The 288,358-nt window shown below is 46.5% G+C and overlaps 1 protein-coding gene and 1 long non-coding RNA gene across 2 annotated transcripts; one reads left to right on the forward strand and one right to left on the reverse strand.

Moving 5' to 3' along the window:
• Positions 1–15,488: 15,488 nt before the first annotated feature.
• LOC119167827 (uncharacterized) lies at positions 15,489–121,860 on the forward strand. The gene is made up of 3 exons (XR_005109312.2): positions 15,489–15,621; positions 114,429–114,693; positions 121,634–121,860. It is a non-coding gene; the product is annotated as an uncharacterized LOC119167827 (long non-coding RNA).
• A 41,819-nt stretch (positions 121,861–163,679) lies between these two features.
• On the reverse strand, positions 163,680–164,879 carry LOC142784997 (uncharacterized). The gene is made up of 2 exons (XM_075883418.1): positions 164,372–164,879; positions 163,680–163,738 (listed from the first exon to the last, which is right to left on the reverse strand). The coding sequence occupies exons 1-2, from the start codon at positions 164,877–164,879 to the stop codon at positions 163,680–163,682; spliced, it is 567 nt and encodes a 188-aa protein (XP_075739533.1).
• Between the last annotated feature and the right edge of the window lie 123,479 nt (positions 164,880–288,358).

Below are 288,358 nucleotides of genomic sequence, written 5' to 3' on the forward strand. Positions count from 1 at the left end.
TTGGTATTGCAGCTTCACCTCTATAAGCTGCAATATCTAGTTTTCCAGCTGCGATCGTCCAGAAAAGCTCGGCGAGGAACAGCGCCGAGGCGGCGGAGAGCGGGATTGGTGATGTAGCGGCGACGGTGAGCAGGAGCTGCGGCGACCGCACGAAGGGGCGCCAATGTAGCGGCGACTGGCAGTGGAAGGCTCGTAAGATGACCACGAATAGAAATTGAAGGGTGCAGCGACCCAACGTCAAGGGGTCGTCGGGTGCATGTGCGCAGAGGTAGAGAAGGTCTGACGTGGTTGGTTTGACCAACAGCGGTGGCAATGGCGAGAAACGTGCCCTGGCTGGTGGCAGAAAAAAAATTCCGCCATATCCACGAAGTGAATGATGATGAGTGGGCGAAGCTCCGGAGGTAAACCTGGTAAACCATGAATCCCCTGTACATTTTGCCCACTGGATTTTATTACATCGCTCCCCCTAGCGTACGTCGCCGCACTAAATCGAACGATTGCCTGCAACCAATGACACGCGCCATATGTGACATCATTCCTATTTTATAAGATCTCGCGTCTTTCATCAACTACAAGTACCGCTTTCTAGTTTATAACATCTTGCATCTTTTCATCATCAGCTACAAGTACTACCATCTAGTAAACACTACAAGAACTAAACGAGAGGTGGCTACATGGATGGATGCTATGAGCGTCCCCTTTATAACGGGGTGGTGACAAGTATGCCACCAGGCTCGACAAAAAAAAAAAAAACCTTTTTTCTTTTTTTTTTTATGTTGGCCTAATGCCTCTACTTCGATAAATTCTATCTTAATGGAAAAAAGGTAAATTTTCAGCTTAAGTTCTCTGCCATTTACGGCACACTGTCCATATTTTATTTTTCCAATATTTATTTTTGTCCTTTCTCTCTAATTTTCTGCCACCAATACTCTAACCGTCTCTTACTTATTTCAATCGCGGGTGTGTTCAGCTTTCCATTGTTGTCCCTAAAACCCAAGGCTTCCTGTAGGCTCGTGCCCAAACGTACACCTGGGTGGATATCTCCACATTCAATCAGAACATGCTCCGCCGTTTCCTTATCTTTCCCGCAGCATGTGCATTGTTCTTCTTCTTTACTGAATCTTGCTTTATAACTACGCGTTCTAAGGCAACCCGATCTCGCTTCAAACAGTAAAGCGCTTCCCCTTGAATTATCGTAAAATGCCTCCCTCCTTATTTCATTTTTGCCCTTTCGGTAGTTACTCAAAGCCGGTTTTTTCTCCATAGCTGCCATCCAGTAAATCCTCTCCGCCTCCCTGACTTTTCCCTTAACGCTCTTTGTTGACATATGGCTCACAATACCAGCCGTATATTTACTAGTGAGTCTTCTAGTTCTTTTTCTCCACTGTGTGTCCACGCTCTTCCTATACAAATAACGGAACACCTTCTCTGCCCATCTACTCTCCTTCATATTTCTTAGCCTTTCTTCGAACCTTATTTTGCTCTGCGCTTCCCTCGCCTCAAAACCTGCCCACCCCATATCGCCCTTTACAGCCTCGTTTGTCGTCTTCCCGTGAGCACCCAACGCGAGGCGTCCCACAGTCCTTTGATTTACATCCATTCCCGATTGCACCTCTGCCCTCATGCACACCACTGAGTTCCCAAAAGTAAGCCCTGGAACCATTACACCCTTCCACAGACCTCGAAGCACCTCATACCTATTGTATCCCCACAACGCTCTGTGCTTCATTATTGCCGCATTCCTCTTTCCTTTTGCTGCCGAGGCTTTTTCCTGTACCTCCATGTATCTATCACTCTCATTTACCCATACTCCAAGGTACTTGTATTCACTTACCCTCGGTATTTCTTGGCCTTGTATGGACACCGTCTGATCACAGGGATCATTGAATACCATCAAACCACACTTCGTTACACTGAATCCTAGTCCAAGAGCTTCACCTTCCCTTCCGCATATATTCGCCAGCTGCTGTATATCATCTCGAATGTCCGCAAATAAGACGATATCGTCCGCATAAAATAAACCTGGAAGCTTCTGCTCAATCATCATGCCGCCCTGTTTGTGTGACAGATTAAAACCAATGTTGCTACCTTCTAGCGCTTTTTCCATACTCACCATGTACAGCATGAATAACAGTGGGGACAAAGGACATCCCTGTCTCAGACCCCTGCTAACCTCAACGTTCTCTTTGCTACGCATTCCTTCCCACTCTATGCAAACTGTATTTTCTCGGTATATCTCCCTCAAAAGCTGTATACAGTCGTCGCCCATGCCCATTCCTTTCAATATATCCCACAAAATTTCCTGATTAACGTTGTCGTATGCCCCAGTGATGTCTAGAAAAGCCACGTACAAGGGCCTATTCTCTATTTTAGATATTTCTATACACTGAGTGAGAACAAACAGGTTATCGTCTAACCGCCTGTCGACTCGAAATCCGTTCTGAAGTTCTCCCAAAATATCGTTATGTTCGGCCCATGTTTCTATTTTCATTTTTACTGCTTGCATCGCCAACCTGTATAGTACCGATGTAATGGTTAGTGGTCTATACGAGCGAATCTTGTCCTTTTCTCCCTTGCCTTTATAGATTAAGTTCATTCTACTTTGTCGCCAACTGTCCGGTATTTGTCCGTCCTTTAAGCTTTTTTCTACTGCTTTTAACAATGCTTCTTTAGTGTTATGTCCTAGTTCGTTAATGAGGCTAACGGGAATCCCATCTAAACCCGCGGCAGTGCGCTTTGGAATTTTTCCTTCGGCCTTTTTCCAGTTGAAATTATCTAGTACTAGCTCTTCCTCTGTTGCTTTTTCCGCCACACTTTTACTCACCGGGGAGATCCCCTGGACGCTCTTTTGAAACGAATCGGCTGTTACCTTTTGGATGTAACCTAGCGCTTCGTACCCTTCCAATTGATTTCCTCCTTCATCTAGAATATGTTGTTGCGTTGTGACAGACATCCTACCTAGCGCCTTTATGTGGCTCCAAAAAATCCTAGGCGCGGCCTCCTTTTTTTCGTGTATCTCTGTCATCCAGCGTTCACTTTCACCTTTAATTTTTGCCTCTACCAATTTCTGTACAAGGAATTTTTTCTCCAAATATATTTCCCATATTTTTTTGACTTCGTCCTGCGGCCGCTTCTCCTTTTTTGCCTTTCTATGCTCCCGTGATGCTTCGCGTCGCTTCTCGATCGCCTCCCGGATTTCCTTGTTCCACCAACCTTTTGGCTTCCTTTTTCCTTTCCAGCAAACGGTTTTCCTCTCTTTCCCTATCTCCTTCGTCATTAGATGTAACAGCTCCCTATACTCCCAGTCCTTGCCTGGTATTTCGCCTACTTCTTCCTCGACTCTTGCGGCTATATTTATTATTTGTTTGTCATTTAAATACGAGCTGCCAGACTTTGATTCCATGCTCATATTTTTAGTTTCGTATCCCATTTGTAATGTTATTCGTTTATGATCACTACCCAAGCTGTTAATGCCTTCCTCGTCTATCCTCATTTCTGTCAGTTTGTGGTAAATTCCTTCAGTCATGAGACAATAATCAATACTTGATTGCTTGTTTCCGACTTCCCATGTGATCTGGCCGTCACATTTAGGCCCCGTGTTAACTATCTCCAGACTATGTTGCTCGCAAAGATCTAGTAATAACTTCCCATTGGTGTCTGAATATCCGTCAAGGTCATGTATGTGGGCATTCATGTCCCCTAGAAGGATGATTTCGGCCCCATTACCAAATTCCTTAATATCCGCACTCATGCAATCCACTATCTCCTGATTCTTTTCTCTGCAGTTATTCCCCGTCCACAAGTAGGCTACCCCTAGCCACGTTTCCTTTCCACCTACTGTGCCCAGAACCCAGATGTGCTCTGAACACGTCTGTTTCACTCTAACCCATTTGGCTCCGCGGTGAATTAGCATTCCTACACCCCCACCTTTCCTTTCCGATATGGTCCTGTTACACCCTTCCCAAACATAATTTTTAATATGTGGTGGCTCTTCCAAGTCTCTAAGGTGTGTTTCTGTAACCGCATACACGCCTATCTGTTCTTTGTTTAACTGCTCCTCAATCTCTAACCATTTTGCCTTCTTTCTGCCACCCTGCATGTTTATGTAACTAATTGCAACACGCGCCTTTTTCCTTTTTCTTTTACCTTTTTTCTGGTTTTTCGCAGTTCTACCTGTCAAAGCGTCCTCCTGGTTGTTTTCCCTGTTACGAGCTACCCCGGACTCCGAAGGGCCCGTGAGCCCCCCAAAAAAGCTACTGCGCGTCCTGCCAGTCGCCAGCCCACCTCGTGTCCAAGCCTCTTATCGAAATGAATCTTGTCTCTTTGGAATCCACCCCACCTGTGCACTTCCCTGTTTAAATCCACTACCTCGAAACCCTTCTCTCGACTAATTCGCCATATCTCTTTGTTTGCGTCGACTACCGCTCTTTGCAGGTTGACGTTGCGTACTGGTACTTCCGGTACTGTGCATACTACAATTTGCACCTGGGGGGACACGGTGCGCATGTCATCCACCCCTTTCGCCAAGGTCGTCGCTAGTCCTGACGATTCTTTTTTCAGGACGTCATTTAACCCTCCCGCAATTACAACGAGGTTACGTTTGTTAGCTTTAGCTGCGAGTTGTTCACCCGCTTGACTCATTACTGTCCCCAGCGTTTGTCCTGGGAACGTCCCTATCGCAACTCTCTTGTCGCCTTTCACCCTTTCTTTGATTGCCGCTGCGCATCGGACTAAATTTGAGTCACCGGCGATGATGACCTGTTCAGACATTCTTTCTGAAACCTGCACCTGGCTGCCGACTAGGTGACTAGCGTGAGTCACGGCTGCTGGTTTGCTCCCTCCCTCCCTCAAAACTACTTCCCGGTAGCTGGGCCCTGTGGCCAATGTATCTGCCTTTGTCATGCCTGTTTCCCTCATCTCTCCCGCACGGGGGGTCGTCGCCATAATGCTTCCGCCGTCACCTGCGTCTTCGTTCCCCTTCACGACCTTCGATAGGCCTTTCTCGGCTGCCCGGAGCCTTTCCTCCATGGCTGACGTTTTCTCTCGCTCCTTCGCCAATGCATTCTCCAGCTCTGCGATTTTCTCCATGAGCCCACTCTGGACCGCCATCATATTTTTCATTTTCTCCTCGAACTCGCACTGTCTACACTTGGCGTCATCTTCTGCTTTCTCTTCCGCACTAATTTCCACCTTCCTCCCTATCCCGCACTCTGAACACTTTACGGTCTTTTTGACCATGGCTAGCTCAGTTTACCGATGCCCACGTGTTAGAAAACTGTACTAAAATACACTGGTCTAAGCCAAAAAGAACCACAATAATAAATATATACGCTACACTTCACAGCACCTGCGCATGCACGTGGTCGGTCTACGCGCAGGCCTCAGCCACGTGGTGGCTGGAGAAAAAAAAGACACAGTACAGAATACTAAAAAAAAAACGTACACCGTACTCGACCTAATCAAGCTTTATGCTAGCGCCTTACGTTCTCATAACGCTACATACAGAGGCAAGCTGGAAACATGCAAAAACACTTATCTGTAGCTGTCATTCCGGAGCTCTCCAAAAACACCATGTACATACAGGAGACGGTACCGCCACCTAGTGAACACTGCAAGAACTAAACTAGAGGTGGCTAGATACAGGGGATGGTACCGCCATCTAGTGAACACTGCAAGAACTAAACTAGAGGTGGCTACATACAGGCTACAGGGGACGCACAGCCCACGCCCTAAAGAGCTTCGCCCCTAAAAACAAATAGGCCGGTCATCGGGTGTTCACCATTCCGAAGGGATACGGAATGGCATTCTCGAAGGTAAACGGCGAGCTTGTCCTGGGGAGTAAGACGGTACTTCAGGGCGAGTCAAGAGACATGCTGATGGAAAGCCGAGGCTCGTAAACTCCTGCCTAACCACAGCTTGTATTAACGCCACTGACGGCTGTCGTTGGTCAGAGGAGAGTGTTGCGAAAACGGGTGGCTGAAGAGAAGCCGGACAGGCGGTTTCGATTTTCCGACGAACTATGCACGTGACGTTGTCATACGTGGGTGACTGTCGGGCGGCTTCACATGATGAGGTTGCGGCCGTGTTGGGCAGCAGGGTGAATCGCTGAGTAATACGGCGGCTCTTGGCTTCTTCAAACCGCCGGCACTCTTTGATAATGGCGTCGACAGTGACAAAGTTGTTATATAGTAGAAGATTAAAGGCGTCGTCTCCTATGCCTTTCAGCACATGAGCCACTTTCTGAGACTCACTCATGTGCTCGTCAATCTGGCTGCATAGGGCAATGACGTCGGGAATGTACGCGACGTATGACTTCGTCAACGTCTGCGCATGAGCCGCCAGTTGATTCCGCGCTGCGATCTGTCACCCAACGGTGTCGCCAAAAAGGTCGCGGATCTTCTCTTTAAAGGAGTCCCAGCTCGTAATCTCCACTTCGTGCGTCTCGAACCACAGCCGCGGTGGGCCATCGAGGTAAAAAAGCACATTGGCAAGCATAAGAGTCGGGTCCCACCTATAGCTTGCGCTGACCCGTTCGTACCGGTTGACCCATTTGTCGACGTCAACGCCATCCTGACCGGAAAATACACCGGGATCACGAGCAGGAGGTAGAACGACGTACGTAGAAGTCGCGGAAGGGGCAGGTGGTGAAGACGATGGATGTTCAACCTGTGACATGGTTGGACCTATGATGATGCGGCCGTTGCGGAGCTTCGTGAGGAAGACAGGGAAGTACCCAGCACTTCCATCACAAAGATGTTACGTAAAAATGACACGAGGTGTGTCTATCTAAAATCTATATTGAAACTGATGCATATAGCGTCAACTAAGATGGAGGACAGCGTGCACAACCGACCGACCACTTCCTTGTTGTCGTCTTCTGACCGCTGATATGTCAGCTACGTAGCAACCTTATAGGTTCATTATCACTGATGTCAGAAGGCGGAAACAGGTATGTACTCACAATGGTGGACATGACAACGCGTGGTGGACCGGCATCCGCGCGGCGCGAAAGTCACGCGTACAGACGGTAAGAGCAGGAGCAAGAAAGAAAGAAAAGAAAAAAAGGGGGAGAGCCGCCGTCTCCGTCGCGCCAGCCTGGCGTCAGGAGCCGGCATCAACTTACGCAGAACCGTTCAGCCACAAGCGTGAGCGCGAAAAAAAAAAAAGCGAAAGAAACGCCCCCCCCCCCCCCTTCACGCCAGCTGGGCGCCCGGCGCAGGTGTTGTGAGGTCCATCGTCGCCTGCCTGCCGTGGTATTTGTGCGTCGCCGTTTCGTCCCGCTGTCTTGTGATGGCCGTTTTTCTGAAAGATGGTCTGAGACGGAAACATTTTCCAGTGCTACTTGGCACACTTTATTCAAGATATCATACATCTCTCTGCATTTGGGCATACACTGGGATGTGCAGTGCCATTGTTACTTTTTTGACTTCAATAAAAGATTACAAACAACTTTTCGTTCATCAGTTGTCGAGGTATGACACTGTGTCATGCACTAAATAAAAGAGTACTATAGCGCATGCGTGACAGCTTTCTGAAACACTAGCCAGTGTATGTTCATGCTCATGTTCAACCAAAGAAGTTAAACTGATGAATTTAGGAAAGCATGGCAAAAAAGAAACAAACTAAATGCCGAGAGACAGAAAAAGATCAAAATTGAAAATCTATTGGTCGATCTTCGATTAGTGGTTGCGTAATTTGATGATGAACATCAAGTACAGAAGTCAGAAGTCAGGTGCAGAAGTCAGCAGGAGAGCTCCGCTGCGGTGGTCTAGTGGCTAAGGTACTCGGCTGCTGACTCGGTCACGGGTTCGAATACCGGCTGCGGCGGCTGCATTTCCGATGAAGGCTAATGTTGTAGCCCCGTGTGCTGCTCAGATTTGGGTGCACGTTAAGGAACACCAGGTCGTCGAAATTTCCGGAGCCCTCTACTACGGCATCTCTAATATTCATATGGTGGTTTTTGGACGTTAAACCCCACATATCAATCAATCAATCAAAGTCAGCAGGAGATCGTATGCCACCGACAATTGCTCACTCTTTTGAGTATTAAGTACAGCTCTTCTATTCCAGCATGAATTTGTAATAGTAAACCATGACCAAGACAACCAGTGTACTGCTGTGGAGATAAAGTACCAGCTATAAAAATCCCCATTTTCTAAAGAGCGACTGCTATCAGTAAGAATAAATATTTTGAGGTTCGTTCTGCACCATTTCTTGACGCCAACTGAAATGCCGACGTTCGCAAAAGAGATGTACAGAGGCATTATTTATTCGGAGGGAGACTGACCTGTCCGTCGCTAATTTGTGTACGTGACACTTGACCTTGGTGCGCGTTTCGGCATTCACTTGAACAACGATGTGATGCTGATTAAAGGTAAGAGTACCCGCTCCCCATAAATAGGATCACTTAAAGACTGAACATAAGTAAGAAGCACTCTATATAGCGAAATAACGCGCATAAATTCTAATTGCAGAAATAAGTAATCGTTGGAATGCTAAAAAAGTGCTGCTGCCCCAGCGTGCAGGTCGCGGCAGTTCGCGCGTACGAAATGCAAATGTTAGAGTAGGCACGCTAAAATACCCATGCAACGTTTACGTGCAAAAGCGAATTGTCTTCAAACAGCTGAGAATAGGCTGCTGTCACTGACACTCGTGTACCTCCCGACACAATTCAGCCAAATTTCTCACAGCACACGCACGTGCGACAAACATACGCAGGTTTCGACAGCCAAACACAGCCTCGTCCGCGAATTTCGGTGAGCGTAACACCCGCAGTTCACGGGGAAGCACTAAAACGACGCACAAACACACGTTAATCTTTCTTGCGGAATGGCGCACCATAAACCGAAGTCGGAGCCGAAAGCGCTCACCGTGCACGGTTGTCTCGAATTTATGAAGCCCTACAAACTATTCGCTGATCAAATGCATGCACATGGCACAAAAACAGTTCAAGGTTCCGAAGACGGTTAGCAAAAACCCGCTTGGTAGATATATACCCGCAAAAAGGCTCACCGCCATGTGGTGGCGTTGTGGTGCAATGAGTAAGTGGTGCAATGTGGTGCTTCACGTGCATGTGGTCCTGAGTTCGATTCCAGAACTGTGCTTTGCATGTTGATCTCGCATAAACAGGTAAAGGTGATACTAATGACTTTCTAATTACCTGTAGGCATAATATCTGCCGCATTCTCGGCGAAAAACCGCTCTGAAAAGCGTAAAATAGTACTTTCTTTCCGCCATCGCAGCAGGGCCGGGCCGCCTACGGAAAGTCGCGCCTAACCGAAGGCCGTATCTTGCCAGAAAAAATTTGACCAAAAATCCAGGCTAATCTTTGTCCCGTCTATTCTGAAGGCCACTTCAAATCAGGCCGGTTTCTCTGCAACACGGCTATGGGGCCGCCTAGAAGCGGCGATAATTTGACTCAATTTCCTGCCTGCAGGCGTGTAGTCTAGCCAGGACTTGATTCAGAGTGTAGCGAGCTCAATTCCCGTCTAACAGTGTTTTATTTTTTTCATTTTTATTTTTATTGTGAATGCGCGTCATTTTATTTATATATTTATTTATTTATGGCGAATAGGCACCCCTGTTTTATCCCTGGGAAGCCATTTTGTGCAGAGTACTGGGACGCTGCCGCTCCAGCGTCCCAGTACCTGCGCTGGGAGGCGCTGGTATCAGCGCCATAATGGGCCCATAATCAGGCATGGCACTGGACGCTGGTATCCAGTGGCGCTGGTTTTTGCAATAGGGCTTGAAGAGAGGTTCAGTGGTGGCAGACTGAAACAGATGATAAGAAGAATGTGTCTGCAGAGTCCGAAGAAATGGGACCAGTACCTGGCGCCCTTACTCTGCACATATCGCGAAGTTCCCCAGTCAAGCTTAGTCTTGTCCCCGTTCGCATTGCTGTATGGCCGTTACGTTAGAGGTCCCGTGGCGATATTGAAAAAAATATGGGCCACTGATCATCTTATGATGATGTCGAAACATCCTACGGGTCGTCTCGAACTGCGGCGTCGTCTTGAAGACACCTGCCATTTAGCCAAAGAGGAGCTTCAGAAAGCGAAGATAATACAGAAAAGCAATATGACCAAAAGGCCACGCCACGTCAATTATGCCCTGAAGAGAAGCTTTTGCTCTTTTGCTACTTCGAATAATGCGTTCGACGCTCTACCACTGAGCTTCCACGGCGTGTAAGGTTCTGCTACCACTCCCATCAAGTACCAACAAATTGGTTCTGACGTTGACAGGGCCTTTTAATGTCCTTGCGAGGAGAAATGATGTAAATTATGTACTTGACCTCGGTACCAGAAGCTCGTTATTTCATATAAACTTAATGAAAAAAAAATTGGCAGATCCCACGCAGAGTGGAAATCGATGCTATGCGAAGCACGAATGAAAAAGGCTGATATGTCACTTTAAAATCATCACAACGTTACGAGGTGGAAGCAAATGATGCCCTACACAGCTTCCGTGTCATGATTACCATGTTTGAATGTGTCGATGACCTTCATCATCCGTTCACTTCACGTGACAGCAAATTTAGTATATGTGAAGCAAGCGAAACGGCCGCGAGAATGCTATAAGCGTGGTATGTTATATTCTTACATGACATGTATGTGAGGATTACCATGTTTGCACCAGCCATATAATTTCATCTATTGACCTCATGTAACACTAAATTTGGCATGTGTGGCGCTAGCAAAACAGCCGTGAGCACATCACGAAGGGCCCGATATACTCCAATGTAGCGTTGACGTGCGTGCACGCTGGGCACAGCGACGCTACGTTAGCAAAACGTGAGCACTCTACAGTTTGACGCCAGGCGTGACCAGCGCGACCAACGTCCGTTGGCGCGGCTCGACAGCAACCAGCGCGAAATGCGGCATGCTGCATTTCCCGCCGATGCGTTGCCCAGAAAACACTGCGTCCACCTCATTTTGTTATGGAGGGACGCCGGACGCACTGAAACGCGCATGCGTTAAAGCAACGCAGCGTGACGTGCGCCTGCAAGTATATGGTAGGACCAGCGCCTGGCGTGGCAAGCCAGCGTGACGCGATGAAATGAACGCCGGCGAACACACACACCATGTCGCGTCGAAATGTGTTGGCGCCTCGACTGTGACATGTAGTCATCTTCTCACATGAAATGCATCTCATGATTATCATGTTTGCACCAATCACATACCTTCGTCTTCTATTGACGTCACGTAATACCAAATATGGCATGTTTGAAGTTAGTGAAACGACCGCAAGTGCATCATGAGTGTGGCATGTAGTCATATTGTTACATGACGCGCATGTCGTGCTTATCACGTTTGGATGTGTCATTTAACAATGTCATCGGTTCGCGTCACGTAATACCGAATTAGGTACAAGTGAAGCTAGCGAAACGGCCGCAAGTGCATCATGAGCGTGGCATGTAGTCATGTTGTTACATGACACGCATGTCATGACTTTCATGTTAGAGTCGGTTGCTCGTTTTTCTATGCAAACATGTCATATGATACAAGTTTTTCAACATGCCATGTGAACGAAACCACCGTAAGAGCGGCAGGACCGTGAAATATAAATCTTGACATTCATGAGAAACATGTGATTTTTATGTTATCACTTGTTTAAAATGTTCTTCATAGAGTGATGTTGTGCCATAGCAAGTTTGGTATTGATACGATTATCGAAACGGCAAGGAGAGCTACAAGTCGTAGGTGGTTAGATAGATAGATAGATAGATAGATAGATAGATAGATAGATAGATAGATAGATAGACAGATAGATAGATAGATAGATAGATAGACAGATAGATTGATAGATATATAGATAGATAGATAGATAGATAGCTAGATTTATTTATTTATTTATTTATTTATTTATTTATACTGTCAACCCTCACTTGAGGGTCATTACAGGGAGGGAAGCATAGGATATGGAAAGTAAATACAGACATTTATATTTTCAGCACTTTGAACAATAACACAATAGCATATTCATTGCTCGGCAAAGTAAACATCAAGAGCACATTTAAATTTTTTAACGTCAGAATTTTCAACAATATGTCGCGGCAATTTATTCCACGCTTCTATAACATCAGGGAAAAAAAAGATTTGCGAAAGACGTCCGTGCGAGCACCGAAGGGGCGAACTGCCGCGTCATGATTGATCCGGCTGCTGAGCTTATGCGGGGGGGGGGGTGTACGTAAATTGTTCTATCTATTTTTATTTGACCATGCAATATCTGAAAAAAAATACTTTTAGGCACTGCTTTTGTCGTCTAATTTCTAGAGATTCCAAACCACTTAGTTTTAGCATCTCGGTAACCGAATCAGTCCTTTTATACTTCGAACATATAAATCGCGCGGAAAGTGTCTGAATTCGTTCCAGTTTATCTATTAAATCCTTTTGGTGGGGGCTCCAGGCAGCACAAGCATATTCTAAAACAGGACGCACAAATGTTTTATATGCAAGCAGCTTGACGTCTTTCGTAGCATTCGGTAATTTAGCACGCAAGAAACGCAGTTTTCTGTAAGAGGCACAGCATACATTCTCGACATGTGCACGCCATTTCAAATCATTCGTAATATGCACTCCCAAATATTTAAATGCACACACCTGCGGTAAATAATTAGGTCCAATGCTGTACGTAAATGGTAAAACGTGTTTCTTGGTATATATATGCGTATATGTTGTCTTAGAATAATTTATTTTCATCTCCCATTTATCGCACCATGTTTGAAAATCATCAAGACAATCATTAATTACAATTTGGTCATTCGCACACGTCACTGGGGCATAAATTAAACAATCATCAGCAAACAATTTAATTTTTACAGGAGGGTTAACAATATCAACAACATCATTTATATACACCAAGAACAGCAATGGGCCCAACACGGAGCCTTGGGGCACACCGGAATAAACATCAAGTGATTCAGACTCAAACCCATCAATTCGTACCAACTGCTTGCGGTTCGTTAAGTATGCTTCAATCCACTTCAGGATATTTTCATTTACGCCTGTTCGTTTGAGCTTGAAGAGCAATTTATGGTGGGAGACCTTATCGAAGGCTTTTGCAAAGTCTATGCATATCACGTCGACTTGTTCTCTGTTATCTACGGCAGCGGCAAAATCGTGGAGAGTTTCAATCAGTTGGGATAACGTAGAAAGCCCTTGCCTAAACCCGTGCTGTTGCCTACATATCAGCCCATTTGTCTCCAAGAAAATAGGCATCTGTTTGGCAATGACGTGTTCAAAAACCTTACAGCAAACACACGTCAGAGACACTGGCCTGCAGTTGGTAAAAAGCAGTAAAAGCAATAGGCATGACGCACTACCCCGCACATCGCTGATTGGCGCTTTGCTTGGGCGACAGCAGCAGAAATAGTCCAAGGAGCGATTGGGTCGGCGGCGGAAATTCCTCGACGCTCGGCGAGAGAAAGAGAGAAAAGCGGCGTCTCGCGAGCGGCGCGCGGCGCCGCGAGTGTGTTCCTACCTTAACACTGGCGCGATCGTGCTCCTCACCCACGGAGGAAGGAACCGTGTCCTCGCCCATCCGGGACAGCACAACGGCGGCCGTCCAGCGCCAAATTGCCGAGGACTCCACAGCAGGAGAGGAGCATGGCGGTGGTTTTGACCGACGGCGGCGTGGTGGTTGTTCCGAGTCTGCGCTCGGCACTTTGCATCGGTGGCGCCGGCAGCGTGGAAACTGAATTTCAAGTTCGACACGTTATTACATGCGGAGCATGTTATTCACCTTTACATAAACGCCTCCCTGGGCGCCGCCATAGCCCTTATTGGGCTGTGCAAATTGGCGAGTCCCCTCAAAAATGCACTGGAAACGCTGCGCCCATAGCATTTGTACACTCGCGCACAGCCCATCATGGCGGTTTTTTTTCGTCCTGCGAAAATGTGTATACTAGGAGCTAGTTATGCGCCGTCACCGTCCACAGCCTCCCCTTCTCCTTCGCCAGCCATTTGTGCATCCCTTCCTCCTCTCAACACAGCCCGCGCTGCGCTCGCTTCTCCCCCTCCGTGCGCCGCGCAACCTTGCGCTTCATCGATTTCCCAAGTCCCGGATAACTCACGGACGGCCCGCGGACTCCTCGGCTTACAGGTGGTGACGTCACATGCACGTGATCTAAAAGTCCCGAGCCAGCCCGAGCGGCCTCGGGCAAACCTCCTCTAGGAATATGCCTGCAGCATGAGAAAAAATACAGCTGCCACACCCTTTCCCTTCTTCAATTTAGAACGGATGGATGGATATGGCTGAACCCTTTAGATCGGGCGGTGGCTAGCGCCACCAAGACGTAATACTTAATGAACCAAAAGCTAGATTTATTTTTTTTTCTTTAAAAAGTGAGTTTGAGGATTTGTACTTTGCAGTGAAAAGTTTAATTTTCACTCGTGCCTTGACTTTAGCCACCAATCAGATAACCTCCCTCTAGTTAAGTCTACCCACTTAAAATCTATTTTGCCCTCCCGGTCCCTAAACCCCAGTGCTTTGAAAAACTGTGCGCCATCATCCTGAACAATAGGGTGAAGCCCTTTACAGAACATTATCAAGTGTTCGGCAGTTTCTTCTTCCTCTCCACACGCACTGCATACTGGGTGGTGGTGGTGGTGGTGGCACCGCGCTGTCATCTGCCAGCGGCCCGAAAGAAATTGTTCGGGTGGTCCCGGACCGCCCGCAAGCCGCCAGGCATGCGAAAAACGAACATGCGTCCGAGCGATCCCGGACCAGTGGGCGGAGCTTCCAGTTGGTCCCCGAGAAGTACAGCCTGGCATTCGATTGTACCGTTTTCCCGGCCAGGCTTGGGAGAAAGAACGACGGAGAAAATGGATTGTTGCCGTTCGGCGGGTGAAGTAAGTACCCGTAGCATGTACATCTGTGTAATTAGTACCAAATTATGTTTCGGTTACATCTGCTGCCGTTTGTTAGTATGCACGAGCAGTATGCACGAGGTGCGTGGGACCTCATACTGCACGGTCGTAGAATCTGCAACAATTTCCTGTTGTGCGCCTTGCAGGCAATTCACGAGGGAATCAAACCTCGTTTTGCAGGTCATGTAAAATGCCCCATTCTTTTAGGAAGACTTGCGTGACTTCGTGCGCGCACGGACTATCGAACATAATGGTATTTCTTTTCGCCTTGTCCGGAGTTGATCTCTGGAACACGGCGAGTTTACCGGTTCTTCGAATTTAAAGGGTGCGGGCTGGCGCGAAGGCGTTGCGCTAGCTCGCACAAGTTTCTTCATTCTTAAGTTCTTTTTCTTCTATTTCTGGTCGGTTTCGTTATCTCTAATTTGAATTTCTATGACCCTTCATTACACTCTTTTGTCTTCAGATAATCATCACTTATACTATTTCATGAGCTTTCCTCATTTCTCTTTATTGTTATCTTATGCTAATCTAATCAGCTTTCTGTGCTTTTATGCATGTCTCTTTCCTGTTTTGTTTCAATGTTCCACATTCCGCTCTTGGGAGGTCGCTGCGGTCGCCGAGGTCAATGAACGTTCTTCACGTCGGCTACATTCTCATAGAATGATTTCGCAGTGAATACAGCCAGGCACCGCTCGGATTTTTATAACATCTGATTCTTCTCGTCACTGGGAATCCGAAGAGACCATATTCTAAGGTGGGGAATCATTTTTCGAGATTTTACGACCGAAAACCAGCCCCCACCAAGAACTTAAGTGTCTACTATTCCTACGACCGGCGCTCCGCGTCGACTGGGGTGGCCTCACGATAGCCAGGCATCGGCGTTCGCGCCATACAGGCCGTAATCATGAATAATGGAGGTATCGCAGCAGAATGAAGACGCCACTTAACGGGAAGATGACACGGGCAACAGATGGACAAAAGTTTCAAACAGAAAACATGCTAAGAAAGGTAGCCAGCAACGCCGTGGTAGCCCTAGCTCTACCCGAACGCCTAGAACGCGCGGTGCAAATCTGATATCCCGGATAACGGCGTGTAATAAACCCGAAGAACTACCCTGACATAACACTTGTTATTGAGCACGGCAATATGGTTCACCACTGCGAGTGTGCGGATCTATTAAATAACGCATTTTAATCCGTATTTACACATGAAGACACCACATCATCACCCTCCCTTGTCAATCTCATCAACGTATCTATGCCTGAAGTAATCATTAATTAGGCAGGAATTTCTTGTTTACTAAATAAACTTAAAACTTCTTCGGCATCTGATCACAATGACATTAATAACAAAATGTTAAAGATAAGTTTGTCGCCTAGCTTATCACCTATACTGTGTGCACTCTTCTCGCAGTCTCTATCTACTAACACTATTCCGAGTGACTGGAAAGTAGCGAAATTCATACCCATATTCAAGTCCGGGGACCGCACTCACCCATTGAACTACCGCCCCATTTCTCTAACAAGTACTATTTGCAAATTACTTGAACATTTATTACACTGACATCATTAACTACTTAGAAGACCACAACATTATTTTTGAATACCAACATGGCTTTCGTCGGGGTTATTCATGCGAAACGAAGTTAGCCGGCTTTTTACATCACATTCATTCATATCTAGACCTAGGATTTCAAGTTGATGCCATCTTCCTCGATTTCTCGAAAGCTTTCGATCGTGTTCTTGGCCATAGACTAATAGTAAAACTAATGAACGTAGATATACACCCAACTGTGATTGGATGGATTAAAAATTTCCTCTCATCTGGATCACAATACACATCTGTTAACAACAGCACCTCCTCATCCACCAACGTAACCTCCGGTGTCCCGCAGGGCAGCGTTTTTGGCCCTTTGCTTTTCCTAATCTATATTAATGACTTACCTAACTGCGTGCCCTCTCACATAAGACTTTTCGCGGATGACTGTGTAATTTATCGAATAATTTCATGTGACAATGACAAAGATATTCTTCAAGCTGATCTTAACACAATTACTAGATGGTGTTCAACATGGTTGATGACTCCTAATACAGCTAAAACACACTTATTATCATTTGCAAGACGTATGCACTGCATTCCGACATCCTATGTAATCAACAATAACAATTTAACTGACAACTTCGTATAAGTACCTAGGTGTTCACTTACAGTCTGACCTTACGTGGCATCATCACATCCGCCTGACGTTGGCATCAGCTAACCACTCATTAGGTCTACTCTAACGCAACCTCAAGCATGCTCCAGATAATCTCCGTAGACTAGCATGCATCCCATTAATTCGTCCTAAAATCGAATACGCATCAGCTATCTGGATCCCTCACAAATCCATATAACCCAAGAAATAAACTCTTTACAAAACCGTGCAGCCCGTTTCATCTTTTCCTATTATTCACCCTATACTAGCATTTCAGCCCTAAAAACTCGCGCTCAGCTTGACGACTTATCTCATCGCCGCAGAACTGCCCGCCTTTCGCTTCTCCACCAACTCTATCACCACCCATACCTTCACCGCATCTTCGAAGCACCAACAGTCATCTTTCCACGCACAGACCATATCTTCAAGATAAAACGTATAACTTGTCGCTCAGCTCATTTCGCTAATTTCTTCATTCCCCGAACAATAATTGCATTGAATAACTTGCCATCCCACATTGCCACTCAAGCAGATTTCACAACATTTCACGAACTTTTGCTTAACATTTCCGACTCGATATCCACCACGCGTACTCTCATTAATTAGCTTCTTCATATATGTACATCAGTGTTTAGTTTTCTTGTTATCATCTGTTAATGTTTTTCACGACCATTGTACACGCTTGCTTTGTATTCATCATCATCATCATCAGCCTGACTACGTCCCCTGCAGGACAAAGGCCTCTCCCATGTTCCGCAAGTTGAACTGGTCCCGGTGATTTGTATTATTTATGTATTAATTGCAAACTTTTGTATATTAAGATCATGCCTTCATTTTAGCTTTTTCCTTGCATACTGTATTTGCTAGTGCCCTTAATTTATGTTTACAGTGTTCAATATTCTATCTCTACTCATTTTTCTTTTTTTCCAAAGTATCTGGTTTTTGTTGATGTTCTTTGCATTGATCTCGCTTTCATTATTTTAGTATAATCTTGTTTTTACATTGTATAAGCGTACAGAGATTTGTTTCATGTGTCCGTTCCCCTATGTAATACCCCTTCGGGGGCCTTTAGGGGTATTGTGAAATAAATAAATAAACCAGAGCCAGCAAAATGCCAAGACTGCCGACAAGCGACTACAATATAGTTAAAAGGCCAAGAGGAGGACTGCAGCTATGCAAGCTCAGCTTAACGGAGCTAGACAAAGCTGTGTATTAAGCAGCCTAGATCCCTTATGAAGAAAGAAAGACAGACACGATTTGTCCGAATAATTTCCAGAACATCTTGGTTGTCAGTACTTCAAACCAAGACCATGCAGACAAATACAAAGGTGTCAAGCACATCAAAGCCAACGACAAGTTGTATGAGGTGGGAGCATACGAGACGGCCCCGGAACTCACTGCCAAAGGTGTACTCAAAGGAGTTCTCTTGATTTAAACCCCACGGGACATCACCTCAGCAATTATTACTGCCCGAAATCCTTCGGTGATCGCAGCCAAACGTCTTGGCAACACTACGACAGTGATAGTCTTTTTTGACGGCAGCAGAGTCCCGACGCACGTCATGTACAGAGGAGTGCTCACACGCTGTTCACTATACAGAAAACAATTTGACAGTTGCAAACAGTGCAACAGACTTGGGCACAGGAGCGACGCGTGTTGGAGGCCAAACGACAAGCTATGTGCGGGTTGTGGAACGCCTGATACGAGCGAGGACCACCAGTGTCAGCCACGATGTCAGCCGTGTGGCAAGGATCATCCCACGGCCGACAAACTCTGGAAGGTCAAGTTCAAGACACCCTACATCGTAAAACAATGCCAGTGGTTCCGACAACTTCAAGAGACGCACGAGGAGAGCTGCCCGCCTACCACCAAGCCAACCGAACGCGGGAGGCCCAAATTCCGAACGAGGGCAACGCCTGGTTCCAGATCAAGATCTTGGTCCTGCGCAATGCCACGCGGCCACACCTCCCAGTCTTCGGGACCGAGAAGGTGCACTCTGCCCCGTTCCAGATCCCGGTCTAAGCCAAGGGGTGGCAATGGCCATCAAGGGAACCCGGCTTTCACGGTGAGCTGGTCAGACGGGGCTAAAAGGACGCGCCCTGATCCTTCGCTGGAGACTGCGCCTAATGCGGTTATATCAGCATTAGGCGCAGACTGCGCCTGAGCGGTTATATCAACTAATTTTATGAGGCCTGCCTCCTATCACCCTCCTCCCTCTTCGATAGCCAACTCAAAATAGGAAAGCTTAGAAAAAGAGAATTATTTAGCTGTGGAATCGCAGGAGCTATGAGGGGAAGAGAGCAGTCCTGCAACGACACCTTAGGGACAGAACCAAACTGGATGTTCTAATTTTGCAGGAAACCCATGGTTTAGCTAAGCTACCGGGGTATCAGGCAATCGGTCCCGCAACAGTGAATATTAGAACACTAATCACTCTTGTAAGGAAGGGACTCGTAGCAATCTGCCACGACACCGGCATCACAGAAATTGAGCATATACTCGTACAGCTTGCCCCTACAAGAAAAAAATCTCCAACCATATTTATTCTGAAATTGTACAGCAGTCCCGCACACATACGACAACGCTTCCTTCTCTTTAAGAAGGCCGCAGAAATAGCGGGACCCAATCCGCTCATCATAGGTGGAGACTTTAACGCTCCACACAGTGCTTGGGGATACGAATACACAAAAGCCAAAGAAAAAAAACGTTATGGCAGGATATTCAAGAAACAGGCTTCACTCTCATCAAGGACCCCGACTCCCCTACGCGTATGGGAACTGGGCTTGCGAAAGACACCACTACAGGCTTAACGTTAGTTCGTAACGCAGGAACCGCTAAAGGGAAAAACACATTCGATGATCTGGGGAGTGATAATCGAATATTATAAATAAGGATAGAAACCGTAGCTGCCGCAGAAATTCAGAGACATATTAGATGAACCGAGTGGGAATAGTTTCGGAAAGTCAGAAATGCGAAAAAACAAGACCCTATTAGCAATATTGAAGATTGGATCAAAGATGTCAATAATGAAATAAGCGAGGCAATGCGTACTATCACTTCAAGTCCACCCATAGAGTAGATTGATAGCCGTCTCGCACACATGTGGGAGGCCAAACAATCACTGCAGAATAGATGGCGGGGACATAGACACAACAGACTTTTGCGCAAGCGCATAGCCAAGCTGCACAAACAGGTCGAAGAACATCGTAAGCAGCTAAGCAAACAGCAATGGGACCTAATTTGTAATAGTCTCAACGGCCAAATGAATGCTGGCCAGACATGGCGTATGCTCAAACACCCGCTAGACCCAGATAACACCAAATCAGCACACAAGCAAACCTTGCGTAAACTGGCGCACCGGTATAACGGCAGTGAGGAGGACTTTATCGCTGAGGCTAGCAACACGTACATTCCCGCCATGCCCGTCATAGAGCACGGACCATATACCAGAGGCGCGAACGAGCTCTTAGATAAGGAGTTTACCGAGGCCGAAATCAGGGCGGCGCTACAGAAGCTAAACACCAAATCTGCACCGGGACAATACGGGATCACCAACAGAACACTACGGAACCTTGACAACCAAGCCATAGAGAACATCACGCAATATATTAACAAGTGCTGGTCCGACGGCACTATTTTCAAACAGTGGAAAAAAGGCTAAAGTAATCCACATCCCCAAGCCCGGGAAACCTCCCGATCTATCGAATTTATGCCTCATATCACTAACGTCCTGTGCTGGGAAGCTGATATGCTTTTCTGGACAGAGTCAACACCTATCTTGAGGAAAACGAAATCTACCCAGATTCCATGTTGGGGTTCCACACACGGCTCTCCACGCAAGACGCCATGCTGCAAATTAAGCAGCACATTCTAGACAACAAAACAAGAGCTACCCGAGCGATCTTAGAAGTAGACCTTTTAAAAGCCTTCGACAAAGCATCGCATACGGCAATATTACAACAGGTCGGTCAATTAAGCTTAGGATCGAGAGCGTGTAACTATGTCAAAGACTTCCTAACAGACAGAACGGCATCCATCGTAATGGGAGAACTGAGATCGGAGGAAAGGCTTATGGGTAGTGCTGGTACCCCGCAAAGTTCGGTCATATCGCCAATGTTGTTTAATCTCATATTGATAGGACTTCCGGCGCGGCTTAACTCAATATACAGAATACAAAATTCAATATATGCATATGATATCACCATCTGGGCGTGTGAAGGTAGTGACGGAGAGATAGAACAGAGGCTACAGCAGGTCGTCACCACTATTGAGAAGTATCTTGAAGGTACTGGCCTCGAGTGCTCGCCAAATAAATCCGAACTCCTCCTCTATCGCCCCACGCTTAAAGCAGACCACCCAAGGAATACAACCGGGACCGTGCTTACGAAGAGATCCAAATTCACACAAACAACGGCAGGACAATTCCTATAGTGCAACAAATCAGGGTCCTTGGACTCATCATCGAGTCTAAGGGTACAAACGGTGAAACCGTGAAGAGGTTAGTAAGCAAAGTCACCAACGCAATATGGCTAATCAAGAGAGTCATGAACAAACACCAGGACATGAAAAAGGCTAACGTCATCAGGCTTATTTATTCATTCGCCATAAGTCATATTATATACGTAGCGGCATATCTAAACTGGTATACAGCCGAAAAACTCAAGATGAACACACTCATACGAAAGGCGTACAAACAAGCTTCAGGCCTTCCAGGTAGCACCAGCACCGAAAAACTGTTTCAACTGGGCTTACATAATACTTTAGAGGAGCTGATAGAAGTGCGACAGATTGCCCAGTTGGAGAGACTAGCCAGCACGCGCACACGACAGAGTATCCTTGACAAGTTGGCGATAAATTGCCATAGCCAACAAGGAAGAAAAGTGTCGGTTCCAAAGGTGATCACAGAAAAGATGCAGGTCCCCAATCTGCCCAAAACCATGCACCCCGAACTTAATCAGGGCAGAAGGGAAAGCCGCGCTAGAACTCTATAGACTTAAGGCCTACGGCAGAGACAAGGAGGCGTTGTTCGCAGACGCAGCGGAGTACCCTAGTCACAAATCCTACGTTGCGGCATTAATAAACACCGACCACAAATGCGTAAGCGCGTGCTTCATACGCTCTGATAATTCAGAAATCGCGGAAGAGGTGGCTATAGCACAAGCCATAATTTCCCCAAAGTGTAAGTTTGTCATCAGCGACTCGCAGTCGGCAATCCGTAACTATGCACGAGGAAGAATATCTCCCGAGGCAACTAACATTCTCCTCCGCAAGGCAAATCTCACATCATCCGAGGAGTTCCAAGAAATGTATATTACATGGTTCCCAGGAATGGGGACGCACACCCCGTTTGCGTCCCCCATTCCAAACCTCAACGAGGAAGCTCACCGCGTAGCGCGTGATCTCACTTACCACACTCGCGATCGAGCTTCACATGAGGTACCGGGAGGAGAGGAGTGGTGGGAGAGGGACAGAATATTTAGGTTCTGCGACAGTATGCAATTATACCAAAAGTCGAGGCGCAGATTTCCACCACCTAGCTCTCAGGAGGTTAGATCTCAGAAGGTTGACTGGAGGCGACTTCAAACTAGAACATTTCCCAACCCGAAGCACCTAAATCGCATCTACCCCGAACTATACCCAGATGACTCGTGTAAGCTATGCGGCATGAGACACGCCACCCTAGAGCATATTTTATGGGAATGCACCCAGATACAGGACGCCAATGCAGTCTCCCCATACCAGCTTGGGGCGCGGTGGAGAGCCGCGCTGATCAGCTCAGATCGGGCAGATCAAATATGGGCCACCCAGCGAGCATGGGAGGCGGCTGAGAGACAGGGTCTCTCCACCGCCCCTGGCGCGGCTTATGGCCCACGCCTCAATCCGCTTGGTAAATAAAGCTTGCTCACTCACTCCGCTCTTCCAAATTTGGTTATGGTGACACGTACACTTAATTATTCGCGATGCAAACAATGCGCCACCTGGACAAGATCACTAAAAGCGTTTGCATCAAAGTTACTCTTTTGTTAGGCAGATGACGCCGACTTACACCTCTTGCATCACAGTGAGTTTTTTCCTCGTATTTCCACTATTGACTCATACCAGTGAGTTTTCATGGTACCCCGGTACATACCCGATTTGGCCTTAACAATACCTCCTCATAGCATCCCCGTTAATCTTAAATTTACAGGGGCGGTGGAGAGGCCCTGTTTCCTAATGACTGCACAGTTTCTTCCCTCAGCTGTATTAAATACCTTGGCGTTAACATTTCACAGAATCTAAATTGGTCTTCTCATGTAAATAAAATAGCTAACAGTGCTAACAAAACTGTTGGTTACTTTCATCATAACATACATCTTGCCCCTCCTTCAGTAGAATTACTAGCCTACAAAACTCTATTTCGCCCTAAACTAGAATACGCATCCGCTAATTGGGACCCACCACAAAGTAACCTAAGTAAATCCATTGAACTAATTCAAAACCGTGCAGCCAGATTCATCTATTCTGACTACTCATACTTCACCTGTGTTACTACCCTTAAAAGTAAAGCGGCATTACCTAACCTTGACCTACGTCGTAAGATTTCCAGACTCTCATTGTACCACAAAATGTATCATGCGTTCCATTATGACTCCCCTATTCAGCCAGCCCATCGGACTTCAGCCCGCACCAGTCACCACAAGGCCGTGTGGTGGTGGTAGTGGTTACAATGAAGAGGAAAAAGGCACCTAATTTCTGTCTGCCTTCAGGCGACACGGCGCAGTGCCTTATAGAGATGGGGGGGAAGGAGGGATAAAAAGAATAGAAGGAAAATAGAAGGAGAAGAAGACAGCCAACGAGAGAAAAAAGAAGGAGATAGGAAAGTGGGGATCCGGTCGAAGCAGTCCAAGGGCGGGGTGCCACAATGCGAGAGCTGCACGGCTTCAGGAGACCGCGGAGGGCGAACCAGTCGGCGGGAGCTACGCTGAAGTCGGAGATCGCGAGGGCACAACCGTCCAGCTTTAAATCCTGCGAGCGAATCCGCCGTGTACCCCCCTCCTGCTTGCACTACAGCCCACCTTCATTCCTTCTTCCCTCAGGCAGTCAGGGACTGGAACGATCTTCCCTCAAGTGTCGTCGACCATTCCAATACAGATAAATTTAGGAATGCCATAGAATTGTTCTTTTACTAAATCTTTACCGTTCGCCCACTCTCTCATGTAGAGCCCTCTCTTGGGGGCTTTTGAGGTATATTAAATAAATAAATAAATAAACTCTGACGATTTGGAATATGCAACACAGGGATTAGTTTATCTAATGGCAAAATTTCCATTGACGTCACCATCGCTTCCGACCCACACATTAGACGCAAACAAATACCCGAAATTCCAACGAGAAATTTTAAATTTGCAGCATCAGAAGAACCGAAAATTGTCATTTTCGGAACACCTCGCGAATACGACTGGTTCCCAATTCGGATACATACTCACGCAATTGCAGTTATGGTCCCGTCGCCTTTTGTTTGACTTCTTACTGGTTGGTGCATACTGTTCACCACACAATGATATAATTACATATTCAGACATTGTCTGAAACATATTTGAGACATATTTAGCGGAACACATCATTCTAGCCGGTGATTTCAACGCCAAAAGCGCTTTGTGGGGTCGTCTCCCTTCGGATATGCGAGGCAATGCCGTGGTGCCGGTGCTCGCACAGCATTCCTAGCATGTCCTCAACGACTCCAATTCATGATCGACCTTTGAAACAGAATATTCATGAAGCTGGATAGATGTAGTTCCTGCCAGTAATTCCCTCGTTCCAACGGGATATGACTGAAATATTATAGATGGATATATGTTTAGTGATCACAGGTTCATTCTCTTTTCTTTCTCCAATGAGACCATCCCATTTATAAAGAAATTAGCATTTCGAGGCAAGACTACGGATCTCCACTTATTAAAAATGATAATTAATTTTCCTAATAATTGGTGCCAATTTCAAATCAGGAAATGCCTTAAACCTGGTATTGCAAAATTCTAGGACAAGTACAATTCACTTGTGAATGCAAATTTAAGAAACGTCCGTAACGGTCCCCACAGGGCTGATGCCTGGTGGAATCAAAATCTCGACGTCGAACGGGCAAAAGTAAGGCGTTCACGCAAGGCGTTCCAGCGGGCGCGGGATCCGGATATGAGAGAAGAACTTTGTTCCTCATATTCGGTGGCACGCACACTGTATAGAAATAACATCAGAAGAGCACAGGAAGCCTCAATAAAGCGTTTTTGTACAGAATGCTCCGAACTGTCCACGTTTAGAACACAGTATCAAGTTGCTTTCAACAAACTTAGATCACCGGTCCAATTACCCCCATTAAGGAGGCCCGACGGTACGCTGACTGTTAGTGTAATAGAATCGCTATCCCTTTTACCACAAACGCAGGTGCTCAAAGACGCCAACGAAACACACGAAGATATCCATCGAGACATCAGAAGAATAGTGTCCACTAACGCGATTTTCAAGGAGGACGATCGTTAATTTACACATTTGGAAATAAAAGCCGCGATAACAATGTGCAAAACTATTCCGGCACCCGGCCTAGATGGTCTCACTCTTACCACTATTATGATCTTTTCGAAAACCGTCCAATTTTTTTCATTTATTTTCAATTCGGAATTACATTTAGGTCATTTTACGACTATTTGGGAATCTGAAAAAAAAATTCATTCTGAAACTCGGTCGAAATTAGGAAGACACATATTGTTATCACCCAATTCTTATGAATTCATTAGTTGGCAAAATTTTAGAACGTCTTCTAGATTCCCATCTTTATTATTTCTTACATTCCAATAGCTTAATTCGAAATCATCAATTCGGCTTCACAAGTGGTAGAAGTGCGATCATGGCCTTTCACGCCTTGAAAGAAAGGCTACAACAAAACAAACAACTAAAGACACCGGTAAGGCTAATATCTTTAGATTTTAAAGGGGCATTTGATTCGGTGTGGCACCTGCTGGTGCTAGTATTTTTCCAACGTCACGGATGTGTAAGAAATGTGTATTATCTGTTGACATAATTCCTCACCAATAGAAAAATTGTTTATGAAACCAAAGTTTCCGACTTATACGAGACACCAACTTTAGGAAGCCCTATAAGTCCGCTATTGTGGAATGTTGTCATCAGTGGACTATTAGAAATAGCACTGCCGCCAAACGTCAACATCCAGGTGAATGCAGATGACACAATACTTACGGTCGTAAGTCGTCCAGTGGGGTCCTTTAGAGAAGAAAGCCAACACAGCGCGTGATGATCTGTGATGACACGGAAATGGCGGATACAGTAAAGACGGAGTTTCGAAACCGCCCAGACAAGGGTGACACATTCTTGTTCTGTTATAGACTAATTGCGTTCAGACTTTGAAGCAGACGGCTTGCATACGCGATTACACGGTAGTAGCCCCGCTGAATTTTTACCAAAAACCGCACCAATTCCATGATCACTCGCATCTGTTCACCCTTTTGTAGGAGCATCGGCGTCTAAATGTGCAAAAATAGGAAGTGTCGTTAGAGCAGTGATTAGCTGAGAGAAGGCGTCTGCTCGAAGAGGGCCCCAACAAAATAGGACGTCTTGTTTGAGAAGGTCGGTGAGTGGCCGTGCGTGTGCCGCAAAGTTTTTCACGAACCGGCGAAAGTAGGAGCAGATGCCCACGAAACTGCGAACATCATGGACAGAGCATGGGACTGGGAAGTTTGTTACAGCGCATACTTTCACCGGGTCTGGTCGTACGCCGGCAGCGTCGACTAGGTGACCAACACGGTAATCTGAAGAAGACCGAAGTGGCACTTGGAGGAATTGAGCTGTAGGCCGGCCCGTCGAAATATGGATAGAATAGTCGAAAAGCGTTCAAGGCTTGCGAAGGTAGGTGAGAAAATGATCACGTCGTCCAGGTAACACAAACATGTCGACCATTTAAATCCTTGTAGGAGCGTGTCCATCATTCACTCGAAGGTCGCTGAAGAGTTGCAGAGACTGGAGGTCGTAACCTTGAATTGGTAAAGACCGTAAGGGGTAACAAAGGCGGTCTTTTTTCGGTCCATATCATCTACAGGAATTTCCCAGTAGCCACATCGGAGGTCGAGTGATGAAAAGAACGTGGCGCCATGGAGGCAATCGAGGGCATCGGAAATGCGTTGTAGAGGGTACACATCTTTTAGGAGCGAAGCTTCTTAAAGCGGCACCCGTTCGTCCCTCGTGGTAGTCGTAGTCGTAGTGTGTAACCAGTCTTACGCTTTGACCTGCAAGGTGGTGCCGGTGAGAGATTTCTCCTAGGCGTTGTTGAACAATGAAAAATTCGCAGCCTGCGCGTTAACTTAAAGCCGAATTCTCCTGTCTCTCATTTTCTAATATCAGCCATTGACATGTACATTGAGCACTATCTGACACGGAAGGCTTGCTACGTTGTACTCGCTGGGCGTAACCTCCTTGGTTTTAAAAAGGTTTAGTGAGCGTTGAGCCGCAGTGCCATGTATACAGTGAACTAGTATATACCATGAACTCGAGGTGGTTAAAGGTGAGAAGTAGACACGAAGCGCAAGCCGTAAGAAAGTGTGCGTGTGCCACCTCTTGTTTAGTCTTTTGAATGTCCGCTGAATGGCGGTGCTTCTATATGAGGAATATATGACGAAAAAATGGGAGATGGCGGTACTTGGAGTGTTGAATAGATGGACGAATGGGCACACAGACAGATGCATGGACGCACGCACGGATGGCTGCACGGACCGATAGACGAATGGATGGACGTAGGGGGGGGGGATGCATGCATGAATGCAGGGACCGACGCACAGATGGACGTGCGGACTCACGAGCAGACGCACGGACGGGCGGTTGGACGCACGGACAGGCACACAGACGGACGCATGGACGGACGGAAGCAAGAACTAATGGACGGACGGATGCTTCGCCCCACTTTTCAGCATTCACTACGTGGATATGCTGCCATTTTTCGGTAATTTTCTTCAGGTAGCGATAATCAACGCAGAAACGCCATGAGCCGTCTTTCTTCTTTACTAATACAACGGGAGATGCCCGAGGGCTCGATGATGGTTCGATTACGTTTTTCGTAAGCATTTTGGTTACTTCTTTTTGAATCACTTCTCGCTCGGACGCTGACACGCGGTACGGCCGACGGTGAACGGCCGCAGACTCACCAGCGTTGATTTGGCGAGTAAAAATTTTAGTCTGACCCAAGGGACGATCTGTGGTGTCGAAAATGTCACTGAGGTCAAAGCTTGGCAGAGAACCGAGGCGAAAGCTCCCATCCAATCACGTTTCCAGCAATAGCATCATCTGAGTTGGGTGACCGCGAGAGTGCGCTTCGATCAGGAGCAGACACAGCGACAACACAGACATCGTCCTCTGTTATAGCAGTTAGCTGGGCTAGAAACATTTGGCAGGGCAACACTTGAGGGGTGAAACCGAAGTTAAGGAGCGGAAGGAACACACAGTTATCCGCTATGGTCGCGATGGTACGGGGCACAGTAACACTGTGCGTCAGCCGAGCGTCGGTAAACGGCGTAACGATATTAATCACCGTTAGGAACGGGAGGGGCCGATGATAAAGACACGTACGTGACGGCTCGAGGGGGCAGTCGAACGAAAGTGGTTGGGCTCAAGCATCTGGTGGGCTTTGCAGAGTAGTCGGCAAAGATTGGAAGATCGAGGCTGAAGGTACCAGACCAACAGTCAATTAAAGTCGAGTGTGCCCAAGGGAAATCAAGGCCATACGTACAGTGAGGTCATGAGGGCAACAGGCTAGCATGGCAAAAAGGACCACGGCTTGACGACCGGCAATGATGACACGAGCAGTGCACATTCCGATTACTGGTACAGTACCGCCATCCGCAACACGTATTACCTGCGTCGCAGACGACGTCATTGTCTTTTGCAAGCGGCGGCGTAAAGAAGCGCTCATAATAGACAGGTGCGCACCTTAGTCAATGAGGGTGGTCACATGAACATGGTCAACTTGTACTTCAAGCAGGCTGTGGTAGGTTGGAAGCGTCAGTAGAGAATTTTAGGCCGTCATTGGTATTGCAGCTTCACCTCTATAAGCTGCAATATCTAGTTTTCCAGCTGCGATCGTCCAGAAAAGCTCGGCGAGGAACAGCGCCGAGGCGGCGGAGAGCGGGATTGGTGATGTAGCGGCGACGGTGAGCAGGAGCTGCGGCGACCGCACGAAGGGGCGCCAATGTAGCGGCGACTGGCAGTGGAAGGCTCGTAAGATGACCACGAATAGAAATTGAAGGGTGCAGCGACCCAACGTCAAGGGGTCGTCGGGTGCATGTGCGCAGAGGTAGAGAAGGTCTGACGTGGTTGGTTTGACCAACAGCGGTGGCAATGGCGAGAAACGTGCCCTGGCTGGTGGCAGAAAAAAAATTCCGCCATATCCACGAAGTGAATGATGATGAGTGGGCGAAGCTCCGGAGGTAAACCTGGTAAACCATGAATCCCCTGTACATTTTGCCCACTGGATTTTATTACATCGCTCCCCCTAGCGTACGTCGCCGCACTAAATCGAACGATTGCCTGCAACCAATGACACGCGCCATATGTGACATCATTCCTATTTTATAAGATCTCGCGTCTTTCATCAACTACAAGTACCGCTTTCTAGTTTATAACATCTTGCATCTTTTCATCATCAGCTACAAGTACTACCATCTAGTAAACACTACAAGAACTAAACGAGAGGTGGCTACATGGATGGATGCTATGAGCGTCCCCTTTATAACGGGGTGGTGACAAGTATGCCACCAGGCTCGACAAAAAAAAAAAAACCTTTTTTCTTTTTTTTTTATGTTGGCCTAATGCCTCTACTTCGATAAATTCTATCTTAATGGAAAAAAGGTAAATTTTCAGCTTAAGTTCTCTGCCATTTACGGCACACTGTCCATATTTTATTTTTCCAATATTTATTTTTGTCCTTTCTCTCTAATTTTCTGCCACCAATACTCTAACCGTCTCTTACTTATTTCAATCGCGGGTGTGTTCAGCTTTCCATTGTTGTCCCTAAAACCCAAGGCTTCCTGTAGGCTCGTGCCCAAACGTACACCTGGGTGGATATCTCCACATTCAATCAGAACATGCTCCGCCGTTTCCTTATCTTTCCCGCAGCATGTGCATTGTTCTTCTTCTTTACTGAATCTTGCTTTATAACTACGCGTTCTAAGGCAACCCGATCTCGCTTCAAACAGTAAAGCGCTTCCCCTTGAATTATCGTAAAATGCCTCCCTCCTTATTTCATTTTTGCCCTTTCGGTAGTTACTCAAAGCCGGTTTTTTCTCCATAGCTGCCATCCAGTAAATCCTCTCCGCCTCCCTGACTTTTCCCTTAACGCTCTTTGTTGACATATGGCTCACAATACCAGCCGTATATTTACTAGTGAGTCTTCTAGTTCTTTTTCTCCACTGTGTGTCCACGCTCTTCCTATACAAATAACGGAACACCTTCTCTGCCCATCTACTCTCCTTCATATTTCTTAGCCTTTCTTCGAACCTTATTTTGCTCTGCGCTTCCCTCGCCTCAAAACCTGCCCACCCCATATCGCCCTTTACAGCCTCGTTTGTCGTCTTCCCGTGAGCACCCAACGCGAGGCGTCCCACAGTCCTTTGATTTACATCCATTCCCGATTGCACCTCTGCCCTCATGCACACCACTGAGTTCCCAAAAGTAAGCCCTGGAACCATTACACCCTTCCACAGACCTCGAAGCACCTCATACCTATTGTATCCCCACAACGCTCTGTGCTTCATTATTGCCGCATTCCTCTTTCCTTTTGCTGCCGAGGCTTTTTCCTGTACCTCCATGTATCTATCACTCTCATTTACCCATACTCCAAGGTACTTGTATTCACTTACCCTCGGTATTTCTTGGCCTTGTATGGACACCGTCTGATCACAGGGATCATTGAATACCATCAAACCACACTTCGTTACACTGAATCCTAGTCCAAGAGCTTCACCTTCCCTTCCGCATATATTCGCCAGCTGCTGTATATCATCTCGAATGTCCGCAAATAAGACGATATCGTCCGCATAAAATAAACCTGGAAGCTTCTGCTCAATCATCATGCCGCCCTGTTTGTGTGACAGATTAAAACCAATGTTGCTACCTTCTAGCGCTTTTTCCATACTCACCATGTACAGCATGAATAACAGTGGGGACAAAGGACATCCCTGTCTCAGACCCCTGCTAACCTCAACGTTCTCTTTGCTACGCATTCCTTCCCACACTATGCAAACTGTATTTTCTCGGTATATCTCCCTCAAAAGCTGTATACAGTCGTCGCCCATGCCCATTCCTTTCAATATATCCCACAAAATTTCCTGATTAACGTTGTCGTATGCCCCAGTGATGTCTAGAAAAGCCACGTACAAGGGCCTATTCTCTATTTTAGATATTTCTATACACTGAGTGAGAACAAACAGGTTATCGTCTAACCGCCTGTCGACTCGAAATCCGTTCTGAAGTTCTCCCAAAATATCGTTATGTTCGGCCCATGTTTCTATTTTCATTTTTACTGCTTGCATCGCCAACCTGTATAGTACCGATGTAATGGTTAGTGGTCTATACGAGCGAATCTTGTCCTTTTCTCCCTTGCCTTTATAGATTAAGTTCATTCTACTTTGTCGCCAACTGTCCGGTATTTGTCCGTCCTTTAAGCTTTTTTCTACTGCTTTTAACAATGCTTCTTTAGTGTTATGTCCTAGTTCGTTAATGAGGCTAACGGGAATCCCATCTAAACCCGCGGCAGTGCGCTTTGGAATTTTTCCTTCGGCCTTTTTCCAGTTGAAATTATCTAGTACTAGCTCTTCCTCTGTTGCTTTTTCCGCCACACTTTTACTCACCGGGGAGATCCCCTGGACGCTCTTTTGAAACGAATCGGCTGTTACCTTTTGGATGTAACCTAGCGCTTCGTACCCTTCCAATTGATTTCCTCCTTCATCTAGAATATGTTGTTGCGTTGTGACAGACATCCTACCTAGCGCCTTTATGTGGCTCCAAAAAATCCTAGGCGCGGCCTCCTTTTTTTCGTGTATCTCTGTCATCCAGCGTTCACTTTCACCTTTAATTTTTGCCTCTACCAATTTCTGTACAAGGAATTTTTTCTCCAAATATATTTCCCATATTTTTTTGACTTCGTCCTGCGGCCGCTTCTCCTTTTTTGCCTTTCTATGCTCCCGTGATGCTTCGCGTCGCTTCTCGATCGCCTCCCGGATTTCCTTGTTCCACCAACCTTTTGGCTTCCTTTTTCCTTTCCAGCAAACGGTTTTCCTCTCTTTCCCTATCTCCTTCGTCATTAGATGTAACAGCTCCCTATACTCCCAGTCCTTGCCTGGTATTTCGCCTACTTCTTCCTCGACTCTTGCGGCTATATTTATTATTTGTTTGTCATTTAAATACGAGCTGCCAGACTTTGATTCCATGCTCATATTTTTAGTTTCGTATCCCATTTGTAATGTTATTCGTTTATGATCACTACCCAAGCTGTTAATGCCTTCCTCGTCTATCCTCATTTCTGTCAGTTTGTGGTAAATTCCTTCAGTCATGAGACAATAATCAATACTTGATTGCTTGTTTCCGACTTCCCATGTGATCTGGCCGTCACATTTAGGCCCCGTGTTAACTATCTCCAGACTATGTTGCTCGCAAAGATCTAGTAATAACTTCCCATTGGTGTCTGAATATCCGTCAAGGTCATGTATGTGGGCATTCATGTCCCCTAGAAGGATGATTTCGGCCCCATTACCAAATTCCTTAATATCCGCACTCATGCAATCCACTATCTCCTGATTCTTTTCTCTGCAGTTATTCCCCGTCCACAAGTAGGCTACCCCTAGCCACGTTTCCTTTCCACCTACTGTGCCCAGAACCCAGATGTGCTCTGAACACGTCTGTTTCACTCTAACCCATTTGGCTCCGCGGTGAATTAGCATTCCTACACCCCCACCTTTCCTTTCCGATATGGTCCTGTTACACCCTTCCCAAACATAATTTTTAATATGTGGTGGCTCTTCCAAGTCTCTAAGGTGTGTTTCTGTAACCGCATACACGCCTATCTGTTCTTTGTTTAACTGCTCCTCAATCTCTAACCATTTTGCCTTCTTTCTGCCACCCTGCATGTTTATGTAACTAATTGCAACACGCGCCTTTTTCCTTTTTCTTTTACCTTTTTTCTGGTTTTTCGCAGTTCTACCTGTCAAAGCGTCCTCCTGGTTGTTTTCCCTGTTACGAGCTACCCCGGACTCCGAAGGGCCCGTGAGCCCCCCAAAAAAGCTACTGCGCGTCCTGCCAGTCGCCAGCCCACCTCGTGTCCAAGCCTCTTATCGAAATGAATCTTGTCTCTTTGGAATCCACCCCACCTGTGCACTTCCCTGTTTAAATCCACTACCTCGAAACCCTTCTCTCGACTAATTCGCCATATCTCTTTGTTTGCGTCGACTACCGCTCTTTGCAGGTTGACGTTGCGTACTGGTACTTCCGGTACTGTGCATACTACAATTTGCACCTGGGGGGACACGGTGCGCATGTCATCCACCCCTTTCGCCAAGGTCGTCGCTAGTCCTGACGATTCTTTTTTCAGGACGTCATTTAACCCTCCCGCAATTACAACGAGGTTACGTTTGTTAGCTTTAGCTGCGAGTTGTTCACCCGCTTGACTCATTACTGTCCCCAGCGTTTGTCCTGGGAACGTCCCTATCGCAACTCTCTTGTCGCCTTTCACCCTTTCTTTGATTGCCGCTGCGCATCGGACTAAATTTGAGTCACCGGCGATGATGACCTGTTCAGACATTCTTTCTGAAACCTGCACCTGGCTGCCGACTAGGTGACTAGCGTGAGTCACGGCTGCTGGTTTGCTCCCTCCCTCCCTCAAAACTACTTCCCGGTAGCTGGGCCCTGTGGCCAATGTATCTGCCTTTGTCATGCCTGTTTCCCTCATCTCTCCCGCACGGGGGGTCGTCGCCATAATGCTTCCGCCGTCACCTGCGTCTTCGTTCCCCTTCACGACCTTCGATAGGCCTTTCTCGGCTGCCCGGAGCCTTTCCTCCATGGCTGACGTTTTCTCTCGCTCCTTCGCCAATGCATTCTCCAGCTCTGCGATTTTCTCCATGAGCCCACTCTGGACCGCCATCATATTTTTCATTTTCTCCTCGAACTCGCACTGTCTACACTTGGCGTCATCTTCTGCTTTCTCTTCCGCACTAATTTCCACCTTCCTCCCTATCCCGCACTCTGAACACTTTACGGTCTTTTTGACCATGGCTAGCTCAGTTTACCGATGCCCACGTGTTAGAAAACTGTACTAAAATACACTGGTCTAAGCCAAAAAGAACCACAATAATAAATATATACGCTACACTTCACAGCACCTGCGCATGCACGTGGTCGGTCTACGCGCAGGCCTCAGCCACGTGGTGGCTGGAGAAAAAAAAGACACAGTACAGAATACTAAAAAAAAACGTACACCGTACTCGACCTAATCAAGCTTTATGCTAGCGCCTTACGTTCTCATAACGCTACATACAGAGGCAAGCTGGAAACATGCAAAAACACTTATCTGTAGCTGTCATTCCGGAGCTCTCCAAAAACACCATGTACATACAGGAGACGGTACCGCCACCTAGTGAACACTGCAAGAACTAAACTAGAGGTGGCTAGATACAGGGGATGGTACCGCCATCTAGTGAACACTGCAAGAACTAAACTAGAGGTGGCTACATACAGGCTACAGGGGACGCACAGCCCACGCCCTAAAGAGCTTCGCCCCTAAAAACAAATAGGCCGGTCATCGGGTGTTCACCATTCCGAAGGGATACGGAATGGCATTCTCGAAGGTAAACGGCGAGCTTGTCCTGGGGAGTAAGACGGTACTTCAGGGCGAGTCAAGAGACATGCTGATGGAAAGCCGAGGCTCGTAAACTCCTGCCTAACCACAGCTTGTATTAACGCCACTGACGGCTGTCGTTGGTCAGAGGAGAGTGTTGCGAAAACGGGTGGCTGAAGAGAAGCCGGACAGGCGGTTTCGATTTTCCGACGAACTATGCACGTGACGTTGTCATACGTGGGTGACTGTCGGGCGGCTTCACATGATGAGGTTGCGGCCGTGTTGGGCAGCAGGGTGAATCGCTGAGTAATACGGCGGCTCTTGGCTTCTTCAAACCGCCGGCACTCTTTGATAATGGCGTCGACAGTGACAAAGTTGTTATATAGTAGAAGATTAAAGGCGTCGTCTCCTATGCCTTTCAGCACATGAGCCACTTTCTGAGACTCACTCATGTGCTCGTCAATCTGGCTGCATAGGGCAATGACGTCGGGAATGTACGCGACGTATGACTTCGTCAACGTCTGCGCATGAGCCGCCAGTTGATTCCGCGCTGCGATCTGTCACCCAACGGTGTCGCCAAAAAGGTCGCGGATCTTCTCTTTAAAGGAGTCCCAGCTCGTAATCTCCACTTCGTGCGTCTCGAACCACAGCCGCGGTGGGCCATCGAGGTAAAAAAGCACATTGGCAAGCATAAGAGTCGGGTCCCACCTATAGCTTGCGCTGACCCGTTCGTACCGGTTGACCCATTTGTCGACGTCAACGCCATCCTGACCGGAAAATACACCGGGATCACGAGCAGGAGGTAGAACGACGTACGTAGAAGTCGCGGAAGGGGCAGGTGGTGAAGACGATGGATGTTCAACCTGTGACATGGTTGGACCTATGATGATGCGGCCGTTGCGGAGCTTCGTGAGGAAGACAGGGAAGTACCCAGCACTTCCATCACAAAGATGTTACGTAAAAATGACACGAGGTGTGTCTATCTAAAATCTATATTGAAACTGATGCATATAGCGTCAACTAAGATGGAGGACAGCGTGCACAACCGACCGACCACTTCCTTGTTGTCGTCTTCTGACCGCTGATATGTCAGCTACGTAGCAACCTTATAGGTTCATTATCACTGATGTCAGAAGGCGGAAACAGGTATGTACTCACAATGGTGGACATGACAACGCGTGGTGGACCGGCATCCGCGCGGCGCGAAAGTCACGCGTACAGACGGTAAGAGCAGGAGCAAGAAAGAAAGAAAAGAAAAAAAGGGGGAGAGCCGCCGTCTCCGTCGCGCCAGCCTGGCGTCAGGAGCCGGCATCAACTTACGCAGAACCGTTCAGCCACAAGCGTGAGCGCGAAAAAAAAAAAAAGCGAAAGAAACGCCCCCCCCCCCCCCCCCTTCACGCCAGCTGGGCGCCCGGCGCAGGTGTTGTGAGGTCCATCGTCGCCTGCCTGCCGTGGTATTTGTGCGTCGCCGTTTCGTCCCGCTGTCTTGTGATGGCCGTTTTTCTGAAAGATGGTCTGAGACGGAAACATTTTCCAGTGCTACTTGGCACACTTTATTCAAGATATCATACATCTCTCTGCATTTGGGCATACACTGGGATGTGCAGTGCCATTGTTACTTTTTTGACTTCAATAAAAGATTACAAACAACTTTTCGTTCATCAGTTGTCGAGGTATGACACTGTGTCATGCACTAAATAAAAGAGTACTATAGCGCATGCGTGACAGCTTTCTGAAACACTAGCCAGTGTATGTTCATGCTCATGTTCAACCAAAGAAGTTAAACTGATGAATTTAGGAAAGCATGGCAAAAAAGAAACAAACTAAATGCCGAGAGACAGAAAAAGATCAAAATTGAAAATCTATTGGTCGATCTTCGATTAGTGGTTGCGTAATTTGATGATGAACATCAAGTACAGAAGTCAGAAGTCAGGTGCAGAAGTCAGCAGGAGAGCTCCGCTGCGGTGGTCTAGTGGCTAAGGTACTCGGCTGCTGACTCGGTCACGGGTTCGAATACCGGCTGCGGCGGCTGCATTTCCGATGAAGGCTAATGTTGTAGCCCCGTGTGCTGCTCAGATTTGGGTGCACGTTAAGGAACACCAGGTCGTCGAAATTTCCGGAGCCCTCTACTACGGCATCTCTAATATTCATATGGTGGTTTTTGGACGTTAAACCCCACATATCAATCAATCAATCAAAGTCAGCAGGAGATCGTATGCCACCGACAATTGCTCACTCTTTTGAGTATTAAGTACAGCTCTTCTATTCCAGCATGAATTTGTAATAGTAAACCATGACCAAGACAACCAGTGTACTGCTGTGGAGATAAAGTACCAGCTATAAAAATCCCCATTTTCTAAAGAGCGACTGCTATCAGTAAGAATAAATATTTTGAGGTTCGTTCTGCACCATTTCTTGACGCCAACTGAAATGCCGACGTTCGCAAAAGAGATGTACAGAGGCATTATTTATTCGGAGGGAGACTGACCTGTCCGTCGCTAATTTGTGTACGTGACACTTGACCTTGGTGCGCGTTTCGGCATTCACTTGAACAACGATGTGATGCTGATTAAAGGTAAGAGTACCCGCTCCCCATAAATAGGATCACTTAAAGACTGAACATAAGTAAGAAGCACTCTATATAGCGAAATAACGCGCATAAATTCTAATTGCAGAAATAAGTAATCGTTGGAATGCTAAAAAAGTGCTGCTGCCCCAGCGTGCAGGTCGCGGCAGTTCGCGCGTACGAAATGCAAATGTTAGAGTAGGCACGCTAAAATACCCATGCAACGTTTACGTGCAAAAGCGAATTGTCTTCAAACAGCTGAGAATAGGCTGCTGTCACTGACACTCGTGTACCTCCCGACACAATTCAGCCAAATTTCTCACAGCACACGCACGTGCGACAAACATACGCAGGTTTCGACAGCCAAACACAGCCTCGTCCGCGAATTTCGGTGAGCGTAACACCCGCAGTTCACGGGGAAGCACTAAAACGACGCACAAACACACGTTAATCTTTCTTGCGGAATGGCGCACCATAAACCGAAGTCGGAGCCGAAAGCGCTCACCGTGCACGGTTGTCTCGAATTTATGAAGCCCTACAAACTATTCGCTGATCAAATGCATGCACATGGCACAAAAACAGTTCAAGGTTCCGAAGACGGTTAGCAAAAACCCGCTTGGTAGATATATACCCGCAAAAAGGCTCACCGCCATGTGGTGGCGTTGTGGTGCAATGAGTAAGTGGTGCAATGTGGTGCTTCACGTGCATGTGGTCCTGAGTTCGATTCCAGAACTGTGCTTTGCATGTTGATCTCGCATAAACAGGTAAAGGTGATACTAATGACTTTCTAATTACCTGTAGGCATAATATCTGCCGCATTCTCGGCGAAAAACCGCTCTGAAAAGCGTAAAATAGTACTTTCTTTCCGCCATCGCAGCAGGGCCGGGCCGCCTACGGAAAGTCGCGCCTAACCGAAGGCCGTATCTTGCCAGAAAAAATTTGACCAAAAATCCAGGCTAATCTTTGTCCCGTCTATTCTGAAGGCCACTTCAAATCAGGCCGGTTTCTCTGCAACACGGCTATGGGGCCGCCTAGAAGCGGCGATAATTTGACTCAATTTCCTGCCTGCAGGCGTGTAGTCTAGCCAGGACTTGATTCAGAGTGTAGCGAGCTCAATTCCCGTCTAACAGTGTTTTATTTTTTTCATTTTTATTTTTATTGTGAATGCGCGTCATTTTATTTATATATTTATTTATTTATGGCGAATAGGCACCCCTGTTTTATCCCTGGGAAGCCATTTTGTGCAGAGTACTGGGACGCTGCCGCTCCAGCGTCCCAGTACCTGCGCTGGGAGGCGCTGGTATCAGCGCCATAATGGGCCCATAATCAGGCATGGCACTGGACGCTGGTATCCAGTGGCGCTGGTTTTTGCAATAGGGCTTGAAGAGAGGTTCAGTGGTGGCAGACTGAAACAGATGATAAGAAGAATGTGTCTGCAGAGTCCGAAGAAATGGGACCAGTACCTGGCGCCCTTACTCTGCACATATCGCGAAGTTCCCCAGTCAAGCTTAGTCTTGTCCCCGTTCGCATTGCTGTATGGCCGTTACGTTAGAGGTCCCGTGGCGATATTGAAAAAAATATGGGCCACTGATCATCTTATGATGATGTCGAAACATCCTACGGGTCGTCTCGAACTGCGGCGTCGTCTTGAAGACACCTGCCATTTAGCCAAAGAGGAGCTTCAGAAAGCGAAGATAATACAGAAAAGCAATATGACCAAAAGGCCACGCCACGTCAATTATGCCCTGAAGAGAAGCTTTTGCTCTTTTGCTACTTCGAATAATGCGTTCGACGCTCTACCACTGAGCTTCCACGGCGTGTAAGGTTCTGCTACCACTCCCATCAAGTACCAACAAATTGGTTCTGACGTTGACAGGGCCTTTTAATGTCCTTGCGAGGAGAAATGATGTAAATTATGTACTTGACCTCGGTACCAGAAGCTCGTTATTTCATATAAACTTAATGAAAAAAAAATTGGCAGATCCCACGCAGAGTGGAAATCGATGCTATGCGAAGCACGAATGAAAAAGGCTGATATGTCACTTTAAAATCATCACAACGTTACGAGGTGGAAGCAAATGATGCCCTACACAGCTTCCGTGTCATGATTACCATGTTTGAATGTGTCGATGACCTTCATCATCCGTTCACTTCACGTGACAGCAAATTTAGTATATGTGAAGCAAGCGAAACGGCCGCGAGAATGCTATAAGCGTGGTATGTTATATTCTTACATGACATGTATGTGAGGATTACCATGTTTGCACCAGCCATATAATTTCATCTATTGACCTCATGTAACACTAAATTTGGCATGTGTGGCGCTAGCAAAACAGCCGTGAGCACATCACGAAGGGCCCGATATACTCCAATGTAGCGTTGACGTGCGTGCACGCTGGGCACAGCGACGCTACGTTAGCAAAACGTGAGCACTCTACAGTTTGACGCCAGGCGTGACCAGCGCGACCAACGTCCGTTGGCGCGGCTCGACAGCAACCAGCGCGAAATGCGGCATGCTGCATTTCCCGCCGATGCGTTGCCCAGAAAACACTGCGTCCACCTCATTTTGTTATGGAGGGACGCCGGACGCACTGAAACGCGCATGCGTTAAAGCAACGCAGCGTGACGTGCGCCTGCAAGTATATGGTAGGACCAGCGCCTGGCGTGGCAAGCCAGCGTGACGCGATGAAATGAACGCCGGCGAACACACACACCATGTCGCGTCGAAATGTGTTGGCGCCTCGACTGTGACATGTAGTCATCTTCTCACATGAAATGCATCTCATGATTATCATGTTTGCACCAATCACATACCTTCGTCTTCTATTGACGTCACGTAATACCAAATATGGCATGTTTGAAGTTAGTGAAACGACCGCAAGTGCATCATGAGTGTGGCATGTAGTCATATTGTTACATGACGCGCATGTCGTGCTTATCACGTTTGGATGTGTCATTTAACAATGTCATCGGTTCGCGTCACGTAATACCGAATTAGGTACAAGTGAAGCTAGCGAAACGGCCGCAAGTGCATCATGAGCGTGGCATGTAGTCATGTTGTTACATGACACGCATGTCATGACTTTCATGTTAGAGTCGGTTGCTCGTTTTTCTATGCAAACATGTCATATGATACAAGTTTTTCAACATGCCATGTGAACGAAACCACCGTAAGAGCGGCAGGACCGTGAAATATAAATCTTGACATTCATGAGAAACATGTGATTTTTATGTTATCACTTGTTTAAAATGTTCTTCATAGAGTGATGTTGTGCCATAGCAAGTTTGGTATTGATACGATTATCGAAACGGCAAGGAGAGCTACAAGTCGTAGGTGGTTAGATAGATAGATAGATAGATAGATAGATAGATAGATAGATAGATAGATAGATAGATAGACAGATAGATAGATAGATAGATAGATAGACAGATAGATTGATAGATATATAGATAGATAGATAGATAGATAGATAGATTTATTTATTTATTTATTTATTTATTTATACTGTCAACCCTCACTTGAGGGTCATTACAGGGAGGGAAGCATAGGATATGGAAAGTAAATACAGACATTTATATTTTCAGCACTTTGAACAATAACACAATAGCATATTCATTGCTCGGCAAAGTAAACATCAAGAGCACATTTAAATTTTTTAACGTCAGAATTTTCAACAATATGTCGCGGCAATTTATTCCACGCTTCTATAACATCAGGGAAAAAAAAGATTTGCGAAAGACGTCCGTGCGAGCACCGAAGGGGCGAACTGCCGCGTCATGATTGATCCGGCTGCTGAGCTTATGCGGGGGGGGGGGGGTGTACGTAAATTGTTCTATCTATTTTTATTTGACCATGCAATATCTGAAAAAAAAATACTTTTAGGCACTGCTTTTGTCGTCTAATTTCTAGAGATTCCAAACCACTTAGTTTTAGCATCTCGGTAACCGAATCAGTCCTTTTATACTTCGAACATATAAATCGCGCGGAAAGTGTCTGAATTCGTTCCAGTTTATCTATTAAATCCTTTTGGTGGGGGCTCCAGGCAGCACAAGCATATTCTAAAACAGGACGCACAAATGTTTTATATGCAAGCAGCTTGACGTCTTTCGTAGCATTCGGTAATTTAGCACGCAAGAAACGCAGTTTTCTGTAAGAGGCACAGCATACATTCTCGACATGTGCACGCCATTTCAAATCATTCGTAATATGCACTCCCAAATATTTAAATGCACACACCTGCGGTAAATAATTAGGTCCAATGCTGTACGTAAATGGTAAAACGTGTTTCTTGGTATATATATGCGTATATGTTGTCTTAGAATAATTTATTTTCATCTCCCATTTATCGCACCATGTTTGAAAATCATCAAGACAATCATTAATTACAATTTGGTCATTCGCACACGTCACTGGGGCATAAATTAAACAATCATCAGCAAACAATTTAATTTTTACAGGAGGGTTAACAATATCAACAACATCATTTATATACACCAAGAACAGCAATGGGCCCAACACGGAGCCTTGGGGCACACCGGAATAAACATCAAGTGATTCAGACTCAAACCCATCAATTCGTACCAACTGCTTGCGGTTCGTTAAGTATGCTTCAATCCACTTCAGGATATTTTCATTTACGCCTGTTCGTTTGAGCTTGAAGAGCAATTTATGGTGGGAGACCTTATCGAAGGCTTTTGCAAAGTCTATGCATATCACGTCGACTTGTTCTCTGTTATCTACGGCAGCGGCAAAATCGTGGAGAGTTTCAATCAGTTGGGATAACGTAGAAAGCCCTTGCCTAAACCCGTGCTGTTGCCTACATATCAGCCCATTTGTCTCCAAGAAAATAGGCATCTGTTTGGCAATGACGTGTTCAAAAACCTTACAGCAAACACACGTCAGAGACACTGGCCTGTAGTTGGTAAAAAGCATCCTGTCGCCACTTTTAAATACTGGTTTCACAATGGCGCTCAGCCAGTCTTTTGGAAGCGAATGTGTCAAGAGTGATTTTTCGAAGATAATGACTAAGTAAAACGACATCCACTCCGCATACCGCCTCAAAAACACAGTTGGTATTCCATCCGGTCCATTAGCCTTCTTTTCGTTCAAATTAAGTAGCTGCTGAAACACGCCCGCTTGATCAAATGAAACTGGATCCATGGCGCATGTGCAAGTATCGGCCATTTCCTTATCTTCATCCGTGAATGCCATCTTTGTAAATACAGATTGGAAAAAGCGATTGAAACCATTAGCTATATCTTGTTTCTGGGTTACAACATCAGAGCCAACCGCGATATGTTCAATCGCTTCTTTCCTATCGCTCAAGTATAGCCAAAATTTTTTAGGCGAAGTGCGCAAGAACCCAGAAAGCGTTTCATTGAAGAACTTTTTTTTTTTTGGACTTGGAGATTTGGATTTTCAACGCTGCTCGTAGTTGGGAAATCTGCTCAGAGTGGCCTTGTCTTTTGCGTAATCTCTTTATTTTGCGTTTATTGTGGATAACATCTCTAGTTATCCAGGGGTTAGTCTTCCTTGTTTTTTTCAATCGAATGGGAACAAACCTTTCTATAAAGCTGTTAATTATTGATTTCAATTTCTGCCACAAACAATCAACTGGCTCGCTATCAGAGGCTTGCTTGAAATCATCAAAAGCAGTTTCCAAAAAGTCTAATATTGACGTGTCATCCGCCCGGCCGTAGTCACTAACAGGTACCCGAACGAAGGGTCGTTTTCCAGGTTTTGTACCACATAGAATCTCAACCGAAATCAGTTTGTGGTCAGATATGCCGTCTTCGACCATAACACTGAAGTCCTCCATAGTGCCCGAAAGGAATACCAGGTCTAGCAGTGACTGAGAACCCGATGTTACTCTAGTGGCCTGTTGAACAATTTGGGTAAGGTTATGGCTGATCATTATTTCAAATAACTTTTCGCTGCTAGTAGCATCCTTATTACCGGCCGATAAAGAAATCCAGTCTATATTTGGTAGGTTAAAGTCTCCGGCCAGGACTAATTTTGTTGTCTTGTTTACATTTGAGTTCAAAAACGTCTGAAGGTCTTCCAGGAACTCGGGCGAAGTGGCAGTTGGTCTGTATACGGCTCTGATAAGGTAATTGGTGTTCGCGTACGTAAATTTACACCATACAGATTCCGATAAATAGATAGATAGATAGATAGATAGATAGATAGATAGACAGATAGATAGATAGATAGATAGATAGATATATAGATAGATAGATAGATAGATAGATAGATAGATAGATAGATAGATACGCTAAATGTCAACGAAGTTTGCTAAGAAATGCTTCGCGTTTAAAATTATGAGAAACGGCTGCCTGCACCACCGCATGAAAATCAGCTTCTTGTCAGGTGGATGACACCGAAAGCGACTAGCCACTATGCGTACCATTCCAACGAAAAGAATACTGCACCCAGTGTCATACGCAAGCCTTAGACTGCAACCACGTGAAGCTGCTTGCTCAACAGTGTAGCGAGAGGACCTGGCTTTTACGTGGACGGTCCAAAAAATATTATCTACTTATTCGGATAGAAATAATTCCACAGAGTGACCACAAACCGCTTGTGTGCATCAAGTGGGCCAAGCATGTGAACAACCGCGTGTTACGGTGGAGCCTCAATCTTATGAAATACGACTTTTTGGTCGATTATATAAAAGGCAGTCACAATGTAGGTGCAGATAACATGAGCTAGTTGCCAACTACAAGAGCAACGTCTGCATAAAGACAAGATGTCCAGTGGTTGTGCGATGACAACCTTACAGCGCGTTACGATACAAGTATCATGACGCTTTAGTTCTGCGACTTGTTTTTATAATTTTTTTCTTTTTCTGGTGTCTACTTCTGTGAACAAATCTGCCGACTGTGCGGGGCTCGGCAAATATAGTGTGCAGTGGTGCTTACGTGTTTGTTTCCGTCTGCGTACTAACGTGTCCCCAGTGCCCTCAAGACCTTCTACAGGAAGAAATTTCTTAAGTGGGGGGTGTGGGGTGTGGTGTAGTAGCTTGGAATATGCGAGCATAGCAGATGACAGCGCCCCATCACCTAGAAGATGACAAAAATGAAGGGACATTGAAGAGCACTCATTGAAGAAAAAAGAGAAAGCGCTCGCGCACAACCAAGCTGTTCGGACGCCGACAAGACGACGCAAGCGAGCCTACGGCGAACTCGCAACTGCGCGCAAGGTTCGAAAGGCCGGGTTCCTGTCCTCGAGCTGTTAACGTCCTCGGGGCGCGGCGTCGGCGTGGCCAGGCACGAGTTCTGGCTGTGTGGCCCTGCGGACATCTCCGGTACAATGAGCGTCCTCGGGACACGGCAGCTACCGAACACGTCCAGCGAGCCGTCGTCGCTCACAGTGTGCGGCTATGCCTATAGCCTGGCGATGCCTTCTGCAGCAGGACGCTGATCCGTGCACCAAAGCAACGACTGCATCTGAGCACGCAACGGGTCCCACTTCAGGGCACTGGGCTATTGCATAGACTGTGAGACTGTTTAATCTTTTGTATGTTTGTTGACCACGTGCGCGTACGGCGACTGTATTTTTCGCAATGGTTTTTTTCTTGTCCAATTTAACTTCATTTCGTTTTCGGCACTCTCTCCATTTTCCTCGCGCCTCACGCCTTGCTAGGTGGTAAACCTAACCACCACATACCGAAGTAAAGTAGCCGGCTTGGGCTGGAGAGAAGTTCTTTTTTACGAGGATGTCATTCATCAAGAAAAATTATGCCACTCCTCGCCTAAAAACTTTTGGGACAACACTTGTCCGTCCCTCGACGTATTGCACTAGCCCTCGCACTTCGAGGTCGGCTTGCTGTCGCTCGACGAAGTCGTCGGCACTTATGGTTCTCAACAAGTACTCATCATTCTGGCCATCCCTCCGTGGTAGATCGGCGGGGGCGCGAGACAGACAGTTGGCGTCGGAGTGTTTATATTATGACGGTAAGGTCGAATTTTTGAAGTCTCAGGCTCCATCACGTGAGGCAACTTGAAAAGTCTTTCAAGTTGGCTAGCCAACACAGGCCGTGGTGCTCGCTCACTACTTCGAAAGTCTTGCAGTGGAGGTAAGGACTGAATTTTGATGCCGCCCGGATTATGGCAAAGCGCTCCTTTGCTGTAGTTGAATAGTTGGCCTCGGGCTTAGATATTGAAGAACTAGCATTACAGATTATACTTTCAAGGTCGTTAGTCTTTTCCACAAGGACAGCACCGTGTCGCACCCTGCTTGCATCAGTGTGCACTTTATTTTCGGCGTATTTGTCAAAATGCGCATGCAACGGCGGTGTATGCAGGCGTCGTTTAAGTTTGTGAAATGCTTTACTTTGCGCCGTTTCCAACTTGAAATCCACGTCGGTCTTCGTGAGCAGCGTTAGTGGCTCAGCGATCTGTGAAAAGTCCTTGATGAAACTTCTGTAATGCGTGCCCAATACGAGAAATCGACGAGTGGTCTTCTTGTCGGTGGGTGGCGGGAAGGCGGTGGTGGCAGCTGTTCTGATGGTCTGTGCGCTCTCCAGTCTTGCTGATTACGTGACCCAAAAATAGGAGCTCCTTGTATGCGAAGCAGATTTCCTGGCTTTAGGGTGAGTCCAGAGCTCCTTATTGGTTGAAGCATGGATTCGAGGAGCTGGATGTGTTCATCGAAGCTCAAGAAAGCACAATGACGTTAACTAAACGAAACAAGTCTGCCAGACCAAGGCAGCCAGGACTGTATCCTTGACTCGTTGGAAAGTCGAAGATGCCGAGCAATACCAAAGGGCATGACTTGAACTCAAACATGCCGTCCGGTGTTATGAAGGCAGTCTTTTTTCGGTCTTTCTCGTCGACTTCGATTTGCCAATAGCTCGTCTAGAGGTACATCGAAGAAAAGTGCTTCGCATTGTGAAGTTGATCTAAGGCGTCGTCTATCTATGGGAGCAGGTACACGTTCATCAACGTGATTTTGTTCAGGCGATGGTAGTGAACGCAGAAGCGTAGAGTTTCGTCGTTCTTTTTCGCTAACACTACCGGTGATGCCCATAGACACTTTCAAGGCTGATTGATGTCATCGCGTAGCATTTCGTCGACTTGTTTCTTTATGGTGTCGCGCTCTCGCGTCGACACTCTGTAAGGGGTCTGACGGAAATAGCGTGGGACTTTCTTCTGTTACGATTCAGAGTTTCGCGACGGGGGTCTGTAGAATTCTCGATGCTGAAGAGAAAGAGTTCTCGTAACGCCGGAGCAGGTTTCTGAGCTGTTCTTGATCATGAGTTGAAAGGCTCCGATTATCTTCGAAAGCTGGTTAAAGTGCTTGAGTCGTCGAAGTGCATCGGCAAAATCTATGATAGCGATAGCATTGCTGGCTTCCAGTGTTTCTTCTATGTAAGCAACTGTCGTGCCTTTGATCACGTGCTTGTACTCGTTGCTGGAGTTCGTGAGCATCGCTCTTGCGTTAACTCCCTACAGCTCGGCTATTGCTATGTTGACGCAAAGTTCAGTTGATCAACAGGTGCTGGTCGTCTTCAACGACGCTCTGCATGTATGTTGATTCTTGAGTGCTGACGGAAATGCTGACGCTTGATCGAAGATAAACAGTCATTTGGTCTTCCAGCAAATTCAGGGCGTGCCTTTCTGATGACGTGCGGGGAGGCAGTGCATTTCCTGTGGATAGGGTTATTGCCTCAGACTTTCCCAATCACAAGTATCAAATCTCTGAAGCAGTGCTGTAGAATTGGAACGCCGGTAGTATAAGTCCGGTTATTGATGGTGACTGCTGCACTAAAAACACCAGTCGTTGTTAGTAAATGACCCCAAATAGTTCGAATTTCAGGGCTTTTCCAAGCAGTCCTCGCTTCAACTTTGTCGAGCAAGGCCCACTGATGACGGAAGAACGACCTCAGCGTCGACGAGAGCGGTGATGCTGCGGCCGTTGAATAATACGTCGAGGTTGCTAGTTTGTCAGTTTGCGTGGCGGTTCGGTTATGGCGTTGGGTCATGGATAATTCGGTTTGCTCAACCACTTCTACGCAGCGTCGTCAGGTCTCCTTCTGGCCGGAGAGTGCTCTGTCCGGCTTGCGGCGTGTTAAGGGCTCGTTGCGTCATGGTCGGCGGCGTAGGGTTCGGTGGTTCGTGGTTCAGCGGCTGCTCCTACATCAATTGCTGCCCTTAGTTTTCCGAATATGGGCTCAGAACGGCCCGTGTTGGGGCTGCTGTACTTCTGTGATCAGTGAGGGTACCTGTATGGTCCAGGTGATGGCAAACGAAAAGAATGTCGAGGTGCCCGTTCTGTGGTAGTCAAATAGTGATGTCGCGTGGTAGCTCACCGTGCTGTGGGGGTGTTGCGTTGATGGCGAAGCTGCATAGGCCCATTTGGTGGTACTAGGAGCACCGGTATGTGTGGCCAGCTTCTTCGCAGTGGTAGCAGAGTGGGCGGTAGTCAGGAGCACGCCGAAAGTCGGTTTTCCTCGGTACGTAACGCTAGGACGCAGGTGGGTGGTATGTCGTCGGTGGTGGTGGCGGCGGTGTCTGGCGACGAAAATGCGACAGCGTGTCTTCTACACGTGGACGTAGGGGTGTACCATAGCATAAGCCAGCAGCAGCGTAGCTCGTGGCTTTGGGTTGCGGCTGCGCTATCTCAGGGATGCTCAGCGATTGCTGAATTTTTTTCTATTGCGTTGTCTGCGGTTGAAGAAACTTGAGACTGGCATGACAGAACATTCGGTGAAGTTCTTCACACAATATGGCTCTTATGGTCTCACGCAGATCGTCGAAACAGTGTGGCTGGATCTCTGAACAACCTGACGCCGAGCAGCGGATGAATTATTAAGTGATCATTTCAATGGTCTTTTTGATAGTCATCACTTATGAGGCATATTATTGGACGCTGTTCGGAAAGTTCCACGTGAGTCCCGTAAAAAAGCTCCTGCTTAACTCCTCGCATCGGGAGGCGCACTTTCTTGCCTCAGGCATTTAGGGGCCGGTATGACGGAAGAGTTTGGTCATCTCTTCTGTGATGAGTGTCTCGTTTTCGTTTAGCAACCGCATGCGAGTTTCTGGGAGGGCTTTGGTCTTCCTTTGGCGGATGGAACTTGCAAAAGTGGCGAAAAACTTCGCCGTAAAAACGTCCCTTGTTGTGAGGTTTCGCTCTCCATTCTCGAACCAGGTTAAACCGTAGGCTTCTAAAAAGAAATACTATCCGAAGCTTGTCGTCATCGATCTAGTCGTTAAGGACGCCGACTCGGTCAAACTTTTTAGGGTGGGCTTGAGGATATTCTAGTGATGAACTGCAGAAAGTTGGCAGCTGCTTGGACTGCCAGAGCAGGAGCGGTGCAGGTGGCACAGCAGTTTTTCTTGTCGCCGTGGTCGTCGTGAACGACTTGATCTTCGCAGTTTTGTCAAGTAGAAATCCGTACTTAAGTGGCAGGCTTTGTTGCCACGCAGCTCGTGGCTAGCGTTGCAGTCTTCTCCGAAACGTGGGCTGGGTCAACGGCTTGATGGAGGCATCAAGAATGAGCACCTCGATCAGGTGACGCGGGGTCGTGGCGTTGACGAAGGGAGCAAATCGAAGGTTAAGCTGCTTATTTGGGTTGACGTTGTGGTCAACAAACTCAAATTAGGATTACAGCAATACAGAGCGGCGCGGTATGCGGTGAACTGAGCATCGTCCATCGATAAACTGAGAAGCGATGAAGCACGCCGGAATTTAACACATGCCATCGAATATTCTAGTGTTATTGCTAGCGGCCACGTAGGTTGCAGAATAATCTGTAATGTTCACGGGTAGTGGGCTTAATCTTAACGAAATGATCAACTACAGTCCTAAAACTTCTCGAACACTGCAAGTGCGGTTTGTGATTAGAATTGCGTATACTGTAACAAGAGAAGACGACAAAAATACTTGAGGAAAGGAACGTACCAATATATGTTTGGTATATATTGGTAACATATTTGGAACCTAGCAATATATGTTTGGAAACATATTTGGGGGCGGGGGGGGGGGTCCGATTTCCGTTTTCACCACGAAACTCCGAAGCGGACGCTCGCTCGCGGCTTTCGACATGACCACTTCAGACTCGCCTAGATACTCTCCGGTCGCCCGGCCTCCTGTCCAGTCTACCAACCCAGCGCCCGCAACTTTTTTCGTGACGCTTCCCGCCCTCAAAGACTCTAGCTTGTTCTCGGGCCGCGAGAACACGATATCCATGAACATAACATTACCAGCTGGGAGAGCTTCAAAGAATATATCCCTGAGCTTTTTGGAAATCCGTTTCATCGTCCGCAAGCCACGAATAATGAGTTATCAAGTCGCGCACAAACTTCCACCGAGCTCTACATAAGCTATATTCAAGATGTTCTCACCCTATGCCTAACGGCCGACGATAACATGTCCTAGCCTGACAAAGTTGCACACATACTCAAACGTATCGCAAACAATGCGTTCAACTTGTTGGTATTCAACAATGTGTCATCTTTTGATGCCGTTATTAAAAATGATGCCGCTTCCAACAAGATAAAAGCAGGTGCATCTCCCATCAGTTCCAGCGAATTCCGAATACCGCCATGACGTCCTCGTGTCTCGACACATATCTCCCTGTGACAATTTCACGTGACTCGTCGGGCGAGAACTTGAAGTAGCTGCTCCAGCTAAGGTGGGACCAACGTCCCCTGGCGCCTCTCCTTCAATTACGTTGTCCCGCAATCAAGGAGTCATCTGGCAGGAAATTGCCAGCTTTGGCATTCGCTTTACTTATCCACCTCATCGCACCGACTTCAAGCCCCAATACACGCCTGCACGTCCCTCCCCGACCAGCTCTCCCTGAGCGTTCCGTAATCCGTCCGCATGGCAAACACACAATGACAAGGTGATCTGCTTCTCGCGTTCCCAAATTGGGCAGATTTATCGTCATTGCAGAAGTCACTGGGTCCTGCACAAGCTTCCCCTCGTACCTTCCATGCACGTCCCGCCTATTGCTCTGAGACCAGCCATGACCATTCTACCCAAGAACCCACTACTGAACACCGCTACTCCCGCTCTCTATGTCCCCAACGTCGCCAGTTTCGTTCTCCACTGACCCGCCGACCATCTCCCCCCTTTCCACGAGGTTTACCGACTAAAAACCAAGTGTTGCAGCCCTCAGAGGTGGCGCTGCATCGCTCGGACTGACAGAAAATCCTCTTTTGACGATACAGACGAAACAGAACCTTATAGATGTTCAAGCAGACGGCGTGAATGTAACTGCTCTTGTCGACACTGGTGCTCACCTTTCCGTGATGATGATTAATTTTCGCCGCAAGCTCAATAAGGTTCTCACACCTGTGATCCCTCAGTTTATCCGTGTTGCGGATGGCAGAATATCAACTATCATTGGAATGTGCTCCGATTTTCTAAGCATCGCGAATCGACACACAGTTTTTCCTATCACAGACCTTGATAACTGCTCCCCAGGACGTAATTGTAGGCCTCGACTTCCTGTCCGCGCATTCACCCCTCATAGACTGTTCAACCAGCATGCTCTGTCTACACTTGCCCGCAACAGAACCTCTTGCAGAATAGCCGAGTCTTCTCTGCACAACAGGACATGCGTCCCTCCCTCCACAGACACTCACCTACGTAGAGATCAACTCAGTACCCTCAGTTCCCGACGGTGACTATGTTCTGACGCCTATCACCGATGTCCTCATCAACTGCGGCCTTGCATTGCCGCACACTATTCTGTTCATCGCAGGGAATTCAACGTGCCTCCTAGTTGCCAACTTTATCTTGACACCTCATATGCTGCCAAAAGGGATCTTTTCGGCATTACTCTGGACCTTAGAAGACAACGCAGTAGACGTTTTCACGATGGCCGCTTTTACTGACCCCCCACGCTCAACATCACTCTGGCCCCACCGCGGTGTTCTAGTGGCTAAGGTACTCGGCTGCTGACCCGCAGGTCGCGGGTTCAAATCCCGGCTGCGGCGGCTGCATTTCCGATGAAGGCGGAAATGGTGTAGGCCCGTGTGCTCAGATTTGGGTGCACGCAAAAGAACCCCAGGTGGTCGAAATTTTCGGAGACCTCCACTACGGTGTCTCTCATAATCATATAGTGGTTTTGGGACGTTAACCCCCCATATCAATCAATCAATCAACATCAATCTGACACTTGCTCCGACTGCGCTATTAGGTCGATGATCGCTTCCAGCTTAATGCCGCAGCAGACTGACGAGCTCCATCAGGTTCTGCTGTCCTACATCGACGTTTTTGACCTCGGCAGTGGTTCATTGGGGAAAGCTACTTGTATGACCCACCACATAAACACTGGTAATGAGCATTTTATTCATAGGCACTCATATTGGGTGTCGGCAGCCGAGCGTCACATTATTCAAAGTGGGGTCGACAAAATGCTCGCCAAGAGTACCATTGAGCCATCCTACAATGCTTGGGCTTCTCCTGTCGTACTAGTCTGCAAGAAAGACGGCGCATGGCATTCCTGTGTCGATATCGACACCTAAACGACATTACCAAAAAAAAAAACGTCTACCCTCTGCCGCGAATAGATTATGCCCTTGATTGCCTCTGTGGGTTCCCCTAATTTCCCTCCATAGACTTGGGTTCCGGCTACTGGCAGATTGAGGTCGATAAAATGGACCGTGAAAAAACGGTGTTCATCACCCCCGATGGCCTATATCAGTTCAAGGTCAAGCGCTTTGGCGTTTGTAACGCTCGAGCCACTTTCGAACGAGTGATGTACACCCTGCTTAGAGGATTCAAATGGTTCATCTCTGTGCTACTTGGACGACGTCGTGGTTGTCCCACCAACATTCGAAACTCATATAGAGCGCCACTCAGTTATCTTAGTCATTTCACGTCGCGCTGGACGGCAGCTCAACTCATCCAAATGTCAATTTGGACGCCACAAAAACAGACTACTTCGCCAGTTAGTAGTCGCCAACGTTATATAACCAGACCCTGAAAAAATCAGCACCTTAAAAAAACTTTCCTGTACCTCGATCAGCGAATTATCTACTCAGCTTTATTAAACTATGTTCAAAGTGTCTACCGATTCGCATTTTCAAAATTTTCTGACTTGTTCGTGTTTTCATGGCGATTGAAAGCAAATTCTGTGACCGTGTCAACTGCTTTGTGTGCGGCAAACAGGCCCCCGAGTGGTGCAAAAAATGAGGTGCTCCTATAACTGAGCAACAAAAATGTACAACAAGTGCTCGGAATGTTCTGAGCACGTGTGGTAAATGTGAGAATATGTATATCAAACCAAAATGAAACCTCCGAGCTACAGTGTGAGGAAGTTTGTTGTTTAATGTTTGGAAGAAGCAGAGAGCAAATACACGAGTTAAAATGAAGCGCAGCTAAATGTTTGAATAAGATTACGACAGTCCTACAATGCAGCCAAAGCAGCTAGAAAACAGAAGTTGAACCATATCGTGGCATCTGTCTAAAAAGAGGACCCCAGAGCCTGGCTGGTTCTGTCATTGGAATATGTTCTAGTTTCCTATAACGGTTACAGCCCGCCTGCTTATGATGTGGATTTTATTGAATTAACCTGTACTTACTGATTTTACTATTTAGGACGTAGAGTGCATTGAATCTGATGCAACGTGGATTGTTGTATTTACTACTGATTTGCATCCGTACCAAAATTGCATATCTCCAGTATATAATTATCATCATCATCATCAACCTGACTATGTCCACTGCACGACAAAGGCCTCTCCTATGTTCCGCCAGTCAACTCAGTCCTTTGCTTGCTGCTGCCACTTTATACCCGCAAACTTAATCTCATCTCCCACCTAACTTTCTGTCTCCCCCTAACCCACTTGCCTTCTCTAAGAATTCGATCTGTTACCCTTAATGACCAGTTTACCCTGCCTATGCGCTACATGCCCGGCTTATGTCCATTTCCTATTCCTTGATTTCAACTAAGATAAGCTTAACCCCGGTTTGTTCCCTGATCCACCCTGCTCTCTTCTTGTCTCTTAAGGTTACGCATATGATTTTCATTTCCATCACTCACTGCGTCGTTCTCCGTTTAATCTGTATTCTCTCTGTAAGTCTCCAACATTCTGTTCCGTAGGTAACTACCGGCAAGATGCAGCTGATATATACTTTCTTCTTGAGGGATAGTGGCAAACTACAAGTCATGATATGAGAGGGCTTGCCAAATGTGCTCCACCTTATTCTTATTCTTCTAGTTACTTCATTCTCGTGGTTCGGCTCCCCAGTTATTGGTTTTCCTAAGTAGACGTAGTCTTTTACAAATTCAAGTGCACTATTACCTATCTGGAAATGCTGTACTCTTCCAAGGTTGTTGCACGATACTTTCATTTTTCTCAGATTAATTTTAGGATCTACCTTTCTGCTCTCCTTGTCCAACTCTATAATCATGAGTTGAAATTCTTCGCTTGCGTTACTCAGCAATGCAATGTCATCAGATTACTAAGGTTCCCTCTATGAACTCTTATACCTATCTCTTCCCATTCTAGGCCTCTGAAAACTTCCTGTAAGCACGCAATAAATAGCATTGAGAAAATTTTATCGTTCGGCCTTACACCCTTCTTGATTGGTATTTTGTCGCTTTTTTTTATGGAGCACTACGGTAGCTGTTGATCCTCTGTAAATTTCTTTCAGGTTGTTTATATATGCATCTTAGATGCCCCGATTTCGCATTGTCGGCATGGCTGCTAATATTTGTACTGAATCAAATGCCTTCTCGTAATCATTGAAGGCTATTTATAGTGGTAGCTTGTATTCTGAGCATTTATCTATTACCTGATTGATGGTATGAACTTGGACGATTGTTGTGTAGCCTGTTCGAAATCCTGCTTGTTCTTTCGGTTGATTCAATTCTAATGTGTTCCTAATTCTGTTAGCAATTACCTTTGTAAATAGCTTGCACACGATGGAAAGCAAGCTGATCAGCCTGCAATTTTTGAAGTCCTTGTGATCTCCTTTCTTGTGTATTAAGATGATGAACATTTTCCCCAGAATTTCGTACTCTTCCCTTCAGGAGACACCTTGTAAACAGGGTGGCTAGTTTTTCTATCACAATCTATCCTTCGCATTTAAGCAAGTCTGAAGTTATTTGATCCTCACCATCAGCTCTATCTCTTTGTATTCTGTCCAAGGCTTTTCCGACTTCTATCAATACTGTTGAATTGCCATCTGGGTTACTGCTAGTTCCTATCTGAAGGTCGAGGTTGTAAATATTTTTAAAACTCCTCTGTTAGTTTAACTATCCTATCCTATTGGTAGTTAGTTTGTCTTCCTTGTCTCTTAGTGCTTACATCTGGTTTTCGCCTTTCTCAAGTTTTCCCTTTACCGCTTTGACGCTTTTTAAAGCATGTTCAGTTCTCTCCATGTTATACCTTATTACATCGGATACCTTAAGCTCGTTATTCAACTTCGAAAGCTTCGCCAATTCTATTTTGTCTGTTGTATGTGAGGCTTTCATGCTTTGACGCTTCTTATTGAGGTTCTTCGTCTTCTGGAACAGCTTGTCAGTGTCCTGTCTAACTACCATACCTCCAACTTCTACTGCGCACTCGGTAATGATACTCGTCAGATTATCATTTAATGCGTTAACGCTAATGCTGTTTTCCTTGATAAGAGCCCAATACCTGTTTTGAAGTGAGACTCTGAATTTCTGTACTTTCCCTCTCAGTGGTAGTTCATTGATCGACTTCTTGCCTATCAGTTTCTGCTGCTCCTTTTTCAAGTCTAGGTGAATTCGAGACCGTACCAATCTATAGATACTGCATCGTACTTTGCCAAGCCCCTCCAAATCCTGCTGGATGCCTAGGTGTGCATTTAGTATAAATTATTCTTCGTTGTTACTTTCACCATAAGGGCTCTTTCACGCTATAGGCTGCCATGATTGTGACAACCAGTTAATCGGTGAAGCCAGATGTTTCAATGAAAAAGTTAAAGAGAACGAATATGACGTCAGGAAACTACATGGACCTAATATGCCCCCGCTAAGCATGTGGAATATACAGGTGACCAAACTAACTGGTCAAGAGTTCTTGTTTTGGCCTAAATAAAGCTTGCATCATGCCTGCACCGGGAATAACAGCAAACGCACATATGCTGAACAGGAGTGGTGGGAAGCTTGCAACAATGTACTTCCGGTGCTTACGTCACGTACTTATCATACTCGAACACGCTGTGCCTTTACTGTGGCTAGTATTGTGAACAAGGCTCCCGTAGGGGGTGCCGTAATCTTGGTAAACTTGGCATTTTTTTGGTAGGTGTATCTTTTCGTATTTACACTAAGCAGAAACTGTTTCGTACTGCCCTTTTTTACACGTATTTTAGCTGTCCACTGTAGTTGCAGCCGAAGGAGTAGATTTTTAAGCTCAGTGGTAATGCTTATTTTTGTGACGGTCGCACAGACTGTTGTCAGTTTTCATGACCACGGTAGATTTTTCTGAAATTCCATGAGTTTTCCCTGACTCTCGAGAAGGCTCCGAATTCCCTGGACTTTCCCGGGTTTGCAGGTTTTCTCGGATTGTAGAGACCCTGTATGTTCCTTCTTTCGACACTTGGTGAAACATTTTGCGCACATAGCGAGCGCCGCTTACACAGCTCCTCAAGAAAGACGTCCTGTTTTAACGTGGCTCTGAAGAGGCTTCTGCGTTTTCGACTCTAATCGCTCTTCTCACGACTCCTTTCACTCTGGCACACTTCAACCCTGCTGTCCATACGGAAAATTGTACAGATGCAAGTGGACATGACATTGGTGCAGTGCTGGCTCAGAAACAACGTGGTCGTGATTGGGTAATTGCATACGCCAGCTGCCACCTATCCGCCCACGAACGTGATTATTTCATCACAGAGCGTCAGTGCTGGGCTTTCGCATGCGTGGTGGTGAAATTTCGGCCTCTTTTATACGGACGCCCATTTTCTATAGCTACCGACCACCACGTGCTCTGCTGATTGAACTCTGAAAGATCCACCAAGCCACCTTCGTCACTGGGCTTTGCGCCTGCAAGTGTTTTCCTATTCCGTGGCCTACTAATTTGGTCGCTTACACCATGATGCTGATTTTCTATCCCAGTATCCTGTTGACGATCGTGAGGACACTGACGCGCCCATAGAGCACTTTATCTTGAAAGTGTCTGACTTCCTTATCATTGGGGAAAAACAGAAACGCGATCCAGTGCTGCTTGACATCCTGACACGTACGGAATCCTTCCCCAATGACGATTACGTCCACTACTTTGTGCTTCAAAAGGCTGTGCTATAAAACCCCGATTTCTGATCTGACGAGCCTGACGTTCTCAATGTTTTGCCTAAGCATTTGCGGCGCGATGTTCTCACTACACTTCACCACGCTCCCACGGCTGGACGCCTCGGCGTATCTCGAACGTACGAGTGCGCATGGCGCCGTTTCTTCTGGCCAGGCCTTGCTCGCTCGGTACACCGATACATTGCCACGTGTGAGTTATGCCAACGTCATAAAACACCGTCGCTGCTACCCGCTGGTCATCTTCAATCGACGTACACGCGGAACCATTTTACCGTGCTGGGTTGAACCTGCTTGGTCCTTTTCCGACGTCAACATTGGCGAACAAGTGAATGGCCGTGAATAAACAGTATGATGCATGCTACGCTATTGCGCGAGCGCTGCCGACAAGCTGTCCAAGCGGATTCGTTGCCTTCTTTTTACGCGACGTGATATTGGTTCATGGCGCTCCGAGACAACTCCTCACAGACCGTTGTGGTACATTTCTATCTTAAGTCATCGTAGACATTCAGCGTTCTTTTTCCACACAACGCACACTGACCACCGCTTACCACCCTCAAACAAACGGTCTCACGAAACGATTTAACCGTACTCTCACAAATATGCTCGCTATGTACGTGTCGTCCGACCACCGAGACTGGACCTTGCTTTGTCCTACGCAACTTTCGCATCTAATTCTTCTCGTTAAGACCCAGCGAGCTTTTCGCCGTTCTACTTATTGCACGGAAGAGAGCCCACTTTACAACTGGACACAGTCATCTGAGCTCATACCTCGCCCACCACTGAGTATGCCCGCGATGCGACTGCGCGAGCCGATCATGCACGCCAACTCGCCTGCGCTGGGCTGATAGCGTCGTAGACCAGCAAATGCCGTTGGTACGATGCGGAACATAGAGACGTACATTTCGCTCCCGGTTCCCTCGTTTTACTCCAGTCCCGTCATCGTCGGCTGGGCCTATCAGAAAATTTGTCTCATTACACGATACCCTACCGTATATTGCGTGAAGTAACACCTGTCACCTACGAGATAAGCCCCATATATCCACCATCATCTGCTATGCGGTTCAGTGATATTGTACACGTCTCGCGGATCAAGCCCTACAAGAATGCATCAGATAACGACCTTCAAAGCACCGGGACGGTGCCGCCGCCGCCGGGGGTCATGCTACGTGCCAGTGCATGGAGTGTAAGATGACGAAGCAGATAGACTGGCGCGAGCTAATATATGTGGCTGGCGCTGCTCGCTTAACTTGCTGTAAGTACATCGTTGACTACCCCTATGAGTCGGTCTCTTTCTCGTAACAATATATAGCAAGAATAAATGAATCTTGGTACTTGTCTTGTGCCTTTTGGATCTATATTTAAAACTTGCCGTAAAGAGCACGCTCGAGACATCGAGACGTACATTTTGGTCTTGTTACCCTCGTTTTACTCTGGTCCCCTCATTGTCGGCTCGGTCTATCGGAAAAGATCACAGCATGTCCATGGAGTGAATGATGATGAGTGAAACAAAGCGCTGTAGGCGTATGTATACAAATACTGTATATAATAATACATGAAATTCTACAATTTGTAAGTGGTAGCTATACGTCGCTTCCGTTCCCCCTTGATTATAACGGCCTTATGATCGGTCAAGTGGTGGATCGGTGATGGGGCATAGTGGGATGTTTGCAAAGACGAAGTAGTGGGCAGTTTGCAAAAATGGAACTATAGGTGGTCACATACAAACAAGGAATGGACACAGTGAGACAATCTATGGTTCTTTACTGCACACCTGGGTGCACGATCATATTGCATTTCATACTGGGTACTTCTTAACAGTATTTGCTTCATGGTCGGTGAAGTGGTGGATCGGTGATGGGGCGTAGTGGGATGTTTGCAAGGACGAAGTAGCGGGCAGTTGGCAAAGGTGGAACAATGAGCGGTCACACACACACACACACACACACACACACACACACACACACACACACACACACACACACACACACACACACACACACACACACACACACACACACACACACACACACACACACACACACACACACACACACACACACACACACACACACACACACACACACACACACACACACACACACACACACACACACACACACACACACACACACACACACACACACACACACACACACACACACACACACACACACACACACACACACACACACACACACACACACACACACACACACACACACACACACACACACACACACACACACACACACACACACACACACACACACACACACACACACACACACACACACACACACACACACACACACACACACACACACACACACACACACACACACACACACACACACACACACACACACACACACACACACACACACACACACACACACACACACACACACACACACACACACACACACACACACACACACACACACACACACACACACACACACACACACACACACACATACACATACACACACACACACACACACACACACACACACACACACATACATACATACATACATACATACATACATACATACAAGAATGGACAGGCCCACGCCTTGAGGAGCTTCGCCCCTACAACTTTTGTCTCATTACTGGAGACCTTACCATGTAATGCAAGTAACACTCGTCACCTATGAGATCAGCCCCACCTATCTACCATCATCTGCTGTGGTGGCTAGTGATATTGTGCGCGCCTCGCGGATAAAGCCCTACAACAGTGCGTCAGGTAAAGAGCTTTAAAGCGCCGGGACGGTGCCTCCGCTGCTTGGGGTTATGCTACGTGCCAGTGCATGGAGAGGAAGAGGACAAAGCAGATAGACTGGCGTGAGCTAATCTTTGTGACTGGCGCTGCTCGGGGCTGAAACCATATCTTTGTCTACTATTCTGAGTCGGCCTCCTTTTCGTAACATATTATATATGGGTGTGGGTAACATTCGAAGAAACACCTTTGGGTGTACCATGGGTGGTTTATTGAATCGACTTTATTTCTTCTGTTTATAAGAGAAAGAATGCAGAAGCTAAAGGCCATGTGGCCTGACAAAGGCTTCTGCTCCTACGACAGTTCACACATAGGTCATACATAGCGCAAGTCAATACAAAGTATACTGTACAGACACATTGAACTGTATAGTCATGATTTTAAAAGAACATGTGTACAAAAAAGTAGAAAAGCGAGAACAAACACGTTATGTCTGCAACGAAACAACAACACAAAATGTTATGTAATACACTGATTGGTCATTTTGCCTAACTCAACAACTAAAATTTGCAATTCGGACACGAAAATTAAAAATACACACATCAGCTTTGTCAAACAAACTCAATATTTTGTGAAATGAGCAATGTTTTTAATGATTCACTTGACGCTTTCATAACTTCGTCGTGAAATTCATGTATTCTATTGAGTAGTGAAGGTACCCTCACTACTCAATAGAATACATGAATTTCCAATTTACAATTTCTAGAATACATGAAGTTACCAAGCACGTGCTTGGTAACTTTGTAACTGTTTGCCATAATTTGTTATTATTTTTGGTGTTTTCAGACAGTGTTGCCTAATACTGTAACGCGGGTTGGTGGGTACATCCTTGAGACAGTGTGTCCTGTTTTGTTTGATATGTTGCATTAACTTGTAATAGTACACCTGATTTGTCTTTAACATAGAGTGCTTGATATGAACAAGCTGGGTTTTAAAATTCTGTAAAGGTCCACGATAACCCTCGAATGCCCGTAGGACACTTTTTGCAGCAAAATCAGCCTATTGTAATTTTTTGTGTGGTCGTGCCCCAAATAAATATGCAGTAAGTTAGTCGGGAGTAAAATAGTCCGTTATACAACAAAATTTTCAGCCAAGGAACCAGAGTATTCTATCTGTATAAGCAGCCAACAGTTTTACTTAATTCTGTTACAATTTTGTCTACATGCGTGTTCTAAGCCATATCTTCCTGAAACCACATTCCTAGAAATTTTGGACATCTGACCCTCTCGATTATTCTGTCATCAAAAACAATAGTCGTGTTGCAGTTTCGTGGTTCATTAGTCAAGGCAAATATAATATATTTTGATTTTGAAGTGTTCATTTGTGATTTGTTCTGTCGTAACCATGAAGAGAGTTTTTAAAATAGTAGTTCACCTTTGACTCAACATCTGGTATAGTGGCTGCTTTAAAGAAAATGTTAGTAGCGTCTGCGTACATACATAACAAATTGTGGCGACGCGGTGATATCACACAAGTCATTGATATACATGATGAACATCAGAGGTCCAAGTATTGAACCTTTTGGGACACCCTTAGTGATTTCCGCGTAAGACGAAATATCATTGTTTATGCTGACGTAATGATATCGGTTTGTTAGGTAAATACGTAATAATTTGTGTGCGTTACCCCGTCTACCATACTTTTCAAGTTTATCAATTATTAGGTTGTGGCAAACCGAGTCAAATGCTTTTCTGAGATCAACAAATAGACCTATGTATACATTTGATTTTCAATATTTGATATAATTTCATGTTTAATAATAAGAAGAGCTCCTTCACAAGATTTCTTTTTCTGAGAACCGTACTGCATGTCACTGATTACATTGTATTTACAAAAAAAATTCTGTAGTCTAATGCTCATGGCACTCTCAAAGACTTTTGATAAGACAGGTAAAACAGAAATGGGCAGGTAATTTGTCAATAGATGTTTATCCCCTCTTTTGTAGAGTGGGCACATTCATGTTATTTTCAGTAGATCGGGAAATATACCACTTTCGAACATCCTGTTTATGACATGAACTAAACTAGGTGCAATATTAGCCGCAATAGATTTAATTGGGGCTGGTTTAACGTCATAATGACTAGCAGATATATTATTTTTCACTTTAAGGAGTAGTTGAGTAACTTCAGCAGCTGTAACAGGCGTCAGAATAATTGAGTTAGAGAGAAGGGTACTGTTCCCGATAGGTGTGGTCTTATGTTCTTCCTTGTTAGGATACTGCGCACTAGAAACATAATATTCATATAAAGCAGCTGCTGCGCCTCTGTACCTGTCAACACTCCAGTGGGTGTTGTTATGTTGGGTCAGTGCTTTTTGTCTTCATAGCATTGAGCTGACTTCATTCCAAACTTTTCTAAGACCATTCTTTATCTCATCAAGTAATTGTGTGTAATACCTAATTTTTGCCTGCTTCAGTTCAGCCTTCATCTTATTTCTAAATTTAATAAAGTCACCAAACAGATCATCACTTCTACATTTTACAAACCTTTGATACAATTTGTTGTTTGTCGTTATTTTTTTAAGAAGTGGGTATTTATCCAAGGTTTGCGTGTCTTCTTGTTCTTTCGGTCGCTTGGTTTTAGAGGAAATACTTGGTCATAACAGTCGATCCTTTTTTTTTTCAAAAACAACTCGTACGCAGCATTTAGGTCTTGATTTTCAAACACACATGACCAATCTGTTGACAGCATCAAAAAAAACGAAAAATTTCTAATGCTGTGGTATAAAAATACGTAACAGTATTTCCTTTCTCCCTTCCCCTCGTTTACGAACATAAGGAATGAAGCAGAATATGCGCAGATGATCGCTTATCTTAGCAGATAGCAATCCCGCAACACAGTCGCTTGGGTGAATACTAGTTATACATATATCAAGCAGGGTTCACGTTTGCACAGTGAGCCTGGTAGGTTCAGTAGTTACATTTGCGCACATGGACAAATTAATTAAACCAGAAAGCTGTTTAAATGATATGTCAACAGCCAACACATTTATGTTTACGTCACCCATTAAGACAAAGAGGCACGACAAATGGCTGAAAAAATTCAAAAGTTGTTCTAAGAAATTCAAAAACCTGAGTGTCTTTCCTAATGGAGCCCGATATATCAGCACAAATTCGGCATGTTCTAAGCACTTCATTATGCTCTTTACTTTGCTCGTTACAAAAGAAAATTCTTGAACTAGCTCATGAGCAAGGCATTGCTTAACGTATACTATTACTCCCCCACCTCTGATGTTTGTCCTTACTGGACTGTGGTATTCATAAGTTTCACAATATAGTATTCCTGTTTGTCCTCGCTGGACCGTGGTATTCATAAGTTTCACAATAGCAAGATGCACCCTTAAATGTGTGATATGGCTTGCAGTGTAGGGCCATTCTACTTAGATGTACGAATAAGAAATACATAAATATACACACTAACTTGCGAGTTATAGGGCAAAGGTACATGACAGTGACTGCTGAGATGAGAATTTTTTTCAGGTGCCAGCACATCCAACGAAGAATCCCAATTGAATTTACCAACTAACAGCAGGTACTAAAATCTGAAGCGGGCAATTCTTCCCCTGACAATGAGTGTTTGTTCTCCTGCTCTTGTTAATAGCGTTGTTACTGTTTGCTTTTGTCGATAAGACAAGAAAATGAATATAAGAGAATGAATATTTCTTCCAATTTTGGAACGTGTTCCACCTCATTGATTAGGTATCGTTGGTGAGGGTACCCAATTGTAGAAACGTAATGCAAAGCTGAGCACGTGATCGTCTTGTACGCTAAAAGTTTCACGCTGGGGCTAGCAGCCGACAGTTTTTTTTTCGAAACCTAAGTTTATGTTGGGCTGTTCAACGATCCCATCGACGCGTTCCTTCCAATGGAGATTTTCTGTGGTTGCCACGCCAAGGTATGTAAATTTTAGTGTGTATTTAGTTTTTTTGCCAGTGACACTATAAACCATGAGATTTCTTATTTCAAAGTATTATACTACGGTAAATGTCATAATTTATTTTCATATCCCACCTAGTGCACCAATAAAATAAATATTCTCAAGTATTTGTAAAGGAGAATTTCATCACTAACATTTTTGTCACGATATAACTGCAGAACGGCATTGGCATTTTGTGTCATTTCAACACTACAATAGGCATGACGTAGAATATCATTCACATACAGTAAAAAGTCACAGCATATCCACCGACTGAATGATGATGAGTGGGGCGAAACGTCTACTAGTCCGTCCACGCTTCCGTCCGTCTGTTCGTTCTTGCTTCCATTCGTCTGCACGTACGTTCGTTCGTCCGTGCGACCGTCTGTGTGTCCATTAGTGTGTCCGTGCGTGCGTCTGCCCCTGCGTCTGCCCCTTCGTTCGTCCGTGCATCCATCCATTCGTCCGTGCATTCATCCGTCCTTCCATGTATCACTCTGTCTAGTTGTCTGTCCATATGCTTATAAGTCTGTGTGTCCATTTGTCCGTCCATATACTGAACACTTAAAGTACCGCCATCTTGCAACTTTTCATCATATATTCATCATAAAGAAGCACCGACATCCAGCGGACATTCAAACTACTAAACGAGAGGTGACTACTACGGCTACTACTACTTCTTACATCCCGGACGCATGACCCACGACACAAGGAGCTTTGCCCCTAAATAAGAAACTGCCGCCTAGCCTAAGTATACTTTTTGCCCTGTTCATCATAAAACTACACTGAAGCCAACCGTTTTATGACACCTCCATTGGTTTTATCTACCAACAGCTATCACCTAACGGCAAAACCTGGACAAAAGTGGCCACGTAATACATATATCGGGGACGACCGACCCACGCCTCAAAGATCTCCGCCCCTTAAACAAAATGGGTTCCAATACCGCTCCTTAAGAAATCTCTGATGTCACGTGCTATGTAGACAAACGTGCACTGGCTTTTACAACAAATTGTTTTGTGTTACTGAGGTACGTTTCAACGCATTTAATAATACATACATTGATTTCAGACCTCTGAAGCCTTTCAATGGGTTTTTCGTGCAGGACTCTATCAAATGCTTTTGATAGATCCAAGGACATCATGTGATTTTGTTCTTTGGTGGTAATGGGTGCAATGGAGGGTGCTATTTAAAAATGAAGGAGTGACGGTTGATGAATCCTGACGGAAACAATGTTGTTTCGCAAGCAAAAGATTCTTCCGGACCCGGACAAGCACTTATCCTTTACTCAATACGGAAATAAGAGCGGCCTGATCAGAGTTATTTATGGGGTCCAACAAACCACAGTACTGACCACACACCGCCTGAAAATGATTTTGACTAGAATAAGTGCGAACCTACGACACTGAAATATTAGTATAGTTTGCAAGTCCCGCTTATCCCCATAGAGGATATGGACCTCTTTTTTTTTCAATAAAGGACTCTCTATTCATCCCTCTATGTGCTCTACTATAGTTGCTTAGATATCAAGTCGTGTACGAGGATTTTACTTAGAGCGCACATAATATGCCGGTAATCTTTAACAATGAACTTAATTCCAAGTTTATATATAGGTACAACTCTAATAGGCAATGAATCAGAGGGACGACTAGCATACTGTAACGAAGCAATGAATAACTTTTCGGAAAAGCCTGACACCCATTCGCCAAATTGTTCTACGAATTCATTTGGACACCGCAAAATAAAATAAGTTGGCAATATTTTCTTTTAACACTAGCTATTCTGAGGTAGTTTTTATTAGAAAAGAAACAAACCAGAAATTATATCATTCACAAAAAAGAAACAAAAAGTGGGACAGGGTATGTCTCACAGACCACAACCAGCAGATTCACAAAGTGGGACAGGGTGTGTCCCACCATCTACCTCAGGTAAGTCATGGCCGGCAGTGAGACGGGCCAAAACATGCTACACAAAGGGGCACATTGAACATTATGGAGATGTATCTGCTGCGAATTTTTTTCCCCTGAGTGGAGCACCATGGGCACCTCAGACGTTTACCGGTGAACTTGAGATGGTGGCCATTTCCGGCGAACCAGAGCTCGTCGGGCACTCCGCTCATGGCACGTCCGTTCTTTTATATTTTTTGTTGTGGTAAGCTTTCATTGTAATGCTCCATCTCCTAAAGCTGTTTTGTGCAACCAGTTGGCGACCAAGTATCAAGCGGAACTGCAGATATACAAGAGGCTTTATAAAACTCATTTGAATCAAAGCATTCACTACAGCTGCATCCAACATAAAGTGAAATCTGCGGCTCCACCAGCACTTTGATCGGCGGTAGCGGGGTAGGCGTTTCCCTTCTGGACCAACTTATTGACACATTCTATCAACGTGTTGTAGTCTTTCACAACATAGGGGAACTCAACAGCCATTTTCTTGCCATTTTGGAGTGTTCATTGCATCAGCGCAGGTTTTTCTGGATCATGGTAGTTCCACATAAAGTGTACATTTTTTAGTCTCTCCATTGATAAGCGACCACCTCTGCCTTTCTCCTCCAAATGTATGACCCTCTCTCGAGCTTGTTGTTTTCATTGACTGCTCGAAGTAGATCGTTCCTGTTGACGCGAAATGCACCATGAACAAGCATGTGTTTTTCCCGAAGCACTTCAAGTAATTTTAATACAAAAGAACTCCTGTGAGCCAGCAGGCACGGCGCCATCTGTCAGGGTCAGAACAACGTGTTCTCCGAAGGTTATGTCATCTGGCTTGAGCGCGCTCTTTCCTTCGTAGAGCTGGAACTTCATGAGATAGGCAGTCGAGTCTGCGAGAGACCAAACTTTGTAGACCTTCTTGATTTTAGGTTTCATGGGAGTGTACTCTTCATGCTCGAACGCCCTTTCAACAGTATCATACTCTCGTCGACGGCAAGACGGCTCAATGGCATGTAGTTAACCAGATATTGTATGTCTGGTTAACTACAAATGCAGACATTGTATGTAAGGATGGCAGTAAGGAAAGAGTGATAGTTTGAACTTTGGAAGAATAAATAATGGCAGTGGGCCAACTCTACACCAAACAACCCAGCCATTTTGCCAACAATGCTAAAGTATTTGAAAAAAAATTACTGTGCTCATTTACTGTATATAAAACAGTGAATCGCTAAAACATATCAGACAGAACAACATTTTTGGTCGCCTGGGTGCCTTCTGAACTTCACAAGATGTCGTTTGGGTGTTGTTTATAAAAAGTATTTTTGAATTACCACCTCTTAATTCTTCATTTGCCAAATTTGGTCTAGATAATAAGTAAAGGTGATTGTGTATAGTGCTTGAAGCTCAGTATTATTAGCGCAATTTTTTTGCCAGTGCGAAAGCAAAAAAACTGGTCTCTTCATAGGACAAGTCATGTCATTACAGGTTTCGTCTTAAGAAAGAAAATAATTTTTGAAATTGAAAATTGATGGCTGTTTTCCCATTTAGTGTATGACGACTGGTGTCCAAAAGTTACCCATGGCCGTCAATGGGAAATTTAAAAAATGATTCACTTATTTGAAACCAAAACTGTAATGATAGATCTTGCCATATAACAAGAAATGTTTATTTGCTTTTGACTTACGTATAAAAGTAAGTTTTATTGGCCCACCACATGGTGCGAATTGCATCTCAGTGCGGACCAAATTGTCAATATAGTGAAATTCGTGATTTTTGTCTGGTAAACTTTACCTACATGAGGACCCAAGAATATTTTTTTTCGCAAAATATACCTTCTGTGGAGTAAGTTTTCATTGCTCAGATATTCATACAAACTGCAGTCTTGCCTTAGAAAAGAAAAAAATGCAAACGTCAAATATTTTGGCTCAATTCTTGGAAGCCTATGTGGCAGAAAAATTGCACTTATATTACTCGGCTTGAAATACATTACACAAGCAGCATTAATAGTAAACCAAACTTGACATGGCAAAAAAGCGATACTTTTATATTTTCTCACAAACAACACTTAGACAACATTCTCTGCAGCTCAGAAGGCACCCTTGTGACCAAAAATTTTTTTCTCTGAAATATTACAGCAATTCACTGTTTTCAATAGAGTAAATTCACACTATTTTTAACAAAAATAGTTGTGATGGTCGCCAGCCAATTATGTTTCGATGTTTAATCTTGATTGGCCCAGTGGGAAAAACGACAAATGCCTGAACGCACTTTAATTTTTGGGCGATTTTGACAGCATTTAATTGTTAGCAGCGATCAAACGAAACCCTTGTCTTTAAGCTTAGGCATAGAAACAAACCAGAAGCAACCAGTGCAGTCTTGAAATTCGTTCAGTTTCGCTGTTTCAAGGCTTGTGCAGCCTAGTTTAGTGTGAGCTTCACCAGTTCTTCAATTAAGATTTGACCAACAGGCTTTGGCGCGCCACGGCGAATTTTCAGTTATATTACTCCTGGTACCTCGATAAAAGGCGACAAGTGGAGGCACTAATACCATTACAAATGCATTGCAGATAATAACACAGCGCTGAATCTTTTTTTCGTTTAATTTTTGTGGTGCTTTGCTTGAATGCGGTGCTTTTTGTGGTACAGTTCATTAGTCCAGTGAACATAGAAGAAGAACTAACACGTCTGAGGAACTAACACTAGCCTTGTTGAGGCTGATTGGTTATAATCACGGTAGCCTTTGTAAAAATTGTGACTTCAAACTTTATTGTTCTCTTGAAGATTTTTTCCTGAATTCCTGACTCTTATTCAATTTTGCTATAAAAAAAGGTGATGTCATATTTGTCACTTTTTATAGAGTAATTGAGTTTTACTGCATCTTTTACATTATTATTAGAGTAGTTACTATAAATATCGGTATTTGAAATGTTATGAGCACGCTGTATTTACTAAGGTGTAAGCAGTTACAGATAGCACGTACACTTGACTCTTCTGTTGGCGGTTTCTTTCTGTTACTCTTGCTCCCCTATTTCTTTGTGGTAGTCTAAAGTAGTCTGGCTTGCACAGATTTATAATGGCAGCTGCAACGTCCTGCTTGCTTTCATGGTGATTTTTCGCCTTGATGAATTGCAGAGTTTCACGTCACAACATGGTTTAAGGTGGCAATTTTGCACACAAACTATAAAGTTAGGCAACAAATATACGTGTACGCACTATTTATTGCGCAGTGTAAATTGTATAAGAGGGAATACGCGAATTCATGGCCCGTTCAGCGTTTCTGGTGAACTAAGGTGCTTGCATGTGTCTCTGACAATATTTGTGCCAATCATTTACATTTTCATGTGCCACTTAAGGACACATGAAGGTGCATGGCAGTGACCTGCTGTATCCACAGTGGTGCCAGAGCCTCAAGCAGCATTTGGCCAATCTCCACAAGGCGTTCAAGAGATAAACGCAACACCACACTTTCACAATGCTATGATTATTGTTTTAGTATAATGTATCCGTTGTAAAATTGCTGTTGTTGCATTGTGTTTTGTGTCCCCAATCTGGGGTTGAGGTAAACTCGTGAAATTTCAGTGAAGCGTCACCTCATTTGCATATCATCTACACTGAGATGTGGCTATTCACAGTTGTGTATATAGTAGTAAAAATTTACAATAATAAAACTTACAATATTGCATAAAACACTGCATTATTCGGTTACAACGTAACCACAACTTATGTTGCCAAGCATGTCAATTGAGTAGCTCGTTAACATAGTTTCTCTAAAAGCTTATTTTGTTCACGCATCCCGACTTTTGGAAAGATAATATATTTGATTCTCTCATCATGCATTTTTAAGAGACATTGGGACGACTTGTACACAGCATTGCATGTACACTAGATGTGGACGTCTATTCAATCTACACATATTATTGCTTTCCACGAGATTCGGACATCAATTTCATTTCCGCATAATTAATACGGCTTTCTTTATGTGCGGATCTTTCCGTACCATACGCCTTTCGTTATATGCGGACCTTTCCGTTTCATTCGGCTTTCCTTATATGCGGAGTGCCGCATAATCTTTCCGCATATGCGGCTTCCGTATTCCAACAATTCCGTATGTAGGGCATCCGTACATACGGAACTTTTCGGTAGGACACTGTGTGCACTGTTAGCCCAACCGGTGTTAACGTGATAAATACTCCCCGTTACAATATTGTAAATACACTTCTTTGTTTCTTTTCAGTTTGCTGATTTTTGTGAAAGTATTAGAAAAACGTGTGGCACCGAGGCTTCTGTGAAACCTGAGAAACTGTTGCACTAGTGATTTCCTGTTCATATAGTTACCACTGCTTCTTTTACCAAAGCGTCATTGCTTGATGTATGCATTCATGGTTTCTCCAGAACAAATAGAATTTTCAGTTGTGCGACAAATGCTTCCTTTTGCTGCACTTCATTTACATTCATCATGCTGTTTACCCCATAAGATGCAGTCTTGTAGCGATGCAGAGGTGGTGGGTCAGAAGGAGGGGAATGCACTCGCTCGACAAGGCGTTGGCGCACTGTCTCGCACCCACCGATGTGGAAGTCAGCCCTATGTTCTCGAAGCATTTGAATGTGTTCGAGTTAGGTAATGTAATTACTTGAGTATTTCCAATAATTATATAGTTTTAACCTGGGAGTTTTGTTATGGCCTGTAGTGAGCACCTAACTGTTTGCATGATCACGCCACATGAGATGTATGGATAGATGATAAGGCGAGCACTTGAAGTCACCTAAAATATTGCTCATAAGGGGAAGATTTAATTAGGAGGTTCTCACACCTGTGGTAGAACCCTTATATACTTTTCAGTCTTTCATTCATGAGACATTTAGAACTGGGTGGGTTCGCTGCACAGAAATGTTGTAGCTTAGGCAAATATGTAGTTGAATTCAGTGACTGCCGTTTGAGATCTGACAACCTGCTGTAAGATACATTTATTATATTATCAGGTTATCAAATTGAAAGCGACGATTTTTTTTGCGCCTGGTCCATGCCTCTACTACACAGCGACTGTTCCATCGCCTGAAAAGGGAACAAAAAGAGGGCGTTGACACTGCGGTTGTGACCTCAGATCGGCAACAAAAAGTTTGTCGTTATCCCATACCTGCATGCCATGTCACACCACTTGAAGAAGGTGGTCAGTTATTATAACAAGCGTTGTCTTTCATGCTGGTAAGAGGATAAGAAGTGTGTGCGTGAGAGTTGAAGAAAAACTGCGGAAGTGGCAGGCCACTGTTAATATTAAAGGTAGCTCTATTAAGCACTTTAAGCATTTCACTGTCTGCGCGAGCACAGTGGTGTACTCCACCCATATGCAGGTGCATGTACATTGGGCTGACGGGAAGTTTCATCGATGTTCGTCCAAAGGAGCATGCTAGCCCTCTGAAAGGTGCACCTTTTAGGCATCTTGCCATTCGTTGCCGGCAGTGCAGCTGTGCGGCTGATTTCAGCAAAACAACTGTGTTGATGAGGCATAGAGGCCAGCGCATGCCTGAAATTGCTGAAGCGTCTGAAATCATAAAAGCAGGAGGCAGGTGCGTGAGCCAACCTTTAATCGCTCTCATAGATGCTGAGATTGCGTATCTAAATCATACTTGATCACGTGCTTGGTGGGGGGCGTCAAGGTATTTTCATGCCTTCATGTTTGGATATACATGGCACGTTTCTTTAATTAAACTTTGGTTTATTAAACAGCATAATTCTGTCGTGCTTTTTTGTGTTTTTGTCCTTTTTCTGCACTGATCGTGATGACTATGTTCTAACTACGCCAATTTACTACTTAATGTTTGGCATGTTTTACACTGGCAGGAAGGCTTTACCTAGCTCGGAAACTTGTTTTCATGTGCTATGAAAACAAGTTTCGCTGGCCCGATAATTTTGGACCTTTGCACCTTTACATTTTGTCCAGACATTCAAATGGGGTAGCAGACCTTGTGCCCGAGAATACACTTGAAACACTTTCAGCATTGCAGTCAGTGATTAATTTCTTATATCGTTTCTCTGTGTGGCAGAGGCAGCTCAGCCCTTGGGAATGTGTCTTCAGGCACTAACTCCGTGCGTCCGATACTGACTTAATAATACTGTTCCGTATTGCTGAAGTTTGCCTTCATTTAGAGAAAGCCTTTTACCTGAATGCTTGCATGGTTGCCACTAGGTGTTTACACACTTTCCTTGCTGATGAAGCAGTACACCTACCTTCCATGCAATGTATTGGTCGTGGTGCACAATGGCAGAAGTCTTGTCAGGGTATATGTGCAAATGATGATAACCCTTGCTTAATGTCCTCAAAAGGTCTAATTTTCACAATGTCGCTTGGTCGTAGGAAAAGCTGTCAATGCCCATGCTATGTACTGGTCGTGGTGCACAATGACAAAAGAGTCTTGTCAGGGTATACGTGAAATCGATGATACCCCTTGCTAAATGTTTTCAAAAGGTCTAATGTTTACAATGTCGCTTTGTCGTAGGAAAGGCTATCATCCACTTGTACATACAGATGATCAAGTCTGTATCGCATTGAATAAATTTCGGTTGAGCACACAATTTTTCACTTTCCTAACTGCTCCTACTGCGACGTTCATAGCTGCACAAAGTGTGTTACAACAAGGACCTTTGACCTTCTGAGCATATTGAGCCTGTCACGTGCCTATGTATACATGAACTCTTAACTGTGAACTTTTCGTGTGCAGTGTATCAAACAGCTAGCCTAACAGGTTTGAACTGCTTAGCTTTGAAATGTGTATAAACTATGAAACCCCTAGTCATATATGCTTCATGCTGTGAAGATTTATTTCAAACACCCCACCCACCATTTTTGTAGATATTGAATTGTGTAGGACGAGATCAATCACACTGCAGATATTCAAAAATAATCAGCATTCGTTGCTGTTTCAACGAAACCATTCGTTTACTGTGTATTGATTTTTATACCTCAAAATATTTGTAATTGCAGGGATGCCTTCATTTTGTGTTGCTCGTGGTATTGGTTGTGCTTTAGCTGCTGTGCATTATCTTTGATATTTATTACCTTTGATATGAGCTCAATCATAGTCCGAGTCAGACAACTCGTGAGTGAGGGCGACAATCTAGGATCTCACTCAACTCAACATTCTGTCAATGCATTAAAAACCTATTAGCCCACATGTAAGCTTGGCATACAGACTAGAGGAACACCCGAATTTTGATCGCATTCTAGACCACAGGCTCCTGATTATATTGCCCTAGTAAATAAAGTGAGCTCACTTTAGCAGTGATACTAACAAAATCAATTTAACGAAAACTATCGGTTATAACGAAGTTATTGAAGAAGTCTTGTGAGTGCTAAGTATCTAGCTTTATATAATGAGTTTTTGGATATAACGAGCTTATATTCAACTAACAAGCAACCAGTATAACCAGACCTGAGTGAATATGTGCTTCACATATATTTACTATACATTACCTGATTATATTATTGATCTATTTTGCATAATCACAGGCACACTTCTAGACTCCAAAATCATTAACATGTGCCATGAATAAGCATATGCGCATACTTCAGATCTTCTGGAGCGAGTGAAGGTTCGTAACACCATATATATCAATGTATAGGGCTGACCATTCTCTAAGCCCGCTTTCCTCTTCATGTCAATGTGTGAGGCTGTTTTTGCACCCTCCCCATTTCTATGGGGGGGGGGGCAGGCACCTGGCCTAACACCGTAAGCATACATAAGGGGGGGCAGCCCCCCGTGCGCATGTTTTTTGTGGGTGCACTACAATCAGCTGTTCCACCAATACATTTCCGTTCTGTCCGTACAGTCCTTAAGCCTTCCGTACGATATAAGGATTCCGTATACAGAAGGATTGCCCGTATATCCTTAAGTGTTCTATATAGTCCATACGATCTTTCGTATATTCCTTATAGCTGTGTGAGTCTTTCCGTATAACAAATAAGGACTCTGTTCGTTCCGTATAACACGACCCGTAATACCGTGAGGAATTCCTTACGCACCGAGTCCTACCATCCGTATTTTCCTTACAATTTCCGTGAACTTCAGTAAGCTTCCGTATGAAATCCATTTATTCCGTTTGGCAATTATACCGAATACGTATGCTTTCCGTAAGACCACATATAGAAACTTTCAATAAAGTAGCGCTACGTTTAAACATAACCATAGCCACTGCTTGCGTTGCGTCAATGGTGACGTTTGCATCTGCTAGAGTTTCATGAAAGTTCACCTGATTACAAAGAAATGCTTTTTTGTGGTCGCTACAACAAGAAGGGAATACTTGATTGTTTCAGTCGCGCAGCACCATTTACATAAAACCTAAACACGCACAGATACAACAAAAACCACCGCGCACAGCGAGAAATATTAGTCACCCAGGGCCAGTACCCCTTTGATTGTAAGACTGCACTTCCTACTCGCGTAATAGGAACGCAAGACCGGCTTCGTAGGTTAATGCCAATTAATGCGGTACTGGCCTTCGATGACAGTAGCGTTTCCTACTGTGCGTGATAACTTTTGTTGTACCTGTGCGCGTTTAAGTTGTATGTAAGTGGTGTTGCGCGACTGAAGCAATCAAGTATCCACTTTTTGTTGTAGCGGCAACAAAAAAGAAGAAAAAAAGCATTTCTCTGTAATTAGTTGAAGTTCCATGAAACTATGCCCCTCGGCTTTTCAGTTTGCATGAATGAGCCACTGAAGGGCGTGACAGAAGCCTTTGTGTGTGTGTGTGTGTGTGTGTGTGTGCGCGCGTGCGTGCGTGTGTGTGTGTGTGTGTGTGTGTGTGTGTGTGTGTGTGTGTGTGTGTGTAAGCGCGCGCGCGCTCACTAACCGGCCTTAACAGGCGCTAGTTCAAGCTTGGCATCACAAGGATTGCAAAATTGCGAACACTTCACGAGATGGCTTCTAACGAATAGATGGATAAGCCCACAGAACACCTACATACTACCATTTGATAAGGCTGTACCCGTTACATCAGGCAGCAGCTTACGCTACTTAGCCGGAACGCATTAGGTACCAGTACTAGCACTGTGCAGTAAAGGATTAAATTTCACTCATGCCTTCATTGTAGCCACCAATCAATTAACCTCGTCTTGGTTATTTCTACCTTTATAAAGTATATTTCGACTACACTGCCCTAAGCCCTGAAGTGCTTTAAAAATTATCAACAATTATCTAGCACTACAGGTGAATCCCTTTACAGAACCGTATCATGTCCTTCAGCATCAGCTGTTTTCTCCTCCTCGTCTCCACATATGCACAACATAACGTACTTAGCCCTTCGTATTTAGCTTGGTAAATCTTAGTCCGCAATACTCCCACCTTGGCTTAATGCAGCGGAGAACCACCACAAGAATTATCGTTAATCTTGCTTGAACCTCTGATTACATGCAGAAGACCACATAGCCAAACGTCAGACCAAGAACCATAACCCCTTTCCCAATCCCTCTCAAAACATTTCACTTGTAGCGATTCCACAGTGCTCTACTTTTCGTTAGAGCTGCAAACCAGAAATTTTCTATTGGTTATATATATATATATATATATATATATATATATATATATATATATATATATATATATATATATATATATATATATATATATATATATATATATATATATATATATATATATATATATATATATATATATATATATATATATATATATATATATATATATGTGTGTGTGTGTGTGTGTGTGTGTGTGTGTGTGTGTGTGTGTGTGTGTGTGTGTGGCTCCTTTAGGTACCCAGCCTCATTGCCTATCAATTCGCCAAGATATTTGTATTTATCCACTATCTCCAGCATGACTCGTGCATTCTATGCCTTTCTTAGTTAAAATCATGATCATAATTTTTCCTCATAGAACTTCAAATCTAAACTATCTCAAACTCATTACCACAAATGGCTATCGATCCCTGCATATCTTCCTAGTTGTCAGCCAGCCTTTAATATTAGATCATCGGCATGCGTAAATGCTGATAATGGATCCTTAAAGCATTTTCCTTGAATGAAAAAAAAAGACGCTGAAGCCAAGTCCACTCCCTCTAATCTTACCTCTGTTTCATGCCAAGCCGTAACGATGATGTTACGTTCGTCATGTTGTTCACACTATGCACTTGAGATAGATAATCATTTGGCAGTCTCGGAGGTGACTGGCAAATTCTGCTTCACAAAAGCTGTACGGTGCTGTAGCGACGTCGTTTCGCGCGTCTGCCGCGGCCATAAAGGCTATTTTCTTCAAGAAAAAAATATATGTAAACGGTGCCCTTAGAACAATAATGCTGCAGTGTTTTAAACAATACTTGCACAAAAATAAGAAAAATATGCAGTGGCACTTGAACCAACGACCTGTATGGGCAGCCTTAGCCTACGGCACTAGAACTTCCGATCAGTACGGAGGGTGTAACAAGGCGGTTTTGTATAGTTGTCACGCTGGACGTAATTTTAACATTTGTTATTTTTACGTCTGGACGTAACTTTATGGCTTCTATCGTTCCGGCCCACCGCGGTGGTCCACTGGCAAAGGTACTCGGCTGCTGAACCGCACGTCGTGGGATCGAATCCTGGCTGCGGCTGCTGCATTCCCGATGGAGGTGGAAATTCTGTAGGCCCGTGTGCTCAGATTTGGGTGCACGTGAGCTCAGATCAGTTGCCTAAGTTACGTCCGTCGTGTGGTTCTTGAGTTTGATAATCATTCGGCTGTCTCGGAGGTTCGCTCGTGCGCTTTCGTCGCTCACACTCCCTATGTTGCTACAGCGAAACTCTACGGCTCTGTAGCATCGCAGTTTTGCGCGTCTGCTATGAGCACGAAGACTGTTTCTCTGAGAATATATATATATATATATATATATATATATATATATATATATATATATATATATATATATATATATATATATATATATATATATATATATATATATATATATATGTATATTATATATATATATATATATGGCACAAATTGAACAATTTGTGCCATTGATACGCAAGAAAAACAAACGTGTGAATGCCTGGATAAGTCGTTCTACTATACATTTGCAGAGAAAATTAAAGAGGTTAAAGAAAAAACGTCGATCTGTAGGCGACTGCGTAAACCTGGAATCCAAAATTTCAGATTTGTCTCACAAAGTTAAAGCACAAGTTGCAGCTGACAAAGACAAATATTTTTCAGTTTCTTTACCTAGTTTCATTACTAGTTCGCCGCAGAAGTTTTGGCAAGCAATTTCCCCATCTTATACTGATGTGGATGCTTTTACCATTAATGGTGTCCAAATTACTGATGCCACAAAAATTGCAAATGCATTCAATAGGCAGTTTCAGTCCTGCTTTACTAATGATGATGGCAAACTGCCTAATTTTGTGTCACCATTACCGCCGATGCCTGACATTACCGTAAGTGAAAAGGGAATTTTCAACATGCTTTTGAAACTTGATGTAAAAAAATCTGGTGGTGCTGACGAAATACCCAATGCCTTTCTCAAAAGGTACGCTGAATGGGTCGCCAAATATCTTTGCATTCTTTTTACAAAATCGTTGAAAGAAGGACAGCTGCCAATCGATTGGAGGACAGCCAAAGTGAAACCACTTCATAAAAAGGGTAAGAAAGATGAAATTAGTAATTATAGGCCAATATCACTATTGTCAACAGTTTGTAAGTTGCTCGAGCATATAGTTCATAATCATATTTCGGAATTTCTAACTGCTCATAATGCCCTATCCGAGTCTCAACATGGATTCAGAAGAGGCTACTCTACTTGTACCCAATTAGTTCAGACCGTTTACGATTTTGCATTGACAATTAATAATGGTGAGCAGACTGACGTAATTTTTATGGATTTTTCAAAGGCGTTTGATAAGGTTTCTCACAAAAAATTAATTTTCAAACTAGACAACATACTCAAAAACAAGCAGTTAACTAAATGGATTTTATCTTACCTTCATAGCCGGCAGCAATATGTTGTATTTAAAGATAAATGCTCTGAGAGGGTTTCTGTGGAATCTGGCGTCCCCCAGGGTTCGGTACTTGGTCCGCTTCTTTTTCTTTTATCAATGACATTGTGAATGACATACCCGTTAACATAAAACTCTATGCAGACGACTGCGTTATTTACTCCGAGGTAAAAAATTCTAATGACCAAATAAAGTTAAATGCCGCATTTCAAAAAGTTAAATCTTGGTGCGACAGTTGGCAGATGCCCATAAACTTTGAAAAAACCGTATTTATGCGCATAACACACAAAAAAGAGCCCCTCTTGTTCCAATATTGCTGTAACAATATATACCTTGCTGAGGTGCAGTATTACAAGTATCTAGGGGTTTACATTACAAACAACTTGAAGTGGAATAAGCATATCGATTATGTTGCAGCTTGTGCTAACACAAGACTTTCATTTCTTAGGAGAGTTCTCAAGCACTCCACTCCCACTGTGCGCTTGCTGGCGTACAAATCAACAGTTCTACCCATTCTAGATTATGCAGTCGTTATATGGGATCCTTTTACGTTGACTAATAAAAAGAAGATTGAAAAAATACAAAGAAAGGCAGCCCGTTTTATATACAACAGTTATGGTCGCACATCTGTTAGTGCACTGCTAGCGAGAGCTAATCTTCCACCAATAACTGAAAGAAACCGAATTTCTCGTCTCAAATTTTCATATCAACTAATTAAGAAGCACTATAAGATAGACACTAGCAAATTATTGTCTTTCTCCTCTGGGTATCCGACAAGGCATCGCCATAACCTCTCCATTACGCCCTTTCAAACACGCAATAACTGCTTCACGTATTCATTTTTGCCGAGAACAGTCGGGGAATGGAACAACCTAACTAATGACGTTGTTTTACAGCCATCACTTGAAAAGTTTGCCTTGTGTTTAACTGCATAATATATATGTGTGCATATGTGTGTATGTATATGTATGTATATATGTGTATATATTTGAAATTGTGTAGAATTATCACCCGTGTTTTTTTTTTCAATCCTTGCGTATGTGACTCTGTTTCTGGAATATTTATTATCCTGTACATTTTGAATTGTATTTTGTCGCCATGGTTGATCATGTATTCGTGAATTTTGTATATCAGTTTTTCCTTTTTTTTGTAATTCCGAGAACGGTACTTTGCTTCCGTATTTTGTTCTTGTTCAACTAGGAACATTTTATGATTGTACTTCCCACCCTGCTATAATCCCTCATGTGGGATTGCAGTATCTACAAATAATATATATATATATATATATATATATATATATATTGTAAGATGGCGTCGAGTACACTCAAGACTCTCCTTTATTGGCTCGAGTATGTGCCCCACAACCTAAACTTGACTGGTGATGGTGAGTATGTACAGATGAAAAGATGGGACGCATAAATAATGCCCACACTTATTTTCCCCGCGCACTTGAGCGGCCGGCCCGGCCGAGACTTAGGCGGGAAAGGTAGGGCGCACAAAGGGTTTAAGACGTGAAACGTGGACTATCTCGGAGGCACGGTAACGACGGTCCGAGGAACCCTCGACGGGAGTGACAAGGTAATTGACAGGAGATGTTCATTCACAAACAACGTAAGGTCCTAGGAAGCGTGACTGAAACTTTTCACACAATCCGGGTATGCGAACAGGCGTCCAAAGTAGTACTTCGTCTCCAGGACGGAAGGTGACGTCTTGACGAAAGCTGTCATAGCGTTGCTTGCGGTCTTGTTGACTGGCCTAGCTCCGTGTTGAGTTGAGCACGTTGCCGTGCCTCAGCAAGCCTGGAGACGAAATGTTCTGGTGTAGTCGTCGAAGTTTTTGTCATTACATTGAAGAGAGAGGCGTCAATGGTGAATGTCGGCGCACGACCATAGACGAGGAAGAAAGGTGAATACCCGGTGGTTCGTTGAACAGCGGTGTTGTGTGCAAATGTTACGAACGGCAAGATTTTGTCCCAATTATCGTGGATCGGTCCGATGTACATGGATATCATGCCGATTAGAGTCCGGTGGAATCGCTCTGTCAGCCCATTTGTCTGCGGGTGTTAAGCGGATGTGGTCTTATGAACTGTGCCACAAGTTTTTAGGATTCGGTCTAGAATTGTTGACAGGAAGGCCTTGCCTCGGTCACTCAACAACGCGCAAGGTGCACTATGACGCAACACAATTGCTTCTAAAAAGAAGGCGGCAATGTCTGAGGCAGAGCTAGTACGTAAAGGAGCGGTCTCCGCGTATCGTGTGAGGTGGTTGATGGCTGTGACGATCCAGCGGTGGCCCGCTGGCCTTACTAGAAGTGGCCTGACGAGGTCTATTCCTACAACGACAAAAGGTGTATCGGGACATGGAATGGGTTGTAATAAGCCAGCAGGAGCTGAAGTTGGTCTTTTCCGGCGTTGACAAAGTGCGCAAGAAGCGACATAATTAGCCACAATTAAAGGTAGAAAGATCGGGACAGAAGAAACGGCTCCTAACGCGGTTGTAGGTCTTTTGAAATCCCAAGAGTTCAGCTGATGGGTCATCATGCAATGCTTCGTGACCTTGTTTTCGCAGCGAACGGGGAAGTACTGGCACCCACCGATGCCCATCCGCATTGTTAGTATAGTGCTGCAGGACATTGTTCTCTAGCTTGAACAGCCGTAGCTGACGACGTAGTCTGGCATTAGTTGGAGAAGGCGAGCCATTCAAGTATCCGATGATGCGGTTACAGTAGGGGTCGTCACGTTGGTACGCGGTAAACTGGGCGCTGCTGTTTAAAGGTAGTGACCCAGCAACTGTTAGGGGTGATAACGTGAGTGAAGAGGAAGCCGCTTGATCACCTGAGAGTCATTGAGGATGCGTGGTTGGAGATGAAAGTGGCAAAGGGCAGCGAGAGAGAGTGTCAGCATCCTGATGATGTTTGCCGGACCTGTACACAAGGTCAAAAGTGTACTCTTGCAAACGCAGTATCCAGCGACCGAGGCGCGCCGACAAATTCTTCAGCGAGGACAACCAGCATAGGGCATGGTGGTCGGTAACCAAAGTGAAGTGGCGTCCATACAGATAAGGTCGAAATTTCTGGATGGCCCAAACGACAGCGAGACATTCCTGCTCTGTTATCGGGTAGTTATGCTCCGCAGGTGTTAGTGCGCGGCTGGCATACGCAACTACTCTCTCACGTGAAGTGTCGTCACGCTGGAGGAGGACAGCACCGATTACGTGGCCGCTGGCATCTGTGAGCAGAAAAGTGGGTGCACTCTCATCGTAGTGACGGAGGACGGAGTCTGATGTCAAAGCACGCTTAAGGGCTTGGAAAGCACACTCGCACTCGTCAGTCCACGTGAAATCCGTTCCTGATGTCAGAAGCTTGTGTAACGGCCCCACAATGGCAGCAAAGTGACGGATGAAGCGGCGGAAGTAAGACGCCAGGCCCACAAAACTTCGCAATTGTTTTTGATTGCGCGGACGTGGAAAACTAATTACGGCAGCAACCTTGTCGGGGTCTGGTCGAACGCTGTCTTTGCTGACAAGGTGACCCAATACTTTGATGCTTGTGCTGGCGAAGTGGCACGTTTTTGTATTGAGCTGTAGGCCAGCGTTCGAAATGCACGTTAGAACTTCATCCAAACGCTTAAGGTGCTGAGGAAAAGTAGAAGAATAAATGACGACGTCGTCTAAATAACATAAACAGGTTTTCCATTTGAGACCACGTAAGACAGTATCTATCATGCGCTCGAATGTTGCTGGAGCGTTGCATAAGCCAAAAGGCATGACGTTAAATTTGTACAGCCCGTCAGGCGTCGCAAACGCTGTTTTCTCCTTGTCTGCTTCGCGCACAGGTATTTGCCAATACCCGCATCGGAGGTCGAGGCTGGAGAAATATTCTGCGCCTTGTAGGGAGTCCAGGGCATCATCTATGCGTGGCAACGGATATACGTCTTTTTTCGTGATCTTATTGAGCGCTCTGTAATCAACACAAAAGCGGACAGAGCCATCCTTTTTCCGAACCAACACCACAGGAGACGACCAGGAGCTGGATGAAGGTTGAATAATATCCCATTTGAGCATGTCGGCGACGTTTTCCTCAATGATTTGCCGTTCCGCCGAAGAGAGACGGTATGGGCGGCGGCGTACAATGGAGCTGCCTTCGGTTTCGATGCTGTGCTCTGCAACGGAGGTGCGGCCCAGAACTTTGCAATGTACATCAAACGAAAGGCTGTGCTTTTGGAGAAGGTCTAAGAGGTCTCTCTTTTGCTCGGCAGTGAGGTGAGGACGTATGGTGTCATTTAAGGTAACAGTGGTAGCCTTGATATCAGTAGTAGCAGACAAAGGCGGTGATTCTGCGTGAAGGGGAACCAGCGAAAAGGGCTCATTGTCAGCGAAGCAGCTTACAGCAGTGCCCTGGGGCAGCATCACTGGCGAAGAAGTTAGATTTAAGGCGGTGACCAATGCTTTACCGCCGTTAAACCGCACACGGCCGGGTGCTATGGTAAGCCCCGCAGGCTTGGAGCGAACTGATGGAGCTATGAACACGTCACCGTTAACTATAGTATCCGAAGCGATCGTTAGAAGTTGTTCATCTCCTGGTGAAATGAAACAATCAGTGGCAGCAACGAAACGGAAGCTGTATGGATCGATATCGGATGAACTCTCAGTAGCTGACATTTGAATGACTCGCTAACGACACGATATGAAAGCTGATGCCGAAGAAAGGAAGTCCCATCCTGAAATTACTGTGTGAGTGCACAAAGGAAGTACAAGAAACTGAATGTGGTGAAGGATGCCATCTATGAAAACGCGGACTGTGCAAACACTTGAAGGCTGAATAGGGACTCCGTCTGAGCAACGAAGGGGAGGACCATCATAGGGCGTCCTAACTTTTTTCAAGCGGGCACAAACGTCTGCACGAATTACAAAAAGTGATGTGCCTGTGTCCACCAGTGCCTCTGTCTGTATACCTTCAACATACACCAATAAAACATTCGATGGGCGGTCCGGAGGAGTTTGACGCAGTTCGAAAGATGCAGCTTTCCCTCCCGAAGCTGCACTGTTCAGTTTTCCAGTTGGCGGTCGGGAATTGAAGTAGAAGGTCGGAGAGGAGAAGAGGAACGCCGCATCGGTGAAGGTGAGCGACGACGTGAGAACCGGGAACTGCCAACTGGGTCAAAGTTCTGCGGAGACGGCGATCGACGTGTGCTGTTCGGATACAGCCGACGATAGGGTGGTCCAGTCGCGTAGAAGTCGTCCCGTTCAAAGTTATCGTAGCTTCGTCGTTCGTCTTGCTGACGGCGTCGGCAAAACCTTGAATTATGACCACGGATGCCGCAATAGAAGCAAGTCGGCCGCGAACTGCGCCAGGCGTTGTAAGGCTGGGAAGATGGTCGCGGTGCGAGTGAGTTGAGCGAACCATGCACTTCGGGCGCTGGTAGCTGCATTGGGCTTTGCTGGGGTGCAGGTGTCCTAGCAGCAACCTGAGCATATGTTGTCAGTTGGCATGGCCACAGGATATGAGCTCGGGACAGGTGTGACAGTCATCGAGGCCAGGCTTTGGCGGGGCGTAGGTGTCGTTGCAGCAACGTGAGCATAACTGGGCATGGGATGTGAACTCGGAGCTGGTGTACCAGTCATCAAGGCCAGTTCCTCCCTCACGACGTCGCGTAAACTAGTAGCGGGTGGCGTCGTTCGGATATCGAGGTGGCAAGGTGAAGCCTTTGCTTGCAGTTTTCCTCGCGGATGATAGAGCGGATCAATGCGCGCAGCTCTGTTGTATCATGACTTGAGTTCAGATCAGACATATCAGGTTGTACCCGCGTGATCTGAAGCTTCTCAAGGCGCTGACAGGTAGCGACAACATCAGCTACGGTTTAGGGATTTCGCACCACAAGCGCATTAAAAGCGACAGTCACATTTTTTTTGAGCAGGTGGCGCACACGGTTGTTTTCCGCCATATAGTTGTCGATGCGGCGGCAAAGGGCGAGAACATCTTCGATGTAAGAAGTGTAAGACTCGCCAGGGCGTTGAACACGTGCACCAAGCCTCTTTTTGGCGATATCCGAGCGCACTGACGGGTTGGAAAAAATCTGGCGGAGCTGACGTGTAAAAGTGGGCCATGTCGGAAAATCTGTGGCGTGGTTGAAAAACCACGTTTTTGCGACGCCGCTCAAGTAGAATGCAACGTAGGTGAGTATCGCAGGCTCATCCCAGTTGTTGATAACACTCACGCGGTCATACTCCTCGAGCCAGTCTTCAACGTCTTCACCCGGAAGCCCTGCGAACAGCGGAGGATCCTTTTGAGGGCTGGTGACCAGGTGAGAAGGGTTTCTTGGCGGGGGGAGTGGTGGCGAAGCTGGCACGCTGGACTGGGCGGCTTGCGACAATACCGGACCCAGGTCGTTTAAGCGGCGACCTGAACGGAGCTCCAGGGATGTGTTATAGAAGACGCTGGGGTGTCCGAGAACGCGAGAGGACGCAGGAACCGGGCAGTACTCTCCACCACTTGTAAGATGGCGTCGAGTACACTCAAGACTCTCCTTTATTGACTCGAGTATGTGCCCAACAACCTAAACTTGACTGGTGATGATGAGTATGTATAGATGAAAAAGATGGGACGCATAAATAATGCTCACAATATATATATATATATATATATATATATATATATATATATATATATATATATATATATATATATATATATATATAGATGAGGCTACAAAATGGAGACACGTCGTGGTCCAGATGCCACGCGTTTATTTATTATAATGCACGCGCACTTCCTCTTCGTCGGCTTCTCCTAGAATCACCTTGTTAATGCGTCATATATATATATATATATATACATATATATATATATATATATATATATATATATATATATATATATATATATATATATATATAATAAGGGAAAGAAGTGTATAGCCAAGGGCTCGTTTTTCCGTGTTTTGACACAATAATAATGAGATCTAACAGACAGTAATGCCAAGCAATGTACAGGGGAAGTTATTAGAACCAATGAATTGTAAATAAGAAGAAAGAAAAGTGGATGCTCGTGTACTCAGATTTGGGTGCACGTTAACGAACCCCAGGTGGTCAAAATTTCCGGAGCCCTCCACTACGGCGTCTCTCATAATCAAATAGTGGTTTTGGGACGTTAAACCCCACAAAATCAATCAATCAAGAAAAGTGGATGAAAAAATTACTAGCCGTCAGCATATATATATATATATATATATATATATATATATATATATATATATATATATATTTACATATAGCCGCAACTGTGTGGTGACTGTCCCGGATGTCGTACAGTTCCCCCCACCCCTGTTTTTTTCTTTTATTTTTGACGCGCATTCTGTTCCTTCACTGACAAGGAGCCATTGCATATAATAAATATCGATAGCAGCGCCTCAATCACCGGCTTTTTCATTCCTCCCGACGCCACCAGCACGCACTCGAAGCGCTTAAGCTCTCTCCATTAACTTGTCTTAAACTTCAAAGAGGAACGAGCCGCTAACGGACTACACGGAAAGGTGAAATACAAGCACGGCGGCTCACTGCCCACTTGGGCAAGAGTGGGTGCGGGGGAGGTATTGTTGACAATGATGGCATTGCTCATCTACCTCTGCCCTACTCTGTTGAGATGCTGCCCCTTTCTAATTACGCCGTGTCGGTCTTGCTTCTTCTCCCCTAGATTTTCCATATTTTATTTATTGTCTCTCATCCCGTTTCGCTGTTTCTTCTTCTTTTTTTTTCTCTCTCTCTCTTTTTTACTTTTCTTTTGACCTTTTCCTTCCTGTCTCGACAGGCTATAAGAAGACAAGGAACATGTGTAAATATTATTATGCCTTGAAAAAGACGGGGTTCCCATCGAAACGTCGGCACAATAAACAGTTGTTATGTGAAAGCGCATCTACTTTCATATATATATATATATATATTGCCACGTTCCATTTCCCAAGCTTTTGTTATCGTCCCAAAACACCACACGATTCTCAGCGCAAACCGCGCCAGCAGTTTTCGAGAGGGTTCCGGACTGTAGTAGATCATTTCGATAAGATCACGCCCACTGGGCGAATGGTACAGATTGTTCTGGAACGTACGCCGCCGCCAGCGGTAGCGCTAGAACATTCGACGGCGGGAGTATAAATGCCAACGCGCTTCGCCGCTTGTCAGTAGTTGATCGAAGGCCGACGCTCCGTTCGCCGCTATCAGTCTGAGACTGCTATCTGTGCAAGACTGCTGCTGTAATTGGACTTTCTGTTTACCGGCACAGGTTCGCCCAAATAAACAGTTAAAATCCCAACACGAAGTCTCCTGTCTTCGGCCACGTCACGACCCCGTGACATCTGGTGGAGGTGCTGCTTCGTTCATGTACCGCACGCCCCCGTCAAGCCGTGAACCCAGCCCACGTCGCGGAGAAGACACCGACGCCAACCAGGAGCAGCGAACAAGCCGCCGACAGCAAGGGCTACCACCGGAGTACGGGATTCTAGAAGACAAGGCGCGGAAGACCAAGGCCATGACCGCGACTGCAGCGACAATGACAACCGCCGCATCCCTGCCCACGATGGTCATGCATCAACCCAGGGAACCACCAATTTTTCATGGGTCATCGTTCGAAGACCCGGAGTCCTGGTTAGAAACATACGACCGTGTGGCCGCCCTCAACCACTGGGACAACGAAGAAAAGCTCCGGCGTGTGTACTTCTACCTGGAAGACACCGCAAGGACCTGGCTAGAGAATCGTGAGTCCACGCTCCGAACGTGGGATGTCTTCTGCGGCGCATTTCTGCAAACGTTCGCGAGCGTCGCTCGCAAAGAAAGGGCCGCTGCTCAACTAGAGACCCGGGTTCAGCTACCGAATGAGAAGGTTGGAATTTTCACAGAGGAGATGACCCGCCTATTTCGTCACGCTGACCCAGACATGCCTGAGGAGAAGAAAGTTCGTTTCCTCATGCGAGGGGTCAAACAGGAGCTCTTCGCGGGGCTAATGAGGAATCCACCGAACACCGTCCAAGAATTTGTATCCGAGGCGACCACCATCGAAAAAACCCTTGACATGCGCACCAGACAGTATAATCGTCGCCTGACTCCAGAATGCGCTGCTGCTCAAACCAGTGACTCCGAAAACCTGCGTGAAACGATCCGAGCGATCGTGCGGGAAGAGCTGCGCAAACTGTTGCCTTCGGCGCAACCTCAAGTGGATTCGATCGCCGACATTGTGCGAGAAGAAGTTCGGCAATCACTTCGAATTCCCCATACACCGCTGCCCGAGCCAGAAACTATGAGCTACGCCGCTGCAGTGCGCCACAACGCTCCTCCCCGTCCACGCCAAAACGCCGCCCCGTCGCACTTCTGTCGCCAGACACCACCGCCGCCACCACCCCCACCGATGACCTACCGTTCACCAGCGGGCCAGCGCAGTGCGCCGACCGAGGAAAACCGACGTTTGGCGCACCCCTGACCACCGCCCACTGTGCTACCACTGCGGCGAGGCCGGGCACACTTACCGCCGTTGCCAGTACCGACAGATGGGACTGCGTGGCTTCGCCGTCGATGCACCACGTCCGCAGCCAGGAGAACGACCACGTGACATCGCCGACTACCTGACAGGAACTCGGTGGACACCACGAAGCCCTTCGCGTTCGCCGTCGCCCAGCCGCCGCACGTCACCGCACCACCGACAGTACTCTGGCCCAATGCGGGGCCGGTCTCCTAGCCCGTATCCGAGAAACTAAGGGCAGCAACCGGTGGAGGTGCGGTTGCTGTGCGACGAACTACCGAAGATCCTCCGACGACGCCGCGACGGAGCTTTCCGAACACAACGCCAACCAGGCAAAGCCCTGATGGCGAAAGCTCACTTACTGAAGGTGGCCTGACGACGCAACGTGGAAGCAGCGGAACAAGCCGACGCAGCCGTGACCCGACGCCACGCCCTAACTGTAATGCGAGACGGCGAACTAGCGACCTCGACGTTCTTATCGACGGTCACAATGTGACCGCTCTCGTCGATACTGGAGCCGACTATTCTGTCATCAGTGGGTCGTTCGCCGCGAAGTTAAAGAAAGTTAGGACAGCTTGGAAAGGCCCTGAAATCCGCACAGCCGGAGGTCATCTCGTAACGCCTGCAGGAATCTGCACAGCAAGAGTCACCATTAGCGGCCGTATTTATCCTACAGACTTCATAGTCCTACAGCGTTGCTCGAGAGATGTCATCCTTGGCATGGACTTCTTATGCCTCCATGGTGCTGTCATCAACCTAAAAACAATGTCGATAACGTTATCCACAGAAGAAGCACTACCGCCGCGCACGCCGTCTGGACACCATGCCTTGAATGTGCTGGAAGAACAAGTCACCATTCCGCCTCGCTCAAGCGTCATTATTTCAGTCGGCGCTCCTGAATCACCTGACTTCAAAGGCGTCGTTGAAGGCAGTCAGCATCTGTTGGTCACCCGAAATATTTGCGTCGCAAGAGGAATTGCAGAGCTGCGGGGAGGCAAAGCAACGGTTATGCTAACAAATTTCAGCAATGAGTACAAACATGTGAACAAAGGAACAACGGTCGCATACATCGAAGAAATTGTCGAAGCCACCAGTGCTTTCGCCCTCGCCGATTTTGCGGAACCTGCTCAGAGGCACCAAGCCCCTCCCATAGCTTTCGACGTCAATCCCAGACTTCCGAACGATAAGCAAGAACAGCTCAAGGCCCTGCTCCTGCAATACGAAGATTGCTTTTCGTCGTCATCGAAAATTCGGCAGACCCCAATCACGAAACATCGCATCATAACCGAAGAAAATGCCAGACCACTCCGTCAGAGTCCGTACAGGGTTTCGACGCGAGAACGTGAGGCAATGAAGAGACAAGTTGATGAAATGCTGCGAGATGACATTATCCAGCCGTCCAAGAGTCCGTGGGCATCCCCCTAGTGTTAGTGAAGAAAAAGGATGGGACCCTACGTTTCTGCGTCGACTATCGCCGCCTGAACAAAATCACAAGAAAGGACGTGTATCCTCTCCCACGAATAGACGACGCACTTGATCGGCTCCATAACACCAAGTACTTTTCGTCAATGGACCTCAAGACTGGCTATTGGCAAATCGAAGTCGACGAAAGAGACCGAGAGAAGACGGCGTTTATAACACGGGATGGCCTCTTCGAGTTTAAAGTGATGCCCTTCGGCCTTTGCTCAGCGCCTGCAACTTTTCAACGCGTTATGGACACAGTACTGGCAGGATTGAAGTGGCAGACTTGCCTTGTGTACTTGGACGACGTCGTCGTGTTTTCCTCGAGTTTCGACGAGCATCTTCGACGCCTTGAAGCTGTACTTCAAGCCATCAAGACTTCCGGACTCACACTGAAGCCAGAAAAGTGCAGATTTGCGTATGAAGAGCTCTTGTTTCTGGGGCACGTTATCAGCAAGTCTGGAGTTCGTCCTGATCCACGGAAAACAGCCGCCATCGCCGAATTCCCGCCGCCCACTGACAAAAAAGCCGTGCGCCGATTTCTGGGCCTGTGCGCCTATTATAGGCGGTTCGTGAAAAACTTCGCCCGCATCGCCGATCCTCTCACTAACCTTACCAAGGCCGACGTGGAGTTCAAGTGGGAAACGCCACAGGAACACGCTTTCCAGGAGCTTAAACATCGCCTCCAGACGCCTCCGTTACTTGCCCATTTCGACGAATTCGCCGAGACAGAAATACATACTGACGCAAGCAGCGTAGGTCTTGGCGCCGTTCTTGTGCAGAGGGCTGACGGACTTGAAAGGGTTATTAGTTACACCAGCCGATCGCTATCCAAAGCAGAAGCAAATTATTCCACAACAGAAAAGGAGTGCCTCGCCATCATCTGGGCTACGTCGAAATTTCGCCCATACCTCTACGGCAGGCCCTTCAAAGTTGTGAGCGACCACCACGCATTGTGTTGGCTAGCCACCTTGAAGGACCCCTCAGGTCGCCTCGCACGATGGAGCCTGAGACTTCAAGAATATGACATTACTGTCATTTACAAGTCCGGCAAAAAACACTCCGACGCCGACTGTCTCTCTCGCGCGCCTGTCGACCAACCGCTACCCGACGACCCGGATGACGACTACTTCTTGGGAACGATCACTACCGACGACTTCGCTGAACGACAGCGGGCCGACCCGGAACTTAAGGCCCTAATAGAATACCTCGAAGGCAGGACCGCCGAAGTCCCGAAGGTATTCAAGCGCGCACTTGCGTCGTTTTTTCTACGAAACGGTCTTCTACAAAAGAAAAACTTTTCACCGTTTTGGGCTAAGTTCCTCCTTGTGGTGCCTTCAGCTCTGCGACCAGAACTCCTGCAGGCCCTGCACGACGATCCGACGGCAGGGCACCTCGGTGTTTCTCGCACGCTCGCGAGGATACAAGAAAGGTACTACTGGCCGCGTCTTACCACCGACGTCACTCGTTATGTGAGGACATGCCGGGACTGTCAGCGGCGCAAGACACCGCCGACAAGGCCAGCGGGACTTCTGCAGCCAATAGATCCACCTTGCCGACCTTTCCAGCAGATTGGTATGGACCTACTGGGGCCGTTCCCGACGTCGGCTTTCGGAAACAAGTGGATCGTGGTAGCTACCGACTACCTCACCCGCTACGCCGAGACAAAAGCCCTGCCAAAAGGCAGTGCATCCGAGGTAGCTAAGTTCTTCGTCTAAAATATCGTCCTACGTCACGGCGCCCCGGAGGTCCTTATCACCGACAGAGGAACGGCATTCACTGCCGACTTAACTCAAGCGATCTTGGCATACAGCCAAACAAACCACCGCCGGACGACAGCGTACCACCCACAGACCAACGGCCTCACTGAGCGGCTTAACAAGACGATCGCCGACATGCTGTCAATGTACGTCGATGTCGAACACAAGACGTGGGACGCCATTCTTCCGTATGTGACCTTCGCATACAACACGGCGGTGCAGGAGACGACGCAGATATCTCCATACAAATTGGTCTACGGAAGGAGCCCGACAACGACGCTCGATGCCATGTTACCCAACGTCACCGACGAAGAAAACATCGATGTGAGCGAGTACCTTCATCGCGCCGAAGAAGCCCGACAACTTGCGCGGCTCCGTATCAAGAATCAACAGACGACCGACAGCCACCGTTACAACCTTCGACGACGCTTCGTGGAATACCAGCCCGGTGAACGTGTTTGGGTGTGGACGCCGATACGCCGACGTGGACTAAGTGAAAAGCTTCTGCGACGGTACTTCGGACCGTACAGGGTGGTTCGACGTCTCGGCCCACTTGATTACGAGGTTGTCCCCGACGGCATCACGAACTCTCAACGACGCCGATGGCGACCTGAAGTCGTCCATGTCGCACGCCTAAAGCCGTTTCATGCACGTTAACAAACTGAAACACTGTTTTTGTATTATTGTTGTATTGTAATTTATTCATTGTACTTTCTTGCATTATTATTGTACCTTCATCTTTAGTTAAAGCATCGAGACGATGCCTTTTTCAGAGGGGGGCAATGCCACGTTCCATTTCCCAAGCTTTTGTTATCGCCCCAAAACACCACACGATTCTCAGCGCAAACCGCGCCAGCAGTTTTCGAGAGGGTTCCGGACTGTAGTAGATCATTTCGATAAGATCACGCCCACTGTGCGAATGGTACAGATTGTTCTGGAACGTACGCCGCCGCCAGCGGTAGCGCTAGAACATTCGACGGCGGGAGTAAAAATGCCAATGCGCTTCGCCGCTTGTCAGTAGTTGATCGAAGGCCGACGCTCCGTTCGCCGCTATCAGTCTGAGACTGCTATCTGTGCGAGACTGCTGCGGTAATTGGACTTTCTGTTTACCGGCACAGGTTCGCCCAAATAAACAGTTAAAATTCCAACACGACGTCTCCTGTCTTCGGCCACGTCACGACCCCGTGACAATATATATATATATATATATATATATATATATATATATATATATATATATATATATATATTTATATGAAGGTATGGGATATGGCACAACGGGAGCGTTGTCAACAAGGATAAATATATTTATTTCCCAACAGTTTCGGGAGGGGACCTTCCTTCATCAGGGGATGAGTTATACTAACATGGGTTTCCAAACTTCCTTGCTGCCGCGTCCCTCTCGCCTTGAAAGACGTTTGCGAGAGTGAGAGGGAACTGGAAGAAGGAAAAAAAGGAGAAAAAAGACGAAAAAAGAAAGAAAAGAAAGAAAGTAAAAAAGAGGAAGAACCACTGTCAACACTGAGAACGAAGCCAACTGTCCGTCTACATCCACCTACGGTTCATATCACGTGCTGTTCAGTTCTTGGCGTGTGTCGGGCCACCCAAGATTGTCGCCGCGGTGCCGGGAGGGTCCGGGACAGCGTGCCTAAAGAAAGGGGTTTCCCCGTAATTGGTCGTTCGGCGGGCGGCGGGCGGTGTGTGTAAAGGAAAGGTTTCTCGTTAATGGGTCGGTCGGCTATTTACCTTTAATCTTCGTCCGTTTCCCTTCAACGGTCATGAAGTGGTAGGCGAACGTAAACACTTTGTATGTGCATGTGGAAAAAAAAAGACAGTGTACACGTACGAGTCAGTCAGAAAAAAGCTTGGTCTCCAGCATTCAATCTTTGTCACCAATTTTCTCCTGGCTTACTTCTCGGAGGCAGTTGAGTTTTCCGGGGTCCTCGTTGATACCGGCTACTAATGTACGAAATTTGAAAATAAAATATGCCTCACGCTGTTCGCGCTCGCGTCTGTTTGAAAAACCGGACTGCAAAAGAGTTACGCTAATATTTTCAAAACTGTGGTTTGGCAGGCGCAGATGTCTAGATAAAGGTAGCTTCGGCATATATATATATATATATATATACACACCAGAAAGTGGAGGACGGGCAAAACGAAAACTTTTTATTTTTCCCACGTTTCAGCCGGGGACAAGCCTTCATCAGGGAAAACACGATACAAAAATGCGCTTTTCTTAAGTAGGCATGGTATGTCAAGGGCCCCTGACACGTCAACTATCACTATCATACACTATCTACTGTGACGTGGCGAGTATTGAACAGCAGAGAATGTCAAAGCAATTCAAAGAAAGATTATGAGAATGCATAAACGGTGTTTACATCAAGAAAATCACATGAATAGCAGTTGGAAAAGTACAGTAATATCTACAAACAAAACTATCAAACCCATACAGCAAATCACACGCACAAAAAAGACAAAAAAGTATAGCAGAAAACGTTCAAATGGAACAAGATGCGTAACTAAGAATTTCATGGGGAGAAAACAGAATTCATAACACAAAGTTAAGAAATTCACTGCGCCGAAAAGGTGTTGTAAAAATCTGCGTGTACAGTGATTATGAGCAGACTGTGATGAAACTAGAACTTAGTTCTGCGCCGAAAGAAACGTCAGTTTGCCTGAATCTTCATTTACACCAGATAAGATCGCGCTGAACTTGCGTATCAGAAATGACTCGCGCAGTTCCCTATCATAGTGTGAAGGGAAACCTGATTCCAGTATAGTAGCTCTTAGTTTATTGAATGAGGGACCAGGAATGTTAACGTGCTTAGACAAAGGTAGATTGGGTAGGCTTGTGGCATGTGACTTATGGTTAATAAAGCGCAGTCTAAAAGGTGTTTCAGTATGTCCGATGTATTGGAGTTTGCACACAGAGCATTCAAGCCTTTACACAATGTTGCTTATGTCGCAGTCAAAATCCCCTTTAATTTTTAGATGAAAGTTTGATGCTGTACTCTTAACCAAAGTGGTCGTCGTCATATGGTTACAAACTTTGCAACGGGGTTCGTTGCATGGATGACAACCAGAAAAAAGTGGTGGCTGTAATCCATGATGGGGTTAGTATGTCGCGTAAGTTCTTCGATCTGCGATATACCACACGTGTGGGATCAGGAAAGATTTTTTTAAGGTGATCACTCTGTATTAGTATGTTGTGATGCTTCTGAAGAATGCTGTTGATGTTTGGTGATGATGCGGCGTGTGTTAAAACCAGGCTCGTGCTTGAGGGTGCGGCCTGCTTCTTCCGAATAAAAACTTCCTTACGGTCAATGTCCTTAGCCCGTTTAATAGCATCGTTAATAATTTGTGGTGGATATTTTTGTTTCTGTAGGGCCTCCCGAAGTTTGGTGCAGTTGTCTGTAAAATCTGAATTGTTCGAACATACTTTTTTTTATAACGCAGTGCTTGACCATATGGGGTTGCCGTTTTGTAGTGCTTTAGGTGTGAACTATTGAAGTTGAAAAAGGGTTTATTGGCGACTGTTGTGACGGTGGTCCTACGATGAAATACGATTGGGCAAGAGCAACGGTCAAGCAGATGCCGGCGATGATCAGCACGAGCCGAGCGAGCGAAGCCCAGCACCCAGTACCCAAGCGGTGGCGATGTTGCTTGACAACGATGCGTTCTCTTCACAATTTTCCCCCGCCGAAAAAGAGCCATCCTGGCGACCTAAGAGTCTCGAGGTAGAGGGCTATAATATGGCTTAAGGCGGGTGACGTAAACGATGTCACGTCCACGCCGGCGCATGTCATCAGATGGGGAAAGTGGCTCGATGAGAAAATTCACCGGCGAGGTTTGCTCCAAAACGCGGTATGGGCCCTCGTACTTTGGAACGAGTTTTGAGGAAATGCCGGGGGCTTGGTAAGGAACAGCCAGCCATACAAGTGATCCCGGGGAATAGCTGGGGCTTTGTGAAGAGTCGGCGTTGTTTTCTTTCTGGCACTGTTGTTTTTGTGACGTAAAGGTGCGTGCGAGTTCACGGCACTCTTCCGCATTTCGGGCAGCTTCGGACACAGATGGGCATTCGGATGCGTCAGGACGGTATGGAAGGAGAGTGTCGATGGTGTGGGATGGTTCCCGTCCGTAAAGAAGAAAGAAAGGTGAAAATCCAGTGGTAGACTGTGCCGCGGTGTTATATGCGAACGTGATGAATGGAAGAATGCGATCCCAGTTAGTATGATCGGATGTCACATACATGGCGAGCATATCGCCAAGGGTGCGGTTAAATCTTTCCATGAGCCCGTTAGTGTGCGGGTGGTATGCCGTTGTCTTGCGATGAACAACATGGCATTAAGAAAGCAGAGACGTGACGACTTCTGATATGAAGGCTCGACCTCGGTCGCTTAGTAGTTCTCGAGGTGCACCATGTCGTAGTATGAAGCGATGAAGGATGAAGGATGCTACGTCCCGCGCAGTGGCACTTGGAAGGGCGGCGGTCTCAGCGTAGCGTGTTAAATGGTCCACAGCGACTATGATCCACCAATTTTCATCTGATGTTGTCGGTAGAGGGCCATAGAGATCAATTCCGATCCGATCGAAAGGTTTGGCAGGGCACGGAAGCGGTTGAAGCACACTGGACGAGTGGAAAGGCGGTGATTTGCGGCGTTGACAATCAGGGCAGCCCATAACGAATTTTCGAACAAAATTATACATTCCGCGCCAGTAGAAGCGAAGGCAAATGCGTTCGTAAGTTTTGAAAACTCCGGCATGACCACATTGGGGATCGTCGTGAAAGGAGGCGCAGATTTGTGATCGCAAGCTGCGCGGGACAACCAAGTGCCACTTACGACCTTCGGGGGCGTAGTTGCGTCGGTGTAGCAGCCGATCACAAATGGCGAAATGAGCAACTTGACGTCGGAGAGATTGTGGTACCGCAGTGGTTGACGATCCAGAGAGACAGTTAAAAAGGGAAGCGATCCACGGGTCCTTGTGTTGTTCCCTGGTAAAGGAGTCGAGGTCGAGAGATGCGACGGAGTTGGTACCAGTGGTTCCGCAGGCCGAGTCGGGAGGTAAAGGCGAACGCGACAGGGCGTCAGCGTCAGAATTCCTGCGTCCACTGCGATAGATAAGACGAATGTCGTACTCCTGGATTTGCAGTGCCTACCGAGCTAGGCGGCCAGAAGGATCTTTCAATGTGGCGAGCCAACAAAGTGCATGGTGGTCCGTTATCAGGTCGAATGGGCGACCGTACAAATAAGGGCGGAACTTGCGAAGCGCCCACACTAGCGCCAAGCACTATTCTTCAGTGACGCTGTAATTGGCCTCAGCTTTAGTAAGTGTGCGACTCGCATAAGCGACGACGTATTCGGAGTAGCCCGGCTTGCGTTGGGCGAGGACGGCGCCTAGACCAACCCCACTAGCGTCTGTGTGAACTTCCGTTGCAGCTGTTGGGTCGAAATGCCGAAGAATTGGAGGAGATGTTAGCACACTACGGAGCGTGGCAAACGCAACGTCGCAGTCAGAAGACCAGGATGAAAGGTCTGCATCACCGCGTAGGAGGTTGGTCAGTGGTGACATGATCGAGGCAAAATTTCGCACGAAGCGCCGAAAGTACGAGCATAGTCCGACAAAACTGCGTAATTCTTTCGGTGTAGTAGGTTTTGGGAACTCAGCGACTGCTCGCAGTTTTGCAAGGTCGGGTGAAACACCATGCTTGGACACGATGTGCCCTAAGATGGACAGCTCTCGCGCGGCGAAGCGGCACTTTTTAAGGTTTAGTTGGAGCCCAGCGTTGGTTAAACACGTCGGAACCAGTTGGAGCCGAAGCAGATGTGTAGGAAAATCGGGAGAGAAATGGACAATGTCGTCGAAGTAGCATAGAACACACAGACAACTTCAGTTCACGCAGTGTGTTGTCCATGAGTCGTTCAAACGTGGCAGGAGCATTACAAAGCCCAAATTGCATTACGTTAAATTCGTACAGGCCATCTGGTGTAATGAACGCAGTTTTCTGGCGATCAGCTTCTGCCTAGGAACCTGCCAGTATCCAGATCGTAAGTCTAAGGAGGAGAAGAATTCGGCTCCTTGGAGGCTGTCAAGGGCATCGTCGATGCGCGGTAATGGATAGACGTCTTTCCGCGTCACCTTGTTTAATCACCGGTAGTCGACGCAAAATCGAATCTATCCATCCTTCTTTCGAACTAGAACGACAGGAGATGCCCAAGGACTGTGCGATGGTTGAATAACGCGACGGCGTAGCATCTCTTCGACTTGGACGTTGATGACGTGACGTTCTGCAGTAGAGACACGGTATGGTCTTTGACGCAATGGCTGGTGCTAACCGGTGTCAGTGTAGTGGTGCACTGCGGAGTCCAACCCAATTGCGGCTGAGAAACGTCGAATGAATTCGCGAAGTGCTGGAGGAGATTAAGAAGCTCGGCGCGTTCATGGGCATTTAAGGTGTCGGCGATGGAACTCGAGAAGTTGTCACTCGATGAGCATTCCAGTGGGGAAAGGGCATGAAGTTCGGTCGAGGCGCTACTGCACGATTCGTCTGGCATGTTAAGGAATAAAGAGGAATCGAGGTAGTTTACTCGACAGAGACATTTGCCGGCAAGTAGCGTAAGCGGTGCAGAAAGGGGGTGTGGACGAAAATATTGCTTCGGCCCGCAGTGACGTCGAGTGTAGCGAAAGGCAAGGAAACGGCTCTGCGGCTCATGAAAATGTCGGAAGGTGTAAGCATTACTGTAGCGTCGTTATGGTCATCGCAGCAAACAGGGACAATGGCAAGAGAGGCTGGCGGAATTTCAGTGTCTTCCCGTACGACGAGTTTTGGGGACCGCTCTCGTGCAAAGGTTCATCAGACAGGTGCGAAAATTGAACTTCAGCGCGTGCGCAGTCGATGACGGCATGATGATGTGACAGCAAGTCCCACCCGAGGATAACGTCATGCGAGCACACCGAAAGGACGATGAACTCGACAACGTACATAGAGCCTTGGATGGAAATGCGGGCCATACAGGTGCCGAGAGGTCGAACTGGTTGTGTGCTAGCCGTACGAAGCGATAGTCCAGAGAGCGGCGTGGTCGCTTTGCGTAGGGAGCGGCAGAGCTGGGCGGCTATAACAGAAATGCCAGCACCTGTGTCGATGAGGGCAAAGGTAGAAACACCATCGACAGATATGGCGACGACGTTAGCAGGTGAAGTGCGAGGACTTGGGCATATCGATGACGGCGCAGTTCTTGCCTCTGGAGCTGCGGCGTTCAGTTTTCCCGGTTGGAGGAAGCGGGTCTAGGACGCATTGGGGACAGAGATCGCCTGCGAGGAGACGCGAGCGGGGAGAGTGAGTCGGAGCTGGGGGCTGGGGTGACTGAGACTCGGAAAGATTAGTATAGCCATACTGCGGTGAAGGATAGGGAGCAGGTAGGTGCGTGGGCTGCGGGTCATACGGTAACGGCCAAGTAGCGCTGCGTTGCGATTGGAAGCGACGACGACAATATCGTACCACGTGTCCTGGAGTACCGCAGGCGTAGCAGATCGGTCGATTGTCAGCAGTGCGCCAGGAATTGCTGACTCGCGGTGCGGCCCAAGGTGTCGAAAAAAGGGGTAGAGTGGGGAGCAACTGCAGGCATGGGTGGCAGAAGCTGCTGGCGGGGTCTGCTGCGTACCACCTGATCATAAGTAAGAGGCGCGGCCACGGGCTGCATAGCCGGCGCATGGGGAACAGGCATGGCCACAGGCTGCTGGTGGGCAGTGACGGCAACAGCCTGAGCTACCTCTACGGCAATAACGTCGCGGAGTGGTGAGGGCAGACCAGAGGACGGCGGATGCTGCGTGAAGGGAATCAACGACAGCTGCCGAGCTACTTCTTCACGCACAAAGTCTTTGATCTCTTGCAGGGTTGTTGACTAATCAGGAACAGAGGTAAGACTAGATAGTGAGTCAGCGTGTAAGGAAAATGGCCGAGTCAGGGCGCGCTGCTTCCTCAACTCGCCGAAACTTTGACATAAAGTCACAAGTCCCGCAACGGTGGTAGGATTGCGTGCCAGGAGCATCTGAAATGCGCCGTCATTTATTCCTTTGAGGATGTGTTGAATCTTCTCCGACTCGGGCATGGCGTTGTTCACACGGTTCAAAGAACAATAATGTCTTCGATGTAACTGGTGAACGATTCTGTTGGCTTCTGTGCGCGAGTCCGCAAGCGTTGTTCGGCTCTGGACTTGCGGGCAGCGGGTCGGCCGAAAACGTCAGCAAACGACGTTTTGAAGATGGACCACGTCGTAATGTCGTTTTTTGTGGTTGTTATACCACATTTCGGCCACGCCAGTGAGGTAAAAGATGACGTTAGTCAGTTTGTCCGCGTCATCCCACTTGTTGTTTGCGCGCACCAGTTCGTAGTTAGCGAACCAGTCTTCCACGTCGGTCTCATCAACTCCGCTAAAGACTTTGGGCTCTCGCAAACGAAGTACGCCGGGGTTGCTGGGGGATGTGGAAGAGCCAGGTTGCGTGTTGTTGGTAGCCATGATGGGAGGTAGCGTTCGTTTGCGCAGCTTCAGGTTTAGGCGACGGCGAATGGCAGCACCCAGGTTCAGGCGACGGGGAATGTCAGCACCCTCCACCAATTGAAAAAGGGTTTATTGGCGACTGTTGCGACGGTGGTCCTACGATGAAACACAATCGGGTAAGAGCAACGGTCAAGCAGATGCCGGCGATGATCCGCACGAGCCGAGCGAGAGAAGCCCAGCACCCAGTACCCAAGCGGTGGCGATGTTGCTGGCCAACGATGCGCTTTCTTCTTCACAAAGTGTAGGTATGACTGCCTATCCGTAGGTTTTCTAAAAAGTTTAGTCGTCACTTTGTTAGCACGTATTGTAACCGTGACGTCAAGAAAATTTATTGCTGTGCTTGAGTATGATTCCGAAAGAGAGATGGTGGGATGAGCCTTGTTGAAGTCTGCAATGAACGACAGAAGTTCTGTCTCTCCGTGCTGCCAGATCAGAAAGACGTCTTCAATATAACGCTTATAATAAAACGGTTTGAGACTGAATGCATCTGAGAATTTATCTTCGAGTTGGCCCATAAAGATATTTGCATAGCTTGGTCCAATTTTCGTACCCATAGAAGTGCCACTAACCTGAACATAATGCACACCGTCAAATTCAAAATTGTTCTATGTCAGGATTAGTTCTAGTAACAGCGCTAGTGTGTCGCTCTCCACTGTTTCGTTGGAAACTTTTTCTTCATAAGCCTCCAATATTGCTTGAATGCCAGCAATATGAGGGATGTTCGTATAGAGTGAGGCTACGTCTAGTGTCACAAGCAATGAACCAAGTGGCAAGTCAAGGTCAATGATGTCGAGCAAGATTTGTATCTTTCAGGTATGAATTGAAAGTGGGTGGGATATCCTTAATGAGATTATCAGCGAATCTAGACACCGGTTCAGTGATGGTGCCAATAGCGGAAACAATAGGTCGGCCAGGATTATTTACTTTGTGTATTTTCGGCAGGATATAAAATCGCCCCGGGATGGGGCTAAGGGGGGTCAAGGAGCGTATAGCTCTCTCGCTGATTTTGTTTTCTTTGACAAGGTCTTTTATGGTATTGGAAACCATTTCCTTGAACTGCTCGGTCGGATCGTCATCAAGGCGCTTGTAGAAATGCGTATCATTCAGCTGTCTTTAAATCTCAGTAGTACAATCAGACTTATTCATTATTACTACAGCGCCACCATTTTCAGCTGGTTTGATAATCATGTTTTCGCAAAAACATAATTATCCTCATGATCGTAAGACAGAGAGATGTTCACAGGGTATTGCAGCGGGAAAACAAGGAGGGCACATTTACTCGGACTAAGTAAAAAGCTGTTGCCATCGAGCCAGCTCTTCAATATATTAAGGTAAGTCTGCAGCCGTTCATATAAGGTCTGAGTGTTATCTTCCATTACAAAAAATGCGATATCATCTGCATAACATAAGTTGTTATATCCTGTTTGCGTGGAATGGTGCTCATTAGTAAGTTAAATAGCACCGGGGAAAGCACCGAGCCTTGCGGTATTTCCCTCGTTTGGGTATGAGTAAATGCTGAAAACCCATCTTTAAAACAATAAAATTTCCTATCTGCAAAAAAATTGTGAACCCACACTACTATGTATGATGGAAAATCAAGGTATTCTAATCGATCTATCAAAATACAGTGCTCCACGGTATCATATGCTTTAGCGATGTCTAAGGTAACTAAAGCTGCATATTTTTTATGTAGCCGAGCTAATTGAAGCCGACTTTCTAGATCAACGTGACATCCCATATTTAACCGGCCCTGAACCCAAGTTGACAGGGACTTAGAATTGACCTCATGGTAATAAGTTCAATAATTCGTATATTGATAATTCTCTCAACCAATTTTATTAGGTGTGATGTCAGTGCGATAGGCCTAATGTTATCGAACGTGTATGCATCATTTTCATTTTTTAGCAACAACACAATTTTGGCAAGTTTCCACTCTGAAGGTATCCATGCGTTTCCCAACGAATATTTCACTATTTCTAGCAAGAGATTAGGCGATTTCCGGAGTCAACATTTCAACATAGAGTTCGTAATCCCATCTGGTACGGAAGTCATCCTCGATATGCATAATACTGCCTGACTCAATTCAGCTAAAGAAACTTCTGGAACTTCATGCAAGTTTACCAGAACGAACTGAATAGCCAAAAAATTAGCTGTGAAGTGGCAATCTAAACCTTGCGCTATGTCTTCTAGAGAGGTGTTCATTTCTTCCGGCGTCAAGACACATGACTGCAACGTTAAAGGTGCTGGCGGTACTTTTCTTGTCCGAAGATAAGCGAACAAAGCAAGCTTATTTTTCTATTTAGAAAGATAATCAAAATGTACACTGTCGTATTCTTCTTTAGCGCAGTTCACTGCACGCTTAAATATGCCAGCAAGGAATCGATAGTCCTTCCACTTTGTTGGGCTCTGATTATGAAGTTTTTTCCAAGCGACTTTTCGTCTTCTATAATCGCGCGTACACTCATGGTTCCACAAACAAGAGGAGGATCGTTTATTGGATGGCATAGAAAATTCAAAATTTTTTCTAGACCACTTCCAAGCTGCCATTTCCAAGCTTGGAAATGGCAGAACGGAGGCGGGCTTGAAATTTGCTATGGTTGATGTATGTGCGTTTTGGCTGATTTAAAGTTATTGTTTGACAAGTAATGTCAAAAACTGCAGGAAGATAGTCGCTGTTAGTTGCCGAATCCAGAACAGCCCATGACAAAACCTTGATTGCATTGGAGCAAAACGTTAAACCCAATACTGAGCTAGTTTGACCTCGGACAAATGTTACATGACCTTTATTCAGACAGGAGAGGTTATGATTAAGAGTCCATTCCCACAGTCGCCTACCACAAGAATCTGTCCTTATACCCCAAGACACATGATGGGAATTAAAGTCTCCCGTGAGTACAATTTCCTTTCTACATGCTACCAAAACGCTGTCAAGATAACGCGTACTTTGCACACTGGAGGGCAAGTAACAATTTACAATTGAAAAAGGGTGGTATCCGGGGAGACACAAGTCTAACGCTAATATTTCACAATCCAAGTCTAACATTCTGAAATAAATTTTCGCCCTATGGCATAATTTACTTGATACAAGGATCATTAAACCACCACCACGTGATGGGCGATCTAATCGAAAAGAACGAAAACCTGCAAGACGGAAATTTTTATCTGGTGTGAGCTAACCTTCTTGGAGAATTATAATGTCAAGATTAAAATTATTGCAAAATAAATGTAAGTCGGTTGAGGCTGAGAATATAGAACGGCAGTTCTACTGTAGTACCCTCAACTGACCTGTGGTGTTGAGCGCACCGCAGAGGCGCATGTCGCGCCCCTGTTAGCATATTCACGCGAAATAGCTGATTCATTCCGTTTAGATATGGACTTGAGATCGATGAAAATAGGGGATCTGGTACGTTTATTAGATCGTACATCGAGTTCAATATCTGTAGCAGTACTTGTGCTCGGCTGAGGCGCTTGTCGGTCCAAGTGCACCTGTGTTCCTGACTGCTTAGCCTTGCCTGCAGATGCAGAACGTTCGTCCAACACTACATTGCGTAGCAGTGTGGCATCGCTGGTAATATCGAATACTGCAGGTTCTGTACTAGTCTGTACTGTTTGTCCAATCTGACTTGAAAGAATTTGCACCAAACAGTCGGAAAGGTTAGATATGAGTTTATCCATTGCCTTACTCACTGCCTTTCCCACAGCAGTTTCAATAGCCTGCAATAGGTCTGAGTACATATTGGAAGTGCAGCGCATTGTAAAACCAGAGTATCCAAAAGCCCTGTCTCTAACTATGTCAATGGCTTCCCTTCGAGAACAGCGGCAGCGGTCAATAACTTCTAGGATTTGAACTTCCCGGTAACGAGCGGAAGGGTCAGAGTTGTCGGCGCAGTGACTGCCTCCCCAGAGAGAACACTTTTCCGCTTTTGCAGTACACTTGCTTGAAGGATGGCTCTCTCCACAAGTGCTACGACGAACGTTAGATTTACATCCTCCCGCACTGTGACCAAATCTCCAGCAGTTTTTGCACTGAATCGGACGAGAAGCGAGGGGTTCTACTTGGAAGATCAATGGCCATAATTTTATTTCTGACGGGAATTTCGTGCCCACAGATGTCGCGATGACAGATTCGGTTGGTACCCTCTCTTTGTCGACTAGGCGATTACACCGGTAAATTGAAATTACGCCTGCTCCAGTAAGCCTGCCTAGGGTCTCAGCTGGACTCAGCTTGGAGTCGACTCCCCGTATAAGGCCTTTGGTACATGCAAGGTGAGGCGGAATAAAAGCACTCACCGGGGTAGCAGCAAAGGAGGTGCATTTGAGAAGATCCTGCACGCAGGTCTGATCCGGCTACCTACGCACGATACCTCCTCGGCCAAACGGGCGCACATCTGTGATAGTCTGGAAATGGTTTGAAGTTGTCTTAAATTCCTTTTTAATCGCCGGAGGGTTTGTAATTTTGATGAAACCTTCATTTGTAGGTCCCAGTGCCACGGGAATGCTGTCGATACCATTGCGGAAAAAGGAGTCTAGCGGTAATTCATTAGACGGCAGGGACGCTGACCAGGCGGATTGCGCCTGGCCACGAGAAGTAGTCGACATGAGCACTAGAGATGCGGTTAGACTCAGAAACAGATAAACTATAGAATCGGACTTTAAAACAGAAAGTTAAAACCACTCAATCCTCAGCCAAGAACACCCCAGCAGGTTGAGCACATGCAAGCTTGAAGGCGAGACTAGAACGGTCTTGCGAAGGATCTTGCCATGACAGAAAAGCACCGAACACGCCAAGTGCGCTAGCTTGTTCTAATCCTCGCGCAGCTCCAGCTAGCATCAGCTGCGCGAGAGGCGTGGCGCAGTGATCAAGAAATGATGATGGTGATGATGGCACTACAGACTTTAAAAAAAGGAGGGGCTGACATTGCATCGTAAATATAGAATGGCGGCTTGGTCGTAATCGTTGGCAGATATGAAACAAAATTGGCAGATCCCACGTACAGTGAGACTTGATGATATGCGAAGCACGAATGACAAATGTTGATATGTCAGTTTAAAATCAGCCAACTTTACGAAATGAAGGCAAAGGATGCCGTAAATGACTTCCTTGTCATGATTATCATGTTTTGATGGGTCGTTTACCTTTGTCATCTATTCACGTCACGTGATACCAAATTTAGTACATGTGGAGACACCGAAACGGCCGCGAGCACGCTATGAGCGTGGTTTGCTGTCCTGTTCTTACATGACATGCGTGTCAGGATTATCATGTTTGCACCAGTCATATATTTCGTCATCCATCGACGTCACGTAACACCAAATTTGGTATATGTGGAGCTGGCGAAACGGCCACGAGCGCATCATGAAGGACCCAATATACTTCAATGTAGCGTTGACACGCGCGCACGCTGGGCACAGCGACGCTACGTTGGCAAAATGCGAGCGCTTTATAGTCTGACGGCAGGCACGACCAGCGTCCGTCAGCGCGGCACGACGGCAACTGAAGCAAAATGCGACATGCTGCATTTTGCCCCGATGCGATGCCACTTTTTTTGGAGACGCTGTGCGGACGTGTTTCACATGAGCTCCGGCCCGGTGACCGACTATCAGCGGACGCGCTTTTTTCTGGACTTGCTGTCAGTGGGCTCGTCTGCTGGAGGTTGCCCTGTACCTACGGACACCACTCGTATAGGCAAGTTTGTCCCCGTTTTTGGAGTTTCCGAGATTTTCCTATCAACCCCGCGGTGGCAAGGCTAGGCCTATCTCCTAGGCCAAGCCTGGCCTGGGCCGCGTCGCCCGGCGTCTGACTTGCGCCCGGTGACCGTGGGTCTTGTTGGGCTGAAGATGGAGTACTACGTCGAAGGGGAGACTATAACACCCGAAGATTTTGAAGCGGGAGAGTGGGCTCCAGTGCTGAAGGCACAGGAACGATTTAAGAAGACTCGGCATGGCGACAACGCCAAGAGTAAGCCTTGCCAGACGCAGGCCGGCAGCGACGGGCGCAAGACGCAAGGAGCGCAGCAAGTCAAGCGGGGGAAAGCGCCGGTATGGAAGAAACGCGGACCGTTTCTCAAGTTGCCAGCCACGGATTTCAAGATTGTGTACAGGCCCCAGAACTGGGACTTGAGTGTTGTGACAGCGAGAGAACTCGGATGTGCACTGAGAGCAGCAGCGCGTCTAACGAGTGCGATTGCCGCGGAAGAAGACATTGTGCGGGTTAATGGCACAAACAACACGTTAACGGTGAGCACACCGTGCATAAATCGCAGTGGGGCATATGCGACTGTGAAGACGCTCAAGCTGGGTGATCGTGACCTGCCGGTTTCGGCGTTCGTGGCGCCGTTGGAGAAGTCCGTGCGGGGAGTGATTTATAATGCTTATGATGGATGCCCAGTGGAAGAAGTTCGGGCGGGATTCCTGAAGAAGAATGAAGGCATAGACATTCTGGACGCGAGACCTCTGGGAAAGTCAAAGGCGATTCAGATTACGTTCGGGGGAAAACGCATACCCCGGCAGATTACTTACTGGAACTGTCTGTACGCTGTGATCCCGTACAGAAATTTAGTCGACACCTGCTACAACTGCAGACGAGTTGGACATCGAGCGGACGTTTGCTATCGTCCGAAGAGCAACCTATGTCACCGTTGCGGGAAGGACCATCCTGCCCCGCCAGAAGGAGAGCCACCTACGTGCACGCCGGTCTGCATCGTGTGCCATGGTGCGCATCACACAGGGAGCCGGAACTGCAAGTTTCGCCTGGCTCGCAAGCCACCGACAGGCCGGCAGCAGAGCATCGAAAGAGAGAATGAAGCTGGCAACGATAAACGGTCCTCGAGGGCCACGGAGCGGTCACCGAAGGATAAAGAAGGCAGAAGCAAAAGCAGGGACCGGTCGAGTTCCTTCCCGCCATTGCCAGGGCGCGGGGGCGGCCAAGATGGTGGACGAGCATCCAGTGCCAACAGCTGCGCACGCGACACCAACAAAAAGGTGAGCTTGTCAGGCACGGCCTCCCAGAACGAAACCGCTCGAGAGAGGGAGTTAGCAGCGCTGGTTCAGCGACAGGGAGACTTGATTAAAAGAATGGAAAACAGAATTGCAGAGATGGAACGCGCACTTAGAAACGACCAACGGCAGGGGACACAGGCACCAGCAGTGCAAGGCCTACAGAAAGCGACGCAAGAGCCGTCTGCTCGCGTACAGGAGAGTGCAGCTATGGAAGTGGAGAATCGGGGGACAGTGAAGAGATCACTGCCGGGGGATGAGGTAGCTAACGCAAAACGATTAGCCGAAACGTCACCAGTAGACATGCCACAGCCTGTTTTTAAGGTCATTAGTCTTAAGTCGGATGTAACAACACTTGCGGATAAAGTAGGCAAACAAGGGAAAAGACAGGATAGGTTGGAGGCTCGAGTCGAAAAGATCGAAGCCAGATTAGACACAATAGAGGAGCGTCTCGGCATGCTCTCCACTGAATTTAAGGATTCCCAAACCTAGGTCATGGGCATGTTTCAGCAGCTTCATACTCTATTGGAGGCAAGACTGCCTCCCGTGGGTGGCCAAGTGCCATTAGTCAACCTGGTGCCTCATCATGGCGCCTCGCCAGCAAATTGAGGTTTGGCAGTGGAACTGCAGGGGCTTTCGTCAAAAGCGGGGTAACCTGCAGTTGCACGTACAAAATCTGGACAGTAAACCAGACATAATAGCCTTACAGGAGGCTAGTGGTTCCGTAAAATTACCTGGATTTAAGGCATTTACAGCGCCAGGAACTGATTTAAGGGGCGTATCACGCGTCTTCACAGCCGTGCTAGTCCATCGCAACATCACTGCCATTCAGCGTTCCGTAGATAGCAGCAGGGAAGACTATGTCTTGCTTGAGATTTTGCCTAAACGAAAGTATGAGAAGAGTCTGTTTTTACTTAATGTGTATAGTTCTCCAAAAGATAAAGGATTGGGCTTACCACAACTCCTGATTCAAACTCAACGGTTAGCAGCTCGCGCTCCGCTTATAGTGGTAGGAGATTTCAATGCGCCTCACCCGGAGTGGGGTTATATTCGAGCCAGCCCAAAGGGCAATCGGCTTTGGCAAGTTGCCCGGGATCTGCGCTGGACGCTGTTAAACAATTCACAAGATCATACGAGGATAGGCAACAGCGTAAGCATGGATACCTCCCCAGACCTTACGTTTTTTAGAGGCATCAGTAATGCAAAGTGGATTAACACGGGACAAGCGCTAGGAAGTGATCACTATATCCTTTCCACGACGTTTAGCGCTGCGAAGCATAAAGACAAAGTGAGGGGGCATAGAATTACAGATTGGGACAGATTTAGGAAAAACAGATCAGACACTGTAAACGGGAAAATTAATGACCTAGATGCATGGGTACAGGCGCTCAAGGAGGATGTAAGTAATACCACGGTAGAAGTGCCAGTCGAGCAGGAGGAGTTTACCGCTGACTCGAGACTATTACACATGTGGGAAGCGCACGCGAGTCTCTTGAGAAGGTGGAAGAAGCAAAAACATAATGGCGTCCTTCGCAGAAGGACTGCCAAGTTAGAACGCAAAATCGAAAATTATACAATTGAGTTGCAAGCCAAGCAGTGGGGCCAGATTTGTGATCGCATGAATGGACAGTTTGGATGCAAAAAGACATGGCAGCTGTTAAGGCATCTTTTGAATCCGGCAGCAACAAAATCGGCGCAACGGGGGCAAATGACTCGGTTAATGCATCAATATGAAGGCACAATTGGAGAGTTTATACAGGAGCTCCGGAATCGGTACATAACTGATGGAGTAGACGGTTGCTTACCACACTACTCGGGGGTGGAAAACTCAGACCTAGATGAAGAGTTCACAATTGCGGAGGTGGAGTTTGCCATGGGGCAGCTGCGTACTACGTCTGCCGCAGGTCCGGATGGAGTTACTAATAAAATGCTGAGAAACCTAGATTTCAAATCGGTCGGGGCGATCACTGACTTGATAAATGAGTATTGGGTGGCCGGGGAGATCCCAGCACAATGGAAGCATGCTAGGATTATATTTATTCCGAAGCCAGGCAAGAAACTCTGCTTGGAAAACCTGCGCCCCATATCGCTGACATCATGCGTGGGCAAATTGATGGAGCACGTGGTTCTCAACAGGCTTCAGAATTATGCAGAGGACAAGGCCATCTTTCCCCCAACTATGATAGGTTTCAGGGCCAATTTGTCCACACAGGATGTCATGATACAGTTAAAACATGATGTAGTCAATCCCGGGCACGGCACGGGCACCAAAGCTGTATTGGGGCTTGACCTGAATAAAGCTTTCGACAATGTTTCGCATGAGGCAATATTGAATAACCTATCGGAAATTGGCCCAGGGGTCAGGACATTTCGCTACATCAGATCATTCTTGGAGGGCCGAACCGCAGAAAATTCAATAGGAGATATCAAATCGGACTCATTCGCGTTGGGAGGCAAAGGGACGCCGCAGGGTTCAGTTTTGTCACCGTTCCTGTTTAACATCGCCTTAATTAAAATACCGCCGAGGCTGGAGGAGATACCGGGACTCAAACACACATTTTATGCAGATGATATTACTCTATGGGTAACCAGGGGTAGTGACGCGCATCTGGAAGAAACACTGCAACAGGCAGTTAATATTGTCGAAGAGTTGGCAGGGGAAGCGGGACTTTCATGCTCTCAGCCAAAGTCCGAGCTCTTTGTGGTTCGGGACAAACCCAGAGGGCTACATGCAAAACACTATATTCCGCCACCGCCGTTAGAGGTAAAGGTAGGGGGTAGGCCGGTAGCTGAAGCTCAAACGATTAGAATTCTTGGCCTATATCTGCAAACTAACAGGAAGAATAGGGTGGCCCTTGAAAAACTTAAGACCACGGTCAATGCTACTGTCAGGTTAATCAGAAGAATCGCTAACCGTAAGAGCGGGGTTAAAGAAAAAGAACTCTGTAAGCTGGTACAGGCGTTTGTGCTCAGCAGGATTAGTTACGCGACACCTTATATGAAGTTGGATGCCGCAGAAAAAGGTAAGGTCGAGGCTATGATCCGGCAAGCTTACAAGGCAGCGCTTGGGTTGCCTAACAACGCGCCAACAGAAAGGCTGTTAAAACTAGGGGTACACAACACCCTGGATGAATTATGGGAGGCGCATCTGGTGATGCAACACGCTAGGCTTTCGACAACCAAAGCGGGCAGGATTATATTGGAAAGGATTGGCATTGGAGCAGAGGCTCCCACTGGGGACACTAAAATTCAGGTGCGGCGAGAGTTACATAAGGCCCTGTACATAAAACCTTTGCCCAAAAATATGCATCCGATTCACCATAGGCAGCGCAGGCAGGCAAGAGCCAGAGCTTTACACGTTGAATACGGCGAGTACAAAGCGGCAGTCTATACAGATGTTGCGGAATATAAGGACAAAGACGCTTTTGTGATTGTGGTGGTGGACAGGCGGGGGCGCTTGATCGCTTCTGGATCGGTCAAAACCCGCTCCTCGGAAACTGCAGAGGAAGCGGCAATAGCGCTAGCTATAACTAATTCGCAGTCAGATTTGATTTTCAGTGATTCAAAGACAGCCATCCGAAATCTGGCGAGGGGCAGAATATCGGCGACCGCCGCACGATTTCTGCATGGGGCCACGGGACGAGAAATGAGAGAAATAGAAATTGTCTGGGTACCAGCACACTCTGGGAACCCTGGGAACGAGGCGGCTCACCTGAATGCTCGAGGTTTCGTCAGCCGGGTAGGTGAGCCGCCAGTTCCGGGGAGGTCCGCGAGAGATGGGCTGGTGTCCTTTCATGACATAACGAATCATTATAAACTAGAGCGGAGGTTTTATCCGCCCCCGCACAAGCGGTTGACTAAGGCGCAGGAATGCGTCTGGAGAAAACTGCAGACGCGATCTTTTCCCAACCCTTACGTGTTGAACAAAATGTACCCGGAGGAGATTAAGCCGCAATGCAAATGGTGTCAGGCTGTGGCAACATATGATCACATACTTTGGGAATGTAGCATAGTGCCGCCGCCGGTGAATATTATGCGTGATCCCTCTCTTGAGCACTGGGAGGCCGTGTTGACCAGCTCAGACCCAGTCGTCCAGTTAAGGGTCGTGGAGTGGGCCACACAGGTCGCCACCAACCTTGGGTTGATGGCCATCTAACACGGAATCATCCTCAGTTGCTTTCTGACGAAATAAAGTTTTTCCATCCATCCATCGCCCCGATGCGTTACCCAGACAACACTGCGTCTCCCTCTTTTCGTGACGGAATGATGCTGGACGCGCTGAAACGCGCATGCGTCAAAGCAACGCAGTGCGGCGCGCGCCTCCGAGTATATGGCAGGACCGGCGCCTGGCGTAGCAACGCTAGCCTGATGCAACGTAAAGAACGCTGGTGAGCACGCGCACCGCGTCACGTCGAAATGTATCGACGCCTTGACTGTGACATGTAGTCATGTTCTCACATGACACGCATCTCATGATTATCATGTTTGCATCAGTCACATACCGTCGTCATTCATTGGCGTCACGTAATACGATATTTGTCATATGTGAAGCTAGCGAAACGGCCGCGAGCGCATCATCAGTGCGGCATGTAGCCACGTTGTTATATGACACGCATGTCGTGATTATCATGTTTGGGTGTGTCATTCACTCATGTCGTCCGTTCGCGTCGTTCAATACCGCGTTTGGTACATGTGAAGCTAGCGAAACGGCCGCGAGCGCATCATGAGCGCAGCATGTAGTCATGATGTTACATAACACGCAGCTCAGGTTTACCTTGTTTGCACCAGTATCATACCATCTCCATCCATTCACGTGCCGTAATATCAAATTTGGTATAAGTGAAGCTAGCAAAACGGCCGCCAGCGCATCATAAGCGTGGCATGAAGTCATGTAGTTACATGACACGCATCTCATGATTATCATGTTTGCACTAGTCACATACTTTCGTCATCCATTCATGTACTGTAATACCAAATTTGGTATGTGTGACACTAGCTAAACGGCCGCGAGCGCATTATGAGCATTGCGCGTACTCATGTTGTTACATGACGAGCATGTTATGATTTTCATGTTGGGCTCTGTCGCTTGTGTCTGCCATGCAATCATGCCATACCATACCAGTTTTGCAACATGCCATGTGAACAAAACCACCACAAGAGCTGCAGGACCATGAAATGTAAATCATGACATTCATGACATACATATCATCATTTCCATTTTACGACTAGTGAAATATGTTCTTCATAGAGTCATGATACGCCATGCCAAGTTTGGTACCGATACCAATATCGAAACGGCCAGGAGAGCTAAAAGTCGTAGGCGGCTAGATAGATAGATAGATAGATAGATAGATAGATAGATAGATAGATAGATGGATAGATGGATGGATAGATAGATAGATAGATAGATAGATAGATAGATAGATAGATAGATAGATAGATAGATAGATACGCCTAACCCCTTGTAGGGCAACGGGAAATATCTGTCTTATTTTTTGTTCCCCACAGAATTTCTCGTGAAGAACAATGGGACGTATCAAGCTCAGTTGTTTTGTGCTGCCCTTTACATTGAGGCTTTTACATTTTTGTTAAGACTTGTTTAAAAGCTGTACAATAGGTGTTGTTAGGTTACACTATTTCAAAATTGTGTTTCTCTGTTTACCGGCGGCACAAATTTCCGCATTGTGAGTCAGCGGAAAAGAATAATTCAAGGTTACAAGTGAGTGTACTATTTTCTCTGCTTCAAAAAAAAAAATAGTTGCAGCTTGTAATCATCGGATGTTTTCATTATTAGAAGCAATACTTATTCCTAAAGGCTTTTTCAAATGGTGCCAAGGCAAAAACTGCATGACGATGGGATAAGCCTACTGCCATCGCTGCCTGCATTCGATGTGTAGTGAAACATTTCACCGATTATTTTGTTTTCTGTTTGCTTTTAAAAACGCAGATAAAGGATTGCTGACGCGAGAGGAAGCGCTGGAATTATATTTTAGCTTTCCTGACGACCCTACGTCGAATGATTCCGCAGAGATACGAATGAAGCCTTCGCACTTGAGCTCGCTTCGCCTGATTCAGATTAGCAAAGCAGTGAAGCCGAAGTGGCGGAATCAACGAGGAAACCACAAAAACGAAAGGCTACCTATTCAAGAAAGAAAATGAAGCAAAAGAAAGTGCCTAGAATTCGCGTCAAAGCAGAAGTCGAAGAGGAGAAGGTTGGGACATGGACTAGCAGTGAACCGGATGCCGTAATTATTGTTCAAAAATTTGGGACCCACAACACAGTGCAAATCTCCCGACGACGCGTTGTGAAGCTTTTGCTCTTTGTTTTGACGAAGGTATCATGAACACACTGGTGACTGAGACAAACCGCTTTGCCAAACAGAAAGGCCGACAGCTTTGGAAAGAGCTTACAATTGATGAACTCCGTGCAAACTTTGGCATACTTCTGCTGATGAGCACAAACCCCAGACATCAACTGTACCTGTACTGGATCAGTGACAGTTTTTTCAAGCGTCCTGAAATATCAAAGTTTTGTCGTTCCGTCGTTTTCAAGCCATTATGAACAGTTTGCACCTCACTGACCTAACCAAGGAAAAAAATAAAAGTGAAGAAGGGTACGACAGATTGGCAAGAGTGCGTCCTCTCATCTCCTTGCACTGAATGAAAGTTTCAAGAGACCATACATTCCATCAGTGCACCAAGCCATTGATGAGAGTATGATACGATTCAAAGACCGGTGCTCACAGAAGCAGTACCTCCCAATGAAACCTATGAAGCGGGGGTACAAGGTGTGGTGCATAGCCGACTCCCAGACAGGTTACCTGATTGAATTTAGGTCTATGAAGGTAAAGGTGCAGACCGATCTGCGAACGTAGGTCTCGGTGAGCATGTTGTGCTCTCCCTCATTGACGGAGTAGAGGCTGGCACGCAGCTATATTTCGATAATTTTTTCACGTCCACACGCCTAATGGAGGCCTTGAAAGAAAAGAACATTTTGGCCATAGGAACGGTTTGCCCGAACCGCAAGGACTTACCTGACGAAATCAAACGGGATAACAAGCTACAGAAGAGACAGTATATCTGGCGGGCGAAAGGGAGGATCACAGCTTATCAGTGGCGGAAAGCATAAAATGTACATGTGCTGTCCAACTTTCAACACACTAATGACACTGAGGACGTTGTTCGAAAGCTTTCTAATGGCTCATCCATGTCCGTCCAGTGCCCCAAAGCAGTCTCCGACTACAATACCTGGATGGGCGGAGTCGACAAGCTTGCCAAAGAAGGAACGCATACCCGTTGGATCGACGATCTAAGAAGTCGTGGCACCGAATGTTTTTACTTTCTGCTTGACGCAGAAATGGCAAATGCTTTTTTTTCCATTGAAAGCAGTCAGTGTAATGAGCTACCTTTGGTTCCGGCTCGTCCTTGGTCGCCAGCTGATAAACGGGCAAACATTCAAAAGGTACAGCACCCGCCCGTATCGAGTCAACAAAAAAGGTGCCTAACATGGCCAGAAAATGGTAGGCGTTGCTGATGAAGTCCGATTTCTGGGAGCTGGACATCACCCTCAGAAGATTGCAAAAAGGAGGCGCTGTCGTGGGTGCTCGACTGCCAAGAAAGAAGCGCGCACCAACCTTCTGTGTTCTGTGTGCAATGTGCCTCTTTGTTCAACGTGTTTTGGACCTTTTCATGCCGGCCGAATGTAACCCCGGAGCCCTCAAGGAGCATTGGGACAAATGCGTCTCATTTTTTGAATTTCAATTTAGCGTCAGTGGGACAAATGTGTGCCAGATTTTTTTAAAAAATAAAGTACTCGTTGTATAGCCTTGAAATTTCTTTCAAACTACTTCTGTGGGCTTGGTTCGTAAAATAAGACAACCTTTTTCTGGTTTTAAAAAACACATATTCTGCTCTAAAAAGGGTTAAAGTCGCCGAAGTTTGCTAAAAAATGCTTCGCATTTGAAAGTGAGTTGGCTGGGGCTTAAAGGAGCCATGGACGTCAGAACGAAATTAAGAAGAGGCAGCGAGCTAAGGACACAGATGAAGAATGAGCCACATGCCTCGAAAAAAATAGCCATGCAGAGAACCAATCTGAAAAAAAAATAGACAGATTTAGTGGGAACACGCAGCAGCTCTGTGGATGCAGCCTGCCAGCCATTTCCTATGGCAGGATTTGTTCACAATACCACTGCGGATGCTAGGTAAATTAATCCAATAAGAATAACTGTACCTCTAGCTAGCTACACACACCTGCGCATAATTGAATTAAGTCACAGCCTTCTCTTTAAAAGTGGCATTCCAAGCCAAATCAACGAGACCATCATGAATATGGCTGAAAAAAATTTCCACATCTTTCTTGGAGTTCGAAAATCGTCCTGCTTGCCTACAGGGCTGTGTTATCGCTCATCGACATTGGCTCACCTGGGGACAGTGATCGCTATAAGTGAGGCCTTTTTCCAAGTATTGGCCATAGTGGCACTATATTTGTAAGTGGATGTGAAACTACAGGTGCTCCAGATGTTTTTGCTGCTTATCTCAAGTAATTCTTCAGAAACCGTTGCACGTTTTGGTTTCAAGTGCATAAATTGAAACTAAATTTTGTGTGGTTCAGATCAGCATTTTTTTTGTTTGGCCTGTTTTACAGCTCTTAAGTTATTTTTTTACTGTCCTCCCAAGGACAAATCAGTGCGGTTCTACTGCATGTGTTTCAGTTCCAAGTGTAATTCAGAGCTTATGAAACTTACCACATTGTTTCACTCCTCGGATTGAAGTTATCAATGCTGGTTCACTGTTTTATTATGAAATAATTTTTGGTTTGTGTGTGCACAGGTTCACCTAGCTAATGATGTGATGCTCTCAAGGGCCGTCTCAAGGGCCGTCTCAACGGCCGTCTCAAGGGCCGTCTAGAGTCTGCTGATGAGAATTCCAAGGACTTCCATTAGGTCAAGTGGTCTACTATCACAATTAGGTAGACAGAGGCCAGTACGGCACGCATAGAAGCTTCACGGAAACTGTTGGAATTGGTTTGCGGCAGAAGGCGGCCAGAAACCTGCACAACAGCAATTGCCACCATAAGAAGATGAAGTATAGAGAGGTTAGTGAGGAAGCTTGCTCATTTCAGTGGAGTGTATGTTTTGACATGCATGCGTTTTATAACCTGTTTCTAGTTTGGCGCCTGCAGTGCCCTGTTTATGAGCACAGCTGCAAGCTATATTTCCAGCTACAGAATTTTCAGCCATCGGCACACTTAACGTGAATGCTTCGACGCAGCTCTTTAACTTGCTTTGACTGATGCTAGTGCTGCCAAGTGTTGGGCTCTGCATGTTTTCTCCACCTTATAGTATAGATGGAGTGGGGGTTGTTTTAAATAGTAAATTTTTGTTTCATGTGTGCGTGACTGCTGGGTTTGATGCTCTCACTTGGTAAGCAAATTTATGCCATGTTTCGCTCATGGCTATGTTCTACGCGCCCCCATGAAATTCGTTGCCATATGCTTGTCTCTGCAATGAACCATTGGGTGTGACAGCTAACACACCACTCGTTTTTGAAATTACAGTTGCTGCTTGAACAAAGTAATATATTCGTACAGAAGATCAACTGTTTGCTCACCACATGTCAGATTTATTTATTGTGGAATATTTAGAAGCGCTATTAGTGTGCGTTTTCTCAGTTTTTCCAATGCTTTACTTATTTTTACCCGCAGCTGCAATTCCATACCAGAAAGGTGCGTGAGTTATCACACAATGAGTCATTGCTGAGATAAGCGTTGGCAAGAAATTTTGTGGGCTTGCGTAAAAATATTCACGAGCATAATGTGGTAAAAACAGACCTGCCAAGTGTGTTTTCGAGTCGCCAGTTAGGCAGAAGTGAACTGGAAATTTACTGGAAAAATCGACCGGCGCTTCATCTAATATTTGTTGTAGTAAATAAACCGTGTCCTGTACTTGGCAGCGTTAGCATCAGTCGAAGCAGATCCCATGTGGTGGAGCAAAGCTGAATCTATACAGCCGTCGGCACCTTTATTTTGAACGCTCCGACGCGTGGCCTCTGCTCGATGGATGGATGGATGGATGGATGAATGGATGGATTGATGGATATGGCTGTACTCTTTAGATCGGGAGGTGGCTAGCGCCACCAAGCCGTACTACCTAATGAACAAAAAACTAGATTTATTTTTTCCCTTAAATAGTGAGGTTGAGGATTCGCACTTTGCAGTGAAGGGTATATTTTCACTCGTGCCTTGACTTTAGCCACCAATCAGACAACCTCCTTCTTGTTTATTCTACCCGCTTAAAGTCTATTTTGCCTTTACAGTCCCTAAATCCCAATGCTTTGAAAAACTCTGCGCCATCATCCTGAACTATAGGGTGAAGCCCTTTACAGAACATTATCAAGTGTTCGGCAGTTTCTTCTTCCTCTCCACACGCACTGCATACCGTGTCTACCCCTTCGTATTTGGCCCGATATGTCTTGGTTCGCAATACTCCCGTGCTGGCCTCAAACAGTAGAGAACTACCCCGAGTATTATCATAGACCCTTTCCTTGGCGATTTCCTGCTTGAACGTTCGATAGATCTTTAGTGCGGACTTTTTAATCATGCCAATTCTCCACATGTCAGTCTCCGTTTCCTTCACTTTATTCTTAACCGATAGTTCTCTTTGGTTTGGCCCCCTGCTGTTTTCCAAGTATTTACCAGTCAATTTTCTGGTTCGCTTCCGCCATTTTGTATCGGCATTCTTCATGTACAAGTAGCTGAATGCCTTCCTAGCCCAACGCTCCTCCCCCATTTTCCTCGATCGCTTTTCAATTTTTATTTTGCTGCTAGCTTCCCTGCCCTCAATGATGTCCATTCCATATCAACTTGTACTCCCTGATTTGGTGTATTCCCGTAAGCTCCTAAGGCAAGCCTACCTATTCCACATTGCTTAATTTCTAATCTTGCTTGAACTTCTGATCTCATGCACAAGACCGCATTGCCGAACGTCAAACCAGGAACTATGACCCCTTTTCATATTCCTCTGACAACATCATACCTATTGTAATGCCACAGTGCTTTGTTTTTCCTTACCGCTGCATTCCTGTTACCTTTAGTCCGAGGTCAGCGCCACCGAGGTCAGCGCCACGAAGCTTTGAAAAAGTTATGCTTGCTGCTGTTAGGGATAGCTTTAGCGCACATTGGTTTCACTAGTAAATTTCTGTTTCCAGACTGCCTGACCGGCGGGCCGAATGCATTCACTTCGCATCACCTCGCATCCCGTTTTCACCACGTTTCGCTCGTGGCTACGTTATTGCGTGCAACCATGGCATTCGTTTTCTTATTTCTTTATCGACAAAGAACGATTGCATGTGACAGCTTACGCACCTTTCGTGTTTTAATTGGCATTGCCAGTCCAAAGGGACCACACGTATAAAAAGCATAGCAAACACACGCTCAAGGCGTCTGTAAAAGTTGCACAATATATCTGAATGGCAGTAAAGTTGTTCATGTTCTGATTCAGTAATTTTCAGGCAGCGTCAATCAAACTGCTCTCGCAATTCAGAGTGTGTCTTTCTGCTCGGTTCGCGCTGCACGAAAGATGTGGTCTTGGGCCACAACATTTGAGTGGTTAACAATACCTGGGCTTTAGCGTGCCTACTACGATCTGAATTGAAAATAAGATGGCAGTTTAGGCTTTTATTCGATAACTACGCACAAAAATTGTTTTGTTTGCTTTTTATTCATGTGCCTTTCTTGCTGAAAACACGCACAAACATCGCGCTTCATTCGACATCTTCCGTGCAGCCTGATCCGAATAGAAAGGCACACTCTAAATTGCGAGAACAGTTCAATTGACGCTGTGGGAAAGTTATTGAGTCAGAATGTGAACAACGCCACCACATTTGAGTATTATTCATTGTGCAACTTTTTCAAACGCCATGAACATGCGTTTGCTCTGCTATTTATACATGTGATTCCTTGCCGCAAATTCAAACTGATAAGGTGGGTTAGCTGCCACACGCAATGGTTCATTGTAGAGATAAGCATAGACCAAGGAACACCATGGGCGCACGCAATAACGTAGCCACAAGCGAAACGTGGCTAAATTGGGATGCGATGTGAGGGCATTCGACCCACCGGTCGGGAAGACTGTAAACAGAAATTTACCAGAGAAACCGACGTGCGCTACATCTGTTGTCAACTACAGCAAGCATACCATGTTGAACGCTTGGTGCCGCTGATCTCAGTAACTCTACTATACAGTAGAGTTACTGTATATGCTACCTTTAGGTAGCAGAATTGCGTCTCTGACAGAACTCGCCACTCGCACCACCTTTCGCCGAGCGGACTCACGTGCGCAAAAAGCGTCCGTTTAAAAGAAAGACAACTTCACGGCCGTTTGGGTCCTGGCGACCTCAATGCCACCACTGCTACCACTACACTGTCAAGTCGTCCGTCCGGTGAACTGCAAGGTGGTTCGGCTCACGCAGTGCGGGTTGTTTGTCAGTATTGCGGTGGTGTTGTTTGCTGTCCGTTTTAGTTTTTTTTAGAGACGATGGTCTTTTTCGGGGACCTTCGACGCAAAAATTTTGGTCTGTCTGTCCGTGCATTTATCTGTTTGTCCACTCTTCACTGTACTGGGTACTTTAAAATGCACCATGGCTACAACTTCAAACGGCCAACCCTATCCGCAGCGCCCACTAATGTTGCTCAAGGTTCAGCGTTCATACTTGTGCGATTGTCAATTAAAAAGCAAATATCGCGCATATCTGAGGCACCATAACAATACGTATATATTTTGCACGTCCGTCTTTTACTAGAAAAGGCATACATAAGTAATTCTAAGGACCGTAGCGTTTATCACGCTGCGCTGAGCATGCAACGCTTGCACGAAAAGGCGAGTGTTTCTAACGCTTTGCTAAAACGACATAGTGGTGGCACTTACCTATCGCCTATAGCGATATGTAACACTTTATCACCTCTGAGACGGGCGCACACGCCCGTCATAGGGCCACGCACTTCGTTTTCCAAAAAAAGTGCCATATGGCGCCCATGTCTCACGCGTGACGTGTATTGATGCGTTCGTTTGCCTCGGCTGCACGGTCGGGGCAATTTAACGCAGCGCCTCCAGAATACCGTTCACTGATTTTCTTGCGCAGAACATCAAATAAATGTTTTCTTCGCGATCTCCACACGCAAGACTATCGTGTTTCGACGACATTTGCAAAATAACATGCAGATACGGGGCCAATTTTTTTTCCTTGTAAGCGAGAGTAATTGCGCCAGCACCAGCCCATATGCAGTAATTTCTTTTTCGCGAGGGTAGGGGGCCGACTTGGGGAAGACCATGAAAATTACTTATTTGTATGAGTCATTTTCAGCAAAATATATGTACCCGGAATTTAGAAAAAGAGCCCCCCCCCCCTTTTTATTTAGCTATGGGCCAACGTCAGCGACGCGTTATGAACGAGCGTACACATAGAAAGTACACGGAGCCGCTGAGCTACGTCTCCTACATTCAAGAGAAGTGACTTTCCTGCTTAACGAGAACGCGCCGGCGTGCAAGACAACGGTCCTATGCACAACTCTGCTACCTATGGTAGCATATACGGTAACTCTATTCAAGCGAGCCTTGGGCACGCATCGAAGTGTTCAAGTTAAAGCTGCTGGTGGCTGTACATGCCTGAAGGAAGTAAATGCTGAAACGCATTGCTGCTGTGATTTTGTCATTCATTGCATACAGAAATAATTTGGTATTGAAACTTAGGTGACATCTACCTGTTGCATGTTCTCCATCGTTTGTAGTGGTCTGTGGAAGGAAAACCTCACCTGGGATTCACGATTGTACTGACATTCCAGCCGTTGCTCTTTCATGATATGTGAGCCTTCCCTTAGTGACGGTTTGTTTGAACGATAGTCCTACTTTTAAAAATGAGTTTCTCAGTTGGTTAGGCTGTATGAGAAGCACATAAAATTCTTTGCAAATGTGTATTTACTACTAGTGCTTCCTTAGTGAGCTTATAATCAACTGCTGTAGTTCAGCGATAGGTATTTCTTAATGAGCAGAAATAAATTTGTGTTCTTTATAATTTACAGAGCTCTGTGAATAGCAAGCATTTTGTGTGTGAAGCGAATTTTAATATGGAAGTGTGAGATACTTCGAAAGAAGTTGCAGAAGAAAAGTTGCAGAAGATTCCTAAACACAGTATTATGGGATAAGGACATGACATTGTTTTTTTGGCTAGGTTGGTGAAGATCAGGAGGGAAGGTGCTCCCTTGATTTATCAAAGAAGAGACATTGCAGATCAGATTGTATTTATTAAATTTCGTGCAACCAATGTGGTGTCGACAGCAGTTTACACATGAAAGGTTCCTCCCCCCCCCCCCACATCAACTTCTGTGGAGGCCCTTCTTGGTGCACAGAAGGGCTTCTGAAGGCCCTTCTGTGGAGGCCCTTCTGGAAAGAGCTCCTTTCGAGTTTTGAATTGCTGATCTGCTCTGCAGATGTCTGTGTAAACACCTGAAATTTGAGATAGTGAGAAGGTTCGTACACTTTGTGTCGAATCTTTTGGTAAGAAACAATAAAGCTTCCACCCCTTCCATGCAGGTTTGAACCAGCGCTTTCGTGAGTCAATCTGATTATGCCCGCAGCGTAACCCACGCAGTGGTGAAGCATCTTATAAAAAATGAAGGGGTGACTGTAACGGCCCAGAGCATCTCCATGTTGGAACTAGCATTTTCTGAAATCAATGCAATTCTTAATTTAGCCTGCAAGGCAGCTTTACCACATAGTCAGACTGTTGTGAGGTAAAGCAAGTTTAAAAAAAAAATCTGCAGGGGTCACAGTTGTTCGGGCGTTGATTGTTGTCTTTGGGAAGCTCTAATTGTACAACTTTCAGCGGAAAATAATCGACTGGCAAGTGCTAATGAAAAATGTTTGAAAGTTTGAATATTTGCACACTGTTATTTTTTTTTCTAAAAGTAAGAGCACAAATCTGCAACAAACATATATAACTTCATTTATCAAATTGGGCAATGTTGTAATGAATTTCTCGTCTTTTCCATGCCCTGCAGTACTGCCTGAAGCCTTGTGAAAAAGGAAGCAACGCACGTTAACTAAAAAATCAAGCTGAGACGGGAAAAGAAAAAAAAATAAACAGAGAAGTCTTTTTTCACACTAAACAGTAGTCCTACACTACTGTGCAAGCCTGATGCTTTTGCCCATGGGCACATAAAAATGCATGTTTTCAGCCACAATGCACTTAAGTACGTAATTAGAAGAAATACACATACACAAAGACCGGTCACGCAAAAACACACTAGCCCGGCTCTTACCAAACCCCACCAGTTCGGGTTTTACCAAAGCACACTAGGCCGGGTATATCCAAAACACTTCACTCCGTGTCACACCAGAAAATGGCGGTATACAGCAGACCGGTAGTATACGCCAGGAACCTTGTCTGAATTCCCGCTCTGGTGTTAGCGAGAAAAACACACCAGACACAGTCTAGTGGATTTTTAGACTGGGAAGTGTAAACTCTGCAGCTTATGTATTTAACTCCATATTTTGAAAACACTGATAGTTACTATCAGTGGGTGCTCGTAATCATCTCACGTAAGAATGTAACTGGACATTGAGTAGAAGTAATCTGCAAGATAATTGAGAATGTGGAAAATTTAAAGGTGGCAGCCTATGAAATTAACTCCATTTATGTGAGGCTGAGAAGGGAGCGTGCGTTTGAAATTGCAGAAACACTCTGATTCTTCATTGAGCTCTCCAGCTTGTGACGCATTCTGTGGATCAAGCGTTCTGGAAGGAAATATAAAGCGGGGAAAAATAACTTAGCTCTTCAGCACTTGCACAGAGAAGTAGCTATAGTGCAAGCCTCAGATCACGCATAGTCAGGAAACACGCATTTTACCTGACGTAGCTTTTTTTTTCTCTCAAAGCTGTGGCATGGTATATTTCACCCATACATGTTTTCACCACAATTGCACAGTGATTTTTTTCTTCATATTGTATCTGACCTAAGTACGTTCTTGTTGATTTCTAAAGGTGGCTCTCAGCATGCCTCAAATCCATGGCTCATCATCTACCTGTCCGTGGCTAGCCTAGCCGAGCTGCAGTGCGATCGAGCCAGCACCACTGCAAGCCTAGTAGGAGCGCACTTTTGGTGTTCTGTGCAAGACACAGCATACCCGCCCGACTTGACAATGGCGTAAATAATAATTATGAGTGCTGGTGGCAGCTGTAGGAACCCATTAAAATCTATTGGCAGAGTGTGAGTTTGCTGCGTATGATCATTTCCCCTGATAAAGTGCATATACTTTGTTAGGAAAATTGGATGAGAGAAGCAAGCACACTCGTAATCCGCAAGTGCTTTTTGTCTTTGAAATTGCCCATTTGCTCCTCTACACTGTGTGGTGAGTTGGCTATGACATATAACCTCAGAGTTATAAACATTAGCTAATCTCGGCTGCGGCGGCTGCATTTTCGATGGAGGCGAAAATACTGTAGGCCGTGTGCGCAGATTTAGGTGCACGGTAAATAACCCCAGGTGGTCTAAATTTACAGAGCCTTCCACTACGGTGTCTCTCATAGTCATATAATGAATTTCAGACGTTGAAGCTCACATATCTGTAAATCAATTACATAACATAGCTGATGTCTTGTAACACAGTGTAACTTGCGGTCTACTTCTCGCACCCAGCGTAATGTCAAAATAAACAATACTTAATCGGCTTATGCCTGGATAATACGCAGATGTTTCACGCTTTCAAAATTACTATCGTAATTATGCACTTGTGTCATAAATTCTAATTTCACTTTTCATTGTTTGTGTGCGTGTGTCAAAACTTCCCATCTTATATATATATATATATATATATATATATATATATTGCGAGTAATAATTCAATGGGCCAGTTAGTCTTCGTGAAGGTGTGGGTATGGCACAACGGGAGCGTTGTCAACAAGGATAAATATATTTATTTCCCAACAGTTTCGGGAGGGGTCCTCCCTTCATCAGGGGATGAGTTATACACTCATTCCCTGATGAAGGGAGGACCCCTCCCGAAACTGCTGAGAAATATATTTATCTTTGTTGACAACGCTCCCGTTGTGCCATATCTCATACATATATATTAAAAGCGGGGGATTTATTGACTGAAACCAACTGCCTGGTTCAATGGGCGTCAGTCACTGTCACGAGCTTAGCTCTTCGTCGTAGTCGTCTTCCAGGCTCTCCGACCAGATACTGTCTCTCTCCCTCTTCCCACTACATTTGCCCCGGTGGTGAAGAGGAGCCATCATGGCGACTCACGGCGAAGCAAGCACGAAGGGATCATAGTAAGGTTTTATGCGGCTTATGTGGACTGTCTCACGACCACAGCATTTCTCACGACCTCGGCAGGTATCTCTGGTTCGATGACGTATTTGACCGGTGACGTGCATTGAACGATGCGGTACGGACCATTGTACTTGAGTGCAAACTTTCGAAAGAGGCCGGGGGACTATATTGGAACTGAAAGCCATACAAATGAGACTACGGGGAAGCTGTGAGCAGGCTTGTCTTGGTCAAGTCGTTCTTTTTGGAGACCTTGCGCGACGGACGTAAATGAACGCGCTAAGTGGCGGCACTCTTCGGCACACTGAACAAGTTAGGAGGCTGGGCAGTATTCTGTAGCATCTGGGCGGTAAGTGAGTATCGCATCAAGCGTAGAAAAGGGCTCACGTTCATACAGTAGAAAAAAAAAGTGAAAACCCAGTAGTTGCTTGCATGGCCGTATTATACGCATACGTTACGAAAGGGAGCACCAAGTCCGAATTAGATGGTCGGAGTATATGTACATAGAGAGCATATCAGCGAGCGTGCGGTTAAAGCGCTCCGTCAAACCGTTTGTCTGTGATTGATAGCTTGTAGTGGTGCGGTGAATAATATTGCACTCACTGAGGGGCACCTGGACGACTTGCGATAGAAAGGCACGCCCACGGTCGCTAAGCAGCTCACGTGGCGCGCCATGGCAAAGTACAACGCTACGCAAGATGAACAAGGCGACACCACGAGCAGCAGCGGCTGGCGAAGCGGCGGTTTCAGCGTAACGGGTTAGGTGGTCAACGGCCACAATAATACAGCAATTTCCAGCAGGAGTACAAGCTAGTGGCCCGTAGAGGTCGATGCCGATTCTACCAAACAGCCGAGCTGGACACGGCAATGGTTGTAATTTGCCAGAGGAATGACCAGTTGTTTTCCGTCGCTGAGACTCAGTGCAGGTGCGTTTGTACTTGCGAACGTACGAGTACATTCCATGCCAGAAAATTCACTGACGAAGCCGGTCGTATGTTTTCAAAACGCCAGCGTGTGCGTTTTGAGGGTCTGTGTAGATGTATGCACACATGTTGGAGCACAAATGGCGAGGTATAACAAGAAGCCATTTCCTACCATCCGGCTGATAGTTGCCACGGTACAACATAGCATCCCGTATCGCATAATGAGGAATTTGCCGACGTAGTGCACGAGGTAGACGCCGGTGTGGTGTCACCGAAGACGAGAAAACGCCCAGGAGCGAGGCTATCCAATGGTCCTTGCATAGTTCCGATGGCATGTCAGCGGTGTCGATGCTGTCGATGGTAGCTTTGGCAAAGGAAACAGGTGCAACGGCTGAAGGAAGGGGCGAACGAGAAACAGCATCTGCGTCGGTATGCTTGCGGCCTGAGTGGTAAATGACGTGAATATCAAATTTCTGTAAACGTAGCGCCCAATGTACAAGCCAGTCCGAAGGATCCTTTAATGAAGCAAGCCAACAGAGTGAATGGTGATCTGTAACCACATCAAATGGGCGTCCATATAAGTAAGGAAGAAATTTTTGTAATGCCCAAACAATGGCCAAACATTCCTTTTCGGAAACAATGGGGACCTGCCAATAACCGGACCGTAAGTCTAGTGATGAGAAGAATTCAGCGCCTTGCAAGCAGTCCAGGGCATCATCGATGCGCAGCAAAGGGTATACGTCTTTTAAGCGTGACTTTGTTTAAACAGCGGCAATCGACGCAAAAGCAAATCGAGCCGTATTGTTTTCTCACAAGTACAACATGTGAAGACCAGGGACTGCTGGACAACCGAATGACACCACGTTGAAGCATGTTGGCCACTCGCTCGGTGATTACACGACGCTTAACAGGAGATACCCGGTAGGGACGCTGTCGCAGAGGCGCTTGGGATCCGGTGTTAATGTGATGAACAACGGTGTGCGTTCGGCCTAAGAACTTCTGCTGGCAAACGAACAAGCCGCGAAACTGGTGAAGAAGTTCTAGAAGCTTTTCGCGGTGTGGTTCTTCAAGTTCGCCATCAATTGAGGGGCCAAACAAATAAATGTTTTCGTGAACAGGTGTATGGGCTGATAGCGTCAGTGCATTAAGCTGCAAATCACTTTCGCCGTCAAGGCCGAAGATGGAGGAAACGTCTAAGTTTTGGAATGTTCCAATACATTCTGCGCAACGCAAGGTTGTGGGAGACGGCAAGGGATTTGTGACAAACAAATTGGTAGTGCTCGCCGAAATATCTAGAACTGCAAACGGCAATGCGAGGCTCTTGCAACTTTAGAAAGTTTGGGAAGGCGTAAACAACACTGCAGGCATAGACACATCAGCACAAGACACGGAACAAAGGCTGCGCTAGTCGGTGGTATGTCGATGTCGTCAGCGACAAACAGCTTGTTCAACGGAAATTCCAGAGACGAGGCACACAACGCTGAGAAGGACACTTCAGCACGAACACAGCCGATAACAGCATGATTACGAGACAGAAAATCCCAGCCGAGGATCACATCATGAGAACACGCCTGTAGCACAAGAAATTGAACGTTATACAAAACATCTTGGATGAGAACGCGGGCCTTACAGGCAGCTGATAGTCGAATATGGTGAGTACCGGCAGTACGGAGGGACAATCCCTTTGGCGCCGTGGTAACCTTCCGAAGCAAGCGGTGAAGTTTTAAATCAATTACTGAAACGGCCGCACCAGTGTCCACAAGCACAAGGGTACGGTAACCATCCACAAAAACGTCCATTAGGTTTGTCGGAGAATTGCGAGGACTTGATTCTTTAGACGACGACGCACCTCGTGCCTCCGGAACTGGGGCATCTAGTTTTCCGCGTCTGAAGGGCAGGGTCGATGGCGCATAGGTGACAGGGAGTGACGTCGGGGAGATGGAGATCGGTGACTGACTGAGGGAGGGCGGTCGAGTGAAGAGGATCCTTGTTGACGTGCCGCGTTTGCTAAAGCGCCGAGAATTGGCGACGATCGTTGCATGGTGTCGCTGTGAACGAGAGGGCGGTGGTGGCACAAGCAAGCCACATGTCCTGCGTAACCGCAAGAATAGCGAATCGGGCGGTTGTCTGTGGTGCGCCATGGATTCGGAAACGCCGCAATAAGCCGGCTGAACGGAACTGGTTATGACTGAACAGGGACCGGTGAAGTAGCCTAAGTGGGCTGTCGAGGTGCTCCGGCTGCAACGACTTGCGCATACGTCAACGGTGCGGCCTCCAGAGGTGGTGAACGAGCGAAAGGCAAAGCGTCAGCTACCTCATATTGTATGACGTGGCTTATGGCCGGGGCCAGATTATCTGGGGCCAGAGGATGCGTTTGTGCTGGCTCGGGCGTGCTCGATAAAACGGAGAGCTGCCGAGTGACCTCCTCACGCACGAACTGCTTTATGCGAGCCAACATGTCGTTCTGGTCTCTGAGCGTCAAGGCCACGATCGAGTCCCGTTGTTCCAGAGAGCGCCATGCTTGGGGGCGTTGCTTGCGCAATTCGTCAAAACTCTGGCACAAGCTGACGAGATCGGCTATGGTTTGTGAGTCCTTGGCTAACAACATTTGAAATGCGTCATCGTATATGCCCTTGAGAATTTGTTTGATTTTGTCAGCTTCGAGCATCGCTTGGTTTACCCGCTTGCACAAGTCAACAACGTCTTTAATGTAGCTGGTAAAAGTCTCTCTTGGCTGTTGAGCACGCTCACGATGTCGTTGTTCTGCGCGGAGTTATCGCACAGCAGGGTGTTTGAAGACTTGCGAAAAGGAGGCCTTGATGAAATGAATCCCAGCTGGCAATGTAGGCACCGTGATTGCGCAACCAGAGACTAGCGAAGCTGGACAAGTAAAAGCATACATAGGTCAGCTCAGCCGCATCGTCCCACGTGTTCGTTTCGCTCACCTTGTGGTAAGTAGCCAGCCACTCCTCAGCGTCTTGGCTGTCAGTGCCGCTGAAGATCGGTGGGTGACACAATGGCCACACGCCGGGACATGTAGAGGTGGGATCTTGCGACAGACCTTGGGTGGAGGATTCTTCCGGTATTGCCGGCACTGGAGGTAAGGTGCGACGTAGTAGTTCCAACTTCGAAGACTACCCAGCACCTCAAACACATTATAAGGAGATTTATTGACTAAAGCCAACTGCCTGGTTCAAAGGGCGTCAGTCACTGTCGCGAGCTTAGCTGTTCGTCGTAGTCGTCTTCCAGGCTCTCCAACTAGATACTGTCTCTCTCCCTCTTCCCCACTACAATATATATAATGATGTCTGGGTTGAGACAGCGTTTATTCAGCCCAAGGGCTCAGCAGCGAACGGGACGTTTCAGACAGAGTGCGCACACACACCTGATGATGATTGTGGTGACACCCAGTGAAGATGAGGACAGAGACCGAGGCGGCTGATGATGATTATGATAATGCCTATATGAGAGGAAGCGCATGAAATGCCCACAATATATATATATATATATATATATATATATATATATATATATATATATATATATATATATATATATATATATATATATATATATATATATATATATATATATATATATATATATAGGCAGGCCTGGTGGTTGAGTGGCCGTAGCGTTATAGTCCAGTAGATCCTCCGTGAGCGGTCACAACGTGGTTTATTTCGACGTTTCGGCCTAGAGTCTGGCCTTCATCAGGATTAAAGGTACAGTTTGTTGGTGCTCAGCTTTATACAATCTCAAATCAGAGGGCAAGGAAAGAGGAAAAAAGACAGAAAAGAAAAAAAGGACCTCGACAATGAATGAATGAATGAACAACTTTATTTATCCCTTGTTAAAGGGAAGGGGGCAACAGGAAAGGGTGTGGTGGGGATGAACTACTTGAAGTAGTCCTCCTCTACCCTCTCAGCCCACTCCAGGATGGCCTCCTGGATAGCGGGCCTCGAGCTGCGCAAGGCAGCCTCCCACTGCTCCTCACTAGAAATTAGGCGTTTCAGGAATGGGGGAAGAGGGTGCTTAGGGCAGCGCCACATGATGTGGTTCAGGTCTGCTGTGGAGGAGGCACAAAATTTACATGAGGGGGAAGGATAACAGGATGGATGAATGCGGTGTAGGAGGTAAGGCGAAAGAAAGGTGCGAGTCTGCAGCTGTCGCCACAGAATTTCGCACCTGCGTGAAGATTTGCGCGTGAGTGGCGGGAAGGTTAATCGCTCTAAACGGTAGTGTGTGCAAATATCGTGGAATGAAATAAGGCGATCCCGCGCTGTAAATGGCGCCTCATTCGTAGCGAATTGCGACACATCGGATGCGTGTGCCCGGACTGTGAGGACCTCGACAACTTCGCTCGAAGCTTAAGGTTGCGCAAATATTTCTTGGACAGGCCATCTAACCACGAAACAATTCACCGTCGTAAATCAAATGATTGGACACCGAACAGTAATCGAGAAAAGTGCTTGGACCTATATATCACAGCAGTACAGAAAGATATAGTACATGAATACCACAGACAGAAAGGAAACCGAGAAAACTTGACATAATCTGAAAAAATAAGTATGAAAAATTTGGCATCTAGGACAGACATAACAATAAAACCCGCTGACAAAGGAGGAGCAATTGTAGTCCTTAATACAACCAACCACTTACAAGAAGCATACCGCCAACTAGACGACTCAAGATTTTACGAATGCCTCCCAGGTGATCCGACATACGAATACAAACGTATTGTATCAACACAACTAAAGAAACTGTTGGATGCAGAAAAGATAACCAACACTGACCACAAACTGATGCGAGCAGCATACCCTCATCCAGGTCGCTTCTACGTCCTCCCAAAAATTCATAAACCCGGTAATCCAGGTCGACCAATCATATCAGGCATCGGTACAATAACTGAACCCATATCAGGGTACGTGTACAAACTAATAAGCCACATTCTATGCACCCTCGCGTCGTACATAAAAGACACCACACATTTTCTTCGAGACATTGCAGGTCTGTGTGTGCCGAAAAACTCGTACTTGGTTACTCTTGATGTCTCTTCATCATATACAAATATTCCTCACGATGACGGCATAGCTGCATTACAAAACATGTACACAAACCATAGACCCCAGATTTCTCTGCCATTGCCACTTTGACGAGAATGGTCCTCGAATTAAATTCATTCGAGTTTAACCAAAAGTATTTTCGACAAATCAGCGGGACCGCTATGGGCACCAAAATGGCACCTAATTATGCCAACATATTTATGGGAAAGCTAGAATCTGAATTTCTTGCACAAAGCTCCTTGAAACCAATGTTATTTATTTGGACCCACAGCGAGGACGAGCTTCTCAGCTTCATCGACACTTACAATGCTGTACATCCGAACATACACTTCACACACACATACTCGCAAGTAACCGTAAATTTTCTTGATGTTACCATAACGATAGAAGAAGAGAAGCTCTCTACAACCCTATATCGCAAACCAACGGATCAACAACAATACCTCCATTACCAAAGCGATCACCCACGCCACTGTAAAAACAGTATTCCATGCAGCCAGGCTCACCGGTTTAAGCGAATCTGCTCTAGAGACGCTGACTTTGACACGAGCTCCCAGAGGCTAAAACTTATGCTCGAGAAACAAAAATACCCCCACATGTAATTAATGACGCTGTTCAAAAAGCAAGAAAACTAAAGCGTGAAGACTTACTTATGAAGCGACCACCACAAGAAGACCCACAACGAACAAACCTCTGCTTGACTTACAGCACAAACTTGCCCAATGTAAACAAAATTCTTAAACGACATTACAACATTCTGGAACAAAGTGAACGTCTGAAACGTGCATTCCCATCCGCTCCAGGCGTCGTTTACCGACGACCACGTAACCTCAAAGACACCCTTGTCCACTCTCAAATTAATACATCACCCCCCCCCCCCAAAAATTCATGCCGACCTTGTTTAAAGCCACGATGTCTTGTATGTAAGGCGATGCGAGAAACAGACAAAGCGACCAGCACACAATCCAAGTTTTCGAATAACATACGAGGAAACCTAACATGCGATTCCTGTAATGTGGTATACCTACTCCAATGCAACGTATGTGGTATGCAGTACATCGGACAAACAGAAACACCATTTAGGATTCGCTTCAATAATCACAGAGCCCATGCGAAATCAGCCCCAAGTCTACCTCTATGAAAACATCTTAATCTTCCCGACCATGCATTCGACAAACTATCAGTAACGCTCTTAGAGACGGCATTTAAATCAAATCGAGAACGTGGACAACGAGAGTCATACCTTATCTACCGATTTAACACCCTCGATAGAGGAATACGTGAGAATCCTAATACACTTGTAGCAATTAAAGCATTAGAAAACAATAACGGCAATAATAAAAATAGTAACGGAGTTCACCGCACTGCATGCAGCTGCGAAGGGCACTGGACAACTCAAAACAATTCCAAGTGTAACTACTTTTCCTAAGTGCAACTGTCGTCTGTTTTCTGTTTTATTTTACTACCCAATCGTTGTGCCATGCATGACATGCCCAACAGCACAGCCGGGAGGCCGCCACTACACGCGTAATCCAGAAGCGGGCAAGGAATTCGCATTGCGCCCACTTACCAACCTCTGCTGCAATACGGGGCGCCCCTCTTTTTACGACGAAATGTTGACAGGGCGCCCAGTTGTTAAAGGCTTAGAACTTCCTAAAATGCCCGCTTACCAGCCCCTGCCACAATACGCGGTACCCCTCTTTCTACGACGAAATTTTGATGGGTCTCCGAGTAGTTAAAGGCTTACAACTTCCTAAAAAAGCTCTTGTTTGCCCCACACTGAACCCACCAGTGCCAGGAGGCGCCGTCTGGTCGGGAGGAATGCGTTAGTGAAAGGAAGCATACACAGACCGCTGACATCAGAAAGGTGAAGGGGAGAAGGGGGAGAGAGATGAGGGGTGAAGTGGAAGGAAGAGTGGAAGGGGGGCGCACGAGGAGAGTCCACCGTATATCATTTTTCTCTTCTTTTCCTCTTTTTTCCTCTTTCCTTGCCCTCTGATTTGAGATTGTATAAAGCTGAGCACCAACAAACTGTACCTTTAATCCTGATGAAGGCCAGACTCTAGGCCGAAACGTCGAAATAAACCACGTTGTGACCGCTCACGGAGGATCTACTGGACTATATATATATGTATATCTATATATATATATATATATATATATATATATATATATATATATATATATATATATATATATATAAGGGAAAGAAGTGTATACCTAAGGGCTCGTTTTTTCGTGTTTTTAACACAATAATAATGAGATATAACAGACAGTAATGCCAAGGAATGTACAGGGGAAGTTATTAACATTAATGGAATGTAAATAAGAAGAAAGAAAAGTGGATGAAAAAATTACCAACTGTAAGCAGGAATCGAACCTACGACCTTCGAATTACGCGTTCGATGCTCTAACCACTGAGCTATTACAGCGGCCCTCTCTCCATCCACTTTTTTTGGGTTTATCTGTGAATTTAGAAGTAGGAGCGACAGTCAGCGCCATCTATAAGCCAAACAACGAGTGTGAAAACACTCTTATGCGCATATTTGGCGTCACGTAGCACGTGAACTTATTATGAGCGGGCAGCTGATTAATTGTCCCTCTTATACAACCTAAACACACCAAGTCTGCCAGTACGAGACCCTCGATCAATGAAATAACGGAAAGAAGTGTATACCTAAGGGCTCGTTTTTCCGTGTTTTTAACACAATAATAATGAGATATAACAGACAGTAATGCCAAGGAATGTACAGGGGAAGTTATTAACATTAATGGAATGTAAATAAGAAGAAAGAAAAGTGGATGAAAAAATTACCAACTGTAAGCAGGAATCGAACCTACGACCTTCGAATTACGCGTTCGATGCTCTAACCACGGAGCTATTACAGCGGCCCTCTCTCCATCCACTTTTTTTGGGTTTATCTGTGAATTTAGAAGTAGGAGCGACAGTCAGCGCCATCTATAAGCCAAACAACGAGTGTGAAAACACTCTTATGCGCATGTTTGGCGTCACGTAGCACGTGAACTTATTATGAGCGGGCAGCTGATTAATTGTCCCTCTTATACAACCTAAACACACCAAGTCTGCCAGTACGAGACCCTCGTTCAATGAAATAAGGGAAAGAAGTGTATACCTAAGGGCTCGTTTTTCCGTGTTTTTAACACAATAATAATGAGATATAACAGACAGTAATGCCAAGGAATGTACAGGGGAAGTTATTAACATTAATGGAATGTAAATAAGAAGAAAGAAAAGTGGATGAAAAAATTACCAACTGTAAGCAGGAATCGAACCTACGACCTTCGAATTACGCGTTCGATGCTCTAACCACTGAGCTATTACAGCGGCCCTCTCTCCATCCACTTTTTTTGGGTTTATCTGTGAATTTAGAAGTAGGAGCGACAGTCAGCGCCATCTATAAGCCAAACAACGAGTGTGAAAACACTCTTATGCGCATGTTTGGCGTCACGTAGCACGTGAACTTATTATGAGCGGGCAGCTGATTAATTGTCCCTCTTATACAACCTAAACACACCAAGTCTGCCAGTACGAGACCCTCGTTCAATGAAATAAGGGAAAGAAGTGTATACCTAAGGGCTCGTTTTTCCGTGTTTTTAACACAATAATAATGAGATATAACAGACAGTAATGCCAAGGAATGTACAGGGGAAGTTATTAACATTAATGGAATGTAAATAAGAAGAAAGAAAAGTGGATGAAAAAATTACCAACTGTAAGCAGGAATCAAACCTACGACCTTCGAATTACGCGTTCAATGCTCTAACCACTGAGCTATTACAGCGGCCCTCTCTCCATCCACTTTTTTTGGGTTTATCTGTGAATTTAGAAGTAGGAGCGACAGTCAGCGCCATCTATAAGCCAAACAACGAGTGTGAAAACACTCTTATGCGCATGTTTGGCGTCACGTAGCACGTGAACTTATTATGAGCGGGCAGCTGATTAATTGTCCCTCTTATACAACCTAAACACACCAAGTCTGCCAGTACGAGACCCTCGTTCAATGAAATAAGGGAAAGAAGTGTATACCTAAGGGCTCGTTTTTCCGTGTTTTTAACACAATAATAATGAGATATAACAGACAGTAATGCCAAGGAATGTACAGGGGAAGTTATTACCATTAATGGAATGTAAATAGGAAGAAAGAAAAGTGGATGAAAAAATTACCAACTGTAAGCAGGAATCGAACCTACGACCTTCGAATTACGCGTTCGATGCTCTAACCACAGAGCTATTACAGCGGCCCTCTCTCCATCCACTTTTTTTGGGTTTATCTGTGAATTTAGAAGTAGGAGCGACAGTCAGCGCCATCTATAAGCCAAACAACGAGTGTGAAAACACTCTTATGCGCATGTTTGGCGTCACGTAGCACGTGAACTTATTATGAGCGGGCAGCTGATTAATTGTCCCTCTTATACAACCTAAACACACCAAGTCTGCCAGTACGAGACCCTCGTTCAATGAAATAAGGGAAAGAAGTGTATACCTAAGGGCTCGTTTTTCCGTGTTTTTAACACAATACTAATGAGATATAACAGACAGTAATGCCAAGGAATGTACAGGGGAAGTTATTAACATTAATGGAATGTAAATAAGAAGAAAGAAAAGTGGAGGAAAAAATTACCAACTGTAAGCAGGAATCGAACCTACGACCTTCGAATTACGCGTTCGATGCTCTAACCACTGAGCTATTACAGCGGCCCTCTCTCCATCCACTTTTTTTGGGTTTATCTGTGAATTTAGAAGTAGGAGCGACAGTCAGCGCCATCTATAAGCCAAACAACGAGTGTGAAAACACTCTTATGCGCATGTTTGGCGTCACGTAGCACGTGAACTTATTATGAGCGGGCAGCTGATTAATTGTCCCTCTTATATAACCTAAACACACCAAGTCTGCCAGTACGAGACCCTCGTTCAATGAAATAAGGGAAAGAAGTGTATACCTAAGGGCTCGTTTTTCCGTGTTTTTAACACAATAATAATGAGATATAACAGACAGTAATGCCAAGGAATGTACAGGGGAAGTTATTAACAATAATGGAATGTAAATAAGAAGAAAGAAAAGTGGATGAAAAAATTACCAACTGTAAGCAGGAATCGAACCTACGACCTTCGAATTACGCGTTCGATGCTCTAACCACTGAGCTATTACAGCGGCCCTCTCTCCATCCACTTTTTTTGGGTTTATCTGTGAATTTAGAAGTAGGAGCGACAGTCAGCGCCATCTATAAGCCAAACAACGAGTGTGAAAACACTCTTATGCGCATGTTTGGCGTCACGTAGCACGTGAACTTATTATGAGCGGGCAGCTGATTAATTGTCCCTCTTATACAACCTAAACACACCAAGTCTGCCAGTACGAGACCCTCGTTCAATGAAATAAGGGAAAGAAGTGTATACCTAAGGGCTAGTTTTTCCGTGTTTTTAACACAATAATAATGAGATATAACAGACAGTAATGCCAAGGAATGTACAGGGGAAGTTATTAACATTAATGGAATGTAAATAAGAAGAAAGAAAAGTGGATGAAAAAATTACCAACTGTAAGCAGGAATCGAACCTACGACCTTCGAATTACGCGTTCAATGCTCTAACCACTGAGCTATTACAGCGGCCCTCTCTCCATCCACTTTTTTTGGGTTTATCTGTGAATTTATAAGTAGGAGCGACAGTCAGCGCCATCTATAAGCCAAACAACGAGTGTGAAAACACTCTTATGCGCATGTTTGGCGTCACGTAGCACGTGAACTTATTATGAGCGGGCAGCTGATTAATTGTGCCTCTTATACAACCTAAACACACCAAGTCTGCCAGTACGAGACCCTTGTTCAATGAAATAAGGGAAAGAAGTGTATACCTAAGGGCTCGTTTTTCCGTGTTTTTAACACAATCATAATGAGATATAACAGACAGTAATGCCAAGGAATGTACAGGGGAAGTTATTAACATTAATGGAATGTAAATAAGAAGAAAGAAAAGTGGATGAAAAAATTACCAACTGTAAGCAGGAATCGAACCTACGACCTTCGAATTACGCGTTCGATGCTCTAACCACTGAGCTATTACAGCGGCCCTCTCTCCATCCACTTTTTTGGGTTTATCTGTGAATTTAGAAGTAGGAGCGACAGTCAGCGCCATCTATAAGCCAAACAACGAGTGTGAAAACACTCTTATGCGCATGTTTGGCGTCACGTAGCACGTGAACTTATTATGAGCGGGCAGCTGATTAATTGTCCCTCTTATACAACCTAAACACACCAAGTCTGCCAGTACGAGACCCTCGTTCAATGAAATAAGGGAAAGAAGTGTATACCTAAGGGCTCGTTTTTCCGTGTTTTTAACACAATCATAATGAGATATAACAGACAGTAATGCCAAGGAATGTACAGGGGAAGTTATTACCATTAATGGAATGTAAATAGGAAGAAAGAAAAGTGGATGAAAAAATTACCAACTGTAAGCAGGAATCGAACCTACGACCTTCGAATTACGCGTTCGATGCTCTAACCACTGAGCTATTACAGCGGCCCTCTCTCCATCCACTTTTTTTGGGTTTATCTGTGAATTTAGAAGTAGGAGCGACAGTCAGCGCCATCTATAAGCCAAACAACGAGTGTGAAAACACTCTTATGCGCATGTTTGGCGTCACGTAGCACGTGAACTTATTATGAGCGGGCAGCTGATTAATTGTCCCTCTTATACAACCTAAACACACCAAGTCTGCCAGTACGAGACCCTCGTTCAATGAAATAAGGGAAAGAAGTGTATACCTAAGGGCTCGTTTTTTCGTGTTTTTAACACAATACTAATGAGATATAACAGACAGTAATGCCAACGAATGTACAGGGGAAGTTATTAACATTAATGGAATGTAAATAAGAAGAAAGAAAAGTGGAGGAAAAAATTACCAACTGTAAGCAGGAATCGAACCTACGACCTTCGAATTACGCGTTCGATGCTCTAACCACTGAGCTATTACAGCGGCCCTCTCTCCATCCACTTTTTTTGGGTTTATCTGTGAATTTAGAAGTAGGAGCGACAGTCAGCGCCATCTATAAGCCAAACAACGAGTGTGAAAACACTCTTATGCGCATGTTTGGCGTCACGTAGCACGTGAACTTATTATGAGCGGGCAGCTGATTAATTGTCCCTCTTATACAACCTAAACACACCAAGTCTGCCAGTACGAGACCCTCGTTCAATGAAATAAGGGAAAGAAGTGTATACCTAAGGGCTCGTTTTTCCGTGTTTTTAACACAATAATAATGAGATATAACAGACAGTAATGCCAAGGAATGTACAGGGGAAGTTATTACCATTAATGGAATGTAAATAGGAAGAAAGAAAAGTGGATGAAAAAATTACCAACTGTAAGCAGGAATCGAACCTACGACCTTCGAATTACGCGTTCGATGCTCTAACCACTGAGCTATTACAGCGGCCCTCTCTCCATCCACTTTTTTTGGGTTTATCTGTGAATTTAGAAGTAGGAGCGACAGTCAGCGCCATCTATAAGCCAAACAACGAGTGTGAAAACACTCTTATGCGCATGTTTGGCGTCACGTAGCACGTGAACTTATTATGAGCGGGCAGCTGATTAATTGTCCCTCTTATACAACCTAAACACACCAAGTCTGCCAGTACGAGACCCTCGTTCAATGAAATAAGGGAAAGAAGTGTATACTTAAGGGCTAGTTTTTCCGTGTTTTTAACACAATAATAATGAGATATAACAGACAGTAATGCCAAGGAATGTACAGGGGAAGTTATTAACAATAATGGAATGTAAATAAGAAGAAAGAAAAGTGGATGAAAAAATTACCAACTGTAAGCAGGAATCGAACCTACGACCTTCGAATTACGCGTTCAATGCTCTAACCACTGAGCTATTACAGCGGCCCTCTCTCCATCCACTTTTTTTGGGTTTATCTGTGAATTTAGAAGTAGGAGCGACAGTCAGCGCCATCTATAAGCCAAACAACGAGTGTGAAAACACTCTTATGCGCATGTTTGGCGTCACGTAGCACGTGAACTTATTATGAGCGGGCAGCTGAATAATTGTCCCTCTTATACAACCTAAACACACCAAGTCTGCCAGTACGAGACCCTCGTTCAATGAAATAAGGGAAAGAACTGTATACCTAAGGGCTCGTTTTTCCGTGTTTTTAACACAATCATAATGAGATATAACAGACAGTAATGCCAAGGAATGTACAGGGGAAGTTATTACCATTAATGGAATGTAAATAGGAAGAAAGAAAAGTGGATGAAAAAATTACCAACTGTAAGCAGGAATCGAACCTACGACCTTCGAATTACGCGTTCGATGCTCTAACCACTGAGCTATTACAGCGGCCCTCTCTCCATCCACTTTTTTTGGGTTTATCTGTGAATTTAGAAGTAGGAGCGACAGTCAGCGCCATCTATAAGCCAAACAACGAGTGTGAAAACACTCTTATGCGCATGTTTGGCGTCACGTAGCACGTGAACTTATTATGAGCGGGCAGCTGATTAATTGTCCCTCTTATACAACCTAAACACACCAAGTCTGCCAGTACGAGACCCTCGTTCAATGAAATAAGGGAAAGAGGTGTATACCTAAGGGCTCGTTTTTCCGTGTTTTTAACACAATAATAATGAGATATTACAGGCAGTAATGCCAAGGAATGTACAGGGGAAGTTATTAACATTAATGGAATGTAAATAAGAAGAAAGAAAAGTGGATGAAAAAATTACCAACTGTAAGCAGGAATCGAACCTACGACCTTCGAATTACGCGTTCAATGCTCTAACCACTGAGCTATTACAGCGGCCCTCTCTCCATCCACTTTTTTTGGGTTTATCTGTGAATTTAGAAGTAGGAGCGACAGTCAGCGCCATCTATAAGCCAAACAACGAGTGTGAAAACACTCTTATGCGCATGTTTGGCGTCACGTAGCACGTGAACTTATTATGAGCGGGCAGCTGAATAATTGTCCCTCTTATACAACCTAAACACACCAAGTCTGCCAGTACGAGACCCTCGTTCAATGAAATAAGGGAAAGAAGTGTATACCTAAGGGCTCGTTTTTCCGTGTTTTTAACACAATACTAATGAGATATAACAGACAGTAATGCCAACGAATGTACAGGGGAAGTTATTAACATTAATGGAATGTAAATAAGAAGAAAGAAAAGTGGAGGAAAAAATTACCAACTGTAAGCAGGAATCGAACCTACGACCTTCGAATTACGCGTTCGATGCTCTAACCACTGAGCTATTACAGCGGCCCTCTCTTCATCCACTTTTTTTGGGTTTATCTGTGAATTTAGAAGTAGGAGCGACAGTCAGCGCCATCTATAAGCCAAACAACGAGTGTGAAAACACTCTTATGCGCATGTTTGGCGTCACGTAGCACGTGAACTTATTATGAGCGGGCAGCTGATTAATTGTCCCTCTTATACAACCTAAACACACCAAGTCTGCCAATACGAGACCCTCGTTCAATGAAATAAGGGAAAGAGGTGTATACCTAAGGGCTCGTTTTTCCGTGTTTTTAACACAATAATAATGAGATATTACAGGCAGTAATGCCAAGGAATGTACAGGGGAAGTTATTAACATTAATGGAATGTAAATAAGAAGAAAGAAAAGTGGATGAAAAAATTACCAACTGTAAGCAGGAATCGAACCTACGACCTTCGAATTACGCGTTCGATGCTCTAACCACTGAGCTATTACAGCGGCCCTCTCTCCATCCACTTTTTTTGGGTTTATCTGTGAATTTAGAAGTAGGAGCGACAGTCAGCGCCATCTATAAGCCAAACAACGAGTGTGAAAACACTCTTATGCGCATGTTTGGCGTCACGTAGCACGTGAACTTATTATGAGCGGGCAGCTGATTAATTGTCCCTCTTATACAACCTAAACACACCAAGTCTGCCAGTACGAGACCCTCGTTCAATGAAATAAGGGAAAGAAGTGTATACCTAAGGGCTCGTTTTTCCGTGTTTTTAACACAATAATAATGAGATATAACAGACAGTAATGCCAAGGAATGTACAGGGGAAGTTATTAACATTAATGGAATATAAATAAGAAGAAAGAAAAGTGGATGAAAAAAGTACCAACTGTAAGCAGGAATCGAACCTACGATTTTCGAATTACGCGTTCAATGCTCTAACCACTGAGCTATTACAGCGGCCCTCTCTCCATCCACTTTTTTTGGGTTTATCTGTGAATTTAGAAGTAGGAGCGACAGTCAGCGCCATCTATAAGCCAAACAACGAGTGTGAAAACACTCTTATGCGCATGTTTGGCGTCACGTAGCACGTGAACTTATTATGAGCGGGCAGCTGATTAATTGTCCCTCTTATACAACCTAAACACACCAAGTCTGCCAGTACGAGACCCTCGTTCAATGAAATAAGGGAAAGAAGTGTATACCTAAGGGCTCGTTTTTCCGTGTTTTTAACACAATAATAATGAGATATAACAGACAGTAATGCCAAGGAATGTACAGGGGAAGTTATTACCATTAATGGAATGTAAATAGGAAGAAAGAAAAGTGGATGAAAAAATTACCAACCGTAAGCAGGAATCGAACCTACGACCTTCGAATTACGCGTTCGATGCTCTAACCACTGAGCTATTACAGCGGCCCTCTCTCCATCCACTTTTTTTTGGGTTTATCTGTGAATTTAGAAGTAGGAGCGACAGTCAGCGCCATCTATAAGCCAAACAACGAGTGTGAAAACACTCTTATGCGCATGTTTGGCGTCACGTAGCACGTGAACTTATTATGAGCGGGCAGCTGATTAATTGTCCCTCTTATACAACCTAAACACACCAAGTCTGCCAGTACGAGACCCTCGTTCAATGAAATAAGGGAAAGAAGTGTATACCTAAGGGCTCGTTTTTCCGTGTTTTTAACACAATACTAATGAGATATAACAGACAGTAATGCCAAGGAATGTACAGGGGAAGTTATCAACATTAATGGAATGTAAATAAGAAGAAAGAAAAGTGGATGAAAAAATTACCAACTGTAAGCAGGAATCGAACCTACGACCTTCGAATTACGCGTTCGATGCTCTAACCACTGAGCTATTACAGCGGCCCTCTCTCCATCCACTTTTTTTGGGTTTATCTGTGAATTTAGAAGTAGGAGCGACAGTCAGCGCCATCTATAAGCCAAACAACGAGTGTGAAAACACTCTTATGCGCATGTTTGGCGTCACGTAGCACGTGAACTTATTATGAGCGGGCAGCTGATTAATTGTCCCTCTTATACAACCTAAACACACCAAGTCTGCCAGTACGAGACCCTCGTTCAATGAAATAAGGGAAAGAAGTGTATACCTAAGGGCTCGTTTTTCCGTGTTTTTAACACAATAATAATGAGATATAACAGACAGTAATGCCAAGGAATGTACAGGGGAAGTTATTAACATAAATTGAATGTAAATAAGAAGAAAGAAAAGTGGATGAAAAAATTACCAACTGTAAGCAGGAATCGAACCTACGACCTTCGAATTACGCGTTCGATGCTCTAACCACTGAGCTATTACAGCGGCCTTCTCTCCATCCACTTTTTTTGGGTTTATCTGTGAAGGTTCGATTCCTGCTTACAGTTGGTAATTTTTTCATCCAAATTTCTTTCTTCTTATTTACATTCCATTAATGTTAATAACTTCCCCTGTACATTCCTTGGCATTACTGTCTGTAATATCTCATTATTATTGTGTTAAAAACACGGAAAAACGAGCCCTTAGGTATACACTTCTTTCCCTTATTTCATTGAACGAGGGTCTCGTACTGGCAGACTTGGTGTGTTTAGGTTGTATAAGAGGGACAATTAATCAGCTGCCCGCTCATAATAAGTTCACGTGCTACGTGACGCCAAACATGCGCATAAGAGTGTTTTCACACTCGTTGTTTGGCTTATAGATGGCGCTGACTGTCGCTCCTACTTCTAAATTCACAGATAAACCCAAAAAAAGTGGATGAAGAGAGGGCCGCTGTAATAGCTCAGTGGTTAGAGCATCGAACGCGTAATTCGAAGGTCGTAGTTTCGATTCCTGCTTACAGTTGGTAATTTTTTCATCCACTTTTCTTTCTTCTTATTTACATTCCATTAATGTTAATAACTTCCCCTGTACATTCCTTGGCATTACTGTCTGTTATATCTCATTATTATTGTGTTAAAAACACGGAAAAACGAGCCCTTAGGTATACACTTCTTTCCCTTATTTCATTGAACGAGGGTCTCGTACTGGCAGACTTGGTGTGTTTAGGTTGTATAAGAGGGACAATTAATCAGCTGCCCGCTCATAATAAGTTCACGTGCTACGTGACGCCAAACATGCGCATAAGAGTGTTTTCACACTCGTTGTTTGGCTTATAGATGGCGCTGACTGTCGCTCCTACTTCTAAATTCACAGATAAACCCAAAAAAAGTGGATGGAGAGAGGGCCGCTGTAATAGCTCAGTGGTTAGAGCATCGAACGCGTAATTCGAAGGTCGTAGGTTCGATTCCTGCTTACAGTTGGTAATTTTTTCATCCACTTTTCTTTCTTCTTATTTACATTCCATTAATGTTAATAACTTCCCCTGTACATTACTTGGCATTACTTTCTGTTATATCTCATTATATATATATATATATATATAAATATATATATATATATATATATATATATATATATTTTAGGAATGAAGATCGATGGTCCGGTGTAATAGATGATTGAAGAGAAGGACGCACGTACGAAATGTGGATTTATTAACGTTTCGGCTGGTGGACCAGCCTTCGTCAGAATGATTGCAGTATGTTACAGGCACTTAATATATAGGTAGGCGGATGTATACACAGGAACAGTGCACCACTGCCAGATGCTATGCGCAATGAAAGCAAGGTACATGCGCATGGTGGACACAACACCGCACTGTGACTCACAATCACAAAAACAAAGATATCGCGTAAAAAATAATAATAATCGCGTCACTGGCCAGTGAGATACCACGAGCACAGTACATATAAGAAATATAGGCAATGCGCCGAGCGTACATAGCACAAGATTGACTCTACAAAATAATAATAATAACGATACATAATGCACTTTTACGAAGGATTAAACATCCATTCACACACACACGAACGAGATAAGTCTGTCGCCGCATGAGGCCGAGCACGCACTGTATTCTACGCAATTATGCTAGCCAGTTTGCCCGCGTTTTCGTTTAAACCCCTAGAAGCCGTTCCGAACTTATGAATTAGAAATGATTCGCGTATCTCACGCTTATAATGCGACGTGAATCCCGCCTCCAATACAGTTGCCCTAAATGATTCAAAACTATGTCCGGTAGTGGCGACGTGCCTTGAAATCGGCAGATGAGGCATGGAGTGCACATGGGCCTTGTGATTGTTGAAACGGTAGCGAAATGAATTTTCAGTATGACCGATATACTGCAAGTGACAAAAGGAGCACTCAAGCAGGTAAACCGCATTATCTGTGTCACAGGTGAAATCGCCACGAATTTTTAAAGTGAAATTGTTTGCGGAGCTTTTAGCCACAGCGGTGGTTGTCATCTGTTTGCATAACTTGCATCGAGGTTTGCGGCATGGATGGCAACCAACGTGTGAAATGTAATTGTTAGTCCGTACTTTGGAGGACGTGAGGATGTCCTGCAAGTTCCTACAGCGACGAAACACGGCGCGGGGTGGCTCTGAAAAAACTTCTTTTAGGTGATCGCTTTGCGTCAATATGTTGTGATGTTTCCTAAGAATGGCTGCTACATTGGGTGCGGAAGCGCTATGCGTGAGTACTAGGTTAGCATTATTGAGGCTATGGGAATGTTTCTCTGCATTGATCAGTGTTTTTCGGTCAAGCATATCAGCACGTGCCACTGCGTCATCAATCATCGGTGCCGGGTATTTCTGCTTTAGAAGAGAAGCACGCAGTTTATCACAACTAGCGATGAAGTCTGCTTGCTCGGAGCAAAGGCGTTTAAAACGAACAGCTTGGCTATATGGTATGCTGGATTTACAATGTTTAGCGTGACTGCTGTTGAAATGTAGGTATTGTTGTCGGTCAGTAGGCTTTTGATAAAGCTTGGTGGTTAGGTTGCCGTTTATTAGGCTAATAGATACGTCTAAGAAGTTTATGGTTATATATATATATATATATATATATATATATATATATATATATATATATATATATATATATATATATATATATATATATTGACAAGCTTGCTGCTTGCTGCCGTGATACGCTTCCCTCGGCCAGAAAATCAGAAACACCTACGAAGTTTCCTGGGCCTGGCGTCCTACTTCCGCCGCTTCATTAGCCATTTTGCTGCCATCGCGTCGCCACTGCATAAGCAGCTGACATCCGGATCAACTTTCGTTTGGAACGATGACTGCGAGCGTGCCTTTCAAGCCCTCAAGCACGCTTTAACATCGACCCTGTTCTGTGTCATTACGACGAGAACGCACCTACATGTCTCCACACCGACGCGAGTGGCCAAGGTATTGCATCAGTTCTTCTACAGCGGGATGCCACTTCACGGGAAAGAGTTATTGCGTATGCTAGTCGTGCTCTTACGGCTGCTGAACAAAACTACTCCATAACAGAGCAGGCGTGCCTTGCTGTCGTCTGGGCCATACAAAAATTTCGACCATATCTTTACGGACGCCACTTCACAGTTATAACAGACCATCATGCCTTTTGCTGGCTATCGTCTCTGAAAAACATGTCTGGTCGCCTCGGTCGTTGGGTGCTCTGCCTACAAGAGTACGATTTTGACGTCATCTATAAGTCTGGCAAAAGACACCAAGATGCAGATGCTCTCTCTCGCTGCCCCCTTCCACTGTCACCATCGAGTACGTCAGGTGATTGCTCGTCTGGTGGGCAAAACACTGCGTCCCCCCTCACATTATCACAACTTGCGGTTATCGACACGCCAGCTTCAAATCGCTACACCGAGTTCGCCACACGCCAGCGTGATGATCCATATTGCAATAGCATTATTCAACACCTAAATGGTATATCACCTACTCCCAATGCTAGATTGCGCCGACAACTACGGCAGTTTAAGCTCGATAACAATGTGCTCCATTGTTACGTTTACACTACTGGTGGACACCGCTGAGTTCCAGTATTTCCGCGTTCTCTACGTCACCAAGACATCGGATCTTTTCACGACGACCCATGTGCAGGCCACTTGGGATTTCACAAAACACAAAGCCGCATCAGGAAACGTTTATTCTGGCCTGGCATCTCTACTTTTGTGGCCAAGTACGTTGTATCTTGTCATCTGTGTCAACGGCGGAAGCGACCAACTTCGTCTCCTGCTGGCCTTCTGCAACCCATCTCGTGTCCCGAGACACCTTTCGCCATCGTTGGCATAGACCTTCTAGGATCTCTCCCCATCACGCCAGCAGGTAATCGTTGGATTGGGACTGCTGTCGATCAACTGACACGGTGCGCAGAGACTGCTGCACTACGCACAAGTGCTGCTTCAGACGTCGCAGACTTTTTTCTCAACGCCATTGTATTGCGTCACGGTGCACCTCGTGTCCTCCTGAGTGATCGCGGCAAGACGTTCCTGTCCACCATAATTGAAACCCTGCTCACAACCTGTGGTACAGTACATAAGACAACGTCAGCCTACATCACCCAAACTAATGGGCTGACAGAGAGATTTCATCGGACACTAATAGACATGCTATCGATGTACATCGCACCAAACCACGACAACTGGGATACGATTTTGCCTTCTGTGACGTTTGCCCATAACACCGCTGTTCAAAGAACTACTGGCTACTCGCCTTTCTACCTCGTGTACCACCGTACACCGACATTCACCATCGACGTCTCTTTTCTAAATGTTCCAACTGATTCCTCGGCAACCGTATCAGAGCAGTTCATCACAAGGCTCGAGGAATGTCGGCAACGGGCTCGCCTTAATACAGAAGCCAATCAGCAAGATCGCAAGCCACGCTACGACAGCTCTCATCGCGACGTCTCGTTCAGTCCGGATGATGAAGTGTTGCTTTGGACGCCCATTCGTACTCCAGGATTGTGCGATAAATTTCAGTCACGCTTCATTGGTTGGTTTGTGGGGTTTAACGTCCCAAAACCACCATATGATTATGAGAGACGCCGTAGTGGAGGGCTCCGGAAATTTCGACCACCTGGGGTTCTTTAACGTGCACCCAAATCTGAGTACACGGGGAGTCACGCTTCATTGGACCCTATACAGTCAAAGAACAAATGTCACCAGTGAATTACCGTGTCATTCCCAGCGACCTTTCTTCGTATCGTCGCTGTCGTGGTTCGAAGATTGTCCACGTATCACGTTTGAAGCCATTCGTTCGACGTTCCGTTTCCGTCTAAGACGCGTCCGGGCTGGCCGCTCAAGCGTGGGGGCGGGGAAATAGGTGTGAGCATTATTCATGCGCGTCATCTTGTCATATGTACATACTCATCATAATCATTCCGACCTGTGTTGTGGGGCAGAGGCTCGGCAAGTAAAAGAAGTGTCTTGCTGCTATATATATATATATATATATATATATATATATATATATATATATATATATATATATATATATATATATATATATATATATATATATATATATATATATATATACATATATATTTTGTCACGCACCATGAGCCGTGAAGACAAGACAGGAACAGCGGGGCAGAAAGACACGAGCGTGTATCGTTAAGTGAAGCGCTAACACACACTTCTTCTTTGTTCTCTTTTACCATTTCGGCTCGCTAGGGCTTGCCGGCTCACAACTCTAGGTGGCATTGTTCCCTCTCCCATTAGAGCATCGACTCGATGCTCATACACAAGGTGACAGCAGCGCCCATAAGGGGATAAAAAGAAAGAGAGAAACAATACTTATAGTGCACAGGGCATATGCAGGTGCAAAAAAAAAGAAAAATGTCTGTGGTTGGTCATAAGAAAAAAAAACATTATTACAGTTCAAAGTTCGTTCAAGACCCTATGGACAACAAAAAAGAAATGTTTGCTGCCCTGGCACAATAAGGCGAGTATTACTGCGTAAAATAAGGTTTTAAGCGGACGACATGCACAATCTCTGTTCGTGGTGAGTGGCGCTGGGTCGTTGGCGAGCCTCCGTCTGGAATGACTTCGTAGTTGACCTCGTTCAACCACCGTAATACTTTTTAGGGTCCGAAGTACTTGCTCAGGAGTTTCTCGCTGAGACCTCGCCGTCTTACAGGAGTCCAAACCCACACTTGGTCGCCAGGTTGATAGGTAACTGGTCGATGGTGGATGTTGTACCTTCGGGAGTCTGTACATTGCTGCGATCTTATGTGCACGCGGGCTAGTTGATGTCCTTCCTCTGCTCACTGAATGTAATCCTCGACATCAGGAGTTAGCAGCTCGTGCTGGTCGATGTCATAAGGAATCATGGCGTCTAGCATGGTTTGCACGTCTCGACCGTAAACGAGGCGGAAGGGTGCGAACCTTGTCGTTTCCTGGGTTGCCGTGTTATACGCAAACGTTACGTATGGCAGGATCTCGTCCCACGTTTTATGCTGCACACCCACGTACATAGAAATCATGTCAGCCAGTGTTTTGTTTAGCCTTTCTGTCAAACCGTTACTCTGGGGGTGGTATGCGGTTGTCTTACGGTGGTTCGTGTAACTAAGTTTGAAGATGTCGTCCAGCAGTTTTGCCGTAAACGCTGTCCCTCGGTCAGTGATGATGACTGACGGGGCGCCGTGACGAAGTACTATGTGTTGCATGAAAAACTGGGCGACTTCAGGTGCTTTCCCGCGTGGCAGTGGCTTCGTTTCAGCGTAATGCGTCAAATAATCAGTTGCGACGATGATCCACTTGTTTCCAGAGTGAGACAAAGGAAACGGTCCAAGAAGGTCCATTCCAACTTGGTCAAACGGCGTACGTGGTGGGTCGATGGGTTGTAGGAGGCCTGCAGGCTTTACAGGTGGTGACTTGCGACGCTGACATTCGCGGCATCATTTCACGTAGCGTTTCACATAAGCTGCAAGTTTTGGCCATAAATATAACTGTCGTACCCGGTCGAGCGTCTGTGAGTATCCCAGATGGCCGGATGTCGGCTCATCGTGGCAGGCTAATAGGATATCATCACGGAGGTCTTGAGGAACGACTAGAAGATAAGATCTGCTGCCGGTACCGGTGTTTTTCTTGTATAATATGCCGTGTCGTAAGCAAAATGACGGCCACGTACGGGAAAGTTGTCGAGGAACTGGCACGGTGCTGCCTTCTAAATAGTCGATGATGGGCCTTAACTCGGGGTCTGCTCGTTGCTTACTGAGGAGGTCTGCCCCACTGAGAGTCCCCAGGGAGGCACTGTCGTATTCTACAGCTGTATGGTCGGATTATAGAGGTGCTCGTGATAGCGTGTCGGCGTCTTCATGCTTCCTACCCGACTTGTATACGATGGTGACATCAAACTCCTGAAGTCGCAGACTCCATCGTGCTAATCGCCCAGAGGGGTTTCGGAGGTTAGCCAACCAACATAAAGCGTGGTGATCCGTCACAACTTTAAATGGGCGCCCATAGAGATAAGGCCTGAACTTTGTAATCGCCCATATTACCGCGAGGCATCCCTTCTCTGACGTTGAATAGTTGGTTTCGGCACGTGATAAAGTGCGGCTCGCATAGGCGATCACACGTTCGGTCCCATCTTGTGTTTGCACCAAGATAGCTCCGAGACCAATGTTGCTTGTGTCAGTGCGCACCTCTGTGTCAGCGTCCTCATCGAAATGACCAAGCACAGAAGGGGAAGACAATCGATGTTGCAGTTCCGCAAAGGCAGTCGCTTGTTCGTCAGTCCATAGAAATGGGGTGTCGTCACGCGTAAGTCTGATGAGTGGCTCCGCAATCTTAGAGAAGTTTTTGATAAAGCGGCGATAGTATGCGCAGAGCCCCAGAAATCGTCGAAGACTTTTCTTGTCTGTCGGAGCTGGAAAAGCGGCCACAGCGGCAGTTTTCTCGGGTGCGGGCTGAACGCCTGCAGCGCTCACAACATGACCCAGGAACTTCAGTTCTTTGTAGCCGAAATGGCACTTCTAAGGCTTGAGGGTAAGGTCAGAGGATCGTATAGCTTCAAGAACACTCCGAATGCAATGAAGGTGCTCGTCAAACGTTTTTGAAAAGACAACGACATCATATAGATAGACGAGGCAACTTTCCCAGTTGAGGTCAGCGAGAACGGTATCCATCATTCGTTGGAATGTGGCCGGAGCAGAACAGAGACCGAATGGGAGCACTCGGAATTCATACAGACCGTCAGGAGTTACAAAAGCAGTTTTTTCGCGGTCACGTTCATCAACTTTTGCCAGTAACCACTTTTGAGGTCGATTGAGGAAAAGTACTTTGCTCGCCTTAGCCTGTCAAGAGAATCATCCACTCGAGGCAACGGGTACACGTCTTTCTTTGTGACGTTATTCAGCTTCCTATACTCGACACAAAAGCGAAGTGTACCATCCTTCTTCTTTATAAGGACCACTGGCGATGACCAAGGGCTGCTTGATGGCTGTATTACACCGTCTTGAAGCATTTCTTCCACTTGCTTTTGAATCACGCGTCGTTCAGTTGGTGAAACTCGATAAGGCTGTTGCCGTATAGGGTGCGCGTCGCCGTAGGTGATAATACGGTGTTTGATAATCGATGTCTGACGGATCTTTGATGAACGAGCAAAACAGAGGTGGAATTCTATCAACAAGTCGTTAAGCCTTCGTTTGTTTTCGTCAGAAAGCGTTGGATTTACGTCGACACACTGGAGAGGTGCTTCGGCATTATCGGTCGCCTCGGAAGCAAAACACTCAGTCACATTGGTTACTGGGTTGGCATAGGCGATGACAGTACCAGTGAAAAGGTGTCGGCGCTTGTAGCTGAAGTTTGTAACAAGAACCTCGCAGTGGCCAGCCTGGAGGTCTACTAGGCTTCGTGCTACGCAGATACCCTGGGAAAAGAGTAAGGATCGATTGCTCTCCGCCACCATTTCAGCGTGTGCTGATTCATTACACGCCACTCGAACCATAACACTTGAGCGCGGTGGTATCACCACATCATCGTCAATTACACGCAGACATACTCGATCGTGGCTGGGATTAGGCTCTGGTGTGGCGCTTTTTGTTGAAAATGTGACGAGGCGTTGTCGAATGTCGATGATAGCACCATGCTCCCTCAGGAAGTCCATGCCAATGATCAGGTCTCGAGAGCACTGACGGAGAACGCTCAAGCTGACAACAAAGGTAGAATCACGAATCTGTATTCGTGCTGTGCAAACGCCGAGTGGCGTGACGATGTGCCCGCCAGCAGTATGAATTGGCCTGAGGTTCCAAGGCATCGTGACTTTCTTCAGGAGAGCAGCCTGTTTTTCACTTATTATAGAAAAATGCGCACCCGTGTCAACTAAAGTCGTGTGACTTTGCGACCGTCGAGCAGCACTGGAATGTCTAACGAAATTTTTGCGGAACCATCTGGTGTCGTCGTCGTCGGGGTATCGTCAGTGTGCGGAAGCGTCGGTAGGAGGCCTTGAGCTTGTCCAGTGTGAGTGGCCTCGCCCCCGAAGGTCGCTGTGGTTAGTTTTCCCGGCGTGGACTGGGTGACCGACCCTTCGCCACGCTCGAATAGGTACGGCGATTAGGAGAAAATCGCCGCGGTGACGGGGAGCGTGACTGGTGCAAGGACGACGAAGTTCCGCGCTGCTGAGCCACATACTCTTCAATTTCAGGGGGCCGCTGACCGAACCTGGGTGGCGGTGAGTTCGTCGAAAATCCGCGTAGTCCAAGTTGCCGGTAAGAACAGTGTCGGTAAAGATGCCCAGCTTCGCCACAGTGGAAGCAGAGAGGACGTCTATCTGGCGCACGCCAGACGTCTGATTTCCGCGAAATCAGGCGAGGTGCGCTGTAATATGGCGCTGCTTGGACCGTCTGCAGCATGGCTGGGGCCACGGTGGGATGCGGGATTGCGGGTGTAACAGGTTGCCGCAAAGCTTGAGCATACGACATGCGGGGGAAGTCACTGGGTGGTTGATAATCCCGCATGAAAGGAGGTTCTCTTAAGGCATGCCGGACTTCATCTCGGACTACGCTGGACAATGAAGAGATAGTGGGCTGCGAGGGCACAGACAGCTTCTGGAGTTCTTCGCGGACGACTGAACGTATGATCTCCCGGAAGAAATCCATTTGACCACCGAAAGCTCCCAAGTAGTCCGTAGTTGAAGCGTTGACGTCCGGTTCGTATGACGGGGCCCGGTGCCTAAGAGTGTTTTCGATGGTGACGGCTTCTTCGGACACAGTCTTGGGAGGACTGCGCACAAGCCCACCGAAAAGTTGTTCTTTCACCCCGCGCATCAGGTACCGTACCTTCTTTTCTTCTGGCATGCCGGGGTCAGCTCAGTGGAAAAGACACGTCATGTCCTCGACATACATCGCAACCCCTTCATTCGGCAGTTGTATTCGGGACTGCAGATCGCGCTCAGCTATCTCCCGCCGGTCAGGGCTGGCATATGTCCCAAGAAGTCAGTGTTTGAAGTCTTCCCACGATGTAAGAAGACCTGCCCAGTTCTCATACCATACACGTGCGCCGTCCAAAATACTGAAATAGACGTGCCGCAGTTTGTCTGCGTCGTCCCACTGGTTGTGCACGGCAACGAACTCGTAATGAACGAGCCAATCTCCGACGTCCTCAAGTGCAGTGCCATGAAAGGGATTTGGCGTTCGCGGTGTAAGTAAGGTGCAATGAAGCAGTGTTGTGCCGTTCGTACCGCTTGGGTTGGTGTCAGTAGGGCTGGTCGGAGCTGCCATGTTGTTTACGAGCAGTCCGAACTCAGGAGATTGCCCTCGGATTCTTCTGCTGGCGCGGTGCACAGGAGTAACCACCGGTATGGCGCTTGAGTTCTTGCTATGTGGAAGGGTATGGTGCATAGATTACCCAGCACGTCCACCAGTTTGTCACCCACCAAGAGCCGTGAAAACAAGACAGGAACAGCGGGGCAGAAAAACACGAGCGTGTATCTTTAAGCGAAGCGCTAACACACACTTCTTCTTTGTTCTCTTTTCCCCTTTCGGCTCGCTAGGGCTTGCCAGCTCACAACTCTAGGTGGCAATATATATATATATATATATATATATATATATGTATATATATATATATATATATATATATATATATATATATATATATATATATATATATATATATATATATATATATATATATATATATATTATGAGACCACGGCCGGTACGGCAGCAACCAGGTTATCTTTTTAATCCAGACGCACGAACCAGAAAGCCAGCCCGCGTGACATACGATGATGATCACTACAATGGTTTGGTCATACAGATGAAGATAAAACACATAGTCAGCGCTCACACTATTTCCCCCCCTTCGCGAAAGAGGGCAGCAAGTTAGAAAGGGTTGGGACGCCGAATATATCGTTTCAGTCGAGAGACGCGGTGGATCTCGGTGTGGCGGCGACGGTGATCAGGAGCCGCGTTGACAGGAGCAACGCGATAGTTGACTTCAGATGTTCGTTCCAGGACGGTGTATGGACCGAGATATTAGTGAAGGAATTTTTCGCAGAGCCCAGGTACACGAACAGGTCTCCACAAAAGGACTTCGTCGCTTCGGCGGAACACAACAACTCGACGCTTCGCATCAATGTCGATTTTTCTCTTGTCCTGAATGGTAGCAGTGTTGGCGCGGGCGATTTCACGGCAGCGGGTGACGCAAGCGGCGAACTCTTCCGGGAGAGATGAAGATGGATTAGAAGATGTGGACAAAAAGGTGGTGTCCAGAACAAAAGTCGGTACAGGGCCATACACGAGAAAAAAAGAGCTGAAATTTGTCGTACGCTGTATGGCAGTGTTATATGCGAACGTGACGAAACGAAGTATTGTGTCCCAGTTTTTGTGATCTGGTTGCACGTACATAGAGATCATGTCGGACAAAGTTCGGTGAAAACGCTCAGTCAGACCATTGGTTTCTGGGTGATACGCTGATGTGGTCTTGTGGATGGTGTTAGAGGCCTGTAAAACTTCAGCAAGGACATGTGAAAGAAATGTCTTGCCACAATCACTAAGGAGCACACGCGGTGCGCCATGTCGTAAAATAATGGCGCGAAGGAAAAAATCGGCTACTTCAGAGGTAGCACCAGATGAAAGAGCTGCGGTCTCCGCGTAGCGAGTAAGGTGGTCTCCGGCAGTAACAGTTCAACGGTGACCAGCTGGCGTTAGCGGAAGAGGTCCGTATAAGTCTATGCCCACAAATTCAAAGGGAGTGGACGGGCACGGCAGTGGTTGCAATGGCCCCGCGGGAAGAGGCGTGGTACGTTTTTGGTCCTGGCATGACGCGCAGGAAGCAACGTACTTGGCGACAGAAGTAGAGAGGCTAGGCAAAAAGCAGCGAGTCTTGAGGCGGTCGTAGGTCTTGTGGAACCCTAAGTGGCCAACTGTCGCATCGTTATGAAACGCTTGTAGAACTTCCAGACGAAGGGAGCGAGGAATGACGGGAACCCATTGGTTACTGAGAGGATGGTAAATTTGCCGACATAATGATCCCTCTTGAAGCTTGAAACGGGCAAGTTTTCGTCTTAGGCGGCTGTTTGGAGCACGCGATAAGCCAGTGAGCTGATCGATGATTGTGCGGCAGTAGGTACCGGCATGTTGGAGCGAGGCGAGATCTGTGGACGAAAGAAGGTCCGCCGAGGCAACTAACTGTTTCGAAGCAGCAGCCGTCTGTTTGGTCACTTTTGCGGGCGGTGAGGAACAGATGGAAGGTGACTCTTCAGCGCTTTGCGAGAGCGGGCAACGGGACAAAGCGTCGGCATCTTGGTGCTCTCGGCCCGACATATATGTGACGCTGTAGTCAAACTCTTGCAATCGTAGTACCCAACGGCCAAGGCGTCTCGACAAATTTTTGAGAGACGATAACCAACACAGAGCATGATGGTCAGTCACAATTGTGAAATGCCAGCCGTATAAGTAAGGACGAAACTTTTGTATGGACAACACGATGGCGAGACATTCTTGCTCAGTGATGCTGTAGTTTCGCTCAGCAGGTGACAGAGTACGGCTCGCGTAGGCCACGACTTGTTCTTCGGAAGCGTGTTTTCGCTGAAGAAGGACAGCACCGATGCCAAGTCCACTTGCGTCAGTGTGTAGCATAGTAGGTGCTGCAGGGTCGAAATGGCGAAGCACTGGCCGTGATGTGAGGCATCGCTTGAGGGTGTGAAAAGCGACTTCGCAGTCATCCGACCAGACAAAGGGTGCGCTCGTGGTCAGAAGTTTGTGCAGAGAAGCCGCAATAGTAGTGAAATCACGTACAAAGCGGCGGAAATACGACGCTAAGCCAAGGAAGCTGCGGAGGTCTTTCTGTGTGGTTGTTGTAGGAAAGTGCAGTACCGCGGCAACCTTGTCGGGATCGGGCTGAACGCCATGCTTACTGACGACGTGACCTCATACCTTGATGCTGTCACTGGCAAACCGACACTTCTTAGTGTTGAGCTGGAGACCAGCCTTAGCTAAGCACGTGAGGACTTCATCTAGCCGTTCCAGGTGCTGTGAGAAGCTGGACGAAAAGATGACAATGTCGTCCAGGTAGCAAAGGCAGGTCTTCCATTTTAATCCCCGCAGTACCGTGTCTATCATCCGTTCGAATGTGGCTGCGGCATTGCACAGGCCGAAAGGCATCACATTGAATTCGAAGAGGCCATCTGGCGTAGCAAACGCAATCTTCTCTTTATCAGACTCGTGCATTGGAATCTGCCAATCCCCGGAGCGCAAGTCGAGACTTGAAAAGTACTCGGCACCTTGTAAAGTATCAAGAGCGTCGTCAATGCGAGGCATTGGGTAGACGTCCTTACGAGTGATTTTGTTGAGTGATGCGTAATCAATGCAAAACCGTACCGAGCCATCTTTTTTTTCACTAGTACGACAGGAGAAGACCATGCGCTTGTCGAAGGCCTGATGACGTTGCGCGCGAGCATGTCGTTGACTTGTTCTTTTATGAGCTTGCGTTCAGAAGCCGGCACACGGTAAGGGCGGCGGCGAATCACACGGGATCCGTCGGTGTCGATACGATGGGCGGTCACTGCTGTTTGACCCAGACCTTCGGAACAAACGTCAAAGTAAGTTTTGTGCTTCATTAATAACGCTAGCAAGGCATCAGTTTGCGTTGGGTTGAGATGTTCACAGAAAGGGGCCTTGAGAGCAGGAAATGCATCTTCCGCTGGCGTACATTTTGAGAATGACGAAGCAGATGAACCAGTGACGACACAAAGCGGTGCTTCTTCGATAATGCTAGTAACAGTGGTCCCCTCTGGCAAAAGAAGTGGTTCTGGCGTCGTGTTTCAGGCCGTGATGCTTGCATAACCACGGTAGAACCACACTAAACAACATGCGATGGTGATCCCTCGAAAAATGCAGCGCTGGCAAGGAACAACCACAGCGTCACCATCTAGAATGTCTCGTGACTTGATCGTAAGGACACGTTCTTGTCCGGGAGGCAGGAGGAAATCCGCAGCTGTCACAAGGTTGGGCGATGAGAGGTCTGCAGCAGAAGAAAGCCCAGTGTCCGTAATACGAATGAGGGGCCGACTACACGAAATTACAGCAGACGCCGCTGACAAGAAGTCCCAGCCTAAGATTGTCTCATGAGCGCACGAAGACAGCACAGCCAATTGTATGTGATGAGCCAAATCCTGGTCCTAGTGACCGGGAACTACTCACAGAAATTTTTGCGGGTCAGAAAAGTATGATGAAGGTCAGTGATTCGGTCTTTAGTTCAACGAGCGATTCGCACTTGTTCCGATGAAGGAAGCCTGCAGGAGGAGCTCCGGACCATTGAAGATGACCTGATCAGGAATGAATACCCCAAGATTTTTATTAGGAAAACAACTAAATCCGTCATGCATAAACTGCAGTCCACTAGTCAAGCCTTGCATAACACATCGTCTACGAAAAAGCGTGCAGCGATTCCTTATATTCGAAATGTAAGCGAAGCCCTAGCCCGTCTATTCAGAAAACGTGGTGTACAGATCGCGCATGTTTCAGAAAGCAAGCTTAAGGCTGAGTTGCTAAATGTGAAGGATCCTCTCCCTCGGCAACACTTTCCTGGTGTGGTCTACAAGATACCATGCGCCGATTGCGAATCGGTGTACATTCGCACGAGTGGAAATTACTGCAGACGTCTGATGCAACACAAGAATGACGTCGCCAAGGGCCACACAGTGACAAATGCACTTGCAGAGCATGCCGAGAAGACGGGCCACGAGATAAGCTGGGACAACACACGCATCATAGCCACGGAGAAGAATTTTACAACCAGACTGAACCTCGAATCACTAATCATTCAGACGACAAGTAACACAATCAATAGATCATCTCGCACACTAAACCACGTGTACTCCCGGACTTTGCGTCATGCGCTCAACGTTACATGAGAACCTATTGCTCAGCCGTCATTCCATTGTGAACAAGGGATCCGTACGGGTCCCGAAACGTCATTGTTTTGTTTGACACTGGTCAGTGACCTGTTTTTTCAACAATGCCTTTACCTCACCAGACGGCATTCTGTCGAACTTTCGACTACGTGAGCATCCGCCACAAGTATGGACAATCAGCTATCACCAGGATTCGTCAGTTCTTGAGTGCATCTACACGACTGGCAGCCTTCAAGACGCACCTACGTTTCAACGTAACCTGTAAGTCGAAGCAACTCATCCCAAAATCTTTGCAGTTAAAGCACCCCGTGAAATCGGCATTCGGTCATCAAGTCATTTCGAAAGCTGAACGGCAGCTTCTTCAGGCACGAATAGAAGACTGCAAGCAGACTGTGAAGCGCCTTGAGACTGACATTTTCTTCACAACACGCCAGCTGGAATTCATCATGCCTGAATTACTCCCTGAAACACATCTCATTGCGAACCAAGCATCGCGACGACGAACGGAAAAGCAGGAAACGTCACAAGAGCGCAAACTGAGTGCTTTGCTAAAAAAGGCAAGAAAACCAGAGGACCCATGCTCGAGGTCAGGAACTTGTCGTCATACGAGCTAACTTCTGCGGAATGCCAAGTTTTGAGCCGTGATCTCAACTTCAACCAAGCTAAGCAGCCAGACACACGCAAGGTCGTGTGTGCTGTCGAAAACGCTACTGGTCTACTTGGAGAAAGTGAACGAGACGAAGTCCGTACGAGAGCAGTAGGTATACTATCGAGGATTCGCAAGTCTGGCTGCCAGCAAGTCCTCTCGGAAGACGAGGAAAAAGCGATTAAGGCATTGCACAAAAAGAAGAAGATTGCCGTACTTCCTGTGGACAAAGGCAACGTGACGGTTGTGCTTGACCGGTCGACGTATGAGTCGAAGATGACGGAGATAGTGGGGGACTGTACAACGTCCGCCAAGATTAACAAGGATCCTACCTCGAAAGTCCAAACTGGCCTGCAAAAGACGCTCTCTAGTATATTTCAGACGCTTCCTGCATCAGCAAAAAGGTTATACTTCCAGCTGCTGTGCACCAATGGTTCTGCTCCAGCGATATACGGTTTACCGAAGATTCACAAAAGCGGAACGCCTCTAAGACCCATAGTAGATTTCATTTGGTCACCCCTGTACAGCCTTACAAAGTATCTTCACGGCATCCTGGCTCTCCTTGCAGGCAAGACTGAAACTAACCTCCGGAACATCAATGACTTCATAAGCAAAATGAAGAGTATCACTGTGGATGTCGACGAAGTACTGGTTTCATTTGATGTCTGCTCCCTCTTCACAAGTGTTCCCGTCGACCTTGCTGTAGACACTTCCAGACAATTGCTTCACAAGGACACGACATTGGCCGATCGCACACCGTTCGACGTCTCCGAGCTGTGCACCTTGTTACTGTTTTGCCTATCCAACACTTACTTCTCGTACAAGGATGAATTCTACAGGCAAGTTTTCGGTACCGCAATGGGAGCGTCGATTTCGGTCACAACTGCGAATATCACAATGGAAGCGATTGAGCAGAAAGCATTGGGAACATTTCAGCCGAGACCCAAGGTTTTTCTGAGATAGGTCGACGACTGCTTCTGCGTGATAAAGAAGAAAGACGTCCAAGCTTTCCTTGACTGCCTAAATGGCGTCGAGACTTCCATCAAGTTTACTGTGGAAGAAGAAAAAGACGGTTGCCTCCCTTTCTTGGATACAGTTGTAAAACGTACTCCCACAGGCCTCGCCTTCGCTGTGTACCGAAAGCCAACGCACTCCGGTAGATACCTCGACTATGAGTCAGTCCACCCGGTAGCCCACAAACGCTCAGTGATTCGGTGTTTAGTTCAACGAGCAATTCGCACTTGTTCCGATGAAGGAAGCCTGCAGGAGGAGCTCCGGACTACTGAAGATGGCCTGATCAGGAATGGATACCCCAAGATTTTTATTAGGAGAACAACTAAATCCGTCAAGCATAAACTGCAGTCAACTAGTCAAGCCTTGCATAACACATCGTCTACAAAAAAGCGTGCAGCGATTCCTTATATTCGAAATGTAAGCGAAGCCCTAGCCCGTCTATTCAGAAAACGTGGTGTACAGATCGCGCATGTTTCAGAAAGCAAGCTTAAGGCTGAGTTGCTAAATGTGAAGGATCCTCTCCCTCGGCAACACTTTCCTGGTGTGGTCTACAAGATACCATGCGCCGATTGCGAATCGGTGTACATTCGCACGAGTGGAAATTACTGCAGACGTCTGATGCAACACAAGAATGACGTCGCCAAGGGCCACACAGTGACAAATGCACTTGCAGAGCATGCCGAGAAGACGGGCCACGAGATAAGCTGGGACAACACACGCATCATAGCCACGGAGAAGAATTTTACAACCAGACTGAACCTCGAATCACTAATCATTCAGACGACAAGTAACACAATCAATAGATCATCTCGCACACTAAACCACGTGTACTCCCGGACTTTGCGTCATGCGCTCAACGTTACATAAGAACCTGTTGCTCATCCGTCATTCCATTGTGAACAAGGGATCCGTACGGCTCCCGAAACGTCATTGTTTTGTTTGACATTGGTCAGTGACCTGTTTTTTCAACAAAAGTATGATGAAAAGACTAGACGGCATAGAAATAAAACTGAAGAATGTAGACGAATTCGTGGCAAAGTGCTTAGAATTTGGAGCAAGAATTGACAAGATAGAGGATAGCATTCAGACATTAGAAAGAAAACTTGTTGACCTTGAAGACCGAAGTAGGCGAAATAATCTCATAATATTCGGTATTACTGAGAATGAAAATAAGACGCCCGAGTCTCTTACGGAAAAATTGTTGAAGAAATATTTAAGGAAACACTGGGTGTATAGGTTTCCTCGCTTGAACGGCTGCACAGAATGGGGCGTAAACAAATAGATAAACCGCGCCCAGTAATCATGAGGTTTTTGGACCACCGTGAGAAGCTGAACGTGCTAAAAATTGTTCAAAGCTAAAAGGCAAACGAAATATTACTATCTCGGAAGACTTTTCTGCTTCAACAAGGCATGTTAGAAAGCAATTATGGCAAAGTTCCGCTGATGAAAGAGCATCTGGAAGCAAAGTGCAGCTTTTTTACGACAAGATCAAGATCAATGGCAATATGTACACGTGGGATGATACTAAGAAGATAAGGGTGCGGGTTGGTAAAGATAGTGATAGAACACGACGGTCTAAATGACCTCATGGGCAGCTAAAAACGTTTGGGTGCTTGAATCTTAATGCGCGTAGAATATTGAATAAAATGGATGACTTGGAAAGCATTATAATAGCACATAAACCTCATGTAATAATTATAACTGAAACCTGGTTGCACAAAGACATCACTCACGCTGAAATGGCATTTCCTCACTATAAAATCCATAGATACGACCGGGATTCCCGAGGCGGTGGAGTAGCTATCCTATTCTTGGAATCATTAAACGTCCTAAGACTACAGGATATTCCTGGAATTGAATGTGTAATTATAAAAATATTCCTCGAAGAATTCATTTTAATCATTGGAGGATTCTATCGCCCTCCGAATGCTGACAACACGTTTTTCGATCAAATAAATGAATTTTTGTGTCAATATAGAAATCACGCATGCAATTTGCTTCTGGCCGGCGACTTCAATATGCCTCTGATAGACTGGGCCCAAGATTTCCCGGATCCACTTTGCAGAGCTTCCGAGTCACTTGCTGACCTTGTTTTGTTTCCCAATTTAACGCAACTAGTGAATGAGCCTACTCGAACTCAACGAAACAGCAAATCAGTCCTGGACCTCTTTCTTGTTAACAGCGGGATTCTGCGTCGCAACCCACAGGTTAATGTACTTGAGGGCATATCTGACCATAAAATGATGTCCCTAATTATCAAAATGGATTTTGCGGCAAGACACACGGTCCAAAAAACGAAGATTCTCGTTTTTTCCCGTGCCAGTGACGTTGACATTTTGGATGCTATGGGCAACAGCTTTTCTGAGTTTACTTTTCTTTATGAATCTGCTGAACATTCAGATGATAACCTATGGCGCTTTTTTAAAGAGTTAGTGTTCAAGGGCATACAAAACTTCGTTCTATGCAAAGATAAAGTACGGCGAAATTCTAACCCCTGGACAACAAAAGATATTATACGGTTAGGTCGTAAGCTGAATAAAGCTAGAAAACAGCACAAACGACGCCCCTCAAACAACAGCAAAGATAAAATGCTAACACTGCGCGTGCAACTCAAAAACGTAATCTCAGAAGCCAAAAATCACTATCAGAAAGTGTCCTTAACAAACTTTCTTCTTTCATCGCCTGGGAAATTCTGGCGTCATATCGCACCGAAAAATAAAACTTCGATCAGTCTTTCCATAAACGATACAAACGTAGTCGACAGTGCAGAAATCGCAGAGGCGTTGAATGACTACTTCAGTTCGGTGTTCACAAACGATAACGGAATCGCCCCTCCTTTTTCATCATTAGACGACATAGATTCCTTAGACAACATTAGCGTTTCTGAAGAGGGTGTGTTGTCGTTGGTGCTGAACATTGATACAAAAAAATCATCCGAAACTGATGCTATACCCAATGAATTTCTCGTTTGTTATGCGGAATGGTGCTCCAAATATCTAACACTTATATTCTCCAAATCATTGTCTAGTGGCGAAGTCCCGAGTGAATGGAAATACGCAAAAATCATTCCTATACCTGAATCTGAAAACAAGTCACTTGTGTCATCATACAGGCCTATTTTTTGTTATGTACATGTGCAAAATTGCTTGAACACATAGTATTTAAACACATCTCCGCCTTCCTTGACAGAAACAACATAATTGACCCCCGGCAACACGGTTTTCGCAAAGGACTATCGACTACCACACAAGTACTTGAGACAGTTCACGACCTCGCTAGTGCTCTAGATAGCCATAGTCAAATCGACATTATATTCCCTGATTTCAAAAAAGCATTCGACCGAGTCTCCCATCACAAGTTGCTTATAAAATTAAAACCGATCCTGAAAAACGATTCTTTACTAACATGAATTCGGGCACACCTTTCCCATAGATACCAAAGTGTCTCTGTAGATGGCTCGAGCTCCACCCCCACTTCAGTTCAATCCGGTATACCACAAGGCTCCATCCTTGGCCCATACTGGAATACGCGTCTCCTGTGTGGGAACCTCATACATCGGCAAACATGAAAAAAACTGGAACGTGTACAAAGAAAATTCATAAGGTTTATTTACAACGCTTATAGAAGAAACACATCCCCCTCGACCCTCCTTGAAAGTTCGGACTTAGAACCCTTAGAACGCAGGCACTCCCGTGAAAGACTGAAACAGTTTTATCAGATTTATCACAGTAACCTTGGAATCGATAAAACTCAATATATTCTACCATCAAAATCACGTATAACCCGGTCACACCACAGCAAGAAAGTCCAGGAATTTTCATGCAGAACCACTGCTTTCCAAAAATCATTTTTCCCCCGAGCAGCACGTAGTTGGAATGCCCTGCCCGATGAAGCTGTTTCATCCACAACTATCGCTTCATTCATGAATGCGATAGCAAATCTGCCAGCTATTCTTTGAACTTTTTTTCTTTCTTTCTTTTTATTTCATTGTCACCGCATTTAATCTCTCCCGTGTGTGTCTGAGTTGTATAACTTTCCTATGTTCAGCGCTAGCTCAATTGTATCACGCTTCGTCGATTATGTCGATATGTGTTTTTCTCGCATTTTTTTATCAACAAAACTTGTTCATTCTGAAGCGCTGCATTGACTTCAATGTTTGTGTTGTCGAACGACGCCGTCTTCCGTTGCTACAGTGACGAGACGTGCCCCACTCGTCGATTTCACTTTGCCTGGCGTCCACTTGTCCCCAACACCGTAGTTGCGCACATAGACGGCATCTCCAGGAGCGAAGTACCAACTCGCAGACTCAGCACCTGGATTCTTCGGCAATTCGTGGTTCCTGGGAGAAAAGCAAATATCCAGTCTAGTACGCAAACGGTAACCCAAAAGTAGCTCAGACGGCGAAACCCCTGAAGCTTGTGGCGAATTCCTATAGTTACAAAGAATTCTTGACAGAGCCGTTGACAGTTCTACTCCGGGCATTCTCTTCAACCCATCCTTAAGGGTTCGCACGGCGCGTTCTGCGAGCCCATTGCTTTGAGGGTGGTAAGGAGGGGTACGAATGTGCTCGATTCCATTTTTCTGCACAAATTGAGCAAATTCTGCCCCTGTAAAAGGCGTACCGTTGTCGGTAACTATGGTGCGCGGTAATCCAAAACGGCTGAACAAGGTTCGCATAGAATCCACCGTTGCATTAGCGGTTGCTCGCGATACTGGAATGGCTTCTATCCAATTGCTGTGTGCATCCACGATTACCAACAGCATTTTGTTGGAAATAGGTCCTGCGTAATCTGCGTGCAACCGCGACCACCTCTCACGCGAAATTGGCCAACTGACGCGGTTCCGTTCCGGGGGCATAGGCAAAGCTTGCACACAATTTTTGCAGTCTGAAGCGGCCCTCTGGATGTCTTGATCCAGACCGGGCCACCAAAAGCTAACCCTTGCCCTTGTCTTCATGGTGGACGCTCCCTGATGCGATTCGTGCAACAATTTCAATAGCTTCTCACGCGCCGTTCTTGGTATCACTACCCGATGGCCCCAGAATAACATGCCCTTCTCGACAGACAACTCATGTCGCCTTTTCCAGTATTCGACCATTTCTCTGCTGTCACCCGCGACGGAAGGCCATCCTTCAGTCACGTACCTACATACTTCTTGTAAAACGGCGTCCGCTTCTGTGAGTGCTTGAAGTTCTTTGTGCGAAACCGCGGGCTCGTCCAGCTGGTCAATGAGAAGCACCATTTCCGTGAGGTTTTCCGTTTCTGCTTCCGGCTCCTGCAAGGATTGTGGTAAGCGGCTTAGGGCATCAGAGATTAACATCTGACTGCCGGGTTTACAAATAAGCTTGTATTTATACGCGCCGAGCAAAAGCGCCCATCGCTGAATGCGTGCGGCAGCCATAACAGAAGTCTGACGGTCCGGTCTCAGTAGTCCCAGCAAAGGACGGTGATCTGTTACTAACGTGAACTCCCGACCCAAGAGGTAATCGCGGAACCGTGTCACGCCAAACACTAAGGCTAAAGCTTCTCGCTCGATTTGAGAGTACTTCATTTCAGCTGAGGTGAGCGTTCGTGACCGGAACCCAATTGGCCTGTCTTCGCCATTTATACGGTGAAACAGGGTAGCACCGACACCGTAAGGGGAAGCGTCGCATTCCAGCAGCAACTCCAGCTGCGGATCAAAATACGTTAGCACTGGGGCCGAACACAAAGCGCTCTTTGCCTTCTGAAATGCCGAGTTTTCTTTCGTGTGCCAAACCCATTTTGCGCCTTTTTCAAGAAGCTTATACAAAGGTGCAAGCACAGTGGAAAGATTTGGCAGAAACTTATTGTAAAAAGTGACCATTCCTAAAAAGGATCGCAACTCAGCAACATTTCGTGGCAACGGGGCCAGTCTGATTGCGTCGACGTTTTTTTCGAGCGGATGTAGTCCCTCGGTATCAATACGATGTCCCAGATACGTCACCGACGATTCACAAAACCTGCACTTTTCTGCACGAAGCTTGATGCCGTACTCGCGGAATCGCTGCAACACTGCTTCCAGATTAGCATTTTCATTGTTGTTGCTCTCGGCTATCAGCACATCATCCAGATATGCCTGTGTCCCTGGCAGCCCTTGTAGCACCGATTCAATCTTCCGTTGGAATATCGCAGGAGCTGACGCGATGCCAAACGGCAATCTATTGTAGCAGAACAGCCCCTTCGGTGTATTTATCACTGCTAGTTTCCGCGAGTCTTCATCTAGCTCGACCTGGTTGTATGCATCGCGAAGGTCCAATATACTGAATTTCTTCCCTCCACGTAAATTTGCAAATATGTCGTCTATGACAGGCAATGGGTACTGCTCAACCTCGCACACTGGGTTTAAAGTCACCTTGAAATCACCGCATATGCGCACCGTTCCGTCCTTCTTCAAAACTGGAACAATGGGCGTCGCCCATTCGGAATGAGGAACTGGAGAGATTATGCCAGCGGATACTAATCTGTCAAGCTCCTTTGACACTTTATCGCGAAGTGCAAAAGGAATTTTTCTTGCCTTGAAAAACTTGGGGGTTGATCCGGTCTTGATATGCAGTCGGGCCGGCGGACCTTTCATGAGACCAGTGCCCTCAGTGAAAAGGTCAGCGTTTTTCTGGAGCAGCTTCGGAATGACCTCCTGGGCTTGGCTTGACCTTGAAGGCTGCGGATACACGTTGAGAACCTGGATACATTCGTCGGTTAATTTTTTTCAGCAGATCCCGACCGCAAAGACTGGGCCCCTCGCAGTCTAAAACAGTCAAAGTACATTGCACTGTTGTACCTTCGTAGGAAACCGGCATTGTTATTGCGCCGAGAAGCGGAAGTCTGCCCAGATAGCATGAAAGCTGTAGTTCTGACTTCTGTAGCTGCGGCCACTGATGACAGTACGTCTCGTAGATGCTCTTAGGAATGACGCAAACAGGCGAGCCCGTATCGATGTCCATCGTTACTTGAATGCCGTTCCACGCGAATTCCTTTCTTATAGGGGGTATGAGCGAGCGCTTAGTGGTCAACGACCAAATCTGCGACGCACTGTTATCACTGTCTTCCGTTTCTGTCGCCTGTGCTGTCACTGCTAGCATTCTGCTTGTTTTGTCGTTCACCGCGCACATTCTGGCTAAATGCCCTCGCCGTGTACATTTGAAGCATCTGCGCTGGATTAGGCGACAAGCATTGGTTCTGTGACCCTGCTTTCCACAACAATTGCATTGTTGTACGCCCGCCGTCTTCGCGCGCGACTCATATTGAGCACTCAACTTGAGCAAACTCGCTTGCTCTTTGTCCGAAGTAATACCTTGCGAATCGCGTTCGGCGCTTTCTGCGGCCAGGGCAAGGGCCTCGGCTTCTTGAAGATTAAGGTCTTTCTTTGCTAGCAGCTGCTTTTGCAAATTCTTGGACCTGACTCCACACACAATACGGTCCCTTATCATTCTGTCCAGCATCGTCGAAAAGTTGCAATTCTGGGCCATCTGTCGAATTGCCACAATAAATGCATGCACAGACTCCCCTTCTTGCTGGCAGCGATGGAAGAATTTGAAACTTTCTGAAATTTCATTCGGCACTGGGTCGTAGTAGCTGTTTAACGTCTGCACAACTTCCGCGTAGGTCAGAGCATTAGGTTTCTTCGGCGCTACTTTCCCGTTCAAGATTTCAATTGTCTTTGTTCCAAGCGCGGCTACCAGCAGGGCCCTCTTCTTAGCATCGTCCTTCACATCATTAGCTTCAAAGTAAGCCTCCACCTTTACCAAGTACGCCTGCCACTTATCTTTTGCGTCTTCGAATTCCGGTAGCTGGTGTGCCATGGCTGGTGGGTTCGTTCTGCAGGCCGTCGCTTGTGGGCATATGCTGGCCTTCTTGCTGCTGTAGAATTCTCGTCGCCACTGTTACGTTCTACCGGCCATAGGCCGGCCGCGGTGACAAGGAAATCAGTCGATGTGGCAGTGCAAACCAACAAGCCTTTATTTCGAGCTCGGAAATATATATAGGAAAGCAAGAGGAGAGAAAGAAGGAAAGTTTTACAATGACGCATGCGCCGAGGGGCGTCATTTGGCCGGACTTGTTATCTGCAGCAGTTTGTAAATCCGTGTTTTTCTTCTATATTTCCCCCCGACATATTTTTTCTGTTTTAAGCTTCTGTTGTTTTCTTGCCCTGGAAAATGTCCAATCAAGTGTATCTGTAACTCACTTCTGCCTACGACTTCACATAGAAGTGGGCAGTATTTACTAAGTGAAAATAAATAAAAATGACGGATTCTACCAATGAGAACACGAGCAGTGCACAACCCGGTCGGGCAAATTGGACTGTCATTAGCGCCGCATAACATGGGACCAGCATAAGGAGTTTGCACTTTACGCAGGCGAAAACACAATTCACGATCAATTACCGAAATTGCGGCTCCAGTGTCTATAAGGGCGTCAACAAAAACACCTTTCACACAAACAGGCAGCAAATTAGCTGGAACAGACGGAGGAGTTGTAATGTTCTGACAACAAGCAGTTTCCCCTCCAAAAACTGCACCATCTAGTTTTCCGAGTCCAGAGAGATGGGAGCGGGACGCAGGGGTGATGACGTACGCCGAAACGGTGACGGAGAACGGCGGCGAGATGAACGAGAAGGATGAGGCCCAGCATGAGACCGTGGAGGGGAAGGCGACTGACGGGAGATGGATGGATACGGTGCGGGATCGTACTCATCGGGTCTCGGGGCAAAGTCTCTCCCGTAAGCTGAGTAACCACGTCGTTCATCCTGCTGACGGCGGCGGCAGAAACGGGATATATGACACGTTATGCCACAGTAGAAGAAGATGGGGCGCGGAGGACGCCATGTAGAATAGTGGCGTGGCCTTGGAGCTTGCGTTGTCATCACAGCCACATGTTCTCATCCGACGTCCGCAGGCACGGTTGGAACTGGTGCAGGGGCCCGCGATGCAACTTCTGCGTACGAAGGCACTGGGAAGCGCACAGGAGACGGCGCATGTGCAGCGCTTGTCATTGATGCCAGTTCGTCCTTGATTATCTCTCGCAGGTTGGGAGGAGGTGTGTGGACAGATGCAACGGTTGGGTTGCCTGGAATGAGGCCGTGAAGTTCTTCTCTGACAATGTGCGGATAAGGGCCCGCAATTCATGCTCTTTGGTAAAGCGAGCTTCTGTTTTGCTACTAGAGAACATCCTGCAGACGTACCAAATACCTGACGGAGATGCCCCGTGAAGGCCGACCAATTGGAGAAGTCGCTCTCGTGGTTGTAATATCAGGTTTTAGTAGCGACGCCATCGAGGTAAAAAGGAACGTAGTGCAGTTTGTGCGCCTCGTCCCAATAATTACAAACGCTGGTTCGATCATAACTGTCCAGCCATTCTTCGACGTCTTCGTTGCGAAGGCCGGAAAATACCGGTGGGTCTCGATGAGAGGTACTCACGGTGTAGTGAAGCCTAAGTGGCTGAGAAGGAGCGGTTGCAGCAGCGGACGCGTTGGGTTCTGCCATCGCCGTTGCTTGAGGGCACAACCGTCGACCAGACCGGAACTCCAGGGGTGACGGGTAGAGCAGGAGGACGTGGGAACCAAAGCACGCTCCACCACTTATGAGACCACGTCCGGTACAGCAGCAACCAGGTTATCTTTTTAATCCAGACGCACGAGCCAGAGAGCCAGCCCGCGTGACATACGATGATGATCACTACAATGGTTTGGTCATACAGATGAAGATGAAGTACATAGTCAGCGCTCACAATATATATATATATATATATATATATATATATATATATATATATATATATATATATATATATATATATATATATATATATATATATATATATATATATATACATGAGATCTAACAGACAGATAGTAATGCCAATGAATGTACTGAATGTACAGGGGAAGTTATTAGAACCAATGGAATGTAAATAAGAAAGAAAAAGAAAAGTGGGTGAAAAAATAACCAGCCGTGAGCAGAACCTTCCTGCTCACGGCTGGTTATTTTTTCACCCACTTTTCTTTCTTCTTATTTACATTCCATTGGTTCTAATAACGTCCCCTGCACATTCCTTGGCATTACTGTCTGTTAGATCTCATTAATATTGTGTCAAAACACTGAAAACCGAGCCCTTAGGTAAACACTTCTTTCCCTTATATATATATATATATATATATATATATATATATATATATATTTATATTTATATTTATTTATATAAGGGAAAGAAGTGTATACCTAAGGGCTCGTTTTTCCGTGTTTTTAACACAATAATAATGAGATATAACAGACAGTAATGCCAAGGAATGTACAGGGGAAGTTATTAACATTAATGGAATGTAAATAAGAAGAAAGAAAAGTGGATGAAAAAATTACCAACTGTAAGCAGGCATCGAACCTACGACCTTCGAATTACGCGTTCGATGCTCTAACCACTGAGCTATTACAGCGGCACTCCCTCCATCCACTTTTTTGGGTTTATCTGTGAATTTAGAAGTAGGAGCGACAGTCAGCGCCATCTATAAGCCAAACAACGAGTGTGAAAACACTCTTATGCGCATGTTTGGCGTCACGTAGCACGTGAACTTATTATGAGCGGGCAGCTGATTAATTGTCCCTCTTATACAACCTAAACACACCAAGTCTGCCAGTACGAGACCCTCGTTCAATGAAATAAGGGAAAGAAGTGTATACCTAAGGGCTCGTTTTTCCGTGTTTTTAACACAATAATAATGAGATATAACAGACAGTAATGCCAAGGAATGTACAGGGGAAGTTATTAACATTAATGGAATGTAAATAAGAAGAAAGAAAAGTGGATGAAAAAATTACCAACTGTAAGCAGGCATCGAACCTACGACCTTCGAATTACGCGTTCGATGCTCTAACTACTGAGCTATTACAGTGGCACTCCCTCCATCCACTTTTTTGGGTTTATCTGTGAATTTAGAAGTAGGAGCGACCGTCAGCGCCATCTATAAGCCAAACAACGAGTGTGAAAACACTCTTATGCGCATGTTTGGCGTCACGTAGCACGTGAACTTATTATGAGCGGGCAGCTGATTAATTGTCCCTCTTATACAACCTAAACACACCAAGTCTGCCAGTACGAGACCCTCGTTCAATGAAATAAGGGAAAGAAGTGTATACCTAAGGGCTCGTTTTTCCGTGTTTTTAACACAATAATAATGAGATATAACAGACAGTAATGCCAAGGAATGTACAGGGGAAGTTATTAACATTATTGGAATGTAAATAAGAAGAAAGAAAAGTGGATGAAAAAATTACCAACTGTAAGCAGGAATCGAACCTACGACCTCCGAATTACGCGTTCGATGCTCTAACCACTGAGCTATTACAGCGGCACTCCCTCCATCCACTTTTTTGGGTTTATCTGTGAATTTAGAAGTAGGAGCGGCCGTCAGCGCCATCTATAAGCCAAACAACGAGTGTGAAAACACTCTTATGCGCATGTTTGGCGTGACGTAGCACGTGAACTTATTATGAGCGGGCAGCTGATTAATTGTCCCTCTTATACAACCTAAACACACCAAGTCCGCCAGTACGAGACCCTCGTTCAATGAAATAAGGGAAAGAAGTGTATACCTAAGGGCTCGTTTTTCCGTGTTTTTAACACAATAATAATGAGATATAACAGACAGTAATGCCAAGGAATGTACAGAGGAAGTTATGAACAATAATGGAATGTAAATAAGAAGAAAGAAAAGTGGATGAAAAAATTACCAACTGTAAGCAGGAATCGAACCTACGACCTTCGAATTACGCGTTCGATGCTCTAACCACTGAGCTATTACAGCGGCACTCCCTCCATCCACTTTTTTGGGTTTATCTGTGAATTTAGAAGTAGGAGCGACAGTCAGCGCCATCTATAAGCCAAACAACGAGTGTGAAAACACTCTTATGCGCATGTTTGGCGTCACGTAGCACGTGAACTTATTATGAGCGGGCAGCTGATTAATTGTCCCTCTTATACAACCTAAACACACCAAGTCTGCCAGTACGAGACCCTCGTTCAATGAAATAAGGGAAAGAAGTGTATACCTAAGGGCTCGTTTTTCCGTGTTTTTAACACAATAATAATGAGATATAACAGACAGTAATGCCAAGGAATGTACAGGGGAAGTTATTAACATTAATGGAATGTAAATAAGAAGAAAGAAAAGTGGATGAAAAAATTACCAACTGTAAGCAGGAATCGAACCTACGACCTTCGAATTACGCGTTCGATGCTCTAAATTACAGCGGCACTCCCTCCATCCACTTTTTTGGGTTTATCTGTGAATTTAGAAGTAGGAGCGACAGTCAGCGCCATCTATAAGCCAAACAACGAGTATGAAAACACTCTTATGCGCACGTTTGGCGTCACGTAGCACGTGAACTTATTATGAGCGGGCAGCTGATTAATTGTCCCTCTTATACAACCTAAACACACCAAGTCTGCCAGTACGAGACCCTCGTTCAATGAAATAAGGGAAAGAAGTGTATACCTAAGGGCTCGTTTTTCCGTGTTTTTAACACAATAATAATGAGATATAACAGACAGTAATGCCAAGGAATGTACAGGGGAAGTTATTAACATTAATGGAATGTAAATAAGAAGAAAGAAAAGTGGATGAAAAAATTACCAACTGTAAGCAGGAATCGAACCTACGACCTTCGAATTACGCGTTCGATGCTCTAACCACTGAGCTAGTACAGCGGCACTCCCTCCATCCACTTTTTTGGGTTTATCTGTGAATTTAGAAGTAGGAGCGACAGTCAGCGCCATCTATAAGCCAAACAACGAGTGTGAAAACACTCTTATGCGCATGTTTGGCGTCACGTAGCACGTGAACTTATTATGAGCGGGCAGCTGATTAATTGTCCCTCTTATACAACCTAAACACACTAAGTCTGCCAGTACGAGACCCTCGTTCAATGAAATAAGGGAAAGAAGTATATACCTAAGGGCTTGTTTTTCCGTGTTTTTAACACAATAATAATGAGATATAACAGACAGTAATGCCAAGGAATGTACAGGGGAAGTTATTAACATTAATGGAATGTAAATAAGAAGAAAGAAAAGTGGATGAAAAAATTACCAACTGTAAGCAGGAATCGAACCTACGACCTTCGAATTACGCGTTCGATGCTCTAACCACTGAGCTATTACAGCGGCACTCCCTCCATCCACTTTTTTGGGTTTATCTGTGAATTTAGAAGTAGGAGCGACAGTCAGCGCCATCTATAAGCCAAACAACGAGTGTGAAAACACTCTTATGCGCATGTTTGGCGTCACGTAGCACGTGAACTTATTATGAGCGGGCAGCTGATTAATTGTCCCTCTTATACAACCTAAACACACCAAGTCTGCCAGTACGAGACCCTCGTTCAATGAAATAAGGGAAAGAAGTGTATACCTAAGGGCTCGTTTTTCCGTGTTTTTAACACAATAATAATGAGATATAACAGACAGTAATGCCAAGGAATGTACAGGGGAAGTTATTAACATTATTGGAAAGTAAATAAGAAGAAAGAAAAGTGGATGAAAAAATTACCAACTGTAAGCAGCAATCGAACCTACGACCTTCGAATTACGCGTTCGATGCTCTAACCACTGAGCTATTACAGCGGCACTCCCTCCATCCACTTTTTTGGGTTTATCTGTGAATTTAGAAGTAGGAGCGACAGTCAGCGCCATCTATAAGCCAAACAACGATTGTGAAAACACTCTTATGCGCATGTTTGGCGTCACGTAGCACGTGAACTTATTATGAGCGGCCAGCTGATTAATTGTCCCTCTTATACAACCTAAACACACCAAGTCTGCCAGTACGAGACCCTCGTTCAATGAAATAAGGGAAAGAAGTGTATACCTAAGGGCTCGTTTTTCCGTGTTTTTAACACAATAATAATGAGATATAACAGACAGTAATGCCAAGGAATGTACAGGGGAAGTTATTAACATTAATGGAATGTAAATAAGAAGAAAGAAAAGTGGATGAAAAAATTACCAACTGTAAGCAGGAATCGAACCTACGACCTTCGAATTACGCGTTCGATGCTCTAACCACTGAGCTATTACAGCGGCACTCCCTCCATCCACTTTTTTGGGTTTATCTGTGAATTTAGAAGTAGGAGCGACAGTCAGCGCCATCTATAAGCCAAACAACGAGTGTGAAAACACTCTTATGCGCATGTTTGGCGTCACGTAGCACGTGAACTTATTATGAGCGGGCAGCTGATTAATTGTCCCTTTTATACAACCTAAACACACCAAGTCTGCCAGTACGAGACCCTCGTTCAATGAAATAAGGGAAAGAAGTGTATACCTAATTGCTCGTTTTTCCGTGTTTTTAACACAATAATATTGAGATATAACAGACAGTAATGCCAAGGAATGTACAGAGGAAGTTATTAACATTAATGGAATGTAAATAAGAAGAAAGAAAAGTGGATGAAAAAATTACCAACTGTAAGCAGGAATCGAACCTACGACCTTCGAATTACGCGTTCGATGCTCTAACCACTGAGCTATTACATTTATATATATATACATGTGTGCAAAGCACGCCGCGAGGAGGCTGAAAGGTGAGTACACCGTCGTAAGGAGGTCGAGAGACAAGAGCGCCTCAAGTTGAAAGGAATAGAATAGGAAATCCTACAGTGTTCGCAGGCACCTAGCGTAGCTTCTGCGACGGTTCAGGTCAGTGGTCATAGAATTAGGGATCAACTGCCACCTTTCGTAATAGGCGAGGACAAGCCGAAGTATCTCGCGACGTTCGAACACGTCTTTGAGCGAAAGGCTTTGGAATGGTCTCTTTGAGCGCAGAACCTGTTGGCTCTTCTCAGCGAAGTGTCCGACGTGCTAACGTGTTTGTCTAGGGAAGCATTTTAGAGCAATGACGAGATTAAGAAAGTGCTTTTTAGACATTATAGGTTGTCAGCCGAGGCTTTTCGGCAAAAGTTCCGGTACGCAAAACAGGGCAATGAGTCACACGTTAATTTCACGTTTCATCTTAAAGCCAAGAGATTTGAATAGCCCAAATGTGAACTTAATTATGACGATCGCGATAAGGTGGTAGAACGTATTGCATTGGACCAAATCTACCGTAGCATCGAGGATGAAGTCGAGCTTTGGCTACAAGCTTGGCGAAGTACAGCTAAACAAGGCAGCGCAGTTAGCTGAGGAGTATTATACTCGCCGAAAGTTGCATAGTAGTGAGTGCGCGTTCAAAAGGGTGAAAGAAAAGAGGGCTTTTCAAAGAAACCTGATTAACGGAAACGCACTAAGCGCCGTAATGTCAGAAAGGACCCGTCTTTTACGAAGGACGCTGTAGGGCAATGCCAAATGGAAGCGCGGAAATCGAGTGAGGTTCCCCAAGAGCGCACTGATACTAGACAGGCGTTGGAGTCATGAAAGCCGCTAATCTGCTATAACTGCAAAAGAAAAGGCACCTCGTGCTAAATTGTAAACAAAAGCTTGCTTTCGCAACAATCCGAGAATGGGTAAACAACATGCGGCTGTTAGAGCCGTATCTCCAGGAAATAATTGTCAATGGGGTAACGTGTCGAGCACATCGAGACTCACCGGCAGCGATGGGCCTTTTCCATCCTTCGTTTGTGTCCCCGGACGACTTTACAGGAGTATGCGCGTAGATGAGGCAAGTCGCCGAGGAGGAGAGTGCTTGCATACCAATCACTATGGTTGTCATTGAAGGCCCGTTCTGTAAGCTTCGCTCCGAAGCGGCTGTGTCTGTCGCGCTTCCCCATCGTTTTCCTTATCTTTTTCACCTGAGCAGCTTGGCGGACGTCGCCCTCATGCCATAGGAAGGATGGAAGCTTGATCTTGTTCAATGTAGAGATACGCCACCTGCGAAATTGAACGAAAAGGGTGGCCTTGGCGACGAGTCATTGAGCGAGACACGGACAGTAAATTCTCTTGGTGAGTCACACATGCAGCTAGGTCGTCGCTGAAGTGACTGGCGTTGTCTCTGTCAGTGGAAGAGACGGCATGGAGCCCTTGGGTGAGAGCAAGAAGGACACTGCTCTCTCGCCTGCAATTGAAAGTGGCAAGGGCCACTTTACTAGAATAAACTCAGCTTCAAAGCTCCGTATCTCAGCCAATGGAGTGGGATGGGTAGAAGGGCGGTCGCGAGCAGTAGCGGCGCTGCAATATAGTATTGCGGTACTCTCGGCGCATCGCTTGCTACGGCGACGCACCGCGGCAGTGCGCTATGCTGTTCCTCGCGCCGGCTTCCCTTTTGTTTTGGTTTTGTTATCACACATGACCATTAATGATGCGCTTCCGATCAACATTTTTGCGTCGCATTTGTGGACTGTTTATGTGGATACACACGAGGTCCACTGTATAGATTGGCCCGGATGTATTCCTCATTGCAAGTAGCTAAGAATCGATGTCCTGTCTTTATTTGAGTTGTCTGCATTTGGCTTACCCGTGTGCTTAGAATTGGGTGCACGTTAAAGAACCCCAGGTGGTCGGAATTTCCGGAGCCTTTCACTACGGAGTCTCTCATAATCATATGGTTGTTTAGGGACGCCAAACCCCACCTATAAATGAACCAATGCAGTCACTTTAACCCTAAAGTTTGCAAAATACTGCAAGGATGAGTGATTTGAGCGTAAAAAATTAATGACGACCACTACCATTTCAACCAGTGTTATCTTGCCTATACGGAAAGCGGCCCAAGACGCCTTTAAAAGCCTCAAACAAATTGTCTTACTGGAACACAAAAATGGTCTAAAAGAACAGTACTCATGTTTTCTACTAATTACAAAAAAAAGACTTTCTTGAAGAAACAGTACTCATACTTTACACTGTTCATCAGACAAGTCTTCGAGACGGCTACCAATCGAGAGCAGAGTGCAAAATATTAGAACAGCTTCACCTCCTTTCTCGCATTTTGCACCTCTTCCGCAAGCTCTAGATTAGTTTTCTAGAGAAAAAAAGGGATATTCTGATCACAATGTAAAACATAAACATCACGTTTTCATGATGAGCGGTAATACCCAAAAGTTGCCGTGGCAACAGTTCCAACTTTTCAAGCACAAGCTAAAGAAGGTCATCAACCACAGAATATTCGTAGAAAGCCTCTCGGAAGTTTTCTAAAATGCTTTCAATGTAGAAAGAAGGCCGCGTAAAGGATAATCTAAGCAGCTTTGCTGAAAACACCTAACCTGAATGATTGCGCTTTCGTTTGGTGTGGGCGCGCCTGTTTCAGGGGTACTTGTGAGAGATGCTACAGGCCCTCTTTGCAAGCTGTTCCTTATACTTTTTTACGAAGGTACCCACAAAAGCAGTGCATTCATGATGTGCTACTTCCTAGTTGACTTCGCTGCACCGAGAAGTGACAACCGCAGGTGCCACCGTTACCTGATCTAAGGTTCAAAAATGAGAACACTGCCATTGAGAAAAATATCTAATGCCGTGATATCAAGGAAATGTAAGAAAACCTGGTCACTGCAAAAACACGACCTTTTACGTTTAATATATGTTGAAAGAAAAATATCTGTTGCAGCAAAATTATCCACTGCTTTCAACGCAGCGAGACAGTTCACAATTGATTGAATGTCACTGTGAATCATCGATAGCGTTGGTCGTCGCGTGCTTTTCGTCTTGTTGTTCTACTTCTGGCGGCTCTTTCAAACTGGGCACTGAGCCTAAGAGGAGTGCCATGCGTTTAGGGGGAGGGGAAAATGGGCGCCTTGGATGTGAACATTTCGGCTTCGATAGATGGGGCGGAACCACTGGGAAGAAGTGGAGTAGCGGGTGCGAGCTCCCACTTTCTGCGTGAGATAAAAATTCTTGTAAAACAAAACATGATGGTAGTGCGTTACGATGCCGTCATTTTCACATTGAAGGTCATAGAATTTGCGATTGACAGTGAGCTTTCTACATTTGCAACGCAAAGTTTCCTACCCCCTTTTAAATTGCGCCGAATTTGTTTGGAAGTCTATCACGATCAACATTAATTGGCTTATACCCCAATCAAGACTAAATAATAGCATGCGAATGATTCCCTTTACTACGCCTGACTTAAAAGTTTCACCATAAAAACTTTGTCTGAAATTGTTTCGATCAACTGGTAACTTTGCCGGGTTACTTTTGTTGAAGGTTAGAACTACCTTTCAGTGTGCTTTAATTATGCTCTCAAATAAATTGTAGGATGAACGACAGTCTTTTCATCCATACTTATACTTATAATGTTTATGCGCTGCATGTTAGTTGAACGTCATAGCTTTAATGAGCTCGTTTCACAGAAATTCTAGCGTCGGCGTTGTTGCCAGCATCTCTAGTTGTGAGTGAGTATATATCATCTTGTTCGTGACAAGAAAAAATATCAAAAAACCTGCCAATAAAATAAATAACAAGAAAATTTCAGTACGAGTGGGAATCAAAACCAGGCTGCCTACTAGACAATCAGGTGTTATACCACAGAGACACGCCAATGGTCGAAACTGACTTGAAAAAAAAAAAACATCATGAATTTTATGTAGCAGAAGTTCTCATTATTATTGTGCCCAACCAAAAAAGCAACGCCTTATTTTACACTTCTTTTGTTCATGTAGTAGAATGAATTGCTATCCCGCCACTGCTGGGGGGAAGAGATCGGGGGCTACATATATGAGCTTCTCAAGGAGCTTGTAGCAGCTTTTATGTTGGCCCCCGCCACTGTGTAATCATATTTACAAAGACAACAAATTAATGAATAAACAAACCAACAAACGAACGCACAAGTTTGTGAAGTGGAGTCGTCATTGCAGTCGCCGCTGTTGAAACCTTGCGCAAAGCTAATCCGCGTGCCTCAATGTAGATAAATATGCTCCCCCTCGCTAAGCCTGACACATGACAAACGCATTTCGTACAAGAAACCATGCAGTGCCCAAAAATGGGCCCCGTATCTACAAGTTACACTGCAAATGTCGTCAAAAGATGGTAGTATTGCGTCTGGAGAGAGTGAACAAAACGTTTATTTGATGTTCTGTGCGAGAATATCGGTGATTGGTATTCTGAAGGCGCTGCCTTAGAGTGCCTCGAGCGTGTAGTGAAGGCGAACGAGTGCATCAAGTCACGTCACGCGTGAGACATGAGCGCTATCTGGCAGTTATTCTAGAAAACGCAGCGCGCGTCATGCGCACCCGTCTCTGAGGTGATAAGGTGTAGAACGCAAGGCGACGGGTAGGTGCCACCACCGTGTCGTCTAGCAAACCGTTAGAAACACTCATCATTTGTGCACATACACACAAAAAATATTGACGGGTTGTTATAATGTCTCAAATATGCGCGATAATTGCTTTTAATTGACAATCGCACAAGTATGAACGCTGAACCTTGAGCGTTATTGGTGGGCGCTGTGGATGGGGTCGGCCGCTTGCAGTATCGTTTGGTCACTTTGGTGCCGTTAAGGGTACCGGCACCCTTAAGGGTACCGTTGCGGGTGGACAAACAGACAGACAGACAGACAGACAGTCAGTCAGACAGACAGACAGACAGACAGACAGACAGACAGACAGACAGACAGACAGACAGATCGACCAAATTTTTTGCGTCAGAGGTTCCCAAATAAGACTATCGCCTTTAAAAGAGTCCGAGAAGTGACGTGGAAATACAGCACACCATTCGCAGTAGCCGCCTCCACGTCGCCGCCGCCGATCACAACATGCGTGACGCTGGCCAAAGCCACCTTGAAGACAGAAGGCCCCCGTGTGCCCTTTTCTGTCAGGTTGCTACGTCACGGTAGTGAGATGGTTGTGTCGGCTGACCGGCGCCGCCAGCTCGCGTAGGGTGCCTCGCAAATCAGCTGGTTCTTGCTTGCTTGGCTTGGCTTAGCGTGACTCTTAGGGCGCTTACAGCTTGACAAAAATATCGTAGGGTCGAACCAAAGAAGCAATTCTCGTTCCGCTTTATGATTTTTTATAGTTAGGAACACCGTTCAAAACAAATAGACGAGATAACTGGAAATAATATTGTAATAATTATGGGAACATGATACGCAACGTGGTTCGTCCGATGTTTGACTGAATTTGCCTCAGTTGCTGGCAACAATGGCTGCAACGCTTTATGAGTCATTCTTCAGACGTTTGAACGCAACGCACGATGCGACAATGTCTGGTTGTTGCTTTGCGCCCAATCGCAAATCAAATTATGATGGCGATCCAAGTGTCCGAGTGCACACATTTTCTACTGACCCGACGATGCGGGCTGCGTGGACAAGGGCGGTTCCCTGGAAGAAATTGATTTCAATGAAGTGCACAGTAGTAAGCGTTTCTCTTGTCTCTTGCTACTCGGTGTTCCAAAATAAAAAGCTTTCGATGCTCGATTTATTCGCTGATGGTGCATGATTTTGTTTACAAGTAGAACGACGGTAACGCACGTAAGGATTTTTATTTCTTTCGCTTCGACACAGTAACAGTGAACACATCGGCCCACGTTTATTGCAGCTTTTGTCCTGTTTGATGCTCATTTGATATTTATTTTATTTCAACTCTGTGAAAAGCATTTCCCGCCAACAGACTATGTGAAAACGACTGTCTATACTGATGTCAAAACTGGGAAAGAAAGTTGTTGAGGTTCCTCTGAAAAGCGCTCGCTTCAAGCAAACTGCAGTTCCAAATTTGTTTCCCAAATCCCAAATGCCCCGCGTATTTATCCCCGCCACAAGCACCAGTTCGAGAAGCGCCAGAAGAGAAAAAGATGCGCTTCGAAGCCGCTGCTTTGCAAGAGGCAATACTGCTTTCGGAGAAGACTAGAGCTAAAGAGGAGGCGAGAAACAAAATAAGTGGTTTCTCTTACTTGCTCGGCGCTTTGCCAAGCTTTCGGATTTCCGACTTTGGGACTATCATCAACAAAGACGGGAAGGTTCTCTTCTTGGATTTGGCACTTCATTCGGCACCTGCAGTTCGTTCGTTGGTGATTGTGTCGTCAGACTTTCATGTGGAGGTGTTTATGGTGAAACACGCGTGAACAAGGGGGGTGACTTGCTTGTCCCCGATAAGTTGTGTGACCTAGTAGATTTGAAAGCAGTGCTACAAATGCTTGAAGAGCTTCAGAAGAGTATTTGCACTGACCCTTCTCCGAAGATACGTAATCTTGTGCAGTTGGTAGCAACGTTTCTAGACGAACGTGTTGAGTGAGTGACGAACGTGTTGCATGCAAATTGCAAGAATGGCATTTGGGGGTGCTAAAATTTTGGAGAAGCCAAGTTGAACATGTTTTAAACAACGCTAAGCAATATCCCCCAATTTCTTGGTTTTTGGCAGACTTTTGTACACAATTTCTCCTTACGCGTACAAGTCCTTTACAAGTTCGATGACACTTAAGTTGCCGCACCCTGACACAATCAGAAGGCTCTGTTCATTATATGATGTAAGTCCTGCAACAGAGCAACAGGAATCTAATTTTCTTTCTTATGCGTTGCGGGTTGTGAACACCCACAAAGGGCATGAACGGACTGTAACGTTAACGATAAATGAAGTGCACCTCCAAGCATACTTTGATTACAAGTCAGGCTTCGTGTCTGGCGCTGCTGGTAATTCAAGAAACCCTGCAAAAGCAGCCCATGTCTTCATGAGCCAAAGCCTGCTTTCTTTGAACAAACATGTTGTGCACGTCTGAACTTTATCACAGATTGATGCTAGGGTGCTGCGTAACTTTCTTCGGAAGCCTATTATTGATCTGGAGGCATCTGATTTCAAGATAATAGCACTGATATCAGACAATAACTCCTTAAACCGAAAAGCTATCTCGTTCTTTGCTAAGCCCGCGAGTCTCAGCATGTTATACCAGCATCCTGCTGCTCCATGACTGCCGTTTTTTGTAGTAGACCCTGTTCACTTGCTTAAATGCACTAGGGACGTCTGGCTCAACTAGCGCAACTCTGGGAAGTGCATGTATTTCCCTGACCTTAAAAATACTGACGCTCAACCAAAAATTCTCACAGCAGTGTTTAAAGTGTTGAGTCAGCTGCACGAGCTGAGAAAAATGAGCTTTTGAAGGTAGCGCCAACGCTTACCTTAAAAGCACGGAATCCTTCAAACATGGAGTGCCAAAATGATAAGTTAGCCCTGAACATTTTCAGCTCATCCAATGTTGCTGCTCTTAACACCATTTTACTTCAGCACGCACAGGGAACATCCGTATACATTGCACCATTTCAACGTGGTGGAACGTAGTGAATGTAAAGACACCAAGGAAAGAATAGCGACTTCAAGATGAGTTGCAAGGCCCAATAGCATCACCCTCTTGTCCTCAGCTCGAATACCTGAGCACTGTAGTTCACTGGCTCGACCACTGGGTGAGCCTCAAGCATGACAATGGCTGCTTGGTGCGTGAAACACATTCTGCTTTGACACGCACTACTCACGCCTTGTACAAACTGGCCATATATTGTTTAAAATAACTTTATTTCACTTATGTTCTCTTGTGAAAGTTTCAAACCGACAGCCTAAAGGATCGGTTTGGTAAATACGGCAGTTGTCTGGGGCCAACTACCATGTGTCTATCAGGCAAATATACGAGTCGGAGACAAAAACTGCGTTTTCGAAAAGCTCTGGAATTTCCTGTGTTGGACCAGCTGGACATGCTTCCAGGACCATGTGTTTCGAAGGTAAACGTGCAGTCATTGCAGCGCCAATTTCGTGTCTCCGTGTCAGATTCTGACATTCAGAAAAAAGCTTCGAGGCTACCAGCGGTAACGTATGTTGCTGGCTATTGCGCGCACGCTGATTTGAAGAAGCTGACATGCACGTGATGCCGGGAAAACCTTCTTCTGCATGAAGTAGACTAAGATAGCGCAGAAAAAGCCCTAATCGCAAACATGTCTAGAGGTGGGCTGAAGTTCCCGTGAGCCACTGCTGTGAATACTGTGCTTTTCACAGAAATTGTCTTGGATAAGCTTAAGGCTCCAGAAAACTCCGCACAGTTTTTCTGTCTTCCTTGCCAGAAGAATGCGCTTGCGGGCCTTGTACTTTCAGCCCTCGAAGAGATGGAGGATCTAGATACGTGTGATTTTGTTCGCACACCATAGGAGGTGATGCAGCTTCTCGTGAGTGCTGCAGCGAACACACTGTTGAACAATTTGTGCCGCAGAAAAAATGATTAGCTGTCCCGTGGAAAGAATGAAAGAAAACTAAAAACAGTGAAGGCTTGGAAAATGCCACTCTTTTGTGATATAGTATTTGTGTATATTGTTAGTTTTGTTTGAGCTGTATGTATGCTTTTGTACCCCGTTTTACTTGTATAACTTTGTTTTAAAATCATGAATGGAGCATTTTGTTTGTGTGAGTGTCTTCGATAAATAAACCATGAAAAAAGTTTGAAGACGAACGAAATGATAAAGGAACGTTTCTTTATATTTTTTGAGCCTCAAATTGGTTTGTGTGCAAGAAATTTATTGTGGTCTTTCAAAACCATCTTTTGTTATTTAGCTCCCAGAAGGGGGTGCTGTGATGATGAACAGTGCGCATCAGTTAGGCAGAAATGGTCCAATAGCATACAGAGCAAGTGCTGTCCAGGACCTTTTGAGGACACACACAATGAATGGAAGTAGCGAACGAGTCTAAAGAATGTCACTTTTTTATGATGGCTTTCATATTAAGAATCAGCTGGTGGCATTTTTTTTTCTGTGGCAGTTATACATTTTATGTAGCGAAAGGAAATGAAATATTGACTATTCAGGGCTGGTATTACTTCCTGGAAAGTGGTAGTTTTTCAAAGCCACAATTTCTTTGACATGCATTGGCTATACCTCTGCGCGTCATACTCTTCCGATTATGATTACAAGGCTTTTTTCTCTTTTTTTCCATCCTTCAATTCCTCTGATGCCCTGTGGCGAATTCGCCCAATAAAAAAGAATAAAAGGCTTGGTTGCAATATGTTACTTTTTAAATAACAAACGTATGCCACTGGGTTAACATTATTACTTGCGCCCGCCCACGCGCAAAGCACCATGCCCCGCGCCTGTCTTGCGACGCACGCGTGGTGAAGCCGCCTTGTAGGCCCATCGCACTAGCGTGACGTCACGCCGCCGTGCGGGGGTTTTGAATTTTCTTGGTGGCATTGGCTTGGTTGCCGGGGCAAGATCGTACTGCAGCGCCAATAGTTCTCATGACCGCTATGCGGCCCACCTCTCTGGCGGAGGTTTCAAACTGAGTTTATTTTAGTAACGTTGGTCGAGTGTTAATTGAGAAACGTCCACTCGAGAGCAGCGGGAAGGCCTCTCGATTAAATCGCTTCAGGAAGGCGTTAGGTTGAGAACCAAGAAAAAGAATGTTGTTTCATTAGAAATCAGAGCTACCGTGTTGCTGTTACACAAGTTTGCAACGTTGCAAGTATGCGCAGCTCTTGGTACCGCATAAGTATCGTCACCTAAATGTGGCCGGCTACTGAGGTGGAGCATGATACTCCAACAGCACAACTTAGATGTTCACTGCAATAAAGGAAACACTAATGCAGACGCATTGAGCCCTGTGTGTAGTTAGCACCTTCTCCACCGTTCGGTCTTTCACTGGCGAGTCAGGGCAAAATTTTGTCCTCACCGAGGACTCAGCTGAGCGCTCTTGTCCTGAGTAATCATAAGGGGCCACATTATGTTGTATTCTATTTCATTGCGTTGTTGTACGTGTAAAAATTGGTGTTCTCGTTTTAGAGTTTTGTCTCCCACATGTACCTTTTGATGTAGAGGGAACGTCGTTCGGGTAGACACGTAGCTAGGTATATATTGTACTTCATTGTGTCCGGTGTTCTGTCGGGTAACCGAGGGCACTTGCTTGTGTCGTCTGTTGCCTGTTGTCGAACCGTTCTTTACAGGTTGCAGAACATGTTCTGAAACAAAAAATCGTTGGAAGAGACGAACAAAACCAATCGACAAGTTTTGGCGACAAGCCAGTGGAGCTGGCATCCGTCCTCAACAGTGGGATCTATTTATGAAACTGAGCCCACGGTCACAATCTCTCTATGTCCCTTGAGGCGAACCTGGAGAAACCTGGAGTGCCCCCGACATCCGAGCCATGTGGAAGCAGCTCGTCTTTCCGGCGCATTGTCTGTCGGTGGGGGTGGTGTTATTCCTGGGAGTCCAGACCGAACGCCATTGCTTTTGCAAAGACAACCAGAGTCAACGCTAGCGAACGAGCCCGCCAGACGTCATAATCTCAACGACGCCATCTAACCCGGTGGCACCGATGTTTCTTACGCAACGCACGGCGAGCTCCCTCAACCTATGAGCTCGCTAGCATCCCGATGATGCAATCGATGTCATCCCGTCTGGCGAGTCTTACGCAACGCGTGGCAATACCACTCGCTCTTGGGCGCAACCCAGCGCAGCGGTATCTGATTGGAGGATTGTGATGCCACAGCCAGGGGTGGTTCTGGTTGGACATGCTGAAGGAAAGGTTCTCTCGGGGCCCATAACGAACCAAGCGACACGACGCCAAGCAACCGACCCAGGAGTTGGAGACCAGATGACAGCATCAGGACATCCGAAGACACCTTGGCTCTTCTAGTTCATAAGCTATGATCCCCAGTGCCGAATATCCAATGCCTCTATATATGCTCTACATAAATCTTGCCTTAACTCACTGTCGTCTTGTCCGTTCGTCTATCGGCTCTGCGCGGAAGCAGCTGCCAGCTGAGGAACACGCTACCGAACAACCTTGGCGGCCCGTGACCTCGGCGCAGTAGGCGACAGTGGGCTCTTCGATTTTCAGGTGTCTGGTGGCTCTCGGGCAGAGGGTCAGCCAGCTAGTTCCGGTCGGGAGAGAAAACAGCCTCAGCGTCACATGTGTGGGAACCCGAGACAACCTGAAGCTGCCCGAAGATAGCAAAATTGAACGCTGGGACAGACAGCGGAAACGCAAACAATCTCTACAATTGTGGCAGCAAACAAAACAATGCGTGGCATGTGCCTTGGTTCTTTTCCGCATCGTGAACTTGAAAATACGAAGCTAAGCTCGTCGAAAAGCTATGACACGTTGTCGGCCCGTTTTGGGGCTTGCCTGGGCCTGTTTTCCAGTCATAAGAGGCAATTAAGAAATGTCGTGTATATCAACTTTGATTCGACCTACTTGGTCACAACCAAGCTGTACACACTGCACGGTAGTATTATGAAGAGGTGAAAAAAGACCAAGCCAACGAAGAAAAAGGCAACGAAAGGGTGTATATAGTTCTGAATCTATCGCTGTTTTCTTGTTTTTTTTCTCACGTCATATCGTATAATATCATACCACATATGCTGACCCATAAATTGAAGTGCCGTTCGCGACCAGCGACCATCACACTCTTGAAGATAACGGATGCTATCCAGCGCCTTCTATCACTAACTAAGATCAATCGAGCAGTGATGTTCCAAGAAGCTCACGCACGCAAACATACGACGGAGCGAGCTAGTTTGACCACAACCGTCTTTGCTATGCGCACAGAAAGCAGGCATGGCCCCACAAATGACTACTATAAAAAAAAACAAAAAAAACCTCCAAAGCTGTCTCCTTGCGTGCGTACGAACGTGTAGTACATAACTTTGAGGCACGTGCACGACGGAGTTAGCAGGCATCTGTTAGCTGCGTCGTTCACAGGAGTAAGCTTCACGGAAAACAAAACAAAAGCAATGAACAGTAGCTTCAAACACTTGCCACCACCCGTAATCGTCTCATCTCGCACGGTAGAACAGATCTTAGAAGATAACGCTCGCGTAATGACAAGTGAAGGCGCTGTCCTCAACCGCCCACATTCCGTCGAGTCCAAGCAAAAATGGCAAAGAGCGCGTATCGTATCTTTTTAGTGTGCGCTAGCTCAAAAGCTGCCCAAAATCTTCCAGAGAGCTTCCATGACCATAACACCGTGCGTCCGTCCCTGCGTTCGTCCGCGCGTCTGGCTGTGCACCCATCCATCCGCGCTCCGGTCAAACCGTGCGTCCGCTTGTCTGTATGTTCATCCGTGTATCTGTTCGTCAGTCTATCCATCCGTCCATTCGTCCGTCCGTTCATCTAGTGAACACTGTAAGTACCACCATCTCGCATGATTGCATCGCCATCGTAGTCACGCGTTCGTCTCTCTATATCCGCTGTGACACGTACCCGTTTATCCCCTGCGGCACATACCCGCTCTCTCGGGTATGTGCCATCGGCGGTTACGCACAGTGATAACGGGGTCGCCAGTTAAGCGATGTGTGATAAATTACTCCAAAGTATTTAACAGATTCCACCTGTGGTATATCCCCATGATGGTAAGACAGAGAGATGTGCACAGGGTATTGCAGCGGGAAAACAAGGAGGGCACATTCACTCGGATTAAGTAGAAAGCAGTCGCCGTGGAGCCATCTCTCCAGTATATTAACGTAAGTCTGCAGCCGTTCATACAAGGTCTGAAAGTTATATGCCATTGCAAAAAAAAACGCGATATTGTCTGCATAAACATAAGCTGTTATACCATGTTTACGTGGAATTGTGCTCACTAGTAAATTAAATAGCATAGGTGAAAGCACTGTATCTTGCGGTACTCCCCTCGTTTGGGTATGAGTAGATGATGAAAACCCATCTCTAAAGCAAAAAAAAATATATCCCCGGAAAGGTGTGTGGGTCATTGGTATATTACGTAGGCTAAGCAACTACCGCATAGGTATGAGAAGAGACACAATGGTGATGATATATCGCATGTACGTTCATCCCATTTTGGAATTTGGTTGTGTACTTTTCTCTGGAGTTCCAGCTTACAAGTTGCGGCCTCTAATTTTTCTGGAAATAGAGGCTTTGCGCTTATGCGCTGGCCTTCCCGAAACAGTTGGTAATAATGTGCTTTATCTCGAATCGAGGGTATCTCCGTTTTCTTGTAGAATTCGCCTTCTGACTGCTCAGACATTCTTAACAATTTATGAATGACCATTACTACATTCCGAAACAGCCTTTATTTCCACCCCAGAATCATTTTTATTGCTAGATGGCCGAGAGTTCACACCCCACACATTATATTTGTGCAAAAGTTACTGGAGCCTCTAAACGAACGAATATGCGACATCATGCCGAGTTGGGATAATTCTTACCCTGTGGAAATTCAATTTGATGACATTTTTCCTAATAATGCCAAATTACTTCCCCATATTATTTTGAATGGTTTACTACAAGATCACCTGCGCAGTATTACAACGAACGTTATTATTGCTACAGACGCATCGCAATATGACGAAACGTCAGGGGTTGGTATTTTCAGCCCGATTTTAGATTGGATTTATTCCCTTTGACTACCATATTTCATACCCGTTTTGTGGCTGAATTTCTGGCAGTAGTGCTCATCTTACGCAAGTTAGATACAGCAATCGCATCAGCTGTCAGAATAACAGATTCCCTATCTCTCTGTGCGGCACTTCCTGTTGGTGCTGACAATCAAGTAACAAAGGCGTTCCGTGCACTAGTGCCTGCGCATTTGAGAAAAGTACGATTAGATTGGGTGCCCGGACATAGAGGTTTATTTCTAAATGAAATAGCTGATTCCTTAGCTAAGTCGTCAATCAGCGAACCCATTATATCGCACTGTCCATCATCCGCTTATGTGACTGCTGCTCGATTCTACAGACGTACGCTTATAAATGTTCTTAGAGGTACAGCACTAACAAACTGTGAAGAATGTCGCCATTTAATAAATCCCTGGCGAAGAGACTTTTGCCGCACTCGTAAACAAGAAGTAGCTATCGCATGGCTGCGTTGTTGAGTACCAAATTTAAATTTCTCTTTACACAGGTCTGCTTAGGCACCTTCGCCACTGTGGGCGGTCTGTGATGAACTGGAAACAATAGATCATTTCTGTTAGACCTGCAGGCGGTTTAACACATTACGAAAAACCCTTTTAGAAACACCTTCACATGGTATTGGTATGGACTTCTCAGTGCTAGTCATTTTCTCCTTCGGAGCTTCCATGTCTGGGTTCTCTATTGCGACAAAATGCGTGGCCGTCCGGGAATATATTGATGAAACTAATGGGTGGACCAAATAACCTGTTTTATTATACTGCCTTGTCCACAAAATTATATACGCATAAAATATGATTATTGCTCTATTTCAAGAATAGATACGTTTATGTTGCGATGATGTTTATTCAAACACAGGAGTCGCAGTGAGGTCGCGACGGAAAATTGGCGTACGGCAGGTCTGCCAAAGGCAGCACAGGTTCTTGCGCAATCAGAGCACGAGGTTTTTCATTCTCTTTCGAAGGCGCATACGCGTTAGTGTGTATGCTCCACTACAATACCCCCGGGGTGAAGAGTAGCCATTCTGGCGACTCAGGGAGCAGGCAGAATGAGGGGGTCGTAGTAGGGCTTGAGACGGTCGACGTGCATGGTCTCGCGTCCTCGACGGCGCAATTCTGGCGATTGTGTTAGGGGCTCGATGATGTAATTCACCGGCGAGGTTGCGTGGATGACACGGTATGAACCATGGTACCGGGCCAGAATTTTTGAAGAAAGGCCAGGAACGTGCGGGGGTACCGAAAACCACACAAGAGAGCCAGTACAAAACGTAGGCGCTATGTGATGAACGTCGTCATGTCGGGTTTTTTGTAGACCTTGAGCCTCACTTGTCATAGACCGAGCCAACTTACGGCAGTCTTCGGCGTATCTGGCGACTTCCGAAAGCAGGGAGCACTCCAATGCATTAGGGCGGTACGGGAGTATGGTGTCGAGTGGGTGGGATGGTTCGCGGCCGTACAACAGAAAGAACGGGGAAAAACCAATAGTCGTTTGTGTCGCGGTGTTGTAAGCGAAGGTAACAAAACGTAATCCAGTGTCCCAGTTAGTGTGGTCGGAGGAGGTGTACATCCTCAGCATGTCGCCAAGTGTGCGGTTGAACCATTCAGTGAGACCACTCGTCTGTGGATGGTATGCGGTAGATTTCCGGTGGATGATGTTGCATTCAGCGAGAATAGCTTGGATGACCTCCGACAGGAACACTCGACCCCTATCACTGAGTAATTCCCGTGGAGCCCCATGGCGGAGATGGAAGCTGCGCAGAATGAAGAGTGCAACTTCGTGGGCGGTCGCTGCCGGTAGAGCTGCAGTCTCAGCGTAGCGTGTCAGATGGTCGACGCCGACAATAATCCACCGGTTTCCAGAGCGACTATATAGGAGGGGGCCATAGAGGTCGATACCCACGTGGTCGAATGGGCGAGCCGGGCATTGGAGTGGTTGTAACATGCCAGTAAGGTGCCGCAGAGCTGTCTTGTTCTGTTGGCAAGTAGTGCAAGACTGAACGTATTTCTGTACAAAGTGATACATTCCTCGCCAGTAATATCGTTGGCACAGCCTTTCGTAAGTTTTCAGGACACCTGCGTGAGCACTTTGGGGGTCTGCATGGAAATTCATGCAGATGTCAAAGAGCATATGAGTTGGGACAGCAAGGAGCCACTTCAGACCACCAGGCATATAGTTGCGGCGGTACAAAAAGTTGTCTCGCACGGAAAAGTGGGCTGCTTGTCGGCGCAGCGCTCTCGTGGAAGGGACAGCAGCCGGATCGGTAAGGCAGTCGAGTAACAATGCAAGGTATGGGTCTTAACGCTGCTCCGAAAGCATGTCAGTGGTGTCGATTGGTGACAAGGTGGTAAAAAGTGGTGACAGAGAAAGCTCAACTGGTGCTAATGGCGATCACAGAAGTGCATCGGCATCCGCATGCTTGGTACCGGAACGATATACGACACGGACGTCATATTCTTGCAATCGAAGTGCCCAGCGGCCCAGGCGTCCAGACGGGTCTTTCAAGGTGGATAGCCAACACAGAGCGTGGTGGTCTGTGACCACGTCGAAAGGACGGCCGTAAAGGTATGGGCGAAACTTCGTCAACGCCCAGAGTATGGCCAAATACAGCTTCTCTGTCACGGAGTAATTCAATTCAGTCTTCTTGAGAGCGCGACTTGCATAGGCGACTACGTATTCGGCGTGGGTGCCTTTCCGTTGTGCCGAAACTGCACCAAGACCGATGCCACTTGCATCAGTGTGAATTTCTGTGGCAGCAGCGGGGTCGTAGTGACGAAGAATAGGTGGTGAGGTCAGCAGGCGGCGCAGCTGGCGAAATGCGTCGTCACATCCAGGTGACCATGCAGATATACCTTAGCTGTTGGAAAGCCGACTCGTGAGAGGTGCGATGATGGACGCGAAGTTGCGCACGAAGCGATGAAAGTAGGAGCAGAGACTGACGAAACTTCGTAGAGCATTAAGTGATGTGGGCAACGGGAAGTCAGCGACAGGTCGAAGCTTATCGGGATCCGGAAGAACACCGTCTTTTGTGATGACATGTCCCAAGATAGTTTGTTTTCGTGCTGCGAAGTGGCACTTCCTGGACTTAAGTGGTAGGCCTGCAGAAGTTAGACACGTCAGAATCTCGTGAAGGCGAACAAGATGTGTAGGGAAATCAGCTGAAAAAACTAAGATGTCATCTAGGTAACACAAGCAAGTTTTGCACTTATGGGCACGCAAGTTGGTATTGATCATGTGATCAAATGTGGCAGGTGCGTTGCAGAGCCCCAAGCGCATGACTTTGAACTCATATAGGCCATCCGGCGTTACAAAGGCTGTTTTAGGGCGATCACATTCAGCCATTGGCACCTGCCAGTACCCAGAATGCAGATCCAAGGATGTAAAGTACTTGGCGCCTTGTAAACAGTCAAGAGCATGGTCTATTCATGGTAGCGGGTAGACATCTTTCTTCGTAATCTTGTTTAAGCGGCGATAGTCCACGCAAAATCGAACGGTGCCATCTTTTTCCTTTACCAGAACCACAGGTGATGACCAAGTGCATTGAGAAGGCTGTATGACTCCACGTTTAAGCATGTCATCTACTTGCTGCGTAATGACGCGGCGCTCTTCGTCGGAAACGCGGTAAGGATGCTGTCACAGAGGCGAATGTGCGCCGTTGTCAATAGTATGAGTGATAGTTGTGGTGCGGCCCAAAGCAGGTTCTTGAAAGTCGAAGGAACAGTGAAACGTGTTAAAGAAAGCAAAAAGTTGGCGGCGATGCGAGAGGGGAAGGTCTGCGTCAATAGCATTGTCGAAGGCTGACAAATTTGATGGCTCAGGCGCATGAGTGATTGCGGCAATGTGACATGGCGTTTCGTTGGGAAGAATAATATCATCGATATGGTCGAATAGTTGCACATATCCTAACGTTTCACCATGAAGTAAGCCAATGGAGTAGTTGCAGTGGTTGGTAACTACCATTACGATTAAACCAGACGCATGTGTAACAACGAAAAATGGGAGAACGATGCCCTTGCGTTCCGTAAAAACCGGAGATGGTGTAAATACCACCCTGGCGTCAGGTTGCGCCACACATGAAAGGCTTATAGGGACCAAAGCTTCCGGAGGCAAGGTGATGTCGTCGTCAGCGATGAGTTGGCAGAGCAGAGGAGAACAGTCGGGTGGTGAAAATTCACATGTTGGCACAAAGGACACTTCGGCACAGGAACAATCGATGATAGCTTCATGACGTGATAAGAAATCCCAACCGAGGATAAGGTCATGAGAGCAAGACGGTAAAACAAAAAAACTGTACGACGTACAAAACGTATTGGATGACGACGCGCGCCATACACATTGCTGAGGGATGAATGCGTTGCGCGCTAGCCGTGAACAGCACCATGCCACAGAGATGTGTTCACTTTCTTCAGTTTCCGACAAAAGTTTGAGTTCATCACAGAAACGGCAGTCCCGGTATCAATTAACGCTAATATGACGACTCCCTCAACATCGACATCAACAACATTTTGCGGCAAAAACACAGGCCTTGAGAATTGCACACAAGTTGCAGTTCTTGCCTCCGGAACTGCACTGATTAGTTTTCCGCCTCAGGATATGGTCGACGACGCATAGGCGATGGCGATCGGCGGCGAGGTGATGGGAAACGAGCATTCGAAGGGTGGTGATCCGAGTCGGAGTGCCTCCGTTCATATGCAGACGTGGTGGTCTGCTGCGGTGCGTAGGTAGGAGTTCCGAAGTATGCGTGCGCAGGTGTGGAACGGTGGCGGCAAAAGCGTGCAATGTGGCCAGCGATGCCACACGCGAAGCAGATAGGACGATTGTCTCGGGTGCGCCACTCATTAGATGGACAGAAAAAGCGAGGGGGGGGGCTGTAAAGTGGAGGCGAGGCCGGAGGAGGTGAAGCCGATAAGACGACTGGATGCGGTGGGGGCCGCGTGACCACAGCTGCGAGAGGTGAAGGTGGCGCAGGTGGTGCGTAGCTGGCAGCTGATAGATCGGATGGTACTGAAGTGCATGGGTAAGTGCATGGGCCGTGCATGGGTAAGTGCAGTTAAGGCAAGATTTATGTAGAGCATATATAGAGGCATGGGCCGGAACTGTAAAGAGGGCATCGCAAATATCAGTGCGTATAGCCTGCTGCAGTGTCGAAGAAAGGCTTGCGGTGGGCGCGTTGCTGTGCGGCAGCAGGAAGAGCTGTCGGGCGACTTCCTCCATGATGAAGTGTTTAATCTGGTTCGACAGAGTTCCTTGGCATACATTGCCATTTGCGAATGCGACGGCCGAGATTGAATTTGGTGATGGGACACTCTGTCGGGTGATGGAACGCTGACGACGCATTTCATCGAAGCTCTGGCGTAGGCTTACGAGGACTGCCACCGTGGTCGGGCTTTTCGTCAGCAACATCTGGAATGCACTATCCTCGATGCCCTTGAGAATCTGTCGAATTTTCTCTTCTTCAGGCATAGATGGGTTAACACGCCTGCAGAGGTCGAGCACATCCTCAATATATCTAGTAAATGTCTCGCCAGGCTTCAGGGTTCTAAGGCGTAGGCGCTGGTCAGCGCGGAGTTTGCGGACCTTTGGTCGGCCGAACGCTTCGGTCACGAGGGTCTTAAAGATGAGCCATTTGGCGATGGCGGTTTCGCGGTTGGTAAACCATAGCTTAGTGACGTCAGCCGAGTTAGAGATAACAAAGGCGAGCTTAGAGTCGTTGTCCCACTTGTTGCTGGCACTTACGTGTTCGTACAAGGACAGTCAGTCTTCGACGTCTTGCTCACCACTGCCGCCGAAGATTGGTGGGTCCCGCTGACGGGTAGCGCCGGTGCAGGTCGACGGGGCAGCCGATGGTGCTGGCTGTGCTGGGATGGGCTGGTTAGTGACAGCGTCAGTCATGTTGTACGGTGGTCTTTCGGCCAACTTGCGAGAGCAGAGCTCCAGGTCTGCTTAGGGATCTCAGCAGCCTCCACCAAATGCGATTATGTTTATTCAAACAGAGGAGTCGCAGCGAGGTCGCGACGGAAAATATGTGCACAGCAAGTCTGGCAAAGGCGGCACGGGTTCTCGCGCAATCAGAGCACGGGGTTTTTTGTTCTTTTTGGAAGGCACATACGCGTTAGTGCGTGTTGCTCCACTACAATGTAAATATTTGTATGCATTTCCTTGAGCATCACACTTTCCTAGGCTATCAGTTATGCTTCTGTTATACTTCTATTGTTCCAAATCTGAACAATAATTTTTAAAACCACTTGATTCTTGGCTAATTTTCAGTAGTGGGTATGCGCCACAATCAATAGGTGAACAACAACGACAACGGGGGTGGGGATGCACAAGCGACGCCATAAGCAGCTTCGCCACTAAAAAAAGACGACTTGAAGCAAGTTACAGATCACAAACAGTGGCGTCTAATAACATTAATCTAGGGAGTTTTACATGCCAAAGCCATGTCATAATGGCTCCGGAAATTTTTACCATCCATTATGATCATTGATGTGCACTGACATTGCACCGTCCTCGGGCCTCTACCATTACGCCTCCATTGAAATGCGAGCGCCTCGGTCGGGATTGAATCCGTGACTTTAGGGTCAGCCGACAATTTCTTTAGCCACTTAACTACCACTGCGTACGAAAATTGACGCCTTGTTCACGAAATCATAAACCACGTGTCTCAAGGCCATACCCAAAATTTTTTTCAGTGGGGAGGCACCTCCACTATTTCTTGGAGGACACCCTCTTAATATTGTTGCGCGCAAGGAGGGCCAGGACGTATACGACTGAAGGGGGCCGTTTATTTTGGTCGCGAAGAGAAGCGCCGGAGTGGCCAACAGTCAAGTCAAGTCAAGATCCTTGACGATGGGGCGCATACCCACGCTGGGGGATTGGCGAAGAACCGGATAGTTTTCATGAATTTCTTGTTTAATAACAGATTAAAATTAATCCAGTTACGAGTCATAAAAGAAAGATTCAACAAGACAAATTTAATGGTTGAATTGTAAATAATCTGTAGTGTATTGCAATAAAGTGTCGTATTTGATTTATTATGAATTTGGAAATTTCAAAATCTACCGGACAATGATTTCAACACTTGAACCTCTTTGAACTTTTGACGAACTCCTGCAATGCGTCAACCATCTTCCCGTCGCTGTGGCCTAGACACAAAGCCCCGAAAGAAAGCACATTTTCAGCATTTAAATCTATTCCGAGAAGGTGGCAAACGGCTTCTAAAGTGTTTTTACGTAAGGCAGGGAATCTATTACAGTAAATCAGATAATGTTCAGTTGACTCATATACTCCACAAACAGGACAATGAGGGGAGGCTGCCAGACCAGCTCTGTGTAAATATAAATTCAGCTATGGAATTCGACAGCGCAGTCTAGTAATTGCGACTTCCGTTCCTCGCGTTTGACATATTTTATTATTCCAATGGTTCAAGAAGTGCTTGAATTATGGTGTGGCTATTAGGGAAGGTGTAGAAAATTCCTATACCAGTATTTTCCTTCCTAATCTAGCGCCTATCAAGAATTTCGATGCCGGTTACACATCAATAACAGGCCCATTTAAAGATGACTTGGCCAACGCATCTGCCATTTCATTCATATAAATGTCCTTATGTCCAGGAACCCAGACCAGTTTGATCAGATTGAGATGCGAGGGAGCTAATGCTTTGAAAGCGTTCTGAGCATGCGAGTTCTCATCTGCAGTAAGGGAGGCACATACTGATAGTGAATCTGTTAAAATTATTGCGGTTCTTACGGAAGCAGTTATTTTACGGAGAGCTAAAATTATCGCAAAAATTCTGCTTCAAATATGGGCACATAATTGGGAAGGCGAAGCGAAAAGGACAAGACTAAGGCAGGAGAAAAAATACCAATTCCACATTTTTCTTCCCTTTGTGACGCATCAGTTGCTATGATTGCTTGTATTGGCATATGTTCCAGGTAATCTCTTAATATAGCTTCTAAAAAAACTGAGCGGCATCAATTTTGAATTTTTCGGAAATATATTGTCGCAGTACAACGCGAACAAAGCACAAGTACGCCTTGAGGCAGAGAAAGCAGCGTGTTCTCAACAGCTGAGCCGCAAGCTCTTCTTCTTCGTTCTCGCGTCAAGCCAGAGGTGCACTACCTGGTGTCCGCTAAATCCCCCCACCATCGTTTTTGTCCACATGTAGACACGTGTCATTTGCCTCCCTCTCAAAGAGCATTGACCCGATGCGAAGTCAATAATGCAGTTTTTGTTAAAAGATAAGTCTCACGCAATTACTCGCTGACGTAAGGCTTCATGCGCACTACGTGAACGAGTTCAGGATGGTGCTGGCGACGCTTGGTACTACACGAATTGTCGGGAACAAATTCGTAAGTGACATCACTCAGTTGTCGCAGCACTCGGTATGGCCCAAAGTATCTTCTTTCCGTACGGGTGTCCAATTCCATACTTTGTCGCCAGTTTGATAGACAACTGCTCTGCGGTGAGCATTGTAGCGGCCTGCATTGTACTCTTGCTGCTGGCGGATCCGTAAACGTGCCAGTTGTCTAGCTTCTTCAGCGCGTTCCGTAAACGCGTTGGCGTCTGGGTCGATGTCATCACTTTCGTGCGGTAGCATCGCATCTAACATAGTTCGTACTTCTCGTCCATGAACGAGGCTGAACGGGGTCATGCAGATCGTTTCTTGCTTGGCCGTGTTGTACGCAAACTTTATGTATGGCAAGATTTCATCCCAATTTTTGTGTTCAATGTCTACGCACATCGAAAGCATGTCTTCAATGATTTTGTTCAGACGCTCCGTCAGCCCGTTTGTTTGTGGGTGGTAGGCAGTGGTCTTACGATGCGTTGTTCCACTCAGCATCAGGACAAGATCCAAAACAGCTGCCGTAAATGCGGTTCCTCTGTCTGTGATCACGACGGTTGGTGCACCATGCCTCAGTACAATATTTTCGATGAAAAATCTTGCCACCTCTGCTGCTGTACCTCTCTGGATAGCCTTTGTCTCGGCATAACGGGTCAGATAATCCGTCGCGACGATAACCCAGCGGTTCCCTGCAGTAGAAATAGGAAGTGGGCCTAAAATGTCCATGCCTATCTGGTAGAATGGAGCTGTTGGGACATGTACGGGCTGCTGGAGGCCAGCTGGTTTAGTCGGTGGTGACTTGTGTCACTGGCAGTCGAGACAGGTACGAACGTGGTGTTTCACGGCTGTGGTTAGTCTCGGCCAGTTATACCTTTGCTGTACTCTGGCCAACGTTATCATGTAACCCGAATGGCCAGGGGTCACCTCGTTGTGGCATGCTTTGAGTACTTCGGTACGAAGGGCTGCTGGTATGACGAGCAGATAGGCGGATCCTGTCGACGAAAAGTTTCTTTTGTAGAGTACTCCGCCCCGCAAACAAAACGATGACAACACTTTTGCGAAAACTCTTGGCGCATTCTGAGATCTGCCTTCCGAGTAGTTAATTAAGCCAAGCAACTCAGTGTCGTCACGTTGTTGCTGCACGATGGCGGTCGTGTCGAGGACACCGAGAAATGCCGTTTGCTCCTCCTCAAGGGGGGGGGGGGGGTTGCCGACTCAATGGGTGAACGGGGCAGACAGTCAGCGTCCATATCTTGCTTGTCTAACTTGTGCACGACCGTAATGTCAAACTCTTGCAGTTTTAGGCTCCAACGCGCTAATCGGCTGGTGCGATCTTTTAGATTAGTTAACCAGCAAAGGGAGTGATGGTCACTATTATCTTTGAAGTGCCGGCCATACAAATACGGGCGAAATTTCATTACTGCCCATAATACGGCGAGGCATTCTTTCTATGTTGTTGAATAGTTAGCCTCTGCGCGTGTTAGCGTTTGGCTCGCGTAGGCGATCACTCTTTCTGTCTCCTCTTGCCATCGCACAAGCACAGCCCCAAGACCCACATTGCTAGCGTCTGTGTGAAGCATCGTCGGGGCTTCTTCGTCGAAGTGGGCAAGCACAGGGGGCGTTGAAAGACGTTGACGCAGGTCATTAAAGGCAGCCTCCAGTTCTTCTTTCTACTCAAAGGCAACATCGTCTCTTGTGAGACGAGTTAGTGGCGACGCAATGCGGGCGAAGTCTGCGATAAACCGGCGATAATAGGCACAAAGGCCTAGGAAGCGTCTGACAGCCTTCTTATTGGAGGGTACTGGGAACTGTGTGACGGCGGCAATTTTTCCAGGATCGGGCCGGATGCCTGCGTTGCTGACGGCGTGACCGAGAAACTGAAGTTCGTGAAAACAAAAATGGCACTTTTCTGGTTTCAATGTTAGGCCCTCGAACCGTATGGCGCGTAAAACAACTTCCAGCTTTTTGAGATGCTCGTCAAAAGTGGTTGAAAACACTATAGCGTCGTCCCGATAGACTAGGCACGTCTTCCACTTCAATCCCGAAAGTACCGTGTCCATAAGCCTTTGTAAAGTCGCGGGCGTGGAGCACAAACCGAAAGGCAAGACTTTAAACTCGTATAAACCATCTGGCGTCACAAAAGCGGTTTTCTCTCGGTCTCTTGGGTCTACCTTGATCTGCCAGTATCCACTCCTCAAGTCCATGGAAGAAAAGCAGCGAGCGTGCCGAAGTCTGTCAAGGGAGTCATCAATACGTGGGAGCGGGTACACATCTTTCTTGGTCACCCGATTCAGCTTCCTGTAGTCCACGCGAAAACGCAGGGTGTCGTCCTTTTTCTTCACTAGCACTACAGGCGATGCCCAGGGTCTCTGTGACGGTTGAATGACGTCATCTGCAAGCATTTTCGCGACTTGTTGTTATATGGCTTCGCGTTCCTTTCAAGCTACACGATAAGGGTTCTGGTGGATAGGTCTCACCGTGTCCTCGGTGATATTAAATTTGTTAATGATATAATATTAAATGGTATTAAAACAGCGCTGATATTAAAACAGCGATGATATTAAAAACAGCGCTATTAAATTACAGTTTGATGATATTGTCCCGCAGCAAAGGACGACGCAGTTGTCTATGAGGAAAACAAGTTTATTGGAGCGAAACTGTGCTCCCCTAACAACTGAAAAAATACACAGGCGGCGAAGCAGCGGCCAGAAAAACGACGGGCACGCTAGTGAGCGTCGGCGATCGAATGACGCGGCATCGGCTGTGCGGGAATTTATATCCCTCGGCGCGAGAGTTTCTCGAATAGTCGAATTGTATCGAGAACGCCGTGATAGCGTTTGTTAGAAACGCTGTTCCTTCGAACAGAGTTTTTAACAAACAACGCTTGTAGCGTTGTTTCTATCGAACAACGCCTGAAGCGTTGTTCGATAGCGTTTGTTCGAAACGCTGTGGTAGCGTTTGTTCGAAACGCTGTGAAAACGGTGATAGCACAGGCCGGCGCAGCCAGGCCGAAAAACCAAAACACAAATAAACAAACCCAATGCATGGTTCGCGGCATTACCCCCCCTCTAAGAGTGCATCGACCCGATGCTAACATAAGGGACAGTCAACACAAATTAAAAGTTTGTCATCGTCCGTAGAAAGGTTTTAAGCGAACCACATGGACGACTTCGGGCCGCGTGCGTCGTCGTGATGTACGGGAGTCCCCATCGGGGATCACTTCGTACGTTAGTTCGCCAACACGTCGTAGAATCTGGTAGGGTCCGAAATAGCATCGTAGAAGTTTCTCACTGAGTCCACGTCGTCGAATGGGAGTCCAAACCCACACACGATCTCCAGGATGGTACTCGGCGTCTCGGCGTTGGAGATTGTAGCGTCCGGCATCCACCAGTTGCTGGTCCGTTATACGAGCTTGAGCGAGCTGGCGGGCCTCCTCCGCACGTTGGAGGTACCCATAGACGTCGCCGTTGAGGTCGTCGTCTTCTACGTGCAGAAGCATGGCGTCGAGCATCGTAGTCGGCCGTCTTCCGTAGACGAGCTCGAACGGTGTCATTCGTGTGGTTTCTTGAATAGCCGTGTTGTACGCAAACGTGACGTACGGGGGGACTTCGTCACACGTCTTATGTTCAACGTCGACGTACATAAACAGCATATCCGCGATTGTATTATTGAGCCGTTCCGTTAGTCCGTTCGTTTGGGGGTGGTACGCCATCGTTCTTCGGTGATCTGTGTTGCTGTAGCGTAAGATTCCGTGCATGAGCTCCGCAGTGAAGGTCGTTCCGCGGTCCGTGATTAGGACCTCAGGGGCTCCATGTCGCAGCACAATTTGTTTAACAAAGAATTTCGCAACTTCTTGTGCAGTTCTCCTAGGAAGAGCGGTGGACTCTGCGTAGCACGTCATGTTGTAGTCTGTCGCTGCGACAATCCATTTGTTCGCGGATCGGGATGTAGGGAACGGGCCCAGAAGGTCCATTCCGATCTGTTGGAAGGGCCTCGTTGGGACGGCGATCAGCTGCAGAAGTCCGGCGGGTCTCGTCGGTGGTGTTTTTCTTCGCTTGCAGTCACGGCAGCTCCGGACGTAGTGGGTGACATCGGATGTAAGGCGAGGCCAGAAGTATTTCGCCTTAATTTTTGTAATCGTGCGAGCTGTTTCGAGATGTCCGGAAGACGGGTCGTCGTGGCATGCTTCCAAAATTTCGTCACGAAGGTCTGCGGGGATGACAAGTAGATAATTCGTTCTCGTTCCGGGGTTGAAATTCTTCTTCACTAGGATGGAGGTTTTGAGGCTGAATGCTGGTAAGTTGCGCTTGAACGCCCTAGGCAGGGCGACGTTGCGTCTTTCGAGGTAGTCGATCATGGCGCGGAGGTCAGGGTCGGCACGCTGCTGGGCGGCTAGGTCGCTCTCTGTCACGACTCCGAAGAACGTGCTGTCTTCATCGGAGTCCTGTGGTGGTGGCTCGACGGGGGCGCGGGACAGGCAGTCGGCGTCGGAATGTTTCCTGCCGGATTTGTAGAATATTGTAACGTCAAACTCTTGCAGGCGCAAGCTCCACCGCCCAAGACGGCCAGAGGGGTCCTTTAAATTGGCGAGCCAACACAGCGCATGATGGTCTGTCACAACCTTAAACGGTCTACCATAGACGTATGGGCGAAATTTTGAAATGGCCCATATGATAGCCAGGCACTCTTTCTCAGAGGCAGAGTAGTTTCTCTCCTCCTTCGACAGACCACGGCTTGCATAGGCGATTACCTTTTCATAGCCGCTTTGCTTTTGGACGAGGACGGCACCCACACCGATATCACTGGCGTCCGTGTGCATTTCCGTTTCGGCGTTTTCGTCGAAATGAACGAGCACGGGCGGGTTTTGCAGGCGTTGTTGCAGCTTGCGGAATGCCTTTTCTTGGTCGTTTTACCAGCTGAAAGGGGTGCTTTCTTTCGTCAGGCACGTGAGTGGCTCTGCAATGCGTGCGAAGTTTGCGACGAAGCGCTGGTAGTATGCGCACAGTCCGAGAAACCTTCGCACACCCTTCTTATCTTTCGGCTTTGGGAAGTTCGCAATGGCTGATGTTTTTGCCGGGTCAGGTAGGACTCCCGCGGCGTTCACGACGTGACCCAATAACTTGAGTTCCTCGTACGCGAAACGGCACTTCTCAGGCTTCAGCGTTAACCCCGACATACGAATGACCTCGAGTACAGATTCCAACCTTGTGAGGTGTTCGTTGAAAGTCCGGGCAAATACGACAACGTCGTCGATGCAAGTGTGCCACTTCAGGCCTGCTAGCACAGTGTCCATGACTCTCTCAAACGTTGCGGGCGCCGTGCACAGCCCAAACGGCATCACCTTGAATTCGTATAGACCGTCCGGTGTTATAAATGCAGCCTTCTCTCGGTCTCTCTCGTCCACTTCAATTTGCCAGTAGCCGGTCTGCAGATCCATGGATGAGAAGTACTTGGCGTGGCAGAGGTGGTCGAGGGCGTCGTCAATTCGTGGCAGGGGGTGCACGTCCTTTTTGGTGATTTTGTTTAGTCTCCGGTATTCAACGCAGAACCTTAAAGTGCCATATTTTTTCTTCGCGAGTACAACCGGCGCAGCCCACGGACTTTTTGATGGCTGTATTATGTCGTCGCTGAGCATGTCATCAACTTGAGTCCGGATGGCTTCGCGCTCGTGTGAAGAAACGCGGTACGGTGACTGTCTGGTAGGTCGGGCTCCATCTTCGGTTATTACCCTGTGCTTCTCCAAAGGTGTCTGAGGTAACTTCGAGTTCGAGGAAAAACACTCGCTGTAGCGACGGAGCAACTCCAGTAATCTGTTCCGATTTTCTTGCGACAGCGCCGGGTTCACGTCGAAAGGATGTGGCAACCTGGAAGCATCTGCGCATGCGCGTTCAAAGGTGGCGACCGCGATCACTTGACTCGCTTCTTGCGTTTCTTCGAGGAACGCAATTGCAGCGCCCTTGTTTAGATGCTGGTACTCCTCGGTGAAATTGGTGACCAAAACGTGGGATCTGCGTTGCTTAAACCGCGCAATGCCTCTTGCGACAGACACACTGCGGTCTAGAAACAACCTTTGGTCAGTCTCCACGATAGCGTCGACGTCAGGAGCAGCACCTTCACACTAGACGGCGATCATCAAGCTTGCGCGGAGTGGTAGGGTGACGTGATTGCCGGCGATCCTTACAGCAGCACGGTGTCCGAGGTTTGGCTGCGGTGTCGTGGAGTGATCGGAAGAAAACGTTATCGACCTGGTCTGCAGATCAATTATTGCGCCATTGTCCGTCAAAAAGTCCATTCCGAGAATTACGTCGCGGGAGCAGTTAGGCAAAATGACGAACTCCGAAAGGTACGTAGCGCTGTCTATGGTGACGCGCGATGTGCACATTCCACTTGGGGTCACGAGGTGGCCTCCTGCTGTGCGTATGTGTGGACGTCCCATCTGGTCGTAACTTTCTTTAGCTTGGACGCGAATGACCCGCTCATGACCGAGTAGTCGGCTCCCGTGTCGATGAGGGTGACTACGTCAAGGCCGTCGATGGACAACTGGACGTCGGATGCCGCTTTCCTCGAATTTCGGGTGCGTCGGGGCGTCGTATCGCGACTTGCACGTGTTGATGGTCGGGCACTATGCGTCGTCATCGTCGTCTTCTCAGTGGCAGGCTTCGTCATTTCGGGTACGCGTCGTGCAGCGTAGCTGTCGTCGTTTTCGGGGGTCTCGTCAGAGTGTCGTCGGGTCGTCGGGATGAGGGCATGTCGTGAGTCATGGTCTTGCGTCGTTGGAGGGTTTTCATTTTCTCGCATTGTGCAACTTCACCTCCAGAAGCTGCTGCTTTTAGTTTCCCCCTCGTGGGCTGGGGGACCTTCCACGGGCGAAGTCAGCATGGCTGCGACGGTTGGGGGATTGGTACGCGTAGGGCGACGGCGAACGGTTGAAACGGGATGGTCCACGGCTGGTGTTCGACAGGTATTCTTCGATCTCAAATGGGCGCTGGCCGGCTCGCGGGCGGGGTGCGTCGACGGAGAACCCACGCAAACCCAGCCTCTTGTACGGGCTGCGGCGGTAGACGTGGTCGGCCTCTCCGCAGTGGTAGCACAGCGGACGATTATCTGGCGTTCGCCACACCTCGGTCTTCCTGGGCGCCTAGTTTCGGGTTACAGGGGGTCGGGCGGGCGACATTGGGCGGCGGTACGGCGGGGCCTCTTGATAACGGGTTGGGACGGGTCGGGGTCAACGAGCAGCAGCGGAGTAGGTCATCGCTTGTGGTTCGCAAGATGCTTCCGACGGCGTGAAATTCCCCAGTGCTTGCTGAATCACCTCGCGGACGACGTCAGTGAGGGAGGCGACTTGGGGCTGCGGCGTTGCTGGGAACAACTTCCTCAGTTCCTCGCGACCGACGGCGTGGATGGTCTCCCGCAAGTCTTCTGTCGCCAATCCAGGGGCGTTTACCGGGTTCACCGAAAGGGTGTTGAGTGGTCTATCGTATTGCCGCGAACGCATATCCAAGGTCCTCTCGATCATTGAAGCCTCGGTGACGAACTCAGCGACGGTCTTAGGGGGGTTGCGGATAAGTCCAGCGAAGAGCTCTTGTTTAATTCCCCGCATCAGAAAGCGCACCTTCTTCTCTTCTGCCATTTCAGGGTCAGCTCTCCGGAACAGCATCTTCATGTCCTCAGCAAACAGTACAACACCTTCGTTAGGGTGTTGCATTCGCGTCTCCAACAAAAGGGCGGCTCGTTCTTTCCACACATCCGTAGCGAATGTTTTGAGGAATTCGCTCTTAAAGACAGTCCAGTCGGTTAGGGAGACTTCATGTTTCTCAAACCACGTTTGAGCTGCATCCTCCAAATAGAAGAACACATGACGAAACGTTTCTTCGTCATCCCACCTGTTAAAGATGCGGATGCGCTCCAGCTTCTCCAGCCACTCTTCCGGGTCTTCACCAGGAGATCCTCAGAATGATGGGGGCTCACGAGGTTGTTGCAGAACGACGGGAGGGTTGGTAGCACTGGTCATGGTTCCTGCGTTGATCTTCGTGGTTTTTACGTCTTCTTTCCTTTTGTTTATCCGGGAGAAGTCCAAACTCTGGCTGAAGGCCTTGCTGTCGGCGGCTGACACGAGTTGGGCGTGCTTTTCGGCTTGGCAATGGCTTAGGGTTCATGTACCCCGCACCTCCACCAGATGTCACGCAGCAAAGGACGACTCAGTTGTCTATGAGGAAAACAAGTTTATTGGAGCGAACCTGTGCTCCCCTAACAACTGAAAAAATACACAAGCGGCAAAGCAGCGGCCAGCAAAACGACGGGAGCTAGTCAGCGTCGGCGATCGAATGACGCGGCATCGGCTGTGCGGGAATTTATATCCCTCGGCACGAAGGTTTCTCGAATAGTCGAATTGTATCGAAAATGCCGTGATAGCGTTTGCTAGAAACGCTGTTCGTTCGAACAGCGTTTCTAACAAAGAACGCTTGAAGCGTTGTTTCTATCGAACAACGCCTGAAGCGTTGTTCGATAGCGTTTGTTCGAAACGCTGTGAAAACGGCGATAGCACAGGCCGGCGCAGCCAGGCCGAAAAAACAAAACACAAATAAACAAACCCAATGCATGGTTCGCGGCAATATTGACCCGTGTCCACATCATCAAACTGTAATTTAATAGTGCTGATATTGGTACTCAATAAAGGAACAGCATCAATTTGAACATCTAAATCATCTAGAAAGCGCTGTATAATCAGAATTTGTGGTATATGAAATCTCGGCCAGTATTGTCCAAAAAACAAGTCAGGACGGTCAATAAAAACTGTTTCTAAGCGCCTTACCGGCAATTCATAGAGCCTAAGAAATGCCTGTGTAGCTAACAATTTAAAACGGGTCGCAAGTGAGCGAAACCTAGCTTCAAAATACAAGATCTTGATTGAAACAAACTTGGGGAGACCTAAGCCTAGTCTCAAGGCTTGTCTCTCTAAGACTACCAGAGGATGTATCTTGAAGGCAGGTGCCCCCGCGTATAACACACACCCAAACTCAAGCACTGGGCCAATGTACATACAATACACTGATATAAGAGTATTTCTCCACATACCTAAGGGACTATTACTAATTTTGCTTAATATTCCCATCGCACTACAGGTTGATGATCGCAGTGTCGTCGTCTTCCTTCTTTCTCCAGCTTCGGGCAGCCAGCCTGTTCACCCATCTTCGTTTTTTTCCCAGGCATGCGCAACATTCCTCCCCTCGCAGACGAAGCCCGCCGGGCGAGGTAATTGATTCACCTTGGTGTGTACAACTTAAGCCGAGCGACATGGACTGCTTGAGTTTTAGCGCCTCTTCTTCCGCTTCTCGTGAGGCGAGCTGTGGTGTGTGCGACTTCCGTGATTTTGTTGAGAACAACAAATGGTCCGTCATAAGGGGCCAAGAACTTTTGGCATAACCCGCGTCTTCGTACCGGAGTCCACAGCCACACTAAGTCACCTGGTTGGTAAGTTACAGGCCGGTGGCGGACGTCATAGCGTGCCTGCGATTTTTCCTGTGATGCCAAAATGCGTAGATAAGCAATACGACGCGCCTCTTCTGCAAGGCAGAGGATTTCGTTGACTGAGAGGTTCTCGTGCGCCGAGAATGGCAAAACTCTGTCGAGTGTGTGCCGTGGCGGTCGTGCGTACATCAAGAAAAGGGGGCTATAGCCTGTTGTCTTGTGCTTAGTGGTGTTGAACGCGTATGTTAGAAATGGTAGCACGTTATTCCAGTTCTTGTGGTCGGATGCCACATACAGAGAGAGCATGTTTACAATTGTTTGGTTGGTGCGCTCCATGAGCCCATTTGTTTGCGGATGGTATGGCGACGAGTGACGGAGGCGGGACTCACTCAATCGAAGCAGCTCTTCTGCTATATCTGCCGTAAATGGTCGCCCACGATCACTGATGATCACGTGAGGTGGACCATGTCGGAGGATAACGTGCTGCAGCAGGAACACAGAGACGTCGCTGGCAGTTTTGCAGTTGGTATGGCCACCGTCTCGCAGTTGCGCGTGAAGTAATCGACACATACAATTATCCAGCGATTGCCATTAGCCGACTTCAGAAAAGGGCCCACGAGGTCAATGCCCACCTGCTGGAAAGGTGTGTTTGGAGATGGCAAGGGCTGTGGAAGACCAGCCGGAGCAGTAGATGGGCTTTTGTGGCGTTGACACTGCCTGCAGCTGGCCACATACGCCTCGACTGACTGTCGCATTCATTGCCAATAAAACCGTTCCTTAGCACGATAAAGCGTCCGCGCAGAACCTAAATGTCCTGACGTAGGATCGTCGGGCATAGCACCTAAAATCGCTGTCCGAAGGCTTTCTGGCACTACCAGGAGGAAACGTGCGCCAGTGCTGGAAAAGTTCTTCTTATACAGGAGTCCGTTGCATACACAGAAATGGCATGCCGTAAGAGCTGTGCAGAGCGATGATAGCCTGGTGTCCTTTCGCTGTTCATCTTTGAATGTACTGAGGTCGGGAAACTTTAGTGACACAAAAGCTACGAGGTGGTCGAGGTCATCGGCGTCACACTCTGTAGTGCTCAGTGGCATGCGCAAAAGGCAATCTGCGTCGGCGTGTCGTCGACCACGTTTGAACGAGACTGTGAAATTAAACTCTTGGAGCCGAAGTGCCCAGCGCGCTGGACGGCCGCAAGGGTCCCGAAGGTTGACGAGCCAACACACTGAGTGGTTGTCGGTGACGACTGTAAAAGGGCGTCCATATAGGTAAGACCAAACCGCTGAATCGCAAATACTACCGCGAGGCATTCTTGTTCTGTGACAGTGTAATTCTGTTCGGGCCTACTCAAGGAGCGACTTGCGTACGCAATCACGTGGTCGCAATTACCATAACGTTGAACTAGGACAGCACCAATTCCTATGCCGCTGGCATCCGTGTGCAGTTCTGCTGGAGCTGATGGGTTGAAGCGTTGAAGAATAGGCCACGACGTCAGGAGGAACTTCAGTTGACGAAAAGAGGAGTCCCACTCCGGAGTCTACTCGAAGGGAGTATTCTTGCGTAGCAAACATGTCAGTGGTTACGTGACATCGGCAAATTTAGGTATAAAGCGGCGAAAATAGGAGCAAAGCTCCAAAAAACTGCGGAGCTCCTTAACAGAGCGGGGCGCATTGAACTTTTAACGGCTGCCTTCTGGGGATCTGGACGGATGCCATCCTGATCGACTAGGTGTCCGAGAACAAGGTTCTGTCGGTCTCCGAAGTGGCATTTATTTGAGTTAAGAACAAGGCCAGCGTTTCTTATGCAAGTCAGTACAGTATCCAGACGTGAATTGTGTTCGCTGAAGGTGCGGCCAAAGATGACGACGTCGTGGAGATAGCACATGCTCCATTTCAGGCCACGAAAAACAGTGTCCATAAATCGCTCGAACGTCGCCGGCGCGTTGCACAGTATAAACGGCATCACGTTGAATTCGAAAAGGCCATCAGGGGTTACAAAGGCTGTCTTCTCTTTATCTTCAGCATGCATGGGAAATTGCCAGTAGCCCGATCTTAAGACTATAGAGGAAAAAAAGAGGCCGAATGCAGACAGTCTATGGCATCATCAATAAGTGGAAGTGGGTACACGTCTTTTTTTGTTACAACATTAAATCGGCAAAATCTTCAGGATCCGTCTTTCTTTTTAACAAGAATTACTGGAGCTGCCCATGCACTTACCGACTCTTGAATGATTCCGTTTTCAATCATTTCGTTCACCTGCTCATTAATAATCCGTCACTCGTATGGCGAAACACGGTATGGCTTTTGTCTAATCGGATCGGCCAAACCCGTGTTGATAGTGTGACATGTCCGAGAATCAGGGATTAAGGGCGCTTTGTCTTTCTGCGCAACGTCTAATGCAGAGACGTGCTTCGAAAGTACATTGACCAATGTTTGGCGTTCACTTGTGCTCAGCGACTTATTCACCATTGACAGAAGAGCTGTTTTAAAACTGTGACTACGATGCTCTTCCTGCGCATCTCTAAGCTCGGTCACCAGTAAGGCCTCGTGTTGTTCACTGACGACGGCTAACTTTAGACCATCTGGTAACATCACGGGTTCTGTGGAGCAATTGACAGTCCATAAACCAGCGCGTCCACGTCTGATCGGCACCACACAATGTGGGATCAACACATTCTTTTTCATGCAGTTGGTGTACACTGGTTCTACGTTGGCATCAAAGCTGGCGGAATAGCTGTCGCTGCAACCATCAGGTACACGAACGGTTGATAACGGTGGTATGATAGTGTCGCCACAGACACACAATGCCGTCTCACCATCCACAGGGTTTTCCAAGAGTGCTGGCGGAACGTGATCACTCAAGACTATTGTTCCTGTGCGGCAGTCGACAGTTGCACCACACTCCCTCAAAAAGTCCATACCCAAAATAACATCATGTGTCACCTGCGGTATAATCACGAACTCCGTTGGGATAACACAGCCTCCGGGAAACACGTCAGCTTGACACGCACCAACAGGATGCAGTGCCTCACCACTCACTCTGCAAAACTTCGAAGCTTGATTCCACTTACACGTACGTTGTTCTTGAGCATCAACACAGGAGGTATTTCTGATATTAGCACGTCTCCGGCGATCTCACCTCCATCGGCCGCGCTTGCTAGTTTTCCTGTGGCAAAGGAGACGTGTTGCGACGCCGTGGTGAAGGAGAACGGGGAACACGAGGCGGTGGAAACGTCAAGCTCCTGTCAGATGTAGGGGAGTCGTTCCGGAAGCTGCGTGTCTAGTAGTCTTCGCGAGGCAGCAGGTGTGTTGCCCTAGGGTTGTCGTGCGGTCGATCAGGCGATCGTGTGGAGTGTTGTGGTGGGCCATAGTACGTTGCTCGCGGGTCGTTGCGAAGTCGTTCGAAAGGGCGTGCTGAGTGTGGTGGGTGGCTATACCGTGGGGTTACACGTCAACGGTTGCAAAATCACGAGATATGTCCTGGGACACCACAGGAGTAGCAAACCATGAGAGGTCGAAACTCTGTTTGTTCGTCAATGAATCGAACATCGTCTTCGCTGGCGTAGTGGTTTGGTTCGTCCCGTATATGATAAGGATAGACCGGGCATCGCGAAGAAGGTGGACGCTAAGGGCGCTGGTCATGGCGAGGAGCTGGCAAGCGTGGTGCTCTCCTTGGTTGTGGGGGTGCGCTGTACTCAACAGCTGCTGCATTGACCATCGATTGCAAAGATGTCGTAGAAGGCGGCGGCACAGGCACAGTCTCACGTGGCACATATACCGAATGTTGGTCGTTCATAAAATGTTGATCAACTGCTGAATGTGTCTGTTCTCTATAGCGAAAAAGTTCTTCGCCAACGATCTGTCGAATCGTCGAGGACAGGTCTGGGCAGGAGCTCGTGTCGATGCTGGCAACCGTTGTAACGTTTCTGAGCCGGCCGAAATTTGGAGCAATCCTGCGCATTTTCAGCTGTTCGAAAGTTCGGCAATGCCGAATCACGTCGGACACCGAGCTCAGGTGCTTTTTTCCGATGAGAAAATTATAGACATCTTCGGCTATGCCTTTCAGCGAATGCCCTACTTTGTCTTCTTCCGACATCTGATCATAGACCACCTTGCAGAGCTTCAGCACATCCTCTATATACGTGGTACATGTCTCACCTGAAAGCTGCGCGCGTTGAGACAATATCTGCTCAGCACGCTTCCTTTTGATGCACGAGTCGCCGAAACTCGCTTTCAGCTCCACAACAAAAACGTCCCACATCGTCAGTGTGTCCTCGGGGTTGTCATACCGCGCGAGCGCAGTATCCGTAAGGCAGAAGACCACATTACTGAGCTGAGCTGCGGCATCCCAGCCGTTGGACTTGCTGACTCGCTTGTACTGGACGAGCCACGGGTCGACATCTCCCGATTTTCCTCCGAAGGTTGGTGGGGCTCGGTAGTAGTGCACAGAACCAACTGTAGTCGGCCTTGAAGCATTAGATGACTGATCTTGGGCCATTACGACCGACGCAGGCGGGAGTCCGGCAAATCGGCGGCTGCGGCGAAGTCCTGGAAGTGAAGCTCCTGTCGTTAAATTTGTCTTACCCAGCACCTCCACCAACGGCTGAAGGGCGCCGTTTATTTTGGCTGCGAAGAGAAGCACCGGAGCAGCCAACAGGTTGATAATCGCAGTGTCGTCATCTTCCTTCTTTCTCCAGCTTCGGGCAGCCAGCCTGTTCACCCATCTTCGTGTTCTCCCCAAGAATGTGCAACAATATAGTCATTTTCACCCTCTATACTATAGTGAAAAAAATATTTAAGAGAAAAGTCATGCCCCAGCTCCTTCAAAAATTATTAAAGGCATGGCTGGCAGTGCCTTTTAGGATGTGCCTGTCTCGGTCATGCTCTCGTCAGCTTTGCGGCAGAGAGACAGTACATCTTGTGTTTAGACGGCCTAAGACTGTCGAAGTCGGACCACGGCCCACAAGTTCTATTTTCGCTGTGAACTTGCGACCGACTGGTCTGCCAAACAGATTTCGGATTCTCTGTTTGCAGAGATCGCATCTCATGAGTTCAGCCTCATGCGTCTCATACCATATTCGCGCAGTTTCCTTGAGATCTAAGAGCAGGTTCGCTAGCATGAGAGTCGTGTCCCACCTGTAGCCGTCACTCACCTTCTCGTATAGCTTTAGCCCTTCCTCGACGCCTGTCTTGTTCATGCCACAAAATAACCCAGGGTCTCGTGGATAGGTGAGGAAAACCGCTGGTGTTGAGCGATGACGGTTAGTTTGCCATCGTCGTTGGCTTGTATGTCGATAGTATTTGCCATTGCAGTGGCAGGCAGCTAACGTCTACTCCGAAGTTACGTACTGGTACACAGCACCTCCACCAAATGTTACACGAAGACAGACACACGAGCACAGAGCTGGTGTGTTCACAACCAGTATAGCTGCTGCAGAAGCGGCGTTAGGAGGCTTCGTGTTCTTGTCTGAGCGAGCTTGCTCATGGTCTCTGCTACATAAACATCAGGCCTACAGCACGTAACTTCTGTAAATCTGTAAATGATTTTGCGTGTGTGCAGTCTAGTCTAGTAAAAAATGCCATTACCGGTGAACAATTGGCTGCAAATCCGGGCCCTGACAGTGCGCGCCTCTACGACTGGGCTCAGTAATGGGGACCATTGTAGCAGACGACATGCTTGTCTTAACCCTTAATGAACGGAGACGAACAAGCGCATCGAGTCACCCTGGCTGTGTTCCAATTGTGAGACAGCATCGTAGACAGTCTGCGAAGACAGCTTAGAAGACAGCAACGAGGTCATGTTGTCTAAAACTTGCAACACGTCTGAACGGCTTCTACGTGATGAGGCATCACTTCGCGTCGAGAAGAGAAAGCCAAAATGAACAAAGTGTAGATTTTTTAGCTTATTTCAACTCAAAATTTAAGAAAAATTGAACTTTACTTGCATTTAGTGGCCGGAGAAGCGTTTATTTGTGCGCAGAGGACTATTCCAGCGAGATCTGAGCTATTCGAGCAATATGCTAAGCCGCTGTCTTGTTTGGACAGCAATGTACCCTGCATCATATTTGTCTACGTTGCGGTATTCTCAAAACTGTCTATTTGCTGGCTACGTGAGAATGGGAGTCAGACTTGAGATGACCACCGTCCACTTAGCTGTCTGTTTAGCCGTCTACGGTGAGTATTAGAAGACATTCCTTACTGCGGTCGCTCACCCTCCCGCTTGAAGACGCTGCAATCCAGTTTGCGTTAAGGTCCCTAGATGATTCCAAGGTAGCGTCACTTATTGTTCTCGAGCTGTCCTCCCCACTCTCTCGCTTACCCCTTCTTTTCTCTGTCATGGTGCATTTCTTGCGCGTGATTTGGCAAAAGGCTTGTGGGTGTTATTTATTATTATGCAAAATGTTCAAAACGAGTACGCATGCGCATATGGCTGCAGCCGGATTCTCGCCGTGATCAAAGACGTCACGTATTCGTAGCCAGGACACAAACGGAAGAGGAACGTTTCACTTGGCACCAAGTCGGCCAAAATTATCTCGCGGTGCTCGTTCAATGCAATAACCGAGATTTTCAACAATGCTGGGTTGCCGTAAAACAACAGAAAACGGTTTCACTCTCTTCAAATTACCTTTGCTATCCGAAATGCAGTAGCTGAAACATTTCACGCGTACGTTTTTGTGTAACTCTGTCGGCGTATGTATGTCGACGTGGATATGCGAAGCGACTATATTAGTCGGTTTTTATTGAAACGCAAGGAGCGCGTCTAATGAGCTTCCAGTGTATGCCAGTTGTTACAAATACTTCTGCGCATGCACGTATACAGAGCAGCTGGACGGTTTAATCAACGCACCTTCAGGAGCATTTCACGCTTGACCAGTTCACCAGAATGCGATATGAAGGAGCTGAAACGCGCTGGACACCTCCCCAGTAGAACGCTCACTTTTCAGGAAGTTTCACTCACCACGCCAGAGCCACCTGGCATCAGACTATCTGACTTTGGCAGCAAGGATTGCGGCAGCGGACAAGCAACTAATTTCGTCCTTGCACTTCGTACAGGTTGCAATTCACGCCTACGGCCATCGACGGACTGATGGCTTCAAGTGGCATCGACTGAAGTGACGTCAGCTATCCTGTTCACGTCACAACTCGCGCCTGCTGCTATCAACACTCTGGTGAAGTGAAGCGACGCCTATCGGAGTGACTTCATCAGCCGGACTGCCTACAAAAGCGGTTGTCCTGTGCGCCAGCCCGTCATTTGGCAGCAAGGGTTGCGGCAGCGGACAAGCAACTAATTTCGTCCTTGCACTTCGTACAGGTTGCAATTCACGCCTACGGCCATCGACGGACTGATGGCTTCAAGTGGCATTGACTGAAGTGACGTCAGCTATTCTGTTCACGTCACAACTCGCGCCTGCTGCTATCAACACTCTGGTGAAGTGAAGCGACGCCTATCGGAGTGACTTCATCAGCCGGACTGCCTACAAAAGCGGTTGTCCTGTGCGCCAGCCCGTCATTTGGCAGCAAGGGTTGCGGCAGCGGACAAGCAACTAATTTCGTCCTTGCACTTCGTACAGGTTTGTCACATAAACTTTTGCATCTACTAATCCTTCTTAGCCGCTGCCCTGTTGCCATCAGTGTCTCGTGCTTTTTTTTCAAGATGCCGTCGTGTGCTGAGCTAGCGAAAGATATAGCAACACTACGTGCTGAATTGGCATCAATGCAAGAAAGTCTGAGCATGTTTAATGGAATCCGTGAAAGTTCAGAATGAAACCATTTTGAAGGAAAATACGTTTCTGAAAGAAGAAAACGCGAAGCTGTCTCAACGTCTTACGCCACTCGAGCAGTATTCACGCCTCAATAACGTAGAAATCAAAGGTGTTCCCGTCACGGAAGGTGAAAATTGCCTGGCTGTAATACAAGCTATTGGTAAAAAAATTGGTTGTCCTGTTGTACCTTCTGACATTGACATCGCTCATCGTGTCCCCGCGAAAAAAGACAAGAACATCATCGCGCGTTTCTGCTCGAGATTGAAGCGAACGGAATTCATTAGTAAAGCTAGGAAAGCTAAACTCACCACTTCTGCAATTGGTCTTTCGCGAAGCAGTGACTCAACTTTTTTTGTGAATGATCATCTCACGCCAGAGAACAAGCGTCTTTTCGCGCAAGCTCTCGAATTGAAGAAGGCTAAAGGGTGGCGATTCCTCTGGACCGAAAATTGTGTGATTAAGGCCAGAAAGACTGAAAATAGTCGTGTTTATTGTATTTCTAACGCAAACGACCTGGCCATATTTACATAATCAGTGCGCCTGCACATCCTTTTTTTTTCTTCGTGTTTCTACCATGAACAGAGGCATGTTCTCGTGTGACAAAACGAAAGCATTGCTTCATGATAAACCGCCTCAATTTTCATTGCTTCATTGCAATGTTCGCAGTCTTCGTAAGCATCACGATGATCTGATCAACTTTCTTTCTATACTTGACCATAACTTTTCAATCATCTGTTTGTCGGAAACGTGGCTGACACAGGTAGATGGCAATCTATTTGATCTGCCAGGGTACATCAGTGAACATAGTTACCGTGGAAATCAGAGAAGTGGCGGATCTGCTATTTTTGTGAATTCGTCAATTGCGTACACCCGTCGTCTCGATCTTTCATTCCGAAATTTATTGTGTGAGTCTGTATGGTTAGAGTTCGACCGGAATGTCTTGCCACTCAATAACAGGCCTACAATCCTGGCATCCATTTATCGTTCCCCGTCATCATCTTATTCGGACTTCTGTTCACAGCTAGAAGAAATACTTAATCTCTTAACCAATGAAAATAAGAACATCATCATTTGTGGTGATATCAATATAAACATACTTCCTCCTAGCTGTCAATCGTGCTCTTATTATATCAACTGCTTATTTAGCTATGGTTTCTCTTCCTTAATTGATGTTCCAACTAGGTGTGACACTGCCGGTTCTTGCACGTTAATAGACCACATATTTTCATCATCAACCTCTGATTACACCACCGGAGTGATTGATTATTCTATTACAGATCATTATCCCCTGTTCTTCGTTCTTGGTACCAGAAAACGTGCACAGCACCGTCAATATACGAAAAATTCCTTCAATGAAGCTTTATTTGCACGAAAAGTGCATGACACATGCTGGAATAACGTTTTAAGAGAAGATTTTCCTGAGAAGGCATATTCGATTTTTCTATCAACAATAACGAATTACATTAACGATTACACAACCCATGTAACCCATAAGCACACATTCTCGTCTCCTAGGAATCCATGGATTACAAATGCGCTGCTGCGCTCAATAATAAAGAAAAATAATCTTCACAAAAAGGTGAAATTGCAGCCTTTCAACGCATCTTTGCGAGCTAGATTTAAAAATTATAGCAACATTCTTTCTAGCGTCCTCAAACGTGCAAAACGGGTATATTATGAACGGCGAATAATTGAAAACGGAACAAATACTCGGCGTAATTGGGAGCTAATTAAAGAATTTCTGAATGTTAGGGAGTCCGATGCCAGCATTAAAAATAATTTTTTTATTTGATGTATAACGATAGACTTCAAATTAACAAGGAAGCATACATCTAGCCGAGCATTTGCCGCCCAACACGATCCAATCGCCCAATGAAAGTCGCTGAATTTTCATCTAAAACAAACGTCTTCAAAAACTCCTTTTTTCCCCGTACATGCCATGAGTGGAATCTGTTACCTGCTAATGTTGTGCAATGTTCTGATGTCTCATCCTTTCTTCATGCCCTGTTGAATTCGGCATGATTTTTTTTTCTGGTTCAAAGTGTACCCTTAGAAGTGTATTGTTATGCTTGTATGTTATCCTGTTTTCTTCTTTTGTATCGCCCACACCTGCTCAAAGCCTGGCACCCAGGCTAGCAGTAACCTGTAAATAAATAAATAAATAAAAATAAATAAATTTACAAAGACAAGGAATACTCTACCGAAGCTGATATGTCAAATGTTTTTAGCGATCATTTTGCCGCGTGCCAAAATACGCTCTCACTTAGCGTTCCAGCCCATCTTCCACGTAGCCCTCAGTCCTTCTTCCTTCGCCCGGTTTCTTCTTCAGAAGTTTTTAACGTAATTTCTTCCCTCAAAGTTACGGGACCAGGCCTGGACTCCATCCGGCCCTCTAGAATAAAACTGGTTGCTGCAGACATATCATTAGTTTTTGCAGATATTGCTAACAAAATTTTCAGAACCGGTATATTTCCTGAGTTGTTGAAACGTGGTAAAATAATTCCCGTGTACAAAAAAGGCTCTCGTGATAACATTAACAACTATCGCCCCATTTGCATTTTGCCATTTTTTGGCAAAGTCATTGAAAAGCTTATCTACAGTCGTCTGATGCACTATCTAAACAAATTTAATCTTCTTTCCCCACACCAGTTTGGCTTTAGGAATGGTTATTCAACGGAAAGAGCATTGCTCAAATTCACGAATAACTTTAAACAATTTATTGACGAAGGGTTCGTTGTAGGTGCCATATTCATTGATCTAACAAAGGCATTTGACACACTAGAACATTCTATTCTTCTGGATAAGCTCGAGTCTTTTGGTATTGCTGGCCCAACTCTAAATCTAAAAAATATACGACTTGTGGCCTGTTAGACAAGTAGCTACGAATATCTTAATGGTCAATTTTCATCGACTAACTTAATTAACTGCGGTGTTCCCCAAGGTTCTATATTATGTACGTTGTTATTTCGACTATTCATAAATGACTTACCTAATACGCTTACGTTTTCTAAGTGTTTGCTATATGCTGACGACACGACCATTTACTCACCACATAAATCGCTCACTGCACTTCAGGACACACTTAATGCAGATCTTAACAACGTGCATTCATGGTGTAGAAATAACAAACTTCAGATTAATCCTACTAAAACAACTTTCGTACTCTTTCATAGCCCACAAACTGTGGTTTCTTCCTCCATAACTGTCTTGCTGGATAATTATACTTTACTGGCATCTGACAACGTCAAATTCCTTGGTGTTACTCTCAATAAACATCTTAAATACAATAGTCATGCCAATTCACTTATAAAAAGGGTCTCATTTGGTATCCGCATTATCATTACAACACGGGCATTTTTTCAACCTCATGTTCTCATCTCACTTTATCATGCTTATATTAATAGCCATTTATCATACTGCTTATCATCATGGGGTAACACATACGCCATTCATCTCAAACCGCTTCAACGTCTTCAAAACCAGGCGATCAAGTTAATGACTTTTAGCCCATTCTGTTGCCATTCTCTACCTATATATCAACATCTTCGAATCCTACCCATTGAACAATTGTTTTATCATAGATTGTCGCTCATCACATACCGTCTCATTCATCGCGAAATATCACTTGATAATATTCCTTTCCATATCTTCGTCAACAACAATAATACCAGGTTTTCAGAGCGTAATAACTTCCTTTTACCTAAAATCAAATCAAACTATGGCAGATACACAGCACGCTTTTTTTGTGTTCATCTTTGGAATAATATTCCTCTTCATGTTAATTCATCTCATTCATTGCAGTCTTTTAAACATAACATGAGAAGCATACTGGTAATTGAGCCCCTTGTTCATTTGTAATAAAACATTTTCATTATTACCTCTACGTTTTCAATTCCTGCTTTTACGTATTCTTGTAGTTTTGTATAATGTTGTTCTGGTAAATTAACTTTTTCGATTTGACTATTTATTGTTCTGTGTTGAATGCACTTTTTATTTTTTTTGTTCGCACTTGTAGCTTTTGCTGCTGTTACTTACCTTTTATGTACCCCATTAACGATAGGAGGTCCCCCTGACAGTTTCTTACTTTCGGACCTCCTGACGCTGTATATATTATGTGAGCTCATTTTTTTGTACTCATGTACTCAGCAATGAATAAACTTGAACTTGAACTTGAACTAGGCACATTAAAAAATAACCGTATAGCAGTACTGCTAGTCAAGTGTTCGTACCAGTCTGGCCACAATTTTCCCTTGCATGTGCACAAGCTGGCTGTAATCACTCGTCACCACGCCACGCCCTGCGGTCACTGACAGTATCCAGCAAGAAGCGCGTTCATTGTGTCACAGCACGAACATAACACGCTGGGAGAACTGGACGTGAGACGCCATGGCTAATGGTGTAAAATTTAGAACTGCACAACGTTGCCAGCTGAGTAACACGCATCCCACTTGCTCTTGTGTTGTGCATTGTTGTACCCTTTATGTTCAAAAGGTAACCGTTTATTCTAAGACTCATTTCATTCCATTTTGTTTTATTTGCATCTATTCACTGCAGCAACTGAACCCAAACGTTCGGTTTTTGATTAAATTTTCGAACTTTCTATGTGGCGTTTCAGGAACGTAGGCGAGAAGGAAAGGGAAAGGTGTCATTACCTTGAAAACTTGTTTCATTTGGGGACCTTAGTTTGCGTTAAAGTCCCTGGATATTTTTAGGAAAGTACCGCCAATCTTATAACCGAGCAGCCGCGCCACGCTCCCTCCTCTCCCGTCTCTCGCCTCTCGGGCCGCCAAGAACATCGCGCGTGTTACCATCTTGAAAGTACTCTTCATAAAAACGTGGCACGAGCTGGGTTATAGGGTTGGCGCCCGCATGGTGGCCAATGTAAAGGGTCGAGGGTTGATGGCATCCGCCCGCGGCCACCAGTATAAAGGGCCCGAAGTCCATGGATATACAGCGCGTATCTTTAGGGAAGTTGGCTTTCCGCGGTCGTCCACATAGCCGACGCTCGCCAGTGAGGAGACGCATTTTTGGAGGTAGAACAAAGGTTTATTTACATGATGGAAGAAAGATAATGGAACTCTACAGAAATTCAGCTCTTATGTATGCAATGTCTTCGGCTTTTAGAGCTCGTCGACTCCTTACATGGAAGCCTGAAAAAGGCACTGACCACTGTTGCCACGAATCAGGTGAGGTTAAATCTCAGTGATCCACCTATCAGAAAGGGCGCAGATATTGAACATCTCGGCTGATGAAGAACACGGGCGCAAGTGTCCATTGGGTAACGCGAGTGCACCACACGATGGCGCACCCGGCCCACACTTTGAAAACTTCGCAGGGCGAGGGGGTAGAGACCGGTAAAGTCGAGCTCCTCTGGGGAGATGATGGCCACTGACACAAACGTCAGCAGTGGTCTATGGCTACGTTCTGCTACAGTGTACCAGAAGTTTCTCAAACATGGCAGTCCAGGTGCTCGATCTTTGAGAACTACTACTGCGACGACTTCACAAGCTTCCGAACTGATGGTCCTTTGTCACGACGTCGCGTAAGCGACACTGGCTGTGAGGTGAGGTTGACTTCATGAGAACTGCAACAGTAACGCCGCCCCACGCTGTTCGACCCTACTCAACGAAGGGTTGTTCGCAAGATTTCCGTCGAGTTCCTCGTAACCTGGCCACAGCAAACATCTTGGCCTACCTGCAGGACTGCGCCGTGCTTTTCGCTTCCAACCGGGTGCCGATATCGTGATGAAAACTTTCTCGCAGACCGGCTCACGAACAATGGCGTCTGCTAAGACAAAATGCCAGGCCGAAAAACACAACCTCCACTGCCCGAAAATTCTGGGCTTTGAACCGCTGGGCACGAAAGAATAGCTAATGACGAGGACAATAGTTTGGCCAGGAACCTTCAGCTGCAAACTTGGAACCAACTCTCAAATCACCTCATAATGATCTACAACAGCGAAACGAACCACGAAACACTATACCATGCCACAGTCAAGTGCATTGCACTCGCTTCAAATCCTCGAGGCTACCAAAAAAACGCAAACAAATAAAAAACCGCCGCTCTCTAACTTTGACACAATTTTGTGCCGCCAAAGCTAAATCAATCATTGGTGTGAAGATGCTTATTACTGATGGATCGATTCGGCGTGCGAAAAAAGCCCAAAAGGCAAGTACAATTTAGTCCCAGATAAGAATAAACAGCCTCTTTCAAAACTAGCTTTCTGTACGTTTTTGTACTTGTTACGCACTTCGGGTGAGGCCCCGCCAATCTAAAAATGACGTGCGGCAGACTCGCAGACTTCCAATTTACGCTTCGCCCTGTGACGCCTGAAAAGCCTCAAAGTGGCACATTTCAAATTTATTTGTAGGTCGGTCGACCCGTGCGGGGTTGCACATGTGGTGATGTATGGGTCTGACTGACGCACTTATAAAGCAGACAAAGAGATTTGATAATACACAAACAAGCATTTATTTAAAACAAGGGTAAAGGCAGAAGCTAACGAAAAATAACACAGGAAGAAAACTGATACGTTATGGAAAAAAACAACTAATCAACTTCTCTAAAAGAACACTACAACTGGTACAGACAAAACACACATACGTGGAATGTCAATAAATCAAGAACGTGATGAAACTGAAGTAGATACAGAGAAAATTTACAAGAAAACGATCATGTCGCGCTTTTGAAGTTCAAAGTGCGACCAGCGCGCACAACTACAAATAATTAAAAGCTGGTTATAATAAAATATCGGTTTAAAAAAGTCACAATCAAAAGTTTTTACGGACCAGGCCAGCTCTTGATACACGTAGGAGAGTTGACAGGTTGTTGCTGGAGATCTCACGAGCGTAGTAGATGACGAGGGTGCCCGGTATTGCAGCCGTCTCAATACGCTGCACTGGTCACTCTATGCTCGCCGCCTATGCAAGACTCGCGACACCGACGACCACACTTCTTGCTGGGTGCACGTCAACTGACCATTCCGATGCAGGCCAAACTCTTTCGGGACGTCCTGGCCTCTCTCGAGACCAGTTCTTTTTTTTTTGAACACATGTTTCTCCTTGCGGTACAGATGTAGGGAAGACGCGGCGGTGCCACCTCTGCGTCACCAGTCGCCAGATGCCATCTTTCCAACACAAAAGCGCCCTTCCTGAGACGATGGGTCGTGCGGGCAAAACGAGGATTGCAGACGTTTGTGACAGTACTAAAAAAACTCATTCCACGCATTCGGCTGTCTGATACGGATCACTGCTTCCGCATACTGCTCCATGTGGTGGACTACCCCTTCTTCGCTTACGCCTTACTGCACGACCCAAAGACCTGCTCGTTGAACTGATCGATGACCTCGCCTCCTTTTGTGCGCCCTCCTGTGGGCCACCTTTTTCATGCCTTCGCTTTGTCGCACGCGTACGCTTCACTCTTTTACGGTGACGTTTGCGACCGAGCTTTTCCACGCTGCTTTGAAATTGGTCAGGGGTTGGGTCATCAGTGGTTTTACAGCTCAGTGATTCACCTACGCTAACCATGTGCTTCCGCACCGAATGAAACCGGCGCCTTCCAATTGATTTCATTTGCGAAATACTCGCTGTTTCTTTTCCTTATGTCCGGCAGTTCGGACGCATGCAAATGAACTTTGACGCCAATGCAAAACGTCCAGTAATACTTTCTACGCTCAAAGGTTCTCCGTCTGCTTTCACACGCGTAGTATTTTCGTCTACCTCGCGGCTTGCTGACGCCTTTTAGCAGTTTCTTCATCTACATGATTGCTGTTCCTCTTTGGCTCTGCATCTGGCACAAACGAAGAACATTTCTAAAACTCACTTAGTACTCAGACTAAATGATCTTCCTACATCTGAAGCAAACAATCCAGCTTCTAATCTACTCACACTCACAAAATGAAGCCTGGAGAGTCAAAGCAAAGACCAAGTACTCACCATCATGTCGCGAGGTCCATCTCATTGCTGCCATCACTTGTAAAGGGCTCGAGGTTGATGGCAGGAACGGCTGGTAATTTCAGAGTAGCTGCCTCCCCGCTTTCGTCCACATTGGCGATGCTCGCCAGTGAGGAGACGCGTTCTCTGAGATAAAACGAAGGTTCATTTACATGATGAAAAAATGATGATGGGACTGTACAGAAATTGAGACCTTATGTACAAAATTTTTTTCGGCTTTTATATCCCATCGATTTCTCACACGGCAGTCCGAAGAAGGTGGCGACCACTGTTGCCACGAATGAGGTGACGTGGTGTCTCAGTGATCCACCCATCAGAAAGGTGTCACGCGTGTGTGCTGGTGCCTGGTTCGCTCGTCGGGCGTTGTGAAATGAACCATAGAAGCTGATAGTACCAAACGAAACTCCCACTTCATTACCGTAAAAATCACAAAAAAACAACAACAAAAACACGCACACATTGAAAAACAAAGAAAAGGCAATGTCTTAATGACGCGCGTTTCAACGTCCAATACCGCTTGCGTTTTCTAGTTCTCGCGCTTACAGTTGTGGCGTGGCCTCCGGTCCACTGGGAGTCCCCCTCAAGCGTGATAACACGCCATATGGTTGTTCAACGGTGGCAACAATGTTGAAAAATCACTACAGCGGTAGCTCCAGTGGTTTCTCGCCGAGGCAGGTGCTCAGGCGGGATACACTGCAGACCAGGATCGGCGGTGGTTCCGGGGCTGCTCGCCGAGGTCGGTGCTCGGGCGGGAATCTGCAGCCCAGAATCGGTGGTGGTTCCGGGGCTGCTCGCCGAAGCCGGTACTCGGGCGGCAAACTGCAGCCCAGGATCAGCGGTTGCTCTGTGAGCTGCTCAACGAGTCAGGTGCTCGGACGATACCACTGCCGTCCAGGAACAGCGGTACTTCCTTGCACTGCTCGCCGAGTTAGGTGCTCGGGCGGGAGCCTGGGGTGAGACCCAGTCCGAACTTCCGCAGCCCTTGGCCCCTCGAATGCCACATCCCGGCTCTCACGTTCCTCACTCGCCCCGCGCCCTCTTGTTGCAACCTCGCGTCCCCGCGCGCTCTTTTCTCCTCTTCTTCTCCCTCATTCCAGCGTTTAAATTACCTATTCAAGACAACTTCTTTCTCTTCTTCTATTCATCTTGTCATTCTTGACAAAAGGGTACAGATATTGGACCACTTGGGTGTTGAGGAACACGGGCGCAATTGTTGAATGGGTGACACGAGTGCGCCACACAATGACGCACCCGACCCACACCTTGAAGACTTTGCAGAGTGAGGATGTAGAGTCCGGTGGAGAAAGAAATTCGAGCTCCTCTGGTGAGAAGATGGCCACTTACACGAACGTCAGGAACAATCCTTGGCTGCATTCTGCTACAGAGTAACGAAGGTTCCTCGAACACAGCAGTCCAGGTGCTTGATTCCTGAGAACTGCTACTCCTACGCCTTCCCACACATCGAACTGATGGTCCTTTGTCAGGACCTCGCATAGGCGACAATTTCTGTGTGGTGTGGTTGACTTCATGAGAACTGCAACAGTGACGTTGCCTCACGCTGTTTGACCCCACTGAACGAAAGGTTGTTCACAAAGCTTCCGTCGTGTTCTCCGTAACCCGGCCACAGCAAACTGCCTGGCCTGCTAGCAGGACAGCGTCGTGCTTTTCGCTTCTGTCCGGGTGCCGATATTGGTGTGAATGCCTTCTCGCAGAGCGGCTCACGCAAAATGGCGTCAGCTAAAACCAACTGCCGGGCCAAACATAACACCGTTTGGCAGCAGATATAGATAAGCTTTGAAGACTTGGGAGAGGAGGGTGGGACAATTTTGAGGGAATATGGAGGAGACTGTTGGTACTCTATATATTAAGAAGCATTATTTTTTTAAAGTCCCTTATTATAAAGAAAGCAGCGACACTCTATCTCACGTCGTCAACAATGTATTCAACCTTCTTTTCCCTAGTGTTCAAACCTTATCTATATCCTCTCCCAAAGGCCACCATGCAGGCATCAACCCTAAGACTCAGAACGTGCCTTTTCCTATCAAGAATGCCCTGTCACGCTGACAACACGATGTTCGTGACCATTCTCGACTTGCCACCCTAGAGGCGGGAGAGGTGTTTGCGAGGTGCGGCAACTAGCCTAAAAGATAGACGGTAGTTTCCGAAAAATATCCAAGGACGTATGTGCGTGGGCCTGTATGCTACAATAGCTAGCCGGATTGCATCTTCCCTTTTCTTGCGCCCCGCCGTGGTGGTCTAGTGGCTAAGGTACTCGGCTGCTGACCCGCAGGTCACGGGTTCAAATCCCGGCTGCGGCGGCTGCATTTCCGATGGAGGCGGAAATGTCGAGGCCCGTGTGCTCAGATTTGGGTGCACGTTAAAGAACCCCAGGTGGTCAAAATTTCCGGAGCCCTCCACTACGGCGTATCTCATAATCATTTGGTGGTTTTGGGACGTTAAACTCCCCAAATCAATCAAACCCCTTTTCTTGCGCTGTTCGCACCGCCACTTATTGATCGCTGTCCCGTAGCGAAAAATAACGTAAAATAATCAATTTCTCCCCGGAAAAGCCACCTTTACTTGCACGACAGCGCGGATCCCAGGCTGACATGTTTGCAATCACATAGTCATTATCTGATATGGCCATTAGAGGTCCTACCTTACCATTATCCTACTTCACCATCGTTTGCGCACGATGTTTTCGAACTGAATCACCATTGCGTCTTTCGTGCACTTACGAGGATTCAACAGCCCGCATAACAGCCCAATAAAGTACTACCACGCAAGCATGGAAATCAGATTGTGAATTCAGTTTCAGCTTCATGATTTTGGTGTGCTGCAGGTTAAGGAAACAAACCTGAGACGACACCTTGCAGCATGAGGCATGAAGACGTACAAACTAGCCTCCCCCACTGCCACTTTATCAGTTTTGTTGACAGAGAAACTTTCCTGAAATGCGCAGTTCTTATAATCACTCTATGCGTTGACTGTAGCTTGTGAAGTAATAATTGTACATATGCATGTTTATTACGAAATTCTCAGTATGGATAGCCAGCACTTCAGTCACAACTGGTGTTTTTCCGACACGACGCCTGCATAAGACCGTCTTCGGGACCAGTTTGCAGCACTATCATAACGGTGAAGGGAAAGTGCCTTCACTCTCATACAAAGTAGGTGGAAACGACACCACCTCAGGTCGTGGCTATTATTCTTTGTGTCTATCGGGGTTTTTCAACCACCATGACAAAATCACCGAAATCCGCACCGCGTTGTCCACACCACCAGGCGCTTCACGATACCATGTTTGGGTTTTAAAGTCTATGCTGACGTGGCCTGCAAAGCGCCTGTGACGCATGCGATAGGCCATGGTTGGCAGGTATATATGTCAACTAAGAGAGCTGGGAAAGGTTTGTTACGAGAGGTCCCAGGGTCCTTTGGGTAGTGTGACGTGAGGGCAATCGAAAAGGCAGGGAGCATGCAGGCAGTGGCAAGAAAAAAACAGCGAGAGGGAAAAAATTGGCCCCGTGTGTGCATGTTACATTGCAAAAGTCGTCAAAAGATAATATTCTTGCGTCTGGAGAGAGTGAACAAAACGTATATTTATTATTCTGCACAAGAAAATATGTGAACGGCATTCTGGATGCGTTGCGTTAGAGTGCCTCGAGCGTGTAGTGGAGGCAAACGAGTGCATCAAGTCACGTCCCACGTGAGACATGAGGGCTATCTGGCAGACAAACAGACAGATGAACTTTATTTGCGTTCGAGAAGCAAGTTCCTAAGAACTCACCGAGCGCTGCACCCGTGACGGAGTCGGGGGCCAAAGGTTCCCGATCGCTTCACAGGCTCCCTGGACCGCCCGGAGTTGTTCCGCAAGTTGTGGACTTTCGATACATTCTAAAAAGTCTGTCTCGCTTACGTGATGCTGTTTTTCTGAAACGCAGAAGTGGGGGCGTCCCCACTTCAAATAAGAGAAGGTGGCAAGCTGATCGCACGCCGAGCAGTTAGGAGAAATGTCTAAATACAGCGCCATAGTTGCCGGTGATGGAAAAGAGCTAGTTTGGAGGAGTCGGAGGGCTATCTGCTGTCTCCTTGTTAGCTCTCTGTGCAGATCTGGAAAGGATTTCCTACCTAATCAATGATGCAAACACAACTCATGAAAGGTGGTCAACATCCCGGCTGCGGTGGCTGCATCTCCGATGGAGGCGGAAATGTCATATGCCCGTGTGCTCAGATTTGGGTGAATGTTAAAGAACCCCAGGTGGTCAAAATTTCTGGAGCCCTCCACTACGGCGTCTCTCATAATCATGTGGTGGTTTTGGGGCGTTAAACCCCACAAATCAAAGGTGGTCAATGGGTCCTCGTCGGCGCCATCACCACTCCCCTCCCCCTCAGTATGAGGGAGGCTTATTGGCCCAGGGCGGAGAATGAGTCCTCGCGACCGAGCGTGAGCCATTTCGATGGGGTTGGTGATGCCAAAAACGGAAGCATCTGTGGGAAGAAAAGCAGGTCAACTCGCGAGGAAATGCTGTGCCGTTCATGAGAATTCTATAAGCAGCCAAAAATATTTGTTTGCTGTCAAAGGACCTGACGGCCATCATAAAATCAGAAAAAATATCGGAAGGACTTCTAGTCGTCAGTGCTAGAAACATAGCAACCTATTCACCTACCCTGATGAACTTGGTCCCCACGGAGGCAGCACTAACGATGCGGCTGCTCATGTCTACCACTCCAGCCACAAAGGTATTTGGTCCTGTCCGAGATGCATCTACAAAGAGCATGTTTTCATTTCTGCTATTTAAATTGGAGATGAAGGATTTTGTCATCGCTCTACTTCTACCCTGATTATGTACCGGATGCATGTTGCATGGTAGTGGATGAACCATTATTGTCGACCTTACAGTGTCTGGAAGAGGAAATGCTCTCTCTTTAGGTCAGACGAGAGGTGATACCTGGTCTGGATAGAATCGCCTTGCTGGCTTCAGTGCACGAAAGTCTGGAAATCCGAGCAGTGCGCTGCACTTCCAATAATTTACCAAGCTTGTTATGAACACCCAATTCCTCGAGCTTCTTGGTACTCGTTCGAGAAGGGAGGCCCAAAACTTTTTTAACAATTTGTCGAATCCAGACTTCTAGTTTGGCCTTTTCGGCAGTAGTCCAAGCGTGCATACAGGCAACGCAATTGATATGACTTAAAAGGAGGGCTTGAAATACCGGAGGAGGTTGTTCGTTTTTATGCCTCCTCGTCTACCTGAGATCCTCCTAATAAGCCTGACAGTGGCACCAATGTGCTGCTGCAGCTTCTGTATCGTAACTGCATTCCTGCTGTTCTCAGAGATGAAGATGCCTAGTATGCGTATAGTGTCTTTGCGGGGGATCTCGTACCGCTCTTCGTGAACAGGTGTATGTCGATCTGCGGGGTTGGTACCCATTCATTAAAGCGTCACCTCACGCGAATGGGTCGGCAAACAAGGAGCTTGGAGTCTGATAGCGCGAGGTTCATTCGAGATATGTGTTTCTCGACCGTGTGTACAGCTTCTTGGAGCGTGCTCTCAGTGTGGCCCATCGAGCCCCTCCAGTACTAAAGGGTGGTGTCATCGGCATAAATGGCTGAGCCGATGTCATTGTTGTTATATAGATCCCAAGCTAGAGCCATCATGCCTATGTTAAAAAGAAGTGTAGACATCATTGCCTCTTGAGGAGTGCCCGTGTTTCCTGGATGAAACTTGTCCGATTCCATTTCCCCTAACTTTATGGAGGCGGTTCTATCTGACAGGAATTGCCTTACAAAATAAAGAAACGCCTACCGAGGCCCCGCTCGGAGATGGCTTCGAGGATGTGATCATGGAGTATGGTATCGAACGCCTTTCCGAGATCCAGAAACAAAATGACTCTGGTATTTCTGGTGAGGCGTCGATGACCTGCGACTTGATGAGAAGTATGGCATCTTGGGTTGAAAGTTGTGGGCGAAAGCCAACCATGTTAGGTGGGAAGGGGTCATTGCATGCGCTCTATGTACTTAGAGACCATATCGTTTATGACGTGTTCGAAAATTTTGCCAACACAAGATGTAAGCGAGATCAGTCTAAGATTTTCTTTTATGCATTTTTTTACTGGGTCTGGGTATCAGTGTGACAGTGAGGTGTTTCCACTCGTGTGCATATGAGCCATTTTTCTAATGTTGAATAAATCACTCAGGAAGGTGACCGCTTCATCGTCAAGGTTTCTGAGCATGCGGTTCTTGACGCAATCAGCACCTAGTGCCGAGGTGCTGCTCAGTTTGTGAAGTGCAGACCTGACTTCCCATTTCGATATATCGCTGTCCAGCTCGGCTGAATCCTTGTGTAACCGTGTGGGCGTTCAAAGGACTTGTAACCACTGAACGTGGGGCTGGACGTGAACGTCTATTGTAACGAAATTACTTGTGGTTTTGATGCACACGGTAAAAGGTGTTCAGCTAACACTGTTTCCTTCTTTTTGAATCCGTAGCAGTTTAGCTGCCAGATACGAAAGTCGGTGTTCGATACCGCAGCCATGATTAGCAATTAGATTTAGCAGAAGGCTAAGCCTTCCAATCACTCTGATGGCACAGTATCTGCGTTTGTACAAGCTCCGCCACAACGGTGGGGTCTGATGATAATTGCCATAATCCTGTCTGGAGCGCCTGAGACTCGGGGAGACCCGTCCTACGTTCAAGATCCCTTAGTTGAGAATCAATAAAACGATTCTGTGCCTTGACAATCACTAAATCATTGGTGATTTTTCAAGCGTAGAAAAAATCTGCATCAAAGATTCTTTGCATTGGTTAAGACTCTCAGTTCCGTCGACCTCGGGAACATCACCTACAGCTCGGCGCTTCCGACCATTAGCACAATTGTTGTCCCCATCTATTCTCGCTGCTGAAACGGTGGTTTTAATAATTGTCGATTCCTTTCTGACCTCTGCTAGCTCTGAGCTGAGTATCACGTTTTCGTTCCTGACTTTCTTAAGCTCATCCGACTCCTTAGGGGTAGGTGGTGGAGCCTCCGCTTACCTTTGTAGAAGGTCCAGCTTGTGCTCTGTAAGGTTCTTCACTCTTTTCTTTGGAGGACCATTTTGAGGTGACGGGAAGTGCTGATTCACGTCCTATGGTGGAAGGATGCAGCCAGCCACTTGAAGATGGCCCAATTGGGCCGGCCTGGAGCGTGGGAAAATCCCGCAGGTCCACGCCGAAAACGTGTTCTATTTCTTTTTTCTTTTACCTCTGTCGAAAAACAAAACGCGTCAACGACTTTTGTTTGCAGGCTTTGCTTCGATAGAGTGGCCCTTGCCGCAGAGTTTGCACCTCACTTGGCACGAGTGTCCTTGCTTCGGGTCCTTGGCCGCACAGTTGTGGCAAAAGCTGATCAAAGGAGTGGGACAGACGTCCGCACAATGACCAACGTGGGTGCATTTGCTGCACAACTCGATCTGCTTCTTGCAGAGGTAGCACCGGACCATTGCCTGGCCGACTTTGATGTAGCTTGGCACGTCTCCTCCATCAAAAAGAACAACGACGGAGCTGGTATACTTGATGCGTTTGAATCCACGAACCGTGGGATTTCCCTGGTGTACGATGAGCCTTGCGAGCTCGGCATCGCTGATGTCGCACTCGACGTTGTGGATCACTCCCTTGACATGCCTTTGGTAGCAGCGTGCACCGCAACTTCGTGCCCTTTCCCGTTGACGTGAATGTTCTTGAGCGCCAAGATTTTGCGAGCGTTGTATTCATTTTCGGTGCACACTACAACAATGTTTTGCACGACGTTGTGGCAGACCAAATCGTTGCAGGCTTGAATGGCGGTGATCCTGACCGCCGTGAAGACGGCGGTGGAGATGGCGTAGCGACTGGTTTTGCGTAAATCCAGACCATCTAGAGGTCTGACGATACTCTTCTTATGCGTAGAAGGTAGCTCAGGCATACGTGAGGCCACGATCACTGTCTTCTTTACGGCAGCCGCCCGGCGGCTGCTTTTGGCGCCAACCGTGCAGCTGTCTTGAAAACCTCCTGAAGCATTGCGTTGAGACGAGCCGCTTTCCGCTGCTGGCCTCTTCTTGGCCAATTTAGATTGAACCACTTGCCATTCAGCTACTTTTATTGCTTCCGTTTTATATTTTTCGCTCCTTTCAGCGGAGTTGCAGACGCTCGGCGTTGATGGAAGTGGCGTAGAAGCGCTCCCTGCCATTGCAAGCGTAGCCGTGCTGATGCCGCACGGAGCTAGGAACGCTGGAGTAACCAGTGTTCCTAGCTCGGTCAGACTTGGCTTCAGTGGCGCAAAGTTGAAAATGCCGAAAAGTGTCGAACACTTACTCAAGGACGACAATGATCACTTCCTCGTGATGACGGGGACGATAGGCACTCGAAACAAAAATCCAGATGAAAGACTAGAGCGACATGGAGGCACGTCCGTTATCTTGAAAAAGGAAGTGCGAGCGCCCTGCGCGCCCGCCTCGGAGGTGATAAGGTGTAGAACGCAAGGCGAAGGGTCGGTGCCACCACCATGCCATCTTAGCAAAGCATTGACACTTGCATTTTCGTGCAAGCGTTGCATGATCAGCGTACGTGATAAACGCTAGGGCCCTTAGAATTACTTACGTATGCCTCTTGAAGTAAGAGACACACAGAATATTAGCGTGTTATTTCGTGCCTCAGATATGAGCAATAATTGCTTTTTAATTGACAATAGCACAAGTATGAACGCTGAACATTGAGCAATATTGGTGGGCGCTGTGGATGGGGTCAGTCGTTTGGAGTATCATTTGGCCTCTTCGTTGCCGTTTAGGGTACCGTTAACAGCGGACAAACAGAGAAATGTAAAGACAGACAGGCAGACCAAAATTGTTACGTCGAAGGTAGGTCCCCCGTAAAGTTGAAATGGATGATATGCGAAGCACGAATTAGGAAGGTTAGTATGTCACTTTAAAACCACCACAGCGTTACTAGGGGGACGTAAATTATGCTGTACACGATTTTCTTGTCATGATTATCATGTTTGGGTATGTAGTTCCTCTTCGTCATCTATAACAGATTATGCAAAACATAGTACATGTCAAGCTAGCGAAACAGCCACAAGCACGCTATGAACGTGGTATGTTGTCATGTTCTTGCATGACACGCGGGTCATGATTATCATGTTCTCACCAGTGATTTACCTTCGTCAATCATTGACGTCACGTAACACCAAATTTGGTATATGTGAAGTTAGCAAAATGGCCAATAGTGCGTCGTGAAGGGCCCCATATACTCCAACGTGACATTGACGTGCGCGCACGCTGGGAACAGCGACGCTCTATTGTAAAAATATAGCAGCCTCAGAACAAGGATGATCTATTTACAAGGTTATTAAGGGCGAACTTGTGCCCAAAGTGAACGACGCACAGCAATCAAGAAGATCCGAAGGGTCGGTAGTGCTCGTGAGCCTCTGCCTCAAGCACCCTCCTTCTCTTCTTCTTCACGTGCGTTAGCTGTTCGGTCGAGTACCGTGCGCATGCAGGGCCGGCTCGTGCATTGCGGCTGGCTTCGTCACTTGTAGTCGTGCCATTAGCGTTTTACTTTTTACTTTTAATACTTTATTCATCAAGTATGAACATGGAAAAGTGCATGGGTACAGATTCACTGGGAGGTCCCAAGGTAAGAACCGCAGGCGGGACCTCCCACGAAAAAAAAAGGTAATCATCAAGCAACACTGAAATACATTGTCAGCAAATAAACACAGCATAAACACAGCATAAAAAAGAGAAAGATGAAAAAACAAAAGAAAACAAAAAAACCATTAGAATAATAAGCAGGGACACTAAAAACAAGGAATACATCGTCAATCTAAAAAAAAGTGGATATGAATACCACAACAAAAAAAGACATGATAATACAGTTACAATCCAATCAAATAGAAGGGCCTAACAAGAAAGTCTTTAGTTCGGATTTAAAAACGCGAAGTGATTTAGTAGATTTAATATCAGAGGTAAGTGAATTCCAGAGCGAAATGGCCCAGAATAGAATCATTTGTTTGCCGTAGTTAGTGTGTATACACGGAAGTAAGAGATTCTGGCGTGAGGCAAAGCGCGTTGAATTGAGATTATTAGTGATGCAATGAGGGAGAATATCTAAGACAAGGTGAACGTGCAAGACGTTAAAAAATAAAATACCAATGCTGTACCTAAACAGATGATGAAGGGGCAAAACACGGAGCGGATAGAACAGCGGGGAAGATTCTGCTTGTCGATGGGAAAATGTAATGATGCGTAACGCTTGTTTTTGCAGTGTTAATAATGGGGCGATGTGGGTTTGATACGTACCACCCCAGGAAGAAATGCAGTAATTTAGGTGACTGTGGACAAAAGCGTAATACAAAGTTAGGAGAGTTTGCAAGTTGAAGTATGGTCTAGCTCTAATCAAAACTCTTATGCCGAACATAACTTTCGTCTGCGTAGCGCGGAGCAATGACAGTATTCTGTGGCATTTTCCCCCCTCTCAAGAGGCATTGACCGATGTTTTCGATTATAATGTATGCAGCGTTTCCGTCCCGGAAGTTTTCAAAGAATGAAATGGTTGTACAGCAAACGAGTGGGGTGGCTAGTCTTCGTATCGGTCGTGGTACGGTTTCATGCGCACAATGTGTACACACTCGGTAGGGTTGAATCGTTTGGAATGGCCGTGTCCTGTAGGTTTGACTTAATAAACGAGGTTACTGAGTCGCTGCACTACCTTTTAAGGACCAAAATATCGACAAATAAGTTTTTCAGACAAGCCTCATCGTCGTACTGGGGTCCTTATCCACACTTTGTGACCAACTTCATACCGGGTTTCACGTCTTCCTCGGTTGTAGCAGTCGGCATCGATTCGTTGTTGGTGACATATTCGGTACCTTGCTGATTGGCGGGCCTCTTCCGCTCTCTCTATATAGTAATCAAGATCAGAAGGGTAGTCATCCTGGTCTATAGGTAACATAGCGTCCAGTGTTGTGGTAACTACACGACTGTAAACTAGTTGAAACAGGGTAATCTTTGTAGTCTCTTGTACGGCGGTGTTATAGGCAAAGGTGACGTACAATAAAATTTCGTCCCACTCTTTATGTTCGAGATCCACATACATAGATATCACTTCAGCTAGAGTTATGTTAAGGCGTTCAGACAGGTCATTTTTTTGAGGGTGATATGCGGTAGTTTTCCTGTGAACAGTGTGAGTTATGTTCAGCAGGCATTCCATGAGTTCTGCCGGGAATGCCGGTCCGCTATCGGTGACTGCAACAGTCGGAGCGCCATGCCGTAGCCCTATGCTCTGTAAAAAGAATTTGGCGACCTCAGCTGCCGTTCCTCGATGCAAATTGTCTGTTTCTACGTATCTCGTTAAATAACCAGTCGCTACAACGATCCACTTTTTGCCGAGTAAAGATATCGGGAATGGTCAAAGGAGGTTTATTCTAACTTGTTGGAATGGTGCTTTCGGTGGGTCTATCGGGTGCAGAAGGCCCACTAGCTTAGCACGAGGCATTTTCCGTCTTTGGCACTCGCAGCATGTTTTAACATTGTGCTGTACTGAGAAAAAGAGCTTAGGCGAATAATAATGCAGACTGATTCGTGCAAGCGTTCGAGTGACCCTTAAATGTCCAGACGTAGGCTCATCGTGGCACGCCTGTAATAGTTCTTTTCGTAATAGTCGTGGTTTTCTTACCACACTCGCCCTGCGTCTTCCAAAGAGACGTATACGTTGCGCAACTTGCCTGCTTTGTTCCATTGGTTTATGTTCGCCATCCTCTCGAAATGATCCAGCCAGTCTTCGGCGTCCTCGAACGGTCACCATGGAACACCTCCGGTATGATGGATTGGCTGACAATGAGCTGTGATGGTGCAACTTGGCTAGTCTTGATGGTGGCGTTTCGTCACCGGTGCCCTTGGCACAGGGGGAAGTGGTGAAAATTCTGGTGATTCCCCTCGAATACGTCTACTGGAGCGTTCCTGTACCGGCGTAGGCTCCATGGCTTGCGAATGGTCCGGGCTTGGACTTCGCTCTCTCGTGGGGTTTGGAATCATCCAACCAGCACGTTCACCAGACATGTAACAAATGTAGCAGCCTCAGAACAAGGACGTTCTATTTACAAGGTTTATCAAGGGCGAACTTGTGACCAAAGTGAAAGACGCACAGCAATCAAGTAGATCCGAAGGGTTGGTAGTCCTCGTGAGCCTCTACCTCGAGCACCCTCGTTCTCTTCATCTTCACGCGCGCTGGCTGTTCGGTCAAGTACCGTGCGCATGCAGGGCTGGCTTCGTCGCTCGTAGTCGTGTCGTTAGCAGTGTGGCAGCTTGGGCTAGTTGGTATGGCATGACAATAGTTATAGCGCGAGAACAAAACGAAGACACAGAGACAAGAAGGACACGTGTCTTTCGTGTCCTTCTTGTCTCTGTGTCGTCGTTTTGTTCTCGCGCTATAACTATCGTCGTGTCGTTAGCGTTTCTGTTCATTCCCGACGTCCGCGTTGTGCGGAGCAATGGCAATTTCCTACGGGAATACGTTAGCGAAGGCGAGAACTCTATATTCTCGCGCCAGGCGCGACCGGCGCCACCAGCGCTCGTTGGCGTGGCCCGATGGCAACCGGCGTGAAATGCGACATGCTGCATTTCACGCCTATGCGTAACCCAGACAGCACTGCGTCTGGCTCTTTTTGCGATGGAGGGACGCCGGAGGCGCTGAAACGTGGATGCGTCAAAGCAATGCAGCGCAGCGCGCGCCCTTCAGATTACGGCAGGAACGGTGCCTGGCGTGACAACGCCGGCGTGACGCGGCAAAACGAACACTGGCACGCACGCGCGTCATGTAAAGTCAAAGTGTATTGGTGCCTTGACTGCGGTACGCAGTCTTGTTGTCACATGACACGCATCTAATTATCACGTTTGCACCACTCACATACCTTCGCCATCCATCGACGTCATGTAATACCAACTTTGGCATATGTGAAGCTAGCGAAACGGCCGCGAGCAGATCATGAGTGCGACATGTAGACATGACATGCATGTCGCAATTCTCCGGCTTGTATGTGTCCTTTACCTATGTCGTCCGTTCGCGCCACCTAATACTGAGCTTGGTACATGTGAAGGTAGCGAAACGGCCAACAGCACATCATGAGCGTAGCAAGTAGTCATGTTGTTACACGGCACGCATCTCATGATTATCATGCTTGCGCCAGTTACGTACCTTCGTCATCTATTCACGTAAGGTAATACCAAATTTTGGATATGTGACACTAAAAAATGGGCGCGAGCGCATCATGTGCGTGGCATGTACTCATGCTGTTACATGACACACAAGTCATTATAATCATGTTAAGGTCTCTCACTTCTGTTCGGCATGAAATCATGTCATATTATACCAGTTTTGCAACATGTCACGTGAACGAGACCACTGCAAGAGCTGCAAGACGATGAAATGTAAATCATGACATTCATGACATACATGTCATGATTTTCACGTTATGACTAAACAAATGTCCTCGTTATAAAGTTATGTTATGCCATACCAAATTTGGTATCGATAGCAATATTTATTTATTTATTTATTTTCATACCTCAAGGGCCTCCTAGAAGGAGGCATTACATGAGGGGTGGTACAAGTGACAGACTAGAACAAAAAACGAGCGTAGAGGTGAGGGGGAGGTGTGCTACCAACATAATTATATACAAGACCGTTACAACAATAAATGAGTGAAGAAGCATAAAAGAAACAACATGGCCGGACACGCTACATGTTTTACACTGGGACCACTCAGAGATTCCAAATGGCCAGGAGAGCTAAAAGTCGTAGGTAGCTAGTTTAGATAGATAGATAGATAGATAGATAGATAGATAGATAGATAGATAGATAGATAGATACGCTCAAAGTCGCTGGAGTTCGCCAAGAAATGCTTCGCATTTAAAAAACACTTATGTTACAACTTAATTACGCTAAGCTCAAGGAAGCAGCTGATGCTTGATGTGTCAACCTTTATTAGGAGCCTAGATACTCGAGAAGAGACTCTTCACTCGACCGTGGAACTGAACGGACGTGCTTTTTCATCGCTCCTCCCAGTCCTTGAACGCTTCCATGGGTCTTTGTCCACGACGCTCTCTTGAAACAGACCTACTTCAGACTTTCCTGAGAGGACTTGCACAGCCAAGACTGTTCAAAGTGTTTCGAAACGTGGAAGTGCTCTTCTCAACGACTTTCAGGTGACCAAGCGTGGCTGATACATCGTCGTCTTCGTGACACCGCATCGACGCCGCTGCAGCTTTCGGCGGTTGGCCGCGTTCGCGCGATCGCCGAACGCGGTGCAGTGACATTCAGTGTGTGCCTGATCTACACTGCTTAGGCATGGCTTCTCCGGTTTATACCATGGAATCAGCAGCAATGGATGCTGCAGACACCAACGAATATTCAGTGGATCCGGACGATGGTTCTTGGTTCACTGCTACCCGCCGACGCAAGCCAAAGACCACAACCAATTCTGCACCCGAGCCCTTGCCTGCCAAAATTCAAGTGACCCCGCGGCCGCCACCCCTACCTGTGGATGACTTCAAAGTGGTCTTCCGACCACGAGGAGTCCTTCGCCTCAGTGAATGAGCACATCACGTGTTGGCACGCACCATCTGCATAACTGCTGGGGTGCGAGGCGAAACAGTCAACGAGCTCTTTTTTCGCATCCAAGAGGAACGCAATATAGCCACCGCGAGCTCACCAGACGAAACTATTGCAACAAAGTTGCAAGCCGTCACTAAACTAAATCTAGGATCGCAGAGATATGAAATACAAGCTTATGTAGCTCTCCAGACAATTCTTGCAAGGGAGCCATCATCGGCCCCGAGAAGAATACTTCACCCATTGAACTCCTCGACAACATCTACGCACCCTACGCCGAAGTCTTGCACGCCCGAATGATGGGATCCACAAACACGGCGCTGATAACTTTTGCAGGCCTTCAAGTTCCACGTTATGTGTACTACTACCGCGCGGAATACCGATGCTACATTCACTAACCTCGCGAACAAGTTTGCACAATCTGCCTTGCATTTGAACATCGGGCAGACGTATGTTCAACCCCAACAAAACGCCGATGCCAAGCATGTGAAGTTGAGAGAACAGCACCGAAGAACAGCTGAACAACTCGATGCTTCCACTGCAAGGGTGACCACCCAGCTACGCACCCCAAATGTCCTGCGAGGGAACAGAAACCTCCAAACAAGCACTACATCAAGAAAGCACTGGAGGTGAACGCGTTAGCACCACCACCTACATCCCCACCCAAGGGACACCGACCCAGGTCCAAAACAAGGTGCAGCGAATCCAAGAGCGGAGGGAAGTCTCAGAACAGGGCCTTGGCTGCCCTAAACAACACGCCAGCAACCGCATCCTAAACCAGCAACAGCACCCTGGGACTGATCCTCCAAAAGAACACAGCCGCCAGTGCAGAGGGACCAGAATCGCCACCAGCCAAGAAGCCAGCGCCCGCTGGACAGGCGCCTCCGGCTAAAATGAGTTGGGCTGTGGGGCCTTCCAACCTCAAATCTTCTTTACCTAATTCCTTCCATCCACTCTCATCACACAACCACCCCAACGTACCTTTTACATCTAACGCACATAACTGCACTAAACAAGAGCTGCAAGATGCCCTCACAAAGCTGAGGCTCGCTTAAGAATAAAGTAACCAGCATGATCGCTCAGGCAATTAATGATTTTCGTGCAGAACTTGGGGATACGTTGAATGCCCGCACCCAAGGACTTGTAACAGAGCTAAAGCAGCACATACAAGAAAGTTTTGCGTTATTTATTACAGGGCTCCAAGACTCATTACCACTAACTACAAACCCCAAGAGTCTGACCAAACGACCCCAATCTTACATTCGCCCATCACTCTTAACTCAGGACACAGACTAAAAAGAGAAAGATAGGCTTCCCTAGTCTTGTTTCAACATGTGGCAGTGGAACTGCAGGGCGTTTCGACGTAAGAGGAGCTCCCTGTAACAGTACACTGCCACTTTCGCACACCCTCCGGATATCGTGGGTCTGCTTGAGATGCACTTCACACCTACGCTCTCGGGCTTCCATACACACACAGATCAACAAACACCATAACTTGTCACAATACTCGTGTCCAAACACTTTACAACTTTAAAACACACACTGATGTCATTCAATTCACATGTGCTTGTTGCAATTATTCCTCAGAAACACCGTCAGCAGAGCTTGTTTATAATGAACATCTACAGCTCCCCTAAATCTAGAAGGGACGATTTCGGGTATCTTATAGTAGAAATGTGCTAGCTAGGGGAACAAGTTGTAGTGGTTGGTGATTTTAACGCCTCACACAATTCATAGAGATACCTATCGGCCGTGTGTAAAGGTACCAAGTTAGAAGGCCTCATCTGCAATCACAGATTTACACCGCTCACAGATACGCAAGAGCCAACCGAAAATAGAACCAGCGCAACCAAATATGCGCGCCTTGACCTAATTTTTCAAAGGGACTAAGCAATTATAACTGGTCAAATCTATATGAAACGTTAGGTGGTGATTATTGCATCATTTTCACTACACACGCGATACACACGCTCAGCAGCAGTGGCACCGAAAGGCCTGTTCGCGGTATCCCTAACGTGACCGTCTTCCAACTTGCAGGAATTGACTCGCAGCAGCTTCACTGGAGCAGGATACGAATGAACACGCGACAACCAAAGGACCACGTGCTGACCTACGTCATCAAGGACCATCTTCAAAAGCAGTGAACATTGAGTGCAATAGCACACACGTTCAGCAGCAGTGGCACCGAAAGGCCTGTTCGCGGTATCCCTAACGTGACCGTCTTCCAACTTGCAGGAATTGACACGCAGCAGCTTCACTGGAGCAGGATACGAATGAACACGCGACGACCAAAGGACCACGTGCTGACCTACGTCATCAGGGACCATCTTCAAAGCAGCGAACACTGAGCGCAATAGCACACACGCTCAGCAGCAGTGGCACCAAAAGGCCTGTTCGCGGTATCCCTAACGTGACCGTCTTCCAACTTGCAGGAATTGACGCGCAGCAGCTTCACTGGAGCAGGATATGAATGAACACGTGACGACCAAAGGACCACGCTGTCACGCAGTCCCGTTAATTAGGGAGGCGATTGCCGGTTTAATTTCAAGGGCCGAAGTATTGGCCCCCCGAACCGCACCACGAAAGCGTGGACAATTTAGAAGTGGTCCTTTTTGGCGCGCCAGCGGACGTCGGCTGTGGCCCAAAGAACAAGTCAGAGCCGAGAGTTGATAACAAAACAAATATTATATTCTCAAAAATGGCAGATCAAAAACAATACACAAGAATGCACACTCCACAATAGTTACATACTATACGTCACCAATCAAACAACGTACTACACAGTACAATCAGCCACACTCAAAACAACGGACACAGACAACGATACGCAGTACAATGCAGTCGCATGCATTGAACAACCAAGACACTTAAAGACTAAAGACATAGAAAACCTATCCAGTCCAAAGTTCTTGAAACAAAAGTCTGGATGATACTCTTCCGAGAATCACTCATTCAAAGTCCAGCGTTGTTGTCGTTCCGCGCCATCGAAGTTTCACTTCCAGGAAACCTCGCGTCTTCAATTGGCCGCTGTCCAAGCTTCAAAATTCTTCGCCCGAACACGTCGGCTTCACACGCGCAGCTGTCGCCACGCGTCTTCGCTCGATAGCGGTAAACACACACTCTTGCCTGTAGCTCGAGTCGTCACCCCTCAGGTGGAAATCGTCTTCTTCTCCCGCTTTGTCTCTACGGACAAAACCTTCGCCGACTACACGGCAGTATACCCTACGCGCTCTGGCGCTAAATTTCGTCTTCTCCTCCGCTCTCGTCTCGGCTGCTCGAATAAATACCTTCCGCGCGAGATTCCAGAAGGGTCTCGTCCTTCCGTCGGCGCGATACGCAGCGAAGGCTGGAGAGAGGGCGAGACGGTTGGAATGCCCTCCGCGATGGATGACTCAACCCGGCGTGACCACGCCTCTTTCGTTCTAGAAATTTCGCGGGCTTGCTCGGCCGCCGATGTGGGGTGAGGAGGTTCGTCGCGAAGCCACCCTTCGGAGGGGAGAGCGCGCGTCCAGGGAGCCTTGGATGTTTGTTTTCTTTTTTTTTCTTTTGACCTCCCGGCGTCTCTCCCGCGCGTTATCGCCAGAATTTGGCGGCGCGCCCATTTTTAGCGCTCGTTCTGGGACACTGCCCCCCACTTTCAGAATATTATCTCATAATATTCAAACCCACACAAACGAGCGCGAACAGTCACCACACACTCTCACAGACTGTAACATGGTCCGTCGCTCATGACACGTCACATTCACAATATATCACTCAATACAATTGGACATTACAATTAAATCTCACACACATGAAATATACCCGCAGGTACATGAGTACAACGCTTCATCACACATTCCAAACAATACAAATGTACAAAGTTCTCTCATTACAACAATTACTATACTCACATCATTACTATATATCACATCACCGTAACAAACATTTTGACTCACTCAACATACAGTTGTGACACAGGACAACAAGAACATTAACACAACATATGGCACTCAGCCCTGCCAAACACAATTCGATTCCACCTCAGCACCTATCCTGTGTATTTCGAGCGGCGCTTGCGCCCTTTCTTGCGGTGCTCTCTCGATATCTTCTTATTGTTTTTGCTCGTTTTGTTCCGGCGAGCCCCTTCCAACGACGGTATCTGAGGCGGCGTCTCCGCCATCGTTGTCACTTCCGACACTGCTAGCGGGTCATCAATTAGGCAAACCGGTTTCGTTCTGCCGGTCAACTCACTTTCCCGTACCAAATTTCTCCCCGCGATAACAGTGGAGCTGCCGGTATCTCTTAGCACCGTAATCTTTTTGTCCGCAATTTTTCCAGGCAGCGTTGGCATTCCCTTCGTAACACCGGTTGGCTGTTTTGTCATTACAGCACCCACAATAGGAATTTTCTCCCCATTTTTTAACTCTACGAATCCATCTGTGACGGCATTATTATCGGATTTCGGTGCCGCTTGCACACAAGATACCTGGTGAGTTTGACTCGCTCCGTTTCGACATGCGTCTGCTTTGTGCCCAAAGTTACGACCGGCCCTAGCGAACCAAGCAAGAGGAGTTTGGGGGAGAACTGGTTCTTGACCGACTGTGTCGTCCACCACCACCTCCCCATTCAGGCTCCTCCTCTCGCCGGGAGAACTCCGGAATCTGCTGTGCGTTCGTGACCATGTTTGGGCATTTTTTAGGGCGCCTTGACCATATATGGACATCGTGTTAGGTTGTGCCACTCCATGTGTTGTGAGAGGTGTTTCCCCCTCCCTCGTGGCCGAGGTGCCGGGGACACCGTATTGGCTGACGATGCGGACAGTGCGCCCAGTGTCGGCAACGCGGCGCTATAAAATGCCGAAGACGCTTTGTATCTCGCTCTCTTCTCTCTTTGGATCAGTTGATCACTTCTTCACATGTAAATAAATCTCTGTCGTTTGTTCGGGCGCTTCTTTCTCGCTGAATTGTTGGACGATGGACATGCGACGGGGCCAGCTACCGAAAACGAGACCGGCAGGACCCGGAGTCCCAACAACTGGTGGCAGCGGTGGGATGCCGATAACCCCGAAAGCGACCACTGGACCGAGTGAGCCCGAAGTCCAACAACGGGACGACAGGAGAAGGATGACACGAGCTCATCGACTTGCGGAGGGAATCGAACGGCACTTCTGAGAGGCACGACGCCGGAGGCAAGACTGCGAACTGTGTGAGTGCCGGCTTTCTCTGTTAAATTTTACCAGGCATTTACTTACTGTTTTAAGTAAAAGCTGGTAGAGAGGGGCTGTCTTGGTCATTGGGTTAACAGGTAACTTGCGTCAGGCAGAAATTGTGTGATAGCTTGGTTAAGCTCTTTCTGTCAGTGGCGTCAAGGTTAACAGTGACAGGGCAAGATTCCGTGTAAGAGCTTTTGAAACTTTATTTGTAGACTAAGTTAACGGAAAACTTGAGGCAAGGCAGGTATCTAGAACTGCAGTTGCCGTCAAAGTTAATTAGTTGCAGGACAGGAATCTTTGTGGAACAGAGACAGCGGTACTGGAAGCAGCCATGAATCTGAAATCCCTGCGAAAGTCCATGTTGTTGCTACTTGCAAGGGAGTTGAATCGGGAGGTGTCGGACCCTCAAAGATAGAAAGCCAGAGCTGACAGAGGCGATTCTCGCATTGGGGGCGGAAGATGACGAGCTGTCAGAGTGTGTCGAGGAGATTCAGGAGAGGCAAGCGGCAGAGGCCGAAAGAAAGGCGGCCGCGGCCGAGGCCGAAGGAAAGGTGGCGCAGGCCGAAAGGAAAGCGGCAGAAGCCGAGGCAGATAAGATGCGAAAGCACGAGCTTGAAATGAAGCGCCTCGAGCTAGAGATTAGCCATAATAGTAGAGCAAGAGGCAGCGAGGCATCCGGTACCGCAGAGCGGGTCAGGTTCAAAATGACGGACCTACTGAGATCGTACAAGCTAGGGGAGGACATTGGGCTGTTCCTCGTCAACTTTGAGAGAACTTGGGAAAGGCAAGGTTTCAGCCAGGATACATGGCCTCAACGCTTGTTGTCCCTACTTCCGGGGGAGGCCTCAGAAGTAATCGCACGCCTCACGAAACAGGAGGCTGACGAGTACAGTGAGGTAAAGTCGAGCCTCCTCAAGAAATACAGGTTGTCAGCGGAAGGTTTCAGACAAAAATTTCGCAATGCCGTAAAAAAGAACAATGATTCATACCCGGAGTTTGCTTACAAGTTAACGGCCAACATGGGGGAGTGGCTCAAAGAGGCAAAGGCGTATGGGAATCATGAAAAGGTGCTCGAGTGTATCGGTCTGGAACAATTCTATCCAAGGTTACCAGAAAAGGTGAGGTTCTGGGTGCAGGATAGACCGGACGTGAACACCGTAACGAAAGCAGCAGAGCTCGCTGAAGAATTCGTTACGCGCCGCGCCCTCGGGACAAACAGCGAGCCTAAAAGGGAAAAATTCCTACTACTTAATAAGGCGCCGTTTAGAAAACAACCGACAAGTCTCGCACAAAAGGGTGAGAAAAACAAGGCATCTAACCATGGGGCGTCGGCAGAGGAAAGCAAAAGAAAATTTGAGGCGAAACAACCGGCGGCTTGTTTCACTTGCCACGAAACATTGCCCGAAAGAAAAGGTGGCCTTTTTATCTGTAAATGAAGCCGACGAGAACATGAAGTTGTTAGAGCCCTATATGTACGACCTTACCGTGAACGGCAAGCAGTGTCGGGTTCTTAGAGACTCCGCAGCCACTATGGACGTAGTTCATCCGTCCTTTGTTCAGTCTGGACAGTATTCAGGAGACTGTGTCTGGATTAGACAAGCCCTAGAAGCAAACAGTCAGTGCCTTCCCGTAGCTAAAGTTGTCCTTAAAGGCGCATTTGGTACGTTGGAAACGGAAGCCGCGGTATCGCCATATCTACCCCCTCAGTATCCTTACTTATTTTCAAATAAGTCAGATCAAATGCTGAAGGAGAAAGGTCTAACGTTGGGAGAAGGCATAGTGCAGGCACTGACTAGATCGAAGGCACGTGCGCTGGCTGCGAGAGCAACATTCACTGAGGCAAACAAGCCTCAAATCGACAACGGGCCTGGTTGCGAGTTGGACACCACGGTAACAAATCGACTTGTGCGAGAACAGGCTGCAGTAGCCGTAGTCGTGGAGGCGACCATTCCTAAAGGCGACGATGAACCTCTTCCCGAATTGGAAGGGGTCAATTACGCCTCGTTGACCGAGCAAATAGAAAATGCCGTTGCTCCCAAGCCGATTCCTGGTAGTACAGAGGAAAGCACAGAGGGTGACACATTCCAGGTACTAGGAAATACAAAAGAGTTGTGTGCCATGCCAGCTTCGGATAATTTCAGTCGGCTGCTGCAGGTGAGCCCTGCTTCATTAATAACCGAACAAAAGGGGGACCCGACGCTTAAGCTATTCCAGGACAACTCGAAAGAGGGAATCGCCAAATGAAATGTGAGATTCCAAGAGAGGTGCGGCATACTCTATCGAAAATATCTAGATAGGCGAGGAGTAGAGTTTGACCAGGTAGTCGTACCTCAGGCGTATCGTAAGGATTTGCTTAGTTTCGTGCATGGAGGATCATGGTCAGGCCACTTAGGCGTAAGAAGACGAAAAATCGTCTTTTACAGGAATACTACTGGCCTGGATGCTTTAAAGATGTAGAGAGGTTTGTAAAATCTTGCGATGTGTGTCAGCGAGTGGGTAAGCCGGGAGATAAAGCGAAATTTCCAATGAAGCTGGTACCCGTAATCACGGAGCCCTTTCGTCGGTTGGTAATTGACACAGTAGGTCCTTTGCCCAAGACAACTTCAGGTTACCGTCACATCCTGACCTTAATCTGCCCAGCTACTAAATTTCCAGAGGCGGTCCCGCTAAAAGAGCTAAGTTCCGTCGAAGTAGTGAACGCACTTGTGTCCGTGTTTGCCCGGGTAGGCTTTCCTGCCGAGATACAATCAGACCAGGGCACCATTTTCACGAGTGCCTTAACGACAACCTTTCTAGACCGGTGTGGCGTGAAATTATTGCATAGTTCAGTCTACCATCCGCAGTCGAACTCGATAGAAAAGCTTCACTCCGTGATGAAGCGAGTGTTAAGAGCCTTATGTTTTGAACAAAAAACTGACTGGGAAATGTGCTTACCTGCAACGATGTTTGCACTAAGAACTGCACCACATGAGACAACAGGGTTTACGCCAGCGGAGCTTGTTTACGGCCGCAGACTGCGGTCTCCTCTTCGTATGCTGAGAGAGTCGTGGGAAGGTAAGGGTGATGATCCTGTAGTAGTGGAATATGTCCTCACCTTATTGGATCGTCTAACAAAAGCCCAAGAACTGACCGAGAGGGCGATGACCAAAGCACAGCAGAAGGCTAAGCTTTACTATGATCGGACAGCTAAAGCGCGACACTTTGCTGTAGGAGAGAGGGTCATGTTGTGGAGGCCCTCCCAAAAGAATAAGCTTGAAGTGCAATGGATCGGCCCGGCCGAAATTACTCGAAAATTGTCTGACACCAACTATGTGGTAAAACTACCAGGAAGTCGTAAGGTACACCAGGTGTATCATAGCAACTTACTCAAACCCTATAAAAAGAGGGAAGCCATCGTGAACATGACTTTAAATGTTCCGGAAGAGGTTCCGGCAGAAATTCCTCAATTAGCTCCCGAATCGGACGAAGTCCCGATCGAGAAAAGAGTTGAGGATTTAGTATCAAAGTCACAGCTGACAATGAAGCAGGAATTGCGTGGTCTTTTGACCACGTTTCAGGACAGATTTGTAAGCGAGCCAGGTCGGACATCTATCCTCACTCATGACATAGAGCTTACCTCGTCGGAACCGGTAAGATCTAAGACGTATCAGGTGTCACCTCGCCGGCTTGAGCTAATAAAAGCAGAGGTTAACAGGATGCTGGAATTGGGCGTGATTGAGCCGTGTGAAAGTGATTACACTTCCCCGTTAATTCTTGTGGAGGTACCCGGCAAAGATCCGCGTCCTTGCGTAGACTATCGTAAGTTAAACCTCATCACCAAGGATCAGACATACCCAATTCCCCACATTGAGGAATGCGTCGAGAGGGTAAGCAGCGCGCAATTTATCTCAACGCTAGACCTAGTGAGAGGTTACTGGCAGGTGCCGCTCACCGAGAGGGCGAGCCGGTATGCTGCATTTATTTCACCATTGGAGACATTCCGCCCTAAAGTGTTGAGTTTCGGTCTAAAGAACGCGCCTTACTGTTTTTTCAAACTTAATGGATAAGGTTTTGCGGGGTCAAGAGGACTTCGCATTGCCTTACTTGGACGACGTCGCCGTGTTTTCCTCGTCCTGGCCAGAACACTTGGCGCATTTGAGAGCAGTACTGACACGCCTACGCGAAGCAGGTTTAACGGTAAAGGCGCCCAAGTGTCAGCTAGCACAAGCAGAGGTACTCTATCTCGGGCATGTTATCGGTTGAGGGAATTGCCGTCCCTCTGAAATGAAAGTGGCAGCTATCCGAGATTTTCCCCAGCCCGGAACGAAAACCGATATTCGGGCTTTTCTTGGAATAGCTGGTTACTATCGTAAGTACATCCCTAGATATTCCGACATTGCCAGCACTCTTACTGACGCGTTGCGCAAGACCGAGCCCCAAATGGTCGACTGGGATAAGGCGAAAGAAAAGGATTTCCGCGTTTTGAAAGCGGCCTTGTCGAGCCAACCTTTGCTTAGTTCACCGGACTACTCGAGGCCTTTCATAGTCCAATGCGATGCTAGTGATAGAGGCATGGGGGCAGTTCTTAGTCAAAGGGATGAGGGGGATGAAGAGCATCCCGTCCTCTATGTTAGCCGGAAACTCACCCTTCGCGAGCAGGTTTACAGCACTAGCGAAAGGCAATGTGCGTGCTTGGTTTGGGCAGTCCAGAAACTGGCTTGTTATATTGCCGGAAGCAAGTTCATTGTGGAAGTGGACCATTGTCCTCTCACCTGGCTACAGACCATGTCCTCTAAGAACGGCCGCCTGCTGCGTTGGAGCCTCGTTTTGCAACAATATACGTTTGAAATACGCTACAAAAAGGGTGTACTCCATGGCAACGCTGATGGCTTAAGTCGATGCCCCTGACGCGAGAGGATGTCTCGAGAACTTTGGCATTTTTTTTCCTGACCTAGACAAGGGCTAGTGATTGTTTTTTTACTCTTTTAGGTGTACTTGTTTGAAAACGTTGAAGACACGGCTATCCAGGGTTTCGGCTTCGGTGTGCTTCCAGTGTTGTTGTTTTGCGTCACCTTAACGTATGAGTAACATTTTGAATAAATTGTGTATTTCCTTTAATATCAGTTAAAGGGGAAAATTGCCTGGTGGAGTTTGGCGGAATTGTCCGGCGCTCACCGGCTGAGTAGTTGTGTTTTCATTTGCGTATGTGATGTCTGTTGAGCCCACAATGAAGCAGGTGGTGCCCTCTACTTCATCAAAGACGGTCGTCACCAAACCGACTGCCGGCGCTGATCTCTCCGGACAGTGGCTGCAAACCTCAGCCCATCGAGATCTTTATCCCCCGCGCGAGAGACTGTTACGACCGGCCCTAGGGAACCAAGCAAGAGGAGTTTGGGGAAGAACCGGTTCTTGACCGACTGTGTCGTCCACCCCCACCTCCCCATTCAGGCTCCTCCTCTCGCCGGGAGAACTCCGGAATCTGCTGTGCGTTCGTGACCATGTTTGGGCATTTTTTAGGGCGCCTTGACCATATATGGACATCGTGTTAGGTTGTGCCACTCCATGTGTTGTGAGAGGTGTTTCCCCTCCCTCGTGGCCGAGGTGCCGGGGACACCGTATTGGCTGACGATGCGGACAGTGCGCCCAGTGTCGGCAACGCGGCGCTATAAAATGCCGAAGACGCTTTGTATCTCACTCTGTTCTCTTTTTGGATCAGTTGATCACTTCTCCACATGTAAATAAATCTCTGTCGTTTGTTCGGGCGCTTCTTTCTCGCTGAATTGTTGCACGATGGATCCTGCGACGGGGCCAGCTACTGAAAACGAGACCGGCAGGACCCGGAGTCCCAACACCAGTCTGACCACACTTGAAACATTTTACTACAGTAGGGCTCGTAAAGATCGTTCGACAGTTTTTCGCGCGATGACCCACTCGGTTACACAGAAAACAACGCGGAGTGCTCTCCGGTGCACGCTTCTTTTCTTCGGGAGCCGATTTCTTCAAATCTTCAGGACACTCCTTCTTGACCCTGGCCAAATTAGTTCCACCTTGCGCTTCCAAGAATTGATCAGCCAACTTGAGCATTCCTTCAAGTGACTCAGCCTTCCTCTCTTTCAAATACAGCGACAGGCTTGGGTGGCAACTAGTAAGAAATTGTTCTCTAATTAGGAGCTCTCTAAGTTCATCGTACTCCTGCGCTGTCCCGGAAAGTTCAATCCATATGTCGAAATAATGGCTAAGTCGGGCGGCATACTGCGTAGCCGTCTCACCATCAGCTGGCTTTCCTGTCCGAAATTTGTCCTGGAAACCTTCCACAGTAAATCTAAATCGCTTCAGCAAAGCCGCTTTCACCTTTGCATAGTTGGCTGCATCGGTGGGCGTCAGCCTGCCGTACACACTGAGCGCTTCCCCACTCAAGCAAGTACTCAAAGCAGTTGCTCATTGATGCTCCGGCCAATTCTGGCTCCTCGCAATCGTCTCAAATTGGTGGAGGTATGCGTCAAGGTCATCCTTCCTTTGATCAAACGCCACGAGCAGCTTGCTTGGGTTCAAGCGGAAGCCGTGGTCCTCCCGTTGGCTGCTTTCAACTCTAGCTTGGACCGGAGTTTCACTTCGCTGTTGCAAACGGAGCCGCTCGAGTTCTATCTCGTGCTGTCGCTGCCGTTCTCTTTCCTCTCTTTCTTCTTTCGCCCTCTCAGCTGCCAGTCTTTCTCTCTCCAGCTCCAACTTCAATTGCTGCTCTCTTTCTTCTCTCGCCCTTTCGGCTGCCAACGTTTCTCTCTCCAGCTCCAACTTCAATTGCTGCTCTGTTTCTTCTTTCAGCTGTCGCTTCTTTGCTTCTCTTTCTTTTCTCGTCATTTCAGCTGCCAACCTCTCTCGTTCCAACTCAGCTGCTTTTTCTTCCTTGGCTCTCTCAGCTGCCAACCTCTCTCTCTCCAACTCAGCTGCTTTTTCTTCCTTGGCTCTCTCAGCTGCCAACCTCTCTCGTTCCAACTCAGCTGCTTTTTCTTCCTTGGCTCTCTCAGCTGCCAACCTCTCTCGTTCCAACTCAGCAGCTTTTTCTTCCTTGGCTCTCTCAGCTGCCAACCTATCTCTCTCCACCGCCTCTTTCTCCTTCTGGCTTACCCACTTCCGTAGTTCGGCGCCAGAAAGACCCATCTTCTCACCAAGAGCTACTAACTTTTCGAGATCGATTTTGTCTCACAATTAAAACCTTGCCGCGTGTAAAAAGTATCTGCCTAAATCGGTCTATCGGAACACTCCCCTGCACTGGGTCACGAGAACACTGAACAACACACAAAATCGTTCCGATAGTACTATCACAACTCGAGGCTCTTTCTCACTACTTTGGACACACTGTGCACCAAAAGGTCCTGTCGCGGACGCCAGATTAATTGTCTTGCAGTCCCGTTAATTAGGGAGGCGATCGCCGGGCTGATTCCAAGGGCCGAAGTATTGGCCCCCCGAACCGCACCACGAAAGCGTGGACAATTTAGAAGTGGTCCTTCTTGGCGCGCCAGCGGACGCCGGCTGTGGCCCAAAGGACAAGTCAGAACCGAGAGTTGATAACAAAACAAATATTATATTCTCAAAAATGGCAGATCAAAAGCAATACACAAGAATGCACACTCCACAATAGTTACATACAATACGTCACCAATCAAACAACGAACTACACAGTACAATCAGCCACACTCAAAACAACGGACACAGACAACGATACGCACTACAATGCAGTCGGATGCATTGAACCACCAAGACACTTAAAGACTAAAGAGATAGAAAACCTATCCAGTCCAAAGTTCTTGGAACAAAAGTCTGGATGATACTCTTACGAGAATCACTCACTCAAAGTCCAGCGTTGTTGTCGTTCCGCGCCCTCGAAGTTTCTCTTCCAGGAAACCTCGCGTCTTCAATTGGCCACTCTCCAAGCTTCAAACTTCTTCGCCCGAACACGTCGGCTTCACACACGCAGCTGTCGCCACGCGTCTTCGCTCGATAGCGGTAAACACACACTCTTGCCTGTAGCTCGAGTCGTCACCCCTCAGGTGGAAATCGTCTTCTTCTCCCGCTTTGTCTCTACGGGCAAAACCTTCGCCGACTACACGGCGGTATACCCTACGCACTCTTGTGCTAACTTCCGTCTTCTCCTCCTCTCTCGTCTCGGCTGCTCGATTAAATACCTTCCGCGCGAGATTCTAGAAGGTTCTCGTCATTTCGTCGGCGCGATACGCAGCGAAGGCTGGAGAGAGGGCGAGACGGTTGGAATGCCCTCCGCGATGGATGACTCAACCCGGCGTGACCACGCCTTTTTCGTTCTAGAAATTTCGCGGGCTTGCTCGGCCGCCGATGTGGGGTGAGGAGGTTCGTCGGCGAAGCCACGCTTCCGAGGGGAGAGCGCGCGCCCGGGGAGCCTTGGATGTTTGTTTTCCTTTTTTTTCTTTTGACCTCCCGGTGTCTCTCCTGCGCGTTATCGCAAGAATTTGGCGGCGCGCCCATTTTTAGCGCTCGTTCTGTGACACACGTGCTGACCTACGTTATCAAGGACCATCTTCAAAAGCAGTGATCATTGAGCGCAATAGCACACATGCTCAGCAGCAGTGGCACCGAAAGGCCTGTTCGCGGTATCCCTAACGTGACCGTCTTCCAACTTGCAGGTTGGTGCTCGACCTTATTCTTTTACACTGTTTTAAACGTTAGCGAGAGACCTGGTTGTCGCTGCTGCTGAATGAAATGGCAAAATCTGCGTTGCCTGTCACAAGTGTATCCCAACTGATTTTGTGTATTTATCATGTTCAAAGTGCAATTATGAGTATCATCTCGGTTCATGCTCAGGCGTTACCGAAAGCGCATACGAAAAGAAATCGTCTGAGGCCAGAACTTCTTGGAAATGTCCGACTTGCAGAAACTCGAATGTTCGAGGCGGCCCGAGTAATGCAAAAAAAAAATGGACCGTGAAATAGACCTTGCTAATGAAATTGCTGAAATACACGGTAAACTGAACATACTACTGTCAATCAAAGAGAAAGTGGACGCACTAGAAGCATTATTGCCACCGTTGATACCATTGAAAAGTCCGTACAAGCAATGTTCGATAAGTACGATGAAGTAATAGCACAAATGAAAAAACAAGGTGCACATAAAGACTGCCTAAAAACACGAGTGAACAAGCTTGAGGAACGCGCGGAAGAGCAGAAAATTGACAAACTCAAGCAAGAAATGAACGATCTAGACCAATACGGCAGAAGACAAACCTTAAAATTCACGGGCTTCCGCAACAAATCAATGAAAATGTTCTCGAAAAATTGAACATACTGGCAAATGACTTGAAGCTGCCTAGGCTGTCAGAATCGGATGTAGAAGCCGCCCATAGGCTTCTGAAAAGAGCAGGGCAAGACGAGGCTGATAAGCCCGCCCCTATACTGGTGCGATTCACATCTCGACTGACGCGAGATATCTGGCTCAAACAGCGACAATAACTAAGGAAATCAAAGTCCAAGATCTTTTTCAATGAAAACATAACTGCACAGAACAAAAAGCTGTTCTGGCTGATGAGGTGTAAAGCCCGTGAGCTGCATTATCAGTTTTTTGGGGTTAAGAATGGGAAGATGTTAATGCTCGAAGCCCACGTCATCAAATTGTTAACATAAGAACTGCTGAAGATCTAGAAGGGCTGCGGTTACTAAAAAAAACTAGAAAGTTCCTTTTGTGGCCGACTTGATTCATGGCTTTTTTTACACAGTCGCAGAATTATTATGATGCCTTTTCTTTTCGGCAATTAAAAGCTGCACGAAACGTCAAACACCTATCCTTGTCAAATCTAAATGCCCGTAGTCTAAGGCACAAACAAGAATTTGTGAGCCTTTTTTTTTCGATACACTCGAACATAATTTCGATATCTTGACATTCACAGAAACCTGGTTTTCTGGTGATAACCCTGATGTACATTTCGCTGGATACAAATGTATTCAAATATCGCGAGAGAACAGAAGAGGAGGTGGTCTGGCGATTTATATTAAAAACTCCCTCCAATACGAAAATACTTTGAAATACTCCCATATTGAACTTGACTATGAGTGTTTAATGATCAAATGCATGGGCAAAATTGTTGTCCTCATGTACAGACCCCCTTCTGGTTCTGTTAGTGTGTTTCTTAATTATCTTGAAAGTGTTCTAGAATACTGTTGTCAATCTGGATTTCCTGTGATTTTCTGTGGTGACTTTAATATCGACTTATTGGCAACAACATCTATTAGGCAAAACCTCGTTGATATTTTCTGCTCTTTTGGGTATCGAAATGTAATTAACATGCCAACAAGAATTACAGACATATCTGAAACGCTACTCGACTTATGTTTTACAAACTATCAGCCATGTGAATGCCACGCAGGTGTACTGATAGCAGACTTAAGCGACCACTTGCCCATTATTTTCTTCAAGTCATACTGGTCCAGACATAACCAAACTATTCAGAATATAACCATTAAATGCAGAATAATATCTGCGGATAAGATTACGATTTTTCAACACTTCGTTGAAGGTACAGATTGGAACTCTGTGACAGAGATCAAAGATCCCGTTGCTTCATACCGCCTCTTTCTAAACACTATCAAAGGTCTCTATGACATTGCATTTCCTAAGACAACGATTAGAAAAACCCGTAGGTCTAGAAAACCATGGATAGATTCACACCTTTTAAAAAGAATAAAAGTGCGTGATAGTCTGTTTAGTGTATTTATCAGAACAAAAAACTTGGACACAGTAGCTACATACAAAAAAATTAGAAATAAACTTGGCACTGATATTAAACAAGCGCGTTTCGCGTACTACGAAAATATGTTTGCTGGTATATCGAATGACTCCAGAAAAGTTTCGAAAAAGGTCAATGACCTTATATGCAAAGATGATAAATCGGTTATATTGGAGCTCGTGATAGACGGTGAACCATGCTCAGGTCCGCCACTTGCAGATAGGTTCAATGAACACTTCCTTAGAGTTGGCGATTGTGGGACTACTGCTGGGGAGATAAGCAATCATACTTATGTAACTAGCAACATTTCGTCCTCTGTTTTCTTGTTTCCCACATACGAATCCGAAATACACAAACTGTTGCAAAAATTAAAAAATAATTGTGCATGTGGCGTGGATGACTTAAAACCCCAGCCTATTAAAGCAGTTGCCCATACCATAAGTAAGCCGCTTTCACATATCGCTAACACAATTCATAGTTCAGGTATTTTTCCTGACGAGCTAAAGATTTCGAAAGTATCTGTCATCTTTAAAGGCGGTAATAAAAATGACCTTATATCTATAGGCCTATCTCATTATTACCTATATTCTCTGAAATATTTGAGCAAGTTATCAACCTACGACTTTCAAATTACTTATTGCAAGAAAATGTGATAATACAACAACAGTATGGCTTCCAAAAGAAAAAGTCTACTGAAACAGCACTACTGGATATTAAAGAAAAAAATACTTGACAATTTTGAACATAAATTACTTACCATAGGGATTTTTCTCGACTTCAAAAAAGCGTTCGATTCGGTTAAGCACCATATTTTATTACGGAAACTCCTTTCATATGGAATTAGAGGAAAGGCTCTATAACTTATAAAAAGTTATCTAAGCAATCGGCAACAGTACATCAGTTTCGGCGACACTAAATCAAACGTAGGTAATTTCATTTGTGGCGTTCCACAGGGATCAATATTAGGGCCTTTGCTATTCTTGATTCATATCAATGATCTACCTAACATACCGCTAACACCCGATGTTGTTCTCTACGCGGACGGCACCAATATATTCTTCGCCGGTAATTCCCTCAATCACATTGAACAACAAGCAAACCTGTGGCTGACACATCTGACTGGCTTAAGTGTAGCAGATTAGAATTAAACGCCAAAAAAAAAAACAAAATATGTTTTATTCCGCCCACGCAATAAGGCTATCACAAGCGAGCCTACAATATTATTTGAAGGGCCGAAAATTGAACGTGTCACAGCGCATAAATTTCTTCGGATACTTTTTCAAGAACACTTAGACTGGTCCTTACACACCAACCACGTTCATACCAAGATTTCCAGATCCACGGGTATAATCTGCAAATTGCGACAACTCCTTCCTCTGTGGTTGGAAAAACAACTATATTATTCCATTGTTCACTCACATCTCCAATATTATCTTCTTGTATGGGGGAATACGGCTAAAGCAAACACTTACAAAATTCACACGTTGCAAAAAAAAAAGCTATACGACTAATATCAGGGGTGTCATTCAGGCATCATACCGCACCTCTCTTTAAAGAACATAAAATACTTACGGTAATCAACGTCATGAAACAAAAATTGGCAATGCTTATTTATAAACAGGTACGAACTGATCGCTCAGGGTTTTATCAGAGGCATCTCCCGAGAGATCACAGTCGCAACCTACGGCGCAGGGTGTATACATATGAGAAACCACGTACAAATTACGGCACACAAAAACTATTGTATCAAATTTCGCATTTCCTGAACGAACAACCGATTGTAGCTTCTCTAATTGACAATACAGTCTCATATGGAATTTTTAAAAAGAAGATACAGGAACACTTCCTATTTACACAAACGTAATCACCGTCACCATCTTTGTTTCATATTCCCTGAAGTATTTTCTTGTGTAAATCACAATAATGTTCGGTTATGTTATCCAAACTGTGTTTGATTTATCGGTCAAAGAAATTCCTGATTGATGTTGTTGTCTTTTGATTGTTAAAACCTTGTAGTCAAATTTAAAGTTGCTTCAGGTATTTTACATGTCTTACATTAGTGTTTGTTTATGTCCTCTACAGTTTGCTTCACTTGTCGGACACGCATACGTTTATTGATTTCATTGCCTGCGCAAATTTTCACTCATTTGTGTTTTCCTGTACATGTTTTGCATGTAGAAACTTATTTATGCTTAATTTCTTATTGACTCTTTACTTTACACTGAGCACTGTGTTATTTTGGTGGGTTTTGGGTGTACAGGGGCCAGGCGCTTTGTCAGGCTTTTGCGCCTTTTCGCCGGTCCCCTAGGCAAATTGTACCTGTCTTCTTTTTTTTTCTTTTGCCTGAAATAAACTTAAACTTCAACTTTTATAATGCACATTTCTAACCCCCGTGCTCCAGAGTGGAAGTTCCGTCTCCTTGATTGGGATACATTAAGAAAACAACGCACTCAGACTCACAGCAATAAAACGTTTTTAAACGGATGGCTACAGTGTCTGCTAACCTTGATAAAGCGGGCAAGAGGATAAGCACCACAATCGCAACTCCAGATGTCGACAGTAAGCTTCTACACCTGTGAGAAGCACGCACAAGCCTCATAAAACGCTGGCGTAGGCAGAGACACAATCGCAAGCTTAAACTTCGCGTTGCTCAACTCACGTTGCCAAGCCTAAAAATACGCCGCAGAGCTCTCGAGGAACAATTCGCACAAACTTTCCAAGTCACCCAAGGAAACTCTAAGCACTGCACGCACGTGGGCCATACTAAGAGCCCTTGTTGACCCGGAAGTTACTAAGTCCTACACGAGCAGTACCATTCAAACACTTCTTCAGAAGCAGGATGGGGACGACAACACCATCTTACAGACGCTTCAAGAAAAGTGCATCGTTGCAGGCCCTCAGCCAAAATATAAGAACTACCAATATACAGAGTCAACACCGCTGGATGTTGATATCACTGTGCACGAAGTTCGAGCTGCCCTTCTGAGTATCAAGTGCAACACAGCACCAGGGAAAGGCAACATCCAATACTCTCTCATATGAAACCTCAACGTCGAACTAGGACAGCTCACAGATTTTTAAAGCACTCACTGGAAATCCGGAACGTTACCCCAGGAATGGAGACGTGCTGAAATAACACTAATTTCTAAGTCTGGCAAACCCCTTGATCTTGGAAACCTGCGACCGATCTCGTTAACGTCTTGTCTCGGTAAATTAATGAAGCACGTCTTCCCCTAAAGACTGCAATCATATCTTGAGGCCCAGAGATTTTTATCCGGTCATACTGTTTGGGTACCGGGCCCATCATTCCACGCAAGACGTACTTCTCCAACTAAAAGAGGAAGTAATGTACAGGCTCACTTCTACGCTAACTAGAGCTCTGCATGCCTTGGACATTTGCGGTGCGTTTGACAACGTCTCGCATGACCTAATACTGGAGAATGTCGCGTTGACACGTTGCGGACGACGAGTTTACGACTATGTGAAAGCATTGCTAACAAACAGGACGGCAACCATAGGATTAGGCTCTCTTGGCAGTGACATCATCAAGATCGCGGTTAAAGGCACGCCACAAGAATTGGTGTTATCCCCGACACTCTTCAGCATCGCCATGGCTAAGTTACCACCTCTACTCGCCAACATTTCAAGTCTGCGACATGCTTTATACGCGGACGACATCACTATATGGGTGACCAAAAGCTCAGACAGACAACTACAAGATGCCCTCCAAGAAGCAGTGAATAGAGTTCAAGCATACGCAAGACCAGGTGGTCTAACGTGCTCTGCAAGTAAGTCGGAACTTCTACTCATTTGTCATCCCTAGCGAAAGACCGATAACAGCCCGCAAATCAGTCACCTTAGAGAATCATGTAATTTCCTGCGTACAGAAACTCTGCATCCTTGGCCTTCATATACACGCTGATCTCAAGGCAACGCACACCGTAAAAATATTTGACCAGCAAGTTTCTCAAATAACGCATATGATTCGCCGCATCACCAACCGAAGGCATAGACTTCAGAAGCAAGACATATTACGTATAGTTAATGCCTACATAGTAAGTCGCATCACGTACCACGCCCCTTATCCAACACCAACGCTTGCACAAGAGAGAAGACTGGACATTCCCCTCCGTATAGCCGTCAAGGCGGCGTTTGGACTACGTACGTACGGATCCATCAATCATCTCTTAGCCATAGGTGTACACAACAACCTGAGTGAACTAACCGTAGCACAACGTAATAGTCAGGTACGAAGACTCCGCAGTCCCCAAGTGGGAGAGCGGCTACTCGTCAGGCTAGGGCACCCTCCGAATCGATGTGGATACAACACACCAGGGAAACAGCTACCCGTTGACTTTCGAGCAGGAAATACACTTCCATGCAATATGCACCCTGAGCGCAATGCTCAGCGCAGGTGAGCAAGGATTAAAACTTCACACGCCTCATCAATCAGTCTCCTCCAAACACTCTCTTATACTGCGACGCTGCTAGACACCACTCCCGCAGTTTTGTAGTTGGAGTAGTGGTGAGCAATGATCACGACGTAGTAGCCTGAATAAGCGTACCTACAAAGAAAATATCTGAGGGCGAAGAGTGTGCCGTCACTCTGGCGATTTCCCACGCTGCCATAAACCTTCCTCACCCAGATGTTACTCTAATCTTTAGAGACTCAATGAACACCTGCTGTGCTTTCACACGGGGTATTGTCTCCCAGCACATATACCAAATTTTGAACACCGAATTCCACACGCCACACAAGTTCTGACTTGCCTGGATCCCTGGGCACGCCTCTCTTCCCGGTCATGACTGCGCTTATGACAACTCGAGCACTCACTAACCGGGATCCGAGGGAAGCGTGGCGTAATCTTTCAGGTATAATCATGTTTACGCTGTGTCATGCCGCCCCTACCAGGGCGGTTCCCTGCGCATGCGTGCCATACAGGCACATGTATATATTCAGAGTAAATAAAGAGTACGGGAGCATTTTCCCGTTCATGTTCAACACGGTGTCGTTCATCATGGAAACCAGACATGGTGTCAGAAGTGTACCGCACTGTTTTTCGAGCTATAGCGAGTGCAGAAAATATGGGTTTCTGCCAGCCCTTTTCGGTACGACCACCATTAAACTTAAACTTTGACAAGGTGTCAGAGTGGCCGGCCTGGGGGCAAGACTTCGATGATTATCGGTTTGCTTCCGGCCTTAGCGAGCGAACTGGGGAGGCCCAGGTATGTACGTTAATGTATACGAAGGGGCGACATGCTCGCAACATATTCCGGACCTTTGAATTATCGGAAGAACAGTCAAAGGATTATGAAGTGGTGAAGAAACGCTTCGACGCATACTTCGTTGCCACATGCAATTCGGTCTACGAAAGGGCGTGCTTCTATCGTCGCCACCAAGCTGGAGGTGAATCAGTGGACCAGTACGGGACGGCTTTGGATACGCGGGCAGACAGGTGTGACTATGGCGTGATGAAAGAGAAGATGATTCTCAACCGTTTCGTCGTTGGACTACGGGACTCCAAGCTGTCCGAGGCCCTCCAAATGAACGCTACACTGAATCTGAAAACTGCACAGTCCAGGGCAAGAATGAAAGAAGCGGTATAACACCAACAACATCAGCTTCACAGCAGTGTGTACCACCAAGCAACCGGCCTAGAGGTCAACGCAGTTCATCGAGAAGCCTGCGGGTGGGCAAAGCACCAATGAATTAATAAAGATGTTCGAACGTGTGCGGCGTGTGGCAGAGCCCGTCAGTGAAAGTCATCGTGTCCGGCAAAAGGAGCATTCTGCTACGAAACTAACGACGGGGACACTTCGTTGCGACGGGCCCACAAAGGCAGGTCTTCATGAATGCCGAAGCTAGTACATCTGAGGTAGGCCTGTGTAGTATTCGCCGGAGTCATGCTTCAAGTGAGCAATCAGATGGAAAGGGTGTAACGCATTTTGTTGGGACTTTAGCTGGTACATTTGCAAGAGCTCGCTTTGTTCAAGTCGCTATTGACGGGGTGACCATATCTGCTAAAGTCGACACAGGAGCAGAGGTAAACGTTGTTACAGCATCCTTCCCTGGTGTACCGAAAGATATACAGCAGTCTAACGTGATTTCGAAGAGGCCATGCAGTGAAGTGTTTGACTTAAAGGAAAATTCACTGCTAGTATTCCGTGGAGACGATGTCAGGTTAGGCAGGACGTTTTTTGTCGTCAACTCGGCGAGTAATGTCATTTTAGGCTTTCCAACAATAGAAACTTTAGGAATTGTGAAACTTGTAGACGAGGCCTCAGTTCATCAAACTGTGCAAACGTGCTTCCCTTTTCTGTTCCACGGTTTAGGTACCATGAAAGGAGAACACTGTATTAGTCTCAAAGACACAGTGTCTTATGCTATTCACACCACTCGTCGCCATCCCGCTGAGGGATGGCGTGAAATGTGAGCTACAGGAAATTGAAGAAATGGAGTCATTCGTAAAGTTGAAGGGCCGACCGAATCATGTGCTGGCATAGTGCCCGTCTTGAAGCCTTCCGGCCAAGTTTGGATCTTTGTTGATCTTACGCAGTTGAATGAGAGTGTAAAACGTGAGCGGTTTGTGCTCCCCACTGTTGATGAGACACTTGGGCTGCTCAGCGGAGCAATGGTGTTTTCTAAACTTGACACGAACTTGGGATTCCATAAGGTAAAGCTAAGCAAGGGCTGCCAGCTACTGATAACGTTTATTACTCCTTTTGGGTGTTATTGCTTTGTTCGTCTGCCGTTCGGAATAACATCTGCTCCAAAGTATTTTCAACGGCAGATGTGTGAAATCCTTGATGGAGTGCCGAGGGTCGTAAACCTAATGAACGATTTTCTGGTCTTTGGTTCGTCTCAGAAAGAGCATGATGACCGACTGTTCCAGATTTTAAACTGATTGGCAGAAGCCGGCGTAACACTGAATCAGGAAAAATGTCAGTTCAGTGTAACAGAGCATTGTTTTTTGGGATGCCGAGTGAGCAAAGATAGCATACGACCGGACCCAGCTAAAGTTGGGGCGATCTGTGATATGAAGCCACCGGAAAATGTAAGCGACATGCACCGATTCCTTGGTCTCGCAAATCATTGCTCGCGGTTTATCCCCGACTGAGCAGATAAGACCATGCCATTACGTCAGTTGCTGCAAAGGAACAAGGATTGGAGTTAGGCTGCACCTAAGCAGATGGCCTTTGACAGCGTAAAGCAGGTCATCTGTTCCGATAGATGTTTGGCAAAGTTTGATCCGATAATCCAACTATTCTTTTTGCAGACGCATCTTCGTACAGTTGAGGAGCAGTTCTGCTTCAGTTACAACCAAACAAAGAAAGACGGCCAGTTGTGTTTATTTACAGATCATTGACACCAACAGAAATGCACTATGCGCAAATTTAAAAGGAGACCCTAGCTCTAACCTGGGTCGCCGAACGTCTTGAAAGCTACGTGCGTGGGCTTTACATAACACTGGAAACAGATCACAAGCGCTAGTCACATTGCTAGGAAGGACCCCGCTTGATTTATTGCCACCGCGCATTCAGCGATTTCGAATGCGTCTGATGCGATTCAGTTTCGAGGTGGAATATGTTCTAGGGAAACACTTGGAAATTGCTTACGCACTATCTAGAGTGCCAATGCAACAGCAAAACAGTAAGGGCGTCCTTTCGGTAGAGGAGGTCAACTCGTTTGTTTCTGGGGTGTTGTCAGAGTTGGGCGAGTCGGACCAGTTTCGACTGGTAGCTGAAGAACAGGCAAAGGACGAGACCCGCGGTATGTTGTGCCGTTATCTTCGTGAAGGATGGCCGAGCCCAGCTTAGATGTCAAGCGTATTGAGGCCATATTGGCAGGATCGTGCAGCTCTGAGCGTCTGCAAAGGAGGGCTCATGCATGGCACGCGCCTCGTTATGCCGCACTCGCTCTAGAATCGAATGTTAAGTCTGCTTCACGAAGGCCATCAGGGTATCGTGAGGTGCAGGGCGAGAGCAAGAGAATCTGTTTGGTGACCTGGTTTAAGCTCTCAGCTTGCTACCATGGTTGGCGATTGCCGCATTTGTTCACAGTTTCGAGACCAGCCGAGTGAACCTATGATCCGAACCCATACACCAAATCGTCCATGGCAAAGGGTCGCAGCAGATATCTTCCACCTCCATGGCTGGAACTGCTTGCTTTCAGTGGACTATCTATCGCGTTTCCTGAGTTGTGTTTGCTGACATCTCTTACCAGCACCAGCGTTGTTTGTCACATCAAAGATGTATTTGCAAGGCACCTAATTCCGGAAGTGCTGGTAACAGACAACGGTGCTCAATTTGTTAGTGAGGAAGTTAAGGCGTTCACGAGGGCTTAAGGATTCCAGAGGGCGACGTGTAGTCCGAGGTACCCGGAGGCAAATGGGGAGGTAGAACGAATGGTGAAAACAGTAAAAGGGCTATTCTTAAAGTCTCATGATCCCTATTTGGCTCTGTTAGCCTACAGGGACACCCCGCGACTACTATGCAGAACACCAGTGGAGCTGCTCATGGGACGGCTGCTTCGTACCACCCTGCCTCTCCAACCAGACAAGTTGATTCAAAAGACACCCAACCTGAAAGAGGTGCGAGAAAAGGATGCGGCTGTCCGGGACAAGCAGAGACAAAATTACGATCGCCGCCACGCTGTCCGCCACCTTGTCCCATTGGCAACCGGGGACACTGTCTGCATCAAGGACTGCAGACGGGAAGGCGTCATCTGTTGGCGCGCTAAACGGCTGCGGTCGTATGTTGTTGGTTTGGAAAGCGGCCTCCAGTTTGAACGCAACAGGAAATTGCTAGTCAAGCTAGCACCAAGTAGAGTCCCAGAATCCTACGACGCGTCGTACGACTTTCCCCTTGGCCTGGAAAGTTCAATTGCTAGCAGCCAGCCCTACTCCCACGAGCCCCCCCCCCCCCCCCCCTGTGAGCGCCCAGACGATCGCAGTAATGTTCAACTGCCACGAATCACAGGCGAATATGTCACCCGATTAGGTAGAATTGTAAGAAAACCAGACCGTTATGGTATCTCTGAATATAGTGCTGTTGGTGACTTTTGGACTTGTGTGTGTAGGTAACTTTTGACAGGTGTGTGGCTCTTTCCGTCCTGTTCGGTTAGTTTGAATGCAGTAAGAAATGCTTTTTATGGTGTTTTTAAAGTTGTTCTGTTCAAAAGGGGAGATGTTCGCAATCGTTCAGCTGTTATCATGTTTACATTGTGTCATGCCGCCCCTACCGGGGCAATGCCTAGTGCATGCGTGCCATACAGGCACATGTATATATTCAGAGTAAATAAAAAGTGCAAGGGCGTATTCCCGTTCATGTTCAACATGGTGTCGTTCGTCACGGAAACCCGACAGGAAGAGCTTTGTGTCGTCCTCATCCAACCCAGATGAGGAGGACACAAACACGGAACTTCTAGGATATCGAGACACTCTCGATTACAATAGACGAGAACGCATTCGGTACCCTCCACCACACCGCACGCTCATACGAAAAGACGCAACTGCGGTGCGTCAACTGCAGGCGAACACTTTTCAGAACCCCTATTTCCTCCACAAACTCCGTCACACTTCTTACCCTGACAAATGCCCTGGCTGTAGAGCGGTACTGACGTTATTTCACGTAACGCTGGAATGCCAGCGTCCGCGTACCAGGCGCTCTGCCAACTCCTCTCCTATTCCTACCCTAAAAGACTGGGAGGCCATGTTGTGTGATGAATGCACAAGTGGCCAGGGGGCGCTGGTTTGGTGGGCGCGGGGCGCAGCAGTGGCTGTTGGAGCTCTAGACTGAGAGCCCCACCCGTCATTTTTCCATTAAAATAAAAAAAGTTTCTCTCTCTTTATCTCGAGAAGAAGGGTGCAGCTCGGCAGTTCGAAAGCCTCCAGCGTCTCTGACGGACGCACTCAGGGTCTTGGTGGACGCACCTAGTGTACGTGACAGACGTCTGCGAGGGAGAGAGCTCTACAGAGAAGTTTTGATGCTTTCTCTTAGGGTGGTTTTGCTCGAAGTCCAGCCAACAGAAACCTTTCAGTCGATGGGTCGAAGCGCCTTCATTGTAGTTTAGTTAAGCGCACAGCAGGCAAGTGACGTTTTTCATGTCCGTAATGATAAGTTAGTTCTCAGTAATATTGTGAGTGTCGAAAAAACGAGCCCTTAAATTTCCACTTAATTTGGCATCATGGCATTTATTGCGAATCGCGTTCGTCGTTTAGTCATGTTCTTTTATGCAAATTTGGGTATACACCAACCAAAGGACTGTATCCCAAGAGCACGAAGACTAAAGTGGCTTTATAAATTTGATTCCTTTGATTCTTTAAAAATGCTTCCCTATGAAGATATTGCTATGGCATGTATTTTAAAGGGACGCGAAACAGCACAAGAATGTTCTCGTATTTGTAAGCTACTTTTCCATACTTTCAAAAAGGGCAAGTTAGTTGCGAGAAAACGCATGGTAAGCGAGTTAATGTGCAAAAAGAAAATATAGGTGACAACGCCCCCTTGGAGTATCCACACCATGGAAACGTCACCTGTATGGACCATGCCTGAAAAGGCCTGCGTAGTTACTAATCACTAAAAGTGAAGTATATTGTCATCTTAGGGCGTCATGGAATTAGCCTGCAAAGATTTAGGAAGCTTTATTGAGCCGCAGACACCAAAAGACGATTAGTTACAATTCGAAAGTCATGACTCCATGCGCGAAGTTAATGGCGTGAAATTTAAAAAAAAGTGGTTTGTCTTTCTTATACAGAAATCGGTATAACACATAAAAGTGAAAAGTGTCTCCAGAGAAGTAAATGAAGGAGTATTGCACATTGAAATGTAGTCAAACCCATTTATAACAATGGTTTTAGCAATGCATCGGTTATCGCAATGAGAAGCTCTTGAACTGTCTACTTTTGCTTGTGTCCTATGGCGAAATCGCCCGCATGCTGCGGTATCGATTTTGACAGTGAAATCTGCTTGTAGGTTGTTCATGTCAAAAGATAATTGAAAGCGATATCTTTGAAAAGAAATATTTAAATGAGAAATTCAAGCTACTGAGCACAAACCTTACATCAACGACAGCTCGGAAAAGCCCATAACCCCCTCGTGCCCCAGCACACCTTCGTATCTGCGGTATGCTTTTGCGCACAGCGCTACAGCATTGCGCGAACGCTGATTTTCAAAATGCGTTACGACAAAGGAGCAGGGGTGGCTTCCGTAAATGCACGTTTAGACATACAATATGGGTACAAAGTATTGAATCGGAAGAGTTTCAGCGTCCAAAACTTCAGATATTGTCCTACTTTGGCTCTATAAAGATTGTGGAAGTCTTGTGAGAGCATATAAATTATCAATATGCGCGGAAATTGAAGAGCCTTGTTATCCTTGTCGCCTTTGTGTGCTGGTATCCGATATAGTAGCTTTCTCAAAAAGCCTGTAATGCTGATTTTTTTGTTCTTTTTTTAACTGAACCAGTTTTCAGCGTTTCTCAATTAAAACATTGGACTCTTCGTGGCTCTAGAATATTGTTTTAAAAAACTGCTGCAAACAAAAATTCCACTTTTAAAACGGCGTAGAGCTATAGCCAGACTCAAGTGTATTTTCCTGCATCGAAATTGTCAGTTTAATATCGATCCTCATGGATACCTACCTCTAACCTTTTCCAGGCAAACCAGACGCAATCACGATCATGATCTGACAACATACTTTGCACGTAACCTTTTCAAACACTCCTTCTTTCCACGAACCATTAGCGAATGGAATACATTGCATACATATGCTTTTCCAAAGCATGGCATTCCTGACTTTGAAAAAGTCATGCATCTTTGTGCTAAATCAACATTGTTGATACTATGCTATATAACGTCATCTCCTAAGTTCAGTTGCGTTGCGTTACTTCTTCCCTTGAGACTGTTTCAAGCAATTTGTGCAGTTTTTTTTTTACATTTTAGTAGTGTATATTTAATTTGCTCTACTAAGTATCGACGTTTTTCAGTTATTGCGTAGGGTAGTAAGAAAATTTTGCTGTACAAACGTGTTTCCTTTGTTTCCACTGTGTTTCCTTTCTTCGCCCCTCCTGCTTGGTCTACGGACTGCAGTGTGTACTAGAAAAGAGAAAAATCGTCTTTTATATTGGCGATTTGTGGCTACATCACCCTTTGGCTCTAATGCATACACGTTGCCGTCTACGGACTCTAGATTCTGCTTTACCATGACAAGCAACCACTCGTGACTGGCACACATTTTATGGGAATACTGCATTGCACGCGCCAGAGCACTGCGCGAATCATACGAACCATGATTTTTGTTGAACTGCTTAAGTGAAACCGACCGAATTTCACTAAATCATTTTGGGAACTGACATTGTACTACAACGAAGTGTTCATAAATTACGTATGGGTCGACAACTGTCCTGTGGATGTGCTTGGCGTGCGGTGTTGTGTTAGCAAGCAGCGTCCTGCTTGTGGGTTGCTGGCGAAATATTATCACTTCGGTCCTGCTTCTGTGCGTATATGGCAGCTGCTTTAGTCGCGATGGGCTCCCCACTGGCGTGTCTCTTGCTGCACCAAGCTAACTCGTGTGACAATCACCAGTCGAAGCCGTAGTCCTACGGCGTTGCCTCTACTGCAACAGTTATTGTAGTCGGTGCCCGCGCGCTTCTATCAATAGCTTCGTTGGTGCATATGAAAGCTGCGCATGCTATCACAACGTGACTATATATGTAGCCACCGAGTGAAATCACTCGAGGCCTCTCAAATTACCTACTAAAACGTTGTCAGAGGCGAGTGCGGAGGGGACCCCAGCCACGCTTCTCTGTTCAGAGTAGTACCATTGCCAGCTAAGTGGCGTTGGTTGGGGCACTGAACCATGATGTCAGCGTCCGCTGGAATGCTGGCATCAAGGTGCCATACCATAGTGCTGCGACTACATAAGCGTTCTCTGTCGGTGTCCGTTAGTGTCATCACACGGTACTTCCCTTTTCCAATCGTGGACGCTTGCACCGGCCTGACAAACCAAGAGCGTAGGCCCAGTCAGTAGGAGTGTGATTTATATAGGCCGCGTGTGAAGTGTTGCACACCTAAGCACTGATGGCGTAGTTCATTAGGTGCCCGGAATTGATCATAACAGATCGCGAGGTCTCGGGTTATACTCACGGGCCTCCCAAGATTGCGAAACGTCTGTTTTTTTTTCATTGCTTTCTCTTCATATAAAAAATATTATCATATGCGTGACGGAAGTACGTCAGCGAAGTTTTGATGAAACTCGGTGAAAAATGCTTCTGTTCTGAATGAATACCTAGAGCTTGATTTCTAGTTTTATTAGTAACAATTATGGGGAAATTAATGACACTACAGTTATCTGAGTAAGATTCATCAATCTTAGCCGATTCCTAACTTTTAGGCAAAATACGAACCTGTGGGATATGAACGTAAAAAACTAGTTTGTTGAAAGGCGATATTGGTTGGAAATGCTGGTGTTTTAATATGTTTCAAAGAATAGAACCTATTATTTTTTCAGCATGTATGAATTTGTTAAATTGTCTTTCACAATGAGACTTGTCCCACGAGGCGCATGGTACCAATTTGAAGATCCTACTTCTCAGTCTCCTGAAATAAAAAATAAATAAGAAATCTACCTTTGTACAAAGGGACAAATAAGTCCATGTTGGTAAGACTTGAATGGATATTTAGCACAAGAGAACGCCAGGGTGATGAGGAAGGACACAACACATCTGCTTCAATTGAAAGTTACCGTATAGTCCACACTTATCAATCTTGCATCGAAAACTTGTTTGTGAACGTTCGGAGTGTTCAACATTTTTGGACGATATGAAGCAGGTACCTGAAAATTGCTGGAACATTCCTTGTGCCCTCTGCAACAGTCATCCAAGATATCATCAAGCTGCTTCTTGTGCATGGAGTTGGGACATGCGCGTACATCATTACTTGATGTTTTACTACTTTTACCATAACAGTGATCCATAAACTATACAGTATGTTCAGCTTGTTTCTCTGCACTTCAGTGTAGGTTTGCTAGGCCTCGTAACCAAAAAATAAAGAAAGAGGGTTTTAGCAAACCAACATGATAACAGAAATGAGCGTTGTGGCTACGGAAAATCTGCTACTATATGTAAAGTGGTAAAATTATCATCTGCATGGAATAATATATCTAAAGATGTTTGATTCCGGCGTAAATTGTGATTAGAATCTCTTCGAGTAGGTTCCTCGAGGTAACCTTGTTATAATAAACTTGCGTCGTTAACGTCATGGGCCCTGCTTTGCATTTTTCTACTCTATCTTTACATTGCAACAGGTATCATAAAATTTATAATGTACAACTAAAACATAAAACATTTTAAACAACTTGCGTTTGGTGACTTCTTTGACTGACACCACCATTATAATTATTCTATGCTGGGTACATCAGCTTTTGAATTCGAGATCGATAGAAAGAATGCACTTCTCATGTCTTACCAGTTTCTAAATAATTATTAATCATGATATTCATAACGATGGCCATATCCATGACCGTAGCCAATGCTGACGGCAACACCCTTAACAGCCACACTGTATCCGAAGCCGTGGCCGTATCCAAGACCATGGCCGTATCCGAGACCATGGCCATATCCGAAGCCGTATCCATAGACATAACCATGGCCGTAGCCATGGCCCACCACGTGCACGTAGCCGTAGTGAGCTCCAGCGCTGTAGCTCGGAGCAACAACAGTTTTGTGGACAGCGGCAACTGATGCGACAATGACAGCGCCACCGTAGCCAAGGCCGTGTCCATAGCCAAGGCTATGACCGTATCCGCCATAGCCACCAAAGAAGCTGGCGCAGGCAGGGGTCACCAGGCCAAAGAAGGCGATAAACGTTTGAAAGCGAGAAAAGAATCAATTGGTCTGTTTGTGGCAGATTAGCTGAAACATTATTTGGAGCCAGAACCTCTTCGTATTTCAAGTTTTCATACTTCCATCGCGTTGAATACAACCTTGTTAGAGAGACGATATTACAAGCCATTCATTTAGGTACTTAACTCATAGTCAAACAAATGAAATGAAGCTTTAAGACATCAAACACACAAAAAACGCACCAAAAAATTTGGCTCTACTTCGTGGTTTGTTTCAATGCCTTTTTATAATTATTTCATTCGTAGCTGAAATAAGAAAATATGTGAAATGAAGCAAATATAAAAAGCATGATCTTCCTGGTACTGCAGTGATAATACCAGAGAGTCCAGTGCTGCGGCTAATAGTTATCTAGTGGATAACTCAATCGTAAGATTAACAATTATTGTGCTATCTAAGGCACGCATCGTGGTTAATTATTGTCTAGTCTGTGATAATACGGTAGTCGCGCTTTTTGTACAGAAAATGCTAATTTGGGAAGCAACTTTCAAACTTTCTTCTTTAGGATATTCTAAGTAATATGTACCTACATTGAGCAAGCCATTCGGTCACGAATAAACGCATTTCTGTGGCTAAGAGTAACTAGACAATATCTCAGTGTGTTGATGAAATTTTGAGAAATAATGTTCGCTGGACAAGAAGCCGAAAGCAATTTCTTGCTATTTTTTCAGTGTTCACTTTTTAATACTTTTTGAGCAGTGGAAATATGCACATCTGAAGTGTTGGCGTTACACTGATATGTCACAGGTTAGTACTCTGTATTATTAGCCTCTCAAGCCTTTGCGCAGTTTGACGCATAGGTTCGCACAATAGAAGTGGAGAGCATGCGATACGCTGAAGAAGATCCTCGTCTGTCAGAAGCTAAACATCAGGGTCAGTTGTGTTAAACCCAGCGCTTGGTAAAAAATGAGCTGCAATTTGTACATCCATATAATCATATGTACACTGCAGGTAAAAAGCATATACATAATGTTTCTTTGATTAACCCGCTCATGTACTTACAGCAGCCGTGCTTTTCGACAAAAATAAGTGTCATTCATCATACGTGTTAGTACAGCTGGTAACGCACTTCCTCCCCACACAAAAATTGGCTCCTTTGCGCCGTACTTGGCCGCCACCGCCCACAAGCAAAGGATGGGTGCACTACGGTCTCATTATTATGTGGGCTGCAATGGCACGTTTTTTAATTCTTTGCAATAGCTCGCTCTAAAAGTTAGGGCGAACTACGAGAACTTAGAATTTTTGTAGCATATTATTTACAGGTCATTATGCACATGCGGAGCCACACTCGTGTCTATTTCGTCATTGTTGCCCTGTCCCGACTTACGAGGCTATTCATGGTGTTAACGCGTCTAAGTGACGTTCCAACTACCGGTAACTCGCAAGCGAATGCTGTTATATAGCGACACTGCGAGGGGTGAACCTTAGCCTGTTTGTCCTCGTCCAACCCCCCCTGCTTCTTGTGGCGATGACGCCTGTCGCCTATCATAAAGCAGGCCGCCCCACAACTGCAGAAAATAGCCTTGTTTTTCTTTTCTCTTTTTATGGCTACGGGAACGTGCCCTTACCCTCGGAAAGTTGACGTCACAATCTCGTAGTGTCGATCTCGCACTCCGTATGCGCGAGATCTTTGTGGTAGGTTGCCAACGAGCACCGCTTCAGGCGAGAATAAGGAAACCTGGCTCACTTCCTACCTACGTCTAAGAGATAAAAAAATACAGTAACAACAGTGCTTCAAGTATGTTATCGGGGTTGCCATTGTCGAGCTAAGGGGACGTGCAATGAACAATTGGCGCATGCGTTAGGGCGTTGCCGACAACCTCAAAATGAACGCCGCTAGGCCAAATGCTCCAGCATCGTTGAAGGGCAGCGACAAAATAATGACCGCTCGTTTCGCGGCCACTGCTCTCGTGTTGTGCTAGGAAGTCCTTCTGTATTTTGCGCATGCTGCAATATTCATAGTGAAATAACACATTTGATTTTAGTTAAAACAGCCGCAATAGTTTTGAATACTTCATAGAATTCTGTACAAAGAACCCATCATCATGTTTTGCAATGAAAGAACAACGTAACGTAATACTTTATTGTCACTTAGCTACTCTAAATAATCTGAGGTCGTTGCATTTAGGCTGACCGCAGGTTGATTAAGGAAACTTAGGCGAAGTTTACGTCAAGTGCAGATATGGCTTACGATGGAGAGAAAGAATAAATTAATTTTAGTTATCCAACAGCCCGCAGCAACGCCACTTTACAATACAGAAAACCGATTCGAATGTATTCTGATCTAGAGCACACTTCACATTTCGCACTGTACACGTCCTTCATCATGTCGACTACGTCGGCCGGAAATGAATGGGTGTCGTTCGCGATAGCAGCCGAGCACATTAGACGGTCCGGTAAGCGAAAACTTGAAAGTCTACTTTTGTTTTTTTTAATATGAAAAAAAAAACTACTTTTCGCGTCTTTTAACGCAGCTTATTTCATCGTGTGGAATTTTCATTATCTTCGAGGAGCAATGTGACCAGTGAAATCCTCCTCTCAAGGGCGCTCTTTTCGTGACACACTTTTTTGCTAAGTTGGCCGAAAAACATGTGTTCCAAGCAGAAGGAAAAAAAAAAGTGGTCTGGCGAAAGCACCTAATTTTTTAGGCAGGACTACAAAACTCTGCCAAAAAGTGTGAGCACAGTCGAAAAACCCATGAAGAGAATGAGGACGAGTGGCCGAAGCTCCAAATATCGTGTTGGTGAAACACCATACGCTCGCCGAGCATTGCACCATGTAATGTCATTTAATGTTTGTATAGAAATGTTAATCTATTTCACCTTCCAGTCGTCTTACTCACTTCAAGCAAACTTTAGAAAACTAATGAAGAAGAGGATATGCCTCGAAAGTCAATCCAAGAATCTGACATCTTACCGCTGACGAGATATTGCTTTAAGATTAGTAATTGTTGGTACATGTAGTGCTCGACGTCTGCCTTTGTGTTACAGGTTTCTATGAAAAGCCTTAACACCTAGGCATATTTTAGTAGAGAGTAACTGATAAATACCTTTCTCAATAGGTTATATTCACCAGAAGCAGCGATCACTTACGCCATTATTAGGCTATGTCTGCGCTTTTTTGCGTGTCTCACTTATGTTTTAACTATAGTAATATTTATATACCGTTATTTCAAGAGAATACTTGACTACGTCTTAAGGAGCTTTACCCCTACCATGTTAAATTTAAGTTATTCGAGGTGAACGATGTTTCCTGAGAGCGACATGTTTCGTCGTGTCATTGCAGTTATAGTTCAAGCTGGAAAAGAAATCGTGGCAACTCCGAAAGATTGTGAAACAAGCGTCGATTGAAAACAGCGAGAGGGCTCATTTTTGTTTTTATTTATTTTTTGCTTTAAGTTATGCTTTAAATTGTGTGTGAACGTATGTGATTTTTTAATTATGCACGTATTGTGGTCTTATGCGTCACATCAAATACACCGGTGCCTCAAAGAGCAGCTTTACGCACAATGTGAAGTCCATAATTATGTTAGAAAATACACGTCAGTTTTTCCGAAAGGAAGTTCACGCCATAGTGAGATCATGGGAATGCTGTAAGTAGCAGTCATCGGCATAGTCCTTCTGGGTGGAGCAGCGTAGTCCGATGGCAGACATACGTATATGGCCACATGTGCAATATATGGAAGCTTACAAAGAGAATTCAACTTAAACTGAGGACGACGCAGCGACTCGGATAAAGGAAAGTGTTGGTTTAATCTTAAGACACAAGAAGCGAACACCGTGCGTCAGGGAACAAATCGCGTTTAAGGATATTAAGGTTCAAATAAGGAAGGAGAAGTGAACATGAACAGGCCCGTAGCTAGTAGTCAGGATAACCTCTGGTCATTTAGGGTAACTGATTGTATTTCAAAAGAAGGTGAAAGCGTGAGGAACATACAGAAAATTAGGCGGACACATGAGAATAAGCTTGCAGCTATAGCGGAGCAGCAAAAAGCACATGATTGAGTTGATTGGTGGAACATGTGACAGGCCTTTATTCTGCATTGGGCGTAGTTGATTGATATGTGGGGTTTAACGTCCCAAAACCACTCTATGATTATGAGAGACGCCGTAGTGGAGGGCTCCGGAAATTTAGACCACCTGGGGTTCTTTAACGTGCACCCAAATCTGAGCACACGGGCCTACAACATTTCCGCCTCCATCGGAAATGCAGCCGCCGCAGCCGGGATTCAAACCCGCGCCCTGCGGGTCAGCAGCCGAGTGCCTTAGCCACTAGACCACCGCGGCGGGGCCATTGGGCGTAGTCCTGCTGATACTTATGATGTAATCTGTGCCGGGTGTCCCATGTAACTTCAGTCAGAGTTTAAAAATAAGCCGAAACACGTAATTACGACGCGAATAAACGCATGCTGCTTATCGTTGTCTGAAGTTAGACTATTTTTTATGTTCCCAAATATTGTTTATTTATATATGTCTAATTAACTAACTTTTTAGAAAAGAAGATAGATAAAAATTTTCAATGAGAAAGTGGTACATCTGTCTGCAAAACGTCTGATTAGAGAGTTTTGAGCTCTATATATGGTAGATAATAGTTTTTCTCTGTTAACTACGAATACCTGCTAAATATAAAAATACCACGTGACAAACCCGCTCGAGCACCAGTGTGCGCAATGATTCTAGAGCTCCCTAATGTTCCGCGTACAAACGATCACAGCATTTGCCCCATTGTGCTGTCTCGGCAGGGCCCCAACAGTGCTGGTTGCTTTACGATGAACACGTTTTGCTATCGGCCACAAAAACGATAACCGCTGTGACTGCTTATCGCTATCATGAACTGGTGCGAGGGACGCGTGTCATTCGCACGCGGAACGTTAGGGAGCACTACAGTCTTCGTGCGCACTGACGCGCGAGCGGGTTTGACAGGTGGTATTTTTTGTATTTCGTAGGATTAGCAATTAGCAGAAAAACACTAATACCTAACAGATACAAATTTCAAAACTGTATAATCAGACGTTTTGCAAATCGATCTACAACTTCCTCATTGCAATTTTTATCTGTCTTTGTTTCTTGAAAAGTTAGCTAAATAAACCTATCAAATTAAACAATATTTGAGAACACAAAAATTTTCTGACTAATTCCAGGCAACGGTGAGTAACATGCATTTGGTCACGTCGTAATTACGTGTTCTGGCATATTTTTAAACTCTGGCTCAAGTTACGTTGGACACCCTATATATGGATAGCCAGCACAGCGGCAACCAATCACGTTGCGTCACATCACGCAGATTTGCAGAAGTACTGCTTCTACTACAACTACTACAACCGCAGTTTCTATAGTCAAGAGTTCGACGGAATCCCGTCTGGTCGGGGAGCAACATTTTTTTTGTTACTTTGCACAACCGCAGTTTGTGCTAATATCAAAGCTTAGCATGAACTGCGGAGGGACAGGGGCCTTTGTCAGGCTGACTGCCTTTAGTCCTTGCCCCTGCAAAGAGCTATGTAATGTGCCTACTATAAATAAAGTACTCTCACTCTACTGTGTTCTACTACTAATTATTATATTCATATTAATACTGGAAATATTACTATTACTATAACAACTATTACTAGTGATACTATACTAAAATTATCTGGGATTTCACATGCCAAAACAACGATATGATCACAAAAGACGCCATAGTGGAGGACACCTAAAATTTTGACCATCTTCGAAGTGCACTAACAGTGCTGGCCCGAGTCCTCCATCAAAGTGCGACTACTTCAGCCAGGATCAATGCCACGGCCTTCGTGTCAGCAGCCGAGTTCTGTAGCCACTGTTACAATTGCGGACGCAGCTTCACGCACAGGTATAATTCTGAGGTAGAATAACAGCTATGCGAAAAACCCTTAGGTTCGATTCCCGCTGGCACCGTGCTTTTTGTTCTTTGAGTCCATATGAATTTTTCGTTCATTGAAAGTGACAGATGCACCAGCTTATGCTACTTTGTGACATTGTTGCATAAAGGAGCCCTCCTACATTTTTGAGGCACCTGTTTTATTTTTGGGTATGGTAGACCGAAGACTGGTGTAAATTTCAGTTGATAAAAACATCAATATCAATGAATTTATTGTTTTATTCATGCAATAAAATTCATCTATCGCTGCCGACTGCATAAATGCGTAGTGGCCGACATCATAATTATTGTCACGCGCGTTTATTTTCTTCACTTTTAGTTTATTCGGTTTTCGCCCAGAAAGACTGGGTGCAGAATGCCATGCGCAAGCTGCGCCTCATTGTTTTAGAAGGTTCTCGACCGTTGTAGATTGTTCTATTATGAATGCTCGCAAGACGTGAACACCCGTGATTCCTCCAGAGCTTGCGTGAACACCAGTTATAAGGCTGAATAAATTGACGACACATGCATAAACGCCACCGCGCTTCGCCACTCGTCTCTTGATCAACGGCGAACACTCTGTTCGTCGCTATCAGTGCCAGTGTCTTGCGTTACTAGGACTTTCATTTTAGGTGGCGACAAGTTCGACCCAATAAACAGTCTTAGTTGAACACCCAGTGTGCTCCCTTCATCCTCGTCATGACACCATGACACTAATATCGTTTGAGAGAAAGAGAGAACAACTTTATTCTATATATTGTTACGTCTGAAAGAGACTGGTAGACGTTGAAAGGGGCCGTTTATTAGGTCGCGAGGGGCAGCTCAGAAGCGACCGACTGGTTAAAGATCCTCCTGATCCTCTTCTTCCTCTCTCGCTCTGGGCCACAAGTATACGCTTCTTTTTCTTCGTGCATGTACGCAACATTCCTCTCCGCGCAGACGAAGGCCGTCGGACGAGTCAGTCGAGTTGACGTGGCGTGTACAGTTTCAGGCGGGCAGCATGAACCACTTGAGTTTTGGCAGCTCGTCTACCACTCGCCGTGAGACGAGCTATTACATAGTTGACCTCTGTAAGTCTGTCGACAATGACAAAAGGTCCATCGTAAGTGGCCAAAAACTTTTGGCATAACCCGCGCTTGCGCATCGGAGTCCACAACCACACCAGATCACCACGCCGATAAATCACTGGTCGATGGTAAATTTCATAGCGTGCCTTCGCTTTGTCTTGCGATGCCAATGTGCGCAGTAGCGCTATGCGACGCGCCTCTTCGGTGAGGCAGAGAGTCTCAGCGACAGTGACGTTGTCGTGGTCACAGAAAGGCAATATTGTGTCTATTGTGTACCAGGGCGAACGTGCATAAAGCAAAAAGAAAGGGCTATAGCCTGTAATCTCATGCGTCGCGGTTTTGAACGCGTGAGTAATGAAAGGGAGTACGTCATCCCAGTTCTTGTGGTCGCAGGAGACATACATAGACAACATGTTAATAATGGTGCGGTTGGTACGCTCCGTCAGTCCATTAGTTTGGGGGTGGTATGGTGTCGAGTGACGCAGGCGGGATTCACACAAACGGAGTAGCTCCTTTACGACATCCGCTGTGAATTGTCGTCCACGGTCACTGATAATCAGGCGAGGTGGGCCATGTCGGAGGATGACGTACTGTAACAAAAACGACGAGACTTCACTGGCAGTTGCGGAGGGGACGGCCGCCGTCTCGCAGTAGCATGTGTGGTAGTCGACGCAAACAATTATCCATCGGTTGCCCTTAGCCGATTTTGGGAAGGGGCCCAGAAAGTCAATGCCCACTTGTTGAAATGGTGCGCCTGGAGTAGGCATCGGCTGTAGAAGACCAGCTGGACCAGTTGATGGACGTTTGTGACGCTGACATTGCATGCAGCTTGCCACATAACTCTCAACAGACTTCTGCATACTAGGCCAATAAAAGCGCTCTTTAGTCCGGTGAAGCGTCCGCGCCAAACCTAAATGTCCAGATGTAGGGTCGTCGTGCATGACACTCATAATAACTGTTCGCAGGCTCTCCGGGACCACTAGAAGGAAACGCGCGCCACTGCTGGAGAGGTTACTTTTGAACAACAGTCCATCACGCATACATAAACGGCGGGCACTAGTGGAAGCGGATGCAGCCGCGAATAGTGGTGCCAGTTTAGCATCCTTCCGCTGTTCCGCTCTGAAACTGGGATAGTCCGGGAACGTAGGCGACACAGACGCTACAAGCTGGCCAAGGTCATCTGATTCACAGTCTGTTGTGCTAAGTGGCATACGTGAAAGACAGTCCGCGTCAGCATGTCGACGACCACTCTTGTAAGTGACGGTAAAACTGTATTCTTGTAGCCGGAGTGCCCAGCACGCAAGGCGGCCACAAGGGTCACGAAGGTTGACAAGCCAACACAACGAGTGGTGGTCGGTTACGACTGGGAATGGACGTCCGTACAGGTAAGACCTAAACCGCTGAATTGCAAATAATACCGCCAGGCATTCTTGTTCCGTAACAGTGTAGTTTTATTCCGGCCTGCTTAGGGAGCGACTTGCGTATGCGATGACGTGTTCGCGGTCGCCGTAACGTTGTACTAGGACGGCTCCAATACCTATGCCGCTAGCATCCATATGAAACTCTGTTGGAGCAGAAGGACTGAAGTGCTGAAGGACGGGTCGTGACGTCAGCAAAAACTTGAATTGACGGAATGAAGAATCGCACTTCGGAGTCCACTCAAAGGAATTGTCCTTTCGTAAGAGGCATGTGAGAGGATACGCCACGTCGGCAAACTTCGGAATAAAGCGGCGGAAGTACGAACAAAGCCCCAGGAAACTACGAAGCTCCTTGACGGAACGCGGCGCATTGAACGCCTCAACTGCTGCTGTCTTCTGGGGGTCAGGGCGGATGCCATCCTTGTCAACGAGATGCCCGAGCACAAGCGTCTGGCGGTCTCCAAAGTGGCATTTCTTCGAGTTTAAAGTTAGGCCAGCGTTTCGGATGCAGTTCAAAACAGTATCCAGACGAGAGTTGTGTTCACTGAACGTGCGGCCAAAGATGACGACGTCGTCGAGGTAGCACATGCAGCTGTTCCACTTCAAGCCACGCAGAATGGTGTCCATAAACCTCTCGAAGGTTGCCGGTGCATTGCACAGTCCAAATGGCATCACGTTGAATTCAAAGAGCCCATCAGGGGTTACAAAGGCAGTCTTTTCCTTGTCCTCTGGGTGCATCGGAATTTGCCAATAACCGGATCGTAAGTGTACGGAGGAAAAATAAGAGGCCGAATGTAAGCAGCCGATTGCGTCCTCTATACGGGGCAGCGGGTATACGTCCTTTTTAGTCACGGCATTCAGTCGGCGATAGTCGACGCAAAATCTCCAAGATCCATCTTTCTTCTTAACAAGGATTACCGGTGCTGCCCACGGACTTGCTGACTCTTGTACCACTCCCTTTTGCATCATTTCCTGCACTTGGTCGTTGATAATTTCTTTCTGACGGGGAAACACGATATGGATTTTGGCAAATCGGACTTGCCGCGCCAGTGTTGATGGTATGGCGCGTTCGAGACAGGGGGATAGGGATTACTTTGCCCTTCTGCGCAAAGTCAAATACTGAAACGTGCTTCAACAGCACATTCATTAAGGTTCGGCGCTCGCTTGAGCTAAGCGACTTATTTATCGTTGCCATAAGCGCCCCGTCCAAATTATGACAACCAGTTCCGTCACGTTCTTCCGGCACGTCTGTGAGCTCGACCACAGATAAGGTCGCGTGCTCTTTGCTGACCGAAGCTAATTTCAAACCATTGGGTAGGGTCACGGGCTCAGAGAAACAGTTTACAGTCCATAGACCAGTTCTTCCGCCATCAATCGACACCACACAATGGGGAACCAACACATTCTTCTTCACGCAGTTTATGTGCATTGGTTCTACGCTCGCATCGAAGCTGTCAGAATCAGCGCCGCGACAAACAACAGGAACACGTACGGTAGACAACGCAGGTATGAACGTATCGCAACCGACACACAGCGTAATTTGGTCATTCACTGGAGTTTCCAGGAGTTCTGAAGGCATCTGGCCACTCACAAAGACTTTCCCCGTGCGACAGTCTACAGTGGCACCACATTCTCGCAAGAAGTCCATGCCGAGAATGACATCATGTGTCGACCGAGGAATAATCGCAAACTCTGTGGTTATTATAAGGCCTCCCAAAAATACCTCAGCACTACACACACCAATAGGGCGCAATGGCTCTCCACTCACTCCACAGAACGTCGAAGTTTCATCCCAGGTAAAAACAACTTTCCGCCCTAACACGTCTTTAAAGGAACCACTCATCACGGAAATCGTTGCACCTGTGTCCACCAAGGCCATCAATGGCACATGATCCACCAAAACACGCACTTTGTTTTTAAACATACACATAGGAGGTATTTCTCTCAGTAGCACGTTTCCAGCGACCTCACCCCCATTGGCCGCGCTGGCTAGTTTTCCGGTGGCGAAAAGGGCGCTTTGCGACGCAGCGGTGAAAGAGAACGATGAGCACGAGGTCGCGGTGGGGGCGTTAAACTCCTGTCAGATGCCGGGGAGTGGTGGCGGAAGTTGCTGGGCCAATAGTTGTCATCAGGTGGTATGTGGGCCGGCCGCCGGACACCATGAGGCTGTTCGAAGGGTCGTAAAAAGTCGCATGGTTGGTGATACCGAGGAGTCACCCGACGGTTGCAAAATCGCGATATGTGGCCTGGCACACCGCAGGAATAGCACACCGGCCGAGGTCGAAACGTCGGTCGCTCGTCGATGATTAGAGCGTCATCATTTGCTCTTGTGTGACGGATGTACTGGTTGGGTGCGTTGTACTGAGACGTCGGGTGTCGAGGAGGCATGCGCTGAGAGCGTCGGTCAAACCGCGACGCGGGAAATCTGGTTGCCATTCTTGACTGTGGGGCTGGGTTGTACTCCACAGTTGCCGCGCTCATTGTCGGTTGCCATGGTGTCAAAGGAGGCACATCCATAGCCTCACGTGGCAGACACAACTCGCGATGGTCAGCTGTCGAACATGACATTTCTCGGTGGGACAGTTCCTCACGAACAATCTGTCGAATGGTAGAGAAAAGGTCGAGGCCAGGATTCGTGTCCACACTGGCAACAGTTGTAACGTTAGCCAGCCGACCAAACTTGGGCGCAATTCGACGCATCTTGAGCGTTTCAAACGTTCGGCAATGCTGAATGACGTCGGACACAGAACTGAGGCTTTCTTTTCCAATTAGGAAATTATACACGTCCTCAGCAATCCCCTTGAGCAGATCCCCAACTTTGTGCCCGTTGCGACAGTGTTTGCTCAGCCCGCTTCTTTCTAGCAACCAAGTCGCCGAAACACGCCCTGAGCTCTTCAACAAAAAGATCCCACGTCGTGAGTGCGGCATCGTGGTTCTCGTACCATACCAGTGCGGTGTCGGTCAGGGAGAACACTACGTTAGCTAGCATAGTGGCTGCATCCCAACCGTTGGACTTGCCCACACATTTGTACTTGGTGAGCCAGGCGTCGACATCTTCTTCGGCTTTTCCTCCGAAGGGCGGTGGAACTCGGTAGTGTGGAAGCGGGCCAGATGGTGCCGTCCTGGAAGCACCTGCTTCTTCGGGCATGTCGAAGTCACTCACGGCAGCTGGTGGGAGACCGGCAAGTCGACGGCTTCGTCGAAGCTGTGGCAGTGATCGTTCCGTAGTTGAAGCGCTTACCCAGCACCTCCACCACTCTGTTACGTTTGAAAGAGACTGGTAGACGTTGAAAGGGGCCGTTTATTAGGTCGCGAGGGGCAGCTCAGAAGCGGCCGACTGGTTAAAGATCCTCCTGATCCTCTTCTTCCTCTCTCGCTCTGGGCCACAAGTGCGTTCACCGTATACGCTTCTTTTTCTTCGTGTATGTACGCAACAATATAATGTCACGCGTGAAAAAGAAGGGCTTCGGGCAAGGAGTACCGCCTACTCGCACAGACGAAGGTCAGTGGCATGATACAACCAAAAAGGAAGGAAGAAAGGAAGGGCCTGAAAACTGGGGCACACACCCATGTGGGGGCGGGTACTTCTGACGAAATACTGTTAATTTGTTATCTCACGTTTTTTTGTACTAACGAAAAAAGCGCTAAAATTGATTGAGAAATGGACAATTAGAAATAACGGACATGGAAAATGAAGCAGATGGTTTCACCAACAATAAATAAACGAATGAATAAAGCAATTGGGAGAAAAAAGTTATTTAGGAGTATTATTACATTCTACAGGCTGAATCTTTTTGAAGCTTTATTATACTCTTGCAAGGCATCGGAAACTTTCCCGTCATTGAACCCTAGGAACAAAGCCCCCAAAGAAATTACATGTGGAGTGTTTAACTCCAATCTTACGAGACGGAATACGGTATCTAATGTGATTTCGCGCAATGCAGCGTATTTTTTACAATATATCAGATAATGTTCTAACGTCTCAGGGACTCCACAAAGCCAACAGTTAGGACAAGCAGCCAGAGCAGCTCTCTGTAAATGAAAATTGAGATATGGAGTTTGACACCTCAGCCTTATGATTGCGACTTCAACTGCACGCGTGTCACATATTTTACTGTTGCAACGATGGCATAGCTGTTGAAACTTGAGTGTGTTTTTATGGATGGCAAAGAAAATTCTTCTAACACCATTTGCTCCTAAATCTAGCCCCTCTAACAAATTTTGCATGCTGGAAGTGTGTGAATAACTAGGTCATATAATGATGGCTTAGCTAATGCATGCACCATTTCATAGAGAAAAATTTCCTTGTGTCCTGGTCCCATTTAACCAACTTTATATACGATAGAACTACCGATTTGAAAGTACTCACCACGTTGGAGCTTTCATTTTCTGTTATAAAAGGGCACACCAACAGTGAATTAGTTACAATTATGGCCGAACTAGTTGGTGCAGTTAATTTGCGAAGCCAAAGTTATCGCAGAAACTCTGCTAAAAAATGAAAACAAAATCTGCGTAGAGTGCGTAGAGAGAAATACCTACCTTAAATAGGGGCGAATATTCTACTTTCACATTTTTCGTTGCTTTGCGAGGCATCCGTCAAATATCTGTCCTTATTGGTGAATGAACCAGCTAATCACTCAGAATAGAATTTAAGGCGTGGTCTGACATTAGTAGTTTTCACTATCAGTTAAAGCGCATGAAAAACAGACATGAAGAGAGGACAAGCGCTTTCTCACAACTAAACTGTTTATTAGAAAGGGCAGAATGTATATACAGGCAACTGAAAAACACGACGCATGCGTGTGCAGGCAAAAAAGTACATCAGTGGCACGTCGAGAACACATGGTAAAAGAAAGATTATGTCGGAACATAATCTAGAAAAACAAGCTCTTTATCGTGCAGCAAAACAGAAGGCTGGCTGACGCATTGTTCCCCTCTTTTTCTTATGTAAAAAGCTTCTGTCAACTCACGAGTTAATTTATTTTTTGACCGAAAAACCACTTCAGTATCCTGAAAAAGAGGATAACAACTGCACTCTCTGCAATGAGCCGCGAGATGCGATGCACCCACAGATTTCAAGGAAGAATCGTGCTCTCTGAGACGAACATTGACGCATCTTCCCGACTGACCGATATACACTTTACCACAGCTAAAAGAAGTCTTGTAAACAACGCCCATTGCGCACTCCACGAACTTTTTGCTGTGTTTCATGCGACATTGCGGAAATTCTTTGCGCATGTGTGAACAAATAGACTGCAGTTTGCCTTTGGCTGAGAAAAGCACATCGACTTTATATCTATTAGCGAATTGCTTAAGTTCACGTGAAGTCTTATGAAGGTAAGGAATCACTGATATCCTCCTACCTTTTCTACTCTCTTCACGACGCTCCGAGTGGCTCCCTTCAAATTTCAGTTTCTTAATCATGTTGTTACAAACGGACGTGATGATATCATTAAGATACCCTGCTACCAGTTTCTTTACTTGACTATGAAAGCTCATTTTCATTCTGTGTTGACAGGACTTTTTTAGAGCAAAACCCAAACTCGTTGTAACGATACCTCTCTTCACCAGCTTAGAGTGGCTCGACCTGTAATTGAGTATAGGCCTTACGGATCTGGGACAATGATACCAGCAAACATGCTGTGGTTCAAAGACCAAGTTGAGATCTAGAAATTGCAGTTGATTTAGTCGCGGCAATTCAAAAGAAAAGTTTAGTTTCTTGCCTGTTTTTTTAAAAATCTTGACAATATTCACAACACCTCGCATAAAATCTGAGGACGTAGTGAACACAAGAAAATTGTCGACGTATCTGAATACGCGAACCGGGAGTCCTGAAAAATGATTTTGAAGTGCTACATCAATTTTTCCGAGAAAAATTTCGCTTAAGATCGGAGCTACTGAAGAGCCTATCCATATCCCTGATCTCTGGACAAAAAGATTGCCACTCCAAGCCACAAAAGTTGACTTCAGGTAGATGATGGATGGATGGATGGATGGAAAAACTTTATTTCGTCAGAAAGCAACTGAGGATGATTCCGTGTTAGATGGCCATCAACCCAAGGTTGGCGGCGACCTGTGTGGCCCACTCCACGACCCTTAACTGGACGACTGGGTCTGAGCTGGTCAACACGGCCTCCCAGTGCTCAAGAGAGGGATCACGCATAATATCCACCGGCGGCGGCACTATGCTACATTCCCAAAGTATGTGATCATATGTTGCCACAGCCTGACACCATTTGCATTGTGGCTTAATCTCCTCCGGGTACATTTTGTTCAACACGTAAGGGTTGGGAAAAGATCGCGTCTGCAGTTTTCTCCAGACGCATTCCTGCGCCTTAGTCAACCGCTTGTGTGGGGGCGGATAAAACCTCCGCTCTAGTTTATAATGATTCGTTATGTCATGAAAGGACACCAGCCCATCTCTCGCGGACCTCCCCGGAACTGGCGGCTCACCTACCCGGCTGACGAAACCTCGAGCATTCAGGTGAGCCGCCTCGTTCCCAGGGTTCCCAGAGTGTGCTGGTACCCAGACAATTTCTATTTCTCTCATTTCTCGTCCCGTCGCCCCATGCAGAAATTGGGTGGCGATCGCCGATATTCTGCCCCTCGCCAGATTTCGGATGGCTGTCTTTGAAACACTGAAAATCAAGTCTGACTGCGAATTAGTTATAGCTAGCGCTATTGCCGCTTTCTCTGCAGTTTCCGAGGAGCGGGTTTTGACCGATCCAGAAGCGATCAAGCGCCCCCGCCTGTCCACCACCACAATCACAAAAGCGTCTTTGTCCTTATATTCCGCAACATCTGTATAGACTGCCGCTTTGTACTCGCCGTATTCAACGTGTAAAGCTCTGGCTCTTGCCTGCCTGCGCTGCGTATGGTGAATCGGATGCATATTTTTGGGCAAAGGTTTTATGTACAGGGCCTTATGTAACTCTCGCCGCACCTGAATTTTAGTGTCCCCAGTGGGAGCCTCTGCTCCAATGCCAATCCTTTCCAATATAATCCTGCCCGCTTTGGTTTTCGAAAGCCTAGCGTGCTGCATCACCAGATGCGCCTCCCATAATTCATCCAGGGTGTTGTGTACCCCTAGTTTTAACAGCCTTTCTGTAGGCGCGTTGTTAGGCAACCCAAGCGCTGCCTTGTAAGCTTGCCGGATCATAGCCTCGACCTTACCTTTTTCTGCGGCATCCAACTTCATATAAGGTGTCGCGTAAGTAATCCTGCTGAGCACAAACGCCTGTACCAGCTTACAGAGTTCTTTTTCTTTAACCCCGCTCTTACGGTTAGCGATTCTTCTGATTAGCCTTACAGTAGCATTTACCGTGGTCTTAAGTTTTTCAAGGGCCATCCTATTCTTCCTGTTAGTTTGCAGATATAGGCCAAGAATTCTAATCGTTTGAGCTTCAGCTACCGGCCTACCCCCTACCTTTACCTCTAATGGCGGTGGCGGAATATAGTGTCTTGCGTGTAGCCCTCTGGGTTTGTCCCGAACCACAAAGAGCTCGGACTTTGGCTGAGAGCATGAAAGTCTCGCCTCCCCTGCCAACTCTTCGACAATGTTAACTGCCTGTTGCAGTGTTTCTTCCAGAGGCGCGTCACTAACCCTGGTTACCCATAGAGCAATATCATCTGCATAAAATGTGTGTTTGAGTCCCGGTATCTCCTCCAGCGTCGGCGGTATTTTAGTTAAGGCGATGTTAAACAGGAACGGTGACAAAAGTGAACCCTGCGGCGTCCCTTTGCCTCCCAACGCGAATGAGTCCGATTTGATATCTCCTATTGGAATTTCTGCGGTTCGGCCCTCCAAGAATGATCTGATGTAGCGAAATGTCCTGACCCCTGGGCCAATTTCCGATGGGTTATTCAATATTGCCTCATGCGAAACATTGTCGAAAGCTTTATTCAGGTCAAGCCCCAATACAGCTTTGGTGCCCGTGCCATGCCCGGGATTGACTACATCATGTTTTAACTGTATCATGACACCCTGTGTGGACAAATTGGTCCTGAAACCTATCATAGTTGGGGGAAAGATGGCCTTGTCCTCTGCGTAATTCTGAAGCCTCTTGAGAACCACGTGCTCCATCAATTTGCCCACGCATGATGTCAGCGTTATGGGGCGCAGGTTTTCCAAGCAGAGTTTCTTGCCTGGCTTCGGAATAAATATAATCCTAGCATGCTTCCATTGTGCTGGGATCTCCCCGGCCACCCAATACTTATTTATCAAGTCAGCGTTCGCCCCGACCGATTTGAAATCTAGGTTTCTCAGCTTTTTATTAGTAACTCCATCCGGACCTGCGGCAGACGTAGTACGCAGCTGCCCCATGGCAAACTCCACCTCCGCAATTGTGAACTCTTCATCTAGGTCTGAGTTTTCCACCCCCGAGTAGTGTGGTAAGCAACCGTCTACTCCATCAGTTATGTACCGATTCCGGAGCTCCTGTATAAACTCTCCAATTGTGCCTTCATATTGATGCATTAACCGAGTCATTTGCCCCCGTTGCGCCGATTTTGTTGCTGCCGGATCCAAAAGATGCCTTAACAGCTGCCATGTCTTTTTGCATCCAAACTGTCCATTCATGCGATCACAAATCTGGCCCCACTGCTTGGCTTGCAACTCAATTGTATAATTTTCGATTTTACGTTCTAACTTGGCAGTCCTTCTGCGAAAGACGCCATTATGTTTTTGCTTCTTCCACCTTCTCAAGAGACTCGCGTGCGCTTCCCACATGTGTAATAGTCTCGAGTCAGCGGTAAACTCCTCCTGCTCGACTGGCACTTCTAGCGTGGTATTACTTAAATCCTCCTTGAGCGCCTGTACCCATCCATCCAGGTCATTAATTTTCCCGTTTACAGTGTCTGCTCTGTTTTTCCTAAATCTGTCCAAATCTGTAATTCTATGCCCCCTCACTTTGTCTTTATGCTTCGCAGCGCTAAACGTCGTGGAAAGAATATAGTGATCACTTCCTAGCGCTTGTCCCGTGTTAATCCACTTTGCATTACTGATGCCTCTAAAAAACGTAAGGTCTGGGGACGTATCCATGCTTGCGCTGTTGCCTATCTTCGTATGATCTTGTGGATTGTTTAACAGCGTCCATCGCAGATCCCGGGCAACTTGCCAAAGCCGATTGCCCTTTGGGCTGGCTCGAATATAACGCCACTCCGGGTGAGGCGCATTGAAATCTCCTACTACTATAAGCGGAGCGCGAGCTGCTAACCGTTGAGTTTGAATCAGGAGTTGTGGCAAGCCCAATCCTTTATCTTTTGGAGAACTATACACATTAAGTAGAAACAGACTCTTCTCATACTTTCGTTTAGGCAAAATCTCAAGCAAGACATAGTCTTCCCTGCTGCTATCTACGGAATGCTGAATGGCAGTGATGTTGCGATGGACTAGTACGGCTGTGAAGACGCGTGATACGCCCCTTGAATCAGTTCCTGGCGCTGTAAATGCCTTAAATCCAGGTAATTTTACGGAACCACTAGCCTCCTGTAAGGCTATTATGTCTGGTTTACTGTCCAGATTTTGTACGTGCAACTACAGGTTACCCCGCTTTTGACGAAAGCCCCTGCAGTTCCACTGCCAAACCTCAATTTGCTGGCGAGGCGCCATGATGAGGCACCAGGTTGACTAATGGCACTTGGCCACCCACGGGAGGCAGTCTTTCCTCCAATAGAGTATGAAGCTGCTGAAACATGCCCATGACCTGGGTTTGGGAATCCTTAAATTCAGTGGAGAGCATGCCGAGACGCTCCTCTATTGTGTCTAATCTGGCTTCGATCTTTTCGACTCGAGCCTCCAACCTATCCTGTCTTTTCCCTTGTTTGCCTACTTTATCCGCAAGTGTTGTTACATCCGACTTAAGACTGATGACCTTAAAAACAGGCTGTGGCATGTCTACTGGTGACGTTTCGGCTAATCGTTTTGCGTTAGCTACCTCATCCCCCGGTAGTGGTCTCTTCACTGTCCCCCGATTTTCCACTTCCATAGCTGCACTCTCCTGTACGCGAGCAGACGCCTCTTGTATCGCTTTCTGTAGGCCTTGCACTGCTGGTGCCTGTGTCCCCTGCCGTTGGTCGTTTCTAAGTGCGCGTTCCACCTCTGCGATTCTGTTTGCCATTCTTTTAATCAAGTCTCCCTGTCGCTGAACCAGCGCTGCTAACTCCCTCTCTCGAGAGGTTTCGTTCTGGGATGCCGTGCGTGACAAGCTCACCTTTTTGTTGGTGTCGCGTGCGCAGCTGTTGGTACTGGATGCTCGTCCACCATCTTGGCCGCCCCCGCGCCCTGGCAATGGCGGCAAGGAAGTCGACCGGTCCCTACTTTTGCTTCTGCCTTCTTTACCCCTCGGTGACTGCTCCGTGGCCCTCGAGGACCGTTTTTCGTTGCCAGCTTCACTCTCTCTTTCGATGCTCTGCTGCCGGCCTGTCGGTGGCTTGCGAGCCAAGCGAAACTTTCAGTTCCGGCTCCCTGTGTGATGCGCACCATGGCACACGATGCAGACCGGCGTGCACATAGGTGGCTCTGCTTCTGGCGGGGCAGAATGGTCCTTCCCGCAACGGTGACATAGGTCGCTCTTCGGACGATAGCAAACGTCCGCTCGATGTCCAACTCGTCTGCAGTTGTAGCAGGTCTCGACTAAATTTCTGTACGGGATCACAGCGTACAGACAGTTCCAGTAAGTAATCTGCCAGGGTATGCGTTTTCCCCCGAACGTAATCTGAATCGCCTTTGACTTTCCCAGAGGTCTCGCGTCCAGAATGTCTATGCCTTCATTCTTCTTCAGGAATCCCGCCCGAACTTCTTCCACTGGGCATCCATCATAAGCATTATAAATCACTCCCCGCACGGAGTTCTCCAACGGCGCCACGAACGAACGCCGAAACCGGCAGGTCACGATCACCCAGCTTGAGCGTCTTCACAGTCGCATATGCCCCACTGCGATTTATGCACGGTGTGCTCACCGTCAACGTGTTGTTTGTGCCATTAACCCGCACAATGTTTTCTTCCGGGGCAATCGCACTCGTTAGACGCGCTGCTGCTCTCAGTGCACATCCGAGTTCTCTCGCTGTCACAACACTCAAGTCCCAGTTCTGGGGCCTGTACACAATCTTGAAATCCGTGGCTGGCAACTTGAGAAACGGTCCGCGTTTCTTCCATACCGGCGCTTTCCCCCGCTTGACTTGCTGCGCTCCGTGAGTCTTGCGCCCGTCGCTGCCGGCCTGCGTCTCGCAAGGCTTACTCTTGGCGTTGTCACCATGCCGAGTCTTCTGAAATCGGTCTTGTGCCTTCAGCACTGGAGCCCACTCTCCCACTTCAAAATCTTCGGGTGTTATAGTCTCCCCTTCGACGTTATATGTTCGGGTGTTATAGTCTCCCCAACAAGACCCACGGTCACCGGGCGCAAGTCAGACGCCGGGCGACGCGGCCCAGGCCAGGCTTGGCCTAGGAGATAGGCCTAGCCTTGCCACCGCGGGGTTGATAGAAAAATCTCGGAAACTCCAAAAACGGGGACAAACTTGCCTAAACGAGTGGTGTCCGTAGGTACAGGGCAACCTCCTGCAGACGAGCCCACTGACAGCAAGTCCACAAAAAAGCGCGTCCGCCGATAGTCGGTCACCGGGCCGGAGCTCATGCGAAACACCCATTCGGATGTAAACCAGCGAGGAGAATTTTCACTTCAGGTAGAAGCTAAGTAACTCTAGAAAACTGGATATAGAAGTTCCACACTTCAGGCTGAAAGACAATTCATCATTATCTTGCACGATCCAGCTTTGAACACTTGTCATCAGCTCATCTTGTGGTATCAAATAGTACAAGTCCTCAATGTCTATACTTTTGAATATAAAAAAATTTAAATATTTCTTTTGAATTGCCGCGACTAAATCAACTGCGATTTCTAGATCTAAACTTGGTCTTTGAACCCCAGCATATTTGCTGGTATCATTGTCCCATACCCGTAAAGCCTATACTCAATTACAGGTCGAGCCACTCTAAGCTGGTGAAGAGAGGTATCGTTACTACGAGTTTGGGTTTTGCTCTAAAAAGTCCTGTCAACACAGAATGAAAATGAGCTTTCATAGTCAAGTAAAGAAACTAGTAGAAGCAGGGTATCGTAATGATATCATCACGTCCGTTTGTAACAACATGATTAAGAAACTTAAATTTGAAGGGAACCACTCGGAGCATCGTGAAGAGAGTAGAAAAGGTAGGAGGATATCAGTGATTCCTTACCTTCATAAGACTTCACATGACCTTAAGCAATTCGCTAATAGATATAAAGTCGGTGTGCTTTTCTCAGCCAAAGGCAAACTGCAGTCTATTTGTTCACGCATGCGCAAAGAATTTCCGCAATGTCGCATGAAACACAGCAAAAAGTTCGTGGAGTGCGCAACGGGCGTTGCTTACATGACTCTTTTTAGCTGTGGTAAAGTGTATATTGGTCAGTCGGGAAGATGCGTCGATGTTCGTCTCAGAGAGCACGATTCTTCCTTGAAATCTGTGGGTGCATCGCATGTCGCGGCTCATTGCAGAGAGTGCGGTTGTTATCCTCTTTTTCAGGATACTGAAGTGGTTTTTCGGTCAAAAAATAAATTAACTCGTGAGTTGACAGAAGCTTTTCACATAAGAAAAAGAGGGGAACAATGCGTCAGCCAGCCTTCTGTTTTGCTGCACGAAAGAGTTTGTTTTTCTAGAGTATGTTCCGAGATAATCTGTCTTCTTTTACCATGTGTTCTCGATGTGCCACTGATGTACTTTTTTGCCTGCACACGCATGCGTCATGTTTTTCAGTTGCCTGTATATATATTCTGCCCTTTGTAATAAACAGTTTAGTTGCGAGAAAGCGCTTGTCCTCTCTTCATGTCTGTTTTTCGTGCGCTTTAACTGATAGTCATACCATGCATATCCAACTAGCCCAACTTTTGATTCTGTTGCATTAGTTTTCGCTTGCTCCGCCACGGTGGCCTAGTGGCTAAAGTACTAGGTTGCTGACCCGTAGGTCGCGGGATCGAACCCCGGCTGCGGCGGCTGCATTTCCGATGTAGGGGGAAATGTTGTAAGCCAGTGTACTCCGATTCGGGTTCACGTTAAAGAACGCCAGATGGTCGAAATTTCTAGAGCCCTTCAATACGGCGTCTCACAGCACCATATGGTGGTTTTGGGACGTTAAATCCAACATATAAATTAATCATTCGTTTCGCTTGTTTTGGAAAAAATTTCGCCGAACCGCATTTCGATAGAGGTGTTTCTATCACTGATCTGAGATGCGGCGCTTATTTGGGCAATCAAGTTGTCAGGAAAGCTCACTATATGGAGAACGTGAGATTTGTCAAATCTTGGCTAATATGCTCCAAAGAAGAACACTGGCTGGGAGATAAAATTTGTTTCGAAACGCCTTGCTGGGGATTCATAGAGCTTTATAAATGATTGTACCGCCAACAATTTGAAACATGAACCAATCGATGGGAGTCTAGCTTCCATACACAATACTTTTATAGTTACAAATTTAGGAAAACCTAAACACAGGCACAACGTTTTGCCTCTCAAGCATTACAAGCAGGCGAAGCTTATAAGCAGCATCCTCGTCCAGTGAAATGAGTTAGATGCTCAACGAAAAAGTCATTTTTCAATACTCTACCGACCACAGCTGCCACTACACCCTGGGATGGTCGTCAGTTGGGATTCGCCTTTTAAACTTCATTCATTTTTCGTGGTTTTGAAAGATGTCAATAGCTTCACCCCATTTTTCTAGGTGATTCGCAGCACGACCTCTGTACCGTAGTGGTGGCTGTGGTGAGTACATTTCTGTCATGGTTTTATTATCATGGCATTTCGCCATCCACTTTCACTGAACATATTTCACGCCAGTGTCATGATTTTATTACTTTACTGCGTTTACCCGCATTGGCATGAAGAATTTTAGACCCCTTTACAGCAACGCATCATATCATTGTTCACATCTGTACTTTACTGAAATGTTGTTATTTGGCGATCAATGGACCTTTACGCTATAAAATACCACTCGTCATCAAGCTTATAAGCAGGAGTGCCAGCATATAATATGCTTCCAAATTACAGAACCGGCCGAACGTACATTCAGTATGTTTATAAAAGCATTTGCCTTCTCATGACAAATTGACTGTGACTAATCTTGCGTAACAAACTGGTCGGTTGGTGGGTCGGTCGGTTTCTAAACACCTTGGCGCAACCCACCTAGGGGGATGGGCCACGAATGGGACGGTGCCTTGCTTTTTAAAATATTTCACGTCTTGAAAGGTAGGGTTAGAATATTTAGGTAATATAGGTAATATTTTAAAGGTGTTAGATTTCTAAACAAATAAAAAACATTGAAAAAGAAAACATAAAAACATACAAAAATTAAAAAAAATAATTTTACATAAAACAGCTGAATTTATCTATGTTTAGCATTTCAGTCTTTTAATTTTTCGTAAGAAATATAGATTTTCGCTAGATTTATAGGCGATGGCCAGGTCAAATTTTTGCAAACAAAAACTACATCATGCCAGACGCCCAGATGGGTCTCGTAAACTGGCTAACCAGCACAATGAATGATTATCAGTCACTGCTTTGAAGTCACAACCACAGAGGTAAGGCCTGAATTTCATGGTGGCCCACATTACTGTGAGGCACTCCTCCGAAGTAGAATAATTCATCGAGGCGCGAGACAGTGTACGGCTGGTGTAAGCTGCTACTCGCTCGTGCCTATTTGGTAATTGATAAACACGGCGCTGAGGCCTATATTACTCATGTCGGTATGAACGTCGGTGGCAGCAGCCTTGTCGAAGTGAGCAAGAACTGGTGGTTACTTCATGCGCTGACGTAGATCGATAAAAGCCGCGTTTTGTTCTTAATTCCAAGCGAATGGTACGTCGTCACGTGTGAGACGAGTCACAAGCTTGGCCATTCTAGAAACATTGGCGATGAAGCAACGATAGAAGATGAAAAGGCCGAGGAATTGACGTACTGCTTTCATGTCGTGGGGAACTGGAAAGAAGGCTACGGTGATTGGGTTGGCAGGATCAGCTTTAACGCCATCTGTGCTCACAACATGAAAGAGAAATTTAAGTTCTTTAGAGCCTAAGTGGCATTTTTCTGACTTCAACGTGAGGTTCACAGAGTGGAGCGCTTCCAGAAGTGCCTGCATATCTTCAAATTTAACTCGAAGGTGACCGAAAACACGACCACATCATTGGATACACTAGGTGTGTTTAACTTGAGACAGGTAAAAACAGTGTCCAACATTCTTTGGAATGTCGCTGGTGCGGAACACAGGCCGAAAGGAAGCACATTGAATTCATACAGGTCATTCGATGTAATAAATGCATTGCTTTCTCTGTCTGCTTCATCTACCTCAATCTGTGAGTATCCGCTTTTCAAGCCTATGGATGAAAAATACCTTGCCCACCGTATTTTCTGTCTAGTAAGTCATCGATGTGTGGCGGAGGATATACGACTTTTTTAGTCACACCATTCAGCTTTCTGTAGTCCATGCAGAAACGCAACGTTTCGTTCTTAACAAGAACGACTGGCGATGACCACGGACTATTGGACGGCTGTATCAAATCATCCGAGAGCATTTCTTCGACTTGATCATTATTCGCGTCACGTTCTTTGGTCGCAACTTCGTAGGGCTGCTACTTTATGGGCAAGGCATCGGTGTGCATGAAAATCTCGTGCTCTGCAATGGGCGTTTGACGTACCTTCGAGGACGA

Source organism: Rhipicephalus microplus, unplaced genomic scaffold, assembly GCF_043290135.1.
Source record: "Rhipicephalus microplus isolate Deutch F79 unplaced genomic scaffold, USDA_Rmic scaffold_16, whole genome shotgun sequence".
NCBI lineage: Eukaryota > Metazoa > Arthropoda > Arachnida > Ixodida > Ixodidae > Rhipicephalus > Rhipicephalus microplus.

Bases quoted from the DNA above. Each gene is read 5' to 3' on its own strand.
- LOC142784997 (XM_075883418.1), bottom strand. From the start codon at position 164,879: ATGGCACACCAGCTACCGGAATTCGAAGACGCAAAAGATAAGTGGCAG. The intron at 163,739-164,371 runs GTATTACTTCGG...GTGTATCCGCAG, and splicing joins CGCCGAACGCGATTCGCAAG to CCTTCAAGGTCAAGCCAAGC.